We start from the raw sequence: 269,222 nt of genomic DNA, 5'->3' as shown, positions 1-269,222 counted from the left end.
ACAGTCGAGCGCTGCGTAAATTAAAAAAAACAGCCCGCAGCTTTTAACGCCGACACCGCTCCAGCTGTCACTGTGATTTCTCTTCCCTTTCATGCCGAGGCCCTCACAGTGCTGTCCGTTCCCCCTTTCATCTCCTTATCCTGAACCTTCCTCCTCCTCCCATCCATGCTGCCTTCTGCCCCGTGGCCACTCTAGTCACCAGCGTCCTCTGGGCACTGACCTGCGGGCACGGTCTCAGGCCCCAGCTCACCTGCCTGCCGCCGCCTCTGCCCGCTGGTGGGGCGGGGCGGGGTCAGAGTGCACCCCTTGTCCTGGAAGAGAACACAGCACAGACTGTGACCAGCAGCAGGTGTGGCCCAGAACTGCAGGACTTGGGGAGAGCCAGACTGTCTGCATCCAGACCTGGGGCACTTGGAGTGTGAAGAAGCCCCGTCCTCACTGCCCTGAAGTGAGGAAAACACCCTCAGGTGAGTTAAAGTGCTTATGACCTAGGTCTGTTGGCTGGAAAGGACAAACGGGCCCCTAAGGGGAGGGTAGTTGATGTTCCAGGCCCCACCAAAGCCCTAAGGGCTGGCGGGGAACCAGGCTGGACGCTCCACTGGACCCAGTGCCCCCTCGGGGGTGGGCCTTCGGAACAAGCAGAAAGCCCTCTGTCTCTGGGGGGGAACGGGGCAGTGTGGGAGCATCCCTGCAGCGAGTCAAGTGAAGTCAGGGCCTGTGATCCATTTGTATGGCCACATCGAGCCTCAGCAGAAGCCACAGCAGGAGTGGATTCTGTCTCTCCAGCTGTCATCCTCGTGTCTGAGTGCCAGGCTTCAGACCTGATCCCCTGGGGCGCTAGGACAGTTATAGACAGAGGCGGCTCTGGGGAGGCCTCAAGAGGGTGGTACTGGCCTTCCTGCCAACACGATTACATGAAGATCAAACAGTCCATCGATGGGAAGAAATAAGAACCATGTCACCCTCAGGACCCCAAGCTTAGACGTGGTGCATGGGACATCTATCGACAATTCAGCGAGGTTCTGGCCAGAGCTAGAGGCCAGGGCAGCAAGCCGGGAGTGACACTGGGAACATCATTGTGCAGAGGCTGGACTGGGTGTCTGCAGGCTCCTCCCAGAGAAGCCTCAGAGTTTGGGAGGTGGCTAACATGGTTCCTTCATGTCACCAGCAAGTGGTGCACCTGTGGAAAATCAGCTGTGATCCTGAGATGGGTCAGCCCTGGGTGATGTGATAAAGGCTCCTACAAGAGGGGGCGCCAGATGGACAGTGAACCAACCAACAGGCTGATGAGATTCCCACCTGTGTTTATCGTGCTTTCGTAGCCAAGAATGAGGAGAGAGTTGAATGCTCACCATGAATATTTTAACAACATTAGAGAGTTCCATGACTCACTGCATTTAAGTGTCACCTGGAAGAATTCAAGCAGTGTCTAGACCCAGGGGAGGCAAACGGCCTCTCTGTTCCTCTTCAACCTGGCAAACCCAGCAGCCCTCTATGGCCAGACCTTGCAAGTGCCTCCTTGTTATAACAAAACCCTTCCCCGCACGCCTGTGGTAAGCTTTTGTTTTATTTAATTAATGGAATGAAGGTACCTTACAGCCTCCACAGACTTTTCCTTAGGGCTTCTCTCCTTAGACCCGGGCCCCCCGCTGCCCTGGGTCCTGCACTGCAGAAGGTTCCCCTGGCCTGACACTTCCTCTGGCCACTGCCCTCCATCGGGTGGAGTCAGCAAGGCAAGGGACATGGTCATTGGCTCCATCCCATGCTCTAGAAACCCAGGACGCCGAATGCCCTGCCTCAGCAGCCCTGACCATTTCTAGTGCCTGCACCGGCTCTCCCGGAGTTCAGATTCCAGGACTCACAGAGAGGCCAAAGGGCAGCTGTTTGCATGGAGGTTATAGCAGAGCCCGGACGTGAAATCTGAGTGTCCCCCTGTGCACATCCAAGGCCACTTATGGCAGGGATGGACCCAGCATTGGAAGAAAAGGGTCAGGCTAGTGATCAGAGTCTGGGAATCAGCTCTCCCCACACACTCACTTTCTTTGCAGGACTCCCTGAGTCTGGTTGTTCTAATTTTGAACCTGGCCTTCCCCCTTATAATGAATGTATATTTGTAAAGGCAGGACTTTAGAACCTACTGCACTTAAAATGTTTAGATATATAGAATGTGAGCTCCCAGGTATGCTCTGGCCCTGCACTTCCAAGGGTCCAGAGCATTTATGTTGGCTCTACTGAGACTGTAAGTGGCAAAGACCATCTCCAGAGAGGAGGGGCTCCTGCTTCACAGTCCGAAGTCAGGATCTTCTGAGCGGATAAAACAATGGACACTGAGACCCTCAATTGTAAATTGATTTAGAATAACGCCAAAGGTGTGTATGACGTGTGTGTGCGCACGCACGCACCTGGGAATTGTGTGGTACATGACTGTGAGTGTGTGTGTGGCTGTGCGCGCACGCGCCTGGGGATGTGTGTGGTTGTGTGTATGCTATGTGTGTGTGTGGTACATGAGTCCATGTACGTCTGTGTGTAGGGAATGTATGTGGACCAGAGTCAGTGCATCTGCCGTGTGCTTGTGTGTATGTGCATGCATTAGTATTAACAGACAGTCGAGCGCTGCGTGAATTATGAAGTAGTAAAATTTGTATGATGTCTTTTGCTGTATAATTCAAAATTAAAAAAAATCTTCAGTCACTAGGAATTTATTCCCCCCCGATTCTGACTTTATTTTTCCATATTGATATGTCTTCATTTTACTGATGAAGAAACTTAGCTTAGAGATGTTAACTGACTCAACAAGGACATGGAGCTCGCGCACCCAGGGCCAGGACGCAGTCCAAGCCACGCTGCTCCAGAGGCCTGGAGCCCTACTCAAGATCACGCGTTGCCTCTTGGCGGGGGAACAGATTCTGATGGGCTGTGGCCAGCGTGCAGGCTGCCCAAACGGGACACGGGAAGCCGGGCAGAGAGTACCAGACAGCAGAGAAGAGTGAAGCCCTGCTCAGAAATTAGATAGGTTCCTAGGTCTTGGATGAGTAAAGAGCTCACTGCTCATCCTTGATCCCTTTGCTGGTGGCCAAAAGGGACCAAGGTCCACGAGAGCACTTCTGGGAGCTGCCTGCCAAAACCTGCAAAAGGACTGCTCAGGACTGGCTCTGCAGTAGGAGCAGAGGAAGGAAATGTCACCTCTTGGTGGACATTATTGGTGATGGCAGTAGGAGGCCTAGCAGCCTCGGTATAGTGGTGGCAGGACAGGGTCCTAGTGGATGATCGTTTTCACCTCTCTTAAAAATCATTGCTTCATATATTGTATCCATTTTGTGGTTTATTTTAGGGTGGTAAATATGGTCTCTGTTACTCCATATTAGCTGGATTGATTAATTTTTTTATTGTTAATTTTCTCTTCAATGATTTGGAAGCTATATTGCCTTTTAATGAAAATTCTCTCTAAATTTTTATAAATCATCTCTAAGTTCATAACTTTATATGTAATTGGACCAGTATTCCTATAACACTATCAAAACTGAAATAACCTATTAGATCCTGTTCCTCAATAATGATAAATTTAGCATATTTTACCTCTCTGCTCTTCCAGATTGTGTGTGTGCGTGTGTGTGTGTGTGTGTGTGTGTGTGTGTGTGTGTGTGTGTGTGTATGTGTCCTCCAGTTACTATGTTTAGACAGTTGCTTCCAGTTTGTTATATTAACAATGAAATATAGCTATAAACTTCCTGGATTTCATTGCTCACTACCACTATTTAATACCATGTCTTTCCCACTTTTGAGTTATTTACTTATCGGGATTTTCAAATCAACTGGACACATGATTGGCTAAGTTTTTTTGAGAAGTGGACTTGGAACACTTTCATGTCTATATGAAGCTTTATGTTCTCCTCCTCAACAACTCTCAGGGTGTTGTTGATGGCCCAAGCCTTGTTTTAAAATATGGCATTGTTTTTCATCACCAAAAAAACAAAAAAGTTTTCTTGATTTAAATTGCTGTCTTTTTATGACTGGCTAGTCTTTTCTGGTGGATAGAGATTTACTTAACCTTCCCCCTTCTTTTCGCCATAACTCGGATTCACTGAGATGCATGTTTTTACCATTTCTCAGACGGGCTTCCGCTTTGACTTCCACTTTAAACCATCACCCCACTCTTTTGCTCCATGCTTATTCCTGAAAAAGTGAGCTCTCTATCGGATTAAAGGTGGTTCCCGTCAGAGATGTGTGGCTCCCTGTCCAAAGGTCCAAATGAAGAGAAAAGGAAAGATTCCTGTTTCTGGTGGTTACATTTTGTCAGCTTAGAGATCTAGTTATCCGTGTGGCTGCGGTGGAATCTGCAATATCTTGGCTCAGAGTTTCCTTTTTCTGGCTTACTAGGGGAGCCGCAATAGCTGGGGTCACGGCGCTGTGGCCGTTGTCAGGATCCCGGGACTGAGGCAGCCCCTCTCCCCCCTTGTTATTTTGATCTTGCAAACTGGGCCCCAGCTATGCGAACCCTGCATCTGGCGGCCAGGATCGCCCCCCACGTGACGTGTCCCCAGTTCCTCGGCGTCCCTCACTGCTATCAGCTAGCTCCAGTAGGGTGCGAGCTGGCTTCCACTGCGGTCTTTCCTCCTTCCTCTCCAGGCAGGCCGTCCTTTCCCACTAGATGTCCCTATACTTTCTCTCCTGTGCTACATAAGCTGAAGGAATTCCTCAGGGTTTCCAGCAGGTACATGGCGCTCTTCTATGTTTGGACCCCTTCAGTGCTTGTAGTGGAAATTTAGGAGGTGGAAAGGAAGAGCTTGGGGGTTCTCCGTATCTAGGGGCTCCCTATCCAGCAGATTCAACTAACTGTGGTTTGAAAATATTCGTGAAAAAACAGTTTCAAAAAGCAACACTTGAATTTGCCATCATTGACAACTACTTACATAGCATTCATGTTGTATTAGATACAGTGAGTAATCCAGAGATGATTTGAAGATATAGATAAAGTACATGGGAGGGTGCACATAAGTTCCATGCAAGTCCTATGCCATTTTATACAAGAGGCGTCAGCATCCATGGATGTTGACTTCAGGGGGGAGTCCTGGAACCAGTGCCCCATGGTTACCAAGGGATGACTAGAAGTCCAGGCTCCTTATCCCAGCCTGTCAGGTCCCCATGTGGTCTGAAACCTACCTGTACCACACTTCCCTTGTCACTCTCCTCCAGCCCTGGCAGACTGTCCTTTGAGTTTTGAACAGGCCACACTCACTGTGCTTCATATCTGGCCCCTAGAAATACCCGTTACTTTCTGAGCATGGCTCTGCTTTCACAAAAAGGGCTGCATTGTCACTAGAGAAGACACTGTGGAATTTCCTTTAAAAACTGAAAATAGACTTAACTCATGATCCAGCCTTCCCACTCCCGGGCATATGTCAGAAGAAAACTCTAATTCAAAAAGTCACATGCACCTCAATGCTCAGAGCAGCACTATTTATAATAGCCAGGACATGGCAAAAACGCAAATGTCCGTCGACAGCTGACTAGATAAAGATGTAGTAGTATATTTATACAAAGGAATACTACTCAACCATTAAGAAGAACAAAATAATGTCATTTGCAGCAACATAGATGGATGTAGAGATAGTCATTCTAAGTGAAGTAAGCCAGAAAAAGAGAAGAATGCCATATAATATCACTTATATGTGGAATCTAAAAAAAGACACAAGTGAACTTAACTACAAAAGTGAAACAGACCCACAGACATAGAGAAACAAACTTACGGTTACCAGGGAGAGAAGGGGATGGGAAGGGATAAATATGGTAATTGGAAAAGTGTCCCTCTTGGAGAGTTATGGAAATGTTAGCTATCTTGATTGCGATGATGGTTTTCTGGGTGTAGACATCTATCAAATTCATCAAATAGTACATGTGAAATATGTGTAATTTACTATACAGGAATCGTACCACAATAAATATGCCTGTAAAAAAAAAAACAAGAAAATATTGGCGGCATTGTGTCCTACGTTTTTATGTGTCTTTAGTGAGTGGGTCTTCAATTTTCCGGTCTGCCATATTTTCTGAACCAGAAGTGCCCTCCTTCCCTTTTCTTTGATAAACTGTCAGTGGGTGGCATTTATTCCCGTGGCTTCAACTGCTCTCTGTCCACTGATTAACTGTCAAATCTTTTCCAGCAAGGACATTTCATTTCAGTCCCAGAAATATACTTATAATTGACAAGTAGACATTCCCACTTGTTTAGCCCATAAAAATCTCAAGCTCTGTGTGTTTGAATTTACACTCGCTCAGAACTAGGTTTACTTCTTCAAACAATGGCATGTCTACTTGTCAATTATAAGTATATTTCTGGGACTGAAATGAAATGTCCTTGCTGGAAAAGATTTGACAGTTAATCAGTGGACAGAGAGCAGTTGAAGCCACGGGAATAAATGCCACCCACTGACAGTTTATCAAAGAAAAGGGAAGGAGGGCACTTCTGGTTCAGAAAATATGGCAGACCGGAAAATTGAAGACCCACTCACTAAAGACACATAAAAACGTAGGACACAATGCCGCCAATATTTTCTTGTTTTTTTTTTTACAGGCATATTTATTGTGGTACGATTCCTGTATAGTAAATTACACATATTTCACATGTACTATTTGATGAATTTGATAGATGTCTACACCCAGAAAACCATCATCGCAATCAAGATAGCTAACATTTCCATAACTCTCCAAGAGGGACACTTTTCCAATTACCATATTTATCCCTTCCCATCCCCTTCTCTCCCTGGTAACCGTAAGTTTGTTTCTCTATGTCTGTGGGTCTGTTTCACTTTTGTAGTTAAGTTCACTTGTGTCTTTTTTTAGATTCCACATATAAGTGATATTATATGGCATTCTTCTCTTTTTCTGGCTTACTTCACTTAGAATGACTATCTCTACATCCATCTATGTTGCTGCAAATGACATTATTTTGTTCTTCTTAATGGTTGAGTAGTATTCCTTTGTATAAATATACTACTACATCTTTATCTAGTCAGCTGTCGACGGACATTTGCGTTTTTGCCATGTCCTGGCTATTATAAATAGTGCTGCTCTGAGCATTGAGGTGCATGTGACTTTTTGAATTAGAGTTTTCTTCTGACATATGCCCGGGAGTGGGAAGGCTGGATCATGAGTTAAGTCTATTTTCAGTTTTTAAAGGAAATTCCACAGTGTCTTCTCTAGTGACAATGCAGCCCTTTTTGTGAAAGCAGAGCCATGCTCAGAAAGTAACGGGTATTTCTAGGGGCCAGATATGAAGCACAGTGAGTGTGGCCTGTTCAAAACTCAAAGGACAGTCTGCCAGGGCTGGAGGAGAGTGACAAGGGAAGTGTGGTACAGGTAGGTTTCAGACCACATGGGGACCTGACAGGCTGGGATAAGGAGCCTGGACTTCTAGTCATCCCTTGGTAACCATGGGGCACTGGTTCCAGGACTCCCCCCTGAAGTCAACATCCATGGATGCTGACGCCTCTTGTATAAAATGGCATAGGACTTGCATGGAACTTATGTGCACCCTCCCATGTACTTTATCTATATCTTCAAATCATCTCTGGATTACTCACTGTATCTAATACAACATGAATGCTATGTAAGTAGTTGTCAATGATGGCAAATTCAAGTGTTGCTTTTTGAAACTGTTTTTTCACGAATATTTTCAAACCACAGTTAGTTGAATCTGCTGGATAGGGAGCCCCTAGATACGGAGAACCCCCAAGCTCTTCCTTTCCACCTCCTAAATTTCCACTACAAGCACTGAAGGGGTCCAAACATAGAAGAGCGCCATGTACCTGCTGGAAACCCTGAGGAATTCCTTCAGCTTATGTAGCACAGGAGAGAAAGTATAGGGACATCTAGTGGGAAAGGACGGCCTGCCTGGAGAGGAAGGAGGAAAGACCGCAGTGGAAGCCAGCTCGCACCCTACTGGAGCTAGCTGATAGCAGTGAGGGACGCCGAGGAACTGGGGACACGTCACGTGGGGGGCGATCCTGGCCGCCAGATGCAGGGTTCGCATAGCTGGGGCCCAGTTTGCAAGATCAAAATAACAAGGGGGGAGAGGGGCTGCCTCAGTCCCGGGATCCTGACAACGGCCACAGCGCCGTGACCCCAGCTATTGCGGCTCCCCTAGTAAGCCAGAAAAAGGAAACTCTGAGCCAAGATATTGCAGATTCCACCGCAGCCACACGGATAACTAGATCTCTAAGCTGACAAAATGTAACCACCAGAAACAGGAATCTTTCCTTTTCTCTTCATTTGGACCTTTGGACAGGGAGCCACACATCTCTGACGGGAACCACCTTTAATCCGATAGAGAGCTCACTTTTTCAGGAATAAGCATGGAGCAAAAGAGTGGGGTGATGGTTTAAAGTGGAAGTCAAAGCGGAAGCCCGTCTGAGAAATGGTAAAAACATGCATCTCAGTGAATCCGAGTTATGGCGAAAAGAAGGGGGAAGGTTAAGTAAATCTCTATCCACCAGAAAAGACTAGCCAGTCATAAAAAGACAGCAATTTAAATCAAGAAAACTTTTTTGTTTTTTTGGTGATGAAAAACAATGCCATATTTTAAAACAAGGCTTGGGCCATCAACAACACCCTGAGAGTTGTTGAGGAGGAGAACATAAAGCTTCATATAGACATGAAAGTGTTCCAAGTCCACTTCTCAAAAAAACTTAGCCAATCATGTGTCCAGTTGATTTGAAAATCCCGATAAGTAAATAACTCAAAAGTGGGAAAGACATGGTATTAAATAGTGGTAGTGAGCAATGAAATCCAGGAAGTTTATAGCTATATTTCATTGTTAATATAACAAACTGGAAGCAACTGTCTAAACATAGTAACTGGAGGACACATACACACACACACACACACACACACACACACACACACACACACACACGCACACACACAATCTGGAAGAGCAGAGAGGTAAAATATGCTAAATTTATCATTATTGAGGAACAGGATCTAATAGGTTATTTCAGTTTTGATAGTGTTATAGGAATACTGGTCCAATTACATATAAAGTTATGAACTTAGAGATGATTTATAAAAATTTAGAGAGAATTTTCATTAAAAGGCAATATAGCTTCCAAATCATTGAAGAGAAAATTAACAATAAAAAAATTAATCAATCCAGCTAATATGGAGTAACAGAGACCATATTTACCACCCTAAAATAAACCACAAAATGGATACAATATATGAAGCAATGATTTTTAAGAGAGGTGAAAACGATCATCCACTAGGACCCTGTCCTGCCACCACTATACCGAGGCTGCTAGGCCTCCTACTGCCATCACCAATAATGTCCACCAAGAGGTGACATTTCCTTCCTCTGCTCCTACTGCAGAGCCAGTCCTGAGCAGTCCTTTTGCAGGTTTTGGCAGGCAGCTCCCAGAAGTGCTCTCGTGGACCTTGGTCCCTTTTGGCCACCAGCAAAGGGATCAAGGATGAGCAGTGAGCCTCTTTACTCATCCAAGACCTAGGAACCTATCTAATTTCTGAGCAGGGCTTCACTCTTCTCTGCTGTCTGGTACTCTCTGCCCGGCTTCCCGTGTCCCGTTTGGGCAGCCTGCACGCTGGCCACAGCCCATCAGAATCTGTTCCCCCGCCAAGAGGCAACGCGTGATCTTGAGTAGGGCTCCAGGCCTCTGGAGCAGCGTGGCTTGGACTGCGTCCTGGCCCTGGGTGCGCGAGCTCCATGTCCTTGGTTGAGTCAGTTAACATCTCTAAGCTAAGTTTCTTCATCAGTAAAATGAAGACATATCAATATGGAAAAATAAAGTCAGAATCGGGGGGGAATAAATTCCTAGTGACTGAAGATTTTTTTAATTTTGAATTATACAGCAAAAGACATCATACAAATTTTACTACTTCATAATTCTAAAGGACAGCTTCTACTGTTAATACTAATGCATGCACATACACACAAGCACACGTGCAGATGCACTGACTCTGGCCCACATACATTCCCTACACACAGACGTACATGGACTCATGTACCACACACACACATAGCATACACACAACCACACACATCCCCAGGCGCGTGCGCGCACAGCCACACACACACTCACAGTCATGTACCACACAATTCCCCAGGTGCGTGCGTGCGCACACACACGTCATACACACCTTTGGCGTTATTCTAAATCAATTTACAATTGAGGGTCTCAGTGTCCATTGTTTTATCCGCTCAGAAGATCCTGACTTCGGACTGTGAAGCAGGAGCCCCTCCTCTCTGGAGATGGTCTTTGCCACTTACAGTCTCAGTAGAGCCAACATAAATGCTCTGGACCCTTGGAAGTGCAGGGCCAGAGCATACCTGGGAGCTCACATTCTATATATCTAAACATTTTAAGTGCAGTAGGTTCTAAAGTCCTGCCTTTACAAATATACATTCATTATAAGGGGGAAGGCCAGGTTCAAAATTAGAACAACCAGACTCAGGGGAGTCCTGCAAAGAAAGTGAGTGTGTGGGGAGAGCTGATTCCCAGACTCTGATCACTAGCCTGACCCTTTTCTTCCCAATGCTGGGTCCATCCCTTGCCATAAGTGGCCTTGGATGTGCACAGGGGGACACTCAGATTTCACGTCCGGGCTCTGCCTATAACCTCCATGCAAACAGCTGCCCTTTGGCCTCTCTGTGAGTCCTGGGAATCTGAACTCCGGGGAGAGCCGGTGCAGGCACTAGAAATGGGTCAGGGGCTGCTGAGGCAGGGCATTCGGCGTCCTGGGTTTCTAGAGCATGGGATGGAGCCAATGACCATGTCCCCTTGGCCTTGCTGACTCCACCCGATGGAGGGCGTGGCCAGAGGAAGTGTCAGGGCCAGGGGAACCTTCTGCAGTGCAGGACCCAGGGCAGCGGGGGGCCCGGGTCTAAGGAGAGAAGCCCTAAGGAAAAGTCTGTGGAGGCTGTAAGGTACCTTCATTCCCATTAATTAAATAAAACAAAAGCTTACCACAGGCGTGCGGGGGAAGGGTTTTGTTATAACAAGGGAAGGCACTTGCCAAGGTCTGGCCATAGAGGGCTGCTGGGTTTGCCAGGTTGAAGAGGAACCGAGAGGCCGTTTGCCTCCCCTGGGTCTAGACACTGCTTGAATTCTTCCAGGTGACACTTAAATGCAGTGAGACATGGAACTCTCTAAAGTTGTTAAAATATTCATGGTGAGCCATTCAACTCTCTCCTCATTCTTGGCTACGAAAGCACGATAAACACAGGTGGGAATCTCATCAGCCTGTTGGTTGGTTCACTGTCCATCTGGCGCCCCCTCTTGTAGGAGCCTTTATCACATCACCCAGGGCTGACCCATCTCAGGATCACAGCTGATTTTCCACAGGTGGCACCACTTGCTGGTGACATGAAGGAACCATGTTAGCCACCTCCCAAACTCTGAGGCTTCTCCTGGGAGGAGCCTGCAGACACCCAGTCCAGCCTCTGCACAATGATGTTCCCCAGTGTCACTCCCGGCTTGCTGCCCTGGCCTCTAGCTCTGGCCAGAACCTCGCTGAATTGTCGATAGATGTCCCCCATGCACCACGTCTAAGCTTGGGGTCCAGAGGTGACCATGGTTCTTATTTTCTTCCCATCGATGGACTGTTTGATCTTCATGTAATCGTGTTGGCAGGAAGGCCAGTACCACCCTCTTGAGGCCTCCCCGAGCCGCCTCTGTCTATAACTGTCCTAGCGCCCCAGGGGATCAGGTCTGAAGCCTGGCACTCAGACACGAGGATGACAGCTGGAGAGACAGGAATCCACTCCTGCTGTGGCTTCTGCTGAGGCTCGATGTGGCCATACAAATGGATCCCACAGGCCCTGACTTCACTTGACTCGCTGCAGGGATGCTCCCACACTGCCCCGTTCCCCCCCAGAGACAGAGGGCTTTCTGCTTGTTCCCGAAGGCCCCACCCCCGAGGGGGCACTGGGTCCAGTGGAGCGTCCAGCCTGGTTCCCCGCCAGCCCTTAGGGCTTTGGTGGGGCCTGGAACATCAACTACCCTCCCCTTAGGGGCCCGTTTGTCCTTTCCAGCCAACAGACCTAGGTCATAAGCACTTTAACTCACCTGAGGGTGTTTTCCTCACTTCAGGGGCAGTGAGGACGGGGCTTCTTCACACTCCAAGTGCCCCAGGTCTGGATGCAGACAGTCTGGCTCTCCCCCAAGTCCTGCAGTTCTGGGCCACACCTGCTGCTGGTCACAGTCTGTGCTGTGTTCTCTTCCAGGACAAGGGGTGCACTCTGACCCCCGCCCCGCCCCCACCAGCGGTGGCAGAGGCGGCGGACAGGCAGGTGAGCTGGGGCCTGAGACCGTGCCCGCAGGTCAGTGCCCCAGAGGCCGCTGGTGACTAGAGGGGCCACGGGGCAGAAGGCAGCATGGGATGGGAGGAGGAGGAAGGTTCAGGATAAGGAGATGAAAGGGGGAACGGACAGCACTGTGAGGGCCTCGGCCATGAAAGGGAAGAGAAATCACAGTGACAGCTGGAGCGGTGTCGGCGTTAAAAGCTGCGGGCTGTTTTTTTTAATTTTATTAATTACCAATATATATTGACAGATTTCTTATTTTATTAAAGATTATGTTCCATGTCATATAACAGGATAGAGTATGTTATTATTTATTAAATAATACATAATAGAAGATATACTAGCATATTATCTTCTGTTTATTTATTAGCAGATAGTATATAATACATATGTAGGTGTTTATACACATAATATATAATTCATGCATCTATATAATATATAACCCATAACAAATAATGTAAGATTATGATTAATATATAATATAACAAGATTACATAACAATAATGATGTAATATTACCCATTGTATGTCTTGGTTCATGACACATTCTCATCTTAGGTGCCTGTCAGAGGTATTTATGTATTAAAATTAATATTATAAGACACAGTTATGAACCTATCACCCAGCATCATAACAGGAATATTGACAGTGACATACTGTGTCCTCTTTCCCTATCCTGCTCTTGGCCTTTTCTCACAGGAAGTAACCAGCATCCTGAATCCTGGCTTACCCTTGCCTTGTGTTACTTTCACACACACAACATTTAAGATCAGTTAAAACAAATGAACTGCAGGTACATGCAATGAAGTGGATGAATCACACACTCCATGTTAAATTGAAAAAGTAACCCCTAGAAGGTAGCCGATAGTGTGCTATGCTTTTAACTGTGTATATATATGTCAACTAAACTCACTGAATTAAGAACAACTACAGCTAGAGTCCAGGTGGGAGAGGGACAGATAAAAGGTGAGGTGAGCAGGTTTGCTGCAGGTGAGCGAGTTCCTTTCCAGTGACATGTCATTCTCTCTGAAGCAGGAGGCAAGGCCATCTGCTGGGAGTCAGGGAAGAGACAGAGGGAAGGTTAGAGGTGTGCAGAGAGCAGAGAATGTTGACACCACTGAGTGATAAGTGGGGAAATGTGCTCACTAGAGAAATCCTGGAGGATTGCCTGGCAGCGGCAACATGGTGGGCATTGATTTGTAGTCTTGGAAATCTGTGCTGGGAGAGCCTGCTGCCTGCAGGCTCAGAACAAGTAGAGCTGGGTGAACCGAGATGGAAGTCGGCCTGGTGAGGAACTGAAAAGGTCAAGGCTCAAGGGGGTTTTGTCTGTCATAAAGAGAGTGCTGGCTGTGGATGCAGAGCTGGAAGGTGGGGAAGTGGAAGTAAGAGGAACGTGGACAGGCAGGAAAGCAGAGGAGTCAGCGCATGATGCCCCAGTGAGGGTGAAGGAGGGCCAGGGAGGCTGGTGGAGAAGAAGCTGGACGGCTAGAGGTGGGCACTTAAAGGAGAGAGGCTGGACCTTGGGTGGAGACACGCCCGGGTATGAGCCCGGGGGTAGGGTGAATGGGGGGTGGCTGGCTCAGGCTGACAGAGAAGAAGACCCTACAATGACCATACTGGGTGGTGGAAGGAGAATGAACTTTGACGTCTTGATGGTAGGAGGCGAGGCAATACAGAGCTGGTGGTCCAGGTGCTCCTGACTGAGGCAGATGAGCAGGGAGGCCAGGGTGGCAGGCACTGCTAGGAAAGGATCTGGGTTTTCCATGTGCTCCCACGAGGGGAGGAGCAATCATCTGAAGGTGGAAAGTGAGCACAAGGAGGCCAACCCAGGCTCCTGATCAAACGGGGGTTGTGAAGGTGCAAAGCGTCAACTCCAGTGATGGTGGCCCAGGAAGCAGGGACCACGGGTGAAGTGAGGGGGCACTCAGAGAAGAGAGGGAGAAGAGTCTTCTGGGTGTAGGGGGAAGAGAGGCCCCAGGACAAAGGAGCACAGAGGCACAGTGATGAGGATGGACTGGCTCTATGGTGACACTGCAGGGATGGCTGGATCTTTGTCCTGAGGGCTTAGGTTGGGGGGACTACTGGCCTCATGAGGATCCCCCTCTCAGCAGCCTGGACAGAGGCTCTCGCTCCTGAGAGCTGTGTGGCCACCACTGTTCCCGGAGGGGCTCTGCCTCCATCTTCTCTTATCAGACTTTCCTGCCCAGCCCCCGACCGCCAGCGAGGGAGCCTGGGCCTCGCAGCTGTTTGCCGTGGAGGGACACAGGCTCCTCGGAGGAGCAGGCGGATCTTACTTTGCTCCGTAACCCAGGGCCTAGCAAAGCGCCAGCCCATGTGTGGGCCATGTAGGGGCTCGGATACTTACTATACTAACTCAAAGCAGTAGAATTGCAGAGCTGGAGGAAGTGACCACTGAGCTCACAGAGTTCACTGCCCACACCCCCATTCTACAGATGAGGAATCAGAGACCAAGCAGTGAAGCAGCCTTGGCCAAGGTCACGCTGCTCGTAAATGCTGGCCTGTGTCGGGCATGCCAAGTGATGAGCTGCAGTGAAGGGGCTGAGAGGGGTCTCTGGGTCCAGAGAGCTCGGGTTCAAGTCCCAGCTCTGCCATTTATTAGCCGTGTGACTAATGAATGTCCTTACCTTTAAAGTGGAACTCATAGTGGTGCCAACTCATTGGGTTGTCATGAACACAGCGTTCCTGGAACAGCAGGACAGAGTTCTGTAAGGGTTTGCTGTTGCTTTGGTTATGATTATTATCACCAAGTGAACCCTGAAATGAAGAACAAAGGCAGCAAGAATTTTTATTTTAAAGGAGTTTCAAATCCTCTGATGAATGCTTCATTTCATCTATTCAAGTTTTCATTTGACCCTTATTAACAACTACACAATGGATGACTTTTGAGGCAATCTTGCTTCATGTCTTTAATTCTCACTAACGACACAGGCTATTTAACAGGCAGCAGTTTCTTTTCCAGGAAGAGGGACAAAAAGTTAAAAATGACTCAGTGCCTCTCGGTCCCCAGTGAGTTGGTTGTGACCTGTCAACCCAGCTTTGGGGAAGTGCCTGCTCCCCCTGGGCCCACTGAGCTGCCCCGCAGCCTCCAAGGGGTGCCGTACCCCCACACGAATCCAGTCTCTTGGTTCCTATCTTTGCTTCAGATCCCTCAAGGACTGCCCATGCCCCAGGGCCCCATCTGCCCCACCAGCCTTGGCTGCTGGACTCCAGGACACCATCCTGGGTCTCAACCATCCCCTGTTCCTATGACCGCCCCGCTACTCTACATTTTGTCCTTCAAGTGTGGGCTTCTGTGGCTCGCCACACAGCAGGGGTCTCCCCGTCCTCCACCTTGGGTAACTGCATCGTCCTGCACGGTGCCTAGGGAACCCGTGTGGAGGCAGGAAGAATACAGAACAACAGGTGCTCAGAGGGGCTGCCTTTCCCACTGCAGGGGCCCTAGAGAGCTTTCTCCCAGCTGGTTATTCACAGGCGCTGAAGCTGTGGAATCTCGATCTCACCAATTTAAAGGGCATCATCACTAATTACAAAAGCAATCATTTCTTCAGTAGCAAAAGGAGAAAAGACTTTGTGTTCCCCACCTCCAACTGTTTTCCTCCACCTTCAGATGTTTCTCATCTCTGGGCAAGGGTAGAATGCAACTCACAGAATATTATTTTTCAATGTCTTTTCCCACTCTGAAGATTGCTTTCCCAGAACCGATGAAGGCTAGAATGGTTTAGCTTCCCTGGACTGAGGATTCAGAGGCCTGGGGGGAAGGGGGGAGGGGGAGGTGAGATAACTCAGCAATATTGAACCTAACAGAGACATTAAAAAGTTCTATTCTAAACAGAAAGGAAGCAGGATGCTATAGAAACAGGAAAACCATAGTTGGAAATGCAATAACGAGTTGCAAGAGAATAAACATAAAGATGTAAAAATGAAAAAGGACATCAAAATAAAAAGAGTTGGGAATGGGAGAGGGGAGCAAGAAAATGTAGATTTTTTTCTTTCTTTTTTTTCTTCGTTATTCTTAGGATGTGTTGGAGCCTACGTGATTATCAGTCTAAAGGAAATAGATATAGTAATGGGCTGATATATTTGAAGAATAAGGTAACCACAAATCAAAAGCATACATTAGAGTCGCAAAAAAACCAAAAAGAAACAAACTCAAAATGGCTTAAAGACTTAAATATTACACACGACACTATAAACTTCTCACAAGAAAACATAGGCAAAACATTATTTGACATACATCTCAGCAATGTTTTCGTAGGGCAATCTAAGTAACCCAAGCAACAGAAATAAAAGCCAAAATAAATAAATGAGACCTAATTAAACTTATAAACTTTTGCACAGCAATAGAAACCATAAGTAAAACTAAAAGACAACCTATGGAATGGGAGAAAATATTTGCAAAAGATGAGACTGACCATGGCTTAATTTCTAGACTATATAAATAGTCCATACAACTTAATAAGAAAAAAATAAACAACCAAATCCAAAAATGGGCAGAACAACTAAACAAGCAATTCTCCAATGAAGACACACAGATGGCCAATAGGCATATAAAAAATGCTTAATATCGTTCAATTATCAGAGAAATGCAACTCAAAACTACAATGTTATCATCTCACACCAGTCAGAATGGCCATCATTCAAAAGTCCACAAACCATAAATGCCGGAGAGGCTGTGGAGGAAAGGAAACCCTCCTACATTGTTGGTGGGAATGTAGTTTGTTGCAGCCACTGTGGAAAACAGTATGGAGATTCCTCAAAAGACAAAAAAAAAAAAAAAAAAGGCTTATTACCTAATCCAGCAATCCCACTCCTGGGCATATAACCAGAGGGAACCTTCATTCCAAAAGATATCTGCACCCCAATTTTCACAGGAGCACTGTTTACAATGGCCAAGACATAGAAGCAACCTAAACATTCACTGACAGATGACTGGATAAAGATGCGGTATTTAGATATAACAGAATATTACTCAGTCATAACAAAGAAGGAAATAAGGCCATTTACAGCAACATGGATGGAACTGGAGATTATCTCACTAAGTGAAATAAGTTAGACAAAGACAAGTATCATATGATATCATTTATATGTGGAATTTTTAAAAAAATGATACAAATGGACTTATCTATAAAACAAAAAACAGACTCACAGACTTATAAAACAAACTTAGGAGTTTGGGATTAACAGATACAAATTACTATATGTAAAACAGACAAACGACAAGGATTCACTGTAGAACACAGGGAAGAATATTCAGTATCTTGCAACCTATAATGGAAAAGAACCTGAAAAAGAATAGACTATGTATATGTACAACTGAATCACTATGCTGCATACCTGAAACTAACAAAACAGCTGTATAACTGAAACTAACAAAACATTGTAAATCAAACACATTTCAATTTAAAAAAAATTGATAAGCTCTAAATACCTTTATTCAAAGAAAATCTTGAACTCTTCCCTCTTACAAAATTTAAAATGGGTAGCTTGAGCAGGACCAAATTATACTGGATGGGCAGTTACATATCTTCTCCAGCACGTGGCCCATGCTACACACACATCGTGTTTTCCTACAGGTAAGAACAGCCCTGACTGCACAGCGAGCGACTCTTTCTGGGACAAGGGCCTCTGTGGCAGTGGCCTCCTTGTCACCGCTGCATCTCACCAGGAGGCCAGGGTTTTCAGAGGGGAGGGGACATAGAGCTCATACACTTCAAATTGACTTCCCGAAAAAACTATGGAAAAACCAAATTCACCTGCAGTGTAGGAAACATGAGCAGGGCCCCTAAGCAGACCGACAAGCCCAAAGTAAGATGGCCCGATGTTCAGATCGGAACCAGAACAAAGACCACCTGGCCCCAGTTAAATGACCACCACCTCACCTGCAACGAACTGCTCGTACTCAGTGTCAGGGATGTTTCTGTTGAGACTTGGGAGGTCAAAGGAGTCGGACCAGGGATCGGGGCTCTGCCAGTGGTAGAGGTGGCCCCAAGGGAATAGCACCAGTACCGGCTCCTCCATCTTCAGCAGGGTCTTCAGGAGGAAGGCAATGTGGATGCAGACGTTCCTAAGGAGGTTGAAGCCCTCTGGAGGGTTGAAGTCACACAGAAGGTACCTGGCTGGGAGCAAAGGAGAGCGGGTCTTCAGGGCCAGGCCTCTGCACAGGAATCCCGGCTTAGATAGAACAGATACAACGGGAATCCCTGCACAGCCCATGGCCTAGACTCCAGACACATTCAGCAGCTTCTGGTTTGTAAAGTGGAGGCACTGCCCACCCATCTCCATGTGGCCAATTACTTCAAGTCCGGGAGCAGTTGCGGAAGACATCTTGGCATCCGTCTAACACCACTAAGCACCCGACTAGCATCTGAGCACCCGTTCTCCAGGGGCTCTCAAACTTCTTGTTCTACAGAACCCTATACACTCTTAACAATTACTGAGAACTCCAAAAGGCTGCTATTTATGTGAGTTTAATCTATCACTATTTCCTGTGTTAGAAGTTAAATAAGAAGTTAGAGAAAGTGTATGAATTCACTTAAAAATATTAACAATCTACTGTATGTTACCATTAATACTCTTAAACAAAATATATTTCTATTTTTCAAAAGAAAAATCATTAGTGAGAAGAATAGCAGTGATTTTAATTTCTGCAAATCTCTTTTGGACTGGTGAGAGCTGAATTCTCCTATCTGCCTCTGCATTCCCTGTTTTGTGATATCGCAGGCCAGGTTTTCCCTGGAAAACCCCGCAGGAACTCGGGAGAGCAAGAGTGTGCAAAAGGCAGGTGACATCCCGGCGTTTCTATGAAAATGGTCTTGCACCTCAGGGGCCTTGGATACACTTTGATAACTGTTGCCCTATCCAAGGCGAGACTCTTCTACACAAGAGCCAGGCAAGGGTCCTGGATTCTGTAATGAGTTACCGCCAAAACACCCCTCCCTTCTCTGTGTGTTTCTCACAAGCTCCATTACTGCAGATGAGGATGTAATCCTCAACTGGGGCCTCTAATCCCAGAAGACTGCTAACTTCAAGAGGGAGGGTCCCATCTACCATCCCTACACCCCGCATAGTTTATTTTGAGTCAAGCCCTAGATAACTGCTTATCGGCACTGACCCTTGTGTCTTTTTCCTGAGGTTGACTGAAGGAACCAACATCTGGATGGAACTGAAATTTCCCTGCAGATAAACAAGGCTGATAAGCCACCCCATTCCAACATCTGATTCTGGGGCTCTTCAAAACCCGGGTAAGGCCCCGCTTCATCTAAGATGGGTCCTCCGCCTGCCCTTCCCGGGGGGTTCTGGGAGGCCGCGGCCACCAAGGGCGACCCAGACTCGCGGCCCCAGCCCCATTGCCTGAGTGGGAGGAAAGCTTGAGGCTGTGCCCAAGCCCTGCCCCGCCCCGCCCCAACACGCTCCCCGGCACCACAGCCCTCCCCGGCCACCGCCCCAACCCCGATCCCACCCCGGTTCATGTCCGCCGGCCCCGCCGACGGCGCGGACGTACGTTTACCGTCTGTGGGACGCCGCCCCAGACAGGATGTCGGCCGCCGACTGACCAGGCCAGAACTAGTCGCCCGGCCGAGCAAGCCGCCATCCCCAGCAGCAAGCACCGCCATGGTCCCGGGCAGCTGCACACTTCCGGAGCCCGCTACCCGCCCCAGAAGCGCACGCCGGCCCGCGCAGAGCGTGGCGCCTGTAACCATGGCAACTCCGCGGGACCCTCCCCTAGCGCTTGCGTCGTGCGTCCTCCCGAGTCTAGTTGTGCGAGGGCAGAACTTGCGGAGCCAATGGGAGCCAGGGCGCAGCCAGGACGGGGGTGGGGGGAGGCTTATGGGACAGCTGGGCGGGGCCGGGGAGGGCAGGGCCGCCCGGAAGTCCTGACCTGCAGGTGGCGCCGGCCGGAGGCTGGGGCGTTGCTGCCACCAGTGGGCGGGGCAGCGGGGCAGCGGGGCGGGGGCACCCTCACCTGTCCGTGTGTGGGGATCAGCCTGGGCTCCGTGGCCTCCGCTTGCACCGGACGTGGACCCAGGCTACCGGTGGGCAAGATAGAGGACTGAGCCCAGGCACGCACGGCTGGCCAGGTAGGGCACCTGAAGTGCAGATCCGCCAGGCCCGCTGCCGGCCTTGAATACGCGCTGCTAGGCAGTTTCCAAGAAGACGGGATCTGTCATAAGAGGGGAGGTAGGGCTTGGGTACCAGATGTCGGGTTGGGTGCAGTCTCACAGGAGAGCCACGGTGAGAGGGCGCAGAGCGGCCCCTGTGTTGGCGGGGCTAAGAGTTTGGGGTATAGGGTCGGGGTGGTGTGTGCCTTTCTCCGTGGTCTCCTCACTCCAGAGCAAGGGGCTCTGCTTCCCCCCTCCCCTCACTGCACTCCCTGCCTTCCCCAGCACCACCTGGGGTGTGGTCATGTCGAGGCAGGGAAGGCCCAGGGAAGGGGCTCATTCAGGGACAGGGGCCACTCTGCAGGGATGCTGGACCTGACAGCAATGCAGTGCTTCGGAACTCCCCTGGGCTGGGTTTCTAACCAGTGGGATGGAAGGGCCTTTCCTTCCTGGGGTGCATTTGGGGGAACTAGATACGTCATGAATGTCAGCCCTGAAAATGGAGGCTGTGCTACATCCATTCTTGGAAAGAAAAATCAGGCCCTTCCAGCCCAGGTGACTCAGAAAGTCAGTCAGCAATGTTCGGGGTCCCCAGTTTAGGCTTTCAAATAGAGCTGAGCGGCTCAGGAGGCCAGATCCCTGTCCGTGGCTCCAGGAGTAGGCTTTCTGCTGGGGGACAGGATCCTCACAAACACCTGTGTCTTTGTGGGTCACTCCCCTCTGACAAGCTGGGAGGCAGGGTGCAGTTGTGGGAAATCGTGTTTCCATGAGGAGAGGGCCACCAAGTGGTGGGGGCCCAGGAGACAGTGAGAAAGAGTCCCGCAGCCTTTCTGGAATCAAAAAACTGGCAAATGTGAAAAAGTGCATAATTTGTTTTATTGAACAGGCTGCTTATGTACGTTTGGAGGGCCAGGTTCAAGGACTCTGCATCCCTCCAGGACAATAGCCTCAAGAGAAGAACAGACAGAGCAGGAAGAGATGTGGGGTTTCTCCCAGGAATGAGGCAGAACAGGGATTTCTGCAGATTTGCAAGGAGACCCCGACCGCTGAGCACCGGGTTACAACCCCACGTGACCCTTGTCGTGTTTGGCTTGGGCTCTGGGTCTGGCCTGATCATGTATTCTTCCAGCTGAGTTCCAGAAATTCAGAGGGTAGACTTAGAGAGGCTGCGTTTGGAACCCGGTGTGGAGACGGAGGGTCCTTTATCCTGAGTCCCCTCAGCCTAATCACTGTAGCTGAGTTCCAACACCACCCAGGCCCCCAGGGTGGCCGTGGAGGGAGAGCAAGCCTGGCAGGTGACCCAGGGGTCCCACTGCTGTGCCCCTCCCTTATCTTTGTTCCCTTTCACCCCGGAAGGTGTGATTGTCTCATGTCATGGTGACAAGCCATCTCTCTTCTCTGTCAGGTGGGATCCCCACCCCCGCTCAGCCTTCTTTCTGCATGGATGCTGAAGGACCAGGCTCACTTGAAGTTCTGAGTTTGAGCAGTAAGGTGGAAACAAAGAAACCAATGGAAACAAAGAAACAAGTCATTGTGGCAAAGCTCCCCACCACAGAGAAGCTGCCCTGAGTGGAAGGGAGGGTGTGGGCATGCCCATTTGTTTCGTGTCTCCCAGTGCTCTTCGCTTTCTTATTGCAGACCTGCATGGTTACAACAAAATGATCTGCAAAACTGAAAATATTTACTCTCTGGCTTTTACAGAAAAGGCTGACCAGCCTCTGGTTCCCGTACCGGTCAACTGATTGGAGTACCTTTCCAGTTTGGAAACATCTGGGCAGGCCCAGGTTTGCAAAATTCTTTAAGAGTAGTTATGGAGTTTTGCTTCTAAACATTTTTATGGCTCTATACTTCTGAGCTGAGGTTGTGCTGTGTAATTCTGAGCCGGGATTTTCTCAAACTGTTTCTTATTTCTTATACCGGACACCCCTAAATTCCAAGGGGAATGGGATGTTAAGGAAGCCATGGAGTTTAGGAAAAAGATACAGATTTCATTTCCATTTAAGCATCGATGTATCTCCATCCTAGGCAGTATCGGTTCTGTGGTATTGATAGGGGAACTAAATAGCAACCAAATTTATAGAAAATAGTGGGTCATTGGGTACACAAGTTCTTCTTTTCAACATTTTTGTAGTGTTTGCAGTTTAAGATGACCGTTCCTGAGAAACAGGCAGCCTCTTAGAATGAAATAGCATTTTCCCTGAACCATACTCAATTTTTATTTCGTAGACAGCAGGAAGGGCAATCACACATCCAACACTTGGGGACCTCAAAGATAAAACGTAACTTTCTGGGAGCACACTCCCCCCGTCTCCCTCTGCTCTTTTCACTGTCCCATTGTCCCTGAAGGCTCTTTTGTATCTTCTGCTCATGACTGCAGTAACTCTTCCTTCTCGTCCCTCAGCTGGTAAGTTTACTTTTCTACTTTGACCAAGCAAACTGAAGCCAACAGAAGCGAACTTTCACCAGCAACTCCCAGCACATCCGCTCGCCTTCTGATGTCTGTGACCTCACTCTCGCTGCCCCACCTCTTATTACAGGTGACATCGAAAGCCAGATCATCCAAAAGTCACCAGGGGGCCCATCCATACAATCTCCTCCGGGCTGTCACTCCCACATCCATCCTCTCTGTCACTACCTCATCTATTTTGTTCTCCTGCTAGTTGGCTCCTATCAGTATATAAAAGTCCATCCTCTTAAAAGAAACAAACAGCACTCCTTGACTCTAATTGGCCCCCACCAATTGCCACCCCATGTCTTTGCAGCAAATCTTTAATGAGTCGTTTAAACTCACTGTCTGCATATTCTCTTGAGCCATTCCCTTTGGCACCCACTCTGGCTTTCCCCCTGATCCCTCGCTCTATGGAAACTGCTCTGTCAAGGCCATCAGTGACCCCACGTTGCTAAATATAGTGGTCAGTTTTTAGTCTTCATCATGCGTGGCCCTTTGGCAGCATTTGACCCAGCTCTTCCATTTCTCCTCCCCCGTGTTCCTGCTTCACTTGGCCTCCAGCCCATCGCTCTGCTTTCGATCCACTGGCTGGTCTTTTGCCAACGTCTCCTCTTTTTTCCAAATATTTACTGCGAATGTGCCTCGGAGTTGGGTCCTGGGTCTCTCCTCTATCTCACTGCTATACTTTTGGTGGAAGCAACCAGACTTGGAAATTGACATGCCATCAATTTCTCGATTTGTCCAAAACTCCCTGATTGGCCTTTTCCATTTGGAACTCTCTCCCTGATACTCATATTCTTTTTCTTTCATTCATCTTGCTTTCACATTCATACATATGTTCTACTGTGTAAATTACTTTTCCAAATTTTGAATCAGTCCATACATATCATGTGAAATGCTCAGATCTCTATTATTTCCACTAAGATGCTTATTCTACCTTAGAACCTTTCTGCATTTCTGTATTTATGTCAATAAAGTGAATAGTATTTCTACAAGCCTCATAGTTAAACAGTGTGTTTGTTTGGGGCTACTATGTAACATGAAATAATGATACATCAACATAGTCCTTTTTCATTTAATTTTATGTAACACCAAGATGAGGTTTTTGCACTGAAGACTGTTTCATTGAAATTTTACCTACGTTATGGACAGTCAGTTTATGTGAAAGCCCTCATTTCTCCCCTTTTCTGATATATTTTCCATTTGTCTATTATAACATATACCTTGGCATGAAATAAAATTCCAAATCCATTCACATAATAAAATTAATACATTTAAATTATATTTTTTAATGTTAAAAAGAAAGAAAAAAACCCCCAGACTCCTCTACCTATTAGGCATTTCTGTGGCAATATCTAATAGACTCCTTAATCATGACATTGAAGAACTGAGCTGATTCCAGCCCCTTTCCACCTGCTCAGCCCCATCTTGTCCCATCCCCTGTGGATGGAGAGGACATCCATCCCATTTTCCAGGTCCAGATGTTGGAACCATGTTCTCTCTCTCTCTTTCTCTTACACACACACAGACAGCAAATCCAGCTTGTTAGAAAATTCTGGCTACTCTGAAATCATTAACCACATACTCCCTGTTCCCCACCCTCCTAGGAGCCACCTTCAACCCCTTGTTGGACACCAATTAGCCTACTTCTTCCATCTTTGCTTTTCTACAATCTCATCCGCACAGAGTCAGAGGGAGCCTTTAAAAGCATACATTGAGGGGGTGGGTGTAGCTCAGTGATACAGTGCATGCTTAGCATGCATGAGATCCTGGGTTCAAACTACAGCACCTTCACTAAAATAAATAAATTAACCTCCTCCCAAGAAAACTCAAAACAAAAGCATAAATTGGACATCACCCATCCCATCAAAACTCACTAAAAGGGTCACCATTCCATTAGGAGCCAAAGTCGTCCCAAAGTCTTCGAGGACCCGGCCTGCTCTGCCTCTCCGCCCACACTCTCCCCATCACTCTGGGGGCCTCTGGCTCCGGCTCTTCCTTCTTCCTCCGGATCTATTCTGCTTCAAGTTCATTACTCCTTGAGATCTGCCAGGATTGCCTTATTCCCTCCTGCCTGCCTCCCACCCCACCACCATCACCTGAGTTTGCTCATATCACTCTTATTTTTCCCCAAGCTCTTGCTACCCCCATCATGTTGCCTGTTTTCTCTGCTAAAACTCTGAGCCCCCAGTGATGGGGAGTCGTGTCTATTTTGTTGACTAATAAAGCCCAAGAGCCTTGGGAATGGGTATAGTTACTAGATTCCCATAAGTAGTAGGAGCTTATACAGATTTGCTGAATGAAAGCAGAGGTCCTGGTCCAATTCGATGGAGCACTTCTGTGTCCTGCTCAAAGATTAACTCTCCTTTCCTCCTGAGAGAGGGTGACCACTTCCTTGGTGATCAAAGGCAAGATCTATTTTCTTTATGCTGTTAACCTTAGGCGGGGAGACTGGGGGATCTTCATTTATATTTTAAAATTTGATTCACTCTGCAGTTTGTCTCCTGTCTATGTATCCTTTTGAGAAACCGTTTATGAGTGATCATTCTTCCATCAGATTGAACAGGATCCAGGGGGAAGTACCAAGCCTGTCCCATCGGCCATCCTGTGTGTCATGTCCTGTGACCCAGTGGATGCTCAGCACGTAAGTGAACCAACAGGAGTGAGTGAAGTGATGGGAACATCTCATTATTGTGGTGGCTGCACTCTGTCCGATGCCTTGAGATTTGGGGAAGGGTTTACAACTGCGGAGGCGAGATGTCAGGTCCTCTGTGCTCTTCCTGAGTGCCCTGGCCTTACTCATTCCCCCAGCCCCCTCTGGGCAGCCAAGCCCAGGAGCTGGGCCACCGGCGATTGTGCTGATCAATAATCCACCTCACCCAATGTCCGGGGGTAAGAGCGGCCAGCACAACTGTTTGTAGACTCTGAAGTCAGGTCCTTGGAGGAATTCCTCACTGAACAATGTTTTGGACCTTTTATTTTTCTCTATAGCTTCCAGCTGAAGAAACAGATTGCCTTAGGTACATGAAAGGTGAGGACACCTACTATCCCCATGGAGCGCAGGTGGGGCTGGGAGTCTGCTGTTTGTACAGCCGGTGGGCTCGTGTTGCTTTGGGCATCCCTGTGCCTGAATTCCTGCAGTACACTCGGTGGTAAGAACGGGGGTGCCTGGCAGGGAGGGAAGCGGGTCGGGGGACTACACAGCTGGGGAGACGTTAACCTGGGGTGAGCGGGAGCCGGCTGATGCATGGATCTCGGTGCAGGGAACTCTCCAAACTCAGAGAGGTTCCCACTCCCGCAGGGTCCCTTTGATCAGGGTGCTAGGCTGTCAGCACTGCAGGGTCCCTGTGAGGATCATGGTGCCTTCAGGCAGTGGGAAGTGAGGGGTCCAGTGGCAATTAAATTAACTGTGCACCCAAAGCCAACCCCCGTCTCTTTCAGCCTGTTTCCTAATCTGCAAAACTGGAATGATGTTAACCATCCCGCAGGTTTGTTGATGGGCTGGGACACACTAGACTGCCAGGAGCTGGAATTCCTCTGTGCCCTGATTGTAATCCTTCCTTCACACTATTTACTCTCATAAGTTCAGTCTCTCTGTCTCTCTCATTCACTTGTAACTTTCTCTACTGCTCTGGTTTCATTTGATTCCCACCCTCCTCCCAATCCCCAGATGAGTGAAATTAATTTCTGTGTGTCAGTTCCAAATTCCCGGGAAAGATGCTCTGTCCCCTCTGGATTGGTTGTCCAACCCATCAGTTGCAGTCAGAGGAGTGAGTCCCTCTGTGACCAGAGGAGGGGCTCTGCCCAGCCCCCCAGCCACCACTGTGGGAGCACATAGCTCTCCGAGGAGGAGGTACTGGCTGTGACTTGGTGTCACTAAGTGTGAATTTATCTCTCCTCTTGCCCCACATTCATCCTCCTAAACAAAGATGAAAATTAAACACTCCCGAGATTTGTGTCATGGAACACTCAGGGTGGGGGCTAAGAGGGCTGGATTCCCTGCTGAGTGTAAGGGGCTACAGTGACTCCCCAACGAGAGCCTGTAAAGGAAACAGCACCGGCCCCACTGGACATTAGGGTGCTAAGTCTGCGTGACATTGAGCCAGGCTTCTGACCACAGCTCAGGGGTCTGTTCTGACCGGTTAGTCTTTGAAACCAACCAGCTTTGGATTCCTCAATCCCTCCCTGAGGTTTTACCTGAACCACGAGCTTCTGTATCTCTGAAGACAGATGATGAGGACCCTTCACGTAAGGCATTTGCACAGCCCTGTGCGGGAATTTGTGCTGCACGGTCTGCCCGGCGAGCTGACCAAAGTTCGTATTTTACTGATCTTAGAAATAGTCTGGTTTCCTGATGCACTGTTTCACTGAACAAGCAACAGAAGCCACCTCTGGCTGATAAAAGCAAAAAAGGGACTTAATGAAAAGATACTGGGAGGGTGCATGGAGTGGCCCAGACCAGAGCCGACCCGGGGGCCGTAGGAGATGTTGGGGAGCCTCAGGCACCAGGCTGCGCAGGGTGCTACCGGGCCCCCTGCTGCCCCAGCAGGGACCCCACTCCTCCTGACACTCCACCTCACTGCAGGTTCATGTCCCGGCAGGGCCAGGTCACACTGAAGCCACCAGCACACACCTCAATGGGGGAGTTGGCCCCTTCTCAGCTGAGGGCGTGCCTGGTGTGGGGAGATGCCCAGTTAGAGGAAGGCGGTTCCCCTACTGTTCCGAGTTAATGCGCAAGTCAGTGTCCATCACTCAGGAGAGCCGGGCTGGTCGGACCTCATTGTGGTGACTAGGCCGTCTGAGTTCACGTATTACTTTTTAGGTTGGAAGGCCCAAGAGGGAGAAAAAGTGGAGGTTCTAGTACTTATTTTATATTTCCCATGTACCAGGTGCGGTAAGCAAGCCACTTCAGACAAGGCCCATAACAACCACATTAATAGGCCACGGAGAAAGTCATGCAGTCAGGCCTCTGCAGCCCCGAAACCCGTGTCCTCATCAGTTCCGTAGTTACCAGTGGAAGTTGTAGGGATTTATGGGACTGTGTGCTCCTGTGGGGGCTGGGATGTGTGTGTTTAAATCCACATCTTCAGAAACTCGGCCAGAACCACAGCCACTGATTGTCTGCATGGAGGCAGAGGAGGGGAGGCTTCCAGCCTCTGGTCCAGCTCGTGTGGAGCTCAGAAGTTGCTCCTTCTGTCCTGAAAACAACACCAGAGCTGAGGGAGCTGCAAACCCACTGCTCTTCTTAGATCCACAAGAAAACTGAGGGGGAAAGCTGCTCCCAACACAGAGAGGCAGCCGGGCAGGCTTGGAGAGTCACAGCTCCCAGGGCAGAACCCGCTTTTGTAAGAACCCCGGGGGCAGGCAGATTTAACAGGTCCCTGAGGCCAGCTGGAGGCTCAGCGTGGGGAAGTCCGAGTGTGACAACTCCAGGGGGCCAGTCAGAGGGGCCCCCTGCTCTTTTTCATGCATTTTACTTCCAGGACCGTTTCCTGTTCTCAGAGTGAAGATCATAGGAAAACTCCTCATGGTTCCTGCCAGGAAAGGAAAAAATAGCTCTATTGAAATACACCCAGAACATTCTCTTCCATTGTGGGTGGTTGTGTTTTGTTTTTTTTTTTAATGAGAAATTATTTTACCAGAGCCTAACCTACCTGGGGGAAGGGAAATACCTTCTGTGTCACCCAAATTGGGGTGGGGGAAAGAGACACACTTGTGGAGGTCACAGCTCAGGGCACAGGCTCAATGAGAACTAATCACAGGACTACAAATGCCCTGCTCTGTCCCACTCCCCCAACACCTTACCTCCATTTCAGTAGGGCCCCTGTGTTATAACAGGAATAAAATTAAAAGAAGTAAATGTCTCAGGAGTGTCTAGGGAAAACCCAAAGACAGCGGGGAGATGGAAACAAGGACTCACGGGTGGCTTTAGCCTCTCGCACGAATAGCTGTAGCAAACTACACACAGCCCAGCCCCAGTAGATAAACAGAAAACCTCACAGAAGAAACTATTTATTTTGGTTCTCTTACCCAGTGCATTCCATGGTGCATCCTCGCCTAGAATTGAGTGGAAGCAAGTCCATCTCAGAAGGGACATACCTGAAGAGAAATGGCTTTCCAGACTCTGAAGGGCAGAGAAAGCACCAGCCTGGGTTAGAGAAAGGTGAGGGGTGGGGTAGGGGGTGGGCTGCATTCTTCCCCAAATAAGGAACCTTCCTGAGGCCAGCACAGTGGGAGGGAGGGCCATAGGGTGGAAGCAGCCAGACTTCTTCCTGAGAAGTGATAGGATGCCTCCAAGGGACCATTCAGATGCCCAAACTGTGTCCTGATGGTGGGAGCCAGTCGGTCTGCCTCAGAGCCCAGGACTGAGGTGGGCGCACAGCAGGCCGGTCTTACTTGGCCGGATCAATTTCACTTCTCCGAAACCCTGTGTAAAACATGAAGCGTGGACGACCTGGTGAGCACAGCTCTGCCCTCAAGACCGGTTTCAACTCCTCTCTTCCCAGAGAACAGCATCTCTGAGCCCGTCCTGGGTGACCTCACAGAGATCACCCTAGTGGCCCAGGCTAGTGACCGGGAACATGTACCTTCCTGCAGCCAACCCCAGACGTCCACTGATGCATCATATACTGGCAAAGATGTGAGTTCCTGTGCATTGGTCTAACAGCAGAGACTGCCACAGGCCCAAGAGGTGGTGTGTGGGACAAGCAGGGGTGCAGGAGTGTACGCAGTGCAAAGGTGTAAATGGTGGCAGGGGTGCAGGGGCTGTGGAGGGTGCAGGCAGTTCAGGGGATGCGGGGGTGCAGGCAGTGCGGAAGGGCAGAGAGTGGCAGGGGTGCAGAGGTACAGGGAGTGTAGGGGTGCAGGAAGGTGCTCCGGCACGTGGCCAGGGTCAGAAGGCAAGTGCACATCCTCGCAGTCAGCCTGACCCCGGGAGATTAGTGCAATGGTCTGGGGTGGCGGAGGGGGCGGCGGCGGCGGCGGCGGCGGCGGTGGGTGGGAGGCTGCCCGGGCAAGCCGGTCGATTTCTTCTCTTCCCTGCAGCCTGGCCTGGGGGGGTGTTGGCCGCCAGAGATTCGCCAGATGTTGGACTCCAGGTAAGCTTGCTCCTGGGTGGTGGGGCGGTTAGGTCAGTGGGCGGTGGCAGCGGCAAGGGAGCGGAGCGGGGCTGCCCCTGGCGAACTGATGGAATAGCTGCCTTCTCCCGGCTGCCGGGCCTGGGAGCGGCCTCTGCTGCCCCAGGTCGCTGCACACACCTGTCCCACTCAGCAAGCTGAGTGGGGAGTGGAGGCGGTGTGGTTAAGGTGCAGGGCCCACGGGGATAGGGGGGCTGCCGCACGGAAGCCGGTCAATTCGCTCCGCTCTCCCCCGCGGCGGAGCCAGGGGCGGCTTCTGCTGCCGTAGAGGCGGGACGCCGGTCTCCAGTTGAGCTTGGTCCTGGGAGGCGGCGGCGGCGGCGGCGGCTGGGGGTTGGGGTCCGTTCCAGGGAGCTGCTCCATTTCTTCTCTCCCCCGCGGCCTGGCCTGGGGGCGACCTCTGCCGCCAGAGATTTGCCTGAGGTCCGACTCCAGGTGAGCTTGCTCCTGGGAGATGGGTGCGGTGCAGTCAGGGGGCTGGGATGGTGGTGGCTGCGGGGATAGGGAGGCTGCCCCGGGGGAGCTTGAGGATTAGCTCCCATGTCTGTGCCGCGTGGCCTGCAGGCGGCCTCTGCTGCGCCAGGTCCTGGGACAACCCTTTCCCACTTTGCCTGCTGGGGGCGGGAGGCAGGGTAGTCAGGGTGCACGGGTGGCGGGGGTCGGGGGCCTGCAGCGGGGAAGCGGGCACATTTGCTCCCATCTTCCCCGCGGCTTGTCCTGGGGGCGGTGTCTCTTGCCCTGGGTTAAGAGACACGTGTATCCTAGTCAGCCTGGCCCCAGGAGGCGGGCGTGTTACGTTGGGGGTGGTGGCAGCAGCGGCAGGTTTTCCCATGGAGCCGGTCCATTTGCTCCCATTTCTCCCCGTGGTTTGCCCTGGGGGCGGTCCCTGTTGTCCCTAGTTCGCCGGACGTCCATCTCCAGGTCAGCCTGCTCCCTAGAGGCGGCCACCGTGAGGTCAGGGGGCAGGAGCGGTGGCTGCTGTGGGGGTAGGGGGCTGCCTTGGGGAGCTGGTGGATTGGCTCCCGTCTCCCCGATGGCCTGGTGTGGGAGTGGCCTCTCCTGCCTCAGATCACCAGACACACCTGTCCCATTTAGCCTGCTGGGGGAGGGGCGCCCTGGGAAGTGCCTTTAAAGTGTGGGGGAGGCGACGGCAGGCGTAGAGGACCTGCAGCGCGGAGCCTGTCAATTTGCTCTCCTCTTCCCCACGGCCAAACCTGGGGGCGTACTCTGCTGCCCAAGAAGCCGGATGCCCGTCTCCAGGTCAGCTTGCTCCTGGGAGGCGGGCGCGATGCTGTCGAGGGGCAGAGGCAGCTGCGACGGCCGGCTGCCCCGCCTAATGGGGCCACTTCTTCTCCTCTCCCCTGACCTGGCCTGGGGACGGCCTCTCCCGCCCAAGATTAGCCTGAAACCCCACACCCGGTCAGGTTGCTCCTGGGAGGTGGGCGCGGTGACATCAAGGGTTGGAGAGGAGGGGGGTCTGCCCCTGGCGGGCTGGAGGATAAGCTCCCATCTCTCTGGAGGCCTGACGTGGGGGTGGCATCTGCTGCCCCTCATTCCTGGGTCACCCTTCTCCAGGACATATTGCCCCGGGGGTGCTGTAGGCTGCGGGGGCGGCGGGTTGTTGGCGGGGGTATGGAGCTTGCCGCTTGGGAGCTGGTGGTTTAGATCCCATTTCCCCCGCAGCTTGGCCTGGGGGCAGCCTCTGTTGCCCCAGGTCGCAAAGCACTGTTTCCCTGACAGCTTAACCACCGGAAGTGGGCAGGATGTGCTGAGGGGGCGGAGGCAGCCGCCAAGGCAGCGACGGAGGGGGCTGTCCCTGGCCAGCCGGTCAATTTGTTCCCATCTCAACATTTGCTGTCCCAGTTTCGCAGGACGCCCTTCTCCAGTATATCCTTCTCCTGGGAGGTAGGCTCAGTGCATGCAGCCCAAGGTCTGGGCTCTCCCCTGGGGAGGGGCAGAACGCTCTTCTTCTTCTTTGTCTTTATTCTTCAGCAAAGTGGTTACTGGCCCCAATTCTTAATTCTGAGAAAGTGTAGCCTGTGTTACGGAGGAGCTGCTGGACAGTGAGGTTTCTGGGTGGGTTTTCACATCAGCTGATGCCCCAGGCAGGCAGGAAATGTATTGCTTAGAGCTTCTTAGTCTGGAGTTGGGGGATGGCCCCGCCATCCTCACCATGCTTTTTAAAAATGTGTTACTCCCCTCTTTTTCCTAGGTGACATTTTAGGTTATTGGGTCCCAGATTGCTGGCACACTCATCCCTGTTCTCAAACATCTTTTAAACTTGGGTGAAGTGATAAGTTGGGGAAGAAGATGATTTACTGAAAGGTAAGAATACTTAAATTTGCATTAAAGCTACATTCTGTCAATCTTTCTCAAATGATTTTTCTCTGATTCTAAATCCATGACCTAGTGAATGTTGTACTCCTGTGTAAATCATTGATCTTCACATCACACTTGTTGAGTGGTCAACAAGATTTGTTATTTAGATTATTCCTGAAAGGAAAAGCTCAGGCTTTTGAGAATTCCTTGTCTGATGTCACCCAGGCAGTCACAGTAGAAGACAGAGCTGATATAAAAATCCCTCACCTGCCTGAACTGCAAAGCTTCTGGGATTACTGATCCCTGAAATGCAGGTGACTCTTGATGATAATCTGGGGGATGGTTTATATGATCAGATTCTTCCAGTCCTGTAAATGGGTTCCGTGGCCCCAGCCCCGGGAGAGCTGGTCATAAGGGCCATATCGTGAGGGGTGGGATGGGAAGGCAAGGTCTAAGAGCTGGCATCACTGAGATTCCACACTCGCTAAACACAGACCCCAGAGCCTAATTGTTGTCAGGTTCTGTTCTGGATTTGAGAGTGTGTTCAGACATGATTCTTGCCCTTCAGGGGTCACTGCCTGGGTGGAAGTAACCTTTACATAAATCTGGGGAGGATGACAATTAAGTAGATGGGCTGTTATGATTCTCAGTGTGCCCAGGCTCGCTCTTCCAGGCACTCGTGGGACTAACGAGAGTCATGTTATTCACTCATACACTGATTTATTACCCTTGAATTGATCATTTGTCCCACAGTAAGTGAAACAAGCGATGAGGAACCTGAGTTTTGTCCCCTTTCCTAGCACTGATTGTATCTGTCAGTCAGGCGCCCTGCATATGCATTGTGAAATGGTGGTATTTCTTGCCCAATGGGACTGCACTGTCAGTTCTGAGAATCAGGGGAGACATGTGGGTAGGACAGCACACTGACACATATGGCACCCCCCCACCCCATGAGACAGCATTGTCGATGCTCAGGTGACCCGATGTAGACCGCGGTGCTAAATCTGAGCATGTTTAGTGATCTTGGTGGCTATGAAAATACAGACTGCCGGTCCCTAATTCTGGAGACTCTGAGGGTGTGCACCCCAGAATTCTGCATTTTAAGAAGCACTTTAACTAATTCTGATGAAGATGATCTGAGTGTCCCACTGAGAAACACTGGTGTGCGATGCACCAGTATTGAGGATTCTCAGGGAGCGATGTTTTTTCAGGATGGTCCAAGGGCCCTCACGAGACTTTTGCCTTGGGTGTAATTGTATGTGTTCGAAAGTGATGTCTCTCACTTCCAGTGCTTGTCAGCATGCTCTGTGCAGGGATTTGCTCTCAGCAGATATCAAAAACTATAAGTCTTCAGGTCACCGAGCTAGAGTGTGGGCGATCTTTTATTTTGGTTTTCTTTATTGCAATGCGGAGTCTCCCGAGAAGAGATTCAGACTGAACAGCTTTGTGTCGGACTTTGGAAGACCGCTGGTGCCCAAGGGGTTCTCTGGCAGCACAATGACGAATCTAGGTCCCTCTTTCACTGCTACGTCAATGAAGTGGACCGCATGGACAAGGCCAAAGCTGGTATCCCAACCATAGCCCTTGACAGTGATGTTCGGCTCCAGGAAGCCATCAGATGCAGCAGGTGGCCAGAGAAGGAGCCTAACGGGCTCATGAAATGTGACACCCCCAGCTTCATCAACACGGACCAGAACTCTTCCTTTGGGGAAGATGATCTCCTGATTTTGGAACCACCGATTGTTCTAGAAAATAAGCCAGTTGCCCAGACCTCACACAAAGACTTGAATTGGAAATGTGCTTTGTCAAGTGTTTCTCTGAAGATGTGAAGTCTGTCTTTGTATGGCAGGAAGTCCCCTTTCACAAAATTGTATGTGTTTGTGTCTGAGAGAGAGAAATGGAGACAGACAGAAAGACGGAGACAGAAGAGAGCCCCCTCAGAAGAGAGCTAGTTAAGGTGAGTTTTTGTGCCTTAGTAAACATTTGGGGTTTTGGGGGGAACAAAGTATTTACACTGTCTCATTCTCCTCGTTGGAAACCTTGGCCCCGTCCTCAGTGTCAGCGGCCTTGAACGGGGTTGCCATGGTGCTTTTCATCTGGCGCTGCCACTTCCACGCTCTGCCTTTAGCACGTTGCTTTGCCTCCCAGGGCTGCCACCCTTTAAACTGTAAGGTGAGGAGTCTGGAGTAGATGATCCATCCCAGCTCTGCTGTTTTGCAAATTTCTGATTTCGTATTCGGATGAGGCTGGGATACACCCAGAGCAGCATAAACCAGGCCCTACCTCCTGTCTCTTGCTGGGGCATCCCTCAGGTCTGTGCCTTCTACTCAAGCCTTTACTGAGCCCAGCTTTTGTCAGGAGCCCAAGTGCCTACCGGGATGGCAGGAGACCTGTCTCTCCTGGTCACGGTGGCAGACATTTCTATTGGTTGTGCTGAAACAGCTCTTCTGAGATCCTCCGGCCACCCTTGCTCCAACCTGAGGACAGACCTACCGTTCCTTTCCTAGGAGGAGGATCAATCCATGGTGCATTTTATGACAATCCTGTCCCCAGGAATGCACGGAAGGTTATCAGCTGAGTGAGGGGAAGTGCCTCTGTGTCTCTGTGTCCCTGTATCTCTGTCTGCTCACAGTGCCCTGCCACCGGCTACTGAACAAGAAAAGTGCTATTCACCATGCTGTGTCTTTTGCAGATGTGTAGGTGATGGTCTTGTGGCTCATGTGTGGGCTTTGTGCTGGGATGGTGAAGGGCTTATAAATACCTCATCAACATGTATTCGAGATGGCCTGGTGCCACACAGACTTGATTCATGAAGGCATCAAGCCTGCACACTGGTTTGGAAACAACTTGGTTTTGATCAGTCACACTGCATGCATGACTCACTGCTGATCTCTGGGTGGTTTTTTCATTTTAGATTTATTCACCCAGTGTCTTGCTTAAGCTGAAAAATACATTTATTTCACTAGAATATTCTCAGATTCTTTGTTTTCACACATCCAGTTGTTTAATTCCTTTAAAAATCATTTTGTGTTTATAATGCCTCCTAATATCTATCATCTCTAGGTTCCCAGTGGCCTGAGCCATGCACCAGATTTGATGTAGGAACTGTTCCACCAAAAGAAATCCCTTTGCCATAATATCTTTTGAGGAAAATATTATTCTTTAAGGCTCTAACAGTAAATCGTAGAACAAAGCATGGAACATTTATTGTAGTTAATACATGTTCATGCAAAAAGAAATGATATTTTCATTAAACAATGTTGATTTTAATAACTTTTACTAATGTGAATATTATTACTCATAATTTAAGTAACCAAATAAAACCACAGTTATTTATTATGAAGTTTGAAAACTGTCTCTCAATTAGAGGTAGCTTTATTAGAAGACTGAAGGGTATTTAAAAGATGGAAAAATACCCATGATGACACCATCATTTTTATTAACTAAATATCAAGAACTGTGCAGGGTTAAGATTGAACCCTCTGCAAGCTCTCAAGTTAGCATGAGGTAGTTTGTGGATGCTGCCAGAAGACAGGAGACTCCCCCAGGTTCAGAGACAAAGAACTTCTTGCCAGCACAGCAGGCAGCTTGGGGTTCATGTTCATGTTGGTTCCTGAGTTTCTTTCCTTTTGCTGTTCTAACAAAGGACCACAGACTCAGTGGCTTAAAGCAATACACATTCATCATCTCACTGTTCTTTTGTGCAGAAGTGCAAAGTCATTGTCAGTGGGCTTAAACCAACGTGTGGCCAAGGCTACGTTCCACACCGAGGCTCTAGGGAGGGATTCGTCTTCCTACCTTTCCCAGCTTGCAGAGGTGTTCACACTCCTTGGCCCAGGGCCCTGTGTCACTGTGACCTCTGCTGCCACTTTACATCTCTGTCTCTGACTATATAGATATAAAGGAAGAGTCTTCGACATCTGGTATGGACCCTTTTTCCTAAATGGACATTGTATCTCTATTTATGTGCAGATTAAAACCCCTTCCCTCCAGGGTGTGGTGGCATCAGCTCACAAGATTACCACTCTGGGCTTTAAGTGTCCTCTTTGTATTGACATCTGGGAACTTCTCTTTCCATAGTTAGCTCTCTGTTACATTTGTTGTTGTATTTTACCCGGCATTACTGAAAGTTTTACTTAAAATGGATCCTAATTAGCTCTGTTTACCTGTTTCCAGAGCTGAAGGCTTCAGTTCTAGATTATCTGTTTGATTTCTCTTAAAAATACATTCCAGTATATTTCTCTGGTGAAAGTCTTTACCCTGTTGTCTATTCTCCCATAATTTCCTTATTTTCTTGAATATATTAAAAGTATTTTATAGCCTTTATTGGTAACTCTGATGCCTACATCACCTGGGGGTTTGCATCCTTTGTCTAATGTTTCTTATTCTCATATTATCCGTTATATAGTCTTGACATGTTGCATGTCTTGAAATTCTTTATTACATGGCAGACATTGCAAATGAAAAATCCATATGTTATTTTCCGTGAGAGGTTTTCTACCTTCCTGTTAGGCAAACAGGGTGAGGGACTGATCATGTCGCTCCAATCAGGCGCTGAGGTGGATCAGGACTGAAGTGCCTTTTTTCTTAAAACAGCTTTGAGGTATACTTGGCAAAGTAATTTTCACACGTATAAAGTGTACAGCTAATACGTTTTGACATAAGTATATCCCCAAGAAACCATGACCACATTCAAGAGAGTGAACATACCCATCACCCACAAAGCTTCTCTCCTGCCATTTGTTGTCCCTCCCTCCCTCCCCATCTCTTCCCCTGGAAACCATTGATCTGCTTTCCATCACAACATATTGGTCTGCATTTTCAAGATCCTTGTATGAATGGATTAATGCAGTATCTACTCTATGTTGTCTGACTTCTTTCTTTCAGTGTAATTATTTTGAGAGTCATCTGTGTTGCTGTATTAATAGCTTATTTTTCTTATAGCAGAGTATTGTTTAGTGCTGAGTTTTTACTGAAGAGTTTGTTGTGAGCAGTGTTTGGATAGACCATCATTTGTTTCTCCATTTACTTCTTGATGGATGCATGGGTTATTTACAACTTGAGCTATTATAAATAAAATTGCAGTGAATATTTGGTTACAAGTCTTTATATGGACATATGCTTTTCTTTTCTAAAGCACCACATGAGGAATATCTGGGTTATATGGTAGATAGGTATTTACCTTTTTTAAAGAAACTGTTAAAGACTTTTCCAAAATGGTTGTACTATTGTAAATTCCTTGTGGTGTGTATCAGCTCTGGTTGCTCTACTTCCTTACCAGCACTTTGTAAGGTCGGTCTTTCTAATCGTATTCATTCTTGTATGTATGTGTACTAGTATCTCACTGTGGTTTTTGAAAGCATTTCTCTAATGACTAATGGCATCTTTAATCAGCATCTTTTCATATGCTTATTATCCATCTGGATATCTTTACTGAAGTGTGTTTTCTGGCCTCATTCATTCATTCAGGTGTTTGCATTATTATTGAGTTTTGAGACCTCTTTATTCTGGATCAGATACAAAGAGAGACCTTTATCAGATATATGATCTGCAAATAGCTTCTGTCTAAGGCTTGTCTTTTCATTTGCTTAGCAGTGTTTAGAACAGCTTTGAAGAGTCTTCATTTTGATAAAGTTCACTCTATCAGTTTCTTTTTAAAATAGATTATACTTTTGGTGTCATAGCAAAGAAATATTTGCCAAACCCAAGGTCATAAAGCTTAAGCCTATGCTTTTTCTCCTAGCTGTTTTATAGTTTTAGATTTCCTATTAAGATCTATGATCCATTGTGACTTAATTTTTGTATATTTTGTGAGGTGTGGATCAAAGTTCATTTTTTTTTTTTTTGCATATCACTCTCTAATTCTTCCAGCACTACTTGTTGAAAAGATCCTTTCTCCACTGCATCCTTTTTGAGAATCAATTGTCTATATAAGTGTTGGTTTAGTTCTGAACATTCTATTCTGCTCCATTATTCTATTTTCCTGTTTTACACCAACACCATACTTTCTGATTACTGTAGTTTAAAAAAAAAAAAAAAAAGGCTGAAAATCAGATAGTGCAAGTCTTCCAACTTTGTTTTTCTTGTTCAAAATTGTTTTGGATATTTGGGATCCTTTGAATTTTTATATGAATTTTAGAATCAGTTTTAAAATTCCTTACATCCTGTTCTGCCAAATTTCCACCCATGTCTTTGGCCATCTCCAAAGCCACATTTTCTGAAGAAGTCTCTCTAGATCCCAGGTGAAAGGAATTTCTGTTTCATCTGTGCTCCAATCACATTTGATAATATTTGATTACATTTATTCATATTTGGCTGGATGTACTTGTGTGATCTTTCCTGCCATATAGTAAATCTCTCAAGATTTGGAATCTTGACTTGGTTCCCTCTGTCTGCTGAGAAAACTAGTTCTATGCTTTGCAGGAGTGAGCCCTGCAGTAAGAGGTATCTGCAGCACACATCTAGCTCATTGCTTGCATATCGTCAAGGAATCCTGCCGATTTAGAATTGTTTATTGATTGTTGTCTCCAAGACGGCTCAGCCTTTTTTATTTCTATTGCTACTGCTGCAGTTTCAAAGGAAAATGGGCTAATTATTTTCCAAATATCAAAACATACTGTAATTGAGCTGTGACGCAAATTATGTGCTGCTGTTTCTTAACAACCTGCTTAGTGTTCACAGGTACCTTCACTCATGGAACTTTTGGGAGAATGTCATATCCTCAGAGATAGCAATGCTGTCTTTGGCAACCTGAGCGGTAGTATCTGAACTCACTCCTGCTGTTTTTCCAGTGCCCCCTCTAGCACTCCTCCAGCCCTCCATGGGGGGCCTGCAGTTCTTCCCTCGAAAATCCTGTTGTTTCTCAGGAAGAATTCCCTATGAAACATATTCATGTCCTTCTTGTGGGGACATTCAGTCCAGAGACCTGACAGCAGGGGAAAATGTTTAGACTGCTTTTGGTAGAACGTAAATTCTTCCATACTTGTTAGAAGCAAATCCAATGAGGAAACTGTGTTGGCATCTAACAAATCAGGATAAATGTCTGATGAGGAAGATCAGCTTCCCCATCCCACTCAGGCGTCATGTTGATGTGACGCTCACCTTGGCTAACATTTTCTCCTGTGAGCAACGTGAAGTTCAAGACGTTATGAATGGCTTTTTGTTTTTCTTCCTTAGTCTTTCCACATTCACTGTGTCTGGTGAGATTATATGAATCCTGCTTATTTTCAGCCCAGCACTAAGCTTTTTAAAAGGATCACGTGTTTAAAAGGCTAGTGGACAATTTGTTAGAAGATTGAAATCCTTAGACTTTGGTCCTAGAGTTGAATCTTGGTTACTGGTGAATGAGAATTCCCGTTAAAATTTTAAATTCAGTGATATAAAGTTTTAAAAATAGTTAAATATTAGTCAATTTCATTAAACACTACAGCAGTTATTTACTTTTAAGCCTGTCTCTGGGGCAATTTTGCAATGATTCCCTCCCTTTATTAATTCCCTCTTTATCAGAATCCTTGAGAGGTCCCTGTCATCATTGTCAGTATCATCATCATCATCACCATCATCATGGAACTGATTCCTCTGGGAGATTCTAGGAAAATAAAGAGCTGGACGGGGTTATGTGCAGGTCAGTGTGTGCATATACAGTAAGAACAGTTGTCAGACATTAGATTCAAGATACCCATTCCATTTAGAGAAGAATGTGGTCATGAAATCCTGATGTGCTGAATGAAGGAAGCGATGGGAACAGGGTAGTCAATGGAAAGGAGGAGGAAGTGAGCGAAGCGGGGAGCATAGGTCCTTGGTTAGGTGATCAGCACATTGGTGAGAATGAGGGGAGTGTTATGGCAGAATCATGTCCCTCCCCGGCCACAGGGTAGCCACCTGTGACATGTTACTGTACATGGCAAAATGCATGACAGATATTTTAGGACAAAAATCTTAGAGGATTTCTGTCTTCTAAATTGTCTATCAGTTAGCATTTTAAACCCATGATACATTATTAAAGATTAGTGCAGGGGGACAAATAAAAAGGATTCATATAATCTCACCAGACATACTGAATGTAGAAAGGCTAAGGAAGAAAAACAAAAAGTCATTCATATGTGCCTTGAACCATAAAATGCCCATGAGAGGAAATGTTACACAAGGTGAGTGTCACAGCCACATTCATAATGCCTGAATGGGATGGGACAAGGGGATCCTGAGATGAGACAATAGGGCGAGTAGCCTGGATTGTCCAGGTGGGCTGAATGTAATCACAGGGGTCCTTGAAATGGAGGACATTTCCCAGCTGAGTTTAAAATCAGAGGGAGGTGTAGCCATAGAGCAATGTTCAGAAAGGCTGCTGACCATGAAAATGGAGGAAGTCGTGGGGCACAAGCTAAGGAAGGTGGGTGACCTCTGGAAACTGGAAAAAAACAACAACAACAAGGAAACATTCTCTTCTAGACCCTCTAGAAGGAAGGAACCCTGCTGCTACCTTGAATTTAGCCCAGTGAGAACTGTGTTGGATCTCTGACCTCCACAGCCATAAGCTGATAAATCTGTGCTGGTTTAAGCTCTTAAACTTATGGAAATTTCTTACATTGGTAAGAGGAAAATAACATAGTGAGCCGTAGTGTAACGGATTAAAGGTATAGGATGGGGTGTGGAGAGGATTCTGACATTTACAACTGAAAAACAACCAGGTGAAGTGGAAGGTGTTTTAAGGAAGACCTACCTGGCAGGGCTATTAAGCAGACTGGAGCGAGGGGAGCATTGGAGTTAGAGGAATCAATTAAATCTCTACCAGAAAAATAAGGAATAAAATGTAACAGGGCTTCAGTGATAGTGGATGTAGGAATGGAAATGGGCAGAGAGACATAAATATTACTTTGAAATTAGCTACAGGTTTGATGACTGCATGTTGGGGAGACTTAGCCGATGTGTGGACTGAATGTTTGCATCCCCTCAAAATCCATATGTCGAAACCCCATCTCCCAGGGTGATGGTATTGGGAGGTGGGGCTTTTGGGACGTGATTAGTAGGATAAAATGAGGTCATGAGAGTAGAGCCCTCATGAATGGGATTAGTGTTCTTATACAAGCCCCCAGAGTGCTTGCTTCTCTCTGCTCTCTGGGATATGAATATATTGGGAAGACAGCCATCTTCGAGCTGGCAATCCTCTCAAGGATACATTGACCTTGAAAGTCTCAGCCTCCAAACCATAAGGAATATGCTGGTTGTTTAAGCCACCCGACCCACGGTAATTTGTTACAGCACCCCAGACTGACGAAGACAGTGGAGAATGCCTCTGAGTTTGGCACTGATTGCCTGGAGAATGCTGAAACCCAGGGAAGTGGGCAGCACAGACGTTTACTCATTTAATCCTGCCAACACAGTAGGAGATAGAGTCTACATATTCCTCGCTACTTAAAAGGTAAGGAAAAAGAGGCACAAATAATAACAACGACAACAAAAACAACAATAATTTGTCCAAGATTCACACAGAACCCCCTGGAGGCAGAGTGAGAATTTATACTCAGGCAGGCTGGCCCCAGAGCCCCTGCTCATAACTAATAAGTCAGATCACCTTGCTTATGTGGATCAGTTTTTTTCAACTGTGATATGAGGGTACTGTGTCCAGTAACTTATAATTTCAAAATACTTCACTGTAACGGAATCATTAGTCACAGGCCTTACAAACCACAGAAACCTACACATACAAAAATATCTCGTTAGGTCAAGATAACCAATAACGTTTTTAAATATTATACCTGCTGGGCCTTTGCAATAAAATGTCTTTTTATAATTCTGTCTGGCTACAGAATAACTTCATAATCCTGCATGTTGCTGGTGGCTCCCATGTTGGACAGCACGGGCCTAGAGATTTTAAATTACTTGCCCAGACTCGCCCAGGAAGCTCGTGGTGGGATCCGAGCTATAGTCTGGGACTTTTCCTTCCTATCCAACAAGTCCCTCATGGAAGTTTAGAAGCTTCTCCTTTGGTGCCCAGCTGTCTATCCGTACTTATAACATCTTGTCAGGTGTTCCAGCCTGCTCCTGAACATCAGCCAGAACCCACTTCTGCTCTATTTTGTCCAGGTAATACCTTCTAGCAACTTCCATTGCCTTCTTGGCATCAGTTCTTACCTGGAAGGGTAGTGGCTAGAGGTGGAAATGTGTCCACATGACAGGTTTTTCATAAACATAGCAGGAGTGGTCAAGAGAATAAAACGTCAGGAAGATGAGTAGAAGCAGGTCATTTAATATACCAAATGGGTACTTTCAATGTGTGTGTTTCCGAGTCCAGGCTTGTTCTGCTCGTGCATTACAGGCCAATAAATCAGGAGACCAGGTTTTGGGGGCAAGAAATAGCGACTTTAATTTGGAAAGCCAGCTGAGAAATGGTAGAATAATGTCCTGGGGAACCATCACCCCAAGTCAGATTTCAGGCTCTTCTTATATTAAAAATGGGAAGTGGGAATGCTTGGTTGTTGCAAACTTGGTGTATGAATTCTTTGTTGTTAGAATCCTTTGTTCTTGCAGCTCTTCACCTGGGTCACATCCGTGTAAACCTCCAACAAACAAATGTTGTTTTCTATTCTGTAACTTGTTATCTTTATGTGAATAGAAAAGTGTTAATATCCTTCAAAGTCAGAGCCTTGAGAATAGGGTCTCCTGTATATTTCAGGCTCTAGGCAACATTGTTTTACAAAAGGTGCAGAACCAACAAGACTAAGCCTAGGAAACAGGGCACAGGGTTAAAGTCAAAGGAACAGATCTAATATGGAGTCAGATTTTTTCTTTCCTATTTCAGTAGTGCCATGGAGAAGGCAGTTTGGGCAGCTTTTTGTAGGGTCCTGGAGGCTTTCTCTCTCAGCCTCTGTGTGCCTCTGTTGAAAACCCTTCATAGCTATCTGGCCTGCTGGAAAACCACTCCGCCTGTTTTGCCCTGAAGATGTGTTCTGTTTATAACTGATCTCTACTTCTTGGAAAACAACTCAATAAAAACTCAGTTGGTTTTCCACCAGCCATGGGCAGGGGTGAGGAATAGCACTTTATTATTTTATGAAAAAAAATAAAAGAAGTCTTAAAACAGCACTGGGCACATAGGAGAGAGTCAATAAATGCTTCCTGGCTGAAATCAAAAGTGATGGCTCAGTGATTCCATGGCTGCTTTATTTGCTGAGCTTGCTACTCCTTTGCTCCATTACACATTTTTTTTAACTGAAAAAGAAATACATGCATGTGGTTAAAAAATTTCAAACAGAGCACAAAAATACACAAGTGAAAGAAGTTTTCCCTCATCCTCTCTTCTTTCAGCCCTCCCTGGAGATGCCACTGTTTACAAACCTTTGTGTGTTTTCCAGATATGCTATGCACATTCCGACCTATGTATGTAAATTCCTTTAAAATATTACTTATTTTTAACTTAAAGGGATTTAAATCCTCATGTGTCTTCTGCCCTGGTAATAGAAAAGAACAAATCTGACTCCATATTAGATCTGTTCCTTTGACTAAACCCTGTGCTCTGTCTCCTAGGCTTCATCTTGCTTGTAAAACAATGTTGCCTAGAGCCTAAAATATACAGGAGAGCCTATTTTGAATGCTCTGACCTTTAAGGATATTTAACACTTTTCCATTCATATAAAGATAACAAGTTACCTAATAGAAAATAACGTTTGTTTTGTTGGAGGTTTACAGGGATCTGACCCAGGTAGATAGCTGCAAGAACAAAGGATTCTAACAACAAAGAATTACTACATCAAGAAGATTGCAAAAACCAAGCTCGTAGGAAAGGAGCCTGAATTCTGACTTGGGGAGATGGTTTTCCAGGACATTAGTTTGCCATCTAGGTCTACAGAAAGTTGCTATTTCATGCCCCAACACCTGGTCTCCCAACTTACTGGCCTGTCCTGCATTAAGGAGAATGAATTTGGACTCAGTAACACTCCTATCTTCCTAGCAAGATGGGCACTGGAATTGAGGGCAGCTATCCCACACCCAGGGACATACTGTGTGCCCTTGATGGTTCCCCGAGTGTGGGGAGTGGTTTACCCAGGAAGGATGGGGACTATGCACCAAAACTCAGGCAGTATGCTCCTTTTGGGATCTGACCTTGTACCTCCCGCTCCCCGCCAGCACAACACCTGGGACAGTGGAGGTAAGGCAGATATATTGCCTGCCTGTGTCCCAGCGTGTAAAAGGGGAATATGTACTCTTTCCAAGGTAGTTCTGAGCGACAACACCTGCGGGTGCTTGGTTCCCAGAGCAAAAGGAAACACAGCTCCGCTTGGGGGCAACGGGTGTGATCCCCGTAGGGGTCCTGCAGAGGCCTTGGGTGGAGGGCTGTGCCAGGGAGTTAAAATATGAGCTGCGGGCCTTGAAGGGTTAGAGAAGTGTGCAGAGGCAGGACTGCTGCCTCCTTCAGGATGCCCCCAGAGTTAAAACTATTTCTCTCCATCTCTGCTACTCTCCTCCACACTCCAGATCCCTGCCTTCTCTCTGCTCCTCCTGTCCATGTCTCTCCCTCCACTTTTCCCCTTCTCCCCTCCTCCTCCCATCTTCTCCATCCCTCCCTTCCCCAACTTCTCTTGCAGAACACAGAGAGGATCGCTGGCCCTCCTGCGCATGCGCAGTCTGTGCCAGCTGGACCGAGGGTTGGAAGCTGCAACTCCGAGCCGGGGATCGGCCCCAAAGGCTTCTCAGCTCTTTCGCCCGGTAGGACTTTGGCTCCTGCCCCGGCGCCCCGGCCACAGCTGTCCAGGGCCAAGTGTGCACTTGCCGCCTCTCGCCCCAGCTGGGCTCCCCTCAGTCCGCGGCTGGCGTCCCCTTCCCCTCTCCCGCCCGCGAGTCCTCTCCTCCCGGGCTGCCTCTCCTCGGCCGCCGGCCCGTCCCCGCCCCTGGGCTGGCTGTGTCCCGGGCGGGCGGGTTCTGCGGACCCGGACGGGGGCGGGCGGCTGGGGCTGGGGCTGGGGCTGGCCTCCGAGCGGGGCTACAGCCCGCGTCCCCCCCCCCCGCTTTCCCTGACCCGCGACCCCGGGGCTGCCCTCCTCTCCCTTTCCCGCTACCTGGGGACCAGCTCAGTGGTGTGGGCGCTGCTCCCCGGGCTGAGAGCCTCCGGCTGTGAACCCCAGCTTCTCCTGTTGGAGTCGGGAAAAGGGAGCGTCAGTGCTGAGCGAGCTTCCGTCTCCTCCCTCAGTGTTTCTGCCCCAGGTAAGTACCTTGAACACTTTCACGTGTTTTGATGGCGGTGCTTGATGATGTCACTGTTTTTATAGTGAGAGGGATTACAGTGTTGAAAGCAAGGCTTGGTTCAGTTAAAAATGAGCTGAAGGCATGAGGCTGTGACATCCTCCATCCTTCCCTCTCCCAGGGTGAAACGTGTGGCCGTCTTTCTTAAAAAGATAGTTACAGTCCCTAACTAGCCCAGCCCAGCTAGGGTGTGTTAACAGGAACAGCACCACCAGAGGAGTTGGAGACTCAGGGACTTTGCAGTCCTAAAGAGCTCCTGGCAAAATTTGGTTTGTTTTGGTTTTTTTGTTCTTCTTAAATTGTGGGGCAGACTAGTAGTATAGAGGGAAAAATAATTGTCAAGAAATATTTTTTCATTTAACATCTTTATTGTGATATTGTTCACACACCATGAAGTCCACCCACTTAAATGCTACAATTCAGCAGCTTTAGCATATTCACAGTGGCGCAACCATTAATATTCCAGAACGTTTTCATCACTTCAGAAAGACCAGTGGAAATGAATGACCTATCCACCCCTTCCCAGTGCTGGTTCTAAAGAAGTTTCTTGGTTGTTCCTGACCATAAATTATCTTGTTACCCATAAAAACTCTGGTAGGAAATCTAAACAGAATTATATTGAATCTGTCTATCAAAGCAAGAAGAATTAATGTCTTTATGGCATAAATTTCTTCTACCCATGAATATATCTCGGACCCTATATTTTCATATTTCCAGAGCCTGGCCCAAGGGAAGTCTTCTTTAATTGTTGGGTTTGTGAATGATGAGATTCTATACATCGTTAGTTGCAACTGAAGCCTTTCACAGAAGAGAAAATAAACTCACTGAAGCCAAGTGACTCTCTGATGGTCAGAAAGAGTGACAGCCAGTGCTGGAGTGACCCAGTGGACTTGGTGTTTGTAACCAGATTTCTCTAGCACCTACAGCTAAGGGGATCAGAGTATTCTTTTATTTTTTCTAAATGGCGTTGCTTTTATTTTTACTTATTTTTTAAAATTACTTTTTATTGAAGTGTAGTCAATTTAGAATGTTAGTTTCAGATGTACAGCAGAGATTCAGTTATAAACATATGCATATGTATCTACATATGTTTTAGATTGTTTTTAGTACAACTCATTACAAGAAATTGAATATAGTTCCCTGTGCTATATAGTAGGTCCTTGTCATTTATTTTATATTTATTAATGTGTATCTGTTAATCCCCCTTTTCCTGCCTGCTAACCACAGTTTGCTTTCTATGTCCATGAGTCTATTTCTAGCAGCACCGTATTTGCTAGTAATATATGCTGGTTGGCTGCTTTCAGTTTCAGTAATTCCACCTTATCTGTGGGCATTTTCCTTCTGGTGGGCCTGTGTGTGGTTTGCACACGTGATATAAGAGTTGTGTATTTGGGAGAACTCCAGGCCTCATGTAGTGCCTGGTACAGAGTGCCCACTGAGCTGATGCTTGAACTGGGAAAAAAAACATAGTAAACGTTGGAATTTCCACTATGGTTGAGACTTCCAGGTTTCCATAACCTGTTTAGCCCACCTTAATGTTGGCTGCACCCATACTGGGTAATTTGGTGGAACTTCATGGTATGGTGGTGTAGAGACGGGGCCTCGTATGCTTCTTCTCTTTCCGTTTTCTAAGACTCATTCTCCTGGGCCTTCCAGATCCTCCCCCAGAAGTGCCCAAGGCTGGCTTGGTGCTGCGCTGAGGCAATATTTGTTAATAAGTCCCTTTCCTCATCTCTTCTGAGCCTCCGTTTCCTTCTCTGCACAATGAAGACTTAGACTAGAAAAGTGCTTTTCAGTTTCTTTTAAGCCATGTTTCCTTTGAGAAACCGAATATACAAATCTCTCCTCCCATTCAACATACAGATTTTGACACATCCTCCAAGGAATGACATAGCTCTTTGTGGAAAATTGAAGTGATTGTGATTCCAGGTGGCACAGAAAAGACTCTTCAGACATTTATTGCAGGGAGAGGGCAGGAAAGGGGCAGTATATCCCACTTTCTAGTGTGAGCACTGGAACAGGGGCTTGGGTTTAAATACAGTGTCTGACGTGGCCTCAGTCTAATCTTTTTTTTTTTTTTTTGCCTCTCTCTAATCTTGCACAATGTGATAAACCTCTCTCCCTCAGTTTCTTAATGCGTCAAGTTGGGGTGATAATAGTTTAAGTCTTTTGTGAAACATTATACACATAAGACATTTGTTTCTCGGTAGAAACAAAACCTGCGAGAGAATCAGGGATTTTAAAAAAAAAAAAAAATCTTGTCCACAGCACTCTGTCTGTGTCTATTTTGAAGTTCCTTGAGGGTGAGTGTTGGGTCTAAAGTCCATCGTGGGACAGGTGGCCCATGGGTCTGTGTGCCGCAGATTGCCCCCTCCTCCCCAGTCCTCTTCCTCTCAGTCCAGGATGAAGTTCCCTAGTAGATTTACACAGAGATCTTGTGGAAATGGCTTTTCATTTTATTGTTTCATGAAGAAGGGCTGCCATCATGATCTCTGTAGTCTGCTTTTGGTGACCTGAAGGCTATGCAATTACGTTTTTCTATTTAATAAATAGAAAAAAATTACAAGTACAAAATTAGACCTACGGTGGTGGCAGGGGCTCTTGAAAGTGGGGACCATTAGCTTTGTTAGTTTCAGGTGCAGGGGCCTCTGGCCATGAGGACACATCATCGTGCTCTGAAGTTTGAGGGGCCAGTGGGCTCAGTGGGAATGTTTACTGAGTGTATCTCATGGGCTGGGCATTGACCTATTTGTACTGTGTGTTCCTTATTTGAGACAGTGAGCTCATTTAACCTCAATAGCCTCTTTAATAAATTAGACTTTTTATTTTGAGATATAATGTAGATTCCCATGTAGTTGTAAGAGATAATATGGAGAGGGCCTACGGACTTTTTGCCCAAGTTTCTTTAAAGGTTCCATCTTGCAAAGTTGGGATACAATTCAGTAATGACTCACTAACCCTTTGAGGTTTGTGTTATTGCCCTCATTTCTATTCATGATTAAACTGGGGTTAAGAGGAGCACACAGGCCTGCCCAGCTCACACATGGTTAGTGTAGAGTCGGGTGAAACGTGGGCTTGGGATTTCCAGGCAGTACCATCATGATGCTCTGTGGCAGGGAGCAGCATTCACTTTGCTTGTTCATTCATTCAACAAGCATTTATTGAGTAAACTCTGTGGGTCAGATGCTATCATAGGTTTATCTGATTCTTCAGCAGTATGGAGAATCCGGTAATGTTTCCTTCTTTTTTTTTAATCTGAGAAAATTAGCTCTGAGATGTTATAAACCGCCCAAAGGAAATATAGCTCATAAATGAGGGATAGTAAATTTGTACAGTTCCTTCTTCTTATGCAGGTGATACCCTAGGCATTTTACACTTGTAAACTTCCATAATCCAGATATATTCTTGTAAGGCAAGGATTTTTTTTTTAATTGAAGTATACTCATGTTTACAATGTTGTGTCAATTGCAAGGTGTTTTTTTTTTTTTTCTTGAATTTGGAATTCAAAAAATATTTTTTGAGGGGGGTAAATAGGTTTATTTATTTGTTTCATTTTTTTTTTAAATGAGGTACTGAGGATTCAACCCAGGACCTCATACATGCTAAGCATTTGCTCTACCACTGAACTGTACCCTCCTCCCCAAAGCAAGTTTTCTTATCAAGTATTCTGCAGCTTAGGAGTTCAAATAAATTGGAGTTGAAATCCAGGACTTTTGATCCTACTGTGTTTCTTTGCATTATATCCTGCTGAGGGGTGTGGAAGCAGTTCCTTTATTCATTCCTTTATTCAGCAGTTTTGAGCACTGACTTTGCATCAGGGCCTGGCTAGGTGCTTGGAAACAGAAAACAAGAAATGACCCTTTTCTGCAGAGGGCGGAGGCCTAGACCAAAAGCTGCGTAATGTGATCTGAGCTGCGGTAGCCATGTGCAGACGCTGAGGACAAACTGTACCCCCGGCTTTGCTTGGGCTTCCCCTGCCTTCTGACTGGTACACACCAGGTCACCGCAACCCAGTGAGGCCCGCAGCCCGCAGCACAGTATGTACCTCGGTCTCCTCTTCCCTCTCGTCAGGGCCTGCAACATGAACATCCCTGACTACATGCAGTGTGCTGAGGACCACCAGACTCTCCCCGTGGTGGTCCAACACGTGGGGATCATCTCAGAGCAGAATTTGTTATGCATCTATAAGCGAATCTCCTTGGTGAGGCAGATCAGCCCGTGCGGCTCGCAGTGGGCACTCTGTATCCACTAAAGTCACCACTATGCGCCCGAGAATGGGTGGAGCGACTTCCAGACACACCACAAGGTCGTGGGCCTTGTCACCATTACCGACTCCCTCTTGGCCAAGACCTTCGAGAAGCTCCACGTGCAGAGGAGCTGTATGGCACCACGCTCTATGACTCTCGGCTCTTTGTCTTTGTGCTGCATGGGGAGGTGGCCGAGCAGCCGCGCATGAACGTGGCCGTCAATTTACGAGGACTGCAGGGTGGTGGAGAAGAGGATCGAGGACTTCACTGAGTCTCTCTTCATCATGCTCAAGTCCAAGTGGCTGGACGTTGCATCCGACAAGTCTGGGGACAAGATCCTCCTGCTCTACATCCTGTTTGAGAATGAGGACTTCGTGGGACTGGACACAGAGAACAGGAAAGTCTACCTGGATGCCCGGCCACCCTGGCTATGTGAAGGGTTGCTTCCCTACATCCAGAAAGGGATCAGCAAGGAGGAGGGCTGTCTTGTAGCCAAGGCGTGAGGGAGGAGCAACCCGCCGGTTTTCAGACGTTTAAAAGTGAATCCGCCTTTGTTTCGGAGAGATTCTTTTAGGGTTATTATGGACACTTACTCCCGCTTTTCAGCCAATTACCCTGGTGTGACCCCTGGAGTTGCTGTCCAATAGATTAGCCAAAGCCACTGATGCTAGGAGAGCTGGGGAGGAGGCTGCTCTGAGCTGAGATGTGCTCTAGGTCAAATGCACATCAGACGCTGAGACTTGTCTAGTAAATAGAATGTAAACTATCTTGTTACTTTCTTTATTGATTACATGTCAAAATGATAGTATTTTACATACAGTAGAATAAGTAAGATATGTTCTTAAAATCAGTTTCTAGGGTTTTTTTTGGGGGGGGTTACCTCTTTAAATGTGGCAACTGGGAAACTTTCTTTACATGGCTCACATTTCATTCCTGTTGGACAGCCTCTCCTGGGACAGTCCCATCCCTGTGCTTATAGATGTCATGCTGAATCCTGAGATGCAGAATGAGGCGCTGGTTGAGCTGGGGGTGGAGCCAGTGTCTCCTGCTTCCCAGGTCCAGCACCTGCACGGCTCAGGCCCTCTCTCCCTGCCTGACAACCACCATGCCAATTGAGGACAACGGAAACACTGCCAGGGGCTTCCAAATGAACTCCTTACGCAGGGAAAGGCATGTCACGGAGTATGGGGCACAGCAGGGAAAGATTCGTCCTCACTTTGTCCCTGTGATTAGGTCAACGGACCCACTTTGCCTTGGAAGTGCAGACGAGTTCTTCTGGGCTGCCTACCCCCCCACCTTCTGCTCTGTTTCCCTGTGTATCTATTGAGATATCCCTCGAGAAGAAGAGGGTGAGATGCCTTTGCCGAGAGGTGGTCCCCATTTGCTGGGGAGATTGTGGGAATCTGTGTCCCCCCGGCCTACGGCCTCGGGCCTTGACTCTGGAGAGGGCTTATGGCGGTCCCACAGGTGACGGTCGGAGGACCTGGCACGTGCTGCCGGGCCCGAAGTGGAGGAGGTGTTCTGCGATTCTCTGTGAGTCTAAAATCAGATTCTACTTTCTGGTTGTTGGTAAGTTGGAAGAGAAGATGCCAGAGAATTTATAAAAAGATAGTCCAGACCAGTCCTGTGAGTGACAGGCACAGGGGACCCGAGTCCCACCTGCTTGTGGTGCCTGGCGGGCTCTGGATGAATTTTCACTTCCTCCCCGGTCATACCTCTATGGCTTAAGGAAGGGGCGAGGCATATCGTGGCCATGACCTGTACTTGTCCTCGCAGGGCCCTGTGATCTACATGGCTTTCTCCCCTTCTGCTTCTTGTAGATGAGCTGGCAGATGTAGTGGTCTGGGCAAAGCCGAGGGCACAGATGCCAGCACCGTGCCACTCCCAGGCTGGCTCCATTCCCGTCACCTGTCACCTCCTGCTCAGTCCCCAGGCGTCAGTGAATGTAGGTGCATCGGTGCAACGTAAGCAGGGACCACATTATCCCCCTGGACAGAATGGTGGGTGAGCAGTGGAAGCCTGGAGCCCTGCCCCAGCCCCCTGGCCAGTGCCTCCTCTTTTGTCACAGGAATCACTTGTGATATGTTTGCTCAGCAACTGCTTGGCTCTGAGTCTGCAGACCCACCAGAGAATGCCAGCTTGTTTTTGCTTTTTGAAGTGTGTCCTTGGGATTTGGCGGAGTAGCTGGTTGTGTGCTTAGCCCATAGTGGTTGACACTGTCACCATTGTTTACCCAGAACCTCGTTTACCAGGCATGGCTCTCGGCATCAAAATACAGCAGCGCATTAAACCTCCCTCCGGGTGGGTCTGTCTGTTTTGGTACCATAAGGGCTCAGCCAGCATCTGAACGTCAGTGAGATAACGCGGCCAGTGAGCTCGGGTCAAGTACGCTCTCCTCCAGTCACTTTTACTCCATTGTTGCTTTTACTATTCCTCAGTCGTTACTTTTTTTAAACAATGCTTTCGTGCAGGAACAGAGCCTAATTCTCTCCTGTTACTCTTGGTGGGAGTGAGTAAAATTGTCCAGCTTGAAATGCGACCACATTTTGTAGCTCAAAAGCTGTCTACACGCATCTAGGTGAAGTTTAGGTTTGGGGCGCTGACCACGTTGGGGTCCCCAGGCAGCGCCGCTCGCCTCAGGCCCCTGCCTTCCCTGGAACAATAGGTGAGGGTGGGTCTCACCGTCCCCTCGTCCCTGTCCTCACCAAACTCACCTAAATTCTTGTAATTGCTGTCAGTTATTTTTGTTCTCATGTGTTTCTAATTTTCGCTGTTCCTCTTTTCCTTTTTCTATTTCCCTTTCTATCTTGTACCGCCCTGTGAGCATGTTGTTGCGTCTGAAAAGTGGACTGTGCACACCCTGCATTGGAAATAGCCAGATTGTCCTCCGTGCTGTCCCCATCGCTTTAAAAAGCAAAAACCTTAACAGTTGCCTTGATCCATATATTATCCTAGTCATCTTTTTATTTTCTAGTTTTTTGGAATGTTTGCTTTGTTAGCACATCACCCACTGGGGTTTGATACCTGTTAAAATCCTTGCTTTGAGGAACCAGTTTGGTCCTCCTTATGTTTGGTGACAAATGCGCACTTATTAAATTTGTTTGATTGTTTTGAAGAAGTGAGATGCGAATTGATTTAGGCGGCTGCTGAGGGATTTTTTTCATGGAGTATTTAAACTTGGAAAGTCAAAATCTGCAGCGTCTTCCTTGATACTGTCTTTCACACAAACGTGTTTGGCACGCGGTTCCGGGCTGTCGCTGTGTGACGTGCGTGACGGAGATTCCTGGCCGGTGGTCACTGGTGAGAAAGTGGCAGGCTCGGAGATGAGCAGCTGCAGGGGATGCTGTTGGAGGAAGCAGTCACCGGTTTTATGTTTTTTTTGTTTTTTGTTTTTGCATTCACCTTCCCCGTGCCATTTACTTTACTTTGCCTTCATAGAGAGGCAGGAGCGGGTCTAAACTCCATGCCACTCTTATTTTCCCTTTACGAGGCTGGTTTTTCTGAGTATCAGAACAACATGGCCTTCTCCTAAGTAGCTGGCTCACTTGGATCTGGTGGACACAGGGACCGCTAAAGGGGACCGTAGCTTCCTCTCTGCTCCAGCCAATGGGCATTCAGAGTCGGGTCTGTGGTTTGCCTCAGCAGCCATGCAGGCCTCCCTGTACCAGCCTTTACTATTAACCCATGTTGGCAGTAAATAGCTGACTCCGTGTCTGTTGCAGCTGACGTCCACCACTGACGGCCGTGTCGTTAGTTTGCGGTAGTGAGTCTCCAACACCCCAGTCAGCCGTGAAGTGACCTTGCATTCTCACCCACACCCTGGTTCATCTCACCCGGGGAAAGGGTTTGGCCACCACCGTCATGCTGGCCATGAGACCTTGTTTCCCCTTTCATGCCCTGGTCCAATTGTGGACACTTCATCCTTCACTGACTTGGTCTCGCTTGAGACAGGCCAGACTTTCTGAAAGAGTCCATCACATTCTGGGGGGGAACAGAACAGAAGGAAGAGTAGCAAGTAGGTGTCTAGGCAATCTGGGTTGGCAAATGCAGGCTGGGATCTGTGAAGGCTGGGCTGTGCCTTGGACACAGGCCTTTCCCGTGGCTCCCGATAGCCCAGGGGTCGGAGTGAGAACAGCCTTGCCTGGGTTCCCCCATCCTCATCTGCTCACTGGCAGGTGTGTCTGCTAACTAGGAACTGCCCCAAACCTCGGGCCCTTCAAAGTTCAGACCACAGGAGAACATTGAGTCCCTTCTCCTGGGCCTCCTTTGTGAGAATCCAGTGCCTTCTGAGATGACCAGCGGCAGGAGATGCCTCCCCCTCCAGGGAGCTCTCTTCGGAGGACTGTGACGCACTGTACCTTGCTATGAGCTTGTGGGGTTCCATCCGTGGTCCTTGCAGAACCAGACTTGAGACTGGCTTAACGATAGAAATGACAGGAGTGATTCCAGGGCAGGGCCGGGGGGAGGAACAGGGGAAATTGAATGTGACCTCAAACACCTAGGTGGGTTCTGGGTCTGTTACTAAAATCGGGAGCCTGGGAGGTACCTGCCAGGAATCGAACTCTAGAGTAAATGGTGGACATGAGGCATTTTTAAGATTCCATTTTTCATCCAAGTTAGGACTTCAAAGAGGCACTCGGGTCTATGGCCCTGGGGCTCATGTGAAGGAGCCGGACCACAGATACACGTTGGGAGTCATCATTCTTAGCTGGTGTTCACAGCCGTGCAGGTGGATGAGCTCATCTCGAGAGGTGCAGACTGAGGCTGAGGCGGGGCAGGGCTGTGCCTGGGTTGGAGGAAATCCCAGACCATGCAGCTTTGGTGTGTCAGTCAGTGGCGTTTGGGATTTTCAGAGCAATGGCATTTATCCTTAAGGGTCCTGGGGGTGGGCAGGGCCACCCAGGAAGAAATCTGAAGGGAGGGTTGTGGCCACGCGTGCGCGTCTTGGGATGATGCAGAGGCTGCATGGTCCGGGAGAGGAACCTCCTCGGAAGCTGGAGTCGGAGTGGGGAGTGGGGAGAAGGTAGTCACACTCACCTGTGAGGGAGGGACAGAGGCCTAGGGAGTCTCCACCCTAGCGGACTCTCTTTCCCACGAACAAAAGGCCAGCAGACAGAAGATTTGAGGTGAGAAGGGACGGGCGCTGGGAGAGGAGCCAAAGTGGAGAATGGTGGTTGGACAGTTCTGGAATAGTCTCCCTGCAAAATAGAGTTAAAAAACCCAGACTCTTAAGAATATTGATAGTGACGTTGGAGGAGATAGTTCTTTTTCTGGCCTCCTAAATGTAAGGCATGTATCCGGGGATACACAGAAGAATCGGGCAGTCTGGTCCGGGGGCTTGACCCTTACCAGGGGGAACAATGCAAGTTTAAAGGGGGAGAAGGGCAGCGGAGGGAAACTAGCCAGGCCTCGTGTCAGGTACCAGTCGGCCGCACTACTTGCGTGTTGCATTCACATCCATGTCTCCCAGGTGGGCGGTGGCAGCCCCCTTTTGCAGATTGGGAAGCCTTCTCAGAGGGGTTAAGGGATTGGTCCGTTTAGCGGCTAGTCAATGCTGTAGCAGGATTCAAGCAGGGCCTTGTCAGACTTCAAGGGCATGTTCTATCTACTAATTCCGGTACCTCCCTGTTGTACCTGGATTGGTGAATTGGGTCAGTTTTGGAGCCTTTCACAAAAAGTACGATTTAAGTGCCTCAGGACTGTTTCACAAAGCTCAGTGTTCTTTGATGGTTCAGAAGCACCGCAGTGCTTTTCGCCCCACAGAGGTAAGGTCTTACTCCTTTGACGCTGACGTGGTTGCAAATGACGTACAGGTGCAAAACCAGACTTAGCAGCTTCTGAAGGGAAACTCTCCAGTTCTCCCTTGATAGGCTTTCTTCCACGGGATGTAACCTGCTGCAGCGTAGATCTGAGCTTTCCGTATGGAGTGAGGGTTTGATATCCAAAGTTAGCAAAGAAGGGTCAGATGGAGAAAATCGACGTTAACAATTTATTTTGGGGTTTCATTAGACAAGATGCACTATCGCTTAATGGCCCATATAACGTATGTAATTGAATACAGAATATTGCATTCCTTAATTTCTAATGAGAGCTGTCTTGCAAAGTAAGGTTGTCTGCTTTGGAACTTCAGCTTAGCCACTAGGGCGCCTGTCAGTGTGTTGGTGTGATTGTATTTACACAGTGCATGTAATCTGAGCTTCCTCAGCCCCAAACACTCCAGTGCAGAATCATAGGCTGTAGCCATCACTTAGTTACACAAATACTTCTACAGCTATATGATACAAAAAAAAAAAAAAGAGAGAGAGAGAGAGAGATTGCCTTTATCAAAGTTCCTTTGATTTTAACTGCAAACTGTTGTTGAGCAGCTCTGGTTTCCTTTGGATATGAATATGTACATTTCTTTGCATGTAACTTGGATTTTAGACTAGAACACCAACCTCTTGCTTTCCATGAGCCACAAAACTCATAGCCAAATGACATACGTATGAAATATTTTATTCTTTTCTTCTGAGACAGAATCCTTGAATCTGGGACTTGGGCTGTGATTTTGCTTTTTGCTCTTCCCACCCCTCTTGTCGTCTCACTCCTTTTTCCCACGTGGCCTCCAAGATGTCATGGTCTCCGAGGAGCAGGTGGACAAACACCAGTTGGTCGCCAAGCAGTCCTGCTGTAGAGGGAGCCCAGCCAAGAGCTAAAGGACATCATCAGAGAGGGCTTCCTTGAAGAAATGGGCTCTACATTCAGTTATGAGGACAGAGTAAGAGTCAGCCAAGAGAAGGAATCAAGAGGGTGACTCAGGTGGCAGGAGCAGCCCGGGTAGAGGCCTGGAGGCTTGTGGGGTGGGGACTCGTTGAGAGTGCACTGTGTGGTCCAGGGTGGAGGGTGCCCCTGCTTGGGAGGACCCTGGAGTGGGCCTAGGGATGGAGGGTTTTGGAGGAGCTTGCTTTTTTACTAGAACTGACACAGAAGAGGCAGTGAAGTGTGTCAGCAGAAAGTGACCCTCAGGAGAGGTACTCCTGGTTTTGTTTCTGATGTTCTACAGAAAGAAGGGGTCGGGGTGGGCGAGAGCAACTCTGCCCGTCCCTTTGAGACCCACCCCTTCATTCATTTATTCATAACACATGCAATTCTGAGTGTCCAGGGGAGAGAGGGTGGACTCACAGTAGTAAGAAAAATGTATTGCTTCTTGAGAGCTTAGCAGTGTCAGAAGTTGTCTTAGCGTAGAATGTTCTAGGAACACAGCAGGGGCACCTAACCCAAAGGGCAGAGGTTCGAGGGAAGGAAGGCTTCCTTGACAAACCGTCAAAATGAGCCTGGAGGCAAGTGGGAAGTAGCAGCAGGTCAGGGGGCACCTGAGGTCATTGTGGACCTGGGTACTGTGGTGAAGGTGGGCGAGCAGGGTCGGGGGTGGGGCTAGAACTCTACCAGGGAGCCTCTGAAGGGTTTGAAGTGGGGGTGATGTAATCAAATTTGTGCTTTGGGAAGGCTGTCCTGGCTGTGTGTGTGTGTGTGTGTGTGTGTGTGTGTGTGTGTGAGAAGCGGGGAAGAGGGGGAGAGTGCCAGCAACTGGGAGGGTCATTAGAAGACCATTGACAGGCTGGGGGGCCACCAGTGGGAGAGGGGCGTCGGGGCTGCTTGGGGACTGCAGGGGCAGTGTGGATGCCGGATTTCCTCATGGGGAGGGCTTATTAACTGTGACCCCCTAGCGGCACCTTGTGGCTGGAAGAAAACGGATGCAGCCAGGTGGACTTTTCTCTTCTTCCCTGCCTTGTGTGATGATCTTAGCTCAGCCAACATTTGGAACAGAAGAGCTAAGTTTCAGTGTAGTCCAGGACTTTGATGAGCTCGTTCGAGTGAGATCTGATAGGATTTAGGCTTGTGTTGAGATCTGCATGTTCACTTAGCTAGAAACGTCCCGTCTTTTGGATTTCCATAGGGGTATTTATTCTTGATAAAGATTGCTTTCTTGGTGAGAGGAAATTTAATACAGCTGCTGTCTTTCTCAAAAAAAAATCTTATCTTTTAAGAAATTTAATATTCAAAAGAATAGCAAAATTTAAAAATGATAAAGTAAGGCTTTGGTGTAGTTTCTTTGGATTCTGAGTTAATGTAGAGTTAGAGCCTTTGCATTACTTAAATAGCACATCCTTGTCAGTATTTAAAGAGCTGTTAGTGAGCGCCCCAGGCCCCACTTCTCAAAGCATCATTAAATCTTGCTCTGAAATACTGAAGTCATAAAGTTCTTGTTGGCAGAAGCCAAACAGTTGGTTTATAATTTGCAGCATAGCACCCTTTATAAAATAATAATAGGTTCAAAATTAAGAAAGTGGAAGATAACTGATTTTTTTAAAGCTGAAATATAAACTCTCTTGTGTTAATGTTGCAACTGGAAATTTCGAAAAAAAAATCCTACTGTAATATAATCTACGTGGAATACATATATGTCTATCACGTTTGCAACGTAACTGCGCAGTGGTTTTTGAAGACAGGACCATTCCAGCTGAGATACTGGCAGTGATGCTTGCTGGTTTTCAATGGAAAACCCTAAATTTGCCTACTTAGCTTTATTCTTTTCTTTTCTGTTCTCTCTCTCTCTATCTTTTTTTTTTTTTTTTTTTTTTTGTAGTGAGAGGGCTCAGTAGTGCTCTGCCAGCATGATTTTGGGGCAATTTGGGGGCAGATATCGTGCACAAGCAGTGAGATATTTCCATGCATTTTACTTTCCGGACATCACCATGGAACATGTGGGGGTTTGTGCCTGCAGGCCGGGATGCTGCAGGACTCCCTGGTCCATCACCGTTATGTCTTGGAGCTGCTCCAGTCAGTGAATGACTTTCTGTGGCTTGGAGGTAAGGTGATCTGATGCAGATGATCAGATGTGTAAAAAGTACTGTTACTTGAAATAGAAAACCTATCAAAAATGGCTCTAAAATACAGGATGAAGGAGGAGAAATGGCTGAGCTGCTTGCATGGGGAATATTCTCAGGTGACTCCCTCATTGTGTCTCCTGTCAATCCCCCCACCCAGCCCTGCACGGCAGTCATGCTGAAGCAAGCATGCACTTTCTCAGAAACACGCTGAATTTCCTTGTGCCTCTGTTTGTTGGCTTTTTTTTTTTTCAAAGCACATCTTGCCCTTTGTTTAATGCCATCCCTGCCTAGTCACCTCTTACACTCATTCTTCTGGACCTCGTCCGTACAAAGCTGCTGAATGGATGAACAGAATGTAGTATCTCCATGTAGTGGAACATTATTCAGACGTAAGAGTGAATAAAAAAGAAAAAATAAATAAAGGGGAATATGAAAAAGCCACCTGCTCTGGGAAGTCCACCCTGACTGCTCAACCCGCCCTTTTCCCTTTGAAACCCAATCACTTATGCTCCTCTCTACTCTTTTTGATAGTACTTACCACCTTCTAATAAACTTTAACACTTTCAAAAAAAAAAAAAAGAGAGAGATGCTGATACCACTTCAACATGGACGAGCCTTCATAACAGCACGTTAAGTGAAAGGAAGCAGACACAAACGGCCACATATTGTTGACTTCAGTGATCTGAAATGCTCAGAATAGGCACATGCAGAGGCAGGGAGCAGGTGATGGTTGCAAGGGGATGGGTGGAGGGGGGTTGGGGAGTGACTGCTAGTGACAGGGGTGTTCTTCTGGGGTGATGAAGTGTTCTGGAAATAGATGGTGGTGAGGGCTGCACAACCGTGAGTGTGCAGAAAACTGCTGAGCGCTGTCTCTGGGAGTGCCTGTGGTTGGGGGCGGATTTATTTTGTTCTCATCCGTGAAGAGTCATCTTGTGCTGAGGCCATTCTACTCCTGTGAGTGGTGAGGCTCAGAGACTTTGCAGAGTCATGTGTTATTTTCCCCCTTGCTGAGTGTAAGCAAAAAATTTTTAAGCCTGAGGAAGTGCTCTATCTGCAGAAATGTCTTTGAGTTTTGCATGGTGTAAAAATCTTGAGAGATTTTTAATCGTTGAGGAGAGCCTGTTGGGGGAAACAGCCCGTGAAGCCTGGGTGACACTGGGAAGAGCCGCGCTTCCATCCCTGACAGGGGTGGGGATTTCACCCCCGTTCAGGCAGTGAAGGGCCCAGACCCGTGAGCGGAGTTGACAATCGTGAATATTTACGTGTATCCGCTGCTTCATCTTGGATATTAATTTCAAGCTGAGTCAGTTTGTGGCGGCAGCCTCATCCTACATCAGGAATCTATACTATCTGCTCTTTGAGGTGAAGACCTGACAGACTTGATTATTTAACAGTCTCCCTTGAATTGATATCTCAGATTCCTTTGTCAATAGTAAAACAGCAGAAATATAGACGTCCTTTTATGCCGATGTGACCTGGAGCAGGTTTAGTCTCTGTGCCTCAGTGGCCTTATCTGCGGGTGGGGAAGATGATAACAGTGCTTCCCTCAGAGGGGCTGGTGAGGGGAGAGGGAGGAGCACAAAGGGAGGACTTACACGAGATACTCATGAATGACAAAATTTAGTGCTCTCAGCCTGGTGAGGCCTCAGGGCCGAGATGGCCGAACAGAGCAGTCCTAGCCGGAGCTCGATCCGTGTTGGCAGCTGTTATGATCAGTATCACCACTGTGGGTTATCAGGCAGTTTTAAGACTTGGTAATAGGAATTCATGAGTAATGTTAAAAGATTAGACAACTCAGATCCGGTTTACATAGTTCTCAAGATTTCCTATGAGAAATGGATATTTTTCCCCCATCTTTAATCTGAGTTGAGTCTCTAAACAACTTCTGTATTCCTCCAAATTTTATTTAATTCTCCATTTCTTGAAAAAAAAGTCTTTAAATGGAGTTACTGGTGTCTGAACTGAGGGTCTCATGCATGCTGAGCACATACTCTCTCAAGTGAGGTATAATCTCCCCCGTGATTTTTTTAAACTTTTCTTTCTTAGTATTCAGAGATTAGAGGCCTCTAATTCTTTTTCTGGAGACATGTCCATGAACCTGTAAATCTATAATTAGTGGACAAAATTTGGTTTATTAAAAAATTCTATAAAACATTCTGCAATCCTTTCAAAAGTAAATGCTCATTGACATAAAATGTTTCTCCTTTATGGTGATTTCTAATTTTTTGTCTGCCTTAACTTATTAAAAGTAATCCTCATCATCATAATGACCAAGCTTGCTCTGAGTGGACACCTCCCTAAGGCTAAAATGCTTTCCTCATATTTTACCTCATAGCAGGTGTTTAAGGGTAGGCATCAGTGTCTCCTTTTTTGCAGCTGAGGGATTGAGAAATGGGGCAGCTTGTCCAAAATCTCACACAGCTGGCGCTGGCAGACTCAGGGCTGGAACCCAGGCTGCACAGGATGCTTTCTCAATGTCTCCTCTGATCAGCCCCGTGTTGAGTGGTTTCCCGAACTCCTGTGAGTCCATAAGTGAACGATTTTAGCGGTCTCAGTTTGATGAAGCCTTCAAAGGAGAGACACCAGTGAGAATGTGAGACAGAGTGGCATAAATTGAAATTGTACATTTTCACAAATGTTGCATTCTCAGGCAATGGCTTAAAAAGTTTATATTTTTTTATTTTAGTGCTCTGTAAACACTAAAAACAAAATATTAAAAATGATTATAGTGCAAAATAGGAGTGGGCTTTGAAAGTCCAACCATTGCTAATGATGTTGCTTGTTTTTCTCTAGTGGTGCTTATTGACAGAAAAATTTACAAAGACTGAATTGGTTCTATGTAGTCTTAGTATGGAGGAAAGTTTTGTCAGTGAATATTGTAAGTAAAATCTTTACTCTTTTCTTTCCTGATGATGAATATGTAAGTTGTTTTCATGGCTTAAGTACATTTCCTCATTTGTGAAATTTGAGTGATGCCGTTTACCTTGTTTGACTGTGAGATGTAGACGCCTTGTATACGAAGCACCCAAGAGCTGCTTAGTAAAAATATGCTGTCACAAGGACAGATAGTTTAGAAGGATCAACTCTGAATACTAAAGAGGGTGGCTTGTTTCTGATGCATATTCAATATGCATATATATGAATATATGAATATGGCTTAAAGTAACAAGGATTCAGGGTTTTGTGTGTGTGTGCAGTATGAAGGTTTAATGAAATCTGTATCATTCTAGTGAGACAGGGACTAGTTAAATCACCTTAAGCAGACGGCCTTGAAGATTATTTACACAGAATGTGTGTTGTTACAACTCAGAATTCATGTTGCCGTGTAACCATCCACTCAGACATTTAAATTCGTAGAAATCTGACCTGAACTATTAAGTTTAGAAAAATCCACATTGATCATTTTAAGGGAATAAGCTTCTTTCTTTTGTGATTAAAGAAATTTTGATTTATTTTTCTGCATGCTTAATAGGTTTTAAAATATCAAAACATTGATTTGACATGTCACTTTTTTTAATAGAATAAAGCTCATGCTGTTTTAATGTGCAAATAAAAGTTTTTGTATTTCAATACACTTGTATGATTTCCTGGCTCTTTGAGAAGTATTTTGCAAGATACTTAGATTACCTACTGTTGGAAAAATACAGACGTGACTTTTATGAATAGAGGTCTAGTACAGATCTGTTGGTTTTTGCTACAGTGCATGACATGAGGCCTAGGAGAGAGAGCTTTGCTGCTGATTGCCGGAAGGACAGATCCCAGATCTCAGTCTCCCCTCCTGTAAAATGAAGTGGCTGGACTGGATTCTTTCCTCTTCTAAGATGTGTTTCCATGAGCCTGTGTCTTTTGTTTATATTCAAGAGTATTAGCAATGTCAGATTAAATACTGAATACCCCTCCCTTCCCCGAAGCAAACTGCAGTATGTGCTACATAAGCTTTTAGTTATCTGATTCTTGTTTCTGATTCAACAAGCAATTTTTGTGTTGCATCGTTCCCGGCAACCTGGAAGGTCTTTTTAGCCATAGGAGGCGCTGTTGCACCTTCATACATTCTTAATTTTCCTGTTTGTAAAAGAAGGCTTAACAAATATTTTTTTGCTTTGATTCCTTTGCTTAGTGCTTCAGAATAGCACAATGTCCATTATGTCTGTCTACCTGGAAAAATTATTCTGCTTATATCTTTGTTTTATTCTGTCATCTCGCTGTGAACATTTCAGACTTGCTGTGCAACAATGGCAAAATCGGTCTTTTATTCCAGTGTTAGCAACCAGTGAGCCGGGATTTTATAAAGCAGCTAGAAGCGGCCTCTTGAGCACCTTAAAGCTGAAAAGTGTACTGAGTTCCCTGAGTATTGACCCAGCCGCTGTGTGTCATTTGGTGGGAGGTGATTTTGTACATAGAAGAAGGGGTGTAGTGATTTGACTTGGGTTTGCGTGCACACGCTGTCACTGAGCCACGTGAGCCTGAGTCAGTTTGTTCTGAGTTTCTCCCTCGTCTGTGAGATGGGGATGCTCGTATATGCTTTGCAGAATTGTGAGAATTAGAAATTATGTAAATTGTTTAGCACAGTGGGAATGTCAAAGGGCTCATAAAGTTTAGCTCCTGTTTTGTATGAAGCCATCATTTTACAGTCTTTGGCAATTACTAAGAAACAGGAAAATAAGAAAAGCTGGTTTTATGATGAAAGATATTTGAGGAGGTTCCATAGTTCCTATACCCATAATTTAGCATCAGCAAAGTCAGGACCGTTACACAGTCGCCCTGAACCAACGTTAAACCACAGAATTTTTTGGTACTTCATATATATTGGGGCTTAAGTGGACCCAATACTTATACACATGTTTTCTCCAGCAGCCAACTGAGAGATGACACAGAAGAACAGACAGGCGATAAATGTCTCCTTTATTACTGATGAAGCCACGTTCTTCATGAAATTCAGGGCTGTGGGAAAATGCATGTCATGATACTGTGTCCCAGAATTAGAGACTCACGCAGTCCCAGGTAACTCTGGGCCACAGCGAGCCTTCCCTTAAGATGATCTGCCCCATCCTGCACAGGGCTGCCCTGCCATGGAGCTGAGCATCCCGGGTGCTTCCCAAGGGTGGCCAACACTGGAGGGAAAGGAAAGGTTTCATATGCCCTGCTTGTCTCTCCGGACTCACACCTCAATCTGTTATTGTGAAGAGTGCTAGCCGTTGGCCAGGGGTCAGGGGTGTGAAGGGGGAAGCACTCTCCATGGACCAGAGGAGTGTGGAGGAGGCATCCCTTCTCTCAGTTTAAACAGGTGGTGAGATGCAAGAGAAGGGTGCTCTCCAAGAGTTTATAAGAGGGGAAATAAGGATTTCCTTTGGGACTCAGACTAGCCATGAAACACAGAAGATGATTAGTAGGGAGACTTGTAAATCACTTTCTTATTAAATTCACATTTGTTGAGCACCAAAAATGTGCTACATTCTTTTCTGAGCGTTTTACAGAAATGAATCCTTCAATCTTCACAACAAGTGAGTAAGGGAGATTTGATTGTTATCCCAGGTTTACAATGTGGAAATTGAGGCACGGAGAGAGTAAGTAAGTTGGCCAAGGTCACAGAGCTAGTAAGTGGCAGAGCTGGTATTTAAACCCTGGCTGTCTGGTTTCCAGGCTCCCAGGGATGGGCTTTGGGTGTTTAGAGGTATCTGCATCCCTGGATCTCTGTACCTCTGTGCATCACTTAGCCCAGAAAGGACAGGGAAAGGAGAGTTACACAGGTGCTCACAGTCGTGTCTCAGCCACTGTCCACGGACAGTGCACCGTGATTGGCGTTAAATGTCTTCTGGGCAGCAGATCTGTTCGTATAACAGAAATTTAGTCCATTGAGTTAATCTAGAAACCCTTCCTGCTCTGCTTCTGTCCATGGTTTCCATGTGACTGCCTGCCCGTGATTGGGCCGTTGAGGAGAATCTGTACTCATAGTTGAACTCTGATATTTCAGTCTGGTTCGTAGTTTCACATCTCCTGTTACATTAATAAATTCAATTTCTGGTTTCTTTGCATCAGTCTCTCATGAGTTTGGTTAATGTGACATCAGTCCATGGGAGCCTAGTGTTGCTGACGGTATATTTTCTGAGCACGTTGTGGCACTTCTACCCGTGTGGACCTGGGTGGAAGATTTCCGCCTTCCGCACTTATTTTCCCGAACAGCAGGGTCCTCTCCCACCCCCGGATGTGAGGCTGGGAGCTCTCAGAGTAGGCCAGTCAGAGGCCAAGTCCACAAATCAGAAAATAATGAAGTCCTTGGAAGTGGGTTTAATAGAAAAAAAGGGCTTCCAGGTATTCCGATGGGCTGTTCGAGTCCATTTGGTGAAAAGCTATCCACTGTTACTGGTTGAGCTGCTTCTTTGCTGTTGAAAAGTCTGGATTACATGGAGGGATTTTAAAAAGCAGAAAGGTGTGATTTCATGTGGTACATCCACACCGGTGAGTAGTGATGGATGACCGCCTGTGTGAGGCATAGACAGAGTCTTACAAACTTCATAAAGCAGCTTTAAAAGCTCTGCCATCTGAGTGCACTTCATATGGGGTCCAATTCATGACTGGGCATGCTGAGAGGGCAAATAATTGATAATGGCAGAAAGGACACAGAGGCATCAAAAAGGTCTCAGTCATGTTCCCTGTTTAAAGGATGTGGCACAATGTAATATATTTGGGCTGGTTCTTCACTGAACAGTTTTGAGTGTTTTCTGGGACTCCCCAGTGCACCAAGGTTCCGTGCAGCTGGGTGTCCCCTCAGTGCAGCTCTGTCAGCGCTCATCCTGGGCTGACGTGGTGTCACGGGGAGCAGAACAGTCAGCGTCCCCGGCTCCTCCGAGCTCCGTTTCTTCATCCGCAATGCTGGGTTTCTCTTCGGTGTCTACTTAGTAGGGTTGCTGAGAATCACACGTGATGGTTGTCAGGGGCGATTTGTGGTTGTCTCTGTGATTGTCATATAGTGAATATTTGATAGAAACTCTTGTTTTTTATTAAAATTATGGCTCCTAGATTGCAGTGGTTTTTAGTCTGCATTTACTCTTTTTATAAATTTATTCTTATTTTTAAATAAGCACTTATTTTTATTTATTTTTATGAAGGAACTGGGGACTGAAGCCAGCACATTGTGCATGCTAAGCAGGTGTTCTACAACTGAGTAATACAGACCCTCCTTGTCTGAACTTAAAAATAAATATTTCAATACACAAAATAGCTCTTAAACCCCATCATGGGCCTATTTTCTGTATAGACAATTGAATACATATGCTAATTCAATAAGAATAAATGTTGTTGGGACATAATTTCTGAATCTGTTTATGTGTTTAAAAACGATCATAGGTAGTGATAAACACGAGTCTTGGATCCACTACTTAGGGTCTGTTTTGCCATCATGGGAAATTATATTTTACAGAGAAGGCTAATTGGGTCTCGTTGATATTTGGATGATTTAGCAGATGATGAAGGCTTTCAAAAGCTGACAGTTTTGTATTTTAAACTAACTACAAAGTTATCTTCTATAAATTGGAAGTCCTCAGCTTGTGAATTGCCCAGTAATTCAGTGTGTACATGTCTGTGTCTCTGTGAACGTGTGTGTGTGTGTGTGTGTGTGTGTGTGTGTGTGTGTGTGTGTGTGATTTCAGGAAGGTAGAAATAAGTTCCATATAGCCTTCTGATACCTTTCTCTTCCAGTTCAAGGTGTAGGCATATATTTATACAAATAAATTGATACTCTTTTGTCATTTGGCATATTGGTGGGTATAAAAGTTTCTCATACTTGTTTCAGAAGGGTTGGGGAGAATGAGCTTAGAAAATAGGAGGAGATAGAGGCAGGAAGGTTCTTTACACTTTGTGCAGGATGAGAAACAGTAGCTTTTCTTTTTTCTACTAAAGCAAACTGGCACTGAATTGTAACATACTATTACTCAGAATTGCTTTTCTGATCAGATACGAGTGCCTCAGATTTTTCAAGGCAACATGAATGATGAAATGTGTTTTAGCAATTATCTTTAAATGTAGTTTTATTTTTTAAGTAAAAGGCTATAGCCTGTTCTTTCTTCCAGCGTTACAAGAAGTTCCCATTGATCCAGGTACATGATAATTGTGCTTAGTTTCTTCGGGTTATTGTTTTGTTTTTTTTTTTAAGTGCTTGTTTCATTGTGGTGTGAATGAATGTTTAAAATTTCTGGATTTTGATGTTTAGAACATGCTGATTTATCAGAACTGTTAAAAACCTGATTGTTGTTTGGTCCTCGTTTGGTGGGGCAACCTATTGATTTCTGTTGTCTGTTAAAGAGGGAAATTCTTCCTCTAGCCTGTAGATCATTAAGTGAATGGTTTGCAGTGTGCCTTTAAAATTCTTTGAATGCATTGAGCATGTTTGTCCAGTGAATTTTGAATTGACTCATAGTAATGACTTTGTTTGATTCTGTGGCTTTTGCTCCTCTCCACATGAATTTGAATTCTCTGTTGCATTTTGTATACGTGTTCTTAACAGGGGAAGAAATTTTGCATTTTTTACATAGGTGGGTTTTCCTATCCCCTCTGAATGCCTTCTGTAATTGATACAGCGAAAATCTGTTATTTCAGTGCTTAATTATTTCATAAACTATTTTTTGGCTTAATCAGAAACAATGACAAAGAATGATAATAAAAAACATGAAAACCTTCCTTCCTTTGAAGAATAGAAATGAGGTGGTCAGGCTCACGCGTGCTTTGTACCTGACACCCGTACTTTCATGTCATTGTGTATCATGATTCGGAGATGGAGTTGCTTCAGGTTTGTAGATTTTTGTTTTAACATTTGTGTTGAATTCATTCTCTAGGCTGATGTTTCCTGTTGCGTTTGTGGAAAGTGTAGGTGAAGGGAAACAGATGCTACGTTTTGTATTCAGGAGGCCTGAGTTGCTGAAGAGTATAGAGTAGAGGGTGGGCTGAGGAACAGAGTGACACTCCCTCACCTCCAGGCTGAAATTGATGAACAATGAAATCAATTAGGTGTATCGGTATTTATTTGACCAATAGAAGTCAGAGGGCCCAGACTGTCTAGTTATGCGCAATGGAAAGTACTGAATTCACCTGCAGAATTAGGTGATTTACCAAGTAGAAGCAGCTTAGAGCAATCAGAAAAATCAGTTCTATGATGAGATATAAAAAGAATATAATATCTATTATTTCTGAAACTTTTCTATGTTAAGTTGTGTAGAGCTAAAATTAAGTTCCAAGCACCAGGAGTTAAGAGTCTGGGTGGTTCTGTGGGATCGTTATTCAGGGATGTGTCTAGACCCTGCTGGAATGGCCGAAGCTGGCAGGAAAAGACGCAGAGGCAGGATTTGTCATCCTAGGGTGTCCTCCATAATGGTTCCATGTGATAGCCCATGATTGGGTTAACAAATTTAACAGACACCAGACGCATGTCAACCTTAAGAAGAAAAAGTGTGCTTAGTAACTGCTTTCAAGCAAGCACCTGTGCATCCTCACTCCTGTCTCCTTGCCATAAAAAGCAGAGACAATGCCTTGCTTGCATATTTGAGGTTTTAGATAGCACTCTGTTCATTGCACAGCAATGACCCAGGCCCTCAGCTATAAATGCTGGGCGTGCGTGCTGTTAGATAGTCTATTATCCCCAAAACACGGACCTGGCTGGACTGGTGGTCTGCTTTGTAATGAATATCTAAAGAATTTATCTTGTTCCCCTCTCCCCATGACTCCCCTAAAGGTAAACTAAGCCTTTTTACTCATTGTGGATTCTACAATCTCTGTCTCATCCTGTCTTTCCCCAAGTTCCTGTTTACTATCACACAACTGTTAAAGACTATTTTCTTTGATTATACACAATAAATATGGGAGGATTTGAGAGGCTCTTGGAGTTGGCTCCCTACTCCCTCTCGCTTTCTTTCCTTTTTCCACAGTCTTGAGTCATTCATTCCATGTCGGTAAGACTTCTGCCAGCCAGAACCCACAGTTCCAGGTGAGAAGGATGCAGACTTTATCTCTCCTACCCGAGGGAGAGAGAGAAGAGAATTGAGATCTGCTCCCCCGTGGTCCCTTCCTGCCCCAGGGCCACTCCAGTTCACCTGCAGCCTTCTGGCCTCTGCTCTCAGGGCCTCTGTCCCAAGACTGACATCAGCCTTTTTTTCCCTTGTCAATATTTCCTGTGCCTTTCAGGAGTTGGTCTCTTCTCTGCAATTCCACCCTGGCAGATGTGATGGTGGTCAGCGTGCTGGTGGGCAGTCATTTGGGGACTCCCAGGAACCATTCTGATTCTCCTGAGTCTCTCATTCGGGGTTACAAAACTGTCGAGAACCGGAGGAAGCCCATTCACGTGAGGTCAACACAGTATTACATCACTTTCTTTTTATTTTTGAATTTTCAGTGGAGAAATTATTTGTAACAAACTGTTCCAGATTTTCGGCCGCCTGCTTTCCTCACCACTATTTCCTTGTTGGCTCTGGTGCTTGTTTAAAGAACCAGGTTTCTTCTCTGGTCATTTCTAGCAGCTGGGCTTGCCGAATCCTTGATCTGCATTTGAAGCAGAATGCTTCTTCGTGATGTCAAACTGATTTTCCTTGTCATGTCTTAATATTTTGTGTACACTCAGCAACTGTTTCAAGTGAAATGCTCTTGTCCAATTTCGGTTAACTCACATTTGCTGAACTCCTGCTTTCATGCTGAGGGCAGTTTCTTCTTCCTGTAATAAAATTTAGCAATTTGCATTTACTATGGGAAGGTACTGGCCCGAGGTGCTCTCGTTCTTAACAGTTTTAATAACAATTCACCCATTAAAATGTACAGTGGTTTTTACTCTATGCCCAGAATTGTGCATCCCATTCAATCTTAGAACATTTTCATCCCCCCAACAGGAAGCTCCTTACGCATAAGCAGACATCCCCATCTTCCCCATCCTCCCACAGCCCCAGGGAGCCACTTTTCTCTCTCTGTGGGTTTGCCTCTGCTGGAAATTTCATGTAAATCGAGTTACTTCATGTAAGTGGAAGCATCTATTGTGACTGACTTCTTTCACACTGAGTAACGTTTTCAATATTTGTCCACGTTGTGGCCTGGGTCAGTACTCAATGCTTTGCTATTGCTGAATAATATTCCTCTGTATGGCTGGGCCCCTCTGTTTACCCATTCATCACGTGATAGGCATTTGTGTTGTTTCTGCTTTTTGGCTGTGATGAGTAATGGCTCCGTGAATATTCCTGTAGGAGTTTTTATGTGAACATTTGTTTTCAGTTCTCTTACGTGTTTGCCCAGGAAGCAAAATTGCCTGGTTATTCAGAAACCAAATGTTCAACTCTCTAAGGACCTGCCAGGCGTTTTTCCAAAGTGGCCAGGCTGTGTTACATCCTCACCAGCAACGGCTGCGTCCTCTGCATCTTCTGTGTCCTCATTAGTGCTTTTTACTCTTTTTTTGATTATAACCTATTGTAGTGAGTGTGAAGCGGTTTCTCCTAGTGGTTTTGACTTGATTTCCCTTACAGCTAATGATATTGAACATCGTTTCGTTGTGCTTATTGGTCATTTGTATATTTTCCTTGATAAATGTTTTTCAGATCCTCTATTCATTTTTTAATTGAGTTGCCTTTTTATTGTTGAGTTGTAGGAGGTTCTTTTTGTTTTTGTTTTTTTTTTTTTTTTGGTAGATACAAATTCCTTATCAGATAAATGATTTGAAAAAATTTCTGCTGTGTGTTGTTTTTTCACTTTCTGGATGGTGTCCTTTGAAGCAATGTTTTAAAATTTGATGAACTCCAATTTATCTCTGTTTTCTTTTTCCTTGTCCTTTTTCCTTATCCTCTGTTTTCTTTTTCCTTGTCCTTTCCTTCAGTTTACCTTGTCCTTTTGGGGTAATATTTAATATCTGAGGTATTTTATTTAAACTTTTATATATAAAATAACTTAATTATTAGGACAGTTCTAGGAGACGGGTGCTGTTGTTGTCCCCAGTCTATGGATAGGAGACTGGGTTGCAGAAAATTTCACTGATTTATCAGTGTCAAAGCTACCCAGTGCTGTGGGAGTTCAGACCCTCATGTTTGTCCCCAGCGTCTGTGCTCTTCACCACCATGCTCCACTCCTTCCTGGAATCGTTAATGAAAAAGTCTTTACTTTTTTGATTTCTTGTTAGTTTTTGTTTTTCTCATTGGGGCCTCATCTCCTCATTTTCCTTAAAGAGATCAGTGTAGGTTTATTTTAGGTCTCATGTAGGCAGAAGCATTTTTATCAGTTAACTTCTTTATTACTCACTCCCCAGTGATGGCTGTTGCTAATTGACCTAATGAAGTCTTGCTTTAGTCTTTCCTTCTCATGACACTAACAACAGAGTCATGACTTACAGAATGCTTAAAGAAGAAAGTACTTGATTGATTTTATTTTGCTACCCAATCAAACCAATCAAATAAGAACCCCAGAGTTGACACAGATGGTAAGCCCTCCAGAATAGGGTCACTGTCTTCCTTGTGTTTCATTTGTTTGGTCACAGTGTCTGGATAGTGCCTTGCTGTCCAGCAGTTTTGTTAGGATACAGTGTTCGTGAATCATTGTAAGGACAGAATTTTGACAACAGACTGTGCTGTTCATTTCACGAGGGAAAAGTTAATATAGAAATACTGCTCAGATCTATTTTAAAATTAAGCTTGGAATTTTGAGAAGAGTTCAAGAAACCATACAAAGATCTTTTTCACTAATTTTAGATCTATCTTAGACACATTATGGTTACATAGCAGAGTACCTTATCAAGTAGATTTGACAAGAGGTGTGTATTATTGATTATTTGTTTTAGTTGAAATATTCTACCTGGGATAAAATATTCAGTGCCCATAAATGAACAAATATGTTTGTATTTCTATGCAACATGGGAGCAGACTTCATATGTTTCTATATAATATATATGACTGTGTGTTTTAATCTGTCTTTCAGTGTTTTTATAGTTTTTCAGCAATGTTGTAACTTTAGAATTCTTCTAAGAAAATCACCCCAGATTCTAGTGCAGTTTGTACTGTGTATCCTGTCTTATGCATGGGATTCCACTGTCCCCACAGGGAGGAATTTCCTCTTATATTGAGTTAGTATCAGAGTTAAAGGAACTGTGATTTCTAGGCCTTTGCTCTCCATGTGTTTGCAGTTGGCTGTCAATCGCGATTTTCCCTTTCTTGAGTTTTCATTGTTCAATTAGAATTTTTGAAAATAACTATTAATATGTTGCATCGATCTCCCTAGAAACTTGATGTGTTTGTGCTTTTCAGTTTTCAATTTATGAAAAATGTAAATACACACTTGTTTTTAAGTAGTCTTTTTTCACTAGATATTTGGTTACCTCTTTATATTTAAAATATTTTTTTCCCAATGTATGAATCGGTGTGCATGTTTTAAAAGATACCTTACTTTTTATTTTTCTTATTGTAACAGTTATATTCATTGTAGAGAATTTAGAAAATACGGATAAACACATTAATAACTTAAAATGGCCTCTAATCTCACCTAGACATACAGTTGTAAGGTTTGAAATTGAGAATTAAAAGTCCTCTCACATTGTTCTTCTTTTTCAAGTACGTTTTGGTTACTGAGACCCTCGAATTCCCATATGAATTGTAGCAGCAGCTAGTCAGTTTCTGCAGAGGAGACCGCAGGGATTGTGATCGAGACCACGTTGAATATACGGATCGTTCTGGGGAGCACTGCCATTCCAAAAGCGCTGTCTTCTGATCCAGCAATGTGCGTGGTTTGTCCAGGTATTTAGGTATTGTTTAATTTTTTTTTAACAATGCTTTGAGTTTACAGAGTTATTTTACTTTGTTTTTTTTTTTTTGCCTTTATACTGAGGACAATTGTGCCAGGTACCGGGATCAGAAGTGTATTTGAGCCCCGCCACTTGCTGCCACCATGGTCACTGCGCTTTTGCTTCACCCGCTCTACAATCTTGCACAGAATAGGACCTCAGTAACTCTCTCTCTCGAATGATTATATGCTTGTTGGATGATGCTTGAGAGTCCGTGTGATGATTTTTTTCCCCAGCCTTTCCCCACTTCTTTACTATGCCCTTTCTCTTCCTTTCCTCCAGCCTGGGTTTCAGTTTACCTGTGGCATTGATTTTTCTTGTCTGTAGACACTTCCTTTCACTGGTTCACGATAATTTTACATGTGGGCTGTGGAAACTTGCTAGATGTCAAGAAAGAGCCAATCCATTGCATGCTAGTATTTTTAGAGTGCATTATTGTTTTATCGATTGAAATTAAATCAGGGTGAACCCCTGAGCCCTCCTGAGAGCTGTTTTTGCCATCCTACAGGTGATAATGCTCTGGCTGCTGAATGTGCCCTTTCCCCAGACTTGGTTTTGGAGTTAAGTCACCATCAGTGGAGCCCTCTCTTTAAAAGATGAAGAAAACATTTGCTCCTTCTCCCTGGTTGGGGACTTGGATGAGATGAGGTAACAGATAAAGAATGGAGCCCCACCTCATTCTAACACCCGCTCGTTCCGTTCCTTTCTCCACGGAAAAAGAGTACAATTCAACACTATAAAGATTGATTGTGAGCAAATGAGATAGACAGGACAACCGATCATTTATTAAATATACTTTCATGCCAGAAACAAATGTATTATTCACACAAAAAGCACACAAAGCACGGTAGTACCGTGATTACCAACGTGGGTCCGAGTTCGAGTCCTGCTCTGGAGTGACCAGTCCTGTGAGATGGAGAACTGGTAGGTCGGCTTAGCCTCTCCCGGGCTTGTTTTCTGTCCTGCAGAGATGGGGCTCGCTAGGCGTCCCTCCCCCTTAGAGATGCTGTAGGGTGCAAATGATGCGCATGGGCAGCCCGAGCATAGCTGCTCATTCCTCGTAAGTGAAGGAGAGCATAGCTTTTGTGGTGAAGGCTTTATAACAGCCCCGTGTGGACTTTCAGTGCTCCGAAGGAATGCCTTGTGGTTTGGAGATGGGATTCTCATTTCTGTAAATACCCAAGGATTGTGTAATTGGGCCCTGCTGATTTGAATCTATTCTTTAGAAAGTACATATTGTAGATATATTTTTCAAGCATGCATGCTTTTTTCTTTTATCATTTATTGTTCTACCCTCTCTCTTGGTGGGACTTTTCATGGAATCCAGGAAACAGCCCTAAGCCACCTGCCTCTTCACACGTCTCCGTGGCGGTTTTCTTCCCTGACTAGAAGAGGGTTCTGCATAGGGAATTTTCTTTGTTCCCCTTTTCTTGGAGTCTCTCTGTCTGTCTGCCCACCTCTCACCTGTCCAACTGTCCATTTCTCTACCCACTCATTCTTCTGACTTGTTCCAAATAGCATTTCAGGCAGCTTACAGAAGAACAGATACCAAATAAACAGGTGAGATAATGGGACCAAGTTCAGACAGTGAGGCTAGGAGGCGAGCCTGTGTGAGGGTGGCAGGCATGAGAGACACGCGTCTGCCCTGTGACTTATAAGATCGACAGCAAGAGTGTGCCTGAGGCTCCCAGCAGACACAGGTTAACAGGGTTTGTGGGAGATGCTCACTGGCTGTGAAATAAATAAGTGGCTGAGGAGAAGCCCAGCCTTTCCAGCTACTAAGGCTTAGGAGAATATTTTGAGTGTCTTCAACATCAGAGTATTTCATCTTTTCTTTTGTCAGAGTTCTACATATAGATGGTTACATTCTGTACCTGGAAATTTCTACAAAATTTCTTCCCACTTGAGTCCCATGACTCGGGAATGGGGTGGTTCTGCTCATTGACTGGGGTTGGCCAGAAACCAAAAATGACAGCTTCAAAGGAGCCTGGGATTTGTCAGTTATGTTTTGTCAGTACTGTAGAGTTCAAAAAATGCTTTCACAGTATCTCTCCATCTGAGGCGGCAGCGTGCTCTCTTACCAGCATCAGGAGCTCAGGGCCATGGGATGGTGGGGGCTGACTGCTTTGCCGTCAAGACAGCTGAGCTAGTCACTGCAGGTTTGATTCTTTTACGTAAGGCCTTTCATGTTCTTTACTTGAATGTTTCAACAGGGAGTTAATTAACTGAGTTAATTAACATTTAATAAATATGATTCTTTGTTGAAAAGACAGTTATAGACAGAATATAAGCTCTGAAGCCTTTAAAAACGGTTTCATTACTGAAATTTCAGTAGGGGAGATACACAGTTTATCTTATTTATGCCTGTCTTTTAAAGTAACAAAGAAACAAGACAGAAAAGGCAGAGGATTGTTTCTGTTCTTCCTTTCTGCTTGCAGGTGCCCTCACCTCCAGTAGCATCCATCCAGACACCGGAACTGACACTGGCCGTGCTCCGAACTGCCTCAGCCCTGAAGACACAACTGACAAATAGAAGGGGACCACGCCCTGTTACAGCAGGTGCTCTCACTTTGTGGATCCTTATGTAACTGAGCGGTGTTAATCAGGATTGCCCGTTCTACATTGTGTGGCGCTGCTGCGGTGTCTCCTAGTTACTTGTTTCTGTAAGTATTCATGTATTATTCCCCACTGAGTGGTACTACACGTCTAAAAATGCTTTTTTCAGATGAAAAATAATGTGCATTTAATATAATATGTCTGAAAAAAGGGGCAAAAGATTCTATCCTGGTCCCTCTACTCAGAGATAATAATTAACAATTTAACATTTATTTTCTGTTCTTTTCGTTAGTGTGTATCATCTCTGTCATAAAAACCAGTGAGCACTCTGTCCCTGTTTACTGTTCGGAGACCTCCATTTTCCATTCGGCTTATTACATGTTTTTCTACAATATTCTATCTCCCCTGGCATGATTTTTAAAGACCAGTGTAGCATTCTGTCTTATGGAGGCATGGTCCATTTTACTTCGGACTTAAATAAACTTTTAAATTCCAAGTGTACTTAACTGAAATACTGAAAAGAGAACTGTGGTGGTACAGGAAGGCCCCTAACTCCCTTCTCATTATTTCCTGAGAGTAAAAGCTGTTGAAAATTTGGTATATATATTTCATGACCTTTATGCCTATGAGATACATATATATACACATATGAGAAATCAATATATAGGTGTGTGTATATATGCTTTATTTAAAAATGAGACCATACTATATGTTTTTCTGCAGCTCGCTTTATTCACTCAGGGGTATATCATGGACGTCCTCCCACTCCAGACTCACCCAGCCCTTTCAGATAGATTGGAGGGGTCTCCTGATGTGCGGGTGTCGTCTCTTGTCCACGGAAACATTTGGTGGGAGACTGCTGTGGACAAGGCCCTGGACCACGGCGAAACGCCGGCTCCCTCAGCGCCCGCAGCTCGCCTTGATTTACCGCATCATTGTCTTGATGGTGGACAGTTAAGTTTTCTCCATTTTCCACTGTCAGAAAGAATGTTTGAGTTGCATCCTTCTTGTACAGAACTTCCTGTGATCTTGTATGTGTATTCCTTTAGTTAAGGCTTCTGGAAATTTAGTCCCTGGATGTGACATTTACATTCATCACAGACTCCTTTCAAGTGACTAGAAATTCCTTCTCCATTGGGGAATGAAAAAATGCACAATTACTTATGTAACCAATTCTCTATCGCTGGATATGATTTCACTTCAGTTTTTCTTCCCACCTTTGTAAACAGTGCTGTGTAAATGCCCTGATGGGTACATCTTTTTGGACTGATTTTTTTTTCCTAAAGGAAACGATTCCTAGAAGTGGAGTTGAGTCAGTGTGTATGTACGTTTTTCAGAGCTTACAAATCCATTGATATGTCATCCTCTGAAAAAGTCGCTCATGATTTGTTCTCCCACAGATGGACACTAGCTAGATTATCTTAAAAATATTTGCCAATATGATAAGCAAAAGTGCTTTTTCATTGTTTTCTTTGCATTTGATGACCAGTGAAGTTTTGAGCATTTTTCACTCATTAGTCATTTGACTTTTTTAAAATGAATGATTCGTTTTGTCCTTTGCCCACATTTAAGTGAGGGAGCTTCTTGTTGCTTTGTGACAGCTTTTTGTATGTTATGAAAATTAACTTCGTGAATTCATCAACATGTATCACAGAGCTTTTTCTTGTCATTTCTTTCCTTTCATTTTGTTCAGGAAGTTTTCTGATTTTTGTTGTGGCTCAAACTATTCTTAGGATAGTAAATGTCTTCCTTATGGGTTTTATCTTTGACATTATTCTTAGAAATACTCACTTATAATGGAATAAATCTCTTCTGTAGGTATTTTTTAATCTCTAAGATGGAGATTATAATAGTACATGTTATAGTGAGGAGAAGTTGAGTTAATAAGAGCAAAGAGTTGTATTTGCTGTTACTAGTATTTTTTAATATTTACATCGCTATCTGCAATTTATCTTGTGGTCATTATGACAGGAGTAGAATTTATTCTTTCCAGGTGATTCTCTGTCCCAGGACAATTATCGAATTCATAATTTTCTCTTTGATTTGAAATCCCACCTGTACAAAATACTTACATACACTAGAGTCTTTTTTGAGCTCATGGTTCCCTTCTGTCAATCTCCTTTCCTTACTCCAGCACCATATCTTACATGTTGTAAAAATTTATTTAATAACTGGCAGTCTGATTTTTTTTTGATTCTTTTCTTCCATCCCAAATTTTCTTGTCAAGTATTATGACTTTATTATTCCTGAAGAATTCCAAAATATTTTGTTCAAGTTAAAAAAAATCAGATTGGAATTTTCATGGGATTTTTTAGTAAGTTTTGAATTATTCTTAGGAGAACTTACATCTTTACAAAACTGCTTTTCTCCATGCAATATGTTTATGTCTCTACATTCATACCTCTTACTTTAACCCTCAGTAGAGTCCTGAAGTTTCTCCATTTAGAATATGGGCATTATTTTTGAATTTATTCCAGATTATTGTTTATGTTTTTGTTAATTTTGTAAGTGAGAATTTTTTGCTATTATATTTTTAAATGTTTAAAACTGACATTTAGAAAGGAAGATTCGGTTTGTCAATACTCACTTTGTAACTTGTCATTTAAAATTGTAAGTATTAAGTACTTGTTCCAGAATCCTTTCTTTTCTGTTTTTTAAAATTTGTTTCCAAGATTCTCAAAATGTTCATAGCTAAGTAGTATAGGTGGGGAGACAGATGGAGAGAGGAAGTGTGGCTCACGAACAAACTGTGAGCAATTTCATGGCTGCCTTTAGGCTGGAGAAGCCACAGAAGAGCCCAGGTTAGACCAAGGGTGGCTTTGTATGCACTTGAAAGCCAGCTTTCCTGCCTGTATGGTGAAGCCTGGTGGGCGTGGCAGGTAGATGATCAAGGTCTGATCAAGGTCATTGGCTGCACAGAGCACTGTGTCTGTGAGAACTGGAGACCATTACCATGGGAAATGCTTGGCGCCAGGAACACTGCAGGGGAGCTGGGGAGCCTGTGTGTTAAGGATTTTCCAGCCCTGGGAGTGGGAAGATGAGACTCTGCATTCAGATCTGAGTTTGAATTCATCCTCTCTTGTTTACTGGTCCTCTGACTTTTGTCAAGTTATCTACCCGCTTTGAACTCCTGTTTTCTTGTCTCTCAAAACAGGAGAATTACAGCCTGCTGCTAGAGTGTTTGATCAGGGTAAATGATTTGTGTCTATAAGATGCCACGTACAGTCACAATCTCAGTGAGAAATGGGCTGTCGCCTCTTCTTCTGCAACTCAGTGCTCGATAAGACATCGGGGGAAAGCCAGTCCCTAATTTGTATGTGATGCAATGAGGAACAAAATTAACGTCTTGCCTTTCCCTAGCAGGATTCTTATTTCTTTGCTTCATTTACCTCTTTCCTCCTTTACTCTCCCCTTTCACCTCCTCCACCAAAAGAGACTGAGTCTGTCTCAGAACACTACATTCAAATTACTTTAAATGTTGGCTCATCCCCATGAAATTACAGTGAAATTAAAAATAATCTGTACACGTCCCAGACATGATTATATTTGATTTACACACACACACACACACACACACACAATCAGGCTACCTCCCATTTGCTGAGGGAGAAGGACCACTTTTTCTGAGTTTTCATTCACTGAGCGTGAGAGCAAAGTCTCTTAAGCAGAAATTCGCCTGGCTTCTTGCATGGTTTTTTAAATTGGATTTCTGCTTTGTGTCCACAGAAATAGACTCCTATTAGAAGAGGGGAAGTGGAGACATAGATATTCTGCTGAGATATTGGTGTCATCATATTTGAGTTGGAAAGGACTTACGACAGCATAGAGTCGTACCTTTTTATGGGTGAGAATCCATGATAGTGTAACTTGGACAAGAACCCGGGTCTTCTGTCTTCATGTCCACGCGGATGAAGAGGCAACTGGGTGGGGGATGGCAGGGATCCTTACTTGAGTTCCGGGGTCTTGCTAGTTTCCATTGTTCAGCTGCCTTTAGTTTATGTCCATGTGGCCTCTCATGGGAAGGTCACTCTATCCTGATAGATTGAGTTTCTAATCAGCAAAAAGGTCTGGACCCACTCATGTTTCCCAGAGATTTTCTGCTGACCTGCTGACAGTTTATATACATGAGATCTTAGAAACTGCTGGATATAAAATCCTTATTGTTATCATTTGCCCTCGAGTTCCACAGGAATGGGGTGCTGTCTCAGGCTGTCTAAGGCCAGCTCTGAACAAAGATAGGGTGATAGGCTGTGCAGCTGGACACTCCCCAGTCGAATGGGATTTCCACCTTAGTTTTTAGAATCAGGCAGATGAGTTCAAATCTTACCTTTACCAGTTATTAGCTTTGTGACCTTGAGGAAGAAACTTTACTTTTTTGGGGACAAATTTTCTTTATCCGTAAATAAGTTCAGTATTTATTTTAGGGTTTTTGTTTTAGAATTGAATGAGCTAATTCCCTCATTTATTCCTAAAATACTGATCACATGGTTCTATGCTGGTGACCTAGTGGTTGATTACTAAGGGACTCAGTAGTGAGAATGTGGGTGAGGCTCCCTGGATAATAGAGCTTATATTCCATGATATGCTTGTAAAAGACTGGATTGCAGTGGATTTTTAGTAAATGTCCATTCTTTTCCTAATCCCCATTGATTGTGTATATATCTTTATACTAATATATGAACAATTTTTTATTGCAATATAAGTCTTTTTGTAGTATTTAAAGTATGTAGCTATAACAAAAATATGTGAAATAAAATGATTTGACTTTTATTTTCTTTTCAATAAACAAAACAAAATAAAATAGAAAAGAAAAGAAAAAGTTTTGAAGGAGTAGAAATAATTTTATTTCCGTGTAATCGACTCCCTATGTTAGGTTTTTCGGTTGTGTTCTTAAACAGCATATAAAATTGACAGGTTTTGACTTCAGTGTTGATAGCTGGGTGAGTATAGTTTCTTTTTGTGGTTGTCTTTGATGAATTATTTGCACTAGATCATAAATAATGTGCATGTTACATATTGGAAACGAGGAAAGAGTGGAGACATACTACCTCCAATGCAGTCATTTTGTTACCGAGTCCAAACTCATTCTGCTCACCAAATGACAGGCCAATAAACTGGGAGATGAGGTGTTGGAGCAAGGAATAGTGACTTTATTTGCAAAGCTGGCAGACCCAGAAGATGGCAGACTGATGTCCTGAAGAACCATCTTCCCCAAGTCAGAATTGAGTCTCCTTTTATACTAAAAAGGGGTGGGGCTGCAGTTGGTTGTTGGAAACTTCTTGTTGTATGAATTGCTTGTCCTTTGAATCCGCTGTTCTTGCAGCTGTCCATGTGGATCAAATCATGTTGCCATTGTAATACCTCCAAAAGTAAAACAAAGTTATTCTCTATTTTGCAACTTGCCATCTCTACATAAGTGCAGATTAGTTAGCATCCTTCAAGATCACGGCCAGGAGAAGAGGCTGTCCTGGATATTTCAGTCTAAAGGCAACTTTCTTTTACAAATGGTGCAGAGATAGCAAGTCTGAGCCTAGAAAACAGGGCACAGGTTTAAAGCCAAAGGAACAGACCTAACATGGGGTCAAAATTGTTCTTTTCTATTACAATTCCCTTTTCCGCTTCATAGATAATTTTAGTAAGAAACATGAGCAATTTTGTATTTTTGCTTCTTAATAACCGATAAGTGGGCCAACTATATTTTTGTGAGCAGGGATGCTGTGCGGGCATAGGGGTCACAGCAAACTCTTGTTGGGGGTGGCCGACCTTGGAACATGTCTGATGCCCCGTGAGTGTTGGTGAGGGTCCCCTAGCCAGCGGCTCTCTTCAGGAGGCAGCATATGGGCATTGATATCTGGAGACCTCATTTTCGGCTGCAGGAAATTTTTTAGATACTGCGATTGAAAAATCACTCCAGCTGGGGATAATTAGGGAAAAAAGGAAAAGTAAAAGGGTTTGGAGTAGAGTAGAAGAGAAGGACATCAGATCACGGAGCCTGAGTGCTTGGCAGCGGGGCTTCGGGGGAGAGGGGAGCAGACGTGGGGAGGGGCCTGGCACCGGAACCAGCTCCTGCACCTGTCAACATGCCCAAGCCACATAGCTTTTAATTGGGCCACCTCTCTGGGCTGGATGTCACCCTGTGCAGAACCTTGAGAATCGAAGGTAAGGGGTGGGCAGCACTCACCTAGGGGTCACTGTAGATTTCGGTCAAGTCCACAGTGCCTTTTCTGTTCATGTGTCTTCACTTGTCCTTTATCTCAGGATCTGAGGAGGAGGAGAAAGGAACTCAGATAGAGATCCAGGAAGATATCCGACTGTGTTAAGAGAGGACAGACACAGTGACACGGGGAGCGAGGACACTTGCAGCAAAGTAAAATGACTTCACAACTATTGCTTCAGAGCTGCAGGTGTGAGAGAGCCTAAGCCTGTTTCAGAGTGCAGGGGACAAGCGGAAAGGAATGGCAAAATTTCCACTGAAAATTGAAATTTTGTTAAATAGCCTGCTACTGTTGCTTGTATCACTTGAATGAATGCAGGCATATTTCTGTGGGCATTTATAGGTTCACTCAACCCCACCAGCCCCTCTTGCCCCCATCGGGGATGGGATTTCTCAAGCACAGTGCACCTCCTGCTTCGGTGGGCCACGCTTCAGGTCCTCGCCTGGGGCCGGGCTGCTGCAAGGCACTGAGTCCCTGAGGCACGGCCTGTGATACACGACAGGAACATCTCTGCTATCGACTGAGGGCCTCCTTTTCCCCCTGCAGTGTAAGAATTCCGGTGACTGAGTTAGAAGCATGCTCCCAAGCTGTCCGTGTCCTCGGCATCCAGAAGCGGAGCCTGGAAGCTTCCGAATTTCTCCAGAATGCAGTCTACATTCACCTTCGGCAGGTGAGTGTATGTCCTTACACAAGTGGAGGAATTACTGCAGTTTTCCTGGACCTTACTCACCACTAGTCCATCTGATTTTTCTGTGCTAGGATTCAGTATGGCCTGCTAAAAAATCTGGAGTCAGATTTTGAAACCCTGATGAAGAGGATTATTTATTTTATTTCACTATATGATAATCTTTTACTTTCAAAATTCAGAATTTTTGGTTCTTTCAGGCATTTTTGGGGGGGTTGGCAAAACAAATTTGCTCTTACTGTCTTTGCGACCTGTTGCTTTGTGCCTCTCACCTGTCTTCTGTCACTTGTGAGGCAGTTCCATTTGTGACCCTGTCCGTGTTGTTCATGTTATACAACATAAAGTCTGTAAAAGTACAGTCCCTTTTACTCCGAAGACATTCCACAAATAACTCCTTAAATCTGGGTGTTGTTTTAAGAAGACAGAATCATTAGAACATGTAATTGCAGGTTGCTAGTGCAAAATCCCCAAATCAATAGTCTAGCTCAACATCTAAAGTCTTTCTAATCTACCTTGGATTTGTATGGATAAGTGAAGCAATTTGCTAAGAATTGAACACCAGGGTTAGAATACAGGATGGTGTAGCTCAGCAGGTCCTCCTGAGCCAGCGCTGTGCCAGAGGGCGGGGCCGAGGGAGAGGGCGGGGCTTAGGGAAAGAGGAGGGCCAAGGAGGAGGGGGGTCCTGCCCTCCCTGAGCTGACAGTTTCATGGCAAACACCTTCACCATGTGAAGAACTTGGAGTTTCTTCTAAGAACACTAGGTTTGAAAAGAGTCATAAAAGAACGGGAGTGACAAAATCCAATTTGTGTCAAGTAGGGGAGAGCAGCTGGAAGGCCACTTGGGAGACTCGTGAGTCCAGGTGGGCAGTGTTGGTGGCTTCTACCTGAGCGGTGGGACAGTCAGTGGGACAGTCACCGGGAAAAAACGAACAGATTTTAGGCATGTTTAGATGGTAAAAAGGAAAGGATGAATGATGTCTGTGAAGGTAGGATGGAGTAAGGCCCAGGTTTCTGGGTGGATTAATGAGGTAAATGATGGTCCTGCTGTGCTCTGAGCAGGGAAAGCTGCAGAGGGAGCTTTGGGGGAACCCTGATGAGTTCAGCTGTGGATAAAGTGAAAGGCTGTTAAATGTGTGGTCTGGGAGCTCAGGTGAGAGCCAGTAGCGAGTAGGGGGAGGGGAGAGAGACGTTCAAATCATTTTGTCTTGTGAGCATACAAATAATTATGAGTAATGATACACTTACGCCTCTATATTCTGGATTTAACACCCATTAACATTTTGTTATATTGACTGCAGAGGTTCCTAATATTTTTTAATAGAAATAAAATAAATAGAAACAAAATAGTGGAGTTAATAAACATCTTAGAGTTGATGTGTGTCCTTCTATGTATTTTGATACCTCATCTGTTTATAAACATAATCTAAAAAAAGTTAACTAGTTTAGCATAAGTGTTAAACAGAGGGACGTGACACACAGTTTTGGGGCTTGAAGCTGATCTTCTCGGGCAAATTATGTAGCCTCTCTGTACCTTTGTTCCATTTTCTGTGACTGCCCCCGGGCCCCTCATCACAGATGATTTCCTAGACTAGATGATGGGAGGGAGGCTGCTGAAGGGAGTAAGAAGTGGCAACTGCTAGGGACACTTAAGAGAGAGACAAAAAGAGATTGAAGTCAATAAACTCAGTACAAACAAATACTCTCAAAAGAGAAAGAATCCTGCAGTGTTTTGAGCCACTTAGCATAAGGGAAACAAAATCACGTGGACCCAAAACTCTTGAGCATGTGAGTATTGTGGGTGGGAATGTCTCATCAGAAAAGGGTTGAGAAAAGGTCTTTTGGTTTCCCTTGACGTTTCCATTAAGGATGGGGAGCAGAAGTGAAAACCCTCAGCTTCAGTGGAAGCTGCTGTTTTGTGTGAAACTGACCAAACTTTGGAGACCAGTCATCAGGGGTGCTGGCAAATGAAGAGATTTCGGGATTGGGTGGGGCACTTGCTGTGACTTCCAGGTGACCTACTGGCTGGGGGCTGTGAGGCGGGCAGTAGGTTTGCAGGGAGACCGGGGCATAATCCCTGGCTCTGAGGCTGCTGCTCTGAATAGCAGACCTGGGCACAGGCAGACCTAATGGGGCAGCTCGGGATGTGGCCTGGGACACCTGCCGTGCTGAGGGGGAGAAGAGCGCTTCCCTGACGGGGTGTCCCTGCGGAGAGTGGAAACGTCCTCCTGCAGGGGAGGAAGAGCCTCTGAGCAGGGTGCTGGTTGCACAGGCAAGACCACCCTGAGCACTGAGGGTTTGGGGAGCCGGAAGTCACACAGTGGCCCGAGCAGCCTTGTTCCTGAGAAACTAGAGGGAGAAGAGGCTGAAAAGTCAGGCTAGGGTCAGACACTGTGGTGGGTTATGATTGACAGTAAAGGACTGGTCAGGCAGGCACGAGAGAACCCTGTGGGTGTCCCAGCTGGAGCGTCACGCCAGAGGATGGAGCTGAGTTATAGACTTTGCCACTTATTAGCTGTGTGACTTTGAGCAAGTTCACCCCACCTCTCTATATATACATTCATCTGTAAAATGACACAGTGACAAGCTCGTGTCATAAGAAGGCTTAGTTTAGCTCTGATCCTCTGTGTCCAGTCCTGTCAGTGCTGCCCTGCAAGTTTCTGCAGTGGCTGCTCTTACCCTGAGATGGGAGGGCATAGAGGGATTTTGTAGCGCCCGAGGGCAGGAAGGGGTTGCTTTAAAAACAGACATGTAGCCGCCTGAGGCTGCAGGCTTGCAGGCAGTTTGGTTGATGGTCCTGGAGAGGACTTTGGAGGCCTTAGCATCATCATAAGACTTGTTTTCCCTTGGGGGCCGGAATTGCCTATGCAGATTAATGTGGAAAATTTGGGCTTCTGGCAAAGCTGTTTTCAGAGATGGTAATATACATAACATATCGTAGAAAATATAATGCTTTTATTTAATCTGTGGGACTTTGCAGCTGTTGGGAACACCTCTGTTGGCCTGGTTTCCACGGAGGACACTAGGGGTCGGCAGAGCGTGCGGGAGGGCAGGTAGCCTGCAGTGCTGCTGCGGGGTGTTCTCCCGAGTAGAGCACTCTGCTGAGTTGACTCTTCTCTGAGTTTGGTTGCCAGATGAGCAGACAGCAAATTAATGAGTTCTGGTGGGATTGTATAATGACAGAAAGAAAGAGGGACCTGTAGTTTTTCTGGACTAGAACACGCTTTTGGTTCCTGATCCAGTGTGTTCCATTACAGAATTGATGAGTTGTGTCTATTCTGGGAGTTGTCGACTGAAAAAAATGTGTAGCCTGAAAGTTTAGAGTTACACTTTATTAGGCGGGAGGACTCGAGGCGGGATGACAGCCTTCAAATCTGTCTGAGGGACTGCTCCCAAGAAGTAGGGGAGGAACTAGGATTATATGGCAGCTTTACAACAAAGACCAGGGAGTTGGAACAATAAAAGATTGCTTGTTATCTAAAGAAATCCAGGCATCTCAAGTTAAAGAATTTAGTGCCTTTGTATGTATCATTTGACCTCACTGGATTCATTCTTTAGACAAGCACCTAGCTATCTAGGGCAATTATCCTGTCTTCTTATTCTCAGTCTGTTCAGAGGGCAGCATTGTGAGTGGCTGTAGAGGCTGGGCTTCAGGTCTGTCCGCACTGGGGGGTGGCGGCAGCCTTGATGACTTGGTTTCAGCATTCTTTGTTTACTGACATGGTTGTAGTATTTTAATTCACATTGTAGTATTTTCATTCACAGACTGATTGTGGATAATCTGGAAACTTGCAAAGGAAACGAGATGGAATTTCTGCAGGTACCTTCTACTTTAATAAGCCGTGTGCAAACATAAACATGGAGGAAGCATACATTTGAATTTGGTGGTGTAGGGAAGGGTTTCTGCACATTACAGGAGAACGCAAGGCAGAATATCTCTTCTTTGTTGGCAGGGATGTGGGTCAACCTGTCATTTCTGTAGCGGTTTCTGAGAGCACTTTATGGTAATTAACAAACATTGACAAACGGTGGCACACTTTGCATTTAAGAGCTGACCTGTACAAACGTGTATTGGACAGGTGGATTTCATAGGCAAGTGGTGAGGTGGATTGGAGAGAGGTGTAGCCCAGGCCTGGGCTCAGATTCAGGTTTAAATCGCCATTTCCTCACCAAAGGACCTTGGACTAGAGTGTAACCTCCATTAAACTGTTGGTGAATCTGTGAAATATGCATTATAATATTCGTTTCTTCCTGGGTTTGTTGTAAGTTTTAAACAGTATTATAACACACATGAAACACTTAACAGACACTTAGCAGTGTTCACTGTGTCCTACCGCCCCGCTTAGCGTGTGTTACAGCCGTAAAGGTAGCATGTGCCTGTTGAGGACGTACTGGCAGCCCCTTGAATAGGTTGTGAATTTGGTGATTTCCTTTAATCCTTGAAACTCTACGTGCCATGGGCAGTTATTTTCATGAACAGATGAGGAATCTTAGGGTAAAGAAGACGGTGTAATTTGCCCAAAGTCAGACCATAATTTTGGGTGCAGGGGCCTCTGTTCAGCATGGGCCCCTGGGCTTTCTGCCCTCTCTGTTCAGCACCAGAGCCAGACGTGGAGTCGCCTGTCTCCCAGCCCAGAATATCCGGCAGGCAGCAACACAAACCTGGACCTGTTCTGCTTAAGCAAAAACTCCGGAGGGGAGGCAGGTACTAAAGGGATAAATGTAAAAACAGACGACTGCAAACTGTTATCAGCTCAGAGAAGGAAAGGAACACGCCTCGCCGTGCAGAGCTGGGAGCTTTCCCTTCAGGGCTGCTCTGGGGGCGTTCATTTCAGCTAAACAATCTCCGCTCCTGCACCAAGGCATGAAGGCAGGGTGCATGTAACCAGGCTGACTTTGCCTCGTTGATCATATTCATTCCTAATCCAGTGTCAGCTGTCACGGGCACTTACCTAGTAAACAGATGTCGGCCATAATCATCACGCACTTTGCTTGGTAGTTTTATTGGCCCCACTTTTGAGATGAGGTAATTGAACCTGGGGAGTTTGCTGCATGCCCGTGATTACCTTGGAAATACCCCTACTGGTCTTTCAACATAGACTGGTGTGGCTGTTACATCCCAGCCCTGTGAATGGCATCGTGTAGCTTCTACCAAGTGGCCCAAATGACTGACATTGATTTTCTTAATCCGTAGGAAATGGTATGTGACAATAAGAGAAAAGGTGGTAAGAAATTCTTTGGAAAACTAGAACAAAATCCAATACTTCCCCAGCTGGGGTAGCGTACCCAGTGTCACTCATCCCACTCACAGCCTGGCACCTCCTCCCTCCCGACTCCGTGTTCAGAAGCCACTCTGAGCCTTCGAAGAACATTTTGCCTCGTGACACTTTTGTCTAAGACCTATGACCTCTCTGTCCCTGGTTTACTCTCTCTTCAAGGTCATTTAAATTTTATGCAGGCTCCTCAACTCCGATGTAAGAAAAGACTCTTTAAACTTCTTGATGAAGCTCCTTAATGAAGATCTTGTGAAGGAAACCTAGTCAAAACCTGGGAGGTATGCACACAGTGAGTGCATGCAACCTCAGCACTTTGTGAAGTTCAGAATCAGAGGGGTGGGAGACTCAGGAAAGGCTTTTTAAGGTAGAAAGGGGAAAGTGAAAGGATGCAGGCTGTGTGAGACTGAAACATCTCGGTCCCAGCCAGCAAGGCACCTGCGTTCAGGATGGTGTATGGGGAGTACAGAGTTCTCACAAAGAAAGAAGTGGTGGGATGGGAGGGAGGACAGATAGATTCTTTACTAGGGAAGGAAAAAGTGGGCTGAAAATTTACTGGTTGACTAAGAGGACTGTGACATGATGTGCTTGCATTTTGGAGATAAGGGTTTTGTGGGGACAGGCCTAGGAGAACGCTCTCTGGCTGGGGAGTCAGCACAACAGAGAACCACAGAGAACCGGGCTGACCTCAAGGCCCCTGCTGGGGGAGGGGCTGCCCGCCATTTTGGTCCTGGGGGCTACTTCTGTCCCTTAGCTGGGGCCTCAGAACTCCCTTCACATCCCAGTCCTGTTGATACAAGAAAACATATGTGGGGCATGGGAAGGGCTGTGTCCCAGGCTATGGTTGAGCCCCTGGAATGTGCCCCACCAGACGTGGGTCCTTGGCTTCATGCAGGAAAGGTTTCAAGAGCAAGCCACTGTTGAGTAAAGGTAGATTTATTCACAGAGACACATTGAAAGGCAGGAGAAATGCCACGAGGTTTGGGGGTTGGGTGCTTAGATTAAAAGTAGGTACACACTCCACAGACAAAGTGTGGGCCTTCTCCGAAGAGGGAGAGAGAGTGATGACCGCGAGGTGGCGCTGTGTTGCTGGTTTTCATGGGCTTGGTTGTTTTATATACTAATAATTAGAAGGAGCAGCCTAAGGGCAAGGGGCTGGGATTCCCTGGGATTTGGCCATTTCCCACCGTTTGATCTTTTGTGGCTAGCCTTGGGATGGCCATGGTGCCTTGGGGCGTGTTATTCACCATGTTACTATTACAACGGGTGTATAATGAAGCTCAAGATCTGCTAGAAGTAAAATCTCTTCATCCTGAGCCTCAAGGCCTACTGGGGGTTGAATCCTTCACCATTTTGATGTTAATTGCTGTGGCCTTCATTGAATGGCTGTGCTCTGGCCCCTTCCATCCTGTCTCACTGTGTTGACACAGAGAGAGCAAAGGCCGGGCCCCGCCTGTGCTCCTGCATTTAACAGGAAAAGGGGTGGGGTGGGCTGATGATGACTCTGAGTGGTGAGAAGGATGTTTCAGATTTTCCCACGTGGGACATGGGGAAGTGCCAGCAGCCACCGCAGATTTATCTCACGGGCATTATCACTTGTGTCACTCATATTTTTCTATTTTTCTTTCTTTTTTTTTCAATTATTTAATCTAAATTTAACATCAGGTTTTCTTAGGAAAGAAATTTCTCTTTTTCTTTTCATTGGGGCTCTTTTGAGGGGGTAGGTAATTAGGTGTATTTATCTGTTAGAGGAGGCCCTGGCGGTTGAACCCGGGACCCCGTGCACGCTAAGAACACGCTCTACCACTGAGCTCTACCACCCGCCCCATCATCTTTTACTTTTTGCTTTAGCTGCCAAGAATCTTACGGCTGAATTTCTAGTCGGCCTTTAACACTTACCCTGACTTCATGGCATTCGTTTTTATGAGTTTACTTCCCCCTGGTTTCATTTAAGTATTGAATCTCCATTTTCTCTACACTCTAACTTTTGTCTTTTTGTTGTTATGGTTGTTAAGCTGTGTTAAAAATTGTTTAATTCCTCTTTTAGCAGGAGGCTGAAAGTAAATAAATATGTAAACAAACTTATCACACTTAAATGTTTTATACATTCTAAGCTGTTTATTAGTTACTTAAAAACCGAATTGAATACTAAAGTGATAACATTTTAAAATTATTTTTTAACATTTTATAAAAGTATAGCTGATTTACAATATGATATGTTTCAGGTGTACAATAATTGCACAATTTTTATTGTTATGCTCCATTTATAGTTATTGTAAAACATTGGCTATATTCCCTGTGTCGTAAGATACATCCCTGTAGCGTGTTTATGTTACATGTAGCAGTTTGTATAAGAAACTTGGGTAATACAAAGTCTGGGGCGTGGCTCTGTCTAACCCATGTTCCCGGTCACCCTTCCTGTCAGAGCCCAGGCCCTCACTCCTGTCTGCAGGGGAGCAACTGGAGGCAGCACTCATTAGCGCTGGCACCACCCTCTGAGTGGCAGTGACAGCAGTGACTGTGTGTGGACGTGTAAATTGTTGTTCCAGGAGCTTTACATGCATTTCTGCATTTAATAATTAAAGCCCTCCTGTGAGGAATCATTTTAGGTTTTTAATGAATAATAAATTTTATTTTGATTTTGAGAGTTCAAACTTCCAGAAAATTTACTGGAATAGTACAATAAAGGCTTAGATACAGTTCACCTAAAAGGGCACTGTTTGCCCTTTTGTGTCTGGCTTATTTTAGTATAAACTTTCAAGGTCCATCCATGTTGTATCCTCAGTCAGTACTTTATTCTTTTGGTTTTATAATATCCTTTTTCTTTTTTTTTTCGTTTTTTCTCTATTTAAAAATATTTTCATTGAATTCTAGTCAGTTTATAATGTTGCGTCAGTTTATAATTTTGCATCAGTTTCTTGTGTACAGCACAACACTTCATTTATATAGGAACATACATGTATTCATTTTCATATTCTTTTTCAACATAAGTTACTATAAGTTATTAAATATATTCTCCTGTGCTATACAGTATAAACTTGCTGTTTACTCTATACATATTCAGTATCTGCAAATCTTGAACTCCCAATTTATTTCTTCCCACACCCTCTCCGCTCTGGTAACCATAGTTTGGTTTCTATGTCTGTGTGTCTGTTTCTGTTCTGTAGATAAGTTTATCTTCTTGTTTGTTTGTTTTTTTAGATTCCACATGTGAGCGATCTCATATGGTATTTTTCTTTCTCTTTCTGGCTTACTTCACTTAGAATGACATTCTCCAAGTCCATTCATGTTTCTACAAATGGCATTATTTTATTATTTTTTTATGGCTGAATAGTAGTCTATTGTACAAATATACTACAACCTCTTTATCCAGTCATCTGTCAGTGGACATTTAGGTTGTTTCCATGTCTTGCTATTGTAAATAGTGCTGCTCTGAATATTGGGGTGTAGGTATCTTTTTGAATTACGGTTCCTTCTGGATATATGCCCAGGAGTGGGATTGCTGGGTCATATGGGAGGTCAATGTTTGTCTTTTGAGGAACCTCTGTACTGTTTTCCACAATGGCTCCACCAAACTGCAACCACAGTGTAGGAGGGTTCCCTATTCTCCACAGCCTCTCCAGCATTTATTGTTTGTGAACTTCTGAATGATGCCTGTTCTGACTGGTGAGATGTGATATTTGATTGCAGTTTTGATATGCATTTCTCTGATAATGATATTGAGCATTTTTTCATGTGCCTATTGGCCATTTGTATGTCTTCATTGGAGAAAAGCTTCTTTAGGCCTTCTGCCCATTTTTGAATTGAATTGTTTGTTTTTCTTTCTTATCAAGTGTAAAAGGTGTTATATATTCTGGGAATTAAGCCCTTGTCAGTCTCATTTATTGCAACTATTTTCTCCCATTCCATAGGTTGTCTTTTAGTTTTGCTTACTGTTTCCTTTGCTGTGCAAAACCTTGTAAGTTTAATTACATCCCACTTGTATATTTTTGCTTGTATTTCTATTGCTTGAGTAGACTGCTCTAGGAGAACATTGCTGAGATGTATGTCAGATATTTTGCCTATGTTTTCTTCTAAGAGGTTTATAGTGTCTTGTCTACATGTTTAAGTCTTTAAGCCATTTTGAATTTATTTTTGTGTATGCTGTGAGGGAGTAGTCTAACTTCATTCATTTACATGCAGCTGTCCAGTTATCCCTACACCATTTGCTGAAGAGGCTGTCTTTACTCCATTGTATGTTCTCACCTCATTTGTCAAAGATTCAATGACCAAAAGTTTGTGGGCCTATTCTTGGTAATTTTGTTTATCCGTTCATTGATGGATGGATATTGTTTGTAACCTTTGGCTACTCTGAATGATACTGCCATGAATATTGATGTGCAAGTTTTTGTGAGAATATGTTTTCATTCTGTTGGCTGTACAGTTGGCCCGCCATATCTGTAATTTCCACTTCATGGATCCAGATGGCTGATTATAAAGGGACTCGAACATCCTTGGATTATGGTATCCAGGGTGGGGGGGTTCCTGAAACCAACCCCCCGAGGATACTGAGGGATGACTCTACATGTAGGAGTGGAATTGCTGAGCCATATAACTCTAACCTTTTGAGGAAACACCAGACTTCTCCAAAGAAGCTGCACCATTGTCCCTTTCCATTGGCCGCAAATGAGGTATCTCTGCCTCCTCAACGACACTTGTTATTGTCCATGTTTTGATTAAAACCGTCCTAGTGGGTGTAAAATGAGAACTCATTTTGATTTTGATTTGGCTAGTGATGCTGAGCTTCTTTTCATGTGCTTATCGGGCATTTGTGTATTTATTTAAATCCTTGGCAAATTTAAACATTGGGTCGATTTTCTTTGTATTGTTCAGTTGTAAGCATTTTTTATATACCCTGAATACTAGTCTCTTCTTAGATACATGCTTTGCAAAATTTTTCTCCTATTCTGCAGATTGTCCTTTCACTTTAGTTTTTTTAAGCATTAAAACAATTTCTTTACAGGGGAGGTAATTAGATGTATTGATTTATTTTATTTTTCTTGCTAAGCATGCACTCTGTCACTTGATATACCCACTTCCCCTGTCATTTCACTTTCTTGATGATGTAATTTGTAACAAAAAGGTTTTAACTTTGATGAAGTCCAGTTTATCTGCTTTTTTCTTCTATCACTTGTGCTCTTCGTATTGTATCTAGGAAACCAAAGCCTATCCTAGGACCACAAAGATTTATACTGTGTCTTCTTTTAGAAAATTTATAGGTTTAGTTTTTACGTTTCTGTCTGTGATCAATTTTGAATTAATTTTTATTTATTTAAAATATGGGGGTCCAGATTCCAGATTCATTCTTTTGCCTGCAGATACTCAGCACTCCCTGCACCATTTGTTGAATAGACTATTCTTTCAATGGAGTGTTGTTGACACCCTTGTGGAAAACTGACTGTAAATGTAAGTTTTTCCCCCTGGGTTTTTATTATGTCTCATAGATTTATTTATCCAAACTTATGCCAGTACCATTCTGACTTAGTACTATAGCTTTTTAGTACCCTTTAAAGTGAGTCCTCCAACTTTGCTCTGCTTTTTCAAGATTGTTTTGGCTGACCTGGGCCCCTTGCACTTCCATATGAATTTTGGGATCACTTTTTCAATTTTTGCAAAGAATTCAGCTGGAATATTGATAAGGATTCCACTGAATTTGTAACTCACTTTGGGGAGTCTTAACATTTTTAACAATATTGTCTACCATTCCATGAACATGGGATGTGTTTCATATATGTAGGTCTTTTAAGTATTATTTCGGTGATACATCAAAATATTCAATGTACAAATCTTGTAAATTTTTGTTAAATGTATCTCTCATTTTATTTTTAATGCTGTTGTAAATGGAAAGGCTGAGCTTCTTGAGGGTAGGACTATATATTAATTTGTTTATTTCTAGGATTTCTACACAGCAAATACTCTAGGTTTATATTTGCTACATAAATCTATCCACAACTCTTCCCACCCCCGTGTTATAAGAAACCAAGACCCAGGTTAAGCTACCTGAACACGTATGTGGAAGTGAGAAATGAGACCCTTGGGTGGGGCTTTGTGAAGATGATACTGAGAGCTTATTTAGGATGGCTTCATCTTAAATTCCCTTAAACAACACTTTTGGTGTAGTCAGATACATTAAGATCATGCCCTTTTGATGTGCAGAGGAGCTAAGACTATCATTTTCAAATAATTTCTAGTGAGAGTGTTGTACTTGAAATCAAATTTGCATCAATCTTTGAAGATATATGTTTCAGGAATTTTGACTAAAGAACACCTGTCTTTATTCATTAATGACAACTAAATTCTCAAGCAACATGTAAGAGTTTGAGCAAACTGCCCCAGCCCCGTAGTGCTGGTTGGCTGCAGCTGTAACTGGAGTCAGTGCTTACCTCTCCCAGCACGCTTGGGCTGATCTGCTCAAAGGTGTTCGTCCAAATGTTTGTCTGTAGTCTGTTGGACAAAGCCATAAAACATTGAGTTAAGGTTGCTGGAATGCAATATATTCCTATTAATATTAACTAAGCACATATTGAGTGCTTACTGTATGTTGGGAATTGTCCCTCAGCCTCACATGTATATTATTTCACTTAAAACTTCATATATTTCCTTGTTATTCTCACTTTACAGATAAGGAGACTGAGAATTAGATCTTCTGTATTTTGGATGGAGCTCATTATCAATGACAGGAAGTTGTAAGGAAAAAGATATTGATTCATCCTGAGAAAATATTTTTCTGACCGTCAGCAGTGAAGAGGGTGAACACTGAAGAAGGTGATCATTGTTTGAGTGAGACGAGCCCCGGGTTGTACGGAGTCAGCATCCCTGTCTTGGACACGGCACGTGTAGATCTGTGTGGTGGGTGAGGCGGCGAGGCCGCGCAGGGAACGCGGATGCCGGGCCATTGGGCTGTGCTCAGGCCCAGTGGGGCTTTCTCCTAAGGGCAGTGGGCCGTCATTGACAGATCTTAAGTAGGGGAGTGGGGTGCTCTCGTAGATCACTTTTGTCTTGTAGAATGCTTAGAAACATTTAGAAGGCTCTGCAGGAGGTGATGTGATGAGTCAGATTAGGGTGGCTGCCAGGTGTAGAAGTGTAGAATTTTCAAGTGGTTTTCAGTCCCAGTTTTGTGGCTGAGTAGCTGTGTCACTTTGGATGATGCACTCAAGGAAGTAAACAATTTATCTAATCAATTGAAGAAGTGATGTACCGACCTCCCAGGACTGCTGTGGCAATCCAGTGAGATAACGTGTGCACAGTGTGCAGCGTGGTCCCCAGCACACAGTCAGTGCTGAGTGAGTGCCAGTGAGTACCTGGTAGGTCAGGTGTGGGTGGTGGGACTCGGTGACTGAGGAAATCTGGGCCCTGAAGGTGGGGTCCAGTCACATCTGTGAGTGATGGGCCTGAGCTGGGAGAGGCAGGGAGACCTTGCCCCCCGACCAGGGGCCCTGGGTAGGACGGCTATGGGAGGAGCACCGTGAAGTCAGCTCTTTGCAGGTGGAGCTCGAATTGCCTTTGAGACATCTAAGTGCATTGTCATGAGCTCAAAGAGGAGGTCTGGGCCCGGGCTGTGAATTTTCCTATAATCTTAATCCCTGAGGACGCCGAGGTATTGATCACTGAACGTGAAGACATACTTTACAGGACAAGTGAATAGTAGTATCATCTCTGTCATCAAAGCTCACATCTCTTTATTCATCACAAGTTTGCTATTGGGTACTTACAGAGCTCACTTCACCGCCATCCCCTGGGCTCAGGCTCCACAGTAAAGAGCTGGTGAGCCTCCCTCTTTTCCAGAAGAAGACACATTTAGCTGGTAGAATTCTGTACCTCGCCAGACTTAGAATTTTAGTTTGTTGTTTTAATTCTATTTTCTGTTAGCCATCTCCTGACAGGAGAGACGTTTTACCTCATGGACATATTTCAATTAGCTGTTACTGAGAATTGCTGATCTGATCCATAGTGTAAGTATTATATTAAACTTGTAGAGTATATATCATTTTTCTGTCTTTGCCCTTTAATTTTGTATGCCCCTTCAAGTCTCTATCCTATTTGGGGCCTTATTTTTTTAAATTAAAAAATGTCTATTTGCAGTTAAGAAAACAAAAGAAAAGAAAAAATACACATGATAGCTAAACTTAGAAAATATCTAGTGTGTTTTCTGTCTCGGCAACAGAGGGTTCTAGAAACTCGTGAAAACCTTCATTACACAAGTTTCTTAAAATGCTGATTAAGAAATAAAACCTTCCTTCTTCATCTTTCAAGCTGCACAGCTAATTGTGAAGAAAGTGAGGGGAAATCCTCAGAAGCCAAGACAAACCAGAAAGCAGGAATTCTGGGTGATACACGAGCCTTAGAAGCCCTGGGGTGCCTGTTGGCTCCTGTACTGAGTTTCAGTTGCCTTGACAGGAGGGTAGGAGCTGAGCCCGAGCCTTCTCACACTGGGAGTTGGATGACTGATCATATGTAAGGCCAAGCCCATTCCGAGAAGCATGGCTTACTAAAGGGTTAACTATGAAAAAAAATTCCTCAAGGTAAGACAGTAAGGAAAGTCAATTTTTTTGGAAGAGGGGAAAAATAACAAATCCAAAGTAAGGATATAGTTTAAAGCTCTTCTGGCATGAGAGTAACCACAAACTCCTGGCAGAGAATCACAGCTACTCCTGGAATGAGAAGCTGTGGTTTGAATGAATCAGTGAGCAGCCATTCCGAAAAAGGCCTCCAGAGTCTTGAGGATCAAGATACTTGACTGCAAACACCTGTCTTCCAAGGTCTCTATCAAATAACCAGAAAGGTTTTAAAGGAAAGAAGCCATAATCATAGTTTTATTTCTTAACATTACTTTATGCTAGGAATTCAGAGGTGACTATGGAGTTGTCTCCTCTTTTATGGACCTTACCTTCTCTTTGGGGAGACAAACTGACATAGTTGGGGAGCTTGGTGGAGGGAGGTGATAGTCTGTTGCAATTAGCCAGGAGAGGAGATTAAGAAAGCAGTGAAGGGTGGGTGAACTTTTTAGCTAAGGACATTCTTGTTCTGCTGGCCCTTAATTGCAGGCTCAATGAGTAGTCACTGGAGGGAATAGATCTTACGGAGGATGGACTTAGCTCAGGCCTCTTTAGAATGGACAAGTGAACCTGGAGAAAGACAGTCAAATCTGTGCAGACATTAAAGTTCACTTGAACGTGCTCCATCCCTGAGCCAAAGATAGGACAAATATGCAGCACTTCTTAAGGACAGAGGAGTGGTTTTTAAGGTTCTCCAAGAATGAAGCCCAGGGAACCGAGATGGCCAGTTGTCAAACTGTGACTTTGCACTTAGGACGGTGTACCCACCAAGGGTATTGGCCTTTTATACATTTCCATTTCTCTTTAATACATGTCAGGTGATGAGGACGTGGGCACAAGTGTTTGACATCTTGTCGAGGCGACTTTGGGTACCTGCCTAGAAACGCGGGCACGGCTACAGCTGCGTCACACATGTTGCCGCCCATCCCACTCCCCGGCTCCGTGATCACGGCATAGTGGTTCCTTGTTGACCTGTCCATCTCCTCTGTGACATCATAACCCATGAAAAGACCGGAGAGTATTAACTTGGCTTTGTTAAAGTCAAAGGAACAGATCTAATATGGAGTCAGATTTGTTCTTTCCTATTTCAGTATTGCCATGGAGAAGACAGTTTGGGCAGCTTTTTATAGGGTCCTCGAGGCTTTCTCTCTCAGCCTCTGGGCACCTTTATTGAAAACCCTTCATAGCTGTCTGGAGTGCTGGAAAACCACTCCGACTGTTTTGCCCTGAAGATGTGTTCAGTTTATAACTCATCTCTACTCCTTGGAAAACAACTCAATAAAAACTCAGTTGGTTTTCCACCAGCCATGGGCAGGGGTGAGGGATACCTTGTTATTATTTCATAAAATAATAATAATAATAAAAATAGTAATAATAAAAATAATAAAAATAATAAAAATAATAATAATAATAATAATAATAATAATAATAATAATAAAAAGAAGTCTTAAAACAGCACTGGGCACATAGTTGAGAGTCAATAAATGCTTCCTGGCTTAAATCAAAAGTGATGACTCAGTGATTCCATGGCTGCTGTATTTGCTGAGCTAGTTACTCCTTTGCTCCATTACACATTTTTTTAACTGAAAAAGAAATACATGCAAATGGTTAAAAAAAATTCAAACAGCACAAAAATACACAAGTGAAAGAAGTTTTCCCTCATCCTCTGTTCTTCCGGCCCTCCCTGGAGATGCCACTGTTTACTATCCTTTGGGTGCTTTTCCAGATATGCTATGCACATTCCCACCTATGTATGTAAATTCCTTTAAAGTTTTAGTTATTTTTAACTTAAAGGGATTTAAATCCTCAAGTGGCTTCTGCCTGGGTAATAGAACAGAACAAATCTGACTCCATATTAGATCTTTTCCTTTGACTTTAACCCTATGCTCTGTCTCCTAGGCTTCATCTTGCTTGTAAAACAATGTTGCTTAGAGCCTGAAATATACAGGAGAACCTATTCTGAAGGCTCTGATCTTTAAGTATATTTAACACATTTTCATTCATAAAAAGATTAGAAATTGCAGAATAGAAAATAATGTTTGTTTTGTTAGAGGTTTACAGAGATTTGACCCAGGCAGATAGCTGCAAGAACAAAGGATTCTAACAAGAAGGAATTCCTACACCAAGAAGATTGCAACAACCAAGCACGTAGGAAAAGAGCCTGAATTCTGACTTGGGGAGATGGTTTTCCAGGACATTAGTTTGCCATCTAGGTCTACAGAAACTTGCTATTCCATACCCCAACACCTGGTCTCCCAACTTATTGGCCTGTCCTGCACTGAAGAGAATGAATTTGGATTTGGTAGCACTCCTATATACCTAGCAAGCTGGGCACTGGAACTCAGTGTTATGGAAACAACAGGCCAGCCAAGGAACAATCACCACTCGGAGTGTTGGCGTACTCAGATTTATTATGCCGGCGGGCTCAGAGGGGCTTCTGCTCCGAATTTCTGAGCACCCACCTCCAAGACATACACATGAAGTTTTAAAGGGTTAATTACAAGTAAGGGTGTATTAGCCAATAAGGCTCAAGCAACAAAAAGCAAGGAATCAGCACACTGGTGCTTGTCAACTTGTAATAGACACTTGTTGAGCTTCGATTTACGGCTTAGCTTGTTAGCCCAGTAAACTGACACTAAACTTCAGATTTACGAGTTAGCCCAGCAGAATTTAGATCAGTAAACTGACACATCACACTTAGATTTGTGACTTAGCTTGTTAGCCCAGCTGGGCTTTTCCTTCACATGAGGACAGCTCTCCCACACCCAGGGAACTACTGTGAGCCCTTGATGGTTCCACTAGGGTGGAGTGTGGTTTACCCAGGACGGATGGGGACTATGCACCAACACTCAGGCAGTCTGCTCTGTCTGGGGCTCTGATCTTGAACCACCCCGCTCCCTGCCAGCCCAACACCTGGGACAGTGGTGCTAAGGCAAAGATCGTGCCTGCCTGTTTCCCAGCGTGTAAAAGGGGAATATGTACTCTTCCCAAGGTAGTTCTGAGCGACAACACCTGCGGGTGCTTGGTTCCCAGACCAACAGAAAACCCTGCTCCGCGTGGGGGCAACAGGTGTGATACCCGTAGGGGTTCTGCAGCAGCATCGGATGGAGGGCTGGATCAAGGAGGTAAAACTTGAGCTGCGGGCCTTGAAGTGTTACAGAAGGGTACAGAGGCAGGACTGCCGCCTTCTTCAGGGTGCCACCAGAGGTAAAGCTTTTTCTCTCCATCCTCGCTAGGACCTTACCCTTTCAGGATCCCTCCATTCTCTCTGCTATTCCTGTCCATCTGTCTCCCTCCACTTTTTCCCTCCTCTCCTCCCCCTCCCATCTTTTCCCTCCCTCACTGCCCCACCTTCTCTCGCAGAACCCAGAGCGGATTGCTGGCCCTCCTGCGCATGGGCGGTCGGTGTCAGCTGGACCGCGGGTTGGAAGCTCCAGCTCGGAGCCGGGGATTAGCCCCAAAGGCTTCTCAGCTCTGTCGCCCGGCAGGCCTTTAGCTCCTGCCCGGGGCCGGTGCCTCTGGCCGTGGAAGTGCAATGTGGGGTCTCCCGGGAAAGGGGTCAGGTGGCTGCGGGAGGGCGGTCCGCGTGTCACAGACCACGAGGGCGCGAGTCAGCCTGTGTTCAGCTGAATTGCTCGGGCCAGACCCCTCTGCCCGCGCCACCTGCCCCAGTGCCCCAGTGCCACAGCTTCCCGGGGCCAGGTGTGCACCTGCCGCCTCTCACCCAGCCGGGCTCCCCTCAGTCCGCTGCTGGCGTCCCCTTCCCCTCTCTCGCCCGCGAGTCCTCTCCTCCCGGGCTTCCTCTCCTCGGCCACCGGCCCGTTCCCACAACTGGGCGGGCTGCGTCCCAGGCGGGCGGGGTCTGCGGACCCGGACGGGGCAGCTGGGGCTGGGGCTGGGGATGGCCTCCGAGCGGGGCTGCAGCCCGCGTTTCCACCCATTTCCCTGCCCCGCGACTCCGGGGCTGCCCTGGTCTTCCTTTCCCGCTCCCTGAGGAACAGCTCAGTGGCGTCTGCACTGCTCCCTGGGCTGAGAGCCTCCGGCTGTAAAGCCCAGCTACTGGTGGAGTCGGGAAAAGGGATCCTCAGTGCCAAGCGAGCTTCTGTCTCCTCCCTCAGTGTTTCTGCCCCAGGTAAGTACCTTGAACACTTTCAGGTGTTATGATGGCGGTGCTTGTTGGTGTCATGTGTTTTTATAGTGAGAGGGATTACAGTGTTGAAAGCAGGGCTTGTTTCAGTTAAAAATGAGCTGAAGGCATAAGGCTGTGTCATCCTCCTTCCTTCCCTCTCCCAGGGTGAAAAGTGTGACCATCGATTTTAAAAAGACAGTTACATTCCCTAACTAGCCCAGCCCAGCTTGGTGTGTTAACAGGAAGAGCACCACCAGAGGCGTTGGAGACCCAGGGACATTGCAGTCCTAAAGAGCTCCTGGCACAGTTTGGTTTGTTTTGGTTTTTTGTTTTTCTTAAATTGTGGGGCAGACTAAGTAGTATAGAGGGAAAAATAATTGTCAAGAAATATTTTTTCATATAACAGCTTTATTGTGATATTGTTCACACACCATGAAGTCCACCCATTTAAATGGTACAATTCAGCAGCTTTTAGCATATTTACAGTTGTGCAACAATTATTATTCCAGAACGTTTTCATCACATCAGAAAGACCAGTGGAAATGAATGACCAATCCACCCCTCCCCAGTGGTGGTTCTAAAGAAGTTTCTTGGCTATTCTTGACCATAAATTAACTTGTTACATTCCATGAAAAATCTGGTAGGAATTCTAATCAGAATTGCAATGAATCTGTCTATCAAAATAGGAAGAATTAATGTCTTTATGGCATAAACTTCTTCTACTCATGAATATAACTGGGACCCTATATTTTCATCTCTCCAGAGCCTGGCCCATGGGAAGTCCTCACTAATTGTTGGGCTTGTGAATGATGAGATTCTATACATCATTAGTTGCAACTGTAGCCTTTCACAGAAGAGAAAATTAACCTCAGTGAAGCCAAGTGACTCTCTGATGGTCAGAAAGAGTGACAGCCAGTGCTGGAGTGATCCAGTGGACTTGGTGCTTGCAACTAAAAATATTCAGCAGCTACAGCTAAGGGGATTAGAGTGTTCTTTTATTTTTCCTTAATGGCGTTGCTTTTATTTTTACTTATTTTTTTAAATTAATTTTTTTGAAGTGTAGTCAATTTACAATGTTAGTTTCAGGTGTACAGCAGAGATTCAGTTATGAACATATGCATATGTGTATAAATATGTTTTAGATTGTTTTTAGTACAACTCATTACAAGAAATTGAATATAGTTCCCTGTGCTATATAGTAGGTCCTTGTCATTTATTTTATATTTATTAACGTGTATCTGTTAATCCCCCCTTTCCTGCCTGCTAACCACAGTTGGCTTTCTATGTCCATGAGTCCATTTCTAGGAGCACCATTTTTCTTAGTAATATATGCTGGTTGGCTGCTTTCAGTTTCAGTAATTCCATCTGTGGGTGCTTTTCTTCTGGTGGCCTTTATGTGGTTTGTACACGTGGTAATAGAGGTCTGTATTTGGGAGAACTCCAGGCCTCGTGTAGTCCCTGGTACAGAGTTCCCACTGAGTTGATGCTTGAACTGGGAAAAAAACATAGTAAATGTTGGAATTTCCAATATGGTTGAGACTTCCAGGTTTCTATAACCTGCTTAGCCCACCTTAATATTGGCTGCACCCTTACTTGGTAATTTGGTGGAATTCCATGGTATGGTGGTGTAGAGACAGGGCCTTTTATGCTTATTCTCTTTCCTTTTTCTAACACTCATTCTCCTGGGTCTCCCAGATCCTCCCCCAGCAGTGCCCAGGGCTGGCTTGGTGCTGCGCTGAGGATATATTTATTAATAAGGACCTTTCCTCATCTCTTCTGAGCCTCCATTTTTTTCTCTGCACAATGAGGGCTTAGACTAGATATGTGCTTTTCAGTTTCTTTTAAAGCCATGTTTCCTTTGAGAAACAGAAAATGCAAATCACTCCTCCCATCCCAACCCTTTAGATTTTGATACAGCCTCCAAGGAGTGACATAGCACTTTGTGGAAAATTGATGTGATTGTGATTCCAGGTGGCACAGAAAAGACTCTTCAGAGATTTATTGCAGGAAGAGGGCAGGAAAGGTGCAGTATGTCACACTTTCTAGTGTGAGCACTGGAGCAGTGGCTTGGATTTAAATACGGTGTCTGACGTGGCCTCTCTCTAATCATGTACAATGTGATAAACTTCTCTACCTCAGTTTTTCTTGATGTGTCAAGTTGGCGTGATAATATTTTAGGGCTTTTGTGAAACATTATACACATAATCCATTTGTGTTTCGGTAGAAATAAGACCTGCTAGGGATTCAGGGATTTGTTTAAAAAAAAAAAATCTTGTCCATAGCAATCTGTCGGTGTGTATTTTGAATTTCCTGGAGGGTGAGGGTTGAGTCTAAAGTCCATCGTGGGACAGGTGGCCCATAGTTTTCTGTGCGCCTGATTGCCCCCTCCTCCCCAGTCCTCTTCCTCAGTCCAGGATTAAGTTCCCTAGTAGATTTACACAGAGGTCTTGTGGAAATGGATTTTCATTTTATTGTTTCAACAAGAAGGGCTGCCATCATGATCTCTGTGGTCAGGTTTTGAAGGGCTGCCATCATGATGTCTAGTCAGGTGAAGGCTATGCAATTGGGAGTTTCTATTTAATAAAAAGAAAAAAATTACAAATAGAAAATTAGAACAAGGGTGATGACAGGAGCTCTTGGAAGTGGGCACCATTAGTTTTGTTAGCTTCAGGTGCAGTGGCCTCTTGCCACGAGGACCCATCCTCTTGCTCTGAAGTTGGAGGGACCAATGGGTTGAGTGGGAATGTTAACTGAGTGTATCTCATGTGCTGGGCATTGTCCTATTTGTGCTTTGTGTTCCTTATTTGAGACAGTGAGCTCATTTAACCTCAATAGCCTCTTTAAAAAATTAGACTTTTTATTTTGAGATATAATGTAGATTCCCATGTAGTTGTAAGAGATAATATGGAGAGGGCCTATGGACCCTTTGTATAGTTTTCCTTAATGGTTCCAACTTGAAAGTTTGGGGTACAATTCATTACTGACTCACTAACAATTTGAGGTTTGTTTTATTGCCCTAATTTTATTCACGATTAAACTGGGGCTTAGAGAATCACACAGGCCTGACCAGGTCACCCACATGGTTAGTGTCGAGACGGGTGGAACGTGGGCTTGGGATTTCCAGGCAGTACCATTATGATGGTCTGTGGCAGGGAGCAGCATTCACTTTGCTGGTTTATTCATTCATTCAACAAATATTATTGAGTAACCTCTGTGGGTCAGATGCTTTCATAGGGTTATCTGATTCTTCAGCAGTCCTGAGAATCAGGTAATGTTTATATTTTTTAATCTGAGAAAATTAGCTCTAAGAAGTTATAACCCCCCCAAAGGAAATATAGCTCATAAAGGAGCGATACTAAATTTTACAGTCACCCCTTTTTATGCAGGTGGTACCCTAGGCATTTTACATTTGCAAACTTCTGTAATCCAGATATTTTCATGTAAGACAAAGATTTTTTTTTTAATTGAAGTATAGTAAAGTTTACAATGTTGTGTCAATTGCAAGGTTTTTTTTTGAATTTTGAATTAAAAAATATTTTTTCAGGAGGGTAATTAGGTTTATTTATTTGTTTCATTTTTTAAAATGAGGTACTGGTGTTTGAACCCAGGACCTCGTACATGCTAAGCACGTGCTCTACCACTGAACTGTACCCTCCTCCCCAAGGCAAGTTTTCTTATCCATTATTCTGAAGCTTAGGAGTTCAAATAAATTGGATAGAAAACCAGATCTTTTGATCCCACTGTAGTCCTTTTCTTTATATTCTGCTGAAGGAGGTTGGGGAAAGCACTTCCTTTGTTCACTTCCTTATTCAGCATTTTTCAGCAGTGACTTTGCATCAGGGCCTTGGTAGGTGCTTGGAAACAGAAAACAAGAAATGACCCTTCTCTGCAGGGCAGGAAGCCTAGACCAAAAGCTGGGTAATGTGATCCGGGCTACGGTAGCCATTTGAAGACTCTGAGGACAAACTGTACCTCCGGATTTACTTGAGCTTCCCTTGCCTTCTGGTTGGTACACACCAGGTCATCGCAACCCAGATGGACCTGCAGCCCACAGTACAGTATGTACCTCGATCTCCTCTCCCCTCTCGTCAGGGCCTGCAGCATGAGCATCCCTGACTACGTGCAGTGTGCTGAGGACCACCAGACTTTCCCCGTGGTGGTCGAACACGTGGGGATCATCTCAGAGGAGAATTTCTTTTGCATCTATAAGTGAATCACCTTGGTGAGTCAGATCAGTCCGTGCAGCTCCCAGTGGGCAAACTGTATCCACTACAGGCACCACTATGCGCCCAAGAATGGGTGGAGCGACTTCCAGACCCACCGCAAGGTCTTGGGCCTTGTCATCATTACTGAATGCCTCTCGGCCAAGGCTTCGAAAAGCTCCACGTGCAGAGGAGCTGTATGGCACCACGCTCTATGACTCTCAGCTCTTTGACTTTCTGCTGCATGGGGAGGTGGCCGAGCAGCCGCGCACCGAAGTGGCCTTCAATTTACGAGGACTGCAGGGTGGTGAAGAGGATCGACGACTTCACTGAGTCACTCTTCATCTTGCCCAAGTCCAAGTGGCTGGACGGTGCATCCGACAATTCTGGGGACAAGATCCTCCTTCTCTGCATCCCATTTGAGAAGGAGGACATCATGGGACTGGACACAGAAAGCAGGTAAGTTTACCTGGAGGCCAGTCCACCCTGGCTGTGTGCCGGGTTTCTTCCCTACATCCAGAAAGTGATCAGCAAGGAAGAGGACTCTTTTGTAGCCAAGGGTGGAGGGAGGTGCAGCCCGCCGCTTTACAGACATTTAAAAGTGAATCTGTCTTTGTTTCAGAGAGATCCTTTTAGGGTTATTGTGGACACTTACTGCAGCTTTTCAGCCAGGACCCTGGTGGGACCCCTGGAGTTGCTGACCAATAGAGTAGCCACAGCCACTGATGCTAGGAGAGCTGGGGAGGAGGCTGCTCTGAGCTGAGATTTGCTGTAGGTCAAATGAACATCAGACGCTGAGACTTGTCTAGTAAAAAGAATGTAAACTATCTTATCACTTCCTATATTGATTACATGTCAAAATGATAGTATTTTACATACAGTAGGTTAAGATTTCTTCTTAAAATCATTTTCTAGTATTTGTTTTTTGTTTGTTGGTTTGTTTCTTTGTTTACCGTTTTAAATGTGGCAACTGGGAAACTTTCTTTACATGGCTCTCATTTCATTTATGTTGGGCAGCCTGTCTTTAGATAGTCTCATCCCTTTGCTTGTAGATGAGATGCTGAATCCCGAGAGGCAGAACGAGGCGCTGGTTGAGCTGGGGCTGGAGCCGGTGTCTCCTGCCTCCCAGGCCCAGCACCTGTTCGGCTCAGGCCCTCTCTTCCTGCCCGACAGCCAGCATGCCATGTTAGGACATCAGAATCACCGCCAGGGACCTCCGAATGAACTCCTTATGCAGGGAAAGGCGTATCACGGAGTATGGGAAAGAGCAGGGAAATGTTCATCCTCACTTTGTCCCTGTGATTAAGTCAACGGCCCCACTTTGTCTCGGAATTACAGACGAGCTCTTCTGGGCTGCCTAACCCCCCACCATCTGCTCTGTTTCCCCGTGTATCTATAGTGCTGTCCTTCGTGCAGAAGAGGGTGACATGCCTTTGCCGAGAGGTGGTCCCCCTTTGCTGGGGAGAGTGAGGGAAGCTGTGTGCCCACGGCCTACGGCCTCAGGCCTTGAGTCTGGAGAGTACTCATGGCGGTCTGACAGGTGACGGTCGGAGGACCTGGCACGGCTGCCGGGCCCACTGTGGAGGCGGTGCTCAGTGATTCTTGAAATTAACTAAGATCAGATTCTACTTTCTGGTTATTGGTAAGTTGGAGGAGAAGATGCCAGAGAATTGATAAAAAGAATGTCCAGACCAGCCCTGTGAGTGATAGGCACAGGGGACCCGAGTCCCCCACATGTGTGAGGTGCCTAGCGGGCTCTGGATGAATTTTCTGTTCCTCCCGGACATAACTCTATGGCTTAAGGAAGGGGCAAGTCATGTCATGGCCTGTACTTGTCCTCACAGGGCCCTGTGATCTTCATGCCCGCACTCCCCTTCTGCTCCTTGGAGATGAGGTGTCAGGTTTAGGAGCCTGGGCACTGCTGAGGGCATAGCTGCCAGCACTGTGCTACACCGAGGCTGGCTCCGTTCACCTCACATGTCACCACCTGCTGAGCCCCCAGGCGTCAGTCAAGGTAGGTGCATAGGTGCAACATACGCAGAGACCACATTCTCCCCCTGGACAGATTGATTGGTGAGCAGTGGAAGCCTAGAGCCCTGCCCCAGCCCCAGGCCAGTGCCTCCTCTTTTGTCATAGGAGGCACTGGTGACATTTTTGCTCAGCAACTGCTTGGCTCTGACTCTGCAGACCCACCAGAGAATGCCAACTTGTTTTTGCCTTTTGAAGTCTGCCCTTGGGATTTGGCGGAGTAGCTGGATGTGTGCTTAGCCCATAGTGGTTGACACTGTCACCATTGTTTACCCAGAACCTCGTGTACCAGGCATGGCTCTCGGCATCAAAATACAGCAGCGCATTAAACCTCCCTCCTGGTGGGTCTGTCTGTTTTGCTACCATAAGGGCTCAGCCAGCATCTTAACGTCAGTGAGATAACGTGGCCAGTGAGCTCGGGTCAAGCACATTCTCCTCCAGTCACTTTTACTCAATTTTTTCTTTTACTATTCCACAGTCATTAATTTTTTAAACAATGCTTTGGTACAGGAACAGCCTAATTCTCTCCTGCTACTCTTGGTGGAAGTGAGTAAAACTGTCCAGCCTGAAATGCGACCACAATTTGTAGCTCAAAAGCTGCCTAGACGCATATAGGTGGAGTTTTGGTTAGGGGCGCTGATCACGTTGGGGTCCTCCGGCAGCACCGCTCCCCTCAGGCCCCTGCCTTCCCTGGAGCAGGAGGTGAGTGTGGGTCTCACCGTCCCAGCATCCCTGGCCTCACACACTCACATAAATTCTTGTACATGCTGTCAAAATCATTTTTGTTCTTGTGTGTTTCTAATTTTCTCTTGTTCCTCTTTTCCTTTTTCTTTATTCTTTTTCTCTTGTACTGCCCATTGAGCATGTTGTTGCATCTGAAAATGTGGGCTGTGCACACCCTGCATTGGAAATATCCAGATTGCCCTCCGTACAGTCTCCATCGCTTTAAAGAGCAAAAACTTAACAGTTGCCTTGATCCATGTATTATCCTAGTCATTTTTTATTTTCTAATTTTTTGGAATATTTGCTTTGTTAGCACATCACCCACTGGTGTTTGATACCTGTTAAAATCCTTGCTTTGAGGAACCTGTTTGGTCCTCCTTATATTTGGTGACAAATGCGCCCTTATTAAATTTGTTTGATTGTTTTGAAGAAGTGAGATGCGAATTGATTTAGGCGGCTGCTGAGGGATTCTTTTCATGGAGTATTTAAACTTGTCAAGTCAAAGTCTGCAGCATCTTGCTCGATTCCTGCTTTTACACAAACGTGCTCTTCACGCGGTTCCTGGCTGTCAATGTGTGACGTGCGTGATGGCACTTCCTGGCCAGCGGTCACTGGTGAGAAAGTGGCAGGCTCATGGGTGTGCAGCTGCAGGGGACGCTGTTGGAGGAAGCAGTCACCGTTTACTTATTTAATTTTTTTTTTTTTTGCATTCAACATCCCTGTGCCATTTACTTTACTTTGCCTTCATAAAGGGGCAGAAGTGGGTCTAAAATCCATGCCACTCTTGTGTTCCCTTTACGAGGCTGGTTTTTCTGAGTATCAGGAAAACATGGCCTTCTCCTAAGTAGCTGGCTCACCTGGATCTTGTTGACACAGCGACCGCTAAAGGGGACCGTAGCTTCCTCTCTTCTCCAGCCAGTGGGCATTCAGAGCCGGGTCTGTGCTTTGCCTCAGCAGCCGTGCAGGCCTCCCTGCCCCGGCCTTTACTTTTAACCCATGTTGGCATAAATATCTGACTCCGTGTCTGTTGCAGCTGATGTCCACCACTGACGGCCGTGTAGTTAGTTTGCGGTAGGGAGTCTGCAACACCCCAGCCAACCTTGAAGGAAGATGTTTTGGCCGACCTAGGACCTTGGATTCTCACCCCCATCATGGTTCATCTCACTCGGTGGAAGGGTTTGGCCACCACCATCATGCTGAACATGAGGCCTTGTTTCTCCTTTCATGCTCTGGTCCAAATGTGGACACTTCATTTATCACTGAATTTGTATCGCTTGAGACAGGCCATAATATCTGAATGAGTCCATCACATTCTGGGTGGGGAACAGAACAGAAGTAATTGTCACAATTAGATGGAGACTAGGCTGTCCGTGTTGGCTAATGCTGGCTGGGATCTGTGATGGCCGGGCTGTGCCCTGGACACAGGCCTTTCCCGTGGCTCCCGAGAGCCCAGGGGTTGGAGTGAGAACAGCCTTGCCTGGGTTCCTCCATCCTCATCTGCTCACTGGCAAGTGTGTCTGCTAATTAGGAGCTCCCCCAGACCTCGGGCCCTTCAAAGCTCAGACCATGGGAGAACCTTGAGTCCCTTCTCCTGGGCCTCCTTTGTGAGAATCCAGTGCCTTCTGAGGTGACCAGCGGCAGGAGATGCCTCCCCCTCCAGGGAGCACCCTACGGAGGACTGTTAGTCAGTGTACCATGCTGTGAACTTGGGGGGTTACGGCCATGGTCCCTGTAGAACCACATTTGAGATGGGCTTAGCGACGGAAATAATAGGACTGATTCCAGGGCAGGGATTAGGGGAGGGAACATTGGAAATTGAATGTGACCTCAAACACATAGTTGGGTGCTGGGGCTGTTACTAAAATGGGGAGTCTGGGAGGTACCTGCCAGGAATCGAATTCCAGAGTAAATGGTTAACATGAGGCATTTTTAAGATGCCATTTGTCATCCAAGTTAGGACTTCAAAGAGGCACTCGTGTCTATGAGATTGTGGCTCAGGTGAAGGAGCCGGACTATAGATACACGTTGGGAGTCGTCATTCTTAGCTGGTGTTCATAGCCTTGCATGTGAATTAGATCATCTCGAGAGCTGCAGACTGAGGCTGAGGGGGGGCAGGGCCCTGCCTGTGTTGGAGGAAAGCCCAGACCATGCAGCTTTGGTGTGTCAGTCAGCGGCATTTGCGGTTTTCAGCCTAATGCCATTTATCTTTAAGGGGCCGGGGGGTGTGCAGGGCCAGCCAGGAAGAAATCTGAAGGGAGGGTCGTGGCCACGTGTGTGTCTTGGGAAGATGCAGAGTCTGCAGGGTCCTGGAGGGTAGACTTCTTAGAAGCTGGAGTTGGAGTGAGGAGTGGGCAGAAGGTAGTCACACTCACCTGTGAGGGAGGGGGGAGTCCTTGGGAGTCCCCACCCTACCGGACTCGCTTTCCCATGAACAGACGGCAATCATACAGAGTATCTGAAGTGAGAAAGGATGGGTGCTGGGAGGGGAGCCAACCTGGAGAATGGTGCTTGGAAAGTTCTGGAATAGTCTCCCTGGAAAATAGAGTTAAAAATACCCAGAATCTTAAGAACGTTGATAGTGACTGGGGAGGAAGCAGTTTTTCTGGCCTCCTAAGGGTAAGTCATGTATCCGGGGATACACAGAAAAATCGGGCATTCTGTTCCGTGGTCTTGATCCTTACCGGGGGAACAGTGCAAGTTTAAAGGGGGAGAAGGGCAGCGGAGGGAAGCTAGTCAGGCCCCGTGTCAGGTACCAGTCGGCAGCCCTACTTGCGTGTTGCGTTCTCATCCATGCCTCCCAGGTGGGCGGTGGCAGCCCCCTTTTGCAGATCGGGAAGCCTTCTCAGAGGGTTAAGTAATTGGTCCATTTAGTGGCTAGTAAATGCTGCAGCAGAATTCAAGCAAGGCCTTGTCAGACTTCAAGGGCATGTTTTCTCTACTAAATCCGGTACCTCCCTGTTGAACCTGGAATGGTGAATTGGGTCAGTTTTGGAGCCTTTCAGAAAAAGTACGATTTAAGTGCCTCAGGACTGTTTCACAAAGCTCAGCGTTCTTTGATTTTTCTGAAGCACCTCAGTGCTTTTCACCCCACAGTTGTTAGGTTTTCTCCATTCTCGATGACGTGGTTGCAAATAACGTACAGGTGCAAAACCAGACTTAGCAGCTTCTGAAGGGAAACTCTCCAGTTCTCCCTTGATCGGCTTTCTTCCACGGGATGTAACTGCTGCAGTGTAGGCCTGAGTTTTACTTATGGAGTGAGGGTTTAATATCCAAAGTTAGCATAAAATGGTCAGATGAAGAAAATCGACGTTGACAATTTATTTTTGGGTTTCATTAGACAAGATATACTATCAATTAATGACCCATATAGCAAATGAAATTGACTACAGAACATTGCATTTCTTACTTTCTATTTAGAGTTCTCTTACAGAATAAGGTTGCCTGCTTTGGAACATCATCTCCACCACCACGGCACCTATCAGTGTGTTGGTGTGATTGCATTTACGCAGTGAATGTAATCTGGTCTTCCTCAGCCCCAAACACTCCAGTGAAGAATCACGGGCTGTAGCCATCTCTTGGTCACGCAAATACTTCTAAAATTATATGATGCCAGAAAAGAAGGAAGAGAGAGAGAGAGATTGCCTTTATCAAAATTCCTTTCAATTCTAACTGCAAACTGTTTTTGAGCAGCTCTGGTTTCCTTTGGATATGAATATATACATTTCTTTGCATGTAATCTGGGTTTTGGACTAGAACACCAAGTTCTTGCTGTCCACAAGCCACAAAAACAGTAGCCAAATTGCACACGTGTGAAATTGTTTATACTTTTTCCTGAGAAAGTATCTTTGAATTTGGGACTTGGGCTGTGATTTTTGCTTTTTGCTTCCCGCACCCCTCTTGTAATCTCTCACTCCTTCCCACGTGGCCCCCAAGAGTTCGTGGTCTCAAAGGAGCGGGCAAACACCCAGTTGGTCACCATGTACTGCTGCTATAGATGAAGCCCAACCAAGACCTAAAGGACATTATCAGAGAGGACTTCCTGGAAGAAATGGACTCTATATTCATTTGTGAGGACAGAGTGTCAGCCAGGAGAAGTAGTCAAGAATGTGGCTCAGGTGGCAGGTGCAGCCCGGGCAGATGCCTGGAGGCTTTTGGCGTGGGGAAACGGGGAGAGTGCCCTGTGTGGTCCAGGGTGGAAGGTGCCCCTGCTGGTGAGGACACTGGAGAGAGTCCGGGATGGAGGGCTTTGGAAGAGCTTGGGTTTTACTAGAACTGACACAGTAGTCAGTGAAGGGTGTCATCAGAAAGTGACCCTCAGTAAAGGTAATTCTGGTTTTTCTTCTGATATTCTACAGACACAAGGGTAGGGACGGGTGAGAGTAGGTATGTCTGTCCCTTTGAGACCCACCCCGTCATTCATTTATTCATAACACGTGCACTTCTGTGTGTCTAGGGGAGAGAGGGTGGACCCACATTAGTAAGCAAAATGTATTTGCTTCTTGTGAGCTTAGCATTGTCAGAAGTTGACTTAGCCTAGAATGTTCTAGGAATAGAGGAACAAATTGTGGTAGTTGGAAGGAGGGAAGGCTTCCTTGGGAAACAGTCAAAATGAGCCTGGAGACAAGTGGGGAGTAGGAGCAAGTCAGGGGGCCCCTGAGGTCACTGGGGACCTGTGTACTGAGGTGAGGCTGGGCAAGCAGTGTCTGGGGTGGGGCTAGAATTCCACCAGGGAGCCTCTGAAGGGTTTGAAGTGGGGGTGATGTAATCAAATTTGTGATTTGGGAAGACTGCTGTGGCTCTGCGTGTGTGTGTGTGTGTAGCAGGGAAGAGGGGAAGGGTGCCACCAACAGGGGGGGTCATTAGAAGAACATTCACAGGCTGGGAGAGAGGCGTCGGGACTGCTTGGGGACGGCAGGGGCAGTGTGGATGCCGGATTTCCTTATGGGGAGGGCTTGTTAGCAGGGCGACCCTAGAGGCGACTTTTGGCTGGAAGTAAACAGATGGAGGCTGCCAGGTGGACTTTCCTCTTCTTTCCTTCCCTGCCTTGTGTGATGATCTTAGCTCAGCCAACTTTTGGAAAAGAAGAGCTAAGTTCCAGGGTAGCCCAGGACTTTGTTGAGCTCGTTCGAGTGAGATCTGATAGGATTTAGGTTTGTGTTCTGATCTGCATGTTCACTTAGCTAGAAACATCCCGTCATTTCAATTTCTATAGGGGTTTTTATTCTTGATAAAGATTGCTTTCTTGGTGAGAGGAAATTTAATACAGCTGTTGGCTTTCTCAAAAAAATCATATCTTTTAAGAACTTTAATATTCAAAACAATAGGAATATATTAAAATGTTAAAGTAAGTCTTTGGTGCAGTTTCTTTGCTTTCTGAGCTAGTGTGGAGTTAGAGCCTTTGCATTACTTAAGAGCACATACTTGTCAGTATTTAAAAAGCTGTTAGTGAGCGCCCCAGGCCCCACCTCTCAAAACATCATTAAAGTTTGCTCTGAAATAGTGAGGTCATAAAGGTCTTATTTGCAGAAACCAAACAGTTGGTTTATAATATGCAGCATAGCTCCCTTTATAAAATAATAATAGGTTCAAAATTAAGAAAGTGGAGGATAATTGATTTTTTTAAAGCTGAAACATAAACTTTCTTGTGCTAATGTTGCAACTGGAAATTTTGAAAAGAAAAATCCTACTGTAATATCATCTACGTGGAATACATATATGACTTTCACGTTTGAAAAGTAACTGCGCGGTGGTTTTTGAAGTCAGGAGAATTCCAGCTCAGATACTGGCAGTGATGGTTGCTGGTTTTTAATGGAAGGGCCTAAATTTGCCTTCTTAGCATTTTTTTTTTTTTTTTGGAGTGAAAAGTTTGAGTAGTGCTTTGCCAGCATGATTTTGGGGCAATTTGAGGGCAGATGTCGTGTACCAGCAATGAGATATTTCCATGCATTTTATTTTCCGGACATCACCAGGGCACATGTGGGGTTTGTGCCTGCAGGCTGGAATGCTGCTGGACTCCCTGATCCATCACCGTTATGTCCTGGAGCTGCTCCGGTCAGTGAATGATTTTCTGTGGCTTCTAGGTAATGTGGTCTGAGGCAGATGATCAGATGTGCAGTTAAAGTACTATTACTTGAAATAAGAGTAACCTAGAAACATGGCTCTAACAATACAGGGTGAGGGAGAATTGGCTGAGCTGCTTGCAGTGGGGAGTTTTCTCAGGTGACTCCCTCACCGTGATTCTTGCCAGTATCCGCCCCAGCCCTGCACGGTAGTCCTGCCGAAGCAAGCATGCTCTTTGCTCAGAAACGCACTGAATTTCCTTGTGCCTCTGTTTGTTGGCTTGTTTTTTGAAAGCACGTCTTGCCCTTTGCTTAAATGCCATCCATGATAGTCACTTCTTACACTCATTCTACTGGACTTCGTCCAAAAATAGCTGCTGAATGGAAGAACAGAATGTAGTAACTCCATGTTGTGGAACATTATTCACATGTAAGAGTGAATAAAAAAGAAAAAACAAATAAAGAGGAAAATGAAAAAGGCCACCTGTTCTGGGAACTCCTCCCTGACTGTTCAACCCGCACTTTTCCCTTTGAAACCCAATCACTTATGCTCCACCGTACTCTTTTTGATAGTACTTACTACCTTCTAATAAACTTTAACGGTTTCAAAAAAAAAAAAAAAGAGAGAGAGAGATGCTGATACCACTTCAAAATGGACAAGCCTTGAAAACAGCATTTTAAGTGAAAGGAAGCAGACACAAACGGCCACATATTGTTGATTTCAGTGATCTGAAATGCCCAGAAAAGGCACATGCAGAGGCAGAGAGCAGGTGATGGTTGAAAGGGGCTGGGTGGAGGGGGATTAGGGAGTGACTGTTAGTGACAGGAGGTTTCTTCTGGGGTGATGAAGTGTTCAGGAAATAGATGGTGGTGAGGGCTGCACAACTGTGAGTGTGCAGAAGACTGCTGAGCTCTGTCTCTGGGAGTGCCTGTTGTTGGGGCGGCTTTATTTTGTTCTCATCGTGCAATGAGAAGTCTCATCTGCTGCTGTGGCCGTTCTACTCCCGTGAGTGGTGAGGGTCAGAGACTTTGTAGAGTCATGTTTCTTTTTTTTTTTTTGCCCCTTGCTGAGTGTAGGCAAAAAAGGTTTAAGCCTGAGAAAGTGCTCCATCTGCAGAAATGTCTTTCAGTTTTGCATGGTGTAAAAATCTTGAGAGCTTTTTAATCGTTGAGGACAGCCTGTGGGGGGAAACAGCCCGTGAATCCTGGGTGAGTCCCGGAAGAGCTGCGAGTCCCTCCCTGACACGGGTGGGGATTTCACCCCCGTTCAGGCAGTGAAGGGCCCAGACCCGTGAGCGGAGTTGACAGTCGTGAATATTTACGTGAATCCGCTGCTTCACCTTGGATATTAATTTCAAGCTGAGTCAGTTTGTGGCGGCAGCCTCATCCTACATCAGGAATTTATAGTATCTGCTCTTTGAGGTGAAGACCTGACAGACTTGACTATTTAACAGTCTCCCTTGAATTGTTATCTCAGATTACTTTGTCAAAAGCAAAACAGCAGAAATACAGACGTCCTTTAATGCCAATGTTACCTGGAAAGGGTTTAGTCTCTGTGCCTCAGTGGCCTTATCTGCAGGTGGGGATGATGATAACAGTGCTTCCCTCAGAGGGGCTGGTGAGGGGAGAGTTAGAAGCACACATGGAGGACTTACACGAGATGCTCATGAATGACCGAATTTAGTGCTGTCAGCCTGGTCAGGCCTCAGGAGCAGAGATGTCAGAACAGAGCAGTCCTAGCGGGAGCTCAATCCGTGTTGGCAGGTGTTACGATCAGTATCACCTCTGTGGGTTATCAGGTAGTTTTAAGACTTGGTAATATGAATTCATGAATAATGTTAGAAGACTAGACATCTCAGATACTGTTTACATAGTTCTCAAGATTTCCTCTGAGAAATGGATGTTTTCTCCCCATCTTAAATCTGAGATGAGTCTCTAAAATATTCTGTATTCCTCCATCTTTTTGCTTTAATTCTCCATTTCTTAAAAAAGAAAGTTTTTAAATGGAGTTTATGGGGACTGAACTGAGGGCCTCATGCATGCTAAGCACATACTCTCCCAAATGAGGTATAATCTCCCAAATGATTTTTTTTTAATTTACTTTCTTAGTATTCAGAGGTTAGAGGCCTCTAATTCTTTTTCTGGAGACTTGTCCATGAACCTGTAAATCTATAATTAATGGACAAAACTTGGTTTATTAAAAACATCAATAGAACATTCTGCAATCCATCCAAAAGGAAATGCTGATTGAATTAAAATGTTTCTCCTTTAAGGTGATTTCTCCTTTTTGGTCTAGCTTAATTTATTAACAGCCATCCTCATCATCATAATGACCAAACTCGCTCTGAGTGGACACCTACCTAACACTAAAATGCTTTCCTCATGTTTTACTTCATAGCAGGTGTTTGAGGGTAGGTATCAGTGTCTCCTTTTTTGCAGCTGAGGGATTGAGAGATGGAGCAGCTTGTCCTAAATCACACCCAGCTGGCCGTGGCTAGCTCGGTGCTGGAACCCAGGCTGCACAGGATGCATTCTTAATTGCTCCTCTAATCAGCCTCCCGTTGAGTGGCTACCTGAACTTCTGTGACTCCATAAATGGCCGATTTTAGTGATCTCAGCCTTATGAGGACTTCAAAGGAGAGACACCAGTGAGAATGTGAGACAGAGTGTCATAAATTAAAATTGTACATTTTCACAAATGTTTAATTCTCAGGTAATTACTTAAAAAGTTAATTTTTTTAATTTAGTGGTCTGTTAGCACAAAAAACAAAACATTAAAAACAATTATAGTGCCAAAGAGAAGTGGGCTTTGAAAGTCCAACCACTGTTAATGATGTTACTTGTTTTTCTCTAGTGGCCCTTATTGACAGAAATACTTACAAAGACTGAATTGGTTTTATGTAGTCTTAATATGGAAGACAAGATTGTCAGTGAATATTATAAGTAAAATCTTTACTCTTTTCTTTCCTGATGGTGAATATGTAAGTTGTTTTCATGGCTTAAGTACATTTCCTTATTTGTGAAATTTGAGTAATATCGTTTAACTTGTCTGACTGTGAGAGTTAGACGCCTTGTATACAAAGAACCCAAGAGGTGCTTAATAAAAATGTGCTGTCAGAATGACAGATATTTTAGAAGGATCAACTCTGAATACTAAAGAGTGTCGCTTATTTCTGATGCATATTCAATATTTATAATATTTATATATATGATATATTTGAATATGGTTTAAAGTAACAAGGATTCTTTTTTTTTTTTTTAGTGTAGTATGAAGTTTTAATGAAATCTGTATCATACTAGTGAGACAGGGACTAGTTAAATTGCCTTAATCAGACGACCTTGAATATTATTTACACAGAATATGTATTGTTACAACTCAGAATTCATGTTGCCGTGTAACCATCCACACAGACATTTAAATTCGTGGAATTCTGACCAGATTCATTAAGTTTAGTAAAATCCACATTGATCATTTTCAGGGAATAAGCTTCTCTCTTTTGTGATTAAGCAAAATTTTGATTTTTTTTCCTGCACTCTTAACAGGTTTAAAATATCAAAACATTGATTTAACAAGTCACTTTTTTAATAGAATAAAGCTCACGCTGTTTTATTATGTAAATAAATGTTTTTGTATTTCATCAATCTTGTATGATATCCTGGCTCTTTGAGAATTATTTTGCAAGATACTTAGATAACCTACTGTTGGAAAAATACAAACGTGACTTTTATGAATATAGGCCTAGTACAGATCTGTTGGTTTATGCTACAGTGCAAGACATGAGGCCTGGGAGAGCTTTGCTGCCGATTGCAGGACAGAACCCATGTCTCAGTTTCCCCTCCTGTAAAATGAAGTGGCTGGACTGGATTCTTTCCTCTTCTAAGATGAGTTTCCATGAACCTATGTCTTTTGTTTATATTCAGGAGTATTAGCAATATCAGATTAAATACTGAATACCCTTCCCTTCCCCCGAAGCAAAGTGCAGTATGTGCTACATAAGCTTTTAGTTATCTGATTCTCTTTTCTGATCCTACAGGCAATTTTTGTGTTGCATCTTTCCCGGCAACCTGGAAGGTCATTTTAGCCATAGGTGGCGCTGTTGCAAATTCTAACAGTCTTAATATTCCTTTTGCAAAAGAAGGCTTAACAAATGTTATTTTGTTTTGATTCCATTGCTTAGTGCTTCAGAATAGCACAATGTCCATTATGTCTGTCTACCTGGAAAAATTATTCTGCTTATGTCTTAGACTTATTCTGTCATCTCGCTGTGAACATTTCAGACTTGCTGTGCAAACAATGGCAAAATCGGTCTTTTCTTCCAGTGTTAGAAGTCAGTGAGCCGGGATTTTATAAAACAGCTAGAAGCGGCCTCTGGAGCACCTTAAAGCTGAAAAGTGTATTGAGTTCCCTGAGTATTGACTCCGCCGCTGTGTGTTAATTGGTGGTAGGAGGTTTGGTACATATACGAAGGGGTGTAGATTTTTGAGTTGGGTTTGCGTGCACGTGCTGCCACTGAGCAACGTGAGCCTGAGTCAGTTTGCTCTGAGTTTTTCCCTTGTCTGTGAGATGGGGACATTCATATCTGCTTTGTAGAATTGTGAGAATTAGAAATTATGTAAAGTGTTTACCACAGTGGGTATGTCAAGAGGGCTCATAAACTTTAGCTGCTTTTTTGTGTGAAGCCATCATTTGAGAGTCTTTGGCAATTACTAAGAAACAGGAAAATAAGAAAAGCTGGTTTTATGCTGAAAGATATTTGAGGAGGTTCCTTAGTTCCTATACCCATAATTAAGCATCAGCAGAGTCAGAACTGTTACACAGTCGCCCTGAACCAACGTTAAGCCACAGAATTCTTTGTTACTTCATATATTTTGGGGCTTAAAGGGATCCAATACTTATACACATGTTGTCTCCAGCAGCCAACTGAGAGATGACACAAAAGAGTAGGCAGGCGATAAATGTCTTATTTGTTACTGATGAAGCCACGTTCTCCATGAACTTCAGGGCTGTGGGAAAATGCGTGTCATGATACTGTGTCCCAGAATTAGAGACTCACCCTGTCCCATGTAGCTCTGTGACATAGCGAGCCTTCCCTTGAGAGGACCTGCCCGTTCATGCACAAAGCTGTCCTGTCATGAAGCCGAGCATCCCAAGTGCTTCCCAATGGTGATCAACACTGAAGGGAAAGGAAGGGTTTCAAATGCCCTGCTTGTCTCCCCGGACTCACACCTCACTCTGTTAGTGTGACGAGGGCTAGCTGTTGGCCAGGGGCCAGGGGTGTGAATGGAGAAGCACTCTCCATGGCACAGAGGAGTGGTTAGGAGGCATTCCCTCCCTCGGTTTAAACAGGTGGTGGGATGGAAGAGAAGGGTCCTCCCCAAGAGTTTATAAAAGGAGTAATAAGGATTTTCTTTGGGACTTATACTAGCCAGGAAACACATAAGATGATTAGAAGGGAGACTTGTAAATCACTTTGATATTAAGTTGACATTTGTTGAACACCCAAAATGTGCTACATTCTTTTCTGAGAGTTTTACAGAAATGAATCCTTCAATCTTCTCAACAAGCGAGTAAGGAAGGTTTGATTGTTATCCCAGTTTTACAGTGTGGAAATTGAGGCACACAGAGGGTAAGTTGGCCAAAATCACAGAAATAGTAAGTGGCAGAGCTGGTATCTAAACCCTGGCTTACTGGTTTGAGGCTCCCAGAGATGGGCTTTGGGTGTTTAGTGTTATCTGCATCCCTGAATCTTTGTACCTCTGTGCATATTTTAGCCCAGAAAGGACAGGGAAAAGAGAGTTACACAGATGCTCATAGTCATGTATTGGCCACTGTCCACAGAGAGTGAATCGTGATTGGCGTTATTTGTTTTCCAGGCAGTAGATCAGTTCTTATAACAGAAATTTAGTCCATTGAGTTAATCTAGAAACCCTTCCTGCTCTGTTTCTGTCCATGCTTGCCATGTGACTGCCTCCCCGTGATTAGGCCATTGAGAAAATGTACTCATGGTTGAACTCTGATATTTCAGTCTGGTTCATAGTTTCACGTCTTCTGTTACATTAATAAGTTAAGTTTCTGGTTTTCTTTCATCAGTGTGTCATGAGTTTGGTTAATGTGAAACAAGTCCATGGGAGCCCAGGGGTGATGACGGTATAATTTCTGAGCACGTTGTGGCAATTCTACCCTTGCAGACCTGGAGGGAGTATGTTCGCCTTCCTCACTGATTTCCCCCAACAGCAGGGTCCTCTCCCACCCCCGCATGTGAGGCTGGGAGCTCTCTGAGTAGGCCAGTCAGAGGCCAAGTCCACCAATCAGAAAATGATGAAGTACCTGGAAGTGGTTTTAATAGAAGAAAAGGGTTTCCAGATAGTACAATGGGCTGTTCGAGTCCGTTTGGTGAAAAGCTATCCAGTGTCTGTGGTTGAGGTGCTTCTTTGCTGTTGAAAAGCCTGGATTAGATGAAGGGATTTTAAAAAGCAGAAAGGAGTGATTTCAGGTGGTACGTCCACACCGGTGAGAAGTGATGGATGACCACCTGTGTGAGGCATAGACAGGGTCTTACAAACTTCTTAAAATAACTTTAAAAGCTCTTCCATCTGAGTGCATTTCATATGGGGTCCAGTTCTTCACTGGTCACCCTGAGAGGGCAAATAATTGATGATGGCAGAAAGGACACGGAGGCATCAAAAAGGTCTCAGTCATTTTCCCTTTTTAAAGGATGTGGCAAAGTGTAATATATTTGAGCTGGTTTTTCACTGAACAATTTTTAGTGTTTTCTGGGACTCCCCAATGCCCCAAGGTTCCATGCAGCTGGGTGTCCCCTCAGAGCAGGTCTGTCAGAGCTTGCCCTGGGTTGACGTGGTGTCACGGGGAGCAGGACGGTCAGAGTCCCCGGATCTTCCGAGCTCCGTCTCCTCATCCTCAGTGCCGGGTTTCTCATCCGTGTCTACTTAGGGTTGTTGAGAATCACACGTGATGGTTCAGGTGTGATTTGTGATAGTCTCTGTGATTGGCATATAGTCAATATTTGAAAGAAACACTTTTTTTTTAGTATAATTGTAGCATATAGATTGCAGTGCTTTTTAGTCTGCTTTTTTTTATATAACTTTATTCTTATTTTTAAATATGCACTTATTTTTATTTATTTTTTGGAGGTACTGGGGACTGAATCCAGGACATTGTTCATGCTAAGCAGGTGCTCTACAACTGAGTAATACACACCCTCCTTGTCTGCACTTGAAAATAAATATTTCAATGCGCAAAATAGCTCTTAAACACCATCATGGGACCTAGTCACTGTATAGAGAGTTGAACACGTATGCTTTTTCAATAAGAATAAATGTTGTTGAGACATACATTTCTGAATCTGTTAATGTGCTTAAAAACGATCATAGGTAGTGATAAACACGAATCTTTGATCCAGTACTTCTTAGGGTCTGTTTTGCCATCAAGTGAAATTACATTCTACAGAGAAAGCTAATTGGATCTCTTTGATATTTGGATGGTTTAGCAGATGATCAAGGCTTTCAAAAGCTGACAGATTTGTATTTTAAACTAACTACAAAGTTATCTTCTAGAAGTTGGAATTCCTAAACTTGTGAAGTGCCCAGTAATCCAGGGGGTATGTGTCTGTGTCTGTGTGAACGTTTGTGTGTGTGATTTCAGGAATCTAGAAATAAGTTTCATATGGACTTCTGATACCTTTCTCCTACAGTTCAAGGTATAGGCATATATTTACACAAATAAATTGATATTCTTTTGTCATTTTGCATATTGGTGGGAATAAGAGTTTCTCATACTTGTTTCAGAAGGGTTGGGGAGCATGAGCTCAGAAAACGGGAGGAGAAAGAAGGAGGGAGGCACTTCACACTTTGTGCAGGATATGAGAAACAGTAGCTTTTTTTTCTCTTTTCTTCTAAAGCAAACTGGCACTGAATTGTAACCGACTATTACCCAGAATTGCTTTTCTGATCAGATACAAGTGCCTCAGATTTTTCAAGGCAACATGAATGATGAAATGTGTTTTAGCAGTTATCATTAAAAGTAGTTTTATTTTTCAAGTAAAAGGCTATAGCCTGTTCTTCCAGCGGTACATGAAGTCCTCATTGTTCTATGTACATGATCTATTTGCTTAGTTTCTTTGTTTTTTTTTTTTTTTAAGTGCTTGTTTCATTGTGGTGTGAATGAATGTTTAAAATTTCTGGATTTTGATCTTTAGAACATGCTGATTTATCAGAGCTGTTAAAAACCTGATTGTTCTTTGGTCCTTGTTTGTTGGGGCACCCTATTGATTTCTGTTGTCTGTTAAAGCAGGAAATGCTTCCTCTAGCCTGCAGATCATAAAGTGAATGGTTTGCAGTGTGCCTTTAAAATTATTTGAATACATTGAGCATGTTTGTCCAGTGAATTCTGAATTAACTCATTCTGTTGACTTTGCTTTGGTTCTGTGGCTTTTGCACCTCTCCACAAGAATTTGAATTCTCTGTTGCATTTTGTATACGTGTTCTTAACAGGGGAAGAAATTTTGCATTTTTTACAGAGGTGGCTTTTCCTATCCCCTCTGAATGCCTTCTATAATTGATACAATAGTAACCTGTTATTGCAGTGCATAATTCTTTCATAAACTATTTTTTGGCATATTCAGAAACAATGACAAAGAATGATAATAAAAAATATGAAAACCTTCCTTCCTTTGAAGAATAGAAATCAGGTGGTCAGGCTCACGCATGCTTTGTGCCTGACACACTTACTCTCATGTCATTGTGTATCATGATTCGGAGATGGAGTTGCTCCAGGTTTATAGATTTTTGTTTTAACATTTGTGTTGAATTCTTTCTCCAGGCTGATGTTTCCTGTTGGTTTTGTGGAAAGAGTAGAAGGGAAACAAATCCTTTGTTTTGTTTTCAGGAGGCCTGAGTTGATGAGAAAAGTGTTGAGGGTGGGCTGAGGAAAAGAGTGACACTCCCTCTCCTCCCGGCTGAAATTGATAAACAAAGAAATCAATTAAGTGTATCGGTATTTGACCAATAGAAGTTAGAGAGCACAAAATGGCCAGATATGCCCAATGGAAATTACTGAATTCACCTGCAGAATTATCTGCTTTACCAAGTAGAAGCAACTTAGAGCAATCAGAAAAATCAGTAATATGATGAGATATAAAAGGAATATTATACCTTTTATTTCTGAAACTTTTCTACGGTAAGTTGTGTAGAGCTAAAATTAAGTTTCAAGCACCAGGAGTTAAGAGTGTGGGTAGTTCTGTAGGATCGTTATTCACGGATGTACCTAGACCCTGCTAGAGTGGCTGAAGATGGCAGGAAAAGACCCAGAGGCAGGATTTGTCATCTTAGGGTGTCCTCCATAATGGTTCCATGTGGGAGCCCATGATTGGTTTAACAAATTGTAACACACTCCAGCCGCCTGTGAACTTTAAGAAGAAAAATATATGCTTAAAAACTGCTTTACAAGCAAGTGCCTGTACATCCTCACTCCAGTCTCCTTGCATTAAAAAGCAGAGACAATGCTTTGCTTGCATAGTTGAGGTTTTAGATAGCACTCTGCTGGTTGCAAAGCAAGGACCGAGGCCCTCAGGTATAAACGCTGAGCTTGTGTGCTGTTAGATAGTCTATTATCCACAGAACAAGGACCTGGCTGGTCTGGTGGTCTGCTTTGTAATTCACATGTCTAAAAATGTATCTTGTTCCCCTCACCCCATTACTTCCCTAAAGATACACTAATCCTTTGTACTCATTGTGTATTCTACAATCTCTGCTTCATACTGTCTTTCCCGAAGTTCCTATTACTATCACACAATTTTTAATGAATTTTTCCTTTGATTATACACAATAAATAAGGGTGCAATTGAGAGGCTTGTGGAGTTGGCTCCCTACTCCCTCTCGATTTATTGACTTTTTCCACAGAGACTTGAATAATCATTCCATGTCGGTAAGACTTCTGCCAGCCAACCCACAGTTCCAGGTGAGAAGGATGCAGGTTTACCACTCCTACCCGATGGAGAGAGAGGAGAGAATTGAGATATGCTCCCCCATGGTCGCTTCCTGTCCCACGGCCACTGCAGTTCACCTGCAGCCTTCTGGCCTCTGCTCAGAGGGCCTCTGTCCCAGGACTGACTGCAGCCTTTTCTTCCCTTGTCAACATTTCCTGTGCCTTTCAGAAGTTGGTCTCTTCTCTGCAATTCAACCCTGGCAGATGTGATGGTGGTCAGCGTGCTGGTGGGCAGTCCTTTGGGGACTCCCAGGAGACATGCTGATTCTCCTGAGTCTCTCAATCGGGGTTACAGAACAGTCGAGCACCGAAGGAAGCCCATTCACGTGAGGTCAACAGAGCATTTTATCACTTTCATTTTATTTTTAAATTTTCAGTGGAGAAATTATTTGTAGCAAACTGTTCCAGATATTCGGCCGCCTGCTTTCCTCACCACCATTTCCTTGTTGGCTCTGGTGCTTGTTTTAAGAACCAGGTTTCTTCTCTGGTCATTTGTAGCAGCTGGGCTTGCTGAATCCTTGATCTGCATTTGAAGCAGAATGCTTCTTCCTGATGTGAAACTGATTTTCCTATTTCTGAATATTTCGTGTACACTCAGCAACTGTTTCAAGTGAAATGCTCTTGTCCAATTTTGGTTAACTCACATTTGCTGATCTCCTACTTTCATGCTGAGGGCAGTTTCTTCTTCCTCTAATAAAAGTTAGCAATTTGCATTTACTAGGGAAGGTACTGGCCCGAGTTGCTTTTTTTCTTACCAGTTTTAATACAATTCACCCATTTAAATATACAGTCGTTTTTACTCTATGCCCAGAATTGTGCATCCCATTTAATCTTAGAATATTTTCATTCCCCCAACAGGAAGCCCCGTATGCATAAGCAGTCATTCCCATCTTCCCCATCCTCCCCCAGCCCCAAGGAGCCACTCTTCTCTCTCTGTGGATTTGCCTGTGCTGGACATTTCATTTAAATCGAGTCACTTCATGTAGGTGGAACCGTCTATTGTGACTGACTTATTTCACACTGAGTAACGTTATCAAAGTTTGTCCACGTTGTGGCCTGGGTCAGTACTCTATGCTTTGCTATTGCTGACTAATATTCCACTGTATGGCTGGGCCCCACTGTTTACCCATTCATCAGGTGATAGGCAATTGTGTTGTTTCTGCTTTTTGGCTGTGATGAGTAGTGTCGCCATGAATATTCCTGTAGGAGTTTTTATGTGGACATTTGTTTTCAGTTCTCTTACGTTTGTGCCCAGACAGCAGAGTTGCTGGGTCATTCAGAAACCAAATGTTCAACTCTCTGAGGACCTGCCAGGCTGTTTTCCAAAGTGGCCACGCTGTGTTACGTCCTCACCAGCAAGGGCTGCGCGCTCCGCTTCCTCTGTGTCCTTATTAGTGCTTGTTACTCTTTTTTTTATTATAACCTATTGTTGTGAGTGTGAAGCGGTTTCTCCTAGTGGGTTTGACTTGATTTCCCTTACAGCTAATGATATTGAACATCGTTTCATTGTGCTTATTGGCCATTTGTATATTTTCCTTGAAAAATACCATTTCAGATCCTTTATTCACCTTTTAATTGAGTTGCCTTTTTATTGTTGATTTGTAGGAGGTACTTTTTTTTTTATAGATACAAATTCCTTATCAGATAAATGATTTGAAAAAAATTTCTTCTGTGTGTTGTTTTTTCACTTTCTGGATGGTGCCCTTTGAAGCAAAGTTTTAAATTTTGATGAACTCCAATTTATCTCTGTTTTCTTTGTTCCTTGTGCTTTTGGGGTATTATTTAAAATCTGAGGTATTTTATTTAAAATTTTATATATAAAATAACTTAATTCGTAGGACCGTTCTAGGAGATGGGTGCGGTTGTTGTCCCCAGTGTATGGATAGAAGACTGAGATGCAGAAAATTTCTCTGAAATATCAGTTTCACAGCTACCCAGTGCTGTGGGAGTTCAGGCACTCATGTTCGTCCCAAACATCTGTGATCCTCACCACCATGCTCCACTACTGCCTGGAATCGTTAATGAAAACGTCTTTCCTTTTTTGATTCCTTGTTTGTTTTCTCATTGGGGACCTCATCTCCTCATTTTCCTTTCGGATATCAGTATAGATTTATTTTAGGTCTCATGTAGGCAGAAGCATTTCTATGAGTTAACTTCTTTATTACTCACTCTCCAGTGATGATTGTTGCTAGTTGACCTAATCAAGTCATGCTTAAGTCTTTCCTTCTCATGACACTAAAAACAGTCATGACTTACAGAATGCTAAAAGCAGAAAGTACTTGATTGATTTTATTTTGCTACCCAATCAAACCAATCAAATAAAAACCCGCTGTTGACACAGATTATAAGCCCTCCAGGTTAGGGTCACTGTCTTCCTTGTGTTTCATTTATTTGGTCACAGTGTCTGGATAGTGCCTTGCTGTTCAGCAGTTTTGTTAGGAAATGGTGCTCGTGAATCATTGTAAGGACAGAATTTTGACAACAGACTGTGTTGTTCATTTCACAAGGGAAAAGATAATATAGAAATACTGCTCAGATCTATTTGAAAATTAAGCTTGGAATTTTGAGAACAATTCAAGAAACCATACAAAGATTTTTCACTAATTTTAGATCTATCTTAAACACATTATGGTTACATAGCAGAGTAACTTATCAAGTAGATTTGTCAAGAGGAGTGTATTATTGATTTTTTGTTTTAGTTGAAATATTCTATGTGGGATAAAGTAATCAGTGCCTATAAATGAACAAATATGTTTGTATTTCTATGAAACATGGGAGCAGACTACATATGTTTCAATATAATATATATGACTGTGTGTTTTAATCTGTCTGTCAGTGTTTTTATAGTTTTTCAGCAATGTTGTAACATTAGAATTCTAAGAAATTCACTCCCGATACTACTGCAGTTTGTACTGTGTATCCTGTCTTATGTATGGGATTCCACTGTCCCCTAAGTGAGGAATTTCCTCTCCTATTGAGTTAGAAGCAGATTTAAAGGAACTGTGATTTCTAGGCCTTTGCTCTCCATGTGTTTGCACTTGGGTGTCAATCACAATTTTCCCTTTCTTGAGTTTTCATTGTTCAATTAGAATTTTTGAAAATAACTATTAATATGTTTCACTAGTCTCCCTAGAAACTTGATGTTTTTGTGCTTTTCAGTTTTCAATTTATGAAAATTATAAATGCACACTTGTTTTTAAGTAGTCCTTTTTCACTAGATATTTGTTTACCTCTTTATAGTTAAAATAATTTTTTTCCTAATGAATGAATCACTGTGCATGTTTTACAAGATATCTTACTTTTTATTTTTCTTATTCTAACAGGTATATTCATTGTACAGAATTTTGAAAATAAGGATAAACCCAGTAATAACTTAAAAATGGCCTCTAATCTCACCTGGAGATACAGTTGTAAGGTTTGAAATTGAGAATTACAAGTCCTCTCATGTTTTTCTTCTTTTTCAAGTACGTTTTGGTTACTGAGTCCCTCAAATTCCCATATGAATAGTAGCAGCAGCTAGTCAGTTACTGCAGAGGAGCCCGCTGGGATTGTGATCGAGACCACGTTGAGTATACAGATCGCTCTGGGGAGCACTGCCATCCCAAGAGCGCTGTCATCTGATCCAGGAATGTGCGTGGTGTGTCTGTCCAGGTATTTAGGTCTTCTTTAATTTTTTTCAACCATGCGTAGAGTTTACATAGTATTATTTTACCTTATTTTTTTGCCTTTATACTGAGTACAATTGTGCAAGGTACTAGGATTAGAATTGTATTATAGCCCCGCCACTTGCTGCCACCATGGACGCTGCACTCTTGCTTTGCCCTGTGTAAAATCTTGCACAAAATAGGACCTAAGTAACTCTCTCTTGAATGAATGATTATATGATTGCTGGATGATGCTGGAGAGTCCTTGTGATGATGTCTTTTTCCCAGACTTTCCCCTCTTCTTAACTATGCCTTTTCTCTTCCTTTCCTCCAACCTGGGTTTCAGCCTGCCTGTGGCATTGATTTTCCCTGAGTGTGGACTCTTCCTTTCACTAGTTCACGATAATGTTTCATGCGGGCTATGAAAACTTGCTAGATGTCAAGAAACAGCAAATTCACTGCATGCTAGTATTTTTAGTCTGTGGTATTATATTATCCATTGAAATTAAATCAGGCTGACCCCCTGAGCCCTCCCCTGATCTCTTTTCTCCTTCCTACGGGTGATACTTCTCTGGTTGCTATCTGTGCCCTTCCCCCAGACTTGGTTTTGGAGTTGAGTAAGTCACCATCAGTGGAGCTCTCTCTTTAAAGATGAAGAGAACATTTGCTCCTTCTTCCTGGTTGGGGACTTGGATGAGATGAGGTAACAGATAAAGAATGGAGCCCCAGATCATTCTGACCACTGCTCTTTCCGTTCCTTTCTCCAGGGGAAAAGAGTACAATTCAAAAATATAAAGATTGTGAGCTAATGAGATAGACAAGACAACCGAACATTTGTTAAATATCCTTTCATGCCGGACACAAATGTATTATACACACAAAAAGCACACAAATCACGGTAGTACTGCGGTTACAAACGTGGGTCCGAGTTCGAGTCCTGCTCTGGAGTGACCAGTCCTGTGAGATGGAGAACTGGTAGGTCGGCTTAGCCTCTCCTGGACTTGTTTTCTGTCCTGCAGAGATGGGGCTCGCTAGGCGTCCCTCCCCCTTAGAGATGCTGTAGGGTGCAAATGGCACGCGTGGGCAGCCCGAGCATAGCTGCTCATTCCTCGTAAGGGCAGGATAGCATCGCTTTTGCGGTGACAACTTTATGACCGTCCCGTGTAGACTCTTAGTGCTCCGAAGGGATGCCTTGTGGTTTGGAGATGGGATTCTCACTTCTGTAAATACCCAAGGATTGTGTTATTGGGCCGTGCTGATTTGAATCTATTCTTTAGAAAGTACATATTGTAGATATATTTTTCAAGCATGCATGCTTTTTTCTTTTATTATTTATAGTTCTACCCTCTCATCTCTTGGTGTGACATTTCATGGAATCCAGGAAACAGTCCTAAGCCACCTGCCTCTTCACACTTCTCCGTGGTGGTTTTCTTCCCTGACTAGAAGAGGGTTCTGCAGAGGAAATTTTCTTTGTTCCCCTTTTCTTGGAGTCACTCTGTCTCCCCAACTCTCTCCTGTCCATCTGTCCATTTCTCTACCCACTGATTCTTCTGACATGTTCCAAAAAGCATTTCAGGCAGCTTACAGAAGAACAGATACCAAATAAACAGGTGAGGAAATGGGGCCAAGTTCAGAAAGTGAGGCTAGGAGGCGAGCCTGTGTGGGAGATGCAGGCGTGAGACACACGCCTCAGCCCTGTGACTTATAAGATCGACAACAACAGTGTGCCTGAGGCTCCCAGCAGACACAGGGAAACAGGGTTTGTGGGAGATGCTCACTGGCTGTGAAATAAATAAGTGGCTTAGGAGATGCCCAGCCTTTCCAGCTACTAAGGCTTAGGAGAATATTTTGAGTTTCTTCCAAAATCAGAGTATTGCATCTTTTCTTTTTTCAGAGATCTATGTATAGTTTTTTACATTCTATACCTGGAAATTTCTCCAAAACTGCTTCCCACGTGAGTCCCATGGCTCGGGAATGGGGTGGTTCTGCTCATTGATGGGGGTTGGCCAGAAACAGAAAATGACAGCCTCAAAGGAGCCTGGGATTTGTCAGTTATGTTTTGTCAGTGCTGTAGATTTCAGAAAACGCTTTCACCGTTTCTCTCCATCTGAGGTGGCAGCGTGCTCTCTTAGCAGCATCAGGAGCTCAGGGCCGCGGGATGGTGGGGGCTGACTGCACTGATATCAAGACAGCTGTGCCAGTCACTGCAGGCGTGGTGATTTTACATAGTGCATTTCATGTTCTTTAATAGGTTTCAACAGGTAGTTAATTAACTGAGTTAATTAACATTTAAGAAATATGATGCTTTGTTGAAAAGACAGTTATAGGCAGAATATAAGTTGTGAACACTTTAAAAACGGTTTCATTACTGAAATTTTAGTAGGGAAGATTTAGTTTATCTTATTTACACCTCTCTTCAAAAGTAACAAAGAAACAAGACAGAAAAAGCAGAGGATAATTTCTGTTCTTCCTCTCGGCTTGCAGGTGCCCTCACCTCCAGTGGCATCTATCCAGACACCAGCACTGACACTGGCCGTGCTCAGAACTGCCTCAGCCCTGAAGACACAACTGACAAATAGAAGGGGGACACGCCCTGTGACAGCAGGTGCTCTCACTTTGTGGGTCCTTATGTAACTGCGCAGTGTTATTCAGGATCGCCCGTTCTACACTGTGTGACGCTGCTGCCGTGTCTCCTAGTTATTTCTGTAAGTACTCGTGTATTTTTTCAATGTGTGGTACTAGACATCTAAAAATGCTTTTTTCAGATGAAAAATAATGTGTATTTAATATAATAAGTCTTAAAAAAAGGGACAAAAGGGTCTATCCTGGTCCCACTACTCAGAGATAATAATTAACACTTTAACATCTATTTTCTGTTCTTTTCATCAGTGTGTATTACGTCTGTCATAAAAACGAGCGAGCACTCTGTGCCTGTTTACTTTGTGGAGACCTCCATTTTTCATTCGGCTTATTACACTTTTTTCTACAGTATTCTCTCTCCCCTGGCATGATTTTTAATGACCAGTATAGCATTCTGTCTTGTGGAGGCAACGTCCATTTTACTTCGGACTTAAATAACCTTTTAAATTCCAAGTATATTTAACTGAAATACTGAAAAGAGAACTGTGGTGGTACCGAAAGGCCCCTACATCCCTTCCCCTTTTTTTCCTGAGAGTAAAAACTGCTGACAATGTGGTGTATATATTTCATGACCTTTATGCCTGTCATATATATATACACATACATACATACATGTATATGAGAAATCTATGTATATGTGTGTGTATATATGCTTTATTGAAAAATAAGGCCATACTATATGTTTTGTGCAGCTCGGTTTATTCACTGAGGTGTATATCATAGACGTCCTCCCACTCCAGACTCACCCGGTCCTTTCAGATAGAGTAGAGGGGTCTCCTGATGTGCAGTAGATTTGGTCTCTTGTGTAAGGACACCTTTGGTGGGAGAGTACTGTGGACAAGGCCTTGGACCACGCCAAAACGCCTGCCCCTTAGTGCCCACAGCTCGCCTTCATTTACCGCATCATTGTCTTGATGGTGGATACTTAAGTTTTCTCCATTTTCCACTGTCAGAAAGGGTGTTTGACTGGCGTCCTTCTTGTACAAACATTCCTGTGATCTTGTATGAGTATTCCTTTAGTTAAGGTTTCTGGAAATTTAGTCCCTGGATGTGACAATTACATACATCACAGGCTCCTTTCAAGTGACTCTAGAAATTCCTTCTCCTGCGGGGAATGAAAAGATGTAGAATAACTTATGTAACCAATTCTCTATCGCTGGATATGATTTCACTTCAGCTTTTCTTCCCACCATTGTAAACAGTGCTGTGTAAATGCTCTGATGAGTACATCTTTTTGAACTGATTTTTTTTCTAAGCGAAACTATTCCTAAAATGGAGTTCAGTCTGTGTGTACACACATTTTTCAGAGTTTACATATCCATTGACACGTCATCCTCCAAAAAGATCGCTCAGTTTGTTCTCTCAAAGATGGACACTACCTAGAATATTTTTTAAAAACATTTGCCAATATGATGAGCAAAATTGCTTTTTCATTGTTTTAGTTTGCACTTGATGACCAGTGAGGTATTGAGCATTTTTCACTCATTAGCCATCTGACTTTTAAAAGGTGAATGATCCCTTTTGTCTTTTGCACACATTTAAGTGAGGGAGCTTCTTGTTGCTTTGTGACAGCTCTTTGTATGTTATGAACATTAACCCCTTGTCTTCATTAACATGTATCACAGAGCTTTTTCTTGTCATTTCTTGCCTTTCATTTTGTTCAGTAGGTTTATTTTTGTTGTGGCCGAAAATAATCTTAAGACAGTAAATGTCTTCTTTTTGGGTTTTATCCTTGATAGTATTCTTAGAAATATTTTCTTATAATGGTATATATCTCCTCTGTAGGATTTTTTAATCTCTATGATGGAGATGATAATACTACTTTTTATAGTGAGGAGAAGTTGAATTACTATAAGCAAAGATTTGTATTTGCTGTTATTAGTACTTTCTAATATTTACATCACTATCTGTAATTTTTCTTGTGGTCATTATGACTGGAATAGAATTTGTTTTTTCCAGGTGATTCTCTGATTGTCCCAAGACAATTATTGAATTCATACTTTGCTCTTTGATTTGAAATCCCAACTGTACAAAATATTTATGTACACTAGAGTCTCTTTTTGAGCTCATGGTTTATTTCTGTCAGTCTTACTTTCTTACTCCAGTGCTATATCTTACATATTGTAAAAATTTATTTAATATCTGACAGTGCGATTTTTTTTTATTCTTTTTTCCATCCCCAATTTTCTTGTCTAGTATTATGAGTTTATTATTCCTGAAGAGTTCCAAAATATTTTGTTCAAGTTAAAAAAAAACAGATAAGAGCTGTCATGGGAATTTTTAGTAAGTTTTGAATTATTCTTAGGAGAACGTTCATCTTTACAAAACTGCTTTCCTCCATACAATATGTTGATGTCTCTGCATTCACACTTCTTACTTTACCCCTCAGTACAGTCCTGTGTTTCTCCATGTACAACATGGGCATTGTTTTTGAGTTTATTCCAGATTATTGTTGAAGGTTTTGTTAATTTTGTAAGTGAGAATTTTTTGCTATTATATTTTTTAACTGTTAAAACTGACACCTAGGAAGGCAGATTCAATTTGTAAATACTCACTTTGTAACTTGTCATTTAAAATTGTAAGTATTAAGTACTTGTTACAGAATAGTTTCTTTTCTGTTTTTAAAAATTTGTTTCCAAGATTCTCAAAATGGTCATAGCTAAGTAGTATAGGTGGGGAGACAGATGGAGAGAGGTAGTGTGGCTCATGTACAAACTGTGAGCACTTTCATGGCTGCCTTTATGCTGGAAAAGCCGCTGAAGAGCCCAGGTAAGAACAGGGGTGGCTTTGTACGCACTTGAAAGCCAGCTTTCCTGCCTGTATGGAGAAGCCTGGTGAGTGAGGCAGATATATGATCAAGGTCGAGTGGAGGTTATTGGCTGCACAGAGCACTGTGTCTGTGAGAACAGGATACCATCGCCATGGGAAATGCTTGGTGCCAGGAACAATGCAGGGAGCTGGGAAGCCTGTCTGTTAAGGATTTTCCAGCCCTGGGAGTGGGAAGATCAGACTCTCCATTCAGATCTGAGTTTGAATTCATCCTCTTTAGTTTACTGGTCCTCTGACTTTTCTCAAGTTATACATCCTCTTTGAACTCCTGTTTTCTTGTCTCTCAAAACAGGAGAATTACGGCCTGCTGCTAGAGTGTTTGATCAGGGTAAATAATTTGTGTCTATAAGATGCCATGTACAGTCACAATCTCAGTGAGAAATGGGCTGTCGCCTCTTCTTCTGCAACTCAGTGCTTGATGAGACATGGGGGAAAGCCAGTCCCTAATTTGTGTGTGATGCAAGTAGGAACAAAATTAAAGTCTTGCCTTTCCCTAGTAGTATTCTTACTCCTTTGCTTCATTTACTTCTTTCCTCCTTTCCTTTCCCCTTTCCCCTCCTCCATCAAAAGATCCTGGGACTCTCTCAGAACACTAGATTCAAGTTACTTTAAAGGTTGGCTCATCCTCATGAAATGACAGTAACATAAAAAAAATCTGTACACATCCCAGAATGCATTGTATTTGATTTACACACACACACGCGTGCACAAAAACACACACACAATCAGGCTACCTCCCACTTGCAGAGGGTGAAGGAACACTTTTTCTGAGTTTTCATTCACTGAGCGTGAGAACAAAGTCTCTTACGCAGACTTTCACCAGCCTTCGTGCATGGTGTTTTTAATTGGATTTCTGCTTTTTGGCCATAGATATAGTATCCTAATAGAAGAGAGAAAGTGAAGACATAGACATTCTGCTGAGATATTGGTGTCATCATATTTGAGTTGGAAAGGGCTTAAGACAGCATAGAGTCATAACTTTTTATGGGTGAGAATCCATGATGGTGTAACTTGGACAAGAACCTGGGTCTTCTGCCATCTTGTCCATGTGGGTGAAAAGGCAACTGGGTGGGGGATGGCAGGGATCTTTCTTGCTTGAGTTCCATGGTCTTGCTAGTTTTCATTGCTCAGCTGCCTTTAGTTTATGTCCAGGAGGCCTCTCATGGGAAGGTCACTCTGTCCTGATAGATTGTTTCTTATCAGCAAAAAGCTCTGGACCCACTCATATTTCCCAGAGTTTTCTGCTGACCTGCTGACACTTTATATAAATGAGACCAAGAAACTACTGAATATAAAATCCTTATTGTTATCGTTTGCCCTCGAGTTCCATAGGAATGGGGTGCTGTCTCAGGCTGTCTAATGCTAGATCTGAACAAAGATAGGGTGATAGGCTGTGCTGCTGGACCTCCACAGTCGAAGGGGATTTCCACCTTAGTTTTTAGAATCAGGCAGATGAGTTCAAATATTGCCTTTACCAGTAATTATCTTTGTGACTTGGGGGAGAAACTGTACTTTTTTGTGTCCAATTTTCTTTGTTTGTAAATAAGTTCAGTATTTATTTTAAGGTTTCAGTTTTAGAATTGAATGAGCTAATTCCCTCATTTATACCTAAAATAGTGATCGCGTGGTTCTATGCTGGTGCTTTGGAGGTTGATTACTATGGGACTCGGCAGTGAGAATGGGGGTGGTGGACCCCTGGATAATAGAGCTTATATTCCAGAATATGCTTGTAAAAGACTGGATGTGCAGTGGATTTTTAGTAAATATCCACTCCTTTCCTACTCTGCTTTGATTGTGTATATATCTTTATACTAATATATGAACAATTTTTATTGCAATTTAAATATCTTTGTAGTATTTACAATATGTAGCTATAAAAAATACGTGAAATAAAATGATTTGACTTTTATTTTCTTTTCAATAAGCAAAACAAAATAAAATAGAAAAGAACAAAGTTTTGAAGGAGTAGAAATAATTTTATTTCCATGGAATCAATTCCGAATAATAGGTTTTTTGGTCGTGTTCTTAAACAGCATATAAAATTGATTGGTTGTGACATACTGGAAATGAGGAAACAGTGGAGACATACTACCTCTAATGCAGTCATTTATTTACCAAGTCCAAACTCGTTCTGCTTGCTGCATGACAGGCCAATAAATCAGGAGATGAGCTTTTGGAGTAAGGAGTAGTGACTTTATTTGAAAAGCTGGCAGACTCAGAAGATGGCATACTGATATCCAGGAGAACTCTCTTCCCCAAGTCAGAATTCAGTCTCCTTTTATACTAAAAAGTGGTGGGGGTGTGGTTGGTTGTTGCAAACTTCTTGCTGTACGAATTGATTTCCTTGGAATCCTTTGTTCTTGCAGGTGTCCATGTGGGTCAAATCATGGCGCCCCTGTAAAACCTCAAAAAAAACAAAGTTTATTTTTATTTTGCAACTTGCCATCTCTACATAAGTGTAGAAGAGCTAACATCCTTAAAGATCAGAGCCCGCAGAATAGGCCCTCCTGGATATTTCAGGCTAAAGGCAACTTTCTTTTACAAAAGGTGCAGAGATAACAAGTCTTAGCCTAGAAAACAGGGTACAGGTTTAAAGCCAAATGAACACATCTAACATGGAGTCAAATTTGTTCTTTTCTATTACAATTTCTTTTTCCACCTCATAGATAATTTTAGTAAGAAACATGAGCAATTTTTTTACTTTTGCTTCTTAATAATGGATAAGTGGCCCAACTACAGTTTTGTGAACAGGGATGCTGTGCGGGCATAGGGGTCACAGCAAACTCTTGTTGGGGGTGGTCGACCCTGCAACATGTCTGATGCCCTGTGAGTGTTGGTGAGGGTCCCCCTAACCAGGGGCTCTCTTCAGGAACCACCATGTGGGTATTGACCTCTGGAGACTTCTTTTTCAGCTGTAGGAAAATTTTTTAGATGCTGTGATGAAAAAATCACTACAGCTGGGGATAATCAGGGAATAAAGGAAGGGGAAAAGGGCTTGGAGTAGTGTAGAAGAGGACAGAAGATCAGGGAGCCTGGGGGCTTGGGGGCAGGACCACGGGAGAGAGAGTAGCAGAGGTGGGGAGGGGCCCGGCTCCAGAACCAGCTCCTGCACCTTTCCCTGCACCCAAGCCTCACAGCTTTTAATTGGGCCCAAGACTCTTTCCTGTCTGGATGTCACCCTGGGCAGAACGTTGAGAATCGAAGGTAAGGGGTGGGCAGCACTCACCTAGGGGGTCACTGAGGACTTTGGTCAAGTCCACAGTGCCTTTTCTAGTCATGTGTCTTCACTTGTTCTTTATCTCAGGATCTGAGAAGCAGGAGCAGGGAAATCAGGGAGAGATCCAGGAAGACATTTGACTCTGTTAAGAGACGACAGTCACAGCGACACGGGGAGCGAGGACACTTGCAGCAAAGTAAAATGACTTCACAAATATTGCATCAGAGCTGCAGGTGTGAGAGAGCCTAAGCCTGTCTCAGAGTGCAGGGGACAAGAGGAAAGGAATGGTAAAATTAACACTGACAATTGAAATTTTGTTAAATAGCCTGCTAATATTAATTGTATCAAATGAATGTATGCAGGTGTATTTCTATGATCATTTATAGGTACACACAACCCCACCAGCCCCTCTTTCTCCCATCGGGGATGGGCTTTCTCAAGCACAGTGCCCCTCCTGGTTGAGTGGGCCACGCTGCGGGTCCTCGCCTGGGGCCAGGCTGCTGCAGGGCACTGAGTCCCCGAGGCACGGCCTGGGAGACATGACAGGAACATCTCTGCTCATAACTGAGAGCCTCCGTTTCCCCCTGCAGTGTAAGAATGCCGGTGACTCAGTTAGAAGCATGCATCCAACCCGTCCTTCCGTGTCATCACCATCTAGAATCGGTGCCTGAATCTTCTGAATTTCTCCAGAATGTGGTTTAAAATCACCTTCGACAATTGAGTGTGTGTCCTCTTACAAGTGGAGGAATTGCTGCCGTTTCCCTGGAAATTACTCACCACTAGTCCATCTGATTTTTCTGTGCTAGGATTCAGTATGGCCTGCTAAAAATTCTGCAGTCAGATCTTGAAACACTGATGAAGAGGATTATTTATTTTATTTCTTTATATGATAGTGTTTTACTTTCAAAATTCAGAGTTTTCGGTTCTTTCAAAAATTTTTTGGGGGTTTGGAGAATCAACGTTTCTCTTACCATCTTTGTGACTTGTTGCTATATGCCTCTCACCTGTCTTCTGTCACTTGTGAGGCAGTTCCATTTGTGACCCTGTCCGGTTTGTTCATGTTATAAAATATAAAGTCTGTAAAAGTACAGTCCCTTTTACTCCGAAGACATTCCACAAGTACTACTTAAATCTGGGTGTGGTTTTTAGAAGACAGAATCATTAGAACATGTACTTGCAGGTTGCTAGTGCAAAATCCCCAAATCAATATTCTAGCTCAACATCTAAAATCTTTCTAATCTACCTTGGATTTGTATGGATAAGTGAAGCAGTTTGCTAAGAAATCAAGACCAGGTTTAGAATACAGGCTGGTGTAGCTCAGCAGGTCCTCCCATGCTGATGCTCTGCCAGAGGGTGGGGCCAAGGGGAGAGGGCGTGTCCTGCCCTTCCTGAGCTGACAGTTTGACGGCAAAGACCTTCACCAGGTGAAGAACTGGGAGTTTCTTCTAAGAAGAGTGGGTTTGAAAAGAGTCCTAAAAGCGCGGGAGTGACACAATCCCATTTGTCTCAAGTAGGGGAGAGCGGCTTTAGGGCCACTTGGGAGACTCGTGAGTCCAGGAGTGCAGTGTTGGTGGCTTCCACTTGAGCGGTGAGACGGTTAGTGTGTTAAAGCGAACAGATTGAAGACATGTTTCGATGGTAAATAAGAAAGGATGAATGCTGTCTGTGAAGTTAGAATGGAGTAAGGCCCAGGTTTCTGGGTGGATTAATGAGGTAAATGATAGTCCTGCTGTGCTGTGATGAGGGAAACCTGCAGAGGGAATTCTGGGGAAAATCTGATGAGTTCAGCTGTGGGTAAATGAAAGGCTGTTAGATGTGTGGACTGGGAGCTCTGGTGAGATCCAGTAGTGAGTAGGGGGAGGGGAGAGAGTCTTTCAAATCATTTTGTCTTGTGAACATACAAATAAGGATGAGCAATGATACACTTAACACCTCTATATTTTGGATTTAAAACCCAGTAACATTTTGCATTATTGACTGCAGAGGTTCTTAATTTTTTTAAGAGAAATAAAATAAATAGAAACAAAATAGTGGAGTTAATCAAAATCTTAGATTTGATGTGTGTCCTTGTGTATATTTTGATACCTCATCTGTTTATAACTATAATCTACAAAAAGTTAACTTGCTTAGCATAAGAGTTAAACAGAGGGACGTGACACACACTGTTAGGGGTTGAAGCTGATCACCTTGGGCAAATTATGTCGCCTCTCTGTGCCTTAGTTGCATCTTCTGTGACTGCCCCTGGGCCCCTCATCACAGCTGATTTCCTAGACTTGATGTTGGGAGGGAGGCTGCTGAAGGGAGTAAGAAGTGGCAACTGCTAGGGATACTGAAGAGTGAGACAAAAGCAGATTAAAGCCTATAAACTTAGTACAAATACCCTCAAAAGAGAAAGAAACCTGCAGTGTTTTGAGCCACAGCGTAAGGAAAACAAAATCACGTGGACCCAATTCTCTTGAACATTTGAGTATTGTGGGTGGGAGGTTGTCATCAAAAAATTGTCGAGAAAAGGCCTTTTGGTTTCCCTTGACGTTTCCAGTAAGGGTGAGTTGCATAAGCAAAACCCCCCCCCGGTTCACAGTGGAAGGTGCCTTTTTGTGCAAAACTGACCAAAGGTTGGAAACCAGTCTTCAGCGGTGCTGGTAAATGAAGAGACTTCTGGATTGGGTGGGGCACTTGCTGTGACTTCCAGGTGACCTGTTGGCTGGGGACTGTTAGGCGGGCAGTAGTTTTGCAGGGAGACCCGGGCATAATCCCTTGCTCTGAGGCTTCTGGTCTGACTGGCAAACCTGGGCACCCACAGTCCTAATGGTGCAGCTCGTGATGTGGCCTGGGACACCTGCTGTGCTGAGGGCGAGAAGAGGGTTTCCCTGAGGGGGTGTCCCTACAGAGAGTGGAAACGTCCTCCTGCAGGGGAGGAAGAGCCTCTGAGCAGGGTGCTGGATGCACAGGCAAGACCACCCTGAGCACGGAGGGTTTGGGAAGCTGGAAGTCATACAGTGGCACGAGCAGCCTTGTTCCTGAGAGACTGGAGGTAAAAGATGCTGAAAAGGCAGGCTAGGTTCAGACCCTGTGGTGGGTTATGAGTGACAGGAAAGGACTGGTCAGGCAGGCACGAGAGAACCCTGTGGGCATCCCAGCTGGGGCGTCACGCCGGAGGGAGGAGCAGAGTTATAGACTTTGCCACTTATTAGCTGTGTGACTTTGAGCAAGATCACCCCAGTTCTCTCTATATATATCTTCATCTGTAAAGTGACACAGTGACAAGCTAGTGTCATCAGAAGGCTTAGTTTAGCTCTGATCCTCTGTGTCCAGTCCTGTCAGTGCTGCCCTGTGAGGTTCTGCAGCGGCTGCTCTTACCCTGAGATGGGAGGGCGTAGAGGGACATTGTAGCACCCGAGGGCAGGATGGGTTTGCTTTAAAAGCAGACATGTTGCCGCCTGCAGCTGCAGACCTGCAGGCAGTTTGATTGATGGTCGTGGAGAGAACTTTGGAGGCCTTAGCATCGTCTTAAAACTTGTATTCACTTAGGGACCGGATTTGCCTTTGCTGATTAATGTTGAAGATTTGGGCTTCTGGCAAAGCTGTTTTCAGAGATGGGTATATACGTAACATATCGTATAAAATAAAATGATTTTCTTAACGTGTGAGACTTTGCAGTTGTTGGGAACAGCTCTGTTGCTCTGGTCTCCACGGAGGACACTAGGGGTCAGCAGAGCGTGCGGGAGGGCAGGCAACCCACAGTGCTTTTGCCGGCTGTTCTCCCCAGTAGGGCAGTCTGCTGAGTTGACTCTTCTCTGAGTTTGTTTACCAGAAGAGCAGACAGCAAAGTAATGAGTTCTGGTGGGACTGTATAATGACAGGAAGAAAGAGGAACCAGTAGTTTTTCAGGACTAGAACACGCTTTTGGTTACTGATCCAGTGTATTCCATTACAGAAGTGATGAGTTGTGTCTATTCTGGGAGTTGATTGAAATAAACGTTCAGCCTAAAATTAAGAGTTGTGTTTCATTTGGCGGGAGGACTCAAGCCGGGATGACAGCCTCTCAGATCACTCTGAGGAACTGCTCCCAAGAGGTATGGGAAGAGCTAGGATATACAGGAGCTTTACAACAAAGACCAGGTAGTTGGAACAATAAAAGATTGCTTGTTATCTAAAGAAAGCCAGGTATCTCAAGTTCAAGTATTTAGTGGTTTTCTATGTATGGGAGGAAGCAAACATTTGGACTCACTGAATTCATACTTTAACAAGCACCTAGCTATATAGGGCAAGTATCCTGTCCTTTCTTATTCTGAGTCTGCTCAGAGGGCACCAATATGAGTGGCTGAGAGGCTGGGCTGCAGGCCTGTACTCGCTGGGGTGTGGCAGTGTCTGCTGATGGCTTGGCTTCAGGATTCTTTGTTTACTGACATGGTTGCAGTATTTTCTTTCACATTGTAGTACTTTCATTCACAGTGCTCCCCCTTGGTCCTAAATTCGACCAATATTTTGAGAGACGTTTCATGACCAATTTTGTCCCAGGGTGCTAGGATGGCTCATTCTTAGTTCAGGTGAAGTATCTTCTGAGCTGCCATTCAAGGTGTTAGTTTTTTATCAGACCCTGTTGATACTAAAAGTTCTCTGGATCGCCTGTCTTACTAGTCTATTATGATCCAGGAATTGTTTACCCTTCGTTGCTCATTACCATAACTAGAATCACACTATTACAATTATTTTACACAGAGTTATAAATTTTATCTATTCCTTCAAATGTTTAGCCATCATCAATTTTGTAGGCCTAGTTACACTTGGGAAATGTAACAGACAACAATTTTATTATATAGATAGAATATAAGTAATTCAGCTAGTAATGTTTATAAAGTCATGAGTAAGAATTTAATAGTCCAGAAGTTATATTTTTGGGTTAAAATTTTCCTTGTGTTCCTGATTGAGTTTGAGTGATCTTATGCGAAATTTCATATTTATGGTCAGGGTCAGAGCAGGTATTAATTGGCCAGGTGAGGTCTCCCACCTTGTAAGATCAATAGTGGCCTAAACAGAACTATAATTTCTTTTTAGAATAACGTTTCTGAGGGCTATCTAGTTAGAGCCTTGGTGTAGGGAAACCCACCAAGGTAACACAGAAGTACTAGACATAGGTAATTTACCATAAACTTAGCAGCTGGAGTAGTTCATAATCAAAGGTAGGAGAAATTATCAAAGTAATTGGCATACAGGCCTGGTTCTGTGTCTTGGGTCTGCAGTCTTCTTCAGATGTTGACTTCTTCTCATCCTGACCTGGTAGATTCTTCTCCATTTGGGCATTGTTTTAAGGTGAGCAGTGCTCTATAGGCCAGTGCACTGCAGGGGCTGTTTCTGATAGGAAATGAATCTGAAAGTCCATTTCCTTCAGCTTTGGTGTGTATGGTCTTGTTAAGAGTACCTGATAAAGGGTCCTTCCATTCAGGTTGGAGACAGTTCTTTAAGTCATGCCTGTACCAGTATGTATATTCCCCTGGCTTCTGGTCATGGGGCATTGGATCTTTACCAAGGATAGATTACTGAGCCTCAGAAACAAACCTAGAGTGTTCTTTTCATAATTCAATTAAACTTTACAGCAATGTGACATAACAGCAAGGAATGATCTGGGAAATGTCTAAGTAAATATAGACCTCAATCAACAAAACTAGAAATTAATATCCACTAAAATATAATCTTTTTTCTCTCTAAAGTTACCCTCAGTTTTCTCAAATATAGTCAAATCAAGATTAATTTATTTACAAGCTAAGTCTGATTATTTGATTATATAGGCTTTTTTTAAATTGGCTGTGTTGGAACTTTTAATAAGGACTCTCAGGGTAGAATGTTAATAAGGTTTTCTTAGGCCCAGAATGCCTCGTCAAGGGCTTGTCATGGATTTCTGCCTTACAGATTTAGGTAAATTCTTTTCTCTTTAAAATCCTTAAAATACTTTGAGATTGCTATATCTGTTAGGAGATGATCTTCCTCATTTGTCTGATAGAGCCACTGGGGACCTTAGAGTTTTTAGTCTCTTAAGGGATCAGATAGAGAGAAAAGATAACTGTTCCAAGTCTGCGTACATAAGTATAATTTATCAAATTTCTGTGAAACATAACTAGCTTGAGGAGAAGAGTTTCTTTATGTCTGGGAAACAGGTTAAAAGCCAGTAGTATTTCAGACAAAATCAAAAATTATAACCATATTCACCAGTTTACTCAGTCCCATGTAACTAATTCTTTTACTCAGAGTATCCATTAGACCTTTAAAATTACTTACCCAGTTTAGTTCAGTGCTATAATTTGAAATTCATTTGAAATCAATAAATCTCCTTGAAGAGAAAGCAATTTGCAAAATCATCAGAAGGAAACAATTAACTGTATATAAATGACAAGTGATTTAAAAGCATGGTTAAACAACGTTACACTATAATCGATAAAGAAAGCTGGTCACTATAACTAGAATTATGACTGGTAACATTTCAGATATACCAGAATTTTAGGGAATCCATATAATTTCTAGAATATCTATATTAATAATATTTTCTCATACAATATAACCTAGGAAGATCTATTATTCATTTGACAATACCATGTTATTTAACATGCCAAATGAAACTTACTACTTTAAAATCTCTCTTTGGGATGTTTCAGGGGCCCTCTGTAGCATCCCAAACTTAACTGGAGATTAAAAGAACTTTAATTAGAAATTGATATTTGGGGAGCTTTTTAAAAGTTTTCAGAACACTTGATCAGATAAACATATAGATCACTGTAAAGTAGTTCTTTTTCATTAACAAGAAAATACGTTAAAGGTAAAAGCAGAACAGGTCAGTTATGTGGTATAAGAAGCTTTACAATTTGTTATTGAAAGTGGATTAACATTTTTAGAAAATTTTGTCATCTTAACAGAGAGAAAACCAAATCTAGTCTTCTACCAGATTACTTCTAAGATTCATTTACTTTGCCCAAGTTGATTCTAAACTTAGACAATTCCGACAACGTACAAAACCCTTTCCTCAGGGTTCCTCTTCCACAAGCGTTCCACAGCTTACTATACTCACATTAGTGTGTCCTTTATTTTCTCTTCCATTCAGAAGTAACCAGCTTCAGAAGAAAGTCACTATTTTTTATTAACAAAATATAATTACATTCATATATCTTCCTTTACACATTTATCTTACTTTCCTAGGATACTGAGATTATACCCTTAATAATAGAGATTATTTCAGGGTAGCACCAACCATTTATTAATATTTCTAAACACCTTTACTTTCTCTGTAAGGGTAAGTTAAATGTTAAATAATTCATATTACAATCTTATTTTATCTGAAAGTGTCATAGCTATTTAATAAACTCCTATCATTTAACTCAATTTAGCACAACTCTAGAATTTAAAGATACCAAACATTTAGAGAGTATCTTAACCATACATTTTAAAAATATATTTTAAAAATTTACCCAAAGCTCTCATCTCATTTGCATTTAATTTACTTAAAATTTTACTACACCACATTACTATTTTTTTCTTGACAATTCTGCAACAGATATAACAGGATCTTATTTGACTTTCATTAAAACTAGGTACAGTAAAGGTATTGTACTTAATATTGATGACTTTAAAGATGTCTATATTAATTAGAACATACTTAAACTAAACAATACCAAGTGTAATCTTAATATTGAATATTTTCCAGTTCACGTAACGCTGAAAGTCAATTTGGTCAGATTTATTTTAAAAATACTTAATTTGTAAGCTCTTATTTTTTTACGTCAAATAAGCAGAGATCTTTGACTTTGATTTTTTTTTTCAGCTGTAGAAATATCTCACATCTATAATGTGTACGCAGGCTTATAAACAGACAAAAGCTAGAGATCTCATAGGTTCACTTTAAAACTTACTTATAAGATAGGTATAATAATAGTTGGAGTAAGCTGAATTTGCTTGCTCAAATCACTAAGGCTTACTATTTATGAAACCGACATTTAAGATTTCTTGACAAATGCTGAAGGACACGTCAGAGTTATGAGTTCTAAAATGCCAAAAATTTCTTGGCCTTAAGTATTATCTCGTTGAGCTAATTAGGCTCATTCTAGGTCACTGTTTGCTGTATTTATATTTCTGATCTGCAAGACAAAGACAGACGCTTCCAGTTCCCCAGAGAACTGCTCTGTCACGCAGATCCAATTGTATCTCCTTAATTGGCTTTTTTTTGTATCAGTGAGAAGAGCTGTAAACAAAGAATTCCATGTTTTAAAACTTTAAGATTTACTTTAGCATGTCTTCCAAAGCTTGCATAAGGTATTTAGTGAGGTCTCTTTTCCTTGGGTTATAAGTTAAACCCAGGGTAAACCTCTTACTTTATTGTCTATTAGCCACTGAATATTAGTTTTTAATTTTACGTTATATTGGAAGGCTCACGAAACTCTATTGGTTTCCTTTACTTTGTTCAATTAATATTTTCTAAGGGACAGATATGTGCCCAGCCTTATAATACCAAGAAGGGGAAGCGTTTTTCCATTGAAATATATCTATCCCACAATATAATTAAGCAAATGTTTTATATAAAGCCCATTTAATATACCAATTTTACAAACTTTATCTCAATTTTATTAAATCTCTTACCTTTAATTTTTATATTTATTAGGTTTAATCAGTAATTCCTATTTCTAGAAGGAGTGTCAGAAGCTTTTTTTTTTTGTGTGTGCATTGTATCTAATTATATAGAAAAGTCTCTGGGATTCCCAAGTTTCAGCCAAAGAGCTTAGGCCCTTCTCAATTTTCAATTTGATTAATAGGTCTATTGTCCCAATCATTGATCAAGTATTTCAGTCTATAAATATGTATTTTTTTAGCTCTATAAATACATATATTTTAAACTGTGCTAAAGCGGACTTGTTTGAACTTTAATGTTGGGGGGGAGTAGGTGATCTCTTTGGCCCTTTTTTTTTACTTTACATAGTGTAGTATCAAAACCTTGTATCTAAATCCAAAAATGTCCATTTTATTTATCTCATTCAAAATAACCATATAAAAATATTTATCCATTTGGGATAAGCCCCTTATCTTTATCTTTTTTGACATTTTTACAATCGTTTTTCCAGTTATTCAGCCTAATTAACATTAATTATTCTAAGTATTTATTAGCATCCCTAAAACCATTGATCGGAAAGGAAAAACACAAATGTAGGTTTTCAAACCAGTTTTTTTTTTTTTTAACTAATTTCTTAGGTTAACCATTAGATATATTTTTCTACCTTTAAACTTGATTTTAATAGGTACCAATAAAACGGCTGTTTATAATGAGAGCTCTTTCAACTTTCACCAATTTAAAAGTTTTCCCAAATTAAAGGATCCATCATATGGCCATCAATTTATATATATATATATAAAGTGATTTTAAACCAATAAGATGAAGAGGCTTTTCCACATGACAGTGGGGGTGTTGCTTAAATAAAATTCAAAAGTTTACTTTCCAAAAGCTAAAAGCCTTTGTGGTCCAGGCTGATGGAACAACGGTTAAGATGGCAAAATATCTGAAAATTGGTACAATCAAAGGATTTTTGAGAATCCCAATTTATTTGCGTGGCCACAATATGTACACAATACTTGTACCTTTTGTATGACAGAGTCCAAGGTGTCGTTTAAAAAAAAAGAAACACATATATACATACATACACACACATAAAACACCCAGAGAAAGATAAAACATTTACATTTCAAGGACACAGGAAGAGAAATCCAAGTTCCCCCTAAATGGGATTTTGTTCTTATAAGTTCAGAATTCCAAAAAATATTTTATCAGGCCTGGTTAGTTACTTTCAGGGTGAGTTATTTTTTCTAATTCCTAATGAATGTTGTGAGTTTTGTACGTATATAAACCTGGCTAGTGTATTAGTTGGAGGCTGGCAATCTGTCATTTCTTTTTCTTTTCTGTTCTGTGTTTTTTTTTTTAATTTTTTTTTGAAAGTTCTATTTCCCATTGTAAGGTCGGGTTCTCAGAATAAAATTGCTGGTAAGATTTCCCACAGGGACAACACTATGGCATGAAGTCTTTGCCTCTACCATTCCTGTAATTTTCTCCATCACCCAAGAAAGCTGTTACCAGCCAGGAGGAGGGTCCCATTTTTGGAGTTGAAAGGTTCCTCATAAGAGTTTTACTTCTATTCCGAAAAATTCAATGGAGGTAACCAAATCGAGGACAACATTAGACCAGCCTCTTACCTAACCACTTAGTCCTGAACCCAGTGTCTTACAACTGGGACCCACTCAGGACATTTTCACTGGGTGAGTATTTTCCTGGTATGTTTCCACCAGCCCCACTTCAGACGTCTCCTCAAGGTGGGTGTTTCCTGTTATCTTTCAACCAGGCCCCACCCAGTATGTCTCCACTGGGTGGGTTATTCCCCCCCAGTATCTTTCAACTGGAGGGCCAGGTACCTGGATACACCACAAAATAAAACTCAGGATCATCAACCAATTTGGGAGATCCGAGAACCAGGAGAGACTCACCCAAATTCATCTGGATTCCCCAAGGAGGCAGATGGGCACAAAGTGCCAATGCTGGTACCAAGGCTCCGGTAACTCGGAGAGTTCAGCTGGAGAGAAGTCTGCTCTGGGTCCCTTCCTGGTGTCCAAAACTTTTGACTGAAATACATGTGCAGCCTAAAAGTTAAGAGTTATGTTTTATTTGGCGGGAGGACTCGAGCCGGGATGACAGACTCTCAGATCGCTCTGAGGGACTGTTCCCAAGTGGTTGAGGAGGAGCTAGGATATATAGGAGCTTTACAACAAAGACAAGGTTGTTGGAACAATAAAAGATTGCTTGTTATCTAAAGAAAGCCAGGTATCTCAAGTTCAAGAATTTAGTGCTTTTCCATGTATGGGAGGAAGCAAACATTTTGACTCACTGAATTCATTCTTTAGACAAGCACCTAGCTATCTAGGGCAAGTATCCTGTCCTTTCTTATTCTGAGTCTGCCCAGAGGGCACCGTTGTGAGTGGCTGTAGTGGCTGGGCTGCAGGCCTGTCTTCACTGGGGTGTGTTGGCAGCCACTGATGATTTGGTTTCAGCATTCTTTGTTTACTTACATGGTTGCAGTATTTTCATTCACACTGTAGTATTTTCGGTCACAGAATGATTATGGATAATCTGCAAACTTGGAAAGCAACCGAGATGGAATTACTTCAGGTACCTTCTAATTTAATAAGCCGTGTGCAAACATAAACATGGAGGAAGCATACAAAAGGATTTGGTGGTGTAGGGAAGGTGTTCTGCACATTACAGGAGAAGGCAGAATTCCTTTTCTTTGTGGGCAGGGACGTAAGCCCACCTTTCTTTTCTGTAGTGGTTCCTGAGAACAGTATATGGTAATTAATGAACATTGAGAAACTGTGGCAAACATTGCATTCAAGAGCTGGCCGGCTGCAAACTTGTGTATTGGACAGGTGGATTTCATAGGCAAGTGGTCAGGTGGATGGGAGAGAGATGGATCCCAGGCCTGGGCCCAGATTCAGGTTTAAATCGCCATTTCCTCACCATGGGGCCTTGGACTAGAATGTAACCTCTCCTAACCTGTTGGTGAATCTGTGAAATGGGCATGATAATATTGGTTTCTACCTGGGATTGTTGTAAGTTGTAAAGAGTATTATAGCACACATGAAGCACTTAACACACTGGCACTTAGCAGTGTTCACTGTGTGTGGACGTCCCCTTCGCGTGTGTCAGAGTCGTAAAGGCAGCATTTGTCTGTTGAGGATGCACTGGTAGCCCCTTGAATAGGTTGTGAATTTGGTTATTTCCTTTTGGTAAATCTGTGTGCCATGGGCAGTTATTTTCATGGACAGATGAGGAATCTCAGGGTAAAGAAGACTGTGTAATTTGCCCAAAGTCAGACCATAATTTTGGGTGCAGGGGCCTCAGTTCAGCATAGGCCCCTGGGCCTTCTGCCCTCTCCTTTCAGCACCTGAGCCAGATGTGTGCTCGGCTGTCTCCCAGCCCAGAATATCCAGCAGGGAGGAAGACATACCTGGCCCTGTGCTGCTTGAGCAAAACTCCGGGGTGGAGGCAGTTACAAAATGGATAAACATAAAAACAGATGACTGCAAACTGTGATCAGCTCTGAGAAGGAAAGGAACAGACCTCGCCGTGCAGCGCTGGGAGCTTACCCGTCGGGGTTGCTCTGGGGGCGTTCATCTCAGCTAAACAAGCTCTGCTGCTGCACAAAGGCAGGAAGGCAGGGCACGTGTGACCAGGTAGACTGGGCCTCGTTAGTCATACTCATTCCCCATTAAGCGGCAGCTGTCATGGGCACTTACCTAGTAAACAGATGTTGGCCATAATCATCACGCACTTTGCTTGGTAGTTTTATTGGCCCCAACTTTGAGATGAGGTCATTGAAGCTGGGGAGTTTGCTGCATGCCCGTGATTACCGTGAAAATACCCCCACTGGTCTTTCAACCTAGACTGGCGTGGCTGTCATGCCCCAGCCCTGTGAATGGCATCGTGTAGCTTCTCCCAAGTGGCCCAAATGACTGATATTGATTTTCTTAATTCGTAGGAAATGGTATGTGACAGTAGGAGAAAAAGGTAGTAAGAAATTGTTTGGAAAACTAGAAAAAAATTCAATTCTTCCCCAGCTGGGGGAGCGTAAGCTCTGTCACACACTCCACTCACTGCCTGTCACCTCCTCCCTGCCGACTCCGTGTTCAGAAGCCACTCTGAGCCTTTGAAGAACATTTTGCCTCATGACACTGTTGACTAGGACCTGCGACCTCTCTGTCCCTGGTTAACAGTCTATTCAAAGCCATTTAAATTTTATGCAGGCTCCTCCGCTCAGATGTAAGAATAGCCTCTTTAAACTTCTTGATGCAGCGCCTTAATGTTGATCTTGTGAAGGAAACCTAGTCAAAACCTGGGATGTATGCACATAGTGACCGTAAACTCAGCACTTTGTGAAGTTCAGAATCAGATGGGTGGGAGACTCAGGAAAGGCTTTTTAAGGTAGAAAGGGGAAAGTGAAAGGACGCAGGCTGTGTAAGACTGAAACATCTCGGTCCCAGCCAGCAAGGCACCTGCGTTCAGGATGGTGGGTGGAGAGTGCAGAGTTGTCACAAAGAAAGAAGTGGTGGGATGGGAGGGAGGACAGTTAGGTACTTTACTGGGGAGGGAAATAGTGGGCTGAACATTTCCTGGTTGAACAAGAGGACTGTGACATGATGTGCTTGTATTTTGGAGAGAAGGGTTTTGTGGGGACAGGCCTAGGGAGAACGCTCTGTGGCTGGGGAGTCAGCACAACAAAGAAACATAGAGAACCTGGCAGACCCCAGGGCCCCTGCTGGGGGAGAGGCTGCCCACCAATTCGAGCCCTTGGGGCTGCTTCTGTCCCTTAGCCGGGGCCTTAGAGCTCCCTTCACAACCCAGTCCTGTTGATACTAGAAAAAATAAGTGGGGCATGAGAAGGGCTGTGTCCCAGGCTTTGGTTGAGCCCCTTGGGTGTGCCCTGCCAGATGTGGGTACTTGGCTTCATGCAGGAAAGTATTCAAGGGCAAGCCACTGTTGAGTAAAGGTAGATTTATTCAGAGAGATTTGTTGAAAGGCAAGAGATATTCCACGATGTGTGGGGGTTTGATGCTCAGATTAAAAGTAGGTACACACTCCACAGAGTGTGGGCCTTCTCTGAAACGGGAGAGAGAGGTGTGACCCCTAGGCAGTGCTGTGTTGCTTGTATTCATGGGCTTGGTGGTTTCATATGCTAATAAGTAGAAGGACCAGCCTAAGGGCAAGGGGCTGGAATTCACAGGGAGTTGGCCATTTCCCACCATTTGACCATTTTTGTCTAGCCTTGGGACTGCCATGGTGACTGGGGGCTTGTTATTCACCATGTTACTATTACAACGGGTGTGTAATGAAGCTCAAGATCTGCTAGAACTTAAATCTCTTCATCCTGAGCCTCAAGGCCTATTGGGGGTTGAATCCTTCACCATTTTGATGTTAATTGCTTTGGCCTTCCTTGAATGGCTGTGCTCTGCCCCCTTCCATCCTGTCTCACTGTGATGACACAGAGAGAACAAAGGCCCGGCCCTGGCTGTGCTCCTGCATTTAACAGGGGGAGGGGTGGGGTAGGCTGAGGATGACTCTGGGTGGTGTGAAAGATGTTTCAGATTTTCCCACGTGGGACATGGGGACCTGTCAGCTGCACCGCAGATTTATCTCAAGGGCATTATCGCTTGTGTCACTCATTTGTTTCTATTTTTCTTTTTTTTTTTTAAGTATTTAATCTAAATTTAATATCAGGGTTTTTTAGGAAACAAATTTCTCTTTTTATTTTCTTTGGGGCTCTTTTTGGGGGGGTAGGTAATTAGGTGTATTTATCTGTTAGTGGAGGCCCTGGGGCTTGAACCCAGACCCTGTGTATGCTATACACACGCTCTAACACTGAGCTCTACCACCCGCCCCTTCATCTTTTTCTTTTTGCTTTAGCTGCCAAAAATCTTACAGCTGAATTTCTAGTCGGCCTTTAACACTTGCCCTGACTTCATGGCATCCATTTTTATGACTTTACCTCCCCCTGGTTTCATTTAAGTATTGAATCTCCATTTTCTTTTCACTCTCACTTTTGTCTTTTTGTTGTTATTGTTGTTAAGCTGTGTTTAAAAAATTGTTTAAATTCTCTTTTAGCAGGAGGCTGAAAGTAAATAAATATGTAAATAAACATCACACTTAAATGCTTTTATACATTCTAAGCTGTTTAGTAGTTACTTAAAAACTGGACTGATATTAAAGTTATAATATTTTTACATTATTTTTTAATTTTTTCAAAAGGTATAGCTGATTTACAATATATGTTTCAGGTGTACAATAGTTGCTCCATTTATAGTTATTGTAAAACATTGACTGTATTGCCTATGTTGTAAGATACATCCCTCTAGCGTGTTTATGTTACATGTAGCAGCTTGTATAAGAAAGTTGGGTAACACAGAGTCTGGGGCATTGCTGTGTCTGACTCAGGTTCCAGGTCACCCTGCCTGTCAGACCCCAGGCCCTCACAACTGTCTGCAGGGCAGCGAGTGGAGGCAGCTCTCATCAGCGCTGGTACCAACCTCTGAGTGGCAGTGACAGCAGTGACTGTCTGTGGACGTGCAAAGTGTTGTTCCAGGAGATTTACATGCATTTCTTCATTTATTATTTAAAGCCCTCCTGTGAGGGATCGTTTTAGGTTTTTAATGAATAATACACTTTATTTTTAATTTAATAGACTTCAAACTTCCGGAAAATTTACAGGAGTAGTACAATGAACACTTAGATACACTTCACCTAAAAGGGCAGTATTTGTCCTTTTGTGTCTGGCTTACTTCAGCATACTTTTTTAAGGTTCATCCATGTTGTAGCCTGAAACAGTAATTTATTCTTTTGGTTTAATAATATCTTTTTTCTTTTTCTTTTTTTTGTTTTTGGTCTATTTAAAAATAGTTTCATTGAAGTCTAGTCAGTTTATAATGTTGCATCAGTTTCTTGTTTACAGCACAACACTTCAGTTATATAGGAATATACATGTATTCATTTTCATATTCTTTTTCAACATAAGTTACTATAAGATATTAAACATATTTCCCTGTACTATACAGTATAAACTTGCTGTTTATTCTATACATAATCAGTATCTGCAAACCTTGAACTCACAAGTTATCCCTTCCCACACCGTCTCCCCTCTGGTAACCATAGTTTGGTTTCTATGTCTCTGTGTCTGTTTCTGCTCTGTAGATAAGTTTCTCTTTCTTTTTTTTTTTAAGATTCCACATATGAGCGATCTCATATGGTATTTTTCTTTCTCTTTCTGGCTTACTTCTCTTAGAATGACATTCTCCAGGTCCACTCATGTTACTGCAAATGGCATTATTTTATTATTTTTTTATGCCTACGTAGTAGTCTATGGTATAAATATACTGCAACTTCTTTATCCAGTCATCTGTCAGTGGACATTTAGGTTGTTTCCATGTCTTGGCTATTGTAAATAGTGCTGCTGTGAATATTTGGGGGAAGGTGTCTTTTTGAATTAGGGTTACTTCTGGATATATGCCCAGGAGTGGGATTGCTGGGTCATAGGGGAAGTAAATTTTTTGTCTTTTGGTGAATCTCCATACAGTTTTCCACAATGGCTCCACCAAACTTCATTCCTAGCACAGTGTAGGAGGGTTCCATTTTCTCCACAGCCTCTCCAGCATTTATTGTTTGTGAACTTCTGAATGATGGCTATTCTGACTGGTGTGAGGTGATACTTGATTGTAGTTTTGATTTGCATTTCTCTGATAATGATATTGAACATTTTTTCATGTGCCTATTGGCCATTTGTATGTTTTCATTGGAGAAAAGTTTCTTTAGCACTTCTGCCCATTTTTGGATTGAATTGTTTATTTTTCTTTCTTATGAAGTGTAAAAGCTGTTTATATATTCTGGGAATTAACCCCTTGACAGTCTCATTGAATGTAAATATTTTCTCCCATTCCATAGGCTGTCTTTTTGTTTTGCTTACTGTTTCCTTTGCTGTGAAAAAGCTTGAAAGTTTAATTAGACCCCACTTGTATATTTTTGCTTGTATTTCTATTGCTTGAGTAGACTGCTCTAGGAGAACATTGCTGAGATGCATGTCAGATGTTTTGCCTACGTTTTCTTCTAAGAGGTTTGTAGTGTCTTGTCTACATGTTTAAGTCTTTAAGCCATTTTGAATTTATTTTTGTGTGTGCTGTGAGGGAGTAGTCTAACTTCATTGATTTACATGCAGCTGTCCAGTTTTCCCTACACCATTTTCTGAAGAGGCTGTCTTTACTCCATTGTATGTTCTCACCTCCTTTGTCAAAGATTCAATGACCAAAAGTTTTTGGGACTATTCTTGATAATTTTTTTACCCATTCATTGATGGATGGACATTGTTTGTAACTTTTGGCTACTCTGAATGATACTGCTATGAATATTGATGTGCAAATTTTTGTGAGAATATGTTTTCATTCTGTTGGCTGTACAGTTGGCCCTCCATATCTGTAGTTTCCACTTCATGGATCCAGATGGCTGGTTGTAAAGGGACTCGAACATCCTTGGATTATGGAATCCAGGGTGGTGGGTTCCTGAAACCAATCCCCCGAGGATACTGAGGGATGACCCTATATGTAGGAGTAGAATTGCTGAGCCATATGATAACACTAAACTTTTGAGGAAACACCAGACTTTTCCAAAGAAGCTGCACCATTGCCCATTTCCAATGGCTGCATATTGAGGGTTCCCATTCCTCTGCCTCCTGACCGACAATTGTTATTGTCCGTGTTTTGATTATAACCATCCTAGTGGGTGTAAAATGAGATCTCATTTTGATTTTGATTTGACTAGTGATGCTGAGCATCTTTTCATATGCTTATTGGCCATTTGTGTATCTATTTAATTCCTTGGTAAATTTAAAAATTGGGTCGATTTTCTTTGTATTGGTCAGTTGTAAACATTTTTTTTATATCCTGGATACTAGTCTCTTATTAGATATATGCTTTGCAAATTTTTTCTACTATTCTGCAGATTGTCATTCCACTTGACTTTTTTTAAATATTAAGACAATTCCTTTATAGGGGAGGTAATTAGATTTATTCATTTATTTTATTTATTTATTTATTTTTTGCCAAGCATGCACTCTATCACTTGAGCTACCCACTTCCCCTTTCATTTCATTTTCTTGATGATGTCTTTTGTAACAAGTGGTTTTAATTTTGATGAAGTCCAGTTTATCTGGTTTTTTTTTTTTATCACTTCTGCTCTTGGTATTGTATCTAGGAAACCATAACCTATCCTAGGACCACAAAGATTTATACTATGTCTTCTTTTAGAAAGTTTATAGGTTTAGATTTTACGTTTCTGTCTGTGATCCATTTTCAATTAATTTTTATTTGTTATATACAATAGGGGGTTTCAGATTCTAAATTCATTCTTTTGCCTGCAGATACCCAGCCTTCCCTGCACCATTCGTTGAATAGACTATTCTTTCAATGCAGTGTTGTTGGCACACTTGTTGAAAACTGATTGTAAATATAAGTTTCCCCCCTGGAATTTTTACTGTGTCTCATAGATTTATGTACCCAAACTTATGACAGTACCATAATGACTTCAGTACTATAGATTTGTAGTAACTATTAAAGTGAGTCCTCCCACTTTGCTCTGCTTCTTCAAGATAGCTTTGGCTGTCCTGGGCCCCTTGCACTTCCATATGAATTTTGGGATCAGTTTTTCAATTTTTGCAAAGAAGTCAGCTGGAATTTTGATAGCGATTCCACTGAATTTGTAGATCACTTTGGGGAGTCTTAACATTTTTAACAATATTGTCTACTATTCCATGAACATGGGATGTCTTCCGTATATGTAGATCTTCTAAAATTTTTTCAGTGATACTTCAAATTGTTCAATGTACAAATGTTGTAAATTTTTGTTAAATGTATCTCCCATTTTATTTTTAATGCTGTTGTAAATGGAAAGGCTGAGCTTCTTAAGGGTGGGACTATATATCAATTTGTTTATTTCTAGGATTCCTACACATCAAATACACTAGGTTTATATTTGCTTCATAAATCTATCCACAACTCTTCCCTCCCCTGTGTTTTAAAAAACCAAGACCCAGGTTAAACTACCTGAACACCTATGTGGAAGTGAGAAATGAGACCCTTGGGTGGGGCTTTGTGCAGATGATACTGAGAACTTATTTAGGATGGCTTCATCTTAATTTCTTTTAAACAATCCTTTCAGTGTATATAGTCAGATACATTAAGAACATGCCCTTTTGATGTACAGAGGAGCTAAGACTATCATTTTCAAATAATTTCTAGTGAGAATGTTGTACTTGAAACCTAATTTGTATCTATCTTTGAAGATTTATGTTTCAGGAGCTTTGACTAAAGAACACCTGTCTTTATTCAATAACGACAACTAAATGCTCAAACAACATGTAAGAGTTTGAGCTGTAACTGGAGGCAGCGCTTACCTCTCCCAATACACTTGTGCTGATCTGCTCAAAAGGGTTCGTCCAACTGTTTGTCAGTAGTCTGTTGGACAAAGCCATAAATCATTGATTTAAGGTTGCTGGAATGCAACATATTCTTATTAATACTAAGTAAGCCCATATTGAGTGCTTACTGTATGTTGGGAATTGTCCCTCAGACTCACATGAGTTTTATTTCTCTGAAAACCTTACATATTTCCTTGTTATTCCCACTTTACAGATAAGGAGACTGAGGATTAAGTCTTCTCTCTTTTGGGGGGAGCTCATTATCAATGACTGGAAGTTGTAAGGAAAAAGATATTGATTCATCCTGAGAAAATATTTTTCTGAGAGTCAGCATTTTAGAGGGTGACCACTGAAGAGGGTGATCATTGTTAGAGTGTGACGAGCCCCGTGTTGTACGGAGTCAGCATCCCAGTCCTGGACACGGCACTGTGCTGCTTGGTGGGTGAGGCGGCGTGGCCGCGCAGGGAACGAGGATGCCGGGCCGTTGGGCTGTGCTCAGGCCTGGTGAGGCTTTCTCTGAAGAGCAGTGGACAATCATTGACAGATTTTAATTAGGGGAGTGGGGTGCTCTCGTAGATCACTTTTGTGTTTGTAGAATGCTTGCAAACATTCAGTAGGCTCGGCAGAAAGTGATGTGACGAATCAGAGTAGGGTGGCTGCGAGGTGTAGCAGTGTTCAATTTTCAAGTGGTTTTCAGTCCCATGTTTGTGGCTCAGTAGACGTGTCACTTTGGATGACGCACTCAAGGAAGTGAAACAATTTATTTAATCAATTGAAACAGTGATGTACCCAATTCCCAGGACTGTTGTGGAGATCCAGTGAGATAACATTCGCACAGTGTGCAGCGTGGTCCCCAGCCCAAAGTCAGTGCTGAGGGAGTGCCTGTGAATACCTGGTAGGTCAGGTGTCGGTGGTGGGTCTCGGTGACTGAGGAAATCTGAGCCCTGAAGGAGGGGTCCAGTCACATCTGTGAGTGATGGGCCTGAGCTGGGAGGGGCAGAGAGACCTTCCCTCCCAACCAGGGGCCCTGGGCAGGACGGCTATGGGAGGAGCACCGTGAAGTCAGCTCTTTTCAGGTGGAGTTGGAGTTGCTCTTGAGACATCTAAGTGCAGTGTCACGAGCTCACAGAGGAGGTCTGGGCCCGGGCTGTGCATTTTCTTATAATCTCAATCCCTGAGGACGCCGAGGTATTGATCACTGAACGTGAAGTATTCTTTACAGGACAAGTGAATAGTAGTATCATCTCTGTCATCAAAGCTCACGTCTCTTTATTCATAACCCACTTTGTTAATTGGATACTTACAGGGCGGTTCTTCACCGCCCTCCCCTAGGCTCAGGCTCCACAGTAAAGAGCTGGTGAGCCTCCCTCTTTTCCAGAAGTAGACACATTTAGCTGGTAGCCTTCTATACCTCGCCAGACTTAGAATTTTAATTTGTTGTTTTAATTCTATTATCTGTTGGTCATCTCCTGACAGGAGAGACGTTTTACCTCATGGTCATGTTTCAATTAGCTGTTACTGAGAATTGCTGATCTGATCCATAGTGTATGTATTATATTAACTTTGTAGAGTACTTATCATTTTTCTTTCTTTGCCCTTAAATTTTGTTTGCCCCTTCAAGTTTCTATCCTATTTCGGGCCTTATTTTTTTTAATTAAAAAATGTGTGTTAGTAGTTAAGAAAACAAAAGCAAAGAAACAATGCACATGATACCTAAGTTTAGAAAATATCTATTGTGTTTTCTGTCTCGGCAATGGAGTGTTCTAGAAACTCGTGAAAACGTTCATTACACAAGTTCCTTAAAATGCTGATTAAGAAATAAATCCTTCCTTCCTCATCTTTCAAGCTGCACAGCTAATTTTCAAGAAAGTGAGGGGAAATCCTCAGAATCCAAGTCATATCAGAATGCAGGGATTCTGGGAGATACGTGAGACTTAGAATCCCTGGGGTGCCGGTTGGCTCCTGAACTGAGTGTTAGTTGCCCTGGCAGGAGGGCGGGAGGTGAGCCCCGGGCCTCTCACACTGGGAGTTGGATGGCTCATCCTATGTAAGGCCAAGCACATCCTGAGAATCCTGTTTAATAAAGGGTGAATTAGAAAGAAAGAAAAATATCATTCCTCAAGGCAAGAAATTAAGGAAAGTCAATTTTTGGGGATGCAGGGAAAAATAACAAATCCAAAGTAAGGATTTAGTTTAAAGCTGTTCTGGCATGAGAGTGACCACAATCTCCTGGCAGAAAATCACAGCTCCTCCCGGAATGAGAAGTTGTGTTTTGAATGAAACAGTGAACAGCCATTCCTAAAAAGGCCTCCTGAGTCTTCTGGATCAAGATACTAGACCCAAACAGCTCTCTTCCAAGGTCTCATTTAAATAACCAGAAAGGTTTTAAAGGAAAGAAGCCATAATCATAGTTCTATTTATTGACATTAGTATATGCTAGGAATTCAGAGGTGACTATGGAGTTGTCTCCTCTTTTATGGACCTTACTTTCTGTTTGACATAGTTGGGGAGCTGGGTGGAGGGAGGTTTTAGTCTGTTGCAATTAGCTAGGAAAGGAAATTAAGAAAGCAGTGAAGGGTGGGTGAACTTTTTAGCTGAGGACAGTCCTGTTCATTTGGCTTTTAATTGCAGGCTCGATGAGTTTTCACTGGAGGGAATTGATCTTACAGAAAATGGACTTAACTCAGACCTCTTCAGAATGGACAAATGAACCTGGAGAAAGACAGTCAAATCTGTGCAGACATTGAAGTTCACGTGAACGTGCTGTATCCCTGAGCCAAAGATAGGACAAGTAGGCAGCACTTCTTGAGGACAGAGGGGTGGTTTTTAAGGTTCTCCAAGAATGAATCCCAGGGAACCGGGATGGCCAGTTGTCAAACTGTGACTTTGCTTTTTGGACGGTGTGCCCACCAAAGGTATTTTCCGTTTATTAGTTTTCATTTCTCTTAAATACATCTCAGGTGATGAGGACGTGGGCACAAGCATTGGACGCCATGTCGAGGAGACTTTGGATACCTGCCTAGAAGCGCGGGCACAGCTGCGGCTGCATCATACATCTTGCCGCCCACCCCGTTGCCCGGCTCCGTGATCACGGCAGGGTGGTTCCTTGATGACCTGTCCATCTCCTTTGTGACATTGTAACCCACCAAAAACCGGAGCGTATTAGCTTGGCTTTGTTCTTTTCCATCCTTCTCTTTGAATGGACTGATAGTGGACCCAGTTATGTTAGCAGATGTTTTACAAGTAGGGCTCTCAGTACAAACCTTTAATCCCCACTGTGTGATCTAGAGAAGAAAGTTACATTCTTTCCAAATTGTTTTGATGCACTTATGTGGGAAAATGGTGTACGTTTGAATATGTATTTCCTCTCTGAATCATCATGGCTAGAGATGAATGTGGGCAGACATGGAATGTGTTTTCTGTATTTGAACTGTATGGTCCCCTAAATTCTCCCCAGCTTTTTAAAGTCATCACTGGAGTGTTACCTCCAGAGTGTCCCAAAGCATCCACCACTGCCTGTTCTTCAGACACTGTGAGTTTCCAAGTTGGAGAAGGCTGCTAGCTGGTGAGGCATTCTCTGGCACATCTCTGGCTGGCTGATGTGGGCTTAGCACCCAAGACTTGGCAGACAGTAACTAACCACGATCACTTCCATTTCTGGGACACTCATGAAGGATTTTATACGTATGCTAGTGGCATACGTTATTTCAATTAGTTTTCCCAACAATCATAATTAGATTTTTTCACCTCTATTAATAAGTAAACTGTCAAAGCGAGTGACGTGCAGACTTTGGACTGGAACACGGGTCTTTCTGATCCCAGTCTCTGTTCCCTCCCCGACCTATCCTTCCAGATGGCCAGGAGACTCTTCCTCAGTCTTGAGTTTCCTGCTGATATTACCACTCTCTTTGTTTCTAGGAGAGGAAAAGAAGTCTAAACTTACTTTCCAGTTGAAAATGGAATGGAGAGTTAACGTTGGAAGCCGGGAGAGTCTGTCCTGTGATGAAGCGGCCTCCTAGCCACTTCCACTGGGACGTCACGTCACTGTCTGGGCCCCTTGCTCAGCCTGTGCACAGGTGACAGCGCAGATGTGCCGAGCAGTCCTCCCGGACAGGGCAGTGGGTTGGAAAGGAGATTGGGGATTTGGTTTCATTTCATAGGTTTCTGAGGGCCTTGGCCTGGCACTTCGAGTGGGACCATTCCCTGTCCCACATACTCGTGCTCTGGGCCCGTGCAGGCCTGATGTGGCCTCAGCCTGAGGCTCAGGGCCCGTGGTGAAGTGGAGAATTTTAGTCCAGGGTCTGTGGAGGCTCTGACAATTCTGGGTCGTGGGACATTGTCCAGGATGATAATAATTCTTCCCCGAGTTTCAGATTTCCTTGCCTGTGAGACGGGGTAGTAATAGTTTCTGAGATGATTGTAATGATTCAGTAAGGGGCGCAGCGTGTGCTGGCAGGTAGCTGGTGCTTAAGGAGCAGAAGTCGCAGTCACTCTGTCAGCCTCTCACTGTGTGCTCTGTGCTTTGAGAAGATGTGTATTTGGTGAAAGTCCTGCCCAAATACTAGGGTCTAGATGAAACGTTGTTCCTTTACTTTCCCTTTCTTTTGCTCCTTCCTTTCTCTGCGTCTCATGTGTAGGGAGCAGATTCCTCTGTTTCAGGGAATACAGGCCTTTCTAGGAAAAGGACAGGATGAACGTGGATAGGTGGGGCCGGAGGGGGTCTGGAGCATCTGCACAGCGCTGCTTCCCTGCATTTCTGCATCCGGTCCCATCAGTGCACGAAGTCAGCCTTCCTCTTCCTTCCTGTGTCATCAGGTCTCTGTTTTATGGGAAAACATTTTTTACGTGTCTTTTTTCACTTACATGTTTCGTTCAGATGCTTGTTGCTTTTTTCCCTGTGCTTCAGCGTTCCTAGGAGAGAATTCAGCAGTGCAGCATCCTCTCCGAGCTCTATGAGTTGATCGGCTTCCACTGCAAGTCCGTCTTCTTCAAGTGGGTGGCCCCCGTGCAGCGCGTGGCCCCCGGCATCCCGGAGCCTGGCGGGAAGGCCTGCTACCGACTCCTTCTGCAGACGCTTCCTGGCTACAGTCTGTCACTGATTCTGCAGGACTTCAACAAAGGTTTTGGGACTAAAACATTGCTTCAGTCCGATTAACCATGCCTTGTTTGGGCCCTGCTCTCCTGTCTCAACAGGGTGAATTGTGATTCGTGTAGAGCAGGACACAGCAGACTTTTTTCTGTCAAGGGCTTTTGAGTCAATATTTCAGGATCTGCAAACCTCCTGATCTCTGGTGCAGCTGCTCAGCTCTGCTGTTCAGACGCCAGAGCAGCCGGAGAGTCCACACACCCACAGAGCTTTATTCACAGCAGTGGCTGGGGCTGGATTGGGTGTATGAACTGCAGTTTGTCCCCACAGCCTCCTCACTATTGACACCTGTACCTGAGCGTGCATTTGCGACAATGGGTGAACCTACACTGACACGTCATCATCACCAAGAGCCCATACTTGACACTAGGATTTACACTTGGTGGTGTGCACTCTGTGGGTTTGGACAGATGTACAATGACACGTTTCTACCATCACAGCATCATACAGAGTAGTCTGTCTTAGTGACCCTAAAAATGCTCCTTGCTGCACCTCATTCATTACTCCTTCCCCTCTAGCCTCTGACAGTAACTGATCTTTTAGTCTCTGTGGTTTTGCCTTTCCCAGAACACCATACAGTTGGAATCAGACAGTTGCAGAATCTTCCCAGATTGGCTTCTTTCACTTAGTAATATGCATTTAAGGTTCCTCCATGTCTTTCCATGCCTTGATAACTCATTTTATTTTAACACCATAAATAGTCCATTTTCTGCCTGGACCACAGTTTATTTATCCATTCACCTACTGAAGAACAGCTTAGTTGTTTCTGAGTTCTGGTGATTATGAATAAAGCTGCTATTAACATCTGTATGCAGATTTGTGTGTGGACGTAATTTTCCATTTTGTTCAGTAAACACCAAGGAGCACAGTTGCCAGATCATATGGTAGGAGTACGTTTAGTTTTGTAAAAAATTGCCAGACCGTCTTCCAAAGTATCTGGGCCATTTTTCATTCCCACCAGCAATGCAAGAAAATTCCTGACGCTCCACATCCTCACCAGCATTTGGTGCTGTCAGTGTTCTGAGTTTTGGCAGTTCTGACTGGTGTGCAGTGATAACTCACTGTTTCAGTCTGCAGCCCCTTGATGACAGATGCTGTGGAGCATGTTTCCATAGATTTCTTTGGCATCTAGTTTCCATGTTGAGGTGTGTGTTGAGGCATTTTGCTCATTTTTTAAGCAGGTTATTCATTCTTCTTGTTGAGTTTAAAGAGATTTTGGTGTATTCTGGATATCAGCCCTTTATCAATGTGTCCCTGCCCTTCACCTGCAGCACCGGAGTTGTCCTTTGGGTCTCAGTGGAGTGTCAGCTCTTCAAAGAGGTTCCCTGTCTTCCCTCACCTAAATACTGTCCTTGAACTTTTCACTTTCATTGACTCACTTTGTTCTTTTTAAATAGCATTTCCCATAATTTGTAAGTACATTAAAAAAAAAAGGCAATGATTGAACACTGCCTCCCCCACCAGGCTGTGTGCCCTGTGAGAGCAGAGACCCTGTCCCCACTCACCATGTCCCATGACAGCACATGTCACATGTCCATGTAAATGTGTGTAACGTGGGGCCAAACCTGATGAGCAGCTATGACGACATGTGTTGGCTACCATTCATTGAATAGAGTTTGTTTCTTGATCTTAATTTTAAATCACATGAATGAAACATGTTTCTTTTGAAAAATAAAACAACAAAGCACACCTCCATGTGATTGGTACTTTCTACTTAGCCTTCTGACCCAGGAGGGGACGTTCACCATCATTTTGTGGAGGAGGTTGGGGAGGTAAAGTAGGAGAGTGAGATCAAATAAAGTAAAAATGATAACAATCAGCTGGCTTTATTTTCACTAAGACAAATGTTACTTTAAACCATACCTCAGCTGTTGTTCTGTTGTTTTAAACACTTCTCATAGAATTAAATGGAAGCCCACTAAACCCTGAAAGGGAAATTATGTGCTCAGGTCCTGAAAAGTGTTTATGTCTATTTCTTGAAATGCACATTTTCCCTGCTGGTTACAGAATGTCATGGCGGGAACACAGCCGTGAGCTGTGTGTGTCTGCCAGCTTCACGGGCTGCTCACTGTCATTTTCATTTTCTTGTGTTGCAGTGTATGAAGGTTTTCCATCAGACTGTTTGCTCAGCCCCTTCCTGAATGAGGGATTGAATTTTCCACAGGAAATCTTATGGAAGAGAGTGACAAGGCACATGGGTTTCCCAAAAAGCAATAGTTGTTGTAATAAACTCTCACATTGGTGAACTTTTTGAATACAAGCGAGTTGAAAATTTTATCACTAGGTCATATGCCACAAATCTGTCTTAAGAATGAAAAGATTCAGATTTTATAGAAGAAGCAGTTTGAATCAAGTATAAATTACAATTTGTACACTAGTTGGTGTTAGAACATGTACTCACTCTTACCATAATTGCCTGTGGTAGGAACTGGATCATTATTTATTTATTTAAAAAAAATCCTCAAGGTTCTACTTGCCTCATTCTTGATGCGGCAGTGCTGAGGTTAGTTAAGTTGGGACATTTAGAATTCTTGGCTAGGTTTTCAGGACATTGATTTCAGCCTCTTTATCTTTTTTAGAATCTCTTCTTTGTGTCGGTCTTTGGTCTTTTGACAATGTGGAAATACTGCACAGATCAGTCTTTCCCTTTTTCCTGTCTTTATGGGAAAAGATTTCTGTAAGACACACTACTAGGACATTAAGCATTTTGTGTGGGGTAAGTTTGGTCGGCTCAAAGGATTTCAATTAATACGTATTAATACTTGCTATTCAGCTAATGATAAGAAAATTATAAAATAACTTAATTATACATCAATAAATATAGTACAATAAGCCCATCACCCAGATTAAGGAATTCACAAACATTTCCATATTTCCTTTATTCAGACCTTTGTTCTTTTACTTGTCCTTTGTTGAAGTATTTGACAGCAAATTCAAGAAAACATGTCATTTTACCCTATGTACTCAAATAGGCATGTCTGAAAAATGAGGGCCATTTCTTTGATCAGGTTTTTCCATTTGACTTATGTGCTCGTTAAGTACCAGCTGTATCAGGCATCTCACTAGGCATTAGGAATCCTTGGGGCAATGAGACAGTCCTGGCTCCCAAGGAAGTTAAGGGCTGATGGAAGAAACCAACACAGGAGCTTAGGTGCCTCACCTAAGGTCCCTGCGGGGTGACACCAATTGGAAAAAATTTGTGCACAATACAGTGGGATTCACAGAAGGGACTGGTCAGACTAGTAGGGCAGGCCGTGAGAGAGGCGGTCAGCAGGGCTACAAGAGGAGGAATCATTTGATCAGAATCTGAAATCTTTTCTGCCAACCTTCCTACCAAGCCCTAGGGCCCATCACACACAACCCTGTGCTGTAACTGTTTTTGATTCCTGTTACCACGTCTCCTTCAGGAAGGATTTTAAGGTGGAAAATATTTAAAATCAGTAATTGTTGCCAGAAGGGACATAGAACAAAGAACATGGAAACAACACAAATGTCCATCAGCACATGACTGGATAAAGACAAGGTGATACATATCTACAATGGAATACTACTCAGCCATAACAGATGCAATTTGCAGCAACATGGATGGACCTGAAGACTGTCATTCTAAGTGAAGTGGGGTGAAAAGAGAAAGAAAAATGCCATAAGACTTCATTTATGAGGAATCTAAAATTAATAGCAATAATAATAAGACCACAAATGAACTAATTGTTATTTTGATTTCTTGAATATGCTTAAGCACATATGACTGTCCTTTGTGATTGGATTACCATATTCTGTTTATTATTCTTTTGTAGTTGGCTTTATTCCTCTGGTAACTATGTAAGTTTAAAAATCTGAAACTCTAATCTGTTCTTAGAAACAATAATTAGTACTTATATGTAACTAAAAAAATGCAGTATACTCTATACATGTATTTACATGCAATGTGTATGTGGAGTTGAACTGTAATAATTATACCTAATAATACTGAAAAAGGAAAAAAATAAAATAATGTATAAAAAAACTAATCACCCCTCTTTAAATATTAAAACATTCAGTTCTGAGATTCTGTGAAAGACAGCATTGAAGTAGGTTTTTAAGATTTTCTCCTTGTTCCTCGGTGAGCAGCCTGGGCTGCACAGCTTGGCCGCCACAGGCCCCCAGGACTTGCCGGCTTGCTCCTCACTTGTTGGGAGGAAGATTAGCTGCTTCAGGAATATTTATGTTCTTAGAAGTTGCTGAAAACCCCACAGAGCTTCTGTTTACATGGAGTGTATCTGTCAATATACCCCATTTTAGAAATTTGAACAGAAAATTTAAACCCAAGAACTGACAAGCACACGCTGCCCCAGCACGTGGTCAAAGCAGTGCTGTCACGGTGGCGTGTGTTGGTTCTAGAAAAAATGCACCATACACTCAAGAATGAGGGTGAACCCACAGATCTCATCTCAGCAATGCTATGAAGAGGTGGGACCCAAAGCCCCTAAAACAGTGCTGAAGTCCCCAGATGTCCCAGAACACACAGAGCCATGGGACCAAGAATCCAGTGTCTCATGGATCATCAGCCGTGGAGACCGCGTCCTGGGTCAGGAGAAGCAAAAGTAGGGATACCAGGCACACAGTCCTATTACAGCAAAGCTTTAAAGGTGTTGAATTGACTAAAAGAGTGGCAAAGATTTGCATTTAGAATACTACATTTCCTCTCCTGGAGACGTTAGAATGATAACACTGATTAACAGAGGATGATTGTAATGGATTAACTATGATACTGATGACATGAGCTGCTCACACTAACCCTGCACTCAATGTAGACTAAGCCTTTTATGCACACACTTCATTAGGTCTCCACATCCCTGCAAGGTGGCATTAAGCACTCATACAACCATGAAATCAGTGACTATAAAACAGTCACAAGGCTTTCTCTGCAGCATGAGGTAGCAAAACCAGCAAGGATTTTCAATGACAAAATCCAAAATCATATATATTTGGGAAAGAAAGCAAACAAAACACAGAAGGACAATAAAACAAAAGAGCAGATGGAATGGAAACTTTTATTGAAGAAAGCAATGATTGATTCAATTACAACAGCTAATGTCCCTGGTATAATTGAACCATCAATCCAAATTTTTGGAATAGTGAGTTGTGAAATTACTGTCTCATTTAATATTGGAATTCCTAGTTGGACCAATTTGATATACATCACTGGTGTGATGTTATCTATTTAGGTAAATAACAATATTCATATTTTTTAAGGTAACAGGAATCATAACACAGGACTCCAGATTTAGAGAGAGAATTCAAACAACTACTATCATACTCCATCCAGTAAGGACAAGTGTCCCTGCGTCACCAAAACAATGAGAATTTGCACACAGAAAACACATTTCTCCAGTTGTGACAAATACAAGACCGTGAACCATGAATTACGAGAAGAAGCAACTGTTTAAATGCCATGGGCAAAATTTTTTATCATCTTGAAAACATCACTGATGCACTAAGTAAGAAAAAAAATTGTTTTACTAGCAAATCTAACTGACACAGGGGATTTTCCAAGTGAGAAGGTAATTCCAAAAATTGCAGTAAAATGAGTTAAGATGATCTGTGCAGTGACGGAGCTGATATTAGACTGACCAGCATCACGATTTCCGGTTTTACACTTGCTCTCTTCTTGTCACCTCTGACACAAGAATGCATCATATGATTTTTTTCTTTAGGGAAAAAAAGATAAATAAAAACTAACTAGAAGATGTGGTATGGAAAGCAGTAATGAAGTTGTCTAACCTAATAATGCAGCCAGTGTAATGTAGCACTTATTCGGGCACTAGAATTTTTTAAATCATGATTTATTTTATATCCTATTTCTATCCTAAAGGAGGCACTTAAAGTTTTCTACTTTATTCAACATATCTTGTGGGGGTTGTGATATACACTGGTATGGCAGTTTTCAGAGATTCAAAATCGCCTCTGTGGTTGTGGTCAGGAAAGGCAAGGCTCCCTCAGAGCTGAGACGGAGAAGGAATCCCCGGAGTCAGCCCCCGGGCAGCTTCCGAACCGCATCTGCTTGCACTTGGCACAGGACACCATCAGCAAGTGTAACTCTGACAAGGAGATTTCCCCGGGGACCTGGGAGGTGCTCTAACATTCTGAAGCCACTTGTTTCCCATTTAGGTAAGGCTTGGAAAAACAGTTTATTAGAAGTGACTCCCTTTGTATGTGCCTTTTGTCCTGAGAGGTTACTAATTAGCAAAAATATAAAATACCCCATAATATAAGAATTTAGGTACCCCATTTTTCCATCTACCTGTCTATTTGTTTATCATATTTATACTTAGGTTACACTTTCCATGATGTTCAATTCCGGGCACCAAAAAAGAAAGGTTGCAAAATATTTCTTATAAAAAGCGGGAATGGGTCTAAGGTTTAAAAACCACTACTGCTAACAATAAAAGCCAGATAATATTTTTAACCTCAATTGCATCAGACCTTCCCGAATTCCTCCCTTAAGTTCACTGTTAAAACAATAATGGAATCTCTGTCCTTCCAAGACTCGGGCCTGATCGCCACCCATCCAGATATCTTTCTGTGGGTCCCTACTTGTCCTCGAGGCCCCCAAACACAACTTACGGGTTGAAATTTCTTCAGTGTTCCTACTGTAGGGGAAACCTGGAAGTCCCAGGCACTGTCCAGGAGTCACACCTACCTGCAAAAATCAAAGTCATGTGACTGAAATGGGACAACCCAGGTTGTGTGGTAGGGCTGAAAGCTTACCAAAAACAGGTTTGGGGGCCTTACCCAAGCCCTCCAGCTCCTAACATGAAGAAGTACAGGGAGGCCAAATTAACCACGAGACTGTGTGGCTTAATTACCCCATGAATAAAGGATTTGTGCCAGTGCCACCTTTAGACAGGGAACCCCAGAACCCAGACTTGGAAGCACCCTGTCCCCTACCCTCTGAACAAATATTCTCTCAAGACACATAGTGAGAGATGGGAGCCCCGGTGAGCTCTGGAATAAGATGCGACCTGAAAGACTGCTGGTAACAAATGGTGTGCAGCTCGGGCAACCCCCAGGACCACCAGCCATTCTGGTACCACTGATGCCCACACTTCCATCCACAACAGTTTCTTCAGGACACTTATGCACATATAACCATCACACAAAAATGATTGCTTAGACATATTTTAAGAGAAATAACATTATGAGAATGCCAAATTCATGACATGTCAGAGTCAAGACCCCAGAGTATTTACTGGATGAGATCTCACGTGTGCCCCGCAGTGAGCTTTAAACCCTTAGGACACAGTCATGGAACAGTAGGCATTTTCTTTCTTTCCTCCAAGTTGGCTTTACTGGAGAACTCCGTAGACACAGGAAGACTCTGTTTCCCACCTCTACTACTTACACAAAGGGCTCATCACGTGGTGAGGGATCAGCGCTTGTGCGACCGGCTCCAATGTGAGCACTCCAGTGCCCAGCTCCTCCAGGAGCAGAGCTCCCCCCACAGGAGCAGAGACCCCCCCAGGAGCAGAGCACCCCCCACGGGCACTGCAGTGCCTGAAAGAATCAGGAGTCTGATGAGTGAGCCTGGGGCGGGCAAGTCAGGAAGCAAGCACCGCTCCCTCAAGCTCTGCAGGTGATCTCTGTGTCATCTTGAATAAATACAGTCAGCATTAAGATGTTTGACAAGAGGGTAAAAGGTAAGTCCTCTCCAAATCTCCTCGCATTCCTTTAGTTGGAGACCTGGTAGAACACATGGCGACAAGAGAAGCTGGCTTTTCATGCCCACGTTGGCCTCAGGGCTACAGGGGAGGCCACGGTGCTGCCTCTGCCCCACTTCCTGCCTTCGTCCTGCAGACCTCACAGGGGCCGCTGACTCGTTTCTCTGACTTTCTCTCCTTGGTTGTGCTACACTTCCAGCTTTTAAAAGCTCACAAAATCCTCACTGGAAAATCTTTAACAATGAACCCAAGTCAAATGAAATCAACCAAAAAGACACACTGCCTTCTTCATTACTTTATATTTTAGGATGAAATTCTTGAAGACGACTCCCTGAACTGAAGGGGTAGATGGAGGAGAAAAGAAAACAAGACAAGCATTTTTGGGCCCATAAAAAATGAGAGGTAACCAGATGGTGTCTAGTCTTCATTGCAACTCTCTGCCTGCCCCAATTTCACATGCCCCTCCCAACTGAACCCATCAGAACTCGACTGAAGGAGACGGCTGTGCAAATTTATTGGAAACCAAATAAATCACTATGGAAACAGTCTCCCAAACCCAGTGAGAACACTGTAAGCTGACCAGTGCCAGGATCTGAATACGTGCAGATCAAAATTCCGACCCCCTCCCTGGTAGGTGTACTTACAGTGGGGGTTGTCGCCGTGCAGTTTGTCTGCATCCAACATATAAAAATGAAAGGGACTCCAGTTTTCAACATCACAGTCCCTCTGAAACAACTGGTGGTCAATTAGCGTTTGTCTCCAGCAAAACTCGATTTTCTCCCCTGCACGTGGAGGTGAACACACAGAAGAGACTGATGATCCCCGCTGCGAGTGTAGCTAAGTGTGTCTAAGCAAGCTGGCTCCATCAGCATCCTGATGAGCAGGGGAGTGTGTGAGCCGCGGGGCTCTGCAGACTAATGGCCAGGCAAGGAGGGCGCTTTCTTACATTGGGGAGAAAAAGGCTGGAGCAGCACTCGCTGGAAATAAATTCTAATTAAACCTTCAGGTGCGGTTCCTGCAGCAGAACCCACGCCAATAGATGAGGCTCCCTCCGTGCTGTCCAGTCATGTGAACCAGGCTCATTAATATACATGTGTGTTTGGTTTAGCAAGTGAATCATGTCTGTTTTCTGGAAATTACATGAGGGTGGAAAACCTTCCAAACATGTTCATTTATTTGCTGTGGACTTTGTTTAATCCTCTTAAGAGCATTTAGAATGACAAACTTCTTAAATTAGCATGTTTGCCTGAGTGACCTTTCCAGGCACATGGGCCGAAACCTAGGACAGCCCAGAAGCAAATTCAAAACCGTTCCAGCTGCACAGCACTGCAGAATGTGTCCAGTTTGAGAATAAGGATTTTTTCTCCACACACATTTCCTCCTCTGCCCAAATTAATCAGCCTCTGCTGCTCTTGTGTAATGAGTATTGTATGACTCATCTTCTCTGCCTGTAAAATGGAAATGGGAAATACTTCTGCCCAATAAAATGACATAGAACTAAGCCCCAAAATTATATATATTTAAAAAAAACAGGGCTTTACGCTGTCCAGGGATATGAATCATTTATTTAATATATCAATTGTTACTAGAATAATCTTTTTAAAATGTAACCCCTCCTCAGAAAACTTCAACTACTATTCGATAAAAATATCACAGAAAATTTCTGAAAAGAATTTAAAGGAAAATCATTTTTAACTGAATCATGTTCTAGGCACACTGAATAAATTCTTTTTAGAGAACTACTTGTTTTTAATAAATGACCTATAAAAATACACCCAGCATTAACCAGTAAATCTTCATTCCTTATTTTAAAATTCTTAAGGCATGCTATATTTCTTAAATCAAATGAGGAGATATTTGCAAGCCAATGGACAACGGAATTACCTAAGAAGACATTATAAAGCAGCAAGAGCAACTAGCACTTTGCCAAGCATTCTGCCTAAGAGTCACTCGTACCATCTTATTTTGACCTGACTGCTTAGAGGTGAGTTCCATCAGCCCATTTAACACATGAAGAAACTGAGGCTATGTGTGGTCATGTTTCCAGTACTTGGTGGAGCCAGGATCCAAACCCGGATCTTTGTCTATAGAGCCTGTGCCTTTACCAGATCACACTAAATTTCTCACTCTTCAAATGCACTCAGTCCCCGAGGTAACACACCTTCCTTGCATTTCTAGGAGTTTTAGGAATTACTGAATTACAAGGACTAATCAGACATTTGTGTGAGCTAATTTTATATTTTCTGATTTTCCTGAATCAGTTCAGGCTGAATTCATTCTACTTACGAGAAGTCCTGAGGCAGAGGAGAGAGGGGAATATAAGCCAGACATAAACAATTTCAAGAGATCCACTTCATCAAGGAAGCAAAGTATTAAGTAAGCCATTCTGCAACATGCTTGTCAATAAACCTTGGTGTCTCTCTCTCAGCCTGAAGGAGGGTAAGCCCTCCAGCCCATCTGCCTTCCAGCCACATACCCTGGATGACCTTGGTTCCCTCACCGGTGACACATGTGTTCTCCTGGGACTCTTTGTAGAGATTAAATGATAAAACTGTATGCAAAGGGGCTACTTCATTGCCAGACAGTAGGCACTAAACAAATAATAAAATTATTTAGTTTCATGAAAATGGGAGGCAAGTCTCCCAATTAAACATTCCTGATAGAATCCCAACAAGCACTTTAATTTGTTTACAAGAAATTGTAAAATAGCATTTCTTTTTTGAAGGCCGTATCCATTCTCCCTACTTTTTACAAATCCTGGCTGTTATCCTGAAAATCTATTCCCAGAACATGGCATCCATCTCCCATATTTAAATCCTTTAAGTTTGAAATTATGATGAAGCTTGGGCACATAAAGATTCACACCATAATTCACAGAATAAACAAAGACCACAGGAACAGGGCCACCTCCAGACCCCATGTGCTCAGGACAGGCTCCAAACTTAACAAAATCAGAAGCATACTGTTTGAAGAGAAAGAAAATTGAATGTGATCAAGGAGGCTGACATAGAGCACTGGCCGGCTCACGAGACGACCCCGTCGCCCCCTCGTCTGACCTAAGTCATCGAACACAGTTATCCGTTGATCTCTAACTAAAACTAGAACACGGGTAGGGTTGGAAAGTAACATTTTTTCCTACAATATATACATATTGTCAACTAAAAATTGGCACTTGTCATCTGCCTCTGATTTGGTTAAGTCATGAGCCACTGCAGCTGCTGACTTTCAACACCCTCTGAAAGTAGTTAAGTGTGGAGATCAGGAATGGGGCGCTCTGTGCTCTGGGAAAATGGGCAGAAGAGTCTTCAGATAGTTAGACATTTTCAGGAAATTTTATGCGCCCAAATTCTTACATCCCCTCCTATCTAGAAAAGCGCTAAAATCATTAACAGAGACACCTGCTTCTTGACTAGCAGCAGCCTCTGCCTAAACTTGTATTGGACCGCACGTCCCCCTTCACTGAAATCTTATATAATTCTGAGCTCCCCCTCCTCTTCAGAGCAGTTCCTCCGAGCTCTCTGAGATGCTGTCACCTGGGCTCTGGTCCTTATTTTGCCCCAGATAAACTTTAACCAACAACTCTCACGTTTTGTGGTTTATCGACAGTACCACAAAAATTAAGCTTACATACTTGAACTCAGAGTAAACATTCAGTATCAAATATTTCTTGACTTAAATTCCTATTTAAATGTAAATAATTATTCCATTTCTTAAATATAACATCTTTAAATATAAATTAACAGATATTTGTGAATCTTTGAAAAATATAGTCTAGAAAAAAATTTTAGCAATTAAAAAAGCTATTGTGTGGAGCTTTAGAATTTCAAAAGTGGAAGAGAATAGTATTGTAACTCAAGTTCTTGTTTTAAATGCAGAGATCCTGAGGCCTCAAAAGACATATCAATTTGCCTGATTTTTTACACTGTCCTTTAACAGAAAACCTTGAACTAAGTTCCTGGTCTTTGAGAAACCAAGACTTGCTCTGCTGGTGCAGGGCTGAAATTTATGAAAATGGGTCGTGAGAAAGAACCAGAATGCGGGGGCCTGGGCGAGGCAGCGGAGGAAAGGAGGGTCTCACCTTGTCATGGGTGAGAAATAGTCTCCCGCAGTGCTGGTGTGATGGGCATCCCTCAAGTGCCTGAAAACTACTATTTAGCACACCTGCCACCAAAACGCACACAAGCTGTTTAACTAGAAGGCTGACCAGGAGGCTTTCTCAGTGACACAACAAGCTATTTTCAAGTTAACTCTACAACTACAGGAAGAGAAAGAATAGAAAGCTGGTATTAATTATTAAAAATTTACACCAAGAACCATGGAAATTCCAGGAGAAATATAAAGACGTTGGAAGTTTCATTATGCTAACTTACTGCCAATTCATTTGTCTTAAAAGCTGTGCTATAAAATATATTGTTCTTTGTTGTTCCAAATCACATTTGAAAGAAATAATGTTTCTTAAGGGTGTTTCTGGAAATTTCTTCTATTTCCTAACACCAAATCTCAGACCCTTAAAGAAATGGGGGGTTGGCATTTCGTCCACTGTTCTCTAGGCAATTTGTTTTTCCTTCAAAGAACAAGGGGGGAATCACACAGAAAAGCATTTGAGCATCAGGCTGCTTACATTTCCTCCGGGAGTCTTGGAAAATAAGGTGGAAATGAACAGTAGGACAGAAACATGGCGGGAGAGTCACTGGCTAGAAGGTGAGAACAAATGTGTTCTCCAACGTGCTCTGGTAGCCACTAGTTTAAATGAACTGAGCAATCGTTCGAGCATACACGCACTTCTACAGGAAAATCTCAACCGTTACCAAACGATCAGTGCAGCCCGAAGCAATGGACGGACTGCGGAGGCCCCCGGCGTCTCATCGTGTTGTCTTACACCATGTGCAGGTTGAGCAGTGCCTCCCCGCCCCCTCCCTCCCCTCCCCTCGATGGAGATGGCTGGTCCTGAGCTGAGCTTACCTCATAGCAAGCTGTCTCTCAGCCCTCTGTCTAAAGCAAGATAAAAGCAGGAAAGCTACCTGGGACTTTACAGAACCAACCCAAAAGGGAACTGAAGCACCTTTCTTCCCTCCTTTCTGCTGCCTGGAATGTGGGCCTGATTTTTGACCCTCAGGCAGACACTTTGGGCCATCAAGTTGACGGGCTGAAAATAAGAGGCATCTGGTTCTCTGACCCTGGGACCTTCATGCAAACCAGCCCTGTGGTACCGATTGCTTGACTTCTTTATGTAAGAGGGAAATACAAGTTTAGCATGTGTAAGCTACCGCTGTTATCTGGGGAAGTAGGTGTTGTACATTGCCACGGTAAGTCCTAATAATAAAGTTAAAGATTCACCAAAAACTATTTACCAAATAGTTAATAAATGATAAAGAGTTCCTGATTTTTGTTTTAATGCTATGAAATGTAAATCAAGTTTCAGCATATGCTAGTAAAACAAGACACTGTGGAGAAAAAGCAAAACAGAGATTATAGAACAGAGACACAAAGCCTCCTCTTCTCCAAGGCACAGGAGGACAGCCGTGACTCTACGTGCCAAGGTTGGAGTCTCATGGGCTCCCTGTTTTCCTTGCCTTGGGTTGTCTTTTCTTTCCAGCCTTGGGAAAAATGGATGACTGCTGGTCAAATCATTTCAGGAGCAGCTTCCATCGTGTAGAACCCCTGTCTCTTCCTTTCCTCTGCCTCCTGGAATGTTCTGACACAATTAATCAGTCCAGCCTTCTAAATTGAGCAAATGGAGCTCAATCAATCTGCTTTTAGACAGAGTTAGGAAACAGACATTAAAAAGCATAACTAGGAAATCTTATCTTCCAGAGGTCATTGCACAGATGAAATAGGAGAATATCTGTGAATCACTCTGTAAACACTAAGTACAATACAAACAATATTAGTACTGATTCTATGTCACATTCTTCAAAAAACGAAAACAGAATAGTTTTCTACCAGAAGGAGAAGGTGCTTTACAATTTTCTGTCACTTTAATTCTTCAAAAGTTTCTATAAAATTGATGTCTTTAAAAAAATCAATGCACATTAGGGACTAAATTTAATTCCTTCATCTTCCCCTGTTTAACAGATATCAAGAATGATACCATTTCTAGACATTTTATCTAGGAAAGCCTTTGGTATACATGAGGCACAGAGCATGACAAATTGTCAGTATCACTCAGGATAGGAAACCCATGTTTGATACCCGAACTTGAAGACATGAAGAAGATGCCTGGCATGTCCCACTGACCTTTCAAGCTGTTATTTTTGAAACACTTGTTTCTTCTTGGTCCAGAACAGACCCGCATTTGTTGATGTGAGACTCTTTAAGTGAAAAGGTAAACCCATCATTACACTTTAGAGACTGAAGCCTTACCCTCCTCATCCATGTGGACATAGCATCCTTACTGATTCCTAACATGAAAAATGACCACCAATGACATCTCAGGATGCTCCAATGCAGAGGTTCTCTGCTGCAGTGAAGAGGAAAGAGCCGTGTGCTTCAAGATGTACTTATGTCTGTAGCTCACTTGGCAAGACACGGCAACTTGTCTAAGCTAAAGCTTAAAAGTGGAAAATAGAGACAACATCCATGGCAAAGGGCATTCGGAGGCTAATTCCTTGGCCCCACTTCATCGCTTCTCAAGAGCCGTGGGCAATACCTTGAGAAAGGCAGCAATACGTTACCCAACTCATCAAAAAGCTGTGCCTCCTACTAATTGACAGTAAAGCAAGTGTCATCTGGCTCAACAGATCTCCCTGTGTCTCTAAAGTGGTCGTCTACTTTTTCTTTATTTTGTCGGTTGGGGGACACTCCTTTTTTGAAAATCCTCCTCCCTGCAGTAGAAGTTCTTATTTTCCCAACCAGAATGCAGGCTTGAAGGGGGGCAACAGAGCTGAGAACACATAAATCAGTATTTATTCCTTGATATATTTTTTACACATGGACTAAAAATCATTGGGTCAGTTGGACATCAATATCATATCTAATTTACACTATTGTCAACTTTCATTTTACTACCAGCTCCTGAAACAGTCACGTGGTCACTAGGTTTTTTTTCCTTCCCTTGACCCATGGGTTCGATGATTTCTAACCAGACACAATAGCTTTTTGAAAAGAAGTCTGTTTCACCTTTTGCTTTTAAACTAAACTTGTGTGCTTGACCCTGATTTCATTCTAACATTCACAAAAATCTATCCAAGGACAACCACATTTAACATCATCTCTAGATGTCTTGAATACAATGGTGAGTGATTCTTCCAGATCATTAAACTATATATGCACATTATGCTGTGGTCCTATTCAATTTGTGGTGTTTACAGGAATCGTTACCTCTTTGGATACTTTATTACACATTTAGCATTTCTTTATCCAATTCAGTTACATTAATATATAAGATTTCAAAAGATCTGCTTTCTCAAAATGATGATGTTTAACATCTATAGTCTATTTTAAATCAAGTAATTCAATAAGGTTGTCAAGGACAGCAGTGAAGGTTGTGTGTGGTGATTGCTGCTTCAGAGTCTCCGGTCCTGTCCCTTGATCTTACAGGTGTTTACGCATCCTTGTCAATGTCATCACATCAGTCTATTAGGAGCTGAAATTAAACTACCTGGATGCTAATTTTTTTTTAAAAAACAATATACTCAATTTCCCCTTCTAATACTTTATTGTTTCTCATACTGAGGCTCACCAGTTTTCCTAATATATATATTTGGTGGGGAGGGGGGCACAGCTCTGAATGCCTGCAGACAGCACCAACTCTATAAGATTAACCAGAGGTGGCCGTGGATGTTCTGTGACTTCAGCCACTGAGCACGAGCACCTGCTGTCCTTCCAACTGTTCTGCCTCCATTATTGACAGCTCTGAAGGTCACTGCCTCTTGTAAAATTCTACAACATTACAGTTCATATATTTTTAAAAGTTATAAATTTGTGAAAGTCGTCTGCTGTTTGTGTAAAAAGAGGGGTACTTCCTTTTGCTCATTTCAGGCTAAACTAAGTCCAGAAGGACACACACACACACACACACACACACACACACACAGAGAGAGAGAGACACACGCAGTTCTGAGTGCCCCCAAGGAAAAGTTTGAAAGGCTTCGGGACAGTGGTGGCACTCAAACCTTTGGAATTTTGAGCTCTATGAAAGCATCACTTATTCAGAAATTAAGCATTATAATTCTAGACGAAGAGAATCAGAATCACCCACAAGATACTTACCAGAATTTTTTTAAAGAATGTATCTTCCCTAAAATCCAATGATAATTCAAATATCCATGGAAAGAAAGTAGATCATTAATATCAAGCAATAATTTCTACACTATTGCTGATTAGACTTCAGCCTCAACCAAAGAACATAGAAATAAGATACCTGGAGATAAAGAGATGGAAATGAGGTATTAAAAAGCAAGAATATAAAAGAAGTAGCGGCCTTACGGAAACCTGCTCATTTTCTTTGAAATAATTTCTTGGTTACAGGAACTCACTCGTGAGGATCTGGAAATGCATCAAGAGGAAATCTAGCAGGGAAAAGAAGCAGAAGCAGAAGCAGGTCTCAGTTTTCTCCGAGGCTGATCCTAAATGAAAAAACTTTCCTTGGCTTCCAGAATAGACAACCTGCATGGTTCCCTTAGCAGAAGAGTGAGGAGGAGAGAAAACCGAATATGTTTGCAAATCATCCTTCACCAACCCTGTTGGAACACAGAATTTTGGTGTTAGGGGCACTGCCCGACCTATAAATATAAGAGAAGGAACAAGCTCTAATAAGGTTTTTGAGCGAAAAATGCTTTTAGCTTTAAACCTACTCTAGAAATCATGCTGAGAAATCATGGTAAGTGCTTGAGGTGTAGCCTTGCTGTTTACGTTACATAAAGGAATGCGTCCCCACATGTACCATTTTGGGAACGGAATATGTGTTGCAGCCTCCTTCACTTAGGTTTTTGGAAACCCAGAGTTTCTGGCCACGGGGAAATAGGCTAGTTACATATCAAAGGGGAGGCAAAAACTCCAGCGCGCTTTTCCATTGCAAACCGATTTTACTACAGACCGGCTTTAAGAATCATGCTGAGAAAAGAGAGTAAGTGTTTCTGCATGTCACTCTACCTTTTATGACGGATGTAAAAAGCCTCTCCACATGATCACTTCTGACATCTCAATCTGTGTGGAAGCTGTTGTAAAACTAGATTTTTGGGTACACAGAGCTTCTGTCTTAGAGCATCTACACAAATTATATATGTAAAGGGAGGCACAATCTCCAAAACGGTTATCCAGAGGAAACGGCTTTAACTTAGAAACCGGCATCAGGAAACATTCTGAGAAATCAGAGAATGTGTCTCTAGAAGTCATCTTGTACATTATGCTGGATGACATAATGCCTATATACATGCAAAATTTTTAGGTCTGTATGCGTATGGAAGCCGCGTTTCCACTGGCTTGTTGGGAAACCAGAGTTTTTGGGAGGGGAAACTACACTGTTTTCATATATATGGCAATGTATTAGGACCAAATCGGTTTTCCAGTGCAAAAAACTTTTATTGGAAAAAGGCTTTGAGAAACAAACAGAGAAAACAGAGTAAGTGTTTCTGTATTACTTAACTTAAATACTGGATGATAGAATGGCTCAAGACATGGAGAATTCCCACAACAGTATGTGTGTTGGAAAAGTCCTTCACATAAATCCTTGGAAAACCAGAGTTACTGGTCTAGAGAAAATACATTAATTACATATCCCAGGGCAAGCACTACTGCAAAAACATTTTAAAGAGCAAACAAGATTTACATGAAAACCGACCGTTGAATCCTTACAAAGAAATGAGAAGGTGTTATTAAAATACACGCTACCTATTAACTGGATAAAAGAACGTACCACCACATGATGAAATATGAAAGAAAGTCTCTCCACATGCTCAAATCTTAGAGATAAGTGTGTGTGAAAGCTGCCTTCAAATAGCTTGTTGGGAACACAAAGTTTCTTTTCAGTTGCAAACTACACTCCATAAATATATAAGGGGAGGTACTAGCCCAAACTCGGTTTTACAGTGAAAACTGCAGGAACTTCAAACCCGCACTAGGAAACAGACTGAGAAACCAGAGTAAAACTTGCTCCTGCAACCCGTTCCATTTCTGCTAGATGAACGAACGTCCCTCCACATGCTCATTTCTGAGAGAATAGTGTGTGTGAAAGCCGTCCTTCAATTAGCTTCTTGGGAACACAAAGTTTCTTTTCAGTTGCAAACTACACTCCATAAATATATAAGGGTAGGTACTAGCCCCAACTCGGTTTTACAGTGAAAACTGCAGGAACTTCAAACCGGCACTAGTAAAAAGACAAACAAACCAGAGTAAAACTTGCTCCTGCAACCCGTTCCATTTCTGCTAGATGAAAAAACGTCTCTCCACATGCTCATTTCTGAGAGAATAGTGTGTGTGAAAGCCGTCCTTCAATTAGCTTCTTGGGAACACAAAGTTTCTTTTCAGTTGCAAACTTCATTCCATACATATATATGGGGAGCTACTAGCTCCAACTCGGTTTTACAGTGAAAACTGAAGGAACTACAAACTGGCACTAGGAAACAGACTGAGAAAGCAGAGAAAAAGTGTCTCCTGCAACCCGTTCCCTTGCTGCTAGATGAACGAACGTGTCTCCACTTGCTCAGTTCTGAGAGATAAGTGTGTGTGAAAGCCGTCCTTCACCTAGCTTGTTGGGAACACAAAGTTTCTTTTCAGTTGCAAACTTCATTCCATACATATATATGGGGAGTTACTAGCTCCAACTCGGTTTTACAGTGAAAACTGCAGGAACTTCAAACCGGCACTAGGAAACAGACTGAGAAAGCAGAGAAAAAGTGTCTCCTACAACCCGTTCCCTTGTTGCTAGATGAACGAACGTCTCTCCACTTGCTCAGTTCTGAGAGATATATGTGTGTGAAAGCCGTCCTTCACCTAGCTTGTTGGAAACACAAAGTTTCTTTTCAGTTGCTAACTCCATTCCATACATATATATGGGGAGGTACTAGCTCCAACTCGGTTTTACAGTGAAAACTTCAGGAACTTCAAACCGGCACTAGGAAACAGACTGAGAAAGCAGAGAAAAAGTGTCTCCTGCAACCCGTTCCCTTGGTGCTAGATGAACGAACGTCTCTCCACTTGCTAAGTTCTGAGAGATAAGTGTGTGTGAAAGCCGTCTTTCAAGTAGCTTGTTGGGAACACAAAGATTCTATTTTTTTGCAAACTCCACTCCATACATATATATGGGGAGGTACTAGCTCCAACTCCGATTTACAGTGAAAACTGCAGGAAAATCATAACGGCACTAGGAAACAGACTGAGACACCAGAGAAAAAGATTCTTCTGCAACAGGTTCCCTTGGTGCTAGATAAACGAACGTCTCTCCACATGCTCAGTTCGGAGAGATAAGTGTGTGTGAAAGCCGTCCTTCACCTAGCTTGTTGGGAACACAAAGTTTCTTATCAGTTGCAAACTACAATCCATAAATATATATGGGGAGGTACTAATTCCAACTCAGTTTTACACTGAAAAATGCAGGAACTTCAAACCGGCACTAGGAAACAGACTGAGAAACCAGAGTAAAAGTTTCACTTGCAAACCGTTCCCTTGGTGCTAGATGAACGAAAGTCTCTCCACATGCTCATTTCTGAGAGATAAGTGTGTGTGAAAGCCGTCCTTCACATAGCTTGTTGGGAACACAAAGTTTCTTTTCAGTTGCAAACTACACTCCATAAATATATATGGGGAGGTACTTGTTCCAACTCGGTTTTACAGTGAAAACTGCAGGAACATCAAACCGGCACCAGGAAACAGACTGAGAAAAAAGACAAAATTTTCTCCTGTAACCCGTTCCCTTGGTGATAGATGAACGAACGTCTCTCCACATAATCAGTTCTGAGATATATTTGTGTGTGAAAGCCGTCCTTCAACTAGCTTGTTGGGAACACAAAGTTTCTTTTCAGTGCAAACTCCACTCCATACATATATATGGGTAGGTACTAGCTCCAACTCGGATTTACAGTGAAAACTGAAGGAACTACAAACTGGCACTAGGAAACAGACTGAGAAAGCAGAGAAAAAGTGTCCCCTGCAACCCGTTCCCTTGGTGCTAGATGAACGAACGTCTCTCCACTTGCTCAGTTCTGAGAGATAAGTGTGTGTGAAAGCCGTCCTTCACCTAGCTTGTTGGGAACACAAAGTTTCTTTTCAGTTGCAAACTCCATTCCATACATATATATGGGGAGGTACTAGCTCCAACTCGGTTTGACAGTTAAAACTGCAGGAACTTCAAACCGGCACTAGGAAACAGACTGAGAATGCAGAGAAAAAGTGTCTCCTGCAACCCGTTCCCTTGGTGCTAGATGAACGAACGTCTCTCCACTTGCTCAGTTCTGAGAGATAAGTGTGTGTGAAAGCCGTCCTTCACCTAGCTTGTTGGGAACACAAAGTTTCTTTTCAGTTGCAAACTCCATTCCATACATATATATGGGGAGGTACTAGCTCCAACTCGGTTTGACAGTGAAAACTGCAGGAACTTCAAACCGGCACTAGGAAACAGACTGAGAAAGCAGAGAAAATGTGTCTCCTGCAACCCGTTCCCTTGGTGCTAGATGAACGAACGTCTCTCCACTTGCTCAGTTCTGAGAGATAAGTGTGTGTGAAATAAATCCTTCACCAAGCTTGTTGGGAACACAAAGTTTCTTTTCAGTTGCAAACTCCATTCCATACATATATATGGGGAGCTACTAGCTCCAACTCGGTATTACAGTGAAAACAGCAGGAACTTCAAACCGGCACTAGGAAACAGACTGAGAAAGCAGAGAAAAAGTGTCTCCTGCAACCCGTTCCCTTGGTGCTAGATGAACGAACGTCTCTCCACTTGCTCAGTTCAGAGAGATAAGTGTGTGTGAAATCCATTCTTCACATAGCTTGTTGGGAACACAAAGTTTCTTTTCAGTTGCAAACTCCATTCCATACATATATATGGGGAGCTACAAGCTCCAACACGGTTTTACAGTGAAAACTGCAGGAACTTCAAACCGGCACTAGGAAACAGACTGAGAAAGCAGAGAAAAAGTGTCTCCTGCAACCCGTTCCCTTGGTGCTAGATGAACGAACGTCTCTCCACTTGCTCAATTCTGAGAGATAAGTGTGTGTGAAAGCCGTCCTTCAACTAGCTTGTTGGGAACACAAAGTTTCTTTTCAGTTGCAAACTCCATTCCATACATATATATGGGGAGGTACTAGCTCCAACTCTGTTTGACAGTGAAAACAGAAGGAACTTCAAACTGGCAATAGGAAACAGACTGAGAAAGCAGAGAAAAAGTGTCTCCTGCCACCCGTTCCCTTGGTGCTAGATGAACGAACGTCTCTCCACTTGCTCAGTTCTGAGGGATAAGTGTGTGTGAAATCCATCCTTGACATAGCTTGTTGGGAACACAAAGTTTCTTTTCAGTTGCAAACTCCATTCCATACATATATATGGGGAGGTACTAGCTTCAACTCGGTTTTACAGTGAAAACTTCAGGAACTTCATACCGGCACTAGGAAACAGACTGAGAAAGCAGAGGAAAAGTGTCTCCTGCAACCCGTTCCCTTGGTGCTAGATGAACGAACGTCTCTCCACTTGCTCAGTTCTGAGATGTAAGTGTGTGTGAAAGCCGTCCTTCACCTAGCTTTTTGGGAACACAAAGTTTCTTATCAGTTGCAAACTACACTCCATAAATATATATGGGGAGGTACAAATTCCTACTAAGTTTTACACTGAAAAATGCAGGAACTTCAAACCGGCACTAGGAAAGAGACTGAGAAACCGGAGTAAAAGTATCCTTGCAACCCTTTCCCTGGGTGCTGGATGAACGAACGTCTCTCCACATGCTCAGTTCTGAGAGATAAGTGTGTGTGAAAGCCGTCCTTCAACTAGCTTGTTGGGAACACAAAGTTACTTTTCAGTTGCAAACTACACTCGATAAATATATATGGGAGGTACTTGTTCCAACTCGGTTTTACAGTGAAAACTGCAGGAACATCAAACCGGCACCAGGATACAGACCGAGAAAAAAGAATAAATTTTCTCCTGCAACCCGTTCCCTTGGTGCTAGATAAAAGAACGTCTCTCCACATGCTCACTTCTGAGAGATAAGTGTGTGTGAAAGCCGTCCTTCACCTAGCTTGTTGGGAACACAATGTTTCTTTTCAGTTGCAAACTCCATTCCACTCATATATATGGGGAGGTACTATCTCCAACTCGGTTTTACAGTGAAAACTGCAGGAACTTCAAACCGGCACTAGGAAACAGACTGAGAAAGCAGAGAAAAAGTGTCTCCTGCAACCCGTTCCCTTGGTGCTAGATGAACGAACGTCTCTCCACTTGCTCAGTTCTGAGAGATAAGTGTGTGTGAAAGCCGTCCTTCACATAGCTTGTTGGGAACACAAAGTTTCTTTTCAGTTGCAAACTCCATTCCATACATATATATGGGGAGGTACTAGCTCCAACTCGGTTTTACAGTGAAAACTGCAGGAACTTCAAACCGGCACTAGGAAACAGACTGAGAAAGCAGAGAAAAAGTGTCTCCTGCAAACCTTTCCTTTTGTCGTAGATGAACGAACGTATCTCCACATGCTCAGTTCGGAGATATAAGTGTGTGTGAAAGCCGTCCTTCACCTAGCTTGTTGGGAACACAAAGTTTCTTTTCAGTTGCAAACTCCACTCCATACATATATATGGCTAGGTACTAGCTCCAACTCGGTTTTACAGTGAAAACTGCAGGAACTTCAAACCGACACTTGGAAACAGACTGAAAAAGCAGAGAAAAAGTGTCTCCTGCAACCCGTTCCCTTGGTGCTAGATGAACGAACGTCTCTCCACTTGCTCAGTTCTGAGAGATAAGTGTGTGTGAAAGCCGTCCTTCACCTAGCTTTTTGGGAACACAAAGTTTCTTTTCAGTTGCAAACTCCATTCCATACATATATATGGGGAGGTACTATCTCCAACTCGATTTTACAGTGAAAACTGCAGGAACTTCAAACCGGCACTAGGAAACAGACTGAGAAAGCAGAGAAAAAGTGTCTCCTGCAACCCGTTCCGTTGGTGCTAGATGAACGAAAGTCTCTCCACTTGCTCAGTTCTGAGAGATAAATGTGTGTGAAATCCGTCCTTCAAGTAGCTTGTTGGGAACACAAAGTTTCTTTTCAGTTGCAAACTCCATTCCATACATATATATGGGGAGGTACTAGCTCCAACTCGGTTTTACAGTGAAAACTGCAGGAACTTCAAACCGGCACTAGGAAACAGACTGAGAATGCAGAGAAAAAGTGTCTCCTGCAAACCTTTCCTTTTGTCGTAGATGAACGAACGTATCTCCACATGCTCAGTTCGGAGATATAAGTGTGTGTGAAAGCCGTCCTTCACCTAGCTTGTTGGGAACACAAAGTTTCTTTTCAGTTGCAAACTCCACTCCATGCATATATATGGGGAGGTAGAAGCTCCAACTCGGTTTTACATTGAAAACTGCAGGAACTTCAAACCGACACTTGGAAACAGACTGAAAAAGCAGAGAAAAAGTGTCTCCTGCAACCCGTTCCCTTGGTGCTAGATGAACGAACGTCTCTCCACTTGCTCAGTTCTGAGAGATAAGTGTGTGTGAAAGCCGTCCTTCACCTAGCTTTTTGGGAAAACAAAGTTTCTTTTCAGTTGCAAACTCCATTCCATACATATATATGGGGAGGTACTATCTCCAACTCGATTTTACAGTGAAAACTGCAGGAACTTCAAACCGGCACTAGGAAACAGACTGAGAAAGCAGAGAAAAAGTGTCTCCTGCAACCCGTTCCCTTGGTGCTAGATGAACGAAAGTCTCTCCACTTCCTCAGTTCTGAGAGATAAGTGTGTGTGAAATCCGTCCTTCAAGTAGCTTGTTGGGAACACAAAGTTTCTTTTCAGTTGCAAACTCCATTCCATACATATATATGGGGAGGTACTAGCTCCAACTCGGTTTTACAGTGAAAACTGCAGGAACTTCAAACCGGCCCCAGGAAACAGACTGAGAAATCAGAGAAAAAGTGTCTCCTGCAACCCGTTCCCTTTGTACTAGATGAACGAACGTCTCTCCACTTGCTCAGTTCTGAGAGATAATTGTGTGTGAAAGCCGTCCTTCACCTAGCTTGTTGGGAACACAAAGTTACTTTTCAGTTGCAAACTACACTCGAGAAATATATATGGGAGGTACTTGTTCCAACTCGGTTTTACAGTGAAAACTGCAGGAACATCAAACCGGCACCAGGAAACAGACCGAGAAAAAAGAATAAATTTTCTCCTGCAACCCGTTCCCTTGGTGCTAGATGAAAGAACGTCTCTCCACATGCTCACTTCTGAGAGATAAGTGTGTGTGAAAGCCGTCCTTCACCTAGCTTGTTGGGAACACAATGTTTCTTTTCAGTTGCAAACTCCATTCCACTCATATATATGGGGAGGTACTATCTCCAACTCGGTTTTACAGTGAAAACTGCAGGAACTTCAAACCGGCACTAGGAAACAGACTGAGAAAGCAGAGAAAAAGTGTCTCCTGCAACCCGTTCCCTTGGTGCTAGATGAACGAACGTCTCTCCACTTGCTCAGTTCTGAGAGATAAGTGTGTGTGAAAGCCGTCCTTCACATAGCTTGTTGGGAACACAAAGTTTCTTTTCAGTTGCAAACTCCATTCCATACATATATATGGGGAGGTACTAGCTCCAACTCGGTTTTACAGTGAAAATTGCAGGAACTTCAAACCGGCACTAGGAAACAGACTGAGAAAGCAGAGAAAAAGTGTCTCCTGCAAACCTTTCCTTTTGTCGTAGATGAACGAACGTATCTCCACATGCTCAGTTCGGAGATATAAGTGTGTGTGAAAGCCGTCCTTCACCTAGCTTGTTGGGAACACAAAGTTTCTTTTCAGTTGCAAACTCCACTCCAAACATATATATGGCTAGGTACTAGCTCCAACTCGGTTTTACAGTGAAAACTGCAGGAACTTCAAACCGACACTTGGAAACAGACTGAAAAAGCAGAGAAAAAGTGTCTCCTGCAACCCGTTCCCTTGGTGCTAGATGAACGAACGTCTCTCCACTTGCTCAGTTCTGAGAGATAAGTGTGTGTGAAAACCGTCCTTCACCTAGCTATTTGGGAACACAAAGTTTCTTTTCAGTTGCAAACTCCATTCCATACATATATATGGGCAGGTACTATCTCCAACTCGATTTTACAGTGAAAACTGCAGGAACTTCAAACCGGCACTAGGACACAGACTGAGAAAGCAGAGAAAAAGTGTCTCCTGCAACCCGTTCCCTTGGTGCTAGATGAACGAAAGTCTCTCCACTTGCTCAGTTCTGAGAGATAAGTGTGTGTGAAAGCCGTCCTTCACATAGCTTGTTGGGAACACAAAGTTTCTTTTCAGTTGCAAACTCCATTCCATACATATATATGGGGAGGTACTAGCTCCAACTCGGTTTTACAGTGAAAACTGCAGGAACTTCAAACCGGCCCCAGGAAACAGACTGAGAAATCAGAGAAAAAGTGTCTCCTGCAACCCGTTCCCTTTGTACTAGATGAACGAACGTCTCTCCACTTGCTCAGTTCTGAGAGATAAGTGTGTGTGAAAGCCGTCCTTCACCTAGCTTGTTGGGAACACAAAGTTTCTTTTCAGTTGCAAACACCATTCCATACATATACATGGGGAGGTACTAGCTCCAACTCGGTTTTACAGTGAAAATTGCAGGAACTTCAAACCGGCACTAGGAAACAGACTGAGAAAGCAGAGAAAAAGTGTCTCCTGCAACCCGTTCCCTTGGTGCTAGATGAACGAACGTCTCTCCACTTGCTCAGTTCTGAGAGATAAGTGTGTGTGAATGCCGTCCTTCACATAGATTGTTGGGAACACAAAGATTGTTTTCAGTTGCAAACTCCATTCCATATATGTATATGGGGAGGTACAATCTCCAACCAGGTTTTACAGTGAAAACTGCAGGAACTTCAAACCGGCACTAGGAAACAGACTGAGGAAGCAGAGGAAAAGTGTCTCCTGCAACCCGTTCCCTTGGTGCTAGATGAACGAACGTCTCTCCACTTGCTCAGTTCTGAGAGATAAGTGTGTGTGAAAGCCGTCCTTCACCTAGCTTTTTGGGAACACAAAGTTTCTTTTCAGTTGCAAACTCCATTCCATACATATATATGGGGAGGTACTATCTCCAACTCGATTTTACAGTGAAAACTGCAGGAACTTCAAACCGGCACTAGGAAACAGACTGAGAAAGCAGAGAAAAAGTGTCTCCTGCAACCCGTTCCCTTGGTGCTAGATGAACGAAAGTCTCTCCACTTGCTCAGTTCTGAGAGATAAGTGTGTGTGAAAGCCGTCCTTCAAGTAGCTTGTTGGGAACACAAAGTTTCTTTTCAGTTGCAAACTCCATTCCATACATATATATGGGGAGGTACTAGCTCCAACTCGGTTTTACAGTGAAAACTGCAGGAACTTCAAACCGGCCCCAGGAAACAGACTGAGAAAGCAGAGAAAAGTGTCTCCTGCAACCCGTTCCCTTTGTACTAGATGAACGAACGTCTCTCCACTTGCTCAGTTCTGAGAGATAAGTGTGTGTGAAAGCCGTCCTTCACCTAGCTTGTTGGGAACACAAAGTTTCTTTTCAGTTGCAAACACCATTCCATACATATACATGGGGAGGTACTAGCTCCAACTCGGTTTTACAGTGAAAATTGCAGGAACTTCAAACCGGCACTAGGAAACAGACTGAGAAACCGGAGTAAAAGTATCCTTGCAACCCTTTCCCTGGGTGCTGGATGAACGAACGTCTCTCCACATGCTCAGTTCTGAGAGATAAGTGTGTGTGAAAGCCGTCCTTCAACTAGCTTGTTGGGAACACAAAGTTACTTTTCAGTTGCAAACTACACTCGAGAAATATATATGGGAGGTACTTGTTCCAACTCGGTTTTACAGTGAAAACTGCAGGAACATCAAACCGGCACCAGGAAACAGACCGAGAGAAAAGAATAAATTTTCTCCTGCAACCCGTTCCCTTGGTGCTAGATGAAAGAACGTCTCTCCACATGCTCACTTCTGAGAGATAAGTGTGTGTGAAAGCCGTCCTTCACCTAGCTTGTTGGGAACACAATGTTTCTTTTCAGTTGCAAACTCCATTCCACTCATATATATGGGGAGGTACTATCTCCAACTCGGTTTTACAGTGAAAACTGCAGGAACTTCAAACCGGCACTAGGAAACAGACTGAGAAAGCAGAGAAAAAGTGTCTCCTGCAACCCGTTCCCTTGGTGCTAGATGAACGAACGTCTCTCCACTTGCTCAGTTCTGAGAGATAAGTGTGTGTGAAAGCCGTCCTTCACATAGCTTGTTGGGAACACAAAGTTTCTTTTCAGTTGCAAACTCCATTCCATACATATATATGGGGAGGTACTAGCTCCAACTCGGTTTTACAGTGAAAACTGCAGGAACTTCAAACCGGCACTAGGAAACAGACTGAGAATGCAGAGAAAAAGTGACTCCTGCAAACCTTTCCTTTTGTCGTAGATGAACGAACGTATCTCCACATGCTCAGTTCGGAGATATAAGTGTGTGTGAAAGCCGTCCTTCACCTAGCTTGTTGGGAACACAAAGTTTCTTTTCAGTTGCAAACTCCACTCCATGCATATATATGGGGAGGTAGAAGCTCCAACTCGGTTTTACATTGAAAACTGCAGGAACTTCAAACCGACACTTGGAAACAGACTGAAAAAGCAGAGAAAAAGTGTCTCCTGCAACCCGTTCCCTTGGTGCTAGATGAACGAACGTCTCTCCACTTGCTCAGTTCTGAGAGATAAGTGTGTGTGAAAGCCGTCCTTCACCTAGCTTTTTGGGAAAACAAAGTTTCTTTTCAGTTGCAAACTCCATTCCATACATATATATGGGGAGGTACTATCTCCAACTCGATTTTACAGTGAAAACTGCAGGAACTTCAAACCGGCACTAGGAAACAGACTGAGAAAGCAGAGAAGAAGTGTCTCCTGCAACCCGTTCCCTTGGTGCTAGATGAACGAAAGTCTCTCCACTTCCTCAGTTCTGAGAGATAAGTGTGTGTGAAATCCGTCCTTCAAGTAGCTTGTTGGGAACACAAAGTTTCTTTTCAGTTGCAAACTCCATTCCATACATATATATGGGGAGGTACTAGCTCCAACTCGGTTTTACAGTGAAAACTGCAGGAACTTCAAACCGGCCCCAGGAAACAGACTGAGAAATCAGAGAAAAAGTGTCTCCTGCAACCCGTTCCCTTTGTACTAGATGAACGAACGTCTCTCCACTTGCTCAGTTCTGAGAGATAAGTGTGTGTTAAAGCCGTCCTTCACCTAGCTTGTTGGGAACACAAAGTTACTTTTCAGTTGCAAACTACACTCGAGAAATATATATGGGAGGTACTTGTTCCAACTCGGTTTTACAGTGAAAACTGCAGGAACATCAAACCGGCACCAGGAAACAGACCGAGAAAAAAGAATAAATTTTCTCCTGCAACCCGTTCCCTTGGTGCTAGATGAAAGAACGTCTCTCCACATGCTCACTTCTGAGAGATAAGTGTGTGTGAAAGCCGTCCTTCACCTAGCTTGTTGGGAACACAATGTTTCTTTTCAGTTGCAAACTCCATTCCACTCATATATATGGGGAGGTACTATCTCCAACTCGGTTTTACAGTGAAAACTGCAGGAACTTCAAACCGGCACTAGGAAACAGACTGAGAAAGCAGAGAAAAAGTGTCTCCTGCAACCCGTTCCCTTGGTGCTAGATGAACGAACGTCTCTCCACTTGCTCAGTTCTGAGAGATAAGTGTGTGTGAAAGCCGTCCTTCACATAGCTTGTTGGGAACACAAAGTTTCTTTTCAGTTGCAAACTCCATTCCATACATATATATGGGGAGGTACTAGCTCCAACTCGGTTTTACAGTGAAAATTGCAGGAACTTCAAACCGGCACTAGGAAACAGACTGAGAAAGCAGAGAAAAAGTGTCTCCTGCAAACCTTTCCTTTTGTCGTAGATGAACGAACGTATCTCCACATGCTCAGTTCGGAGATATAAGTGTGTGTGAAAGCCGTCCTTCACCTAGCTTGTTGGGAACACAAAGTTTCTTTTCAGTTGCAAACTCCACTCCAAACATATATATGGCTAGGTACTAGCTCCAACTCGGTTTTACAGTGAAAACTGCAGGAACTTCAAACCGACACTTGGAAACAGACTGAAAAAGCAGAGAAAAAGTGTCTCCTGCAAACCGTTCCCTTGGTGCTAGATGAACGAACGTCTCTCCACTTGCTCAGTTCTGAGAGATAAGTGTGTGTGAAAACCGTCCTTCACCTAGCTATTTGGGAACACAAAGTTTCTTTTCAGTTGCAAACTCCATTCCATACATATATATGGGCAGGTACTATCTCCAACTCGATTTTACAGTGAAAACTGCAGGAACTTCAAACCGGCACTAGGACACAGACTGAGAAAGCAGAGAAAAAGTGTCTCCTGCAACCCGTTCCCTTGGTGCTAGATGAACGAAAGTCTCTCCACTTGCTCAGTTCTGAGAGATAAGTGTGTGTGAAAGCCGTCCTTCACATAGCTTGTTGGGAACACAAAGTTTCTTTTCAGTTGCAAACTCCATTCCATACATATATATGGGGAGGTACTAGCTCCAACTCGGTTTTACAGTGAAAACTGCAGGAACTTCAAACCGGCCCCAGGAAACAGACTGAGAAATCAGAGAAAAAGTGTCTCCTGCAACCCGTTCCCTTTGTACTAGATGAACGAACGTCTCTCCACTTGCTCAGTTCTGAGAGATAAGTGTGTGTGAAAGCCGTCCTTCACCTAGCTTGTTGGGAACACAAAGTTTCTTTTCAGTTGCAAACACCATTCCATACATATACATGGGGAGGTACTAGCTCCAACTCGGTTTTACAGTGAAAATTGCAGGAACTTCAAACCGGCACTAGGAAACAGACTGAGAAAGCAGAGAAAAAGTGTCTCCTGCAACCCGTTCCCTTGGTGCTAGATGAACGAACGTCTCTCCACTTGCTCAGTTCTGAGAGATAAGTGTGTGTGAATGCCGTCCTTCACATAGATTGTTGGGAACACAAAGATTGTTTTCAGTTGCAAACTCCATTCCATATATGTATATGGGGAGGTACAATCTCCAACCAGGTTTTACAGTGAAAACTGCAGGAACTTCAAACCGGCACTAGGAAACAGACTGAGGAAGCAGAGGAAAAGTGTCTCCTGCAACCCGTTCCTTTGGTGCTAGATGAACGAACGTCTCTCCACTTGCTCAGTTCTGAGAGATAAGTGTGTGTGAAAGCCGTCCTTCACCTAGCTTTTTGGGAACACAAAGTTTCTTTTCAGTTGCAAACTCCATTCCATACATATATATGGGGAGGTACTATCTCCAACTCGATTTTACAGTGAAAACTGCAGGAACTTCAAACCGGCACTAGGAAACAGACTGAGAAAGCAGAGAAAAAGTGTCTCCTGCAACCCGTTCCCTTGGTGCTAGATGAACGAAAGTCTCTCCACTTGCTCAGTTCTGAGAGATAAGTGTGTGTGAAAGCCGTCCTTCAAGTAGCTTGTTGGGAACACAAAGTTTCTTTTCAGTTGCAAACTCCATTCCATACATATATATGGGGAGGTACTAGCTCCAACTCGGTTTTACAGTGAAAACTGCAGGAACTTCAAACCGGCCCCAGGAAACAGACTGAGAAAGCAGAGAAAAAGTGTCTCCTGCAACCCGTTCCCTTTGTACTAGATGAACGAACGTCTCTCCACTTGCTCAGTTCTGAGAGATAAGTGTGTGTGAAAGCCGTCCTTCACCTAGCTTGTTGGGAACACAAAGTTTCTTTTCAGTTGCAAACACCATTCCATACATATACATGGGGAGGTACTAGCTCCAACTCGGTTTTACAGTGAAAATTGCAGGAACTTCAAACCGGCACTAGGAAACAGACTGAGAAACCGGAGTAAAAGTATCCTTGCAACCCTTTCCCTGGGTGCTGGATGAACGAACATCTCTCCACATGCTCAGTTCTGAGAGATAAGTGTGTGTGAAAGCCGTCCTTCAACTAGCTTGTTGGGAACACAAAGTTACTTTTCAGTTGCAAACTACACTCGAGAAATATATATGGGAGGTACTTGTTCCAACTCGGTTTTACAGTGAAAACTGCAGGAACATCAAACCGGCACCAGGAAACAGACCGAGAAAAAAGAATAAATTTTCTCCTGCAACCCGTTCCCTTGGTGCTAGATGAAAGAACGTCTCTCCACATGCTCACTTCTGAGAGATAAGTGTGTGTGAAAGCCGTCCTTCACCTAGCTTGTTGGGAACACAATGTTTCTTTTCAGTTGCAAACTCCATTCCACTCATATATATGGGGAGGTACTATCTCCAACTCGGTTTTACAGTGAAAACTGCAGGAACTTCAAACCGGCACTAGGAAACAGACTGAGAAAGCAGAGAAAAAGTGTCTCCTGCAACCCGTTCCCTTGGTGCTAGATGAACGAACGTCTCTCCACTTGCTCAGTTCTGAGAGATAAGTGTGTGTGAAAGCCGTCCTTCACATAGCTTGTTGGGAACACAAAGTTTCTTTTCAGTTGCAAACTCCATTCCATACATATATATGGGGAGGTACTAGCTCCAACTCGGTTTTACAGTGAAAACTGCAGGAACTTCAAACCGGCACTAGGAAACAGACTGAGAAAGCAGAGAAAAAGTGTCTCCTGCAAACCTTTCCTTTTGTCGTAGATGAACGAACGTATCTCCACATGCTCAGTTCGGAGATATAAGTGTGTGTGAAAGCCGTCCTTCACCTAGCTTGTTGGGAACACAAAGTTTCTTTTCAGTTGCAAACTCCACTCCATACATATATATGGCTAGGTACTAGCTCCAACTCGGTTTTACAGTGGAAACTGCAGGAACTTCAAACCGACACTTGGAAACAGACTGAAAAAGCAGAGAAAAAGTGTCTCCTGCAACCCGTTCCCTTGGTGCTAGATGAACGAACGTCTCTCCACTTGCTCAGTTCTGAGAGATAAGTGTGTGTGAAAACCGTCCTTCACCTAGCTTTTTGGGAACACAAAGTTTCTTTTCAGTTGCAAACTCCATTCCATACATATATATGGGCAGGTACTATCTCCAACTCGATTTTACAGTGAAAACTGCAGGAACTTCAAACCGGCACTAGGAAACAGACTGAGAAAGCAGAGAAAAAGTGTCTCCTGCAACCCGTTCCCTTGGTGCTAGATGAACGAAAGTCTCTCCACTTGCTCAGTTCTGAGAGATAAGTGTGTGTGAAAGCCGTCCTTCACATAGCTTGTTGGGAACACAAAGTTTCTTTTCAGTTGCAAACTCCATTCCATACATATATATGGGGAGGTACTAGCTCCAACTCGGTTTTACAGTGAAAACTGCAGGAACTTCAAACCGGCCCCAGGAAACAGACTGAGAAATCAGAGAAAAAGTGTCTCCTGCAACCCGTTCCCTTTGTACTAGATAAACGAACGTCTCTCCACTTGCTCAGTTCTGAGAGATAAGTGTGTGTGAAAGCCGTCCTTCACATAGCTTGTTGGGAACACAAAGTTTCTTTTCAGTTGCAAACACCATTCCATACATATACATGGGGAGGTACTAGCTCCAACTCGGTTTTACAGTGAAAATTGCAGGAACTTCAAACCGGCACTAGGAAACAGACTGAGAAAGCAGAGAAAAAGTGTCTCCTGCAACCCGTTCCCTTGGTGCTAGATGAACGAACGTCTCTCCACTTGCTCAGTTCTGAGAGATAAGTGTGTGTGAATGCCGTCCTTCACATAGATTGTTGGGAACACAAAGATTGTTTTCAGTTGCAAACTCCATTCCATATATGTATATGGGGAGGTACAATCTCCAACCAGGTTTTACAGTGAAAACTGCAGGAACTTCAAACCGGCACTAGGAAACAGACTGAGGAAGCAGAGGAAAAGTGTCTCCTGCAACCCCTTCCCTTGGTGCTAGATGAACGAACTTCTCTCCACTTGCTCAGTTCTGAGAGGTAAGTGTGTGTGAAAGCCGTCCTTCACCTAGCTTGTTGGGAACAGAAAGTTTCTTATCAGTTGCAAACTACACTCCATAAATATATATGGGGAGGTACAAATTCCAACTAAGTTTTACACTGAAAAATGCAGGAACTTCAAACCGGCACTAGGAAAGAGACTGAGAAACCAGAGTAAAAGTTTCCTTGCAACCCTTTCCCTGGGTGCTGGATGAACGAACGTCTATCCACATGCTCAGTTCTGAGAGATAATTGTGTGTAAAAGCCGTCCTTCACCTAGCTTGTTGGGAACACAAAGTTACTTTTCAGTTGCAAACTACACTCCATAAATATATATGGGAGGTACTAGCTCCAACACTGATTTACAGTGAAAACTGCAGGAAAATCATACCGGCACTAGGAAACAGACTGAGACACCAGAGTAAAAGTTTCTTCTGCCAGACATTCCCTTGGTGCTAGATGAACGAATGTCTCTCAACATGCTCAGTTCTGAGAGATAAGTGTGTGTGAAAGCCGTCCTTCACCTAGCTTGTTGGGAACACGAAGTTATTTATCAGTTGCAAACTACACTTCAAAAATATATATGGGGAGGTACTGATTCCAACTCAGTTTTACACTGAAAAATGCAGGAACTTCAAATCGGCACTAGGAAACAGACTGAGAAACCAGAGTAAAAGTTTCCTTGCAACCCTTTCCCTGGGTGCTGGATGAACGAACGTCTATCCACATGCTCAGTTCTGAGAGATAATTGTGTGTGAAAGCCGTCCTTCACCTAGCTTGTTGGGAACACAAAGTTACTTTTCAGTTGCAAACTACACTCGAGAAATATATATGGGAGGTACTTGTTCCAACTCGGTTTTACAGTGAAAACTGCAGGAACATCAAACCGGCACCAGGAAACAGACCGAGAAAAAAGAATAAATTTTCTCCTGCAACCCGTTCCCTTGGTGCTAGATGAAAGAACGTCTCTCCACATGCTCACTTCTGAGAGATAAGTGTGTGTGAAAGCCGTCCTTCACCTAGCTTGTTGGGAACACAATGTTTCTTTTCAGTTGCAAACTCCATTCCACTCATATATATGGGGAGGTACTATCTCCAACTCGGTTTTACAGTGAAAACTGCAGGAACTTCAAACCGGCACTAGGAAACAGACTGAGAAAGCAGAGAAAAAGTGTCTCCTGCAACCCGTTCCCTTGGTGCTAGATGAACGAACGTCTCTCCACTTGCTCAGTTCTGAGAGATAAGTGTGTGTGAAAGCCGTCCTTCACATAGCTTGTTGGGAACACAAAGTTTCTTTTCAGTTGCAAACTCCATTCCATACATATATATGGGGAGGTACTAGCTCCAACTCGGTTTTACAGTGAAAATTGCAGGAACTTCAAACCGGCACTAGGAAACAGACTGAGAAAGCAGAGAAAAAGTGTCTCCTGCAAACCTTTCCTTTTGTCGTAGATGAACGAACGTATCTCCACATGCTCAGTTCGGAGATATAAGTGTGTGTGAAAGCCGTCCTTCACCTAGCTTGTTGGGAACACAAAGTTTCTTTTCAGTTGCAAACTCCACTCCAAACATATATATGGCTAGGTACTAGCTCCAACTCGGTTTTACAGTGAAAACTGCAGGAACTTCAAACCGACACTTGGAAACAGACTGAAAAAGCAGAGAAAAAGTGTCTCCTGCAACCCGTTCCCTTGGTGCTAGATGAACGAACGTCTCTCCACTTGCTCAGTTCTGAGAGATAAGTGTGTGTGAAAACCGTCCTTCACCTAGCTATTTGGGAACACAAAGTTTCTTTTCAGTTGCAAACTCCATTCCATACATATATATGGGCAGGTACTATCTCCAACTCGATTTTACAGTGAAAACTGCAGGAACTTCAAACCGGCACTAGGAAACAGACTGAGAAAGCAGAGAAAAAGTGTCTCCTGCAACCCGTTCCCTTGGTGCTAGATGAACGAAAGTCTCTCCACTTGCTCAGTTCTGAGAGATAAGTGTGTGTGAAAGCCGTCCTTCACATAGCTTGTTGGGAACACAAAGTTTCTTTTCAGTTGCAAACTCCATTCCATACATATATATGGGGAGGTACTAGCTCCAACTCGGTTTTACAGTGAAAACTGCAGGAACTTCAAACCGGCCCCAGGAAACAGACTGAGAAATCAGAGAAAAAGTGTCTCCTGCAACCCGTTCCCTTTGTACTAGATGAACGAACGTCTCTCCACTTGCTCAGTTCTGAGAGATAAGTGTGTGTGAAAGCCGTCCTTCACCTAGCTTGTTGGGAACACAAAGTTTCTTTTCAGTTGCAAACACCATTCCATACATATACATGGGGAGGTACTAGCTCCAACTCGGTTTTACAGTGAAAATTGCAGGAACTTCAAACCGGCACTAGGAAACAGACTGAGAAAGCAGAGAAAAAGTGTCTCCTGCAACCCGTTCCCTTGGTGCTAGATGAACGAACGTCTCTCCACTTGCTCAGTTCTGAGAGATAAGTGTGTGTGAAAGCCGTCCTTCACCTAGCTTGTTGGGAACACAAAGTTTCTTTTCAGTTGCAAACACCATTCCATACATATACATGGGGAGGTACTAGCTCCAACTCGGTTTTACAGTGAAAATTGCAGGAACTTCAAACCGGCACTAGGAAACAGACTGAGAAACCGGAGTAAAAGTATCCTTGCAACCCTTTCCCTGGGTGCTGGATGAACGAACGTCTCTCCACATGCTCAGTTCTGAGAGATAAGTGTGTGTGAAAGCCGTCCTTCAACTAGCTTGTTGGGAACACAAAGTTACTTTTCAGTTGCAAACTACACTCGAGAAATATATATGGGAGGTACTTGTTCCAACTCGGTTTTACAGTGAAAACTGCAGGAACATCAAACCGGCACCAGGAAACAGACCGAGAAAAAAGAATAAATTTTCTCCTGCAACCCGTTCCCTTGGTGCTAGATGAAAGAACGTCTCTCCACATGCTCACTTCTGAGAGATAAGTGTGTGTGAAAGCCGTCCTTCACCTAGCTTGTTGGGAACACAATGTTTCTTTTCAGTTGCAAACTCCATTCCACTCATATATATGGGGAGGTACTATCTCCAACTCGGTTTTACAGTGAAAACTGCAGGAACTTCAAACCGGCACTAGGAAACAGACTGAGAAAGCAGAGAAAAAGTGTCTCCTGCAACCCGTTCCCTTGGTGCTAGATGAACGAACGTCTCTCCACTTGCTCAGTTCTGAGAGATAAGTGTGTGTGAAAGCCGTCCTTCACATAGCTTGTTGGGAACACAAAGTTTCTTTTCAGTTGCAAACTCCATTCCATACATATATATGGGGAGGTACTAGCTCCAACTCGGTTTTACAGTGAAAACTGCAGGAACTTCAAACCGGCACTAGGAAACAGACTGAGAAAGCAGAGAAAAAGTGTCTCCTGCAAACCTTTCCTTTTGTCGTAGATGAACGAACGTATCTCCACATGCTCAGTTCGGAGATATAAGTGTGTGTGAAAGCCGTCCTTCACCTAGCTTGTTGGGAACACAAAGTTTCTTTTCAGTTGCAAACTCCACTCCATACATATATATGGCTAGGTACTAGCTCCAACTCGGTTTTACAGTGGAAACTGCAGGAACTTCAAACCGACACTTGGAAACAGACTGAAAAAGCAGAGAAAAAGTGTCTCCTGCAACCCGTTCCCTTGGTGCTAGATGAACGAACGTCTCTCCACTTGCTCAGTTCTGAGAGATAAGTGTGTGTGAAAACCGTCCTTCACCTAGCTTTTTGGGAACACAAAGTTTCTTTTCAGTTGCAAACTCCATTCCATACATATATATGGGCAGGTACTATCTCCAACTCGATTTTACAGTGAAAACTGCAGGAACTTCAAACCGGCACTAGGAAACAGACTGAGAAAGCAGAGAAAAAGTGTCTCCTGCAACCCGTTCCCTTGGTGCTAGATGAACGAAAGTCTCTCCACTTGCTCAGTTCTGAGAGATAAGTGTGTGTGAAAGCCGTCCTTCACATAGCTTGTTGGGAACACAAAGTTTCTTTTCAGTTGCAAACTCCATTCCATACATATATATGGGGAGGTACTAGCTCCAACTCGGTTTTACAGTGAAAACTGCAGGAACTTCAAACCGGCCCCAGGAAACAGATTGAGAAATCAGAGAAAAAGTGTCTCCTGCAACCCGTTCCCTTTGTACTAGATGAACGAACGTCTCTCCACTTGCTCAGTTCTGAGAGATAAGTGTGTGTGAAAGCCGTCCTTCACCTAGCTTGTTGGGAACACAAAGTTTCTTTTCAGTTGCAAACACCATTCCATACATATACATGGGGAGGTACTAGCTCCAACTCGGTTTTACAGTGAAAATTGCAGGAACTTCAAACCGGCACTAGGAAACAGACTGAGAAAGCAGAGAAAAAGTGTCTCCTGCAACCCGTTCCCTTGGTGCTAGATGAACGAACGTCTCTCCACTTGCTCAGTTCTGAGAGATAAGTGTGTGTGAATGCCGTCCTTCACATAGATTGTTGGGAACACAAAGATTGTTTTCAGTTGCAAACTCCATTCCATATATGTATATGGGGAGGTACAATCTCCAACCAGGTTTTACAGTGAAAACTGCAGGAACTTCAAACCGGCACTAGGAAACAGACTGAGGAAGCAGAGGAAAAGTGTCTCCTGCAACCCCTTCCCTTGGTGCTAGATGAACGAACTTCTCTCCACTTGCTCAGTTCTGAGAGGTAAGTGTGTGTGAAAGCCGTCCTTCACCTAGCTTGTTGGGAACAGAAAGTTTCTTATCAGTTGCAAACTACACTCCATAAATATATATGGGGAGGTACAAATTCCAACTAAGTTTTACACTGAAAAATGCAGGAACTTCAAACCGGCACTAGGAAAGAGACTGAGAAACCAGAGTAAAAGTTTCCTTGCAACCCTTTCCCTGGGTGCTGGATGAACGAACGTCTATCCACATGCTCAGTTCTGAGAGATAATTGTGTGTGAAAGCCGTCCTTCACCTAGCTTGTTGGGAACACAAAGTTACTTTTCAGTTGCAAACTACACTCCATAAATATATATGGGAGGTACTAGCTCCAACACTGATTTACAGTGAAAACTGCAGGAAAATCATACCGGCACTAGGAAACAGACTGAGACACCAGAGTAAAAGTTTCTTCTGCCAGACATTCCCTTGGTGCTAGATGAACGAATGTCTCTCAACATGCTCAGTTCTGAGAGATAAGTGTGTGTGAAAGCCGTCCTTCACCTAGCTTGTTGGGAACACGAAGTTATTTATCAGTTGCAAACTACACTTCAAAAATATATATGGGGAGGTACTGATTCCAACTCAGTTTTACACTGAAAAATGCAGGAACTTCAAATCGGCACTAGGAAACAGACTGAGAAACCAGAGTAAAAGTTTCCCTTGCAACCCGTTCCCTTGGTGCTAGATGAACGAACGTCTCTCCACATGCTCAGTTCTGAGAGATAAGTGTGTGTGAAAGCCGTCCTTCACCTAGCTTGTTGGGAACACAAAGTTTCTTTTCAGTTGCAAACTCCACTCCATACATATATATGGCTAGGTACTAGCTCCAACTCGGTTTTACAGTGAAAACTGCAGGAACTTCAAACCGACACTTGGAAACAGACTGAAAAAGCAGAGAAAAAGTGTCCCTGCAACCCGTTCCCTTGGTGCTAGATGAACGAACGTCTCTCCACTTGCTCAGTTCTGAGAGATAAGTGTGTGTGAAAGCCTTCCTTCACCTAGCTTTTTGGGAACACAAAGTTTCTTTTCAGTTGCAAACTCCATTCCATACATATACATGGGGAGGTACTAGCTCCAACTCGGTTTTACAGTGAAAACTGCAGGAACTTCAAACCGGCACTAGGAAACAGACTGAGAAAGCAGAGAAAAAGTGTCTCCTGCAACCCGTTCCCTTGGTGCTACATGAACGAACGTCTCTCCACTTGCTCAGTTCTGGGGGATAAGTGTGTGTGATACCCGTCCTTCACATAGATTGTTGGGAACAAAAAGTTTCTTTTCAGTTGCAAACACCATTCCATACATATATATGGGGAGGTACAAGCTCCAACTAGGTTTTACAGTGAAAACTGCAGGAACTTCAAAACAGCACTAGGAAACAGACTTAGAATGCAGAGGAAAAGTTTCTCCTGCAACCCGTTCCATTGGTGCTCGATGAACGAACGTCTCTCCACTTGCTCAGTTCTGAGAGATAAGTGTGTGTGAAAGCCGTCCTTCACCTAGCTTGTTGGGAACACAAAGTTTCTTTTCAGTTGCAAAATCCACTCCATACATATATATGGGGAGGTACAAGCTCCAACTCGGTTTTACAGTGAAAACTGCAGGAACTTCAAACCGGCACTAGGAAACAGACTGAGAAAGCAGAGAAAAAGTGTCTCCTGCAACCCGTTCCCTTGGTGCTAGGTGAGCGAAAGTCTCTCCACTTGCTCAGTTCTGAGAGATAAGTGTGTGTGAAAGCCATCCTTCACCTAGCTTGTTGGGAACACAAAGTTTCTTTTCAGTTGCAAACTCCATTCCATACATATATATGGGGAGGTGCTAGCTCCAACTCGGTTTGACAGTGAAAACTGCAGGAACTTCAAACTTGCACTACGAAACAGACTGAGAAAGCAGAGAAATAGTGTCTCCTGCAAACCGTTCCCTTGTTGCTAGATGAACGAACGTCTCTCCACTTGCACAGTTCTGAGAGATAAGTGTGTGTGAAAGCCGTCCTTCACCTAGCTTGTTGGGAACACAAAGTTTCTTTTCAGTTGCAAACCCCACTCCATACATATATATGGGGAGGTACAAGCTCCAACTCGGTTTTACAGTGAAAACTGCAGGAAATTCAAACCGGCACTAGGAAACAGACTGAGAAAGCAGAGAAAAAGTGTCTCCTGCAAACCGTTCCCTTGGTGCTAGATGAACGAACGTCTCTCCACTTGCTCAGTTCTGAGAGATAATTGTGTGTGAAAGCCGTCCTTCACCTAGCTTGTTGGGAACACAAAGTTTCTTTTCAGTTGCAAACTCCATTCCATACATATATATGGGGAGGTAGTAGCTCCAACTCTGTTTTACAGTGAAAACAGCAGGAACTTCAAAATTGCACTAGGAAAAAGACTGAGAAAGCAGAGAAAAAGTGTCTCCTGCAACCCGTTCCTTTTGTGCTAGATGAACGAACGTCTCTCCACATGCTCTGTTCTGAGATATTTGTGTGTGTGAAAGCCGTCCTTCACCTAGCTTGTTGGGAACACAAAGTTTCTTTTCAGTTGCAAACTCCATTCCATACATATATATGGGGAGGTACTAGCTCCAACTCGGTTTGACAGTGAAAACTGCAGGAACTTCAAACCGGCACTAGGAAACAGACTGAGAAAGCAGAGAAAAAGTGTCTCCTGCAACCCGTTCCCTTGGTGCTAGATGAACGAACGTCTCTCCACTTGCTCAGTTCTGAGAGATAATTGTGTGTGAAAGCCGTCCTTCACCTAGCTTGTTGGGAACACAAAGTTTCTTTTCAGTTGCAAACTTAATTCCATAAATATATATGGGGAGCTACTAGCTCCAACTCGGTTTTACAGTGAAAAGTGCAGGAACTTCAAACCGGCACTAGGAAAGAGACTGAGAAAGCAGAGAAAAAGTGTCCCCTGCAACCCGTTCCCTTGGTGCTAGATGAACGAACGTCTCTCCACTTGCTCAGTTCTGAGAGATAATTGTGTGTGAAAGCCGTCCTTCACCTAGCTTGTTGGGAACACAAAGTTTCTTTTCAGTTGCAAACTCAATTCCATACATATATATGGGGAGGTACTAGCTCCAACTCGATTTTACAGTGAAAACTGCAGGAACTTCAAACCGGCACTAGGAAATAGACTGAGAAAGCAGAGAAAAAGTGTCTCCTGCAAACCGTTCCCTTGGCGCTAGATGAACGAACGTCTCTCCACTTGCTCAGTTCTGAGAGATAATTGTGTGTGAAAGCCGTCCTTCACCTTGCTTGTTGGGAACACAAAGTTTCTTTTCAGTTGCAAACTCCATTCCATACATATATATGGGGAGGTACTAGCTCCAACTCGGTTTGACAGTGAAAACTGCAGGAACTTCAAACTTGCACTAGGAAACAGACTGAGAAAGCAGAGAAAAAGTGTCTCCTGCAACCCGTTCCCTTGGTGCTAGATGAACGAACGTCTCTCCACTTGCTCAGTTCTGAGAGATAAGTGTGTGTGAAAGCCGTCCTTCACCTAGCTTGTTGGGAACACAAAGTTTGTTTTCAGTTGCAAACTCCATTCCATACATATATATGGGGAGGTACAAGCTCAAACTCGGTTTTACAGTGAAAAGTGCAGGAACTTCAAACCGGCACTAGGAAACAGACTGAGAAAGTAGAGAAAAATTGTCTCCTGCAACCCGTTCCCTTGGTGCTTGAAGAACGAACGTGTCTCAACTTGCTCAGTTCTGAGAGATAATTGTGTGTGAAAGCAGTCCTTCACCTAGCTTTTTGGGAACACAAAGTTTCTTTTCAGTTGCAAAATCCATTCCATACATATTTGTGGGGAGGTACTAGCTCCAACTCGGTTTTAATGTGTAAACTGCAGGAACGTCAAACCGGCACTAGGACAGACTGAGAAAGCAGAGAAAAAGTGTCTCCTGCAACCCGTTCCCTTGGTGCTAGATGAACGAACGTCTCTCCACTTGCTCAGTTCTGAGGGATAAGTGTGTGTGAAATCCATCCTTGACATAGCTTGTTGGGAACACAAAGTTTCTTTTCAGTTGCAAACTCCATTCCATACATATATATGGGGAGGTACTAGCTTCAACTCGGTTTTACAGTGAAAACTTCAGGAACTTCATACCGGCACTAGGAAACAGACTGAGAAAGCAGAGAAAAAGTGTCTCCTGCAACCCGTTCCCTTGGTGCTAGATGAACGAACGTCTCTCCACTTGCTCAGTTCTGAGATGTAAGTGTGTGTGAAAGCCGTCCTTCACCTAGCTTGTTGGGAACACAAAGTTTCTTATCAGTTGCAAACTACACTCCATAAATATATATGGGGAGGTACAAATTCCAACTAAGTTTTACACTGAAAAATGCAGGAACTTCAAACCGGCACTAGGAAAGAGACTGAGAAACCGGAGTAAAAGTATCCTTGCAAACCTTTCCCTGGGTGCTGGATGAACGAACGTCTCTCCACATGCTCAGTTCTGAGAGATAAGTGTGTGTGAAAGCCGTCCTACACCTAGCTTGTTGGGAACACAAAGTTACTTTTCAGTTGCAAACTACACTCGATAAATATATATGGGAGGTACTTGTTCCAACTCGGTTTTACAGTGAAAACTGCAGGAACATCAAACCGGCACCAGGAAACAGACCGAGAAAAAAGAATAAATTTTCTCCTGCAACCCGTTCCCTTGGTGCTAGATGAAAGAACGTCTCTCCACATGCTCACTTCTGAGAGATAAGTGTGTGTGAAAGCCGTCCTTCACCTAGCTTGTTGGGAACACAATGTTTCTTTTCAGTTGCAAACTCCATTCCACTCATATATATGGGGAGGTACTATCTCCAACTCGGTTTTACAGTGAAAACTGCAGGAACTTCAAACCGGCACTAGGAAACAGACTGAGAAAGCAGAGAAAAAGTGTCTCCTGCAACCCGTTCCCTTGGTGCTAGATGAACGAACGTCTCTCCACTTGCTCAGTTCTGAGAGATAAGTGTGTGTGAAAGCCGTCCTTCACATAGCTTGTTGGGAACACAAAGTTTCTTTTCAGTTGCAAACTCCATTCCATACATATATATGGGGAGGTACTAGCTCCAACTCGGTTTTACAGTGAAAACTGCAGGAACTTCAAACCGGCAATAGGAAACAGACTGAGAAAGCAGAGAAAAAGTGTCTCCTGCAAACCTTTCCTTTTGTCGTAGATGAACGAACGTATCTCCACATGCTCAGTTCGGAGATATAAGTGTGTGTGAAAGCCGTCCTTCACCTAGCTTGTTGGGAACACAAAGTTTCTTTTCAGTTGCAAACTCCACTCCATACATATATATGGCTTGGTACTAGCTCCAACTCGGTTTTACAGTGTAAACTGCAGGAACTTCAAACCGACACTTGGAAACAGACTGAAAAAGCAGAGAAAAAGTGTCTCCTGCAACCCGTTCCCTTGGTGCTAGATGAACGAACGTCTCTCCACTTGCTCAGTTCTGAGAGATAAGTGTGTGTGAAAGCCGTCCTTCACCTAGCTTTTTGGGAACACAAAGTTTCTTTTCAGTTGCAAACTCCATTCCATACATATATATGGGGAGGTACTATCTCCAACTCGATTTTACAGTGAAAACTGCAGGAACTTCAAACCGGCACTAGGAAACAGACTGAGAAAGCAGAGAAAAAGTGTCTCCTGCAACCCGTTCCGTTGGTGCTAGATGAACGAAAGTCTCTCCACTTGCTCAGTTCTGAGAGATAAGTGTGTGTGAAATCCGTCCTTCAAGTAGCTTGTTGGGAACACAAAGTTTCTTTTCAGTTGCAAACTCCATTCCATACATATATATGGGGAGGTACTAGCTCCAACTCGGTTTTACAGTGAAAACTGCAGGAACTTCAAACCGGCACTAGGAAACAGACTGAGAAAGCAGAGAAAAAGTGTCTCCTGCAACCCGTTCCCTTGGTGCTACATGAACGAACGTCTCTCCACTTGCTCAGTTCTGGGGGATAAGTGTGTGTGATACCCGTCCTTCACATAGATTGTTGGGAACAAAAAGTTTCTTTTCAGTTGCAAACACCATTCCATACATATATATGGGGAGGTACAAGCTCCAACTAGGTTTTACAGTGAAAACTGCAGGAACTTCAAAACGGCACTAGGAAACAGACTTAGAATGCAGAGGAAAAGTTTCTCCTGCAACCCGTTCCATTGGTGCTCGATGAACGAACGTCTCTCCACTTGCTCAGTTCTGAGAGATAAGTGTGTGTGAAAGCCGTCCTTCACCTAGCTTGTTGGGAACACAAAGTTTCTTTTCAGTTGCAAAATCCACTCCATACATATATATGGGGAGGTACAAGCTCCAACTCGGTTTTACAGTGAAAACTGCAGGAACTTCAAACCGGCACTAGGAAACAGACTGAGAAAGCAGAGAAAAAGTGTCTCCTGCAACCCGTTCCCTTGGTGCTAGGTGAGCGAAAGTCTCTCCACTTGCTCAGTTCTGAGAGATAAGTGTGTGTGAAAGCCATCCTTCACCTAGCTTGTTGGGAACACAAAGTTTCTTTTCAGTTGCAAACTCCATTCCATACATATATATGGGGAGGTGCTAGCTCCAACTCGGTTTGACAGTGAAAACTGCAGGAACTTCAAACTTGCACTACGAAACAGACTGAGAAAGCAGAGAAATAGTGTCTCCTGCAAACCGTTCCCTTGTTGCTAGATGAACGAACGTCTCTCCACTTGCTCAGTTCTGAGAGATAATTGTGTGTGAAAGCCGTCCTTCACCTAGCTTGTTGGGAACACAAAGTTTCTTTTCAGTTGCAAACTTAATTCCATAAATATATATGGGGAGCTACTAGCTCCAACTCGGTTTTACAGTGAAAAGTGCAGGAACTTCAAACCGGCACTAGGAAAGAGACTGAGAAAGCAGAGAAAAAGTGTCCCCTGCAACCCGTTCCCTTGGTGCTAGATGAACGAACGTCTCTCCACTTGCTCAGTTCTGAGAGATAATTGTGTGTGAAAGCCGTCCTTCACCTAGCTTGTTGGGAACACAAAGTTTCTTTTCAGTTGCAAACTCAATTCCATACATATATATGGGGAGGTACTAGCTCCAACTCGATTTTACAGTGAAAACTGCAGGAACTTCAAACCGGCACTAGGAAATAGACTGAGAAAGCAGAGAAAAAGTGTCTCCTGCAAACCGTTCCCTTGGCGCTAGATGAACGAACGTCTCTCCACTTGCTCAGTTCTGAGAGATAATTGTGTGTGAAAGCCGTCCTTCACCTTGCTTGTTGGGAACACAAAGTTTCTTTTCAGTTGCAAACTCCATTCCATACATATATATGGGGAGGTACTAGCTCCAACTCGGTTTGACAGTGAAAACTGCAGGAACTTCAAACTTGCACTAGGAAACAGACTGAGAAAGCAGAGAAAAAGTGTCTCCTGCAACCCGTTCCCTTGGTGCTAGATGAACGAACGTCTCTCCACTTGCTCAGTTCTGAGAGATAAGTGTGTGTGAAAGCCGTCCTTCACCTAGCTTGTTGGGAACACAAAGTTTGTTTTCAGTTGCAAACTCCATTCCATACATATATATGGGGAGGTACAAGCTCAAACTCGGTTTTACAGTGAAAAGTGCAGGAACTTCAAACCGGCACTAGGAAACAGACTGAGAAAGTAGAGAAAAATTGTCTCCTGCAACCCGTTCCCTTGGTGCTTGAAGAACGAACGTGTCTCAACTTGCTCAGTTCTGAGAGATAATTGTGTGTGAAAGCAGTCCTTCACCTAGCTTTTTGGGAACACAAAGTTTCTTTTCAGTTGCAAAATCCATTCCATACATATTTGTGGGGAGGTACTAGCTCCAACTCGGTTTTAATGTGTAAACTGCAGGAACGTCAAACCGGCACTAGAACAGACTGAGAAAGCAGAGAAAAAGTGTCTCCTGCAACCCGTTCCCTTGGTGCTAGATGAACGAACGTCTCTCCACTTGCTCAGTTCTGAGGGATAAGTGTGTGTGAAATCCATCCTTGACATAGCTTGTTGGGAACACAAAGTTTCTTTTCAGTTGCAAACTCCATTCCATACATATATATGGGGAGGTACTAGCTTCAACTCGGTTTTACAGTGAAAACTTCAGGAACTTCATACCGGCACTAGGAAACAGACTGAGAAAGCAGAGAAAAAGTGTCTCCTGCAACCCGTTCCCTTGGTGCTAGATGAACGAACGTCTCTCCACTTGCTCAGTTCTGAGATGTAAGTGTGTGTGAAAGCCGTCCTTCACCTAGCTTGTTGGGAACACAAAGTTTCTTATCAGTTGCAAACTACACTCCATAAATATATATGGGGAGGTACAAATTCCAACTAAGTTTTACACTGAAAAATGCAGGAACTTCAAACCGGCACTAGGAAAGAGACTGAGAAACCGGAGTAAAAGTATCCTTGCAACCCTTTCCCTGGGTGCTGGATGAACGAACGTCTCTCCACATGCTCAGTTCTGAGAGATAAGTGTGTGTGAAAGCCGTCCTTCACCTAGCTTGTTGGGAACACAAAGTTACTTTTCAGTTGCAAACTACACTCGATAAATATATATGGGAGGTACTTGTTCCAACTCGGTTTTACAGTGAAAACTGCAGGAACATCAAACCGGCACCAGGAAACAGACCGAGAAAAAAGAATAAATTTTCTCCTGCAACCCGTTCCCTTGGTGCTAGATGAAAGAACGTCTCTCCACATGCTCACTTCTGAGAGATAAGTGTGTGTGAAAGCCGTCCTTCACCTAGCTTGTTGGGAACACAATGTTTCTTTTCAGTTGCAAACTCCATTCCACTCATATATATGGGGAGGTACTATCTCCAACTCGGTTTTACAGTGAAAACTGCAGGAACTTCAAACCGGCACTAGGAAACAGACTGAGAAAGCAGAGAAAAAGTGTCTCCTGCAACCCGTTCCCTTGGTGCTAGATGAAAGAACGTCTCTCCACTTGCTCAGTTCTGAGAGATAAGTGTGTGTGAAAGCCGTCCTTCACATAGCTTGTTGGGAACACAAAGTTTCTTTTCAGTTGCAAACTCCATTCCATACATATATATGGGGAGGTACTAGCTCCAACTCGGTTTTACAGTGAAAACTGCAGGAACTTCAAACCGGCACTAGGAAACAGACTGAGAAAGCAGAGAAAAAGTGTCTCCTGCAAACCTTTCCTTTTGTCGTAGATGAACGAACGTATCTCCACATGCTCAGTTCGGAGATATAAGTGTGTGTGAAAGCCGTACTTCACCTAGCTTGTTGGGAACACAAAGTTTCTTTTCAGTTGCAAACTCCACTCCATACATATATATGGCTAGGTACTAGCTCCAACTCGGTTTTACAGTGTAAACTGCAGGAACTTCAAACCGACACTTGGAAACAGACTGAAAAAGCAGAGAAATAGTTTCTCCTGCAACCCGTTCCCTTGGTGCTAGATGAACGAACGTCTCTCCACTTGCTCAGTTCTGAGAGATAAGTGTGTGTGAAAGCCGTCCTTCACCTAGCTTTTTGGGAACACAAAGTTTCTTTTCAGTTGCAAACTCCATTCCATACATATATATGGGGAGGTACTATCTCCAACTCGATTTTACAGTGAAAACTGCAGGAACTTCAAACCGGCACTAGGAAACAGACTGAGAAAGCAGAGAAAAAGTGTCTCCTGCAACCCGTTCCGTTGGTGCTATATGAACGAAAGTCTCTCCACTTGCTCAGTTCTGAGAGATAAGTGTGTGTGAAATCCGTCCTTCAAGTAGCTTGTTGGGAACACAAAGTTTCTTTTCAGTTGCAAACTCCATTCCATACATATATATGGGGAGGTACTAGCTCCAACTCGGTTTTACAGTGAAAACTGCAGGAACTTCAAACCGGCCCCAGGAAACAGACTGAGAAATCAGAGAAATAGTGTCTCCTGCAACCCGTTCCCTTTGTACTAGATGAACGAACGTCTCTCCACTTGCTCAGTTCTGAGAGATAAGTGTGTGTGAAAGCCGTCCTTCACCTAGCTTGTTGGGAACACAATGTTTCTTTTCAGTTGCAAACTCCATTCCACTCATATATATGGGGAGGTACTATCTCCAACTCGGTTTTACAGTGAAAACTGCAGGAACTTCAAACCGGCACTAGGAAACAGACTGAGAAAGCAGAGAAAAAGTGTCTCCTGCAACCCGTTCCCTTGGTGCTAGATGAACGAACGTCTCTCCACTTGCTCAGTTCTGAGAGATAAGTGTGTGTGAAAGCCGTCCTTCACATAGCTTGTTGGGAACACAAAGTTTCTTTTCAGTTGCAAACTCCATTCCATACATATATATGGGGAGGTACTAGCTCCAACTCGGTTTTACAGTGAAAACTGCAGGAACTTCAAACCGGCACTAGGAAACAGACTGAGAATGCAGAGAAAAAGTGTCTCCTGCAAACCTTTCCTTTTGTCGTAGATGAAGGAACGTATCTCCACATGCTCAGTTCGGAGATATAAGTGTGTGTGAAAGCCGTCCTTCACCTAGCTTGTTGGGAACACAAAGTTTCTTTTCAGTTGCAAACTCCACTCCATACATATATATGGCTAGGTACTAGCTCCAACTCGGTTTTACAGTGAAAACTGCAGGAACTTCAAACCGACACTTGGAAACAGACTGAAAAAGCAGAGAAAAAGTGTCTTCTGCAACCCGTTCCCTTGGTGCTAGATGAACGAACGTCTCTCCACTTGCTCAGTTCTGAGAGATAAGTGTGTGTGAAAACCGTCCTTCACCTAGCTTTTTGGGAACACAAAGTTTCTTTTCAGTTGCAAACTCCATTCCATACATATATATGGGCAGGTACTATCTCCAACTCGATTTTACAGTGAAAACTGCAGGAACTTCAAACCGGCACTAGGAAACAGACTGAGAAAGCAGAGAAAAAGTGTCTCCTGCAACCCGTTCCCTTGGTGCTAGATGAACGAACGTCTCTCCACTTGCTCAGTTCTGAGAGATAAGTGTGTGTGAATGCCGTCCTTCACATAGATTGTTGGGAACACAAAGATTGTTTTCAGTTGCAAACTCCATTCCATATATGTATATGGGGAGGTACAATCTCCAACCAGGTTTTACAGTGAAAACTGCAGGAACTTCAAACCGGCACTAGGAAACAGACTGAGGAAGCAGAGGAAAAGTGTCTCCTGCAACCCGTTCCCTTGGTGCTAGATGAACGAACGTCTCTCCACTTGCTCAGTTCTGAGAGATAAGTGTGTGTGAAAGCCGTCCTTCACCTAGCTTTTTGGGAACACAAAGTTTCTTTTCAGTTGCAAACTCCATTCCATACATATATATGGGGAGGTACAATCTCCAACTCGATTTTACAGTGAAAACTGCAGGAACTTCAAACCGGCACTAGGAAACAGACTGAGAAAGCAGAGAAAAAGTGTCTCCTGCAACCCGTTCCCTTGGTGCTGGATGAACGAACGTCTCTCCACATGCTCAGTTCTGAGAGATAAGTGTGTGTGAAAGCCGTCCTTCACCTAGCTTGTTGGGAACACAAAGTTACTTTTCAGTTGCAAACTACACTCGATAAATATATATGGGAGGTACTTGTTCCAACTCGGTTTTACAGTGAAAACTGCAGGAACATCAAACCGGCACCAGGAAACAGACCGAGAAAAAAGAATAAATTTTCTCCTGCAACCCGTTCCCTTGGTGCTAGATGAAAGAACGTCTCTCCACATGCTCACTTCTGAGAGATAAGTGTGTGTGAAAGCCGTCCTTCACCTAGCTTGTTGGGAACACAATGTTTCTTTTCAGTTGCAAACTCCATTCCACTCATATATATGGGGAGGTACTATCTCCAACTCGGTTTTACAGTGAAAACTGCAGGAACTTCAAACCGGCACTAGGAAACAGACTGAGAAAGCAGAGAAAAAGTGTCTCCTGCAACCCGTTCCCTTGGTGCTAGATGAAAGAACGTCTCTCCACTTGCTCAGTTCTGAGAGATAAGTGTGTGTGAAAGCCGTCCTTCACATAGCTTGTTGGGAACACAAAGTTTCTTTTCAGTTGCAAACTCCATTCCATACATATATATGGGGAGGTACTAGCTCCAACTCGGTTTTACAGTGAAAACTGCAGGAACTTCAAACCGGCACTAGGAAACAGACTGAGAAAGCAGAGAAAAAGTGTCTCCTGCAAACCTTTCCTTTTGTCGTAGATGAACGAACGTATCTCCACATGCTCAGTTCGGAGATATAAGTGTGTGTGAAAGCCGTACTTCACCTAGCTTGTTGGGAACACAAAGTTTCTTTTCAGTTGCAAACTCCACTCCATACATATATATGGCTAGGTACTAGCTCCAACTCGGTTTTACAGTGTAAACTGCAGGAACTTCAAACCGACACTTGGAAACAGACTGAAAAAGCAGAGAAAAAGTTTCTCCTGCAACCCGTTCCCTTGGTGCTAGATGAACGAACGTCTCTCCACTTGCTCAGTTCTGAGAGATAAGTGTGTGTGAAAGCCGTCCTTCACCTAGCTTTTTGGGAACACAAAGTTTCTTTTCAGTTGCAAACTCCATTCCATACATATATATGGGGAGGTACTATCTCCAACTCGATTTTACAGTGAAAACTGCAGGAACTTCAAACCGGCACTAGGAAACAGACTGAGAAAGCAGAGAAAAAGTGTCTCCTGCAACCCGTTCCGTTGGTGCTATATGAACGAAAGTCTCTCCACTTGCTCAGTTCTGAGAGATAAGTGTGTGTGAAATCCGTCCTTCAAGTAGCTTGTTGGGAACACAAAGTTTCTTTTCAGTTGCAAACTCCATTCCATACATATATATGGGGAGGTACTAGCTCCAACTCGGTTTTACAGTGAAAACTGCAGGAACTTCAAACCGGCCCCAGGAAACAGACTGAGAAATCAGAGAAAAAGTGTCTCCTGCAACCCGTTCCCTTTGTACTAGATGAACGAACGTCTCTCCACTTGCTCAGTTCTGAGAGATAAGTGTGTGTGAAAGCCGTCCTTCACCTAGCTTGTTGGGAACACAATGTTTCTTTTCAGTTGCAAACTCCATTCCACTCATATATATGGGGAGGTACTATCTCCAACTCGGTTTTACAGTGAAAACTGCAGGAACTTCAAACCGGCACTAGGAAACAGACTGAGAAAGCAGAGAAAAAGTGTCTCCTGCAACCCGTTCCCTTGGTGCTAGATGAACGAACGTCTCTCCACTTGCTCAGTTCTGAGAGATAAGTGTGTGTGAAAGCCGTCCTTCACATAGCTTGTTGGGAACACAAAGTTTCTTTTCAGTTGCAAACTCCATTCCATACATATATATGGGGAGGTACTAGCTCCAACTCGGTTTTACAGTGAAAACTGCAGGAACTTCAAACCGGCACTAGGAAACAGACTGAGAATGCAGAGAAAAAGTGTCTCCTGCAAACCTTTCCTTTTGTCGTAGATGAAGGAACGTATCTCCACATGCTCAGTTCGGAGATATAAGTGTGTGTGAAAGCCGTCCTTCACCTAGCTTGTTGGGAACACAAAGTTTCTTTTCAGTTGCAAACTCCACTCCATACATATATATGGCTAGGTACTAGCTCCAACTCGGTTTTACAGTGAAAACTGCAGGAACTCCAAACCGACACTTGGAAACAGACTGAAAAAGCAGAGAAAAAGTGTCTTCTGCAACCCGTTCCCTTGGTGCTAGATGAACGAACGTCTCTCCACTTGCTCAGTTCTGAGAGATAAGTGTGTGTGAAAACCGTCCTTCACCTAGCTTTTTGGGAACACAAAGTTTCTTTTCAGTTGCAAACTCCATTCCATACATATATATGGGCAGGTACTATCTCCAACTCGATTTTACAGTGAAAACTGCAGGAACTTCAAACCGGCACTAGGAAACAGACTGAGAAAGCAGAGAAAAAGTGTCTCCTGCAACCCGTTCCCTTGGTGCTAGATGAACGAACGTCTCTCCACTTGCTCAGTTCTGAGAGATAAGTGTGTGTGAATGCCGTCCTTCACATAGATTGTTGGGAACACAAAGATTGTTTTCAGTTGCAAACTCCATTCCATATATGTATATGGGGAGGTACAATCTCCAACCAGGTTTTACAGTGAAAACTGCAGGAACTTCAAACCGGCACTAGGAAACAGACTGAGGAAGCAGAGGAAAAGTGTCTCCTGCAACCCGTTCCCTTGGTGCTAGATGAACGAACGTCTCTCCACTTGCTCAGTTCTGAGAGATAAGTGTGTGTGAAAGCCGTCCTTCACCTAGCTTTTTGGGAACACAAAGTTTCTTTTCAGTTGCAAACTCCATTCCATACATATATATGGGGAGGTACAATCTCCAACTCGATTTTACAGTGAAAACTGCAGGAACTTCAAACCGGCACTAGGAAACAGACTGAGAAAGCAGAGAAAAAGTGTCTCCTGCAACCCGTTCCCTTGGTGCTAGATGAACGAAAGTCTCTCCACTTGCTCAGTTCTGAGAGATAAGTGTGTGTGAAAGCCGTCCTTCAAGTAGCTTGTTGGGAACACAAAGTTTCTTTTCAGTTGCAAACTCCATTCCATACATATATATGGGGAGGTACTAGCTCCAACTCGGTTTTACAGTGAAAACTGCAGGAACTTCAAACCGGCCCCAGGAAACAGACTGAGAAATCAGAGAAAAAGTGTCTCCTGCAACCCGTTCCCTTTGTACTAGGTGAACGAACGTCTCTCCACTTGCTCAGTTCTGAGAGATAAGTGTGTGTGAAAGCCGTCCTTCACCTAGCTTGTTGGGAACACAAAGTTTCTTTTCAGTTGCAAACACCATTCCATACATATACATGGGGAGGTACTAGCTCCAACTCGGTTTTACAGTGAAAATTGCAGGAACTTCAAACCGGCACTAGGAAACAGACTGAGAAAGCAGAGAAAAAGTGTCTCCTGCAACCCGTTCCCTTGGTGCTAGATGAACGAACGTCTCTCCACTTGCTCAGTTCTGAGAGATAAGTGTGTGTGAATGCCGTCCTTCACATAGATTGTTGGGAACACAAAGATTGTTTTCAGTTGCAAACTCCATTCCATATATGTATATGGGGAGGTACAATCTCCAACCAGGTTTTACAGTGAAAACTGCAGGAACTTCAAACCGGCACTAGGAAACAGACTGAGGAAGCAGAGGAAAAGTGTCTCCTGCAACCCCTTCCCTTGGTGCTAGATGAACGAACTTCTCTCCACTTGCTCAGTTCTGAGAGGTAAGTGTGTGTGAAAGCCGTCCTTCACCTAGCTTGTTGGGAACAGAAAGTTTCTTATCAGTTGCAAACTACACTCCATAAATATATATGGGGAGGTACAAATTCCAACTAAGTTTTACACTGAAAAATGCAGGAACTTCAAACCGGCACTAGGAAAGAGACTGAGAAACCAGAGTAAAAGTTTCCTTGCAACCCTTTCCCTGGGTGCTGGATGAACGAACGTCTATCCACATGCTCAGTTCTGAGAGATAATTGTGTGTGAAAGCCGTCCTTCACCTAGCTTGTTGGGAACACAAAGTTACTTTTCAGTTGCAAACTACACTCCATAAATATATATGGGAGGTACTAGCTCCAACACTGATTTACAGTGAAAACTGCAGGAAAATCATACCGGCACTAGGAAACAGACTGAGACACCAGAGTAAAAGTTTCTTCTGCCAGACATTCCCTTGGTGCTAGATGAACGAATGTCTCTCAACATGCTCAGTTCTGAGAGATAAGTGTGTGTGAAAGCCGTCCTTCACCTAGCTTGTTGGGAACACGAAGTTATTTATCAGTTGCAAACTACACTTCAAAAATATGTATGGGGAGGTACTAATTCCAACTCAGTTTTACACTGAAAAATGCAGGAACTTCAAATCGGCACTAGGAAACAGACTGAGAAACCAGAGTAAAAGTTTCCCTTGCAACCCGTTCCCTTGGTGCTAGATGAACGAACGTCTCTCCACATGCTCAGTTCTGAGAGATAAGTGTGTGTGAAAGCCGTCCTTCACCTAGCTTGTTTGGAACACAAAGTTTCTTTTCATTTGCAAACTCCACTCCATACATATATATGGCTAGGTACTAGCTCCAACTCGGTTTTACAGTGAAAACTGCAGGAACTTCAAACCGACACTTGGAAACAGACTGAAAAAGCAGAGAAAAAGTGTCTCCTGCAACCCGTTCCCTTGGTGCTAGATGAACGAACGTCTCTCCACTTGCTCAGTTCTGAGAGATAAGTGTGTGTGAAAGCCTTCCTTCACCTAGCTTTTTGGGAACACAAAGTTTCTTTTCAGTTGCAAACTCCATTCCATACATATACATGGGGAGGTACTAGCTCCAACTCGGTTTTACAGTGAAAACTGCAGGAACTTCAAACCGGCACTAGGAAACAGACTGAGAAAGCAGAGAAAAAGTGTCTCCTGCAACCCGTTCCCTTGGTGCTACATGAACGAACGTCTCTCCACTTGCTCAGTTCTGGGGGATAAGTGTGTGTGATACCCGTCCTTCACATAGATTGTTGGGAACAAAAAGTTTCTTTTCAGTTGCAAACACCATTCCATACATATATATGGGGAGGTACAAGCTCCAACTAGGTTTTACAGTGAAAACTGCAGGAACTTCAAAACGGCACTAGGAAACAGACTTAGAATGCAGAGGAAAAGTTTCTCCTGCAACCCGTTCCATTGGTGCTCGATGAACGAACGTCTCTCCACTTGCTCAGTTCTGAGAGATAAGTGTGTGTGAAAGCCGTCCTTCACCTAGCTTGTTGGGAACACAAAGTTTCTTTTCAGTTGCAAAATCCACTCCATACATATATATGGGGAGGTACAAGCTCCAACTCGGTTTTACAGTGAAAACTGCAGGAACTTCAAACCGGCACTAGGAAACAGACTGAGAAAGCAGAGAAAAAGTGTCTCCTGCAACCCGTTCCCTTGGTGCTAGGTGAGCGAAAGTCTCTCCACTTGCTCAGTTCTGAGAGATAAGTGTGTGTGAAAGTCAACCTTCACCTAGCTTGTTGGGAACACAAAGTTTCTTTTCAGTTGCAAACTCCATTCCATACATATATATGGGGAGGTGCTAGCTCCAACTCGGTTTGACAGTGAAAACTGCAGGAACTTCAAACTTGCACTACGAAACAGACTGAGAAAGCAGAGAAATAGTGTCTCCTGCAAACCGTTCCCTTGTTGCTAGATGAACGAACGTCTCTCCACTTGCACAGTTCTGAGAGATAAGTGTGTGTGAAAGCCGTCCTTCACCTAGCTTGTTGGGAACACAAAGTTTCTTTTCAGTTGCAAACCCCACTCCATACATATATATGGGGAGGTACAAGCTCCAACTCGGTTTTACAGTGAAAACTGCAGGAAATTCAAACCGGCACTAGGAAACAGACTGAGAAAGCAGAGAAAAAGTGTCTCCTGCAAAACGTTCCCTTGGTGCTAGATGAACGAACGTCTCTCCACTTGCTCAGTTCTGAGAGATAATTGTGTGTGAAAGCCGTCCTTCACCTAGCTTGTTCTGAACACAAAGTTCTTTTCAGTTTCAAACTCCATTCCATACATATATATGGGGAGGTACTAGCTCCAACTCGGTTTTAGAGTGAAAACTGCAGGAACTTCAAACCGGCACTAGGAAACAGACTGAGAAAGCACAGAAAAAGTGTCCCTGCAACCCGTTCCCTTGGTTCTAGATGAACGAACGTCTCTCCACTTGCTCAGTTCTGAGAGATAATTGTGTGTGAAAGCCGTCCTTCACCTAGCTTGTTGGGAACACAAAGTTTCTTTTCAGTTGCAAACTCCATTCCATACATATATATGGGGAGGTAGTAGCTCCAACTCTGTTTTACAGTGAAAACAGCAGGAACTTCAAAATTGCACTAGGAAAAAGACTGAGAAAGCAGAGAAAAAGTGTCTCCTGCAACCCGTTCCTTTTGTGCTAGATGAACGAACGTCTCTCCACATGCTCTGTTCTGAGATATTTGTGTGTGTGAAAGCCGTCCTTCACCTAGCTTGTTGGGAACACAAAGTTCTTTTCAGTTGCAAACTCCATTCCATACATATATATGTGTAGGTACTAGCTCCAACTCTGTTTTACAGTGAAAATTGAAGGAAGTACAAACTGGCACTAGGAAACAGAATGAGAAAGCAGAGAGAAAGTGTCTCCTGCAACCCGTTCCCCTGGTTCTAGATGAACGAACGTCTCTCCACTTGCTCAGTTCTGAGAGATAAGTGTGTGTGAAAGCCGTCCTTCACCTAGCTTGTTGGGAACACAAAGTTTCTTTGCAGTTGAAAACTTCATTCCATAAATATATATGGGGTGCTACTAGCTCCAAATCGGTTTTACAGTGAAAAGTGCAGGAACTTCCAACCGGCACTAGGAGACAGGCTGAGAAAGAAGAGAAAAAGTGTCTCCTGCAAACCGTTCCCTTGGTGCTAGATGAACGAACGTCTCTCCACTTCCTCAGTTCTGAGAGATAAATGTGTGTGAAATCCGTCATTCACCTAGCTTGTTGGGAACACAAAGTTTCTTTTCAGTTGCAAACTCAATTCCATACATATATATGGGGAATTACTATCTGAAACTCGGTTTGACAGTGAAAACTGCAGGAACTTCAAACCGGCACTAGGAAACAGACTGAGAAAGCAGAGAAAAACTGTCTCCTGCAAACCGTTCCCTTGGTGCTAGATCAACGAACGTCTCTCCACTTGCTCAGTTCTGAGAGATAAGTGTGTGTGAAAGCCGTCCTTCACCTAGCTTGTTGGGAACACAAAGTTTCTTTTCAGTTGCAAACTCCATTCCATACATATATATGGGGAGGTACTAGCTCCAACTCGGTTTGACAGTGAAAACTGCAGGAACTTCAAACCGGCACTAGGAAACAGACTGAGAAAGCAGAGAAAAAGTGTCTCCTGCAACCCGTTCCCTTGGTGCTAGATGAACGAACGTCTCTCCACTTGCTCAGTTCTGAGAGATAATTGTGTGTGAAAGCCGTCCTTCACCTAGCTTGTTGGGAACACAAAGTTTCTTTTCAGTTGCAAACTTCATTCCATAAATATATATGGGGAGCTACTAGCTCCAACTCGGTTTTACAGTGAAAAGTGCAGGAACTTCAAACCGGCACTAGGAAAGAGACTGAGAAAGCAGAGAAAAAGTGTCCCCTGCAACCCGTTCCCTTGGTGCTAGATGAACGAACGTCTCTCCACTTGCTCAGTTCTGAGAGATAATTGTGTGTGAAAGCCGTCCTTCACCTAGCTTGTTGGGAACACAAAGTTTCTTTTCAGTTGCAAACTCAATTCCATACATATATATGGGGAGGTACTAGCTCCAACTCGATTTTACAGTGAAAACTGCAGGAACTTCAAACCGGCACTAGGAAATAGACTGAGAAAGCAGAGAAAAAGTGTCTCCTGCAAACCGTTCCCTTGGCGCTAGATGAACGAACGTCTCTCCACTTGCTCAGTTCTGAGAGATAATTGTGTGTGAAAGCCGTCCTTCACCTTGCTTGTTGGGAACACAAAGTTTCTTTTCAGTTGCAAACTCCATTCCATACATATATATGGGGAGGTACTAGCTCCAACTCGGTTTGACAGTGAAAACTGCAGGAACTTCAAACTTGCACTAGGAAACAGACTGAGAAAGCAGAGAAAAAGTGTCTCCTGCAACCCGTTCCCTTGGTGCTAGATGAACGAACGTCTCTCCACTTGCTCAGTTCTGAGAGATAAGTGTGTGTGAAAGCCGTCCTTCACCTAGCTTGTTGGGAACACAAAGTTTGTTTTCAGTTGCAAACTCCATTCCATACATATATATGGGGAGGTACAAGCTCAAACTCGGTTTTACAGTGAAAAGTGCAGGAACTTCAAACCGGCACTAGGAAACAGACTGAGAAAGTAGAGAAAAATTGTCTCCTGCAACCCGTTCCCTTGGTGCTTGAAGAACGAACGTGTCTCAACTTGCTCAGTTCTGAGAGATAATTGTGTGTGAAAGCAGTCCTTCACCTAGCTTTTTGGGAACACAAAGTTTCTTTTCAGTTGCAAAATCCATTCCATACATATTTGTGGGGAGGTACTAGCTCCAACTCGGTTTTAATGTGTAAACTGCAGGAACGTCAAACCGGCACTAGGACAGACTGAGAAAGCAGAGAAAAAGTGTCTCCTGCAACCCGTTCCCTTGGTGCTAGATGAACGAACGTCTCTCCACTTGCTCAGTTCTGAGGGATAAGTGTGTGTGAAAGCCTTCCTTCACCTAGCTTTTTGGGAACACAAAGTTTCTTTTCAGTTGCAAACACCATTCCATACATATACATGGGGAGGTACTAGCTCCAACTCGGTTTTACAGTGAAAACTGCAGGAACTTCAAACCGGCACTAGGAAACAGACTGAGAAAGCAGAGAAAAAGTGTCTCCTGCAACCCGTTCCCTTGGTGCTACATGAACGAACGTCTCTCCACTTGCTCAGTTCTGGGGGATAAGTGTGTGTGATACCCGTCCTTCACATAGATTGTTGGGAACAAAAAGTTTCTTTTCAGTTGCAAACACCATTCCATACATATATATGGGGAGGTACAAGCTCCAACTAGGTTTTACAGTGAAAACTGCAGGAACTTCAAAACGGCACTAGGAAACAGACTTAGAATGCAGAGGAAAAGTTTCTCCTGCAACCCGTTCCATTGGTGCTCGATGAACGAACGTCTCTCCACTTGCTCAGTTCTGAGAGATAAGTGTGTGTGAAAGCCGTCCTTCACCTAGCTTGTTGGGAACACAAAGTTTCTTTTCAGTTGCAAAATCCACTCCATACATATATATGGGGAGGTACAAGCTCCAACTCGGTTTTACAGTGAAAACTGCAGGAACTTCAAACCGGCACTAGGAAACAGACTGAGAAAGCAGAGAAAAAGTGTCTCCTGCAACCCGTTCCCTTGGTGCTAGGTGAGCGAAAGTCTCTCCACTTGCTCAGTTCTGAGAGATAAGTGTGTGTGAAAGCCAACCTTCACCTAGCTTGTTGGGAACACAAAGTTTCTTTTCAGTTGCAAACTCCATTCCATACATATATATGGGGAGGTGCTAGCTCCAACTCGGTTTGACAGTGAAAACTGCAGGAACTTCAAACTTGCACTACGAAACAGACTGAGAAAGCAGAGAAATAGTGTCTCCTGCAAACCGTTCCCTTGTTGCTAGATGAACGAACGTCTCTCCACTTGCACAGTTCTGAGAGATAAGTGTGTGTGAAAGCCGTCCTTCACCTAGCTTGTTGGGAACACAAAGTTTCTTTTCAGTTGCAAACCCCACTCCATACATATATATGGGGAGGTACAAGCTCCAACTCGGTTTTACAGTGAAAACTGCAGGAAATTCAAACCGGCACTAGGAAACAGACTGAGAAAGCAGAGAAAAAGTGTCTCCTGCAAAACGTTCCCTTGGTGCTAGATGAACGAACGTCTCTCCACTTGCTCAGTTCTGAGAGATAATTGTGTGTGAAAGCCGTCCTTCACCTAGCTTGTTCTGAACACAAAGTTCTTTTCAGTTTCAAACTCCATTCCATACATATATATGGGGAGGTACTAGCTCCAACTCGGTTTTAGAGTGAAAACTGCAGGAACTTCAAACCGGCACTAGGAAACAGACTGAGAAAGCACAGAAAAAGTGTCCCTGCAACCCGTTCCCTTGGTTCTAGATGAACGAACGTCTCTCCACTTGCTCAGTTCTGAGAGATAATTGTGTGTGAAAGCCGTCCTTCACCTAGCTTGTTGGGAACACAAAGTTTCTTTTCAGTTGCAAACTCCATTCCATACATATATATGGGGAGGTAGTAGCTCCAACTCTGTTTTACAGTGAAAACAGCAGGAACTTCAAAATTGCACTAGGAAAAAGACTGAGAAAGCAGAGAAAAAGTGTCTCCTGCAACCCGTTCCTTTTGTGCTAGATGAACGAACGTCTCTCCACATGCTCTGTTCTGAGATATTTGTGTGTGTGAAAGCCGTCCTTCACCTAGCTTGTTGGGAACACAAAGTTCTTTTCAGTTGCAAACTCCATTCCATACATATATATGTGTAGGTACTAGCTCCAACTCTGTTTTACAGTGAAAATTGAAGGAAGTACAAACTGGCACTAGGAAACAGAATGAGAAAGCAGAGAGAAAGTGTCTCCTGCAACCCGTTCCCCTGGTTCTAGATGAACGAACGTCTCTCCACTTGCTCAGTTCTGAGAGATAAGTGTGTGTGAAAGCCGTCCTTCACCTAGCTTGTTGGGAACACAAAGTTTCTTTGCAGTTGAAAACTTCATTCCATAAATATATATGGGGTGCTACTAGCTCCAAATCGGTTTTACAGTGAAAAGTGCAGGAACTTCCAACCGGCACTAGGAGACAGGCTGAGAAAGAAGAGAAAAAGTGTCTCCTGCAAACCGTTCCCTTGGTGCTAGATGAACGAACGTCTCTCCACTTCCTCAGTTCTGAGAGATAAATGTGTGTGAAATCCGTCATTCACCTAGCTTGTTGGGAACACAAAGTTTCTTTTCAGTTGCAAACTCAATTCCATACATATATATGGGGAATTACTATCTGAAACTCGGTTTGACAGTGAAAACTGCAGGAACTTCAAACCGGCACTAGGAAACAGACTGAGAAAGCAGAGAAAAACTGTCTCCTGCAAACCGTTCCCTTGGTGCTAGATCAACGAACGTCTCTCCACTTGCTCAGTTCTGAGAGATAAGTGTGTGTGAAAGCCGTCCTTCACCTAGCTTGTTGGGAACACAAAGTTTCTTTTCAGTTGCAAACTCCATTCCATACATATATATGGGGAGGTACTAGCTCCAACTCGGTTTGACAGTGAAAACTGCAGGAACTTCAAACCGGCACTAGGAAACAGACTGAGAAAGCAGAGAAAAAGTGTCTCCTGCAACCCGTTCCCTTGGTGCTAGATGAACGAACGTCTCTCCACTTGCTCAGTTCTGAGAGATAATTGTGTGTGAAAGCCGTCCTTCACCTAGCTTGTTGGGAACACAAAGTTTCTTTTCAGTTGCAAACTTCATTCCATAAATATATATGGGGAGCTACTAGCTCCAACTCGGTTTTACAGTGAAAAGTGCAGGAACTTCAAACCGGCACTAGGAAAGAGACTGAGAAAGCAGAGAAAAAGTGTCCCCTGCAACCCGTTCCCTTGGTGCTAGATGAACGAACGTCTCTCCACTTGCTCAGTTCTGAGAGATAATTGTGTGTGAAAGCCGTCCTTCACCTAGCTTGTTGGGAACACAAAGTTTCTTTTCAGTTGCAAACTCAATTCCATACATATATATGGGGAGGTACTAGCTCCAACTCGATTTTACAGTGAAAACTGCAGGAACTTCAAACCGGCACTAGGAAATAGACTGAGAAAGCAGAGAAAAAGTGTCTCCTGCAAACCGTTCCCTTGGCGCTAGATGAACGAACGTCTCTCCACTTGCTCAGTTCTGAGAGATAATTGTGTGTGAAAGCCGTCCTTCACCTTGCTTGTTGGGAACACAAAGTTTCTTTTCAGTTGCAAACTCCATTCCATACATATATATGGGGAGGTACTAGCTCCAACTCGGTTTGACAGTGAAAACTGCAGGAACTTCAAACTTGCACTAGGAAACAGACTGAGAAAGCAGAGAAAAAGTGTCTCCTGCAACCCGTTCCCTTGGTGCTAGATGAACGAACGTCTCTCCACTTGCTCAGTTCTGAGAGATAAGTGTGTGTGAAAGCCGTCCTTCACCTAGCTTGTTGGGAACACAAAGTTTGTTTTCAGTTGCAAACTCCATTCCATACATATATATGGGGAGGTACAAGCTCAAACTCGGTTTTACAGTGAAAAGTGCAGGAACTTCAAACCGGCACTAGGAAACAGACTGAGAAAGTAGAGAAAAATTGTCTCCTGCAACCCGTTCCCTTGGTGCTTGAAGAACGAACGTGTCTCAACTTGCTCAGTTCTGAGAGATAATTGTGTGTGAAAGCAGTCCTTCACCTAGCTTTTTGGGAACACAAAGTTTCTTTTCAGTTGCAAAATCCATTCCATACATATTTGTGGGGAGGTACTAGCTCCAACTCGGTTTTAATGTGTAAACTGCAGGAACGTCAAACCGGCACTAGGACAGACTGAGAAAGCAGAGAAAAAGTGTCTCCTGCAACCCGTTCCCTTGGTGCTAGATGAACGAACGTCTCTCCACTTGCTCAGTTCTGAGGGATAAGTGTGTGTGAAATCCATCCTTGACATAGCTTGTTGGGAACACAAAGTTTCTTTTCAGTTGCAAACTCCATTCCATACATATATATGGGGAGGTACTAGCTCCAACTCGGTTTTACAGTGAAAACTTCAGGAACTTCATACCGGCACTAGGAAACAGACTGAGAAAGCAGAGAAAAAGTGTCTCCTGCAACCCGTTCCCTTGGTGCTAGATGAACGAACGTCTCTCCACTTGCTCAGTTCTGAGATGTAAGTGTGTGTGAAAGCCGTCCTTCACCTAGCTTGTTGGGAACACAAAGTTTCTTATCAGTTGCAAACTACACTCCATAAATATATATGGGGAGGTACAAATTCCAACTAAGTTTTACACTGAAAAATGCAGGAACTTCAAACCGGCACTAGGAAAGAGACTGAGAAACCGGAGTAAAAGTATCCTTGCAACCCTTTCCCTGGGTGCTGGATGAACGAACGTCTCTCCACATGCTCAGTTCTGAGAGATAAGTGTTTGTGAAAGCCGTCCTTCACCTAGCTTGTTGGGAACACAAAGTTACTTTTCAGTTGCAAACTACACTCGATAAATATATATGGGAGGTACTTGTTCCAACTCGGTTTTACAGTGAAAACTGCAGGAACATCAAACCGGCACCAGGAAACAGACCGAGAAAAAAGAATAAATTTTCTCCTGCAACCCGTTCCCTTGGTGCTAGATGAAAGAACGTCTCTCCACATGCTCACTTCTGAGAGATAAGTGTGTGTGAAAGCCGTCCTTCACCTAGCTTGTTGGGAACACAATGTTTCTTTTCAGTTGCAAACTCCATTCCACTCATATATATGGGGAGGTACTATCTCCAACTCGGTTTTACAGTGAAAACTGCAGGAACTTCAAACCGGCACTAGGAAACAGACTGAGAAAGCAGAGAAAAAGTGTCTCCTGCAACCCGTTCCCTTGGTGCTAGATGAACGAACGTCTCTCCACTTGCTCAGTTCTGAGAGATAAGTGTGTGTGAAAGCCGTCCTTCACATAGCTTGTTGGGAACACAAAGTTTCTTTTCAGTTGCAAACTCCATTCCATACATATATATGGGGAGGTACTAGCTCCAACTCGGTTTTACAGTGAAAACTGCAGGAACTTCAAACCGGCACTAGGAAACAGACTGAGAAAGCAGAGAAAAAGTGTCTCCTGCAAACCTTTCCTTTTGTCGTAGATGAACGAACGTATCTCCACATGCTCAGTTCGGAGATATAAGTGTGTGTGAAAGCCGTCCTTCACCTAGCTTGTTGGGAACACAAAGTTTCTTTTCAGTTGCAAACTCCACTCCATACATATATATGGCTAGGTACTAGCTCCAACTCGGTTTTACAGTGTAAACTGCAGGAACTTCAAACCGACACTTGGAAACAGACTGAAAAAGCAGAGAAAAAGTGTCTCCTGCAACCCGTTCCCTTGGTGCTAGATGAACGAACGTCTCTCCACTTGCTCAGTTCTGAGAGATAAGTGTGTGTGAAAGCCGTCCTTCACCTAGCTTTTTGGGAACACAAAGTTTCTTTTCAGTTGCAAACTCCATTCCATACATATATATGGGGAGGTACTATCTCCAACTCGATTTTACAGTGAAAACTGCAGGAACTTCAAACCGGCACTAGGAAACAGACTGAGAAAGCAGAGAAAAAGTGTCTCCTGCAACCCGTTCCCTTGGTGCTAGATGAACGAAAGTCTCTCCACTTGCTCAGTTCTGAGAGATAAGTGTGTGTGAAAGCCGTCCTTCAAGTAGCTTGTTGGGAACACAAAGTTTCTTTTCAGTTGCAAACTCCATTCCATACATATATATGGGGAGGTACTAGCTCCAACTCGGTTTTACAGTGAAAACTGCAGGAACTTCAAACCGGCCCCAGGAAACAGACTGAGAAATCAGAGAAAAAGTGTCTCCTGCAACCCGTTCCCTTTGTACTAGATGAACGAACGTCTCTCCACTTGCTCAGTTCTGAGAGATAAGTGTGTGTGAAAGCCGTCCTTCACCTAGCTTGTTGGGAACACAAAGTTTCTTTTCAGTTGCAAACACCATTCCATACATATACATGGGGAGGTACTAGCTCCAACTCGGTTTTACAGTGAAAATTGCAGGAACTTCAAACCGGCACTAGGAAACAGACTGAGAAAGCAGAGAAAAATGTCTCCTGCAACCCGTTCCCTTGGTGCTAGATGAACGAACGTCTCTCCACTTGCTCAGTTCTGAGAGATAAGTGTGTGTGAATGCCGTCCTTCACATAGATTGTTGGGAACACAAAGATTGTTTTCAGTTGCAAACTCCATTCCATATATGTATATGGGGAGGTACAATCTCCAACCAGGTTTTACAGTGAAAACTGCAGGAACTTCAAACCGGCACTAGGAAACAGACTGAGGAAGCAGAGGAAAAGTGTCTCCTGCAACCCGTTCCCTTGGTGCTAGATGAACGAACGTCTCTCCACTTGCTCAGTTCTGAGAGATAAGTGTGTGTGAAAGCCGTCCTTCACCTAGCTTTTTGGGAACACAAAGTTTCTTTTCAGTTGCAAACTCCATTCCATACATATATATGGGGAGGTACTATCTCCAACTCGATTTTACAGTGAAAACTGCAGGAACTTCAAACCGGCACTAGGAAACAGACTGAGAAAGCAGAGAAAAAGTGTCTCCTGCAACCCGTTCCCTTGGTGCTAGATGAACGAAAGTCTCTCCACTTGCTCAGTTCTGAGAGATAAGTGTGTGTGAAAGCCGTCCTTCAAGTAGCTTGTTGGGAACACAAAGTTTCTTTTCAGTTGCAAACTCCATTCCATACATATATATGGGGAGGTACTAGCTCCAACTCGGTTTTACAGTGAAAACTGCAGGAACTTCAAACCGGCCCCAGGAAACAGACTGAGAAATCAGAGAAAAAGTGTCTCCTGCAACCCGTTCCCTTTGTACTAGATGAACGAACGTCTCTCCACTTGCTCAGTTCTGAGAGATAAGTGTGTGTGAAAGCCGTCCTTCACCTAGCTTGTTGGGAACACAAAGTTTCTTTTCAGTTGCAAACACCATTCCATACATATACATGGGGAGGTACTAGCTCCAACTCGGTTTTACAGTGAAAACTGAAGGAACTACAAACTGGCACTAGGAAACAGACTGAGAAAGCAGAGAAAAAGTGTCTCCTGCAACCCGTTCCCTTGGTGCTAGATGAACGAACGTCTCTCCACTTGCTCAGTTCTGAGAGATAAGTGTGTGTGAATGCCGTCCTTCACATAGATTGTTGGGAACACAAAGATTGTTTTCAGTTGCAAACTCCATTCCATATATGTATATGGGGAGGTACAATCTCCAACCAGGTTTTACAGTGAAAACTGCAGGAACTTCAAACCGGCACTAGGAAACAGACTGAGGAAGCAGAGGAAAAGTGTCTCCTGCAACCCGTTCCCTTGGTGCTAGATGAACGAACGTCTCTCCACTTGCTCAGTTCTGAGAGATAAGTGTGTGTGAAAGCCGTCCTTCACCTAGCTTTTTGGGAACACAAAGTTTCTTTTCAGTTGCAAACTCCATTCCATACATATATATGGGGAGGTACTATCTCCAACTCGATTTTACAGTGAAAACTGCAGGAACTTCAAACCGGCACTAGGAAACAGACTGAGAAAGCAGAGAAAAAGTGTCTCCTGCAACCCGTTCCCTTGGTGCTAGATGAACGAAAGTCTCTCCACTTGCTCAGTTCTGAGAGATAAGTGTGTGTGAAAGCCGTCCTTCAAGTAGCTTGTTGGGAACACAAAGTTTCTTTTCAGTTGCAAACTCCATTCCATACATATATATGGGGAGGTACTAGCTCCAACTCGGTTTTACAGTGAAAACTGCAGGAACTTCAAACCGGCCCCAGGAAACAGACTGAGAAATCAGAGAAAAAGTGTCTCCTGCAACCCGTTCCCTTTGTACTAGATGAACGAACGTCTCTCCACTTGCTCAGTTCTGAGAGATAAGTGTGTGTGAAAGCCGTCCTTCACCTAGCTTGTTGGGAACACAAAGTTTCTTTTCAGTTGCAAACACCATTCCATACATATACATGGGGAGGTACTAGCTCCAACTCGGTTTTACAGTGAAAATTGCAGGAACTTCAAACCGGCACTAGGAAACAGACTGAGAAAGCAGAGAAAAAGTGTTTCCTGCAACCCGTTCCCTTGGTGCTAGATGAACGAACGTCTCTCCACTTGCTCAGTTCTGAGAGATAAGTGTGTGTGAATGCCGTCCTTCACATAGATTGTTGGGAACACAAAGATTGTTTTCAGTTGCAAACTCCATTCCATATATGTATATGGGGAAGTACAATCTCCAACCAGGTTTTACAGTGAAAACTGCAGGAACTTCAAACCGGCACTAGGAAACAGACTGAGGAAGCAGAGGAAAAGTGTCTCCTGCAACCCGTTCCCTTGGTGCTAGATGAACGAACGTCTCTCCACTTGCTCAGTTCTGAGAGATAAGTGTGTGTGAAAGCCGTCCTTCACCTAGCTTTTTGGGAACACAAAGTTTCTTTTCAGTTGCAAACTCCATTCCATACATATATATGGGGAGGTACTAGCTCCAACTCGGTTTTACAGTGAAAACTGCAGGAACTTCAAACCGGCCCCAGGAAACAGACTGAGAAATCAGAGAAAAAGTGTCTCCTGCAACCCGTTCCCTTTGTACTAGATGAACGAACGTCTCTCCACTTGCTCAGTTCTGAGAGATAAGTGTGTGTGAAAGCCGTCCTTCACCTAGCTTGTTGGGAACACAAAGTTTCTTTTCAGTTGCAAACACCATTCCATACATATACATGGGGAGGTACTAGCTCCAACTCGGTTTTACAGTGAAAATTGCAGGAACTTCAAACCGGCACTAGGAAACAGACTGAGAAAGCAGAGAAAAAGTGTCTCCTGCAACCCGTTCCCTTGGTGCTAGATGAACGAACGTCTCTCCACTTGCTCAGTTCTGAGAGATAAGTGTGTGTGAATGCCGTCCTTCACATAGATTGTTGGGAACACAAAGATTGTTTTCAGTTGCAAACTCCATTCCATATATGTATATGGGGAGGTACAATCTCCAACCAGGTTTTACAGTGAAAACTGCAGGAACTTCAAACCGGCACTAGGAAACAGACTGAGGAAGCAGAGGAAAAGTGTCTCCTGCAACCCGTTCCCTTGGTGCTAGATGAACGAACGTCTCTCCACTTGCTCAGTTCTGAGAGATAAGTGTGTGTGAAAGCCGTCCTTCACCTAGCTTTTTGGGAACACAAAGTTTCTTTTCAGTTGCAAACTCCATTCCATACATATATATGGGGAGGTACTATCTCCAACTCGATTTTACAGTGAAAACTGCAGGAACTTCAAACCGGCACTAGGAAACAGACTGAGAAAGCAGAGAAAAAGTGTCTCCTGCAACCCGTTCCCTTGGTGCTAGATGAACGAAAGTCTCTCCACTTGCTCAGTTCTGAGAGATAAGTGTGTGTGAAATCCGTCCTTCAAGTAGCTTGTTGGGAACACAAAGTTTCTTTTCAGTTGCAAACTCCATTCCATACATATATATGGGGAGGTACTAGCTCCAACTCGGTTTTACAGTGAAAACTGCAGGAACTTCAAACCGGCCCCAGGAAACAGACTGAGAAATCAGAGAAAAAGTGTCTCCTGCAACCCGTTCCCTTTGTACTAGATGAACGAACGTCTCTCCACTTGCTCAGTTCTGAGAGATAAGTGTGTGTGAAAGCCGTCCTTCACCTAGCTTGTTGGGAACACAAAGTTTCTTTTCAGTTGCAAACACCATTCCATACATATACATGGGGAGGTACTAGCTCCAACTCGGTTTTACAGTGAAAATTGCAGGAACTTCAAACCGGCACTAGGAAACAGACTGAGAAACCGGAGTAAAAGTATCCTTGCAACCCTTTCCCTGGGTGCTGGCTGAACGAACGTCTCTCCACATGCTCAGTTCTGAGAGATAAGTGTGTGTGAAAGCCGTCCTTCACCTAGCTTGTTGGGAACACAAAGTTACTTTTCAGTTGCAAACTCCATTCCATATATGTATATGGGGAGGTACAATCTCCAACCAGGTTTTACAGTGAAAACTGCAGGAACTTCAAACCGGCACTAGGAAACAGACTGAGGAAGCAGAGGAAAAGTGTCTCCTGCAACCCGTTCCCTTGGTGCTAGATGAACGAACTTCTCTCCACTTGCTCAGTTCTGAGAGGTAAGTGTGTGTGAAAGCCGTCCTTCACCTTGCTTGTTGGGAACAGAAAGTTTCTTATCAGTTGCAAACTACACTCCATAAATATATATGGGGAGGTACAAATTCCAACTAAGTTTTACACTGAAAAATGCAGGAACTTCAAACCGGCACTAGGAAAGAGACTGAGAAACCAGAGTAAAAGTTTCCTTGCAACCCTTTCCCTGGGTGCTGGATGAACGAACGTCTATCCACATGCTCAGTTCTGAAAGATAATTGTGTGTGAAAGCCGTCCTTCACCTAGCTTGTTGGGAACACAAAGTTACTTTTCAGTTGCAAACTACACTCCATAAATATATATGGGAGGTACTAGCTCCAACACTGATTTACAGTGAAAACTGCAGGAAAATCATACCGGCACTAGGAAACAGACTGAGACACCAGAGTAAAAGTTTCTTCTGCCAGACATTCCCTTGGTTCTAGATGAACGAATGTCTCTCAACATGCTCAGTTCTGAGAGATAAGTGTGTGTGAAAGCCGTCCTTCACCTAGCTTGTTGGGAACACGAAGTTACTTATCAGTTGCAAACTACACTTCAAAAATATATATGGGGAGGTACTAATTCCAAGTCAGTTTTACACTGAAAAATGCAGGAACTTCAAATCGGCACTAGGAAACAGACTGAGAAACCAGAGTAAATGTTTCCCTTGCAACCCGTTCCCTTGGTGCTAGATGAACGAACGTCTCTCCACATGCTCAGTTCTGAGAGATAAGTGTGTGTGAAAGCCGTCCTTCACCTAGCTTGTTGGGAACACAAAGTTTCTTTTCAGTTGCAAACTCCACTCCATACATATATATGGCTAGGTACTAGCTCCAACTCGGTTTTACAGTGAAAACTGCAGGAACTTCAAAACGACACTTGGAAACAGACTGAAAAAGCAGAGAAAAAGTGTCTCCTGCAACCCGTTCCCTTGGTGCTAGATGAACGAACGTCTCTCCACTTGCTCAGTTCTGAGAGATAAGTGTGTGTGAAAGCCTTCCTTCACCTAGCTTTTTGGGAACACAAAGTTTCTTTTCAGTTGCAAACTCCATTCCATACATATACATGGGGAGGTACTAGCTCCAAATCGGTTTTACAGTGAAAACAGCAGGAACTTCAAACCGGCACTAGGAAACAGACTGAGAAAGCAGAGAAAAAGTGTCTCCTGCAACCCGTTCCCTTGGTGCTACATGAACGAACGTCTCTCCACTTGCTCAGTTCTGGGGGATAAGTGTGTGTGATACCCGTCCTTCACATAGATTGTTGGGAACAAAAAGTTTCTTTTCAGTTGCAAACACCATTCCATACATATATATGGGGAGGTACAAGCTCCAACTAGGTTTTACAGTGAAAACTGCAGGAACTTCAAAACGGCACTAGGAAACAGACTTAGAATGCAGAGGAAAAGTTTCTCCTGCAACCCGTTCCATTGGTGCTCGATGAACGAACGTCTCTCCACTTGCTCAGTTCTGAGAGATAAGTGTGTGTGAAAGCCGTCCTTCACCTAGCTTGTTGGGAACACAAAGTTTCTTTTCAGTTGCAAAATCCACTCCATACATATATATGGGGAGGTACAAGCTCCAACTCGGTTTTACAGTGAAAACTGCAGGAACTTCAAACCGGCACTAGGAAACAGACTGAGAAAGCAGAGAAAAAGTGTCTCCTGCAACCCGTTCCCTTGGTGCTAGGTGAGCGAAAGTCTCTCCACTTGCTCAGTTCTGAGAGATAAGTGTGTGTGAAAGCCGTCCTTCACCTAGCTTGTTGGGAACACAAAGTTTCTTTTCAGTTGCAAACTCCATTCCATACATATATATGGGGAGGTGCTAGCTCCAACTCGGTTTGACAGTGAAAACTGCAGGAACTTCAAACTTGCACTACGAAACAGACTGAGAAAGCAGAGAAATAGTGTCTCCTGCAAACCGTTCCCTTGTTGCTAGATGAACGAACGTCTCTCCACTTGCACAGTTCTGAGAGATAAGTGTGTGTGAAAGCCGTCCTTCACCTAGCTTGTTGGGAACACAAAGTTTCTTTTCAGTTGCAAACCCCACTCCATACATATATATGGGGAGGTACAAGCTCCAACTCGGTTTTACAGTGAAAACTGCAGGAAATTCAAACCGGCACTAAGAAACAGACTGAGAAAGCAGAGAAAAAGTGTCTCCTGCAAACCGTTCCCTTGGTGCTAGATGAACGAACGTCTCTCCACTTGCTCAGTTCTGAGAGATAATTGTGTGTGAAAGCCGTCCTTCACCTAGCTTGTTCTGAACACAAATTTCTTTTCAGTTTCAAACTCCATTCCATACATATATATGGGGAGGTACTAGCTCCAACTCGGTTTTAGAGTGAAAACTGCAGGAACTTCAAACCGGCACTAGGAAACAGACTGAGAAAGCACAGAAAAAGTGTCCCTGCAACCCGTTCCCTTGGTGCTAGATGAACGAACGTCTCTCCACTTGCTCAGTTCTGAGAGATAATTGTGTGTGAAAGCCGTCCTTCACCTAGCTTGTTGGGAACACAAAGTTTCTTTTCAGTTGCAAACTCCATTCCATACATATATATGGGGAGGTAGTAGCTCCAACTCTGTTTTACAGTGAAAACAGCAGGAACTTCAAAATTGCACTAGGAAAAAGACTGAGAAAGCAGAGAAAAAGTGTCTCCTGCAACCCGTTCCCTTGTTGCTAGATGAAAGAACGTCTCTCCACTTGCTCAGTTCTGTGAGATAATTGTGTGTGAAAGCCGTCCTTCACCTAGCTTGTTGGGAACACAAATTTTCTTTTCAGTTGCACACTCCATTCCATACATATATATGGGTAGGTACTAGCTCCAACTCGGTTTTACAGTGAAAACAGCAGGAACTTCAAACCGGCACTAGGAAACAGACTGAGAAAGCAGAGGAAAAGTGTCTCCTGCAACCCGTTCCTTTTGTGCTAGATGAACGAACGTCTCTCCACATGCTCTGTTCTGAGATATTTGTGTGTGTGAAAGCCGTCCTTCACCTAGCTTGTTGGGAACACAAAGTTCTTTTCAGTTGCAAACTCCACTCCATACATATATATGTGTAGGTACTAGCTCCAACTCTGTTTTACAGTGAAAATTGAAGGAAGTACAAACTGGCACTAGGAAACAGAATGAGAAAGCAGAGAGAAAGTGTCTCCTGCAACCAGTTCCCCTGGTTCTAGATGAACGAACGTCTCTCCACTTGCTCAGTTCTGAGAGATAAGTGTGTGTGAAAGCCGTCCTTCACCTAGCTTGTTGGGAACACAAAGTTTCTTTGCAGTTGAAAACTTCATTCCATAAATATATATGGGGTGCTACTAGCTCCAAATCGGTTTTACAGTGAAAAGTGCAGGAACTTCCAACCGGCACTAGGAGACAGGCTGAGAAAGCAGAGAAAAAGTGTCTCCTGCAAACCGTTCCCTTGGTGCTAGATGAACGAACGTCTCTCCACTTCCTCAGTTCTGAGAGATAAATGTGTGTGAAATCCGTCATTCACCTAGCTTGTTGGGAACACAAAGTTTCTTTTCAGTTGCAAACTCAATTCCATACATATATATGGGGAAGTACTATCTGAAACTCGGTTTGACAGTGAAAACTGCAGGAACTTCAAACCGGCACTAGGAAACAGACTGAGAAAGCAGAGAAAAACTGTCTCCTGCAAACCGTTCCCTTGGTGCTAGATCAACGAACGTCTCTCCACTTGCTCAGTTCTGAGAGATAAGTGTGTGTGAAAGCCGTCCTTCAACTAGCTTGTTGGGAACACAAAGTTTCTTTTCAGTTGCAAACTCCATTCCATACATATATATGGGGAGGTACTAGCTCCAACTCGGTTTGACAGTGAAAACTGCAGGAACTTCAAACCGGCACTAGGAAACAGACTGAGAAAGCAGAGAAAAAGTGTCACCTGCAACCCGTTCCCTTGGTGCTAGATGAACGAACGTCTCTCCACTTGCTCAGTTCTGAGAGATAAGTGTGTGTGAAAGCCGTCCTTCACCAAGCTTGTTGGGAACACAAAGTTTCTTTTCAGTTGCAAACTTCATTCCATAAATATATATGGGGAGCTACTAGCTCCAACTCGGTTTTACAGTGAAAAGTGCAGGAACTTCAAACCGGCACTAGGAAAGAGACTGAGAAAGCAGAGAAAAAGTGTCCCCTGCAACCCGTTCCCTTGGTGCTAGATGAACGAACGTCTCTCCACTTGCTCAGTTCTGAGAGATAATTGTGTGTGAAAGCCGTCCTTCACCTAGCTTGTTGGGAACACAAAGTTTCTTTTCAGTTGCAAACTCAATTCCATACTTATATATGGGGAGGTACTAGCTCCAACTCGATTTTACAGTGAAAACTGCAGGAACTTCAAACCGGCACTAGGAAATAGACTGAGAAAGCAGAGAAAAAGTGTCTCCAGCAAACCGTTCCCTTGGCGCTAGATGAACGAACGTCTCTCCACTTGCTCAGTTCTGAGAGATAATTGTGTGTGAAAGCCGTCCTTCACCTAGCTTGTTGGGAACACAAAGTTTCTTTTCAGTTGCAAACTCCATTCCATACATATATATGGGGAGGTACTAGCTCCAACTCGGTTTGACAGTGAAAACTGCAGGAACTTCAAACTTGCACTAGGAAACAGACTGAGAAAGCAGAGAAAAATTGTCTCCTGCAACCCGTTCCCTTGGTGCTAGATGAACGAACGTATCTCCACTTGCTCAGTTCTGAGAGATAAGTGTGTGTGAAAGCCGTCCTTCACCTAGCTTGTTGGGAACACAAAGTTTGTTTTCAGTTGCAAACTCCATTCCATACATATATATGGGGAGGTACAAGCTCAAACTCGGTTTTACAGTGAAAAGTGCAGGAACTTCAAACCGGCACTAGGAAACAGACTCAGAAAGCAGAGAAAAATTGTCTCCTGTAACCCGTTCCCTTGGTGCTTGAAGAACGAACGTCTCTCAACTTGCTCAGTTCTGAGAGATAATTGTGTGTGAAAGCAGTCCTTCACCTAGCTTTTTGGGAACACAAAGTTTCTTTTCAGTTGCAAAATCCATTCCATACATATTTGTGGGGAGGTACTAGCTCCAACTCGGTTTTAATGTGTAAACTGCAGGAACGTCAAACCGGCACTAGGAAACAGACTGAGAAAGCAGAGAAAAAGTGTCTCCTGCAAACCGTTCCCATGGTGCTAGATGAATGAACGTCTCTCCACTTGCTCAGTTCTGGGAGATAATTGTGTGTGAAAGCCTCTCTTCACCTAGCTTGTTGGCAACACAAAGTTTCTTTTCAGTTGCAAACTCCATTCCATACATATATATGGGGAGGTACTAGCTCCAGCTCTGTTTTACAGTGAAAATTGCAGGAACTTCAAACCGGCACTAGGAAACAGACTGAGAAAGCAGAGAAAAAGTGTCTCCTGCAACCCGTTCCCTTGGTGCTAGGTGAACGAACGTCTCTCCACTTGCTCAGTTCTGAGAAATAAGTGTGTGTGAAAGCCGTCCTTCACCTAGCTTGTTGGGAACACAAAGTTTCTTTTCAGTTGCAAACTCCACTCCATACATATATATGGGGAGGTACTAGCTCCAACTCGGTTTTACAGTGAAAACTGCAGGAACTTCAAACCGGCACTAGGAAACAGACTGAGAAAGCAGAGAAAAAGTGTCTCCTGCAACCCGTTCCCTTGGTGCTAGATGAACGAACGTCTCTCCACTTGCTCAGTTCTGAGAGATAAGTGCGTGTGAAAGCCGTCCTTCACCTAGCTTGTTGGGAACACAAAGTTTCTTTTCAGTTGCAAACTCCATTCCATACATATATATGGGGAGGTACTAGCTCCAACTCGGTTTGACAGTGAAAACTGCAGGAACTTCAAACTTGCACTACGAAACAGACTGAGAAAACAGAGATAAAGTGTCTCCTGCAAACCGTTCCCTTGGTGCTAGATGAACGAACGTCTCTCCACTTGCTCAGTTCTGAGAGATAAGTGTGTGTGAAAGCCGTCCTTCACCTAGCTTGTTGGGAACACAAAGTTCTTTTCAGTTTCAAACTCCATTCCATACATATATATGGGGAGGTACTAGCTCCAACTCGGTTTTAGAGTGAAAACTGCAGGAACTTCAATCCGGCACTAGGAAACAGACTGAGAAAGCACAGAAAAAGTGTCCCTGCAACCCGTTCCCTTGGTGCGAGATGAACGAACGTTTCTCCACTTGCTCAGTTCTGAGAGATAATTGTGTGTGAAAGCCGTCCTTCACCTAGCTTGTTGGGAACACAAAGTTTCTTTTCAGTTGCAAACTCCATTCCATACATATATATGGGGAGGTAGTAGCTCCAACTCTGTTTTACAGTGAAAAGAGCAGGAACTTCAAAATTGCACTAGGAAAAAGACTGAGAAAGCAGAGAAAAAGTGTCTCCTGCAACCCGTTCCCTTGGTGCTAGATGAAAGAACGTCTCTCCACTTGCTCAGTTCTGTGAGATAATTGTGTGTGAAAGCCGTCCTTCACCTAGCTTGTTGGGAACACAAAGTTTCTTTGCAGTTGAAAACTTCATTCCATAAATATATATGGGGTGCTACTAGCTCCAAATCGGTTTTACAGTGAAAAGTGCAGGAACTTCCAACCGGCACTAGGAGACAGACTGAGAAAGCAGAGAAAAAGTGTCTCCTGCAAACCGTTCCCTTGGTGCTAGATGAACGAACGTCTCTCCACTTGCTCAGTTCTGAGAGATAAGTGTGTGTGAAAGCCGTCCTTCAACTAGCTTGTTGGGAACACAAAGTTTCTTTTCAGTTGCAAACTCCATTCCATACATATATATGGGGAGGTACAAGCTCCAACTCGGTTTTACAGTGAAAACTGCAGGAACTTAAAAACCGGCACTAGGAAACAGACTGAGAAAGCAGAGAAAAAGTGTCTCCTGCAACCCGTTCCCTTGGTGCTAGATGAACGAACGTCTCTCCACTTCCTCAGTTCTGAGAGATAAGTGTGTGTGAAATCCGTCATTCACCTAGCTTGTTGGGAACACAAAGTTTCTTTTCAGTTGCAAACTCAATTCCATACATATATATGGGGAAGTACTATCTGAAACTCGGTTTGACAGTGAAAACTGCAGGAACTTCAAACCGGCACTAGGAAACAGACTGAGAAAGCAGAGAAAAACTGTCTCCTTCAAACCGTTCCCTTGGTGCTAGATGAACGAACGTCTCTCCACTTGCTCAGTTCTGAGAGATAAGTGTGTGTGAAAGCCGTCTTCACATAGCTTGTTGGGAACACAAAGTTTCTTTTCAGTTGCAAACTCCATTCCATACATATATATGGGGAGGTACTAGCTCCAACTCGGTTTGACAGTGAAAACTGCAGGAACTTCAAACCGGCACTAGGAAACAGACTGAGAAAGCAGAGAAAAAGTGTCTCCTGCAAACCGTTCCCTTGGTGCTAGATGAACGAACGTCTCTCCACTTGCTCAGTTCTGAGAGATAAGTGTGTGTGAAAGCCGTCCTTCACCTAGCTTGTTGGGAACACAAAGTTTCTTTTCAGTTGCAAACTCCACTCCATACATATATATGGGGAGGTACTAGCTCCAACTCGGTTTGACAGTGAAAACTGCAGGAACTTCAAACCGGCACTAGGAAACAGACTGAGAAAGCAGAGAATAAGTGTCTCCTGCAACCCGTTCCCTTCGTGCTAAATGAACGAACGTCTCTCCACTTGCTCAGTTCTGAGAGATAAGTGTGTGTGAAAGCCGTCCTTCACCTAGCTTGTTGGGAACACAAAGTTTCTTTTCAGATGCAAACTCCACTCCATACATATATATGGGGAGGTATAAGCTCCAACTCTGTTTTACAGTGAAAACTGCAGGAACTTCAAACCGGCACTAGGAAACAGACTGAGAAAGCAGAGAAAAAGTGTCTCCTGCAACCCGTTCCCTTGGTGCTAGATGAACGAACGTCTCTCCACTTGCTCATTTCTGAGAGATTAGTGTGTGTGAAAGCCGTCCTTCACCTAGCTTGTTGGGAACACAAAGTTTCTTTTCAGTTGCAAAATCCATTCCATACATATTTGTGGGGAGGTACTAGCTCCAACTCGGTTTTAATGTGTAAACTGCAGGAACGTCAAAACGGCACTAGGAAACAGACTGAGAAAGCAGAGAAAAAGTGTCTCCTGCAAACCTTTCCCATGGTGCTAGATGAATGAACGTCTCTCCACTTGCTCACTTCTGGGAGATAATTGTGTGTGAAAGCCTCTCTTCACCTAGCTTGTTGGGAACACAAAGTTTCTTTTCAGTTGCAAACTCCATTCCATACATATATATGGGGAGGTACTAGCTCCAACTCGGTTTGACAGTGAAAACTGCAGGAACTTCAAACCGGCACTAGGAAACAGACTGAGAAAGCAGAGAAAAAGTGTCTCCTGCAACCCGTTCCCTTGGTGCTAGATGAACGAACGTCTCTCCACTTGCTCAGTTCTGAGAGATTAGTGTGTGTGAAAGCCGTCCTTCACCTAGCTTGTTGGGAACACAAAGTTTCTTTTCAGTTGCAAACTCAATTCCATACATATATATGGGGAGGTACTAGCTCCAACTCGATTTTACAGTGAAAACTGCAGGAACTTCAAACCGGCACTAGGAAATAGACTGAGAAAGCAGAGAAAAAGTGTCTCCTGCAAACCGTTCCCTTGGCGCTAGATGAACGAACGTCTCTCCACTTGCTCAGTTCTGAGAGATAATTGTGTGTGAAAGCCGTCCTTCACCTAGCTTGTTGGGAACACAAAGTTTCTTTTCAGTTGCAAACTCCATTCCATACATATATATGGGGAGGTACTAGCTCCAACTCGGTTTGACAGTGAAAACTGCAGGAACTTCAAACTTGCACTAGGAAACAGACTGAGAAAGCAGAGAAAAAGTGTCTCCTGCAACCCGTTCCCTTGGTGCTAGATGAACGAACGTATCTCCACTTGCTCAGTTCTGAGAGATAAGTGTGTGTGAAAGCCGTCCTTCACCTAGCTTGTTGGGAACACAAAGTTTCTTTTCAGTTGCAAACTCCATTCCATACATATACATGGGGAGGTACTAGCTCCAACTCGGTTTTACAGTGAAAACTGCAGGAACTTCAAACCGGCACTAGGAAACAGACTGAGAAAGCAGAGAAAAAGTGTCTCCTGCAACCCGTTCACTTGGTGCTACATGAACGAACGTCTCTCCACTTGCTCAGTTCTGGGGGATAAGTGTGTGTGATACCCGTCCTTCACATAGATTGTTGGGAACAAAAAGTTTCTTTTCAGTTGCAAACACCATTCCATACATATATATGGGGAGGTACAAGCTCCAACTAGGTTTTACAGTGAAAACTGCAGGAACTTCAAAACGGCACTAGGAAACAGACTTAGAATGCAGAGGAAAAGTTTCTCCTGCAACCCGTTCCATTGGTGCTCGATGAACGAACGTCTCTCCACTTGCTCAGTTCTGAGAGATAAGTGTGTGTGAAAGCCGTCCTTCACCTAGCTTGTTGGGAACACAAAGTTTCTTTTCAGTTGCAAAATCCACTCCATACATATATATGGGGAGGTACAAGCTCCAACTCGGTTTTACAGTGAAAACTGCAGGAACTTCAAACCGGCACTAGGAAACAGACTGAGAAAGCAGAGAAAAAGTGTCTCCTGCAACCCGTTCCCTTGGTGCTAGGTGAGCGAAAGTCTCTCCACTTGCTCAGTTCTGAGAGATAAGTGTGTGTGAAAGCCGTCCTTCACCTAGCTTGTTGGGAACACAAAGTTTCTTTTCAGTTGCAAACTCCATTCCATACATATATATGGGGAGGTGCTAGCTCCAACTCGGTTTGACAGTGAAAACTGCAGGAACTTCAAACTTGCACTACGAAACAGACTGAGAAAGCAGAGAAATAGTGTCTCCTGCAAACCGTTCCCTTGTTGCTAGATGAACGAACGTCTCTCCACTTGCACAGTTCTGAGAGATAAGTGTGTGTGAAAGCCGTCCTTCACCTAGCTTGTTGGGAACACAAAGTTTCTTTTCAGTTGCAAACCCCACTCCATACATATATATGGGGAGGTACAAGCTCCAACTCGGTTTAACAGTGAAAACTGCAGGAAATTCAAACCGGCACTAGGAAACAGACTGAGAAAGCAGAGAAAAAGTGTCTCCTGCAAACCGTTCCCTTGGTGCTAGATGAACGAACGTCTCTCCACTTGCTCAGTTCTGAGAGATAATTGTGTGTGAAAGCCGTCCTTCACCTAGCTTGTTCTGAACACAAAGTTCTTTTCAGTTTCAAACTCCATTCCATACATATATATGGGGAGGTACTAGCTCCAACTCGGTTTTAGAGTGAAAACTGCAGGAACTTCAAACCGGCACTAGGAAACAGACTGAGAAAGCACAGAAAAAGTGTCCCTGCAACCCGTTCCCTTGGTGCTAGATGAACGAACGTCTCTCCACTTGCTCAGTTCTGAGAGATAATTGTGTGTGAAAGCCGTCCTTCACCTAGATTGTTGGGAACACAAAGTTTCTTTTCAGGTGCAAACTCCATTCCATACATATATAAGGGGAGGTAGTAGCTCCAAATCTGTTTTACAGTGAAAACAGCAGGAACTTCAAAATTGCACTAGGAAAAAGACTGAGAAAGCAGAGAAAAAGTGTCTCCTGCAACCCGTTCCCTTGGTGCTAGATGAAAGAACGTCTCTCCACTTGCTCAGTTCTGTGAGATAAGTGTGTGTGAAAGCCGTCCTTCACCTAGCTTGTTGGGAACACAAATTTTCTTTTCAGTTGCACACTCCATTCCATACATATATATGGGTAGGTACTAGCTCCAACTCGGTTTTACAGTGAAAACAGCAGGAACTTCAAACCGGCACTAGGAAACAGACTGAGAAAGCAGAGGAATAGTGTCTCCTGCAACCCGTTCCTTTTGTGCTAGATGAACGAACGTCTCTCCACATGCTCTGTTCTGAGATATTTGTGTGTGTGAAAGCCGTCCTTCACCTAGCTTGTTGGGAACACAAAGTTCTTTTCAGTTGCAAACTCCACTCCATACATATATATGTGTAGGTACTAGCTCCAAATCTGTTTTACAGTGAAAATTGAAGGAAGTACAAACTGGCACTAGGAAACAGAATGAGAAAGCAGAGAGAAAGTGTCTCCTGCAACCCGTTCCCCTGGTTCTAGATGAACGAACGTCTCTCCACTTGCTCAGTTCTGAGAGATAAGTGTGTGTGAAAGCCGTCCTTCACCTAGCTTGTTGGGAACACAAAGTTTCTTTGCAGTTGAAAACTTCATTCCATAAATATATTTGGGGTGCTACTAGCTCCAAATCGGTTTTACAGTGAAAAGTGCAGGAACTTCCAACCGGCACTAGGAGACAGGCTGAGAAAGCAGAGAAAAAGTGTCTCCTGCAAACCGTTCCCTTGGTGCTAGATGAACGAACGTCTCTCCACTTCCTCAGTTCTGAGAGATAAATGTGTGTGAAATCCGTCATTCACCTAGCTTGTTGGGAACACAAAGTTTCTTTTCAGTTGCAAACTCAATTCCATACATATATATGGGGAAGTACTATCTGAAACTCGGTTTGACAGTGAAAACTGCAGGAACTTCAAACCGGCACTAGGAAACAGACTGAGAAAGCAGAGAAAAAGTGTCTCCTGCAACCCGTTCCCTTGGTGCTAGATGAACGAACGTCTCTCCACTTGCTCAGTTCTGAGAGATAAGTGTGTGTGAAAGCCGTCCTTCACCTAGCTTGTTGGGAACACAAAGTTTCTTTTCAGTTGCAAACTTCATTCCATAAATATATATGGGGAGCTACTAGCTCCAACTCGGTTTTACAGTGAAAAGTGCAGGAACTTCAAACCGGCACTAGGAAAGAGACTGAGAAAGCAGAGAAAAAGTGTCCCCTGCAAACCGTTCCCTTGGCGCTAGATGAACGAACGTCTCCCCACTTGCTCAGTTCTGAGAGATAATTGTGTGTGAAAGCCGTCCTTCACCTAGCTTGTTGGGAACACAAAGTTTCTTTTCAGTTGCAAACTCAATTCCATACATATATATGGGGAGGTACTAGCTCCAACTCGATTTTACAGTGAAAACTGCAGGAACTTCAAACCGGCACTAGGAAACAGACTGAGAAAGCAGAGAAAAAGAGTCTCCTGCAACCCGTTCCCTTGGTGCTAGATGAACGAACGTCTCTCCACTTGCTCAGTTCTGAGAGATAAGTGTGTGTGAAAGCCGTCCTTCACCTAGCTTGTTGGGAACACAAAGTTTCTTTTCAGTTGCAAACTTCATTCCATAAATATATATGGGGAGCTACTAGCTCCAACTCGGTTTTACAGTGAAAAGTGCAGGAACTTCAAACCGGCACTAGGAAAGAGACTGAGAAAGCAGAGAAAAAGTGTCCCCTGCAACCCGTTCCCTTGGTGCTAGATGAACGAACGTCTCTCCACTTGCTCAGTTCTGAGAGATAATTGTGTGTGAAAGCCGTCCTTCACCTAGCTTGTTGGGAACACAAAGTTTCTTTTCAGTTGCAAACTCCATTAAATACATATATATGGGGAGGTACTAGCTCCAGCTCTGTTTTATAGTGAATATTGCAGGAACTTCAAACCGGCACTAGGAAACAGACTGAGAAAGCAGAGAAAAAGTGTCTCCTGCAACCCGTTCCCTTGGTGCTAGGTGAACGAACGTCTCTCCACTTGCTCAGTCCTGAGAGATAAGTGTGTGTGAAAGCCGTCCTTCACCTAGCTTGTTGGGAACACAAAGTTTCTTTTCAGTTGCAAACTCCACTCCATACATATATATGGGGAGGTAGAAGCTCCAACTCGGTTTTACAGTGAAAACTGCAGGAACTTCAAACCGGCACTAGGAAACAGAGTGAGAAAGCAGAGAAAAAGTGTCTCCTGCAACCCGTTCCCTTGGTGCTAGATGAACGAACGTCTCTCCACTTGCTCAGTTCTGAGAGATAAGTGTGTGTGAAAGCCGTCCTTCACCTAGCTTGTTGGGAACACAAAGTTTCTTTTCAGTTGCAAACTTCATTCCATACATATATATGGGGAGGTACTAGCTCCAACTCGATTTTACAGTGAAAACTGCAGGAACTTCAAACCGGCACTAGGAAAGAGACTGAGAAAGCAGAGAAAAAGTGTCTCCTGCAAACCGTTCCCTTGGTGCTAGATGAACGAACGTCTCTCCACTTGCTCAGTTCTGAGAGATAATTGTGTGTGAAAGCCGTCCTTCACCTAGCTTGTTGGGAACACAAAGTTTCTTTTCAGTTGCAAACTCCATTCCATACATAAATATGGGGACATACAAGCTCCAACTCGGTTTTACAGTGAAAACTGCAGGAACTTCAAACCGGCACTAGGAAACAGACTGAGAAAGCAGAGAAAAAGTGTCTCCTGCAACCCGTTCCATTGGTGCTAGATGAACGAACGTCTCTCCACTTGCTCAGTTCTGAGAGATTAGTGTGTGTGAAAGCCGTCCTTCACCTAGCTTGTTGGGAACACAAAGTTTCTTTTCAGTTGCAAACTTCATTCCATAAATATATATGGGGAGCTACTAGCTCCAACTCGGTTTTACAGTGAAAAGTGCAGGAACTTCAAACCGGCACTAGGAAAGAGACTGAGAAAGCAGAGAAAAAGTGTCCCCTGCAAACCGTTCCCTTGGCGCTAGATGAACGAACGTCTCTCCACTTGCTCAGTTCTGAGAGATAATTGTGTGTGAAAGCCGTCCTTCACCTAGCTTGTTGGGAACACAAAGTTTCTTTTCAGTTGCAAACTCAATTCCATACATATATATGGGGAGGTACTAGCTCCAACTCGATTTTACAGTGAAAACTGCAGGAACTTCAAACCGGCACTAGGAAACAGACTGAGAAAGCAGAGAAAAAGTGTCTCCTGCAACCCGTTCCCTTGGTGCTAGATGAACGAACGTCTCTCCACTTGCTCAGTTCTGAGAGATAATTGTGTGTGAAAGCCGTCCTTCACCTAGCTTGTTGGGAACACAAAGTTTCTTTTCAGTTGCAAACTCCATTAAATACATATATATGGGGAGGTACTAGCTCCAGCTCTGTTTTATAGTGAATATTGCAGGAACTTCAAACCGGCACTAGGAAACAGACTGAGAAAGCAGAGAAAAAGTGTCTCCTGCAACCCGTTCCCTTGGTGCTAGGTGAACGAACGTCTCTCCACTTGCTCAGTTCTGAGAGATAAGTGTGTGTGAAAGCCGTCCTTCACCTAGCTTGTTGGGAACACAAAGTTTCTTTTCAGTTGCAAACTCCACTCCATACATATATATGGGGAGGTAGAAGCTCCAACTCGGTTTTACAGTGAAAACTGCAGGAACTTAAAACCGGCACTAGGAAACAGAGTGAGAAAGCAGAGAAAAAGTGTCTCCTGCAACCCGTTCCCTTGGTGCTAGATGAACGAACGTCTCTCCACTTGCTCAGTTCTGAGAGATAAGTGTGTGTGAAAGCCGTCCTTCACCTAGCTTGTTGGGAACACAAAGTTTCTTTTCAGTTGCAAACTTCATTCCATACATATATATGGGGAGGTACTAGCTCCAACTCGATTTTACAGTGAAAACTGCAGGAACTTCAAACCGGCACTAGGAAAGAGACTGAGAAAGCAGAGAAAAAGTGTCTCCTGCAAACCGTTCCCTTGGTGCTAGATGAACGAACGTCTCTCCACTTGCTCAGTTCTGAGAGATAATTGTGTGTGAAAGCCGTCCTTCACCTAGCTTGTTGGGAACACAAAGTTTCTTTTCAGTTGCAAACTCCATTCCATACATAAATATGGGGACATACAAGCTCCAACTCGGTTTTACAGTGAAAACTGCAGGAACTTCAAACCGGCACTAGGAAACAGACTGAGAAAGCAGAGAAAAAGTGTCTCCTGCAACCCGTTCCCTTGGTGCTAGATGAACGAACGTCTCTCCACTTGCTCAGTTCTGAGAGATTAGTGTGTGTGAAAGCCGTCCTTCACCTAGCTTGTTGGGAACACAAAGTTTCTTTTCAGTTGCAAACTTCATTCCATAAATATATATGGGGAGCTACTAGCTCCAACTCGGTTTTACAGTGAAAAGTGCAGGAACTTCAAACCGGCACTAGGAAAGAGACTGAGAAAGCAGAGAAAAAGTGTCCCCTGCAAACCGTTCCTTTGGCGCTAGATGAACGAACGTCTCTCCACTTGCTCAGTTCTGAGAGATAATTGTGTGTGAAAGCCGTCCTTCACCTAGCTTGTTGGGAACACAAAGTTTCTTTTCAGTTGCAAACTCAATTCCATACATATATATGGGGAGGTACTAGCTCCAACTCGATTTTACAGTGAAAACTGCAGGAACTTCAAACCGGCACTAGGAAACAGACTGAGAAAGCAGAGAAAAAGTGTCTCCTGCAACCCGTTCCCTTGGTGCTAGATGAACGAACGTCTCTCCACTTGCTCAGTTCTGAGAGATAATTGTGTGTGAAAGCCGTCCTTCACCTAGCTTGTTGGGAACACAAAGTTTCTTTTCAGTTGCAAACTCCATTAAATACATATATATGGGGAGGTACTAGCTCCAGCTCTGTTTTATAGTGAATATTGCAGGAACTTCAAACCGGCACTAGGAAACAGACTGAGAAAGCAGAGAAAAAGTGTCTCCTGCAACCCGTTCCCTTGGTGCTAGGTGAACGAACGTCTCTCCACTTGCTCAGTTCTGAGAGATAAGTGTGTGTGAAAGCCGTCCTTCACCTAGCTTGTTGGGAACACAAAGTTTCTTTTCAGTTGCAAACTCCACTCCATACATATATATGGGGAGGTAGAAGCTCCAACTCGGTTTTACAGTGAAAACTGCAGGATCTTCAAACCGGCACTAGGAAACAGAGTGAGAAAGCAGAGAAAAAGTGTCTCCTGCAACCCGTTCCCTTGGTGCTAGATGAACGAACGTCTCTCCACTTGCTCAGTTCTGAGAGATTAGTGTGTGTGAAAGCCGTCCTTCACCTAGCTTGTTGGGAACACAAAGTTTCTTTTCAGTTGCAAACTTCATTCCATAAATATATATGGGGAGCTACTAGCTCCAACTCGGTTTTACAGTGAAAAGTGCAGGAACTTCAAACCGGCACTAGGAAAGAGACTGAGAAAGCAGAGAAAAAGTGTCCCCTGCAAACCGTTCCCTTGGCGCTAGATGAACGAACGTCTCTCCACTTGCTCAGTTCTGAGAGATAATTGTGTGTGAAAGCCGTCCTTCACCTAGCTTGTTGGGAACACAAAGTTTCTTTTCAGTTGCAAACTCAATTCCATACATATATATGGGGAGGTACTAGCTCCAACTCGATTTTACAGTGAAAACTGCAGGAACTTCAAACCGGCACTAGGAAACAGACTGAGAAAGCAGAGAAAAAGTGTCTCCTGCAACCCGTTCCCTTGGTGCTAGATGAACGAACGTCTCTCCACTTGCTCAGTTCTGAGAGATAAGTGTGTGTGAAAGCCGTCCTTCACCTAGCTTGTTGGGAACACAAAGTTTCTTTTCAGTTGCAAACTTCATTCCATAAATATATATGGGGAGCTACTAGCTCCAAATCGGTTTTACAGTGAAAAGTGCAGGAACTTCAAACCGGCACTAGGAAAGAGACTGAGAAAGCAGAGAAAAAGTGTCCCCTGCAAACCGTTCCCTTGGCGCTAGATGAACGAACGTCTCTCCACTTGCTCAGTTCTGAGAGATAATTGTGTGTGAAAGCCGTCCTTCACCTAGCTTGTTGGGAACACAAAGTTTCTTTTCAGTTGCAAACTCAATTCCATACATATATATGGGGAGGTACTAGCTCCAACTCGATTTTACAGTGAAAACTGCAGGAACTTCAAACCGGCACTAGGAAACAGACTGAGAAAGCAGAGAAAAAGTGTCTCCTGCAACCCGTTCCCTTGGTGCTAGATGAACGAACGTCTCTCCACTTGCTCAGTTCTGAGAGATAAGTGTGTGTGAAAGCCGTCCTTCACCTAGCTTGTTGGGAACACAAAGTTTCTTTTCAGTTGCAAACTTCATTCCATAAATATATATGGGGAGCTACTAGCTCCAACTCGGTTTTACAGTGAAAAGTGCAGGAACTTCAAACCGGCACTAGGAAAGAGACTGAGAAAGCAGAGAAAAAGTGTCCCCTGCAACCCGTTCCCTTGGTGCTAGATGAACGAACGTCTCTCCACTTGCTCAGTTCTGAGAGATAATTGTGTGTGAAAGCCGTCCTTCACCTAGCTTGTTGGGAACACAAAGTTTCTTTTCAGTTGCAAACTCCATTAAATACATATATATGGGGAGGTACTAGCTCCAGCTCTGTTTTATAGTGAATATTGCAGGAACTTCAAACCGGCACTAGGAAACAGACTGAGAAAGCAGAGAAAAAGTGTCTCCTGCAACCCGTTCCCTTGGTGCTAGGTGAACGAACGTCTCTCCACTTGCTCAGTTCTGAGAGATAAGTGTGTGTGAAAGCCGTCCTTCACCTAGCTTGTTGGGAACACAAAGTTTCTTTTCAGTTGCAAACTCCACTCCATACATATATATGGGGAGGTAGAAGCTCCAACTCGGTTTTACAGTGAAAACTGCAGGAACTTCAAACCGGCACTAGGAAACAGAGTGAGAAAGCAGAGAAAAAGTGTCTCCTGCAACCCGTTCCCTTGGTGCTAGATGAACGAACGTCTCTCCACTTGCTCAGTTCTGAGAGATAAGTGTGTGTGAAAGCCGTCCTTCACCTAGCTTGTTGGGAACACAAAGTTTCTTTTCAGTTGCAAACTTCATTCCATACATATATATGGGGAGGTACTAGCTCCAACTCGATTTTACAGTGAAAACTGCAGGAACTTCAAACCGGCACTAGGAAAGAGACTGAGAAAGCAGAGAAAAAGTGTCTCCTGCAACCCGTTCCCTTGGTGCTAGATGAACGAACGTCTCTCCACTTGCTCAGTTCTGAGAGATAATTGTGTGTGAAAGCCGTCCTTCACCTAGCTTGTTGGGAACACAAAGTTTCTTTTCAGTTGCAAACTCCATTCCATACATAAATATGGGGACATACAAGCTCCAACTCGGTTTTACAGTGAAAACTGCAGGAACTTCAAACCGGCACTAGGAAACAGACTGAGAAATCAGAGAAAAAGTGTCTCCTGCAACCCGTTCCCTTGGTGCTAGATGAACGAACGTCTCTCCACTTGCTCAGTTCTGAGAGATTAGTGTGTGTGAAAGCCGTCCTTCACCTAGCTTGTTGGGAACACAAAGTTTCTTTTCAGTTGCAAACTTCATTCCATAAATATATATGGGGAGCTACTAGCTCCAACTCGGTTTTACAGTGAAAAGTGCAGGAACTTCAAACCGGCACTAGGAAAGAGACTGAGAAAGCAGAGAAAAAGTGTCCCCTGCAAACCGTTCCCTTGGCGCTAGATGAACGAACGTCTCTCCACTTGCTCAGTTCTGAGAGATAATTGTGTGTGAAAGCCGTCCTTCACCTAGCTTGTTGGGAACACAAAGTTTCTTTTCAGTTGCAAACTCAATTCCATACATATATATGGGGAGGTACTAGCTCCAACTCGATTTTACAGTGAAAACTGCAGGAACTTCAAACCGGCACTAGGAAATAGACTGAGAAAGCAGAGAAAAAGTGTCTCCTGCAAACCGTTCCCTTGGCGCTAGATGAACGAACGTCTCTCCACTTGCTCAGTTCTGAGAGATAATTGTGTGTGAAAGCCGTCCTTCACCTAGCTTGTTGGGAACACAAAGTTTCTTTTCAGTTGCAAACTCCATTCCATACATATATATGGGGAGGTACTAGCTCCAACTCGGTTTGACAGTGAAAACTGCAGGAACTTCAAACTTGCACTAGGAAACAGACTGAGAAAGCAGAGAAAAAGTGTCTCCTGCAACCCGTTCCCTTGGTGCTAGATGAACGAACGTATCTCCACTTGCTCAGTTCTGAGAGATAAGTGTGTGTGAAAGCCGTCTTTCACCTAGCTTGTTGGGAACACAAAGTTTGTTTTCAGTTGCAAACTCCATTCCATACATATATATGGGGAGGTACAAGCTCAAACTCGGTTTTACAGTGAAAAGTGCAGGAACATCAAACCGGCACTAGGAAACAGACTGAGAAAGCAGAGAAAAATTGTCTCCTGCAACCCGTTCCCTTGGTGCTTGATGAACGAACGTCTCTCAACTTGCTCAGTTCTGAGAGATAATTGTGTGTGAAAGCAGTCCTTCACCTAGCTTTTTGGGAACACAAAGTTTCTTTTCAGTTGCAAACTCCACTCCATACATATATATGGGGAGGTACTAGCTCCAACTCGGTTTTACAGTGAAAACTGCAGGAACTTCAAACCGGCACTAGGAAACAGACTGAGAAAGCAGAGAAAAAGTGTCTCCTGCAACCCGTTCCCTTGGTGCTAGATGAACGAACGTCTCTCCACTTGCTCAGTTCTGAGAGTTAAGTGTGTGTGAAAGCCGTCCTTCACCTAGCTTGTTGGGAACACAAAGTTTCTTTTCAGTTGCAAACTCCATTCCATACATATATATGGGGAGGTACTAGCTCCAACTCGGTTTGACAGTGAAAACTGCAGGAACTTCAATCCGGCACTAGGAAACAGACTGAGAAAGCACAGAAAAAGTGTCCCTGCAACCCGTTCCCTTGGTGCGAGATGAACGAACGTCTCTCCACTTGCTCAGTTCTGAGAGATAATTGTGTGTGAAAGCCGTCCTTCACCTAGCTTGTTGGGAACACAAAGTTTCTTTTCAGTTGCAAACTCCATTCCATACATATATATGGGGAGGTAGTAGCTCCAACTCTGTTTTACAGTGAAAACAGCAGGAACTTCAAAATTGCACTAGGAAAAAGACTGAGAAAGCAGAGAAAAAGTGTCTCCTGCAACCCGTTCCCTTGGTGCTAGATGAAAGAACGTCTCTCCACTTGCTCAGTTCTGTGAGATAATTGTGTGTGAAAGCCGTCCTTCACCTAGCTTGTTGGGAACACAAAGTTTCTTTGCAGTTGAAAACTTCATTCCATAAATATATATGGGGTGCTACTAGCTCCAAATCGGTTTTACAGTGAAAAGTGCAGGAACTTCCAACCGGCACTAGGAGACAGACTGAGAAAGCAGAGAAAAAGTGTCTCCTGCAAACCGTTCCCTTGGTGCTAGATGAACGAACGTCTCTCCACTTGCTCAGTTCTGAGAGATAAGTGTGTGTGAAAGCCGTCCTTCAACTAGCTTGTTGGGAACACAAAGTTTCTTTTCAGTTGCAAACTCCATTCCATACATAAATATGGGGAGATACAAGCTCCAACGCGGTTTTACAGTGAAAACTGCAGGAACTTCAAACCGGCACTAGGAAACAGACTGAGAAAGCAGAGAAAAAGTGTCTCCTGCAAACCGTTCCCTTGGTGGTAGATGAACGAACGTCTCTCCACTTGCTCAGTTCTGAGTGATAAGTGTGTGTGAAAGCCGTCCTTCACCTAGCTTGTTGGGAACACAAAGTTTCTTTTCAGTTGCAAACTCCATTCCATACATATATATGGGGAGGTACTAGCTCCAACTCGGTTTGACAGTGAAAACTGCAGGAACTTCAAACCGGCACTAGGAAACAGACTGAGAAAGCAGAGAAAAAGTGTCTCCTGCAACCCGTTCCCTTGGTGCTAGATGAACGAACGTCTCTCCACTTGCTCAGTTCTGAGAGATTAGTGTGTGTGAAAGCCGTCCTTCACCTAGCTTGTTGGGAACACAAAGTTTCTTTTCAGTTGCAAACTTCATTCCATAAATATATATGGGGAGCTACTAGCTCCAACTCGGTTTTACAGTGAAAAGTGCAGGAACTTCAAACCGGCACTAGGAAAGAGACTGAGAAAGCAGAGAAAAAGTGTCCCCTGCAAACCGTTCCCTTGGCGCTAGATGAACGAACGTCTCTCCACTTGCTCAGTTCTGAGAGATAATTGTGTGTGAAAGCCGTCCTTCACCTAGCTTGTTGGGAACACAAAGTTTCTTTTCAGTTGCAAACTCAATTCCATACATATATATGGGGAGGTACTAGCTCCAACTCGATTTTACAGTGAAAACTGCAGGAACTTCAAACCGGCACTAGGAAATAGACTGAGAAAGCAGAGAAAAAGTGTCTCCTGCAAACCGTTCCCTTGGCGCTAGATGAACGAACGTCTCTCCACTTGCTCAGTTCTGAGAGATAATTGTGTGTGAAAGCCGTCCTTCACCTAGCTTGTTGGGAACACAAAGTTTCTTTTCAGTTGCAAACTCCATTCCATACATATATATGGGGAGGTACTAGCTCCAACTCGGTTTGACAGTGAAAACTGCAGGAACTTCAAACTTGCACTAGGAAACAGACTGAGAAAGCAGAGAAAAAGTGTCTCCTGCAACCCGATCCCTTGGTGCTAGATGAACGAACGTATCTCCACTTGCTCAGTTCTGAGAGATAAGTGTGTGTGAAAGCCGTCCTTCACATAGCTTGTTGGGAACACAAAGTTTGTTTTCAGTTGCAAACTCCATTCCATACATATATATGGGGAGGTACAAGCTCAAACTCGGTTTTACAGTGAAAAGTGCAGGAACTTCAAACCGGCACTAGGAAACAGACTGAGAAAGCAGAGAAAAATTGTCTCCTGCAACCCGTTCCCTTGGTGCTTGATGAACGAACGTCTCTCAACTTGCTCAGTTCTGAGAGATAATTGTGTGTGAAAGCAGTCCTTCACCTAGCTTTTTGGGAACACAAAGTTTCTTTTCAGTTGCAAACTCCACTCCATACATATATATGGGGAGGTACTAGCTCCAACTCGGTTTTACAGTGAAAACTGCAGGAACTTCAAACCGGCACTAGGAAACAGACTGAGAAAGCAGAGAAAAAGTGTCTCCTGCAACCCGTTCCCTTGGTGCTAGATGAACGAACGTCTCTCCACTTGCTCAGTTCTGAGAGATAAGTGTGTGTGAAAGCCGTCCTTCACCTAGCTTGTTGGGAACACAAAGATTCTTTTCAGTTGCAAACTCCATTCCATACATATATATGGGGAGGTACTAGCTCCAACTCGGTTTGACAGTGAAAACTGCAGGAACTTCAAACTTGCACTACGAAACAGACTGAGAAAGCAGAGAAAAAGTGTCTCCTGCAAACCGTTCCCTTGGTGCTAGATGAACGAACGTCTCTCCACTTGCTCAGTTCTGAGAGATAAGTGTGTGTGAAAGCCGTCCTTCACCTAGCTTGTTGGGAACACAAAGTTCTTTTCAGTTTCAAACTCCATTCCATACATATATATGGGGAGGTACTAGCTCCAACTCGGTTTTAGAGTGAAAACTGCAGGAACTTCAATCCGGCACTAGGAAACAGACTGAGAAAGCACAGAAAAAGTGTCCCTGCAACCCGTTCCCTTGGTGCGAGATGAACGAACGTCTCTCCACTTGCTCAGTTCTGAGAGATAATTGTGTGTGAAAGCCGTCCTTCACCTAGCTTGTTGGGAACACAAAGTTTCTTTTCAGTTGCAAACTCCATTCCATACATATATATGGGGAGGTAGTAGCTCCAACTCTGTTTTACAGTGAAAACAGCAGGAACTTCAAAATTGCACTAGGAAAAAGACTGAGAAAGCAGAGAAAAAGTGTCTCCTGCAACCCGTTCCCTTGGTGCTAGATGAAAGAACGTCTCTCCACTTGCTCAGTTCTGAGAGATAAGTGTGTGTGAAAGCCGTCCTTCAACTAGCTTGTTGGGAACACAAAGTTTCTTTTCAGTTGCAAACTCCATTCCATACATATATATGGGGAGGTACAAGCTCCAACTCGGTTTTACAGTGAAAACTGCAGGAACTTAAAAACCGGCACTAGGAAACAGACTGAGAAAGCAGAGAAAAAGTGTCTCCTGCAACCCGTTCCCTTGGTGCTAGATGAACGAACGTCTCTCCACTTCCTCAGTTCTGAGAGATAAGTGTGTGTGAAATCCGTCATTCACCTAGCTTGTTGGGAACACAAAGTTTCTTTTCAGTTGCAAACTCAATTCCATACATATATATGGGGAAGTACTATCTGAAACTCGGTTTGACAGTGAAAACTGCAGGAACTTCAAACCGGCACTAGGAAACAGACTGAGAAAGCAGAGAAAAACTGTCTCCTGCAAACCGTTCCCTTGGTGCTAGATGAACGAACGTCTCTCCACTTGCTCAGTTCTGAGAGATAAGTGTGTGTGAAAGCCGTCCTTCACCTAGCTTGTTGGGAACACAAAGTTTCTTTTCAGTTGGAAACTCCATTCCATACATATATATGGGGAGGTACTAGCTCCAACTCGGTTTGACAGTGAAAACTGCAGGAACTTCAAACAAGCACTAGGAAACAGACTGAGAAAGCAGAGAAAAAGTGTATCCTGCAACCCGTTCCCTTGGTGCTAGATGAACGAACGTCTCTCCACTTGCTCAGTTCTGAGAGATAAGTGTGTGTGAAAGCCGTCCTTCACCTAACTTGTTGGGAACACAAAGTTTCTTTTCAGTTGCAAACTCCACTCCATACATATATATGGGGAGGTACTAGCTCCAACTAGGTTTTACAGAGAAAATTGCAGGAACTTCAAACCGGCACTAGGAAACAGACTGAGAAAGCAGAGAATACGTGTCTCCTGCAACCCGTTCCCTTCGTGCTAAATGAACGAACGTCTCTCCACTTGCTCAGTTCTGAGAGATAAGTGTGTGTGAAAGCCGTCCTTCACCTAGCTTGTTGGGAACACAAAGTTTCTTTTCAGATGCAAACTCCACTCCATACATATATATGGGGAGGTATAAGCTCCAACTCTGTTTTACAGTGAAAACTGCAGGAACTTCAAACCGGCACTAGGAAACAGACTGAGAAAGCAGAGAAAAAGTGTCTCCTGCAACCCGTTCCCTTGGTGCTAGATGAACGAACGTCTCTCCACTTGCTCAGTTCTGAGAGATTAGTGTGTGTGAAAGCCGTCCTTCACCTAGCTTGTTGGGAACACAAAGTTTCTTTTCAGTTGCAAACTCCATTCCATACATATATATGGGGAGCTACTAGCTCCAACTCGGTTTTACAGTGAAAAGTGCAGGAACTTCAAACCGGCACTAGGAAAGAGACTGAGAAAGCAGAGAAAAAGTGTCTCCTGCAAACCGTTCCCTTGGCGCTAGATGAACGAACGTCTCTCCACTTGCTCAGTTCTGAGAGATAATTGTGTGTGAAAGCCGTCCTTCACCTAGCTTGTTGGGAACACAAAGTTTCTTTGCAGTTGCAAACTCAATTCCATACATATATATGGGGAGGTACTAGCTCCAACTCGATTTTACAGTGAAAACTGCAGGAACTTCAAACCGGCACTAGGAAACAGACTGAGAAAGAAGAGAAAAAGTGTCTCCTGCAACCCGTTCCCTTGGTGCTAGATGAACGAACGTCTCTCCACTTGCTCAGTTCTGAGAGATAAGTGTGTGTGAAAGCCGTCCTTCACCTAGCTTGTTGGGAACACAAAGTTTGTTTTCAGTTGCAAACTCCATTCCATACATATATATGGGGAGGTACAAGCTCAAACTCTGTTTTACAGTGAAAAGTGCAGGAACATCAAACCGGTACTAGGAAACAGACTGAGAAAGCAGAGAAAAAGTGTCTCCTGCAAACCGTTCCCATGGTGCTAGATGAATGAACGTCTCTCCACTTGCTCACTTCTGGGAGATAATTGTGTGTGAAAGCCTCTCTTCACCTAGCTTGTTGGGAACACAAAGTTTCTTTTCAGTTGCAAACTCCATTAAATACATATATATGGGGAGGTACTAGCTCCAGCTCTGTTTTATAGTGAAAATTGCAGGAACTTGAAACCGGCACTAGGAAACAGACTGAGAAAGCAGAGAAAAAGTGTCTCCTGCAACCCGTTCCCTTGGTGCTAGGTGAACGAACGTCTCTCCACTTGCTCAGTTCTGAGAGATAAGTGTGTGTGAAAGCCGTCCTTCACCTAGCTTGTTGGGAACACAAAGTTTCTTTTCAGTTGCAAACTCCACTCCATACATATATATGGGGAGGTAGAAGCTCCAACTCGGTTTTACAGTGAAAACTGCAGGAACTTCAAACCGGCACTAGGAAACAGACTGAGAAAGCAGAGAAAAAGTGTCTCCTGCAACCCGTTCCCTTGGTGCTAGATGAACGAACGTCTCTCCACTTGCTCAGTTCTGAGAGATAAGTGTGTGTGAAAGCCGTCCTTCACCTAGCTTGTTGGGAACACAAAGTTTCTTTTCAGTTGCAAACTTCATTCCATACATATATATGGGGAGGTACTAGCTCCAACTCGATTTTACAGTGAAAACTGCAGGAACTTCAAACCGGCACTAGGAAACAGACTGAGAAAGCAGAGAAAAAGTGTCTCCTGCAAACCGTTCCCTTGGCGCTAGATGAACGAACGTCTCTCCACTTGCTCAGTTCTGAGAGATAATTGTGTGTGAAAGCCGTCCTTCACCTAGCTTGTTGGGAACACAAAGTTTCTTTTCAGTTGCAAACTCCATTCCATACATAAATATGGGGAGATACAAGCTCCAACTCGGTTTTACAGTGAAAACTGCAGGAACTTCAAACCGGCACTAGGAAACAGACTGAGAAAGCAGAGAAAAAGTGTCTCCTGCAAACCGTTCCCTTGGTGCTAGATGAACGAACGTCTCTCCACTTGCTCAGTTCTGAGTGATAAGTGTGTGTGAAAGCCGTCCTTCACCTAGCTTGTTGGGAACACAAAGTTTCTTTTCAGTTGCAAACTCCATTCCATACATATATATGGGGAGGTACTAGCTCCAACTCGGTTTGACAGTGAAAACTGCAGGAACTTCAAACCGGCACTAGGAAACAGACTGAGAAAGCAGAGAAAAAGTGTCTCCTGCAACCCGTTCCCTTGGTGCTAGATGAACGAACGTCTCTCCACTTGCTCAGTTCTGAGAGATAAGTGTGTGTGAAAGCCGTCCTTCACCTAGCTTGTTGGGAACACAAAGTTTCTTTTCAGTTGCAAACTCCACTCCATCCATATATATGGGGAGGTACTAGCTCCAGCTCGGTTTTACAGAGAAAATTGCAGGAACTTCAAACCGGCACTAGGAAACAGACTGAGAAAGCAGAGAAACAGTGTCTCCTGCAACCCGTTCCCTTGGTGCTAGGTGAACGAACGTCTCTCCACTTGCTCAGTTCTGAGAGATAAGTGTGTGTGAAAGCCGTCCTTCACCTAGCTTGTTGGGAACACAAAGTTTCTTTTCAGTTGCAAACTCCACTCCATACATATATATGGGGAGGTACTAGCTCCAACACGGTTTTACAGTGAAAACTGCAGGAACTTCAAATCGGCACTAGGAAACAGACTGAGAAAGCAGAGAAAAAGTGTCTCCTGCAACCCGTTCCCTTGGTGCTAGATGAACGAAAGTCTCTCCACTTGCTCAGTTCTGAGAGATAAGTGTGTGTGAAAGCCGTCCTTCACCTAGCTTGTTGGGAACACAAAGTTTCTTTTCAGTTGCAAACTCAATTCCATACATATATATGGGGAGGTACTAGCTCCAACTCGATTTTACAGTGAAAACTGCAGGAACTTCAAACCAGCACTAGGAAAGAGACTGAGAAAGCAGAGAAAAAGTGTCTCCTGCAAACCGTTCCCTTGGCGCTAGATGAACGAACGTCTCTCCACTTCCTCAGTTCTGAGAGATAATTGTGTGTGAAAGCCGTCCTTCACCTAGCTTGTTGGGAACACAAAGTTTCTTTTCAGTTGCAAACTCAATTCCATACATATATATGGGGAGGTACTAGCTCCAACTCGATTTTACAGTGAAAACTGCAGGAACTTCAAACCGGCACTAGGAAAGGGACTGAGAAAGCAGAGAAAAAGTGTCTCCTGCAAACCGTTCCCTTGGTGCTAGATGAACGAACGTCTCTCCACTTGCTCAGTTCTGAGAGATAATTGTGTGTGAAAGCCGTCCTTCACCTAGCTTGTTGGGAACACAAAGTTCTTTTCAGTTTCAAACTCCATTCCATACATATATATGGGGAGGTACTAGCTCCAACTCGGTTTTAGAGTGAAAACTGCAGGAACTTCAATCCGGCACTAGGAAACAGACTGAGAAAGCACAGAAAAAGTGTCCCTGCAACCCGTTCCCTTGGTGCGAGATGAACGAACGTCTCTCCACTTGCTCAGTTCTGTGAGATAATTGTGCGTGAAAGCCGTCCTTCACCTAACTTGTTGGGAACACAAAGTTTCTTTGCATTTGAAAACTTCATTCCATAAATATATATGGGGTGCTACTAGCTCCAAATCGGTTTTACAGTGAAAAGTGCAGGAACTTCCAACCGGCACTAGGAGACAGACTGAGAAAGCAGAGAAAAAGTGTCCCTTCAAACCGTTCCCTTGGTGCTAGATGAACGAACGTCTCTCCACTTGCTCAGTTCTGAGAGATAAGTGTGTGTGAAAGCCGTCCTTCAACTAGCTTGTTGGGAACACAAAGTTTCTTTTCAGTTGCAAACTCCATTCCATACATATATATGGGGAGGTAAAAGCTCCAACTCGGTTTTACAGTGAAAACTGCAGGAACTTCAAACCGGCACTAGGAAACAGACTGAGAAAGCAGAGAAAAAGTGTCTCCTGCAACCCGTTCCCTTGGTGCTAGATGAACGAACGTCTCTCCACTTCTTCAGTTCTGAGAGATAAGTGTGTGTGAAATCCGTCATTCACCTAGCTTGTTGGGAACACAAAGTTTCTTTTCAGTTGCAAACTCAATTCCATACATATATATGGGGAAGTACTATCTGAAACTCGGTTTGACAGTGAAAACTGCAGGAACTTCAAACCGGCACTAGGAAACAGACTGAGAAAGCAGAGAAAAACTGTCTCCTGCAAACCGTTCCCTTGGTGCTAGATGAACGAACGTCTCTCCACTTGCTCAGTTCTGAGAGATAAGTGTGTGTGAAAGCCGTCCTTCACCTAGCTTGTTGGGAACACAAAGTTTCTTTTCAGTTGCAAACTCCATTCCATACATATATATGGGGAGGTACTAGCTCCAACACGGTTTGACAGTGAAAACTGCAGGAACTTGAAAGCGGCACTAGGAAACAGACTGAGAAAGCAGAGAAAAAGTGTCTCCTGCAACCCGTTCCCTTGGTGCTAGATGAACGAACGTCTCTCCACTTGCTCAGTTCTGAGAGATAAGTGTGTGTGAAAGCCGTCCTTCACCTAGCTTGTTGGGAACACAAAGTTTCTTTTCAGTTGCAAACTCCACTCCATACATATATATGGGGAGGTATAAGCTCCAACTCTGTTTTACAGTGAAAACTGCAGGAACTTCAAACCGGCACTAGAAAACAGACTGAGAAAGCAGAGAAAAAGTGTCTCCTGCAACCCGTTCCCTTGGTGCTAGATGAACGAACGTCTCTCCACTTGCTCAGTTCTGAGAGATTAGTGTGTGTGAAAGCCGTCCTTCACCTAGCTTGTTGGGAACACAAAGTTTCTTTTCAGTTGCAAACTTCATTCCATATATATATATGGGGAGGTACTAGCTCCAACTCGGTTTTACAGTGAAAAGTGTAGGAACTTCAAACCGGCACTAGGAAAGAGACTGAGAAAGCAGAGAAAAAGTGTCTCCTGCAAACCGTTCCCTTGGCGCTAGATGAACGAACGTCTCTCCACTTGCTCAGTTCTGAGAGATAATTTTGTGTGAAAGCCGTCCTTCACCTAGCTTGTTGGGAACACAAAGTTTCTTTTCAGTTGCAAACTCCATTCCATACATAAATATGGGGAGATACAAGCTCCAACTCGGTTTTACAGTGAAAACTGCAGGAACTTCAAACCGGCACTAGGAAACAGACTGAGAAAGCAGAGCAAAAGTGTCTCCTGCAAACCGTTCCCTTGGTGCTAGATGAACGAACGTCTCTCCACTTGCTCAGTTCTGAGTGATAAGTGTGTGTGAAAGCCGTCCTTCACCTAGCTTGTTGGGAACACAAAGTTTCTTTTCAGTTGCAAACTCCATTCCATACATATATATGGGGAGGTACAAGCTCCAACTCGGTTTGACAGTGAAAACTGCAGGAACTTCAAACCGGCACTAGGAAACAGACTGAGAAAGCAGAGAAAAAGTGTCTCCTGCAACCCGTTCCCTTGGTGCTAGATGAACGAACGTCTCTCCACTTGCTCAGTTCTGAGAGATAAGTGTGTGTGAAAGCCGTCCTTCAACTAGCTTGTTGGGAACACAAAGTTTCTTTTCAGTTGCAAACTCAATTCCATACATATATATGGGGAGGTACTAGCTCCAACTCGATTTTACAGTGAAAACTGCAGGAACTTCAAACCGGCACTAGGAAAGAGACTGAGAAAGCAGAGAAAAAGTGTCTCCTGCAAACCGTTCCCTTGGCGCTAGATGAACGAACGTCTCTCCACTTGCTCAGTTCTGAGAGATAATTGTGTGTGAAAGCCGTCCTTCACCTAGCTTGTTGGGAACACAAAGTTTCTTTTCAGTTGCAAACTCAATTCCATACATATATATGGGGAAGTACTAGCTCCAACTCGATTTTACAGTGAAAACTGCAGGAACTTCAAACCGGCACTAGGAAAGAGACTGAGAAAGCAGAGAAAAAGTGTCTCCTGCAAACCGTTCCCTTGGCGCTAGATGAACGAACGTCTCTCCACTTGCTCAGTTCTGAGAGATAATTGTGTGTGAAAGCCGTACTTCACCTAGCTTGTTGGGAACACAAAGTTTCTTTTCAGTTGCAAACTCCATTCCATACATAAATATGGGGAGATACAAGCTCCAACTCGGTTTTACAGTGAAAACTGCAGGAACTTCAAACCGGCACTAGGAAACAGACTGAGAAAGCAGAGAAAAAGTGTCTCCTGCAAACCGTTCCCTTGGTGCTAGATGAACGAACGTCTCTCCACTTGCTCAGTTCTGAGTGATAAGTGTGTGTGAAAGCCGTCCTTCACCTAGCTTGTTGGGAACACAAAGTTTCTTTTCAGTTGCAAACTCCATTCTATACATATATATGGGGAGGTACTAGCTCCAACTCGGTTTGACAGTGAAAACTGCAGGAACTTCAAACCGGCACTAGGAAACAGACTGAGAAAGCAGAGAAAAAGTGTCTCCTGCAACCCGTTCCCTTGGTGCTAGATGAACGAACGTCTCTCCACTTGCTCAGTTCTGAGAGATAAGTGTGTGTGAAAGCCGTCCTTCACCTAGCTTGTTGGGAACACAAAGTTTCTTTTCAGTTGCGAAATCCACTCCATACATATATATGGGGAGGTAGAAGCTCCAACTCGGTTTTACAGTGAAAACTGCAGGAACTTCAAAACGGCACTAGGAAACAGACTGAGAAAGCAGAGGAAAAGTGTCTCCTGCAACGCGTTCCCTTGGTGCTAGATGAACGAACGTCTCTCCACTTGCTCAGTTCTGAGAGATAAGTGTGTGTGAAAGCCGTCCTTCACCTAGCTTGTTGGGAACACAAAGTTTCTTTTCAGTTGCAAACTCAATTCCATACATATATATGGGGAGGTACTAGCTCCAACTCGGTTTTACAGTGAAAACTGCAGGAACTTCAAACCGGCACTAGGAAAGAGACTGAGAAAGCAGAGAAAAAGTGTCTCCTGCAAACCGTTCCCTTGGCGCTAGATGAACGAACGTCTCTCCACTTGCTCAGTTCTGAGAGATAATTGTGTGTGAAAGCCGTCCTTCACCTAGCTTGTTGGGAACGCAAAGTTTCTTTTCAGTTGCAAACTCCATTCCATACATAAATATGGGGAGATACAAGCTCCAACTCGGTTTTACAGTGAAAACTGCAGGAACTTCAAACCGGCACTAGGAAACAGACTGAGAAAGCAGAGAAAAAGTGTCTCCTGCAAAACGTTCCCTTGGTGCTAGATGAACGAACGTCTCTCCACTTGCTCAGTTCTGAGTGATAATTGTGTGTGAAAGCCGTCCTTCACCTAGCTTGTTGGGAACACAAAGTTTCTTTTCAGTTGCAAACTCCATTCCATACATATATATGGGGAGGTACTAGCTCCAACTCGGTTTGACAGTGAAAACTGCAGGAACTTCAAACCGGCACTAGGAAACAGACTGAGAAAGCAGAGAAAAAGTGTCTCCTGGAACACGTTCCCTTGGTGCTAGATGAACGAACGTATCTCCACTTGCTCAGTTTTGATAGATAAGTGTGTGTGAAAGCCGTCCTTCACCTAGCTTGTTGGGAACACAAAGTTTCTTTTCAGTTGCAAACTCAATTCCATACATATATATGGGGAGGTACAAGCTCAAACTCGGTTTTACAGTGAAAAGTGCAGGAACTTCAAACCGGCACTAGGAAACAGACTGAGAAAGCAGAGAAAAAGTGTCTCCTGCAACCCGTTCCCTTGGTGCTTGATGAACGAACGTCTCTCCACTTGCTCAGTTCTGAGAGCTAAGTGTGTGTGAAAGCAGTCCTTCACCTAGCTTTTTGGCAACACAAAGTTTCTTTTCAGTTGCAAACTCCATTCCATACATATTTGTGGGGAGGTACTAGCTCCAACTCGGATTTACAGTGAAAACTGCAGGAACTTCAAACCGGCACTAGGAAACAGACTGAGAAAGCAGAGAAAAAGTGTCTCCTGCAAACCGTTCCCTTGGTGCTAGATGAACGAACGTCTCTCCACTTGCTCAGTTCTGAGTGATAAGTGTGTGTGAAAGCCGTCCTTCACCTAGCTTGTTGGGAACACAAAGTTTCTTTTCAGTTGCAAACTCCATTCCATACATATATATGGGGAGGTACTAGCTCCAACTCGGTTTGACAGTGAAAACTGCAGGAACTTCAAACCGGCACTAGGAAACAGACTGAGAAAGCAGAGAAAAAGTGTCTCCTGCAACCCGTTCCCTTGGTGCTAGATGAACGAACGTCTCTCCACTTGCTCAGTTCTGAGAGATAAGTGTGTGTGAAAGCCGTCCTTCAACTAGCTTGTTGGGAACACAAAGTTTCTTTTCAGTTGCAAACTCAATTCCATACATATATATGGGGAGGTACTAGCTCCAACTCGATTTTACAGTGAAAACTGCAGGAACTTCAAACCGGCACTAGGAAAGAGACTGAGAAAGCAGAGAAAAAGTGTCTCCTGCAAACCGTTCCCTTGGCGCTAGATGAACGAACGTCTCTCCACTTGCTCAGTTCTGAGAGATAATTGTGTGTGAAAGCCGTCCTTCACCTAGCTTGTTGGGAACACAAAGTTTCTTTTCAGTTGCAAACTCAATTCCATACATATATATGGGGAAGTACTAGCTCCAACTCGATTTTACAGTGAAAACTGCAGGAACTTCAAACCGGCACTAGGAAAGAGACTGAGAAAGCAGAGAAAAAGTGTCTCCTGCAAACCGTTCCCTTGGCGCTAGATGAACGAACGTCTCTCCACTTGCTCAGTTCTGAGAGATAATTGTGTGTGAAAGCCGTACTTCACCTAGCTTGTTGGGAACACAAAGTTTCTTTTCAGTTGCAAACTCCATTCCATACATAAATATGGGGAGATACAAGCTCCAACTCGGTTTTACAGTGAAAACTGCAGGAACTTCAAACCGGCACTAGGAAACAGACTGAGAAAGCAGAGAAAAAGTGTCTCCTGCAAACCGTTCCCTTGGTGCTAGATGAACGAACGTCTCTCCACTTGCTCAGTTCTGAGTGATAAGTGTGTGTGAAAGCCGTCCTTCACCTAGCTTGTTGGGAACACAAAGTTTCTTTTCAGTTGCAAACTCCATTCTATACATATATATGGGGAGGTACTAGCTCCAACTCGGTTTGACAGTGAAAACTGCAGGAACTTCAAACCGGCACTAGGAAACAGACTGAGAAAGCAGAGAAAAAGTGTCTCCTGCAACCCGTTCCCTTGGTGCTAGATGAACGAACGTCTCTCCACTTGCTCAGTTCTGAGAGATAAGTGTGTGTGAAAGCCGTCCTTCACCTAGCTTGTTGGGAACACAAAGTTTCTTTTCAGTTGCAAAATCCACTCCATACATATATATGGGGAGGTAGAAGCTCCAACTCGGTTTTACAGTGAAAACTGCAGGAACTTCAAAACGGCACTAGGAAACAGACTGAGAAAGCAGAGGAAAAGTGTCTCCTGCAACGCGTTCCCTTGGTGCTAGATGAACGAACGTCTCTCCACTTGCTCAGTTCTGAGAGATAAGTGTGTGTGAAAGCCGTCCTTCACCTAGCTTGTTGGGAACACAAAGTTTCTTTTCAGTTGCAAACTCAATTCCATACATATATATGGGGAGGTACTAGCTCCAACTCGGTTTTACAGTGAAAACTGCAGGAACTTCAAACCGGCACTAGGAAAGAGACTGAGAAAGCAGAGAAAAAGTGTCTCCTGCAAACCGTTCCCTTGGCGCTAGATGAACGAACGTCTCTCCACTTGCTCAGTTCTGAGAGATAATTGTGTGTGAAAGCCGTCCTTCACCTAGCTTGTTGGGAACGCAAAGTTTCTTTTCAGTTGCAAACTCCATTCCATACATAAATATGGGGAGATACAAGCTCCAACTCGGTTTTACAGTGAAAACTGCAGGAACTTCAAACCGGCACTAGGAAACAGACTGAGAAAGCAGAGAAAAAGTGTCTCCTGCAAAACGTTCCCTTGGTGCTAGATGAACGAACGTCTCTCCACTTGCTCAGTTCTGAGTGATAATTGTGTGTGAAAGCCGTCCTTCACCTAGCTTGTTGGGAACACAAAGTTTCTTTTCAGTTGCAAACTCCATTCCATACATATATATGGGGAGGTACTAGCTCCAACTCGGTTTGACAGTGAAAACTGCAGGAACTTCAAACCGGCACTAGGAAACAGACTGAGAAAGCAGAGAAAAAGTGTCTCCTGGAACACGTTCCCTTGGTGCTAGATGAACGAACGTATCTCCACTTGCTCAGTTTTGATAGATAAGTGTGTGTGAAAGCCGTCCTTCACCTAGCTTGTTGGGAACACAAAGTTTCTTTTCAGTTGCAAACTCAATTCCATACATATATATGGGGAGGTACAAGCTCAAACTCGGTTTTACAGTGAAAAGTGCAGGAACTTCAAACCGGCACTAGGAAACAGACTGAGAAAGCAGAGAAAAAGTGTCTCCTGCAACCCGTTCCCTTGGTGCTTGATGAACGAACGTCTCTCCACTTGCTCAGTTCTGAGAGCTAAGTGTGTGTGAAAGCAGTCCTTCACCTAGCTTTTTGGCAACACAAAGTTTCTTTTCAGTTGCAAACTCCATTCCATACATATTTGTGGGGAGGTACTAGCTCCAACTCGGATTTACAGTGAAAACTGCAGGAACTTCAAACCGGCACTAGGAAACAGACTGAGAAAGCAGAGAAAAAGTGTCTCCTGCAAACCGTTCCCTTGGTGCTAGATGAACGAACGTCTCTCCACTTGCTCAGTTCTGAGTGATAAGTGTGTGTGAAAGCCGTCCTTCACCTAGCTTGTTGGGAACACAAAGTTTCTTTTCAGTTGCAAACTCCATTCCATACATATATATGGGGAGGTACTAGCTCCAACTCGGTTTGACAGTGAAAACTGCAGGAACTTCAAACCGGCACTAGGAAACAGACTGAGAAAGCAGAGAAAAAGTGTCTCCTTCAACCCGTTCCCTTGGTGTTAGATGAACGAACGTCTCTCCACTTGCTCAGTTCTGAGAGATAAGTGTGTGTGAAAGCCGTCCTTCACCTAGCTTGTTGGGAACACAAAGTTTCTTTTCAGTTGCAAAATCCACTCCATACATATATATGGGGAGGTAGAAGCTCCAACTCGGTTTTACAGTGAAAACTGCAGGAACTTCAAAACGGCACTAGGAAACAGACTGAGAAAGCAGAGAAAAAGTGTCTCCTGCAAACCGTTCCCTTGGCGCTAGATGAACGAACGTCTCTCCACTTCCTCAGTTCTGAGAGATAATTGTGTGTGAAAGCCGTCCTTCACCTAGCTTGTTGGGAACACAAAGTTCTTTTCAGTTTCAAACTCCATTCCATACATATATATGGGGAGGTACTAGCTCCAACTCGGTTTTAGAGTGAAAACTGCAGGAACTTCAATCCGGCACTAGGAAACAGACTGAGAAAGCACAGAAAAAGTGTCCCTGCAACCCGTTCCCTTGGTGCGAGATGAACGAACGTCTCTCCACTTGCTCAGTTCTGTGAGATAATTGTGCGTGAAAGCCGTCCTTCACCTAGCTTGTTGGGAACACAAAGTTTCTTTGCATTTGAAAACTTCATTCCATAAATATATATGGGGTGCTACTAGCTCCAAATCGGTTTTACAGTGAAAAGTGCAGGAACTTCCAACCGGCACTAGGAGACAGACTGAGAAAGCAGAGAAAAAGTGTCCCTTCAAACCGTTCCCTTGGTGCTAGATGAACGAACGTCTCTCCACTTGCTCAGTTCTGAGAGATAAGTGTGTGTGAAAGCCGTCCTTCAACTAGCTTGTTGGGAACACAAAGTTTCTTTTCAGTTGCAAACTCCATTCCATACATATATATGGGGAGGTAAAAGCTCCAACTCGGTTTTACAGTGAAAACTGCAGGAACTTGAAAGCGGCACTAGGAAACAGACTGAGAAAGCAGAGAAAAAGTGTCTCCTGCAACCCGTTCCCTTGGTGCTAGATGAACGAACGTCTCTCCACTTGCTCAGTTCTGAGAGATAAGTGTGTGTGAAAGCCGTCCTTCACCTAGCTTGTTGGGAACACAAAGTTTCTTTTCAGTTGCAAACTCCACTCCATACATATATATGGGGAGGTACTAGCTCCAACTCGGTTTGACAGTGAAAACTGCGGGAACTTCAAACCAGCACTAGGAAACAGACTGAGAAAGCAGAGAATAAGTGTCTCCTGCAACCCGTTCCCTTCGTGCTAAATGAACGAACGTCTCTCCACTTGCTCAGTTCTGAGAGATAAGTGTGTGTGAAAGCCGTCCTTCACCTAGCTTGTTGGGAACACAAAGTTTCTTTTCAGATGCAAACTCCACTCCATACATATATATGGGGAGGTATAAGCTCCAACTCTGTTTTACAGTGAAAACTGCAGGAACTTCAAACCGGCACTAGGAAACAGACTGAGAAAGCAGAGAAAAAGTGTCTCCTGCAACCCGTTCCCTTGGTGCTAGATGAACGAACGTCTCTCCACTTGCTCAGTTCTGAGAGATTAGTGTGTGTGAAAGCCGTCCTTCACCTAGCTTGTTGGGAACACAAAGTTTCTTTTCAGTTGCAAACTTCATTCCATATATATATATGGGTAGGTACTAGCTCCAACTCGGTTTTACAGTGAAAAGTGTAGGAACTTCAAACCGGCACTAGGAAAGAGACTGAGAAAGCAGAGAAAAAGTGTCTCCTGCAAACCGTTCCCTTGGCGCTAGATGAACGAACGTCTCTCCACTTGCTCAGTTCTGAGAGATAATTTTGTGTGAAAGCCGTCCTTCACCTAGCTTGTTGGGAACACAAAGTTTCTTTTCAGTTGCAAACTCCATTCCATACATAAATATGGGGAGATACAAGCTCCAACTCGGTTTTACAGTGAAAACTGCAGGAACTTCAAACCGGCACTAGGAAACAGACTGAGAAAGCAGAGAAAAAGTGTCTCCTGCAAACCGTTCCCTTGGTGCTAGATGAACGAACGTCTCTCCACTTGCTCAGTTCTGAGTGATAAGTGTGTGTGAAAGCCGTCCTTCACCTAGCTTGTTGGGAACACAAAGTTTCTTTTCAGTTGCAAACTCCATTCCATACATATATATGGGGAGGTACAAGCTCCAACTCGGTTTGACAGTGAAAACTGCAGGAACTTCAAACCGGCACTAGGAAAGAGACTGAGAAAGCAGAGAAAAAGTGTCTCCTGCAAACCGTTCCCTTGGCGCTAGATGAACGAACGTCTCTCCACTTGCTCAGTTCTGAGAGCTAAGTGTGTGTGAAAGCAGTCCTTCACCTAGCTTTTTGGCAACACAAAGTTTCTTTTCAGTTGCACACTCCATTCCATACATATTTGTGGGGAGGTACTAGCTCCAACTCGGATTTACAGTGAAAACTGCAGGAACTTCAAACCGGCACTAGGAAACAGACTGAGAAAGCAGAGAAAAAGTGTCTCCTGCAAACCGTTCCCTTGGTGCTAGATGAACGAACGTCTCTCCACTTGCTCAGTTCTGAGTGATAAGTGTGTGTGAAAGCCGTCCTTCACCTAGCTTGTTGGGAACACAAAGTTTCTTTTCAGTTGCAAACTCCATTCCATACATATATATGGGGAGGTACTAGCTCCAACTCGGTTTGACAGTGAAAACTGCAGGAACTTCAAACCGGCACTAGGAAACAGACTGAGAAAGCAGAGAAAAAGTGTCTCCTTCAACCCGTTCCCTTGGTGTTAGATGAACGAACGTCTCTCCACTTGCTCAGTTCTGAGAGATAAGTGTGTGTGAAAGCCGTCCTTCACCTAGCTTGTTGGGAACACAAAGTTTCTTTTCAGTTGCAAAATCCACTCCATACATATATATGGGGAGGTAGAAGCTCCAACTCGGTTTTACAGTGAAAACTGCAGGAACTTCAAAACGGCACTAGGAAACAGACTGAGAAAGCAGAGAAAAAGTGTCTCCTGCAACGCGTTCCCTTGGTGCTAGATGAACGAACGTCTCTCCACTTGCTCAGTTCTGAGAGATAAGTGTGTGTGAAAGCCGTCCTTCACCTAGCTTGTTGGGAACACAAAGTTTCTTTTCAGTTGCAAACTCAATTCCATACATATATATGGGGAGGTACTAGCTCCAACTCGGTTTTACAGTGAAAACTGCAGGAACTTCAAACCGGCAATAGGAAAGAGACTGAGAAAGCAGAGAAAAAGTGTCTCCTGCAAACCGTTCCCTTGGCGCTAGATGAACGAACGTCTCTCCACTTGCTCAGTTCTGAGAGATAATTGTGTGTGAAAGCCGTCCTTCACCTAGCTTGTTGGGAACACAAAGTTTCTTTTCAGTTGCAAACTCCATTCCATACATATATATGGGGAGGTACTAGCTCCAACTCGGTTTGACAGTGAAAACTGCAGGAACTTCAAACCGGCACTAGGAAACAGACTGAGAAAGCAGAGAAAAAGTTTCTCCTGCAACCCGTTCCCTTGGTGCTAGATGAACGAACGTCTCTCCACTAGCTCAGTTCTGAGAGATTAGTGTGCGTGAAAGCCGTCCTTCACCCAGCTTGTTGGGAACACAAAGTTTCTTTTCAGTTGCAAACTCCATTCCATACATATATATGGGGAGGTACAAGCTCCAAATCGGTTTGACAGTGAAAACTGCAGGAACTTTAAACCGGCACTAAGAAACAGACTGAGAAAGCAGAGAAAAAGTGTCTCCTGCAACCCGTTCCCTTGGTGCTAGATGAACGAACGTCTCTTCACTTGCTCAGTTCCGAGAGATAAGTGTGTGTGAAAGCCGTCCTTCACCTAGCTTGTTGGGAAAACAAAGATTCTTTTCAGTTGCAAACTCCATTCCATACATATATATGGGGAGGTACTAGCTCCAAATCGGTTTGACAGTGAAAACTGCAGGAACTTCAAACCGGCACTAGGAAACAGACTGAGAAAGCAGAGAAAAAGTGTCTCTTGCAGCCCTTTACTTGGTGCTAGATGAACGAACGTCTCTCCACTTGCTAAGTTCTGAGAGATAAGTGTGTGTGAAAGCTGTCCTTCACATAGCTTGTTGGGAACAAAAAGTTTCTTTTCAGTTGCAAACTCCATTCCATACATATATATGGGGTGGTACAAGCTCCAACTCGTTTTGACAGTGAAAACTGCAGGAACTTCAAACCGGCACTAGGAAACAGAATGAGAAAGCAGAGAAAAAGTGTCTCCTGCAACCCGTTCCCTTGGTGCTAGATGAACGAACGTCACTCCACTTGCTCAGTTCTGAGAGATAAGTGTGTGAAAGCCGTCCTTCACCTAGCTTGTTGGGAACACAAAGTTTCTTTTCAGTTGCAAACTCCATTCCATACATATATATGGGGAGGTACTAGCTCCAACTCGGTTTTACAGTGAAAACTGCAGGAACTTCAAACCGGCACTAGGAAAGAGACTGAGAAAGCAGAGAAAAAGTGTCTCCTGCAAACCGTTCCCTTGGCGCTAGATGAACGAACGTCTCTCCACTTGCTCAGTTCTGAGAGATAATTGTGTGTGAAAGCCGTCCTTCACCTAGCTTGTTGGGAACACAAAGTTTCTTTTCAGTTGCAAACTCCATTCCATACATATATATGGGGAGGTACTAGCTCCAACTCGGTTTGACAGTGAAAACTGCAGGAACTTCAAACCGGCACTAGGAAACAGAATGAGAAAGCAGAGAAAAAGTGTCTCCTGCAACCCGTTCCCTTGGTGCTAGATGAACGAACGTCACTCCACTTGCTCAGTTCTGAGAGATAAGTGTGTGAAAGCCGTCCTTCACCTAGCTTGTTGGGAACACAAAGTTTCTTTTCAGTTGCAAACTCCATTCCATACATATATATGGGGAGGTACTAGCTCCAACTCGGTTTTACAGTGAAAACTGCAGGAACTTCAAACCGGCACTAGGAAAGAGACTGAGAAAGCAGAGAAAAAGTGTCTCCTGCAAACCGTTCCCTTGGCGCTAGATGAACGAACGTCTCTCCACTTGCTCAGTTCTGAGAGATAATTGTGTGTGAAAGCCGTCCTTCACCTAGCTTGTTGGGAACACAAAGTTTCTTTTCAGTTGCAAACTCCATTCCATACATATATATGGGGAGGTACTAGCTCCAACTCGGTTTGACAGTGAAAACTGCAGGAACTTCAAACCGGCACTAGGAAACAGAATGAGAAAGCAGAGAAAAAGTGTCTCCTGCAACCCGTTCCCTTGGTGCTAGATGAACGAACGTCACTCCACTTGCTCAGTTCTGAGAGATAAGTGTGTGAAAGCCGTCCTTCACCTAGCTTGTTGGGAACACAAAGTTTCTTTTCAGTTGCAAACTCCATTCCATACATATATATGGGGAGGTACTAGCTCCAACTCGGTTTTACAGTGAAAACTGCAGGAACTTCAAACCGGCACTAGGAAAGAGACTGAGAAAGCAGAGAAAAAGTGTCTCCTGCAAACCGTTCCCTTGGCGCTAGATGAACGAACGTCTCTCCACTTGCTCAGTTCTGAGAGATAATTGTGTGTGAAAGCCGTCCTTCACCTAGCTTGTTGGGAACACAAAGTTTCTTTTCAGTTGCAAACTCCATTCCATACATATATATGGGGAGGTACTAGCTACAACTCGGTTTGACAGTGAAAACTGCAGGAACTTCAAACCGGCACTAGGAAACAGACTGAGAAAGCAGAGAAAAAGTTTCTCCTGCAACCCGTTCCCTTGGTGCTAGATGAACGAACGTCTCTCCACTAGCTCAGTTCTGAGAGATTAGTGTGCGTGAAAGCCGTCCTTCACCCAGCTTGTTGGGAACACAAAGTTTCTTTTCAGTTGCAAACTCCATTCCATACATATATATGGGGAGGTACAAGCTCCAAATCGGTTTGACAGTGAAAACTGCAGGAACTTTAAACCGGCACTAAGAAACAGACTGAGAAAGCAGAGAAAAAGTGTCTCCTGCAACCCGTTCCCTTGGTGCTAGATGAACGAACGTCTCTTCACTTGCTCAGTTCCGAGAGATAAGTGTGTGTGAAAGCCGTCCTTCACCTAGCTTGTTGGGAAAACAAAGATTCTTTTCAGTTGCAAACTCCATTCCATACATATATATGGGGAGGTACTAGCTCCAAATCGGTTTGACAGTGAAAACTGCAGGAACTTCAAACCGGCACTAGGAAACAGACTGAGAAAGCAGAGAAAAAGTGTCTCTTGCAGCCCTTTAATTGGTGCTAGATGAACGAACGTCTCTCCACTTGCTAAGTTCTGAGAGATAAGTGTGTGTGAAAGCTGTCCTTCACATAGCTTGTTGGGAACAAAAAGTTTCTTTTCAGTTGCAAACTCCATTCCATACATATATATGGGGTGGTACAAGCTCCAACTCGTTTTGACAGTGAAAACTGCAGGAACTTCAAACCGGCACTAGGAAACAGAATGAGAAAGCAGAGAAAAAGTGTCTCCTGCAACCCGTTCCCTTGGTGCTAGATGAACGAACGTCACTCCACTTGCTCAGTTCTGAGAGATAAGTGTGTGAAAGCCGTCCTTCACCTAGCTTGTTGGGAACACAAAGTTTCTTTTCAGTTGCAAACTCCATTCCATACATATATATGGGGAGGTACTAGCTCCAACTCGGTTTGACAGTGAAAACTGCAGGAACTTCAAACCGGCACTAGGAAACAGACTGAGAAAGCAGAGAAAAAGTGTCTCCTGCAAACCGTTCCCATGGTGCTAGATGAATGAACGTCTCTCCACTTGCTCAGTTCTGGGAGATAATTGTGTGTGAAAGCCTCTCTTCACCTAGCTTGTTGGGAACACAAAGTTTCTTTTCAGTTGCAAACTCCATTCCATACATATATATGAGGAGGTACTAGGTCCAACTCGGTTTTACAGTGAAAACAGCAGGAACTTCAAACTTGCACTAGGAAAAAGACTGAGAAAGCAGAGAAAAAGTGTCTCCTGCAACCCGTTCCCTTGGTGCTAGATGAACGAACGTCTCTCCACTTGCTCAGTTCTGAGAGATAAGTGTGTGTGAAAGCCGTCCTTCATCTAGCTTGTTGGGAACACAAAGTTTCTTTTCAGTTGCAAACTCCACTCCATACATATATATGGGGAGGTAGAAGCTCAAACTCGGTTTTACAGTGAAAACTGCAGGAACTTCAAACCGGCACTAGGAAACAGACTGAGAAAGCAGAGAAAAAGTGTCTCCTGCAACCCGTTCCCTTGGTGCTAGATGAACGAACGTCTCTCCACTTGCTCAGTTCTGAGGGATAAGTGTGTGTGAAATCCGTCCTTCACCTAGCTTGTTGGGAACACAAAGTTTCTTTTCAGTTGCAAACTACACTCCATACATATATATGGGGAGGTACTAGCTCCAACTCGGTTTTACAGTGAA

The 269,222-nt window shown here is 44.0% G+C and overlaps 2 protein-coding genes across 18 annotated transcripts; one reads left to right on the top strand and one right to left on the bottom strand.

The window, feature by feature from the left end:
• Positions 1–12,549: 12,549 nt before the first annotated feature.
• On the bottom strand, positions 12,550–20,069 carry LOC135320769 (GDP-fucose protein O-fucosyltransferase 2-like). Of its 11 annotated transcripts, none has more exons than XR_010380094.1 (4): positions 19,838–19,976; positions 18,210–18,442; positions 14,955–15,084; positions 12,550–14,046 (listed from the first exon to the last, which is right to left on the bottom strand). XR_010380094.1 is itself a non-coding variant. In XM_064483863.1 (4 exons), exons 1-3 carry the CDS (start codon positions 20,028–20,030, stop codon positions 15,071–15,073), a joined length of 444 nt encoding a protein of 147 aa, XP_064339933.1. In that variant the 5' UTR covers positions 20,031–20,069; the 3' UTR covers positions 12,550–14,046; positions 14,955–15,070. The 11 variants fall into 11 exon arrangements, 5 of the variants coding, with proteins under 5 accessions (XP_064339933.1, XP_064339930.1, XP_064339929.1 ...); XR_010380091.1 differs by having other exon boundaries at positions 19,832–19,975; XR_010380090.1 differs by lacking the exon at positions 19,838–19,976 and adding an exon at positions 15,912–16,078 and having other exon boundaries at positions 18,210–18,232.
• A 5,789-nt stretch (positions 20,070–25,858) lies between these two features.
• Positions 25,859–161,138, top strand: LOC135320768 (uncharacterized). Of its 7 annotated transcripts, XM_064483852.1 has the most exons (21): positions 25,859–26,030; positions 26,320–26,366; positions 28,913–29,041; positions 29,385–29,518; positions 29,923–29,975; positions 31,755–31,919; positions 32,227–32,339; positions 33,747–34,290; positions 41,592–41,751; positions 44,915–45,035; positions 45,397–45,530; positions 58,443–58,665; positions 72,244–72,425; positions 74,911–75,135; positions 81,790–81,913; positions 104,014–104,582; positions 126,402–126,587; positions 127,348–127,555; positions 128,475–128,534; positions 129,065–129,285; positions 159,204–161,138. In XM_064483852.1, the coding sequence occupies exons 1-7, from the start codon at positions 25,903–25,905 to the stop codon at positions 32,228–32,230; spliced, it is 660 nt and encodes a 219-aa protein (XP_064339922.1). In that variant the 5' UTR covers positions 25,859–25,902; the 3' UTR covers positions 32,231–32,339; positions 33,747–34,290; positions 41,592–41,751; positions 44,915–45,035; positions 45,397–45,530; positions 58,443–58,665; positions 72,244–72,425; positions 74,911–75,135; positions 81,790–81,913; positions 104,014–104,582; positions 126,402–126,587; positions 127,348–127,555; positions 128,475–128,534; positions 129,065–129,285; positions 159,204–161,138. The 7 variants fall into 7 exon arrangements, with proteins under 7 accessions (XP_064339922.1, XP_064339923.1, XP_064339925.1 ...); XM_064483858.1 differs by lacking the exons at positions 31,755–31,919; positions 58,443–58,665 and having other exon boundaries at positions 25,861–26,030; XM_064483853.1 differs by lacking the exons at positions 45,397–45,530; positions 58,443–58,665; positions 72,244–72,425; ... (6 more) ...; positions 129,065–129,285; positions 159,204–161,138 and having other exon boundaries at positions 44,805–44,919.
• Positions 161,139–269,222: the final 108,084 nt, after the last annotated feature.

Source organism: Camelus dromedarius, unplaced genomic scaffold, assembly GCF_036321535.1.
Source record: "Camelus dromedarius isolate mCamDro1 unplaced genomic scaffold, mCamDro1.pat HAP1_SCAFFOLD_27, whole genome shotgun sequence".
Classification (NCBI taxonomy): Eukaryota; Metazoa; Chordata; class Mammalia; order Artiodactyla; family Camelidae; genus Camelus; species Camelus dromedarius.
The sequence above is the reverse complement of the archived record's forward strand: the minus strand, read 5'-3'. Positions and strand labels throughout refer to the sequence as shown.

Bases quoted from the DNA above. Each gene is read 5' to 3' on its own strand.
- LOC135320768 (XM_064483852.1), top strand. From the start codon at position 25,903: ATGAAAGGTGAGGACACCTACTATCCCCATGGAGCGCAGGTGGGGCTG. The intron at 29,042-29,384 runs GTGAGGGGTGGG...CTCTCTTCCCAG, and splicing joins CCAGCCTGGGTTAGAGAAAG to AGAACAGCATCTCTGAGCCC. The intron at 29,519-29,922 runs GTGAGTTCCTGT...TCTTCCCTGCAG, and splicing joins CATCATATACTGGCAAAGAT to CCTGGCCTGGGGGGGTGTTG.
- LOC135320769 (XM_064483860.1), bottom strand. From the start codon at position 20,030: ATGGTTACAGGCGCCACGCTCTGCGCGGGCCGGCGTGCGCTTCTGGGG. The intron at 18,447-19,831 runs GTACGTCCGCGC...CTTTGCTCCCAG, and splicing joins GCGTCCCACAGACGGTAAAC to CCAGGTACCTTCTGTGTGAC.